At 37.9% G+C, this 284,845-nt stretch overlaps 20 protein-coding genes, 2 long non-coding RNA genes and 1 other non-coding gene across 38 annotated transcripts in view; 11 read left to right on the top strand and 12 right to left on the bottom strand.

Annotated features, from left to right (window-relative positions):
• LOC6505179 (probable G-protein coupled receptor B0563.6) overlaps window positions 1–12,829 on the top strand; it is an 18,919-nt gene extending 6,090 nt beyond the window's left edge. Inside the window, exons 2-8 of one of the 3 annotated variants that reach the window (XM_014904823.3) lie at window positions 1,153–1,324; window positions 2,849–3,062; window positions 4,167–4,320; window positions 9,862–10,011; window positions 11,095–11,188; window positions 11,250–11,880; window positions 11,999–12,829. In XM_014904823.3, coding sequence (XP_014760309.1) covers window positions 2,889–3,062; window positions 4,167–4,320; window positions 9,862–10,011; window positions 11,095–11,188; window positions 11,250–11,880; window positions 11,999–12,133 — 1,338 coding nt within the window. In that variant the 5' untranslated portion in view covers window positions 1,153–1,324; window positions 2,849–2,888 and the 3' untranslated portion in view covers window positions 12,134–12,829. Of the gene's footprint in view, window positions 1–1,131; window positions 1,325–2,848; window positions 3,063–4,166; window positions 4,321–9,861; window positions 10,012–11,094; window positions 11,189–11,249 lie in introns of all 3 variants that reach the window. The other 2 variants (XM_044717417.1, XM_044717418.1) reach the window with 2 other exon arrangements.
• Window positions 12,830–13,633: 804 nt separating this feature from the next.
• Window positions 13,634–15,714, bottom strand: LOC6505090 (putative uncharacterized protein DDB_G0271606). Its single transcript, XM_001965453.3, has 2 exons — window positions 15,356–15,714; window positions 13,634–14,893 (listed from the first exon to the last, which is right to left on the bottom strand). Exons 1-2 carry the CDS (start codon window positions 15,578–15,580, stop codon window positions 14,585–14,587), a joined length of 534 nt encoding a protein of 177 aa, XP_001965489.1. The 5' UTR covers window positions 15,581–15,714; the 3' UTR covers window positions 13,634–14,584.
• A 6,126-nt stretch (window positions 15,715–21,840) lies between these two features.
• LOC6505180 (enhancer of split mgamma protein) lies at window positions 21,841–24,313 on the top strand. The gene is made up of 2 exons (XM_001965454.4): window positions 21,841–22,099; window positions 22,154–24,313. The coding sequence occupies exons 1-2, from the start codon at window positions 21,923–21,925 to the stop codon at window positions 22,457–22,459; spliced, it is 483 nt and encodes a 160-aa protein (XP_001965490.3). The 5' UTR covers window positions 21,841–21,922; the 3' UTR covers window positions 22,460–24,313.
• Window positions 22,766–63,001, bottom strand: LOC6505089 (frequenin-1). Of its 2 annotated transcripts, none has more exons than XM_014904805.3 (8): window positions 62,703–63,001; window positions 41,313–41,502; window positions 28,249–28,273; window positions 27,728–27,776; window positions 26,261–26,350; window positions 26,106–26,184; window positions 25,190–25,278; window positions 22,766–25,133 (listed from the first exon to the last, which is right to left on the bottom strand). In XM_014904805.3, exons 2-8 carry the CDS (start codon window positions 41,374–41,376, stop codon window positions 24,966–24,968), a joined length of 564 nt encoding a protein of 187 aa, XP_014760291.1. In that variant the 5' UTR covers window positions 41,377–41,502; window positions 62,703–63,001; the 3' UTR covers window positions 22,766–24,965. The 2 variants fall into 2 exon arrangements, with proteins under 2 accessions (XP_014760291.1, XP_001965491.1); XM_001965455.4 differs by lacking the exon at window positions 62,703–63,001 and adding an exon at window positions 49,051–49,354.
• LOC6505181 lies at window positions 60,265–61,657 on the top strand. Its single transcript, XM_032452001.1, has 2 exons — window positions 60,265–60,479; window positions 60,565–61,657. Exon 2 carries the CDS (start codon window positions 60,625–60,627, stop codon window positions 61,366–61,368), a length of 744 nt encoding a protein of 247 aa, XP_032307892.1. The 5' UTR covers window positions 60,265–60,479; window positions 60,565–60,624; the 3' UTR covers window positions 61,369–61,657.
• A 7,003-nt stretch (window positions 63,002–70,004) lies between the features above and the next one.
• LOC6505088 (frequenin-1) lies at window positions 70,005–91,933 on the bottom strand. Of its 2 annotated transcripts, none has more exons than XM_032452031.2 (8): window positions 91,589–91,933; window positions 84,489–84,747; window positions 76,607–76,631; window positions 76,440–76,488; window positions 74,820–74,909; window positions 74,268–74,346; window positions 73,925–74,013; window positions 70,005–73,047 (listed from the first exon to the last, which is right to left on the bottom strand). In XM_032452031.2, exons 2-8 carry the CDS (start codon window positions 84,550–84,552, stop codon window positions 72,880–72,882), a joined length of 564 nt encoding a protein of 187 aa, XP_032307922.1. In that variant the 5' UTR covers window positions 84,553–84,747; window positions 91,589–91,933; the 3' UTR covers window positions 70,005–72,879. The 2 variants fall into 2 exon arrangements, with proteins under 2 accessions (XP_032307922.1, XP_001965493.1); XM_001965457.4 differs by having other exon boundaries at window positions 84,489–84,675.
• Window positions 91,934–121,117: 29,184 nt separating this feature from the next.
• LOC116655036 lies at window positions 121,118–121,528 on the top strand. The gene has a single exon (XM_032451926.2). The coding sequence runs from the start codon at window positions 121,182–121,184 to the stop codon at window positions 121,449–121,451; it is 270 nt and encodes an 89-aa protein (XP_032307817.1). The 5' UTR covers window positions 121,118–121,181; the 3' UTR covers window positions 121,452–121,528.
• Window positions 121,529–122,856: 1,328 nt separating this feature from the next.
• Window positions 122,857–124,556, bottom strand: LOC6505086. Of its 2 annotated transcripts, XM_001965460.4 has the most exons (3): window positions 123,939–124,556; window positions 123,204–123,768; window positions 122,857–123,142 (listed from the first exon to the last, which is right to left on the bottom strand). In XM_001965460.4, exon 1 carries the CDS (start codon window positions 124,534–124,536, stop codon window positions 124,276–124,278), a length of 261 nt encoding a protein of 86 aa, XP_001965496.1. In that variant the 5' UTR covers window positions 124,537–124,556; the 3' UTR covers window positions 122,857–123,142; window positions 123,204–123,768; window positions 123,939–124,275. The 2 variants fall into 2 exon arrangements, with proteins under 2 accessions (XP_001965496.1, XP_044573351.1); XM_044717416.1 differs by having other exon boundaries at window positions 123,204–124,556.
• Window positions 124,557–125,172: 616 nt separating this feature from the next.
• LOC6505183 (kinesin-like protein Nod) lies at window positions 125,173–130,868 on the top strand. Its single transcript, XM_001965461.4, has 7 exons — window positions 125,173–125,620; window positions 125,685–125,879; window positions 125,967–126,504; window positions 126,569–126,711; window positions 129,215–129,402; window positions 129,462–130,286; window positions 130,347–130,868. The coding sequence occupies exons 1-7, from the start codon at window positions 125,504–125,506 to the stop codon at window positions 130,450–130,452; spliced, it is 2,112 nt and encodes a 703-aa protein (XP_001965497.1). The 5' UTR covers window positions 125,173–125,503; the 3' UTR covers window positions 130,453–130,868.
• LOC6505085 lies at window positions 126,514–129,091 on the bottom strand. Its single transcript, XM_001965462.4, has 2 exons — window positions 127,119–129,091; window positions 126,514–127,057 (listed from the first exon to the last, which is right to left on the bottom strand). Exons 1-2 carry the CDS (start codon window positions 129,071–129,073, stop codon window positions 126,778–126,780), a joined length of 2,235 nt encoding a protein of 744 aa, XP_001965498.1. The 5' UTR covers window positions 129,074–129,091; the 3' UTR covers window positions 126,514–126,777.
• A 3,667-nt stretch (window positions 130,869–134,535) lies between the features above and the next one.
• LOC6505184 (glutathione S-transferase theta-3) lies at window positions 134,536–140,996 on the top strand. Its single transcript, XM_001965463.4, has 4 exons — window positions 134,536–134,860; window positions 139,986–140,272; window positions 140,348–140,483; window positions 140,554–140,996. Exons 1-4 carry the CDS (start codon window positions 134,743–134,745, stop codon window positions 140,718–140,720), a joined length of 708 nt encoding a protein of 235 aa, XP_001965499.1. The 5' UTR covers window positions 134,536–134,742; the 3' UTR covers window positions 140,721–140,996.
• A 144-nt stretch (window positions 140,997–141,140) lies between these two features.
• LOC6505084 (fatty acid hydroxylase domain-containing protein 2) lies at window positions 141,141–146,788 on the bottom strand. The gene is made up of 6 exons (XM_001965464.4): window positions 146,087–146,788; window positions 145,432–145,595; window positions 144,193–144,266; window positions 142,659–142,834; window positions 142,128–142,582; window positions 141,141–141,395 (listed from the first exon to the last, which is right to left on the bottom strand). Exons 1-6 carry the CDS (start codon window positions 146,342–146,344, stop codon window positions 141,245–141,247), a joined length of 1,278 nt encoding a protein of 425 aa, XP_001965500.2. The 5' UTR covers window positions 146,345–146,788; the 3' UTR covers window positions 141,141–141,244.
• A 1,086-nt stretch (window positions 146,789–147,874) lies between these two features.
• LOC6505186 (probable histone-lysine N-methyltransferase CG1716) lies at window positions 147,875–156,200 on the top strand. Its single transcript, XM_001965465.4, has 6 exons — window positions 147,875–148,150; window positions 148,396–152,505; window positions 152,586–154,337; window positions 154,399–155,471; window positions 155,581–155,743; window positions 155,809–156,200. The coding sequence occupies exons 1-6, from the start codon at window positions 148,091–148,093 to the stop codon at window positions 155,971–155,973; spliced, it is 7,323 nt and encodes a 2,440-aa protein (XP_001965501.2). The 5' UTR covers window positions 147,875–148,090; the 3' UTR covers window positions 155,974–156,200.
• Window positions 156,189–158,636, bottom strand: LOC6505083 (lysine--tRNA ligase). 2 transcript variants are annotated; one of them, XM_001965466.4, is made up of 4 exons: window positions 158,472–158,636; window positions 157,431–158,109; window positions 156,425–157,372; window positions 156,189–156,366 (listed from the first exon to the last, which is right to left on the bottom strand). In XM_001965466.4, exons 1-4 carry the CDS (start codon window positions 158,501–158,503, stop codon window positions 156,283–156,285), a joined length of 1,743 nt encoding a protein of 580 aa, XP_001965502.1. In that variant the 5' UTR covers window positions 158,504–158,636; the 3' UTR covers window positions 156,189–156,282. The 2 variants fall into 2 exon arrangements, with proteins under 2 accessions (XP_001965502.1, XP_014760290.1); XM_014904804.3 differs by having other exon boundaries at window positions 158,193–158,591.
• Window positions 158,637–161,589: 2,953 nt separating this feature from the next.
• Window positions 161,590–178,928, top strand: LOC6505187 (E3 ubiquitin-protein ligase HECW2). 3 transcript variants are annotated; one of them, XM_032452112.2, is made up of 5 exons: window positions 161,590–162,031; window positions 162,085–164,741; window positions 164,807–164,973; window positions 176,330–176,518; window positions 177,775–178,928. In XM_032452112.2, the coding sequence occupies exons 1-5, from the start codon at window positions 161,599–161,601 to the stop codon at window positions 178,847–178,849; spliced, it is 4,521 nt and encodes a 1,506-aa protein (XP_032308003.1). In that variant the 5' UTR covers window positions 161,590–161,598; the 3' UTR covers window positions 178,850–178,928. The 3 variants fall into 3 exon arrangements, with proteins under 3 accessions (XP_032308003.1, XP_014760310.1, XP_044573350.1); XM_014904824.3 differs by lacking the exons at window positions 161,590–162,031; window positions 162,085–164,741; window positions 164,807–164,973 and adding an exon at window positions 171,611–171,879; XM_044717415.1 differs by lacking the exons at window positions 161,590–162,031; window positions 162,085–164,741; window positions 164,807–164,973 and adding an exon at window positions 174,088–174,392.
• A 1,189-nt stretch (window positions 178,929–180,117) lies between these two features.
• LOC6505082 (tyrosine-protein phosphatase non-receptor type 9) lies at window positions 180,118–223,696 on the bottom strand. 6 transcript variants are annotated; one of them, XM_014904803.3, is made up of 8 exons: window positions 223,558–223,696; window positions 202,194–202,667; window positions 201,899–202,129; window positions 188,118–189,091; window positions 187,853–188,013; window positions 185,295–185,524; window positions 185,026–185,233; window positions 180,118–184,952 (listed from the first exon to the last, which is right to left on the bottom strand). In XM_014904803.3, the coding sequence occupies exons 1-8, from the start codon at window positions 223,576–223,578 to the stop codon at window positions 184,726–184,728; spliced, it is 2,526 nt and encodes an 841-aa protein (XP_014760289.1). In that variant the 5' UTR covers window positions 223,579–223,696; the 3' UTR covers window positions 180,118–184,725. The 6 variants fall into 6 exon arrangements, with proteins under 6 accessions (XP_014760289.1, XP_001965505.4, XP_014760287.1 ...); XM_001965469.4 differs by lacking the exon at window positions 223,558–223,696 and adding an exon at window positions 211,671–211,846; XM_014904801.3 differs by lacking the exon at window positions 223,558–223,696 and adding an exon at window positions 205,030–205,185.
• Window positions 207,218–207,290, bottom strand: Trnar-acg. Its single transcript has one exon. It is a non-coding gene; the product is annotated as a tRNA-Arg (tRNA).
• Window positions 223,697–223,890: 194 nt separating the features above from the next.
• Window positions 223,891–227,800, bottom strand: LOC6505081 (nose resistant to fluoxetine protein 6). Its single transcript, XM_001965470.4, has 6 exons — window positions 227,408–227,800; window positions 226,433–226,841; window positions 225,714–225,787; window positions 225,125–225,654; window positions 224,403–225,059; window positions 223,891–224,340 (listed from the first exon to the last, which is right to left on the bottom strand). The coding sequence occupies exons 1-6, from the start codon at window positions 227,685–227,687 to the stop codon at window positions 224,044–224,046; spliced, it is 2,247 nt and encodes a 748-aa protein (XP_001965506.1). The 5' UTR covers window positions 227,688–227,800; the 3' UTR covers window positions 223,891–224,043.
• A 4,687-nt stretch (window positions 227,801–232,487) lies between these two features.
• Window positions 232,488–262,484, bottom strand: LOC6505079 (histone acetyltransferase p300). Its single transcript, XM_014904797.3, has 14 exons — window positions 262,305–262,484; window positions 256,605–259,097; window positions 255,204–255,848; window positions 253,488–253,865; window positions 249,083–253,414; window positions 247,763–248,052; window positions 247,538–247,695; window positions 245,648–245,758; window positions 243,620–244,568; window positions 243,328–243,558; window positions 243,036–243,266; window positions 241,636–242,033; window positions 239,137–240,700; window positions 232,488–237,771 (listed from the first exon to the last, which is right to left on the bottom strand). Exons 2-14 carry the CDS (start codon window positions 256,657–256,659, stop codon window positions 236,806–236,808), a joined length of 10,308 nt encoding a protein of 3,435 aa, XP_014760283.2. The 5' UTR covers window positions 256,660–259,097; window positions 262,305–262,484; the 3' UTR covers window positions 232,488–236,805.
• LOC123257639 lies at window positions 255,740–259,636 on the top strand. The gene is made up of 2 exons (XR_006507761.1): window positions 255,740–255,874; window positions 259,289–259,636. It is a non-coding gene; the product is annotated as an uncharacterized LOC123257639 (long non-coding RNA).
• A 1,032-nt stretch (window positions 262,485–263,516) lies between the features above and the next one.
• LOC6505077 (histone acetyltransferase p300) lies at window positions 263,517–264,314 on the bottom strand. Of its 2 annotated transcripts, none has more exons than XM_014904794.3 (2): window positions 264,089–264,314; window positions 263,517–263,991 (listed from the first exon to the last, which is right to left on the bottom strand). In XM_014904794.3, the coding sequence occupies exons 1-2, from the start codon at window positions 264,132–264,134 to the stop codon at window positions 263,648–263,650; spliced, it is 390 nt and encodes a 129-aa protein (XP_014760280.1). In that variant the 5' UTR covers window positions 264,135–264,314; the 3' UTR covers window positions 263,517–263,647. The 2 variants fall into 2 exon arrangements, with proteins under 2 accessions (XP_014760280.1, XP_001965509.1); XM_001965473.4 differs by having other exon boundaries at window positions 263,517–263,997; window positions 264,089–264,308.
• A 1,083-nt stretch (window positions 264,315–265,397) lies between these two features.
• LOC116655048 lies at window positions 265,398–266,060 on the top strand. Its single transcript, XR_004310191.2, has 2 exons — window positions 265,398–265,862; window positions 265,918–266,060. It is a non-coding gene; the product is annotated as an uncharacterized LOC116655048 (long non-coding RNA).
• A 9,108-nt stretch (window positions 266,061–275,168) lies between these two features.
• On the top strand, window positions 275,169–279,642 carry LOC6505189 (transcription factor btd). Of its 2 annotated transcripts, none has more exons than XM_032451999.2 (2): window positions 275,169–276,535; window positions 277,783–279,642. In XM_032451999.2, exons 1-2 carry the CDS (start codon window positions 275,703–275,705, stop codon window positions 279,014–279,016), a joined length of 2,067 nt encoding a protein of 688 aa, XP_032307890.1. In that variant the 5' UTR covers window positions 275,169–275,702; the 3' UTR covers window positions 279,017–279,642. The 2 variants fall into 2 exon arrangements, with proteins under 2 accessions (XP_032307890.1, XP_032307889.1); XM_032451998.2 differs by having other exon boundaries at window positions 275,170–276,535; window positions 277,780–279,642.
• The last annotated feature ends 5,203 nt before the right edge of the window (window positions 279,643–284,845 follow it).

Below are 284,845 nucleotides of genomic sequence, written 5' to 3'. Positions count from 1 at the left end.
TCCATTGCCCTTCTTTTCTCATTTAATTTTAATTTTTATATTTTTATTAAATACTTTGGACTCTCAGCCGAACTTGCAGGAAGATCCAAATGGTCTCTTATTTTCTGTTTCTTTTAATTTTCATTGATTTTTTTTTAAGCAATGGATCCTTTTGGAACGCCAGAACAATGCCTGAATGGCTCTTATTTATTTATTTTTGTTTAAAATTTATTAAAAACACTTGGGCTCTTACGGTAGATAGATGCGGCTTCTTGCTTCTTTTTTAAACTTTTTTTCTTTTTACTTTTTTTTCTTTTAAATTATTATTTTTTATATAATTTAAATTTTTATTTAATTTGTGGCTTTTTTCTTATATCAATTTATATATATATATTTTATTTATTTCAAATAAGGATAAGGTCTACCCTTTTTTTTTTAATTATTAAAATATTAGATTCTTAAATTTTTTTTCAACCTTGGGAATAGTGCATAGTTGTGGTATGTGACCAGCTTCTTTGCTCATTTTAATATTTTATTTGTTTATTTATTTTTTAATTTAAAGTTCCTACTAATTTATTTTATATTTTTTTTAGTCTCAATGCTCTACTTATCTTTTTTTTTGTTAATTAATTAACACATTTCTTATTTAATAACCTCGGTGGCTCTCTCTTTTTGATTTTTAACTTTTTATATTTTTTATCTATTTCTTTCTTTATGTCCATCTATCTATCTCTTTCAATACTTTCTTGAATATTCGGGTTGGTGTCTTATTTTATTTTAATTTTTTTTAATATTTTTATTTTTATTTTGACCTCGGGCTCTTCTAACTCAGCTCTCATGAGTTTTGTGCCTCTCTATTATATTTGTTAAATTATTATTTTTTTATTTATTTAATTATTATATTATAAACATATTAACCCTCTTTTTTCTCCATCTTGTATCTCATTTCCTGTCTCTTTATCTATCTCTCTAAAGCTCTCGAATCTCTTGGTTAGTCTCCTAAGTTGTTTTGGTTTTTTTATATTTAATATTATTTTTTTGTTTATATTTTTAATATCTTTTTTTAAAGTTAAAATACTAATAACATTTATAGAAAGAGAAGAACTTTAGTCCCATATTTTATTTATTTTTTTTTTATTAATTGTTATATAGCCACCCCCTAATTAATTGCAGGTGGCAAGATGCAGGATGCTCGGCTGGCTGCCAGGATCGCAACTAGCACGGCCCGTTCCTGTCAGCGGCAGAGATTCTACGAACCGAATGCCGAGGTCCGTTGGCCCAAAGAGGGCAGCCATTAAAGCAGCAACCAACGGCGAGGGTTGCCACTAAACTAACAGATACACAGGTGAGCATAAAAAACAATACAAAAATATATAATAATTCTCATATCCAAAGTGGAATAATTTAAGGACTAACTTTTGTCCTGTTAGTCCCCAACTCTCGCTTCTCATTTCTGCAAAAAAAAAGAAAATAATTCCCATTCATGGCCCGAAACTTATTTACGGCCCACAATTATTTCCAGCATTTTATTTTTACGTCGCTGCGGCAGTTGCTTTTCAATTTCTCCTTGATTTGTTTGTCCGCCAAAGTCGGCAATCAAAGCACCAATTGTTACGTCTCCCTGCCTTCTTATCGTTCTTGCTTTCGCTTTCGCTTTCACTTTCACTTTCTCCCTCTCCCTCTTCCTCTCTCATTTTCATTTTCTGAGAGGGTATAACGGTTTTTCTTCATACTCTTTCTGGGGGGTACTAGGCTTATAGGCTCTATGTCCGCTTGTCCGCGTGTCCGCCAATTTTGTTTCTTTGTTTATAACTCTTTTATTTCTAGAGCTATGGAGCTGAAACTTGGTAGGCGGTATTGTTGATGTTTCTAGAATTATATATGTGAAAACGAATCAAATCGGTAGACTATATCTTATAAAAAAGATATATATAAAATTATACTCGTAGTCCGCTTGTCCGCCAATTTGTTGTTTTATTCTGTAACTCTTTTGTTTGAAGACCTATGGAACTGGAACTTTATATACATACTTTTATATAGTTCTAGAATCATATATGTAAGAATGAATAAAATCGGTAGACTATATCTTATAAAAATGTTAGAATAAAATAATATTTTATGTCCGCTTGTCCGCCAATTTGTTGTTTTAGTCTGTAACTCTTTTGTTTGTAGAGCTAAGGCGCTTAGACTCTATATACATGTATATATATATTTTTAGAACCATATATGTAAGAGTGAATAAAATCGGTAGACTATATCCCTCAAAAGTTCTATATAATATGATGTTTTTCCTTTAAATTCGTGATTTTTGAGCATTTTGGAACTAAGTTTAAAGACTATCAAGTTAAAACTTAGCAATTATCATTATTACTATAAAAGATACCATATAAATTAAAATCAGACGAATCAGAAAACTATATCTTATGGAAATCTTATTAAGTAATACCTATAAGCTCTACTATTTTCTTTCCTAGAGCATCTAAGTTTCGATTCTATTTCCCCAAAAAAAAAAAAAACTTCCTTAACTTGATTTTTTTTTTTTTTTGCTTTTTGTTTGAATTTGTGTTTGTGTTTTGTGTTTTTTGTTTTTCTTTTTGGCGCTTTGTTTTTATCGCCCTGTCGCCGTAGTAGAAGTGAACGCTTCCGTTTCCGCTGGAAGCGTCACAGTTGGTTTCCATCTCCTCGTCCAGTCATCCCAGCCATCCCAGCTCCCATTCCCCATTTAAATAACATGGCAATCGAATAGAAGGTCCTCGCATTCCATGCCCATTCATTCACTTTTTTTTCCTGATTTTTTTTTTTTTTACGCAATTCGTCCTCTTCTTCGTCCTTACACTTAAACAAATTAAACTAAAATGACTCTGCGCAGTGACTGTGGGACAAGGGGCGCTGGTTGTTTGGAACAAACTATGATAACGAGGCTCTATCACACCGAAGAGGATCCCGCCTACTGCTCCTTCATCGGTGGCAGCAACATAAGCATCAGCAGCAGCAGCAGCAGCATCAGCAGCAGCGATGTCCTTGCCACATCCGCGAATGCCACGCCAGTGTTTGGTAGCGACCTGCGGGATGACTTCTACAGAGTGAGTTGCACTATTACGTATTATCCTTTTGCATCTAAAATAAGAAGAAAGGAAAAAAAAATTATGGCTCGAAGGACCTGCTGTGTTTGGGTGGAGAAAAACTGTTGCCTGCTTTTAGGCGCAGCGGGTTGTGTATTTCTTCATTTTTTTTTCATTTTATGGCACAGCACGTGAAGTTTTTGGGATGTTTTCTTAAGGGGGGGACTTGACTCAGGAAATGGCTTGAAATGGCTTGACGAGGGGGGGTTCTAGGGGGTACAAAATTCAAATAAGGTGGCTATTTAAAATTAACAAACAAAAAAATAGGAAAAAAGGCAGAACAAATTTAAAAAAAAAAAAAATATTTCTAAAAATTAGTTTTATACTCTTAACTCTTATTTTCAATTAAAAAAAAATATCCTTTAAGCCAAAGCAATTAATTTTCTTTCTCTCTTTTCTCTTCTAATATTACAATTTATTTGGCTTTTAAAAAATGGTTTTTTTTATATATTTTTTTTCGCCTCTTCCTTGCCAAAGGACTCAGATCCTTTCAGAAAAGAGAAAAAAAAAAGCCAACCAAGCCTTAAAGCCAAAAAGTACTTAGTGCCAAAAAATTGCCTCATAATTTGTTTTGGGGGCAAAGGAAATGCCAGAAAAAAATACCAGAAGATATTCAGATTTTGCCAGGTCTTTACCAGGACTTTGCCAGGACTCTGGCAGAACTCTGGCAGGACTCTCCTTAGAGAAAATAAAAGGATGTCCCGGCTGAGTGACAGCGCCTTTGTTCCCCGAAAGTGGTGTGGCAAGAACAGTGAGGCCTTGTATGGAAAACAAAAGGCATACGTGGCACGGGACACACCCACAACGTGCCACTTGCCACTTGCCACATGCCACTTTGCGTGCGTGTGTGTGTGGCAGTTAGGGTGTGTGTGCTTAGGCAGTCACAACAAAAAAAAAAAAGAAAAAAGTCAAAAAATAAAAGTGTCAAGTCGACTATTGAATTTTTATCTTTGCCAGGCCATATAGCCATATATAGTCTCTCTCATCCCAAGATCCAACAAAAGAGGCAGCCATTGATGATTTATGACCTTGTTTGGCTTGTATATATCCTTTACTTGCTTCCAGGATGTGGAGGATCCGCGTACAGAGTCGCTGCGCGAATACTGCTACGGCCTGCTGTTACCCATCATCTGTGCCATGGGCATTATCGGCAATGTGCTCAACTTGATCGTGCTCACCAGGCGGAATATGCGCGGCATCGCCTACATTTACATGAGGGGTGAGTGTCCTTTTTGTTTTCGTCCTTGTTGGCATTTTTCAAGGCAATCAACAGGATAATTTTAAATCGAAGATGAAATAAAAAAAAGAGAAAAGTTTCAAGTTGGGGAAAAGTGAAAAAGCTATGGGAGAAGGGGTTTTAAAAATACTAAAGCATACTTTTAGGCATTTTTGAAATAACTGACCAAATAACAAAATATTAATCGAAATTGCAACAAGATTGTTGAAGTTATAGTTATTTTTTATTAACTTACTGGAAAGTAAGTCTTTTAAAGTCTACTCTTTAAAGTTTAAACCTATTAAATACAAAATACTAAAAAAAAAACTATAGCATACTTTTAGGCAGAAGTAGCGTATAATTTGCGAAATAACAATGACAAGAAATTATATCAGTAGAGTTTAAATTTATTTTTTTAATTTTATGGCCTGCTTGGCCTTTTCTTATACCTTAAAGGGATAATTAAAGTCTAGAACCTCTTAAAAATACTAGAAATCTTTATAAACCCCTAAAATATATTATTTTTGCGAATTTTTAGGCTAAGACAGGCCTACCGTTTTTGAAGTATTTAAAGTCTATTAACTCTAAAAAATACTAAATAATAGTAAAAATTTCTATTAACCCCTAAAAAATAATACTTAAAATAGCATTCTTTTAGGCAGAAGTAAAAAAAAATAATCCTAATAACTAAGACAAGAAATCAATGGAAATTAAAACACTTTTCTTGATTTTTTTGGCCTGTATTTTCTATAAGTCTTTTCTATAAACCTTTAAAAAAAAACTAAAAACTATAGCATATTTTTAGTCATAAGTATTAAAAAAGACATATTAATATCTTAAAAAAAAAACACCTTTTTAAACCACCTTTCTCTTAAAATATAAATTCAAACACCAATCTACTTGCTGATATTTACTTTTCATTTAAAAAGAACAATTAAAATATGCTAATTGGAAGGAAATGCAAATACTAGACATTCAGTTAACAGAAACAGGACCAAAAACAGGACCAAAAAACAGGATAAAGAGCAAAAACAAAAAAAGCAAACAACTTAAAGCCAAATGAAAAAGTGATTACAATCAAGGAGAGCCACTTTTTTTCGTTCATTCCTGTCAAATAAATGACTTTATAGCCTCCTAGACTTGATTAAGAGATGCTACCGCCCACTAAGGGCGCTGCCACCTAACGTACGGCTGACAGACAAGAGAGTAGAATGAAAAAAAAAAAAGTCAAAAGTTGTTTACTTTTTATTTAAGGGTATTTTTTTTTTTTTTTTTTGAGGAATATAAACGGAAATACATTCCTCCCCCAGTTGGAGTATGATTTGCGATAACCTATCTGCCATATAAATTGGCTTTTATTTTATTTATTTATTTTTTTTTTTGTGCGACACTCGTACGTCTTCTTCCTACTACGAGCTACCCACGAGCCAAGTTCTTCCTGCGACTACCAACAATTTCATTGACATTCCCATTCAATAAGCCAAGAGACTCATGACTGACTCCTGACTGATTGCCAAATTGAGTTTCGCTTTAGAACATATGTATTCCCTGTTGGCTATTGTGTGCCAGAATTTATTCATTAACCTTCAAACGATTTCTGGGCTAAATAGAAGCCCCAATCCCAAGACCAAGCCCATCTCTGCTAATATATTCTGGTGTTTTGTGCAGCTTCATTGAAAGTTATTTCATTAGAGGTTGGAACTAAACCGGAACGTGGAAATTTATGCAGATCCCACAGACCCTCCCTCAGTCTAGCTCCAAATTACCCGTTTCAGTTACAGCTTCTCTGGTATATTAGACAGGCATGTCAACTCTATTAGACACTCGTTTGCTTTATGGCGCTTTAATTGATTAATGAGCTACGCTTTCCCTTTCCCTTTCCCTTGTAAGCCAAAAAAAAAGTGGTAACTTTGTCAACGCCGCCAGTTGGCTGGTAATTTTTTAGCCTCGACTATCACTCATCAAGGGGGTTTCTTAACCAAAAAATAAATAAAAAGGGAAAAGATATGTGTTTGGGAAAGGATTATGTCATGACGAAGAGTTTCTACTCTAACAGGGAATGTTTTTGTAGGAAATTAGGGCTTCTTTAAAAGAGTTATTTCAATTATAATTTAATTATAAATATTTTGTTTCATTTTAAAGACTATTTTTGTAATTTTAATCATATTTAGTGGTAGATTTAACAATCTACCACCACTAAAAAGCCACTTTTATCGATAAAATGCCAATGGAAATTGGTTTTTATTATTTATTTTTAGGATTTTTTACTTCAAAGCTAATTAATTGATTTCTTAATTAAATTAAGATTTTGTAGGACCTCTTAAAGGCAAAAAAGAACAACTAAATGTGCTTTTTATTAAGTAATTCCCTAAAATTACAATTTATATCGTTCATATCGATATTTTCGATTGTAAAATATACTTTACTTCAATACAAATAACTTATCTTAATAGATTCTAAGATTTTCTAAAATCTCTTCTCTAAAAAAGGCAAGAAAAGAAGCGTCTTTTTAAAAACTAATATTTAAAATGTATGTATATATATTTTTTATCGATATTTTCGATTAAAAGTGATACTTTATTTCAAGGAAAATAATAGAACTAAATATTTTCTAGAATCTTTTCTAGAAGGAAAAATAAAAAGTGTCTTTTGAAAAAAGTAATATTTAAAATGTATATCGTATTTATCGATATTATCGATTATTTCTTTTATAATTTTTAGTTCCTAATAAACAAATATTTTTCAAAAAATAAGAAAAAATCATGCCTAGCTCCCTAAAACCCAAAAAAAGGCAAAAAATAGCTAAAATACTATATTATTTCCTTTTCCCACAAAAAAGTCCTAAAAAAAAGCCCATAACTAGAGGCTATTGGCCAAGAGGGCTGCTCTGAAAATTCAAAATAGCCGATCTGCCTGAAATCTACTCCATAAAAGAAAGTGGGAAGTGGAAAGTAAAAGGCGAAATGCTTCAAATGTAATACGCGTGCGATGGCAGCATAATTGATTGCCCTTTTCGACTGCCTCGAAAGGAAAAAGGACCTAGGAAGGATGAAGGAGGCTGCTATGGGGGAGTAGGACTACAAGTGGGAGTGCCAGTGGGAGTGTGTATGCAAAGTGAGACCCTTTGGGTGACTGAAATATCACCAGAATCTCCGCCGCAGCCCCTGTCGAGTGGCAGTAAATAAAAGTTGCAAAGAGCCAAGCAAGAGTCCAACCAAAATAAGTATAATAATGAAGGAAATCAGAGCCAACGCCCAGTGGCTGGCTGGCTCATTTTATTAAAATAACAAAAATATTTTGCTTCTAGCAGCCTTTTTTACGATGCCGGTTGGTCGTCCCATTTGTTATTTTGGCGGTCATTGCCACCAAATGTTGTATGTCCTTCGGCTCCACCTCCTTTTCTTCTGCCTCCTCCTCCTAGTACATACATATGTGTGGCAGTAACTGTTGACCAAGTTATGCAGTTGTTGGTATTTTTTTTTGGTAAATGTTTTATTGTCAGCTGGGGAATGCCAGCCAGCCTGCCAAGTCAAGAAAACAATGAGCCACAGGGACATTTTTTTGGGCCATAAACCAGAGGATCTTTGATCTGAAAACTAGGGATAAATAATCATAAATTTTTATTACGATTTTCGATAAAATATATTTTATGTTGGAGATTAATAAGAAGAAGAAGGGATGTTAGTGGCGGGGTGAGGTGTTTACTTACAAAAATATGGAATTAATAGTATATTTTTTTTTAATTTAAACAATTTAATTTAAACATGTTTGTTTGTCTGTTTCAACTTGTTTAGACATGTTATTATAGAAATTATAGAAAATATTCATTTCAATATTCGTATATTTTGAAGCCAAAAAAGCACTCGGATTTTTGGTATTTAATTAAAAAAATTAGAATAAATTGAATATAGAACACTAAACGTGTTTAGACATTTTGAGACACATTAAAAACATAATATCTTCAACGAAATGAGAAAAACGTTCATCTTTAAGCCAAAAAAACATTTTTTTAGTTCATGCATTTTTGTTTTATATTTTTCAACATGTTTAGACATGTTTCATACCTGAATTTTTCGAAAATAAAAGAAAATATTTATGTTTTCACTTCCAAATATTAAGAATTTAAAAAATATAAAAAAAGTTGAGCATTTTTAAACATGATTTAAACATGTTTAGGAACTTGAATTCTTCAAAAAAATAAGAAAAATATAAATTTTTAAGCAAAAAATCACTCATATTTAGGTATTTATTTAAAAAATATTGAATTTTAGAATTTTTTAAGTTATTTAACATGTTTAGACTTGTTGGTTTGTTTATTTTAACAAGTCTAAACATGTTCAAAACTTTAATTCTTGAAAAAAATATAGAAAAAATATCCTTTTAAAGTGTATCTTGGTCTTGGCCAGGATATCTTTAAGCCAATAACCACTTATTTTGGGAGTTATAGTTCAAAAAAGAATTTAAAGCATTTGTTTAAGTCAAGCATGTTTAGACTTGTTGGTTTTTCTATTCCATCATGTCTAAACATGTTAAAAAATTTTTAAAAATATCCTTTTCAAGTGTATCATTGTATTGGCCAGGATATCTGTTGGCCAAAAAGCACTCAAATTGAGATAATTACTTGAAAAATATTGAATTTATAGAATTTTTTAAATTTGAACATGTTTAGACATGTTTGTTTGCTTGTTCCATCATGTCTAAACATGTTCAAAACTTGAATTCCTAAAAAAATGGAATAAAATATCCTTTAAAAGTGTATCATTGTATTGGCCAGGATATCTGTTGGCCAAAAAAGCACTCAATCACTGGGCCAGCAATCCGTTAAGCCGCATCTGGAGAGGGAGAGAGATAGGGAGAGCGTTGACAGGCAAACACTGGCGATTTGTATTAAAATGAAAGCGGGCTGGAAGGCTGGCAGGAAACGGCCAGGACACTTGTCAGGCGAGGCACAAACAAAACTGACATTTATATTGATGTGTCCCTGTGCCCAATTAGATGCCCATCATTATGAGTGGATGTCTCCATCTCTCTCTCTCTCTCTCTCTCTCTCTCTCTCTCTCTCTCTCTCTCTGTCTGGCATAGACAATATCCTTTCCGGGAGAGTCCTTTAGGGCTGTGTGTGCAGAGCAATTTGGCGAAAAGGAGCCAGAGCACATGATATTAGTAATAATGTAATTATATGGTCATAAACAAAATAATAAATCAATAAACAACAAAAACAACAAACACAACAAGAGCACACATGCACAGACATGCACAGACACGCACAGACATGCTAGCTAAGGGGGGTTAAAAGCCAAAAAAGGATGTGGAGAGAAGGGGAACCGGAAAGGAAAGCCATTCATTTGGCCCGCGACTCTACTGTGCCAGTGTGTGTGTGTGCCAGTGTGTGTGTGCACTTCCTGTTGCCATACGGACGGAAACGGCGCCATAATTATGCCATAAAGCCAACCATAAAGGACATTTTTATGGATCCTCCTCCCTCCCTCCACCCTGTTCTGTTATCCCTTTGTTATCCCTTTTCGCTTCCTATTCCATTCGCAGCCTACTCCACCGCCGCCCTTCTGGCCATCGTCTTCGCCATACCCTTCGGCATCCGCATGCTGGTCCACAAGGACCGGGGCCAGTGGGAGGAGTTCGGCCCCGCCTTCTACACCGCCCATTTGGAGCTTTATTTGGGCAACGGCTGTCTCGGTGAGTCCTGGCTGAGCTTTCAGTTTCTTCAAGTTTGCGGGGGCTTAGAGCTTTTAGTTTTTTTCAGAACCACTTTAGGGGCTTCATTTTTATTAGTTTTTATTATTAGAATTTTAAATTATACCATTATAGAATTTTTATTTAATTTAAGTAGCGGGTATTTACAGTTTCTATGAAGAATATTACCATCTTTAAAGTATATATTCTTATTTTATATAATAATTAAATCATTACCTCCTCGCAGAACCTTTTTTAAGGGGTTTTTTGTTTAATTTCATCATAATCATACTAATTACTTTTAATAATAGAATTTTAAATCAAAATTTATATTTATATTTAGTACCGGGTATAAATATTAGACTCTTTTTAGACTCTTGAGCATTTTTGCCATTTTTAGACCAATTACCCCTTACCAGAAGCCCCCTTTTCGAGCTCTCCTTTTCAATATTTTTTGTGGAAATAATTCCAATAATACCGGAAATAATACTACTAATATCATCTAATACCATTTTAAAAAAATATACCTTTATTATATAGAATATTTAAACAATTATCACCTCAAAAAACCTATTAAGGGGGTTTGAGGTTTGTTTTTGTAGAATTTCCTTTTTCATCCTTTTTTTTAAATTATAGTATCGGGTATAAATATTAAAAGCTTTTCCTTTTTAAAACCTCAAGTACCGGGTATAAATGGTTCTAGCTCTCTTTTTTTTATATTTTTTTTATAATTAATACCATTATAATATCATCTAAGAACATTTTTTAAGAATAACTCTTTTTAAAAAATTATAATTATCTAGTATAGGGGTTTTGAGATTAATTTCTATTCCTTTTTATAATCATAGAGTTTTATAGATATAGATTTAAACATAACTTTATATAATGATAGTACTGGGTTCAAATATTTGACTCTTGATCTCATGTTTTCCTTCTTTCGAGTCTCAAGTACCGGGTATAAATAGTTCCTATAAATTCCTATCTAGCTCTCTTTCTATACTTTATTATAAGAATATTATCATGAAATACCATTTTAATAAGTATACCCCCTTTTTAAATATAATAACTAACCAATTACCCCCTTAGGAGTTGGTGTCATGATGCTCCTCGTCCTCACCATCGAGCGCTATGTCTCCGTCTGTCATCCGGGATTCAGCAGGCCAGTGATGGGACCACCGGGGTGAGTCCTTAAGAGTCCTAACCCGATAATCTAATCATTGTGGCGCCCCCTGTCTTGTCAGAGTGGTGGTCTTCTTCACCTGCCTGGCGACCGTGATCGTCTACCTGCCGAGCATCTTCCGGGGAGAGCTAATCAAGTGCATGCTGGGCTCCAGCGACGTGTACGTCTATCTCCGCAGGGACAACACCATCTACCAGCAGACGCTCTTCTATAGGGTCTACAAGATCATGCTGGAGGTGATCTTCAAGCTGATACCGACGGTCCTAATCGGCGGCCTCAACATGCGGATCATGATGGTGTATCGAAGGACCTGTGAGCGCCGCCGGCAAATGGTATTGAGTCGTCCGCAGGCTCATCATCATCAGAACGGACCAGGATATGTCAAGGACGATGATCCGCGTAAGTTCGCCGAGGAGAGGCGATTATTCCTGCTGCTTGGCAGCACCTCGATCCTGTTCCTTGTCTGCGTCTCCCCGATGGCGATACTCCACATGACCATTGCCTCGGAGGTGTATCCGAGCTTTCCGTTCCAGGTGTTCCGGGCTAGTGCTAATCTGTTGGAGCTGATCAACTACTCGCTGACGTTCTACATCTATTGTTTGTTCAGTGAGGACTTTCGCAACACCCTGGTGAGGACGATCAAGTGGCCATGGCTGAAGGGCAAGTTGTGCCATCAGGCTGATCAGCACGAGGTGAGTGCCAGTCCGCCGGCGACCGCTGGAACTGTTGCCGCTGGCATCGGTACTGCGCCAGCAACTGCTAATCCTTCCCCGGCGATTCCGGCGAATCCGGCGCCGATCCTTCCGACAGACCATCCGCACGGCGAGAAATCCCCCCAAAGGATACCAAATGGCACGGTTCGATAAGCGGCAGAAGACCAAGGATAAGTCCCATCACAATCACATAACCACCACATCCGGCTTGGGGCGTTCCAGCAGCATATAGTGTGGGCGATCTATCAGCGATAACCGATAACCGATAACCGATAACCCTCCAACATTCCCCTCAGCCAGTTACTCACCCCAGCTTCAAATCCCCATCCCAAGGTCGGCATTCTCTTGTTCAACAGCAGTATCGATAACAAAAACCGATAAAAATAACCATTCCGATAACAAATAGAGGACATCAAGCTTTAAATCAAGAGTTATCGATAGAAAATACCGATTCTCCTATCGATAACTCTTTGGATGGAGCTTTAAATCAAGAGTTATCGATAGAAAATACCGATTCTCCCATCCATAACTCTTTGGATAGAGCTCTGAAGGCTTAATATCCCAGTGTGCATGTATACCAGAATAAACCGATAAACTATCGATTAAAAATATCAATAATATTAACCAGACAACTATCGATTAAAGTAAAAAAAGCCTATTCCTTAGAGAAAAACTGAAACAAAAAAAACTGAATTGAGTTGAAAGTTAGCGCTTTGGATAGAAAATATCGATACACGCAAGCCGTAATACTAATCGCGAAGCAAATAGAATCTCTAGGTGTGATTTCACTGAAAAAAAATGGTAACTTGTTGTATTCAATAGCAGTATAAGCATTTAAAGATCGAAAGAAACAGGAATATTTGTGTGTTCAATGGCATTAAATAGAAAACTATCGATTATCGATAACATAGATGACACTCTCCCGCAAATTCCCACAAAAAAACAGCTAACGATCGAGAGGCTTTAAAGTCCCAGCTACATCAGCTATATATACTTGTGTTCAAACAGCGATTAACGATTAACGATAAACGATAACCGATAACTAGCGCCACGCGTTGCCGTACTTAAGTGTCTGTGTATGTGTGTGTTCCTTAAAAATCGAAATATATAAAATGCTTTTTTTTTGTAGTTCTAGGTCTAGGGTCTAGAGATAAACCAAGTTTAATCGAAAAAGTATCAGTAATCGATAAGCGATCTACAAGATGGCTTGAGGCTAGCACACAAACATGTTATCGATATATATATCGGCATGAGAAGAAGCTCGTATACTCTAGTTTTTAGATACAATTCACAGATACCCAAACAGATTCCGATAACATTCCGATAACAGATACATAACAGTACTTATACACCCCCTATATACACCCCCTATATACATACTTATATATAAATGTGAAGGATATTTAAGAAGTCTTTATACACAGGCCTACCTTTAAGCGAATATATTTATATATGCATATATGTATCTATTGATTGTAGCAGTAAGTGCTTGCAAGAGGAGTTCCAAGCCTAGGTTCCATGAGTACCAATATCCATCAGATACAATTACAATTACAGTAACAGTTACAGTCACAGATACAGATAGAAGCCCTGCTGAGCTACAAGTTCGTGCGGGAACTTTGTCGAATTGAGATTGATTGTTAAGTTTAATTAATTATTAATTAATTAGTGGCACTAACTATAGTTCTAGTTAATGATTAAGTGCTTTGGGTTTGTCAGGTCCTTGGTTGTTAAAAAAAAAAAAATATCCCTCAAATTATCCCCAAAAATGTCCCTGAGAATATCCCTTGCAGCACGTGTAGTAAAAACAAAAAAATTAAAAATTAACTAAATGTGTGTACCTTAGGATTTAAAAAATAAAAAAAAAGAAGGAAACTGTTTAATGATGTCTATTTACCAAAAAAAAAAAATTAAATATACAAAAATTGCATGGCATTAAGGAAAAAATAATTAAAAGTCAAGAAATAATTTTAAATTTTTTTTTTCTTAATTTTTAAAAGATAATTTCAAGGCCCTATAAAATAAGGCAAAAATATAATGATATTCCAAGGACCTAAAAAACGAATAGGAACAAAAATTTAATTCTAATTTGTATTTTTTATTTTTCTAATTTTTTCTTTCAGATTTTGTTCTTAATTTTTTGTGTTTTTCAGAGCTCAGCTCACAAAGCCAAGAAGATTAAAAAAAAAGTAAATATTTAAGGCATTTAAGACACCAAAGATACAAGAAACCATTAAAAACTAAAGAGCAGTGGAAAATATTACGAAAAGCATGCATTACTTACCCAAAAAAATAAGCAAAAACTTACAAAATATCCAAAAAATACCAAAAAACCAAAAACGAACAATTTTAATTGGTGTCAAAGTTCAATGAATAAAAATACAAAAAAAAAATAATACCAGACTTTTTAATTGGAGACCATTGGTTTTTATATATTTAGTAAAAAATAAAGTTAAAAAATATACATAATTGGCTTAAAAAAAAAAACTAAAATTAACAGAAAAAAAATGGCAGCGGGAAGAGAAAAAATGGAAGATCAGGAATAATACCGAAAGCGTTCTTATCTTCTTATACAAAAAAAAAAATCCTAAGACTAGTTCTCAGTTCTCTCTTTCTCTATCGCTTGGAGAATTCGTGGAGGAATTCTCGGAAGAATTCTTGGCAGGATTCCCGGAAGAACTCTCTACCAAGGTCGCCAGACCACCAAACGCTGCTGGACAATTTCCGCCAACTGGCGCTGTCTCTGCCGCTTCCTCTCGAAGATCTGGTGGCGTATCTTCAGAAGGATGCTGTCCCGAGGAGCGGTGGTGGCGGTTGCAGGATGCGACGTGGTCTGGTGCAGTTCTTCCATGAAGTCCACATCCATCTCGTCGGGGGATTGGGGCAGAAACTGCTCCTTTCCGGGAGATGCCTCGGTTTCTGGGGAATCTTGATCTGGATCGGGTTGGTCGGGACTCTCGCAGGGGTATTGTAGTTTCAGGCAACGTTGTCTCTAAAAAGGATAAAGAATAATTAAGATTATTAAATAATTATAGTATTTAATATAAATTTTTATATTTATTTGGATTATATTATATTAGTAGTCTTTTTAATAAAAATATTCATATTTTATCTCATATTTATTCATATTTAAATATGCCACACTCTTTTTTTTAACACTTTTTAGTATTTTTTTAAGTTTTATCCATTTTTATGTTATTTTTAAATATTTCAAATGAATATGTATATTTTAAGTTAATATTTAATATTTATTTTAAGCACTATTTTTAGGAGAAATAGCTTTTTAAGTTTAAAAAATGAATTATGAAGGCAAAAAAGAGAGTCTTTCGAAGAAATTATTATTTTTAACAACATGTTTAAGTGAAAACTGTATTTATTTTATAAAGATTTGTTTATAAATTATACTAAATATTTAATAATAATTTTTTTTTATCGAAATATTTTCAAACCCTACCTTCTTCCGACTGGCATTTTCGGCCAAAAAGCGGCAGAGCTGCTGCAACTGCTGCTCCGCCAAGTCCTCTTTATGTTGCTCCTGCTCCTGATCCTTGTTATCCTTATCCTGGCGCTGCTGCTGGCGCTGCTTGATGGCCGCCTGCACCTTGCAGCGTGTGGCCGAGCTGAGGCTGAGATCCATGCCCCGTCGCTGCTGCTTCAGTATCTTGTAGATGACGCCCATTTGGGGGTTATACTCGGAGGACTACTCCAAAAGTCGGGAATTACAAAATCCAGATATAAACGGCCGGAGTGGCAGGCAAAGACTGTTTCGAAGCGATCGCCTACGCGTCTTCTTATAACGAGCCGGAGAATTCTTCTCTCCCCGGCTCGCTCTCTCTGCTCGGAGAAGAAAATATATTTGAAGATTAAAAATAAAACATAAATCGTGGGCCCATGTGTTTCTATTTTTTTTTTTTTTTTTTTTTGTAATTTTTTTTTTGGTGGTTGGTGGTGCACTGCAGATTGCGCGCCAAACTCGAAACTCCTTCGAGTCGGGAAGACTCCTCAAGTGGAGTTCGGTTTTTGGTTCTATTTTCTGCCCTCATTACAGGGCCTTTTAGCGGCGCAACACATGTGGCAGTCTCCCAAAAATAGAACAGCCTCCGAGCACTCTCAGCTGCAACACTTTCGCTGCACCAGCACCAGCACCAGCAGCAACATGCAACGTGCAACATCAGCGCATGTGGCCGTCTGGCAGTCAAAAGTACCATTTTTATTTCCATTTCCATATATCCATATATCTAGAGCTATAATATCCATCTCCATCTCCATCTCCGTGTCCGTGTCCTTTTCCATTTTCCCATTTTACATTTTCCATTTCCCAAAACGAGAATTCCTCAACCGAAATTTTCAGCGCAGAAACCGCATGTTTTGGCGCCAGTTTCTTTTGAAAGTGAGGGTATTTTAGGGCATAGATGAAATTAAAGGGGTAAAGGGGTAAGTTAAAGGATATTTTATACATTTTTTTATTAAATTTTAAAATTAATAATTTTGCATAAAATTAATGGTTGGGAACTAAACACAAAATTTTTAAGCTTTAAAGTGTAAAATAAAAATACATTAAAAAATTCGAAATGTTACTAGACTACTAAAAAAAAAAACAAAATAAAATACTAGCAAAAAAAATTATAAAATACTACATTTTTCTAGACTACTAAATAAAAATACTAGATGGTACTAGACTACTACAATTAAAAATAAAAATGAAAAACTAAAAATGCTAGGTTTTACTAGACTAAATTTAAAATATAAAAATTAAAATAAAATACTAATAAAAATACTAGATTTTAGTAGACTATTAAAAACAAAAATATGAATAATAATGGAATTAGAAAATAAAAATAATTAAAATACTAGATATAAGAAACATTTTTTTTTGTATATCTTTTGTGCTATATTTTCCTAAAAAATTATTTTGGAATAAAAATTTTGAAAAATTTTAATTAAATTATATTTTATATTTAACGTATTATACCGTGTTAAGAAAATAATAATACTATAATAGAAAATAATAACATATATAGAATATAATAGAATAAATGCATATATTATGATTTATTTATTTATCTATTACTCTACTTAGATCTACTAGATCTAAAAAACAAAATTCCATAGCTTAGAGTATTTTTTAATTCTTCATACTTAAAAAAACAAGAAATCAATAATGTCGTGGCAAGCATCATAATGATAGTACTAGCAAGATCCTCTAGGAACAGATCGGCAACGGAATATAGAGTTCTATAAATAGCCCCTGGGAAAAAACACTTTGCAGGCAGAGGCAGACACAGATACAGATACAGAACCCAGATACAAATGAGCTGGAGGGACGGGTGTGTGTCATGCCATGCACTTGAACTCCGCATTCACATGTTGCATGTTGTGTGTGCCACACATCTCTCTCGTCTCTCGCCCTCTCGCTCCAATCGTGCCTCCACGATATATATGATTTAAAAATACACATTTCGAGTTCAAGATGTTTCAAAGTGCACTTCAAGTGCGTTACAATTTGTGTCTATTTTTGGCAGCTTGGGAATATCTCTCCGGAATAGAGTGGTAAGGAAATCGTGGAAGGATAAGGGGGTATATGCTATAGAGGGCACTTGGAGTTGGGGTCGGGGTGTCGGGGGAAAAGTGCCCAGATAACGAGCATTTTAAAAACTAAATCACTTCCAGGCAACCCTAAAATGTGAGTTTTTTTTTCGGAAAAATATTCGAAACATGTTTAATGAGCAATTTTATAGACTCCAAGGCCCATTGTCCATGGAATTAGATCCGCTGCTAAGACATAAAAATTACTGATAAGCAGACAGTGGGATTAAACTAAGAAAATATAATTTAAAAAAATAAATATAATATTTTTTTTTAATTGTAGAACTTAAGGAAACTGGTTTCAAGAGCTTACTTTTTAAAAAATAATTAACTTTTTCAAAGAACTACAACAATTAAATAAAATGCAAGGTTTCTAAGAGCTTTCGTCACTCGAATTTTTGCTTTTAATTGATTTTTAAGGCTTAAGAAATACAATTTTTTAACTAATTATACTCCTATTATTTAAGCCCATAAAATCTATTAAAAGAAACATAATTTCAGTGACAAAGTCTATAAAAAGTCTTAAAATATTTGATATAAATCCTTCGTGACGAAAAAAGTCTAGTTTTTAAACAAATATTACTACTTGAGAGGCTAATTATATCCCTATTTAACAAGCCTTTAAAATATAATAAAAAAAATGCCTTGAATGGCCCTAATTTTAGTGACGAAGTTTAAGAAACTTTTAAAATATATCAAATAAATTATTAGTGACGAAAAATAGTCTTAGTTTCAAAAAATAATTACAACTTGAGAGGCTTTATTTTAAATATTTCTTCAAACTAGTCTAATAAATGAATTTTTTATTAATTTCTTCAATTTTATGTTGTAAAATTTATCCAAAAATGTATAGTATTGGGTCCACTGTCCCCTGTTGCTTCTCAGCTTTCAAGCATCAGATTTGCGCGTGTGCGACTACATTTTCTCCCCAAACCACCACCGATCGTCCCCAGAACCCATCCAACCTACTCCTAAGTGTGTCTGCTCTTGGATTTCAGATTTCGAATACATATATTTGTGGGCTTAGAGATAGCCCGACCCGACCAAGACGTCTGTTACAAATGTAATTTTGATATTTCATTCGGGCATAAAAATCGAAAAAGGGACTGGGACTGGAACTGAAGTCACTTGACTCGTCGTCTCCCTTATCTGTCGCCTTCCCCCCTTGGGGTGACAATTAGCTCTGTTTTTTTTTGGGGGGGGGATTCCGGCCTGGGAAAAATATTTCCACATCACTTCGAAAAAAGGGGGTGTGCTAGTATACAAGTGCATGCTTTTCTTTTCTCTATTTTCAATAAAAAAAAATTATATATTTAATTCTTGGAAGTAACAGCCCACTATATATAATATCTCTCGGTGGGGTCTCTTTTTTTGTGGCAAAGCGCGCCAATTTCCATCATCCTGCCCCACTTTATGGCAGCCACCTCGCAAGATTCCCACGCTTTGGAGTGAAAACTGGGGGAAATCTGGGGGTGGATGGAAGGGTGGCCGAAAGGGGAGGCTACCAGTGGGTTGGATCGAAAAGGGGGGGAGTTGTCAGCAGGCCTGTTAATGAGCTGCTTTGTTCGAAAGGGTCTCGAGGAACAAGCTCTGATTGAAGTTTTGTTGCTCTATTGGCTTAAATTATTCATATTTTTTTATATTTATCGATAAAATCGATTATTTTTTCTATTTTTTTTATATTTTTAGACAGTTTTTCTAGAGTTTATTGTTTTAATTATTGATATATATATTTATAATCATTCTGTAAAGGTTTCTTATAGATACATTATAGAGATATCTTATCTTTTCATCAATTAATCGATAAAAAATCGATAAATTAACATGGTTTTTATATTTTAAGGCCGTTTTCCTAGAGTTTCTGGTTTTAATTATTAAGAAACTTATCTATAATCTTTTCTTAATGGTTTCTTATAGATATCTAACGTTTTCTTAAATAAATCGATTAAAAATCGATAAATTAACTTCGTTTTTTCATATTTTTAGGCTGTTTTTCTTGAGTTTCTTGTTATTTTATTAAAAAAAACTACCTATAATCCTTTTGTAAAGGCTTTTTCAAGATATATTTTACATATATTTAATATTTTTACCAATTAATCGATTAAAAATCGATAAATTAAAATGGTTTTTTTTTTATTTTTATGCAGTTTCTGTAGAATTTCTTGTACTAATTATTGGGAAAACTATTTTAAATCATTATATACAGGCTTCTTATAGAAATCTTAATTAAATATCTAATATTTTCTCCAATTAATCGATAAAAAATCGATAAATGAACATAGTTTTTGATATTTTTATGAAGTTCTTCAAGAGTTTCTTGTTTATATTCTTGAGAAAACTATCTAAATAAGTTCTCTTTATAGATAAATTTGATAATTTTGTTCAATTAATCGATAAATGAACCTATAACTCATAACAACAAGCTAGAGTATTGCAAAAAAAAAAATCCATAAATCTTAACCGCAAAAGGCGTAGTGGGAATGGCGATGATCTGGGGGATCTGGGCGATCTGAGCGATCTGGGCGCACAACATGTGTTCGATGGCCCGCCCCCTTTTTGTTGTTCGAGTGTCTCATGCCGATCGCGTGCAACATGGTAAGTGGCAAGCAGACGTGGCAACTACCGTGGGAAATCAGCGCTTGCCGCAATCTCAAATAGGGATCCCATTGAGATAAATAAGAATTCTTGCAAAAAAAATACCAGAAAAAATAAATCATAAATAAATAAAAACTAAATTAATAGTCAGAAAATAGTTAAATTTTAATTAAAAATAGTTAGAAACTAATTTTAGAGAAGTATTCTACCGGAAAACCCCCAATTTCTTGCAGTGTCTTCAGTGATGGGATCGAATTCGGACCCACACTGACTTGGCAGAGATTACGCCAGCCCCCAGATCCCCAGATCCCCATCCCGATCCCCATTCCGATCCCCATCCTGAGATCAAAAATCAGTAGCCTGAGACCCGAGTGATAATAATGGGCATTACGTACAGGGGCTTCGTATTCCTGGCGGCATTATCCAACCACCTGACAGAACCGATTGAGTAACAGTTCCCATCTCCGGCCTCCAGACCTCTCTCTCTCTCTGGAGGGGATCTAGTTCCAGTTACGAAGTCTAGTAGACTCCCTCCCTCCCCACTTGCCACCCGCCACCCGCCATCCGATCGCCTCTGTCCAGTGACCACCCTGGCGCTGAGTCTTCCGGTGGCTCCGTCTCTTCCCCTCCACCTCCCCCTCACCCTCGCCAAAGTAAACAAACTTTTCCAGCCAATTGGCATTTTTTTAATATTTTTTTTTTTGCAATTTTTTTTTGCTGCACGCATGCGCTCTGACGCTGCCAGCGACGCAGACTGCGACGCCGACTGCAACTGCAACGCCAGAAATCTGTGATGATTTGTGGGGGAAACTGGGAAGCGACTAAAGTATACCCATTAAAAGGGTTTAGGGCTAAATTATTACAGAAACATAAAAATTAAAGTTTTTAGATTTCATACAAAAGGCATTTTTAGAAAAATAAACTTTATTTTAATTTTTTTTAATCATAAATATATACAATAGACAATATATATAACATAGAGTCTAAGATATAGTCTAAGATCATTTTAAAACACAAAGATTATGGAAAATTAGTATAAAAAGTGCTACAAATAATTAAAGGTCATTTTAGAAGGTCTTAAAGTCTTAAATACAAGGTCTGAATGTTTTTTTAATTTTTATTTTTGTTTAAAAAGATATTTTTAAAAGCTATTTCAAAGACAATTTTGGATTTAATTGATAGAGAAAAAAATCAAAATAAAGATATATAAGAAATGTTTAAGGAATCTGTTCTAAAAACGGTGTGAAACCCAGGACTTTTCCCACAAAGTTTCAAAAAAAGAGTTTTTTTTTATTATTTTTAATTGATCTAAAAATAATTAATATATTATATTATAAATAATAAATTTATAGAACTCAAGACATACTTTAAAGACAATTTTTTAATGATCTGTAATTAAGAAAAAACGGAAAAAAACATTAAACATTTTTAAAGAAATTGCTTTAAGAACGGAGTTGAACCCTAGACTTTCCCATGAAGAATTTTTATTTTTAAGACAATTTTAAATTGATCTTTAATTGTATAAAAAAAAAACGGTAGAACTCTCGACTTACCTTTAATTTTACGAAAAAGATTAAAAAAGAAACAAATAATATGGAATATTAAGCTCTTCCGCTTAAACTTTTTACATATTTTAGGAATAATAATAAATTTTATAATGTACTATAATATTTTATAATAAAATCTGGACTAAACTGCCCCTGAAACGCATCTACCCTTCGGGAACTAAAGCCCTGAGGTATAAAAAGCTGCTCCCTGAGCGGCAATCAACTCGTTTGGCAGTCACTGTGTCACTTCAGTTGCCGGCAAAGCGGCATCCAAATTGGTGTTAGCTCCTGAGATGTCAACTGCGAAGAGCCAGGAGGAGGTCAGGAGGGCCGATGGCGGATCGGGGGCCATGTCCAGGACGTACCAGTACAGGAAGGTGATGAAGCCGCTGTTGGAGAGGAAGCGCCGGGCGAGGATCAATCGGTGTCTGGAGGAGCTGAAGCTGCTGATCAAGGAGACGGCCTATATGGTGAGTGGGAGGATTAGGATCAGGAGTGGGAGGAAATAATAGTCGACTTTGTAGGACTCTGAGGCCCTGGCGAAGCTGGAAAAGGCCGATATCCTGGAGCTGACCGTCCACCACTTGCAGGATCGGCGGCGTCATCAGGTCCACCCCACCACCACCACCACCACCCCCGCCCAGTTCCAGCGCCTGGCCATGGAGCGGTACTGGAACGGTTTCCGGCAGTGCGCCCTGGAGGTCTCCCGATTCCTGCAGCGCCACGACCGGCAGCTGAACGAGAAGTTCCTGGAGGCCATGGAGCAGTACCTCCCCACCACCCAGCCCCTGCCCCTGCCCCTGCCCATCTGGCGTCCCTGGAAGTCCTGAGGATTCAAGCCTGACCTCTCCAAGTTCCTTATTTCTTTTAATTTTTAGCTAAAAAAAAAATTTAATTATTAAATAAAATTATTTTAACATTTTTTCTTTAGTTTTTTTTTTATTTTTTAATCGCAATAATTCCAAAAACTTGTTGGCTATGATTTTGTTTGTTTTTTTCAGTGTAAGTGTGTAGTAAGTGTTTTTTCTGTCAGTGTATGTGTTCTGAATTGATTTAATTTTTTAATAAACACTTGCTAAATTAAATATTGCTTATTTTGAATATAATGCACACAAAGTATTCATTTTTTTTTTTTAAGAAGTATCATTAACGCTTACAAGATACCCAAAAAAAAAATATATATTTATTATAATATTTTATTTGATGTATGTATATATATATTTTTTTAAGTGTATATATATAAATATCAATAGAGTTGTTGACAAAAAACGTGTTTGCTTTCCAAAGATTATCGAAATACAGATGATGCCTTGTTTGTGTTTCTTAAAAATTACTTTTTTTTTTATTTTTTATTTATGTTTTTGTTTTTTAGATCCTCAAACATATCCGGTCTTATGTACAATATCTTTTCACAATATTATCGGATCGGAGTTCGAGTGTAAGAAGCGCGAAAAATTGATTGTTGGCTGCATTTTAGTATTTTTTTCATTTTTAGTATTATTTTTTTCGACCTCTTGATTTGTATCTGTTGCATATATGTATAGGTATATCATATCATTTTTATTTGATTTTTATATTTATTTTTTTCGGGGCATGCTAACATGTGCTGTGGTGTGTTTTTTAGGCAAAAAATCTCTTAAAACTCTACAAGAGTGCTTGGAAATAATAATAAATCGAGTAGTGATCAGATAACTGTTTATATAGAGTGGGGGGGAATTATTGGGAATGGGTTCTGGTATTTTTCTAGCAATTCCAAAATATGAAACCTCAGCGGGAAAGCAAGAACTATATGCTATTGTTTATGGATCAGAGGCAGAAACTTAAAATCTAAAATCTAAAAATAAATATTTAAGGCAACATGATTCAAGGATAAAGAAGGGCAAACAAAGAGGAAGAGATTAAGGATATATAGTCCTTGACTTTTACATTTTATATATATTATTTTTTCATTTATTTTATAATCTAAAGCTGAACCACATATAAAATATAGAAATTATTTTAGCATGGTGATTTAACCAAAAAAATTAATTCAAGTTTTTAATGTCAAAATAGAGAGAGAGAGAGAGAGAGAGATAGAGAGTGAGTGAGAGATAGAGATGGAGCGATAGTAGATGATATCGATGATTTAGGCGATAGTTTCGATTTCAATCTTAATATTTTTGTTTTTTTTTTTTTTGATAAGGCATTAGTATTAAATATACGATATAGTTTCAAGCTCTGGTTTTTGTTTTTATTTTATTTTTTTTTAAATTTAAATAAAATAGAAATATAAAAAATTGATATAGATCGAGTGCATTCCTTAATATGTTTCTTAAGTATTTTTTTTTAATAATTTTTTGTAATGACTTTAAATTGGAATGAAAATTGAAAATCCGCAAAATCAGGTTGATTGTCAAGCTTGATGAGAAATGATTCGATTAATTAATTAATTGATTGATTTTGCAACTGATTACTCATGCCACATGCTGGAAGCTTTTTATTTCAACTTTATTCTAATTTCTTTCTTATTTTTTTGATTACTTTAATAAGCTAGAGAATAAATAGTGTGTGTTTGATAGTTTTTAATTTGAATTTTAGTTTCGATTATCAACCAGCCACAAAAATAAACTGTTCTTGAAAGCGTTTTTCAAAGCCAATAGCGTAGTATTTTTTTTTTTTCGCATAAATATCGGTATATATATCGGTATATATATTTTTATTAATTCGTATATGTATAAGTATAGGTATCAGCATAAAGATTAAATAGCTTTTTTGTTTTTTTTTTGAGGAAAAAAAAATTATATCGAATTCAATAACTATCGGCAGCAACGATATCGATAGTTTTTTTTGGCCAAACCGGGCCTTGGCAAGCATTTCAATAAAAATGCCTCAAATGCCTAATATTTTTTAAATTTATATTTGCTTTTTTTAAATACCTATATTTATTCATAATTTGTGTTTTTTTTAAATTGGTGTTTTTTTTGGTTTTTTTTTCTGTGTGTAATATTTGTTTTTGGCTTTTTTTGTTTGTTAATTGAAATATTATGTAAATATTTTTTATTTAATTCGCTATTAGTTGGAATTTCACTTCAAACTCTTCGAGGGGTGGGAGGTTGTTTTTTTTTTTCATTTCCGGGGCCCCCTTTTTTTCTCTGGGTAGGGGGTAAATGGCTTTTATAGTACATATGTGTGTGTTTTTTTGAGGCGATTTTTAGCCTTTTTTTTGTTAGCAATTTGCGGTTTTTTGGAAGGGTTCTCAGTGGAATTCGTTGTCTCGTATCACTCGTCACTATCGCTCCTCCCTGCCCCCCCCATCGCTCCCTGATCCGCCCCTGGGCAGGACTACAGGTCCTGCGGTTAATCACCACCTAAACTTAATGCCTGCACTATACGTGGATCAGCCTTACTGCCCTCGCGGAACTCCTCCAAAGTGAGGCGATCGTCATGGTTCTTGTCCATCTGATCGAAGATCTTGTCCACTCTCTTCTGGGGCGTGTTCTCGTCCTCCGTCTGCGGTTGCTGGCCCTGCAATCGGGTGTTTACTGTACTCTTTTGGATGGTTATTAAGGAGTATTACTTACCACCATCTGGTAGATGGCATCCACTATGTTGTACATCTCCTCGCGAGTGATATAGCCGTCGTTGTCCACATCGTACAGCCGGAAGGCCCCTGGTGGAGTAAAGAAATTAAAATATACATAATAATATATGATAACCGGTACTTTTCTCATTTAAAATAACATATTTTGCATTCTCAAGAGTTATGTTCTTAAGGATTTGGAGATTTTAAATGTAAATTCCATTAAAAATCATCAAAAAACTATACTAATATTAAAAAATATATGATACCTGGTACTTTTTTGCTTGAAAATATATTTGTAGCATACTTTAGGGCAAAAATGTACTATACCCGGTACTTTATTCTTTAATACTTCTCTTGAGGGTTTGGAGATTTTGAATATAATACTTATATAATATAGTACTTTTCTTAAGGGTTTCAAATATAATTTATATTACAATTCAATAATTTTTAATTATTTTAGGATTTTAAATATGATTCCCAATAAAAACGCACCAAAATACTATAGTAATATACAATAATGTATGATACCTGGTATAAAAGACCAAAGAAATGTTGAAAGAAGCTTGTATTGTACAATTTAGAGCTTCTTTCTTAATTTTTTTCAATTTTTAAATATTGTTTTAAGCAAAAATCATTTAAATTTTATAATAATATGCACAAAGTATATGATGCCTGGTACTTTTGTGTTTTAAATACAACTCATTTTCATACTTTAAGCTACATTTCTGAGGTTTTTTGAGATTTTAAGCAGAATTATTAAGATTTTTAGGCATAATTAAATAAAAACTATTAAATTATTATAATAATTAACAAGAATATATTCTTGTTTTTAACATTTAAAGCATACTTTTAATAATCTTTATTTTTTAATTTTTAAAACATAAGCCTTAATTTAAAAAGTAAAACCAACTCACAGTGCAATTTCTCGTCTAGGTTTCCGCGCGATGTGATGGACAGTGCTCGGATGAACTCTTCGAACTCGATGGCTCCGTCCTGTGAGAGAAGTGAGGTAAGAAATAAGAAGCCTTAAACCTTAAAACATCCTTGAAAGTCCTTTTGGGGAACTCACGTTGTTCTCGTCGAAGACGCGAAAGACCAACGAGGCAAACTTGCTGGGGTCTCCGTCGGGGAAGAATTGCTTATAGATTTTGATGAAGCCCTGTTTTTTTAGTGGGAGAGGAGACAGAGCGAAAGAGAAGGGTAGAACGGGGCGAGACAAGGACGGTTATAGAAATAAGTTATCATTTAAAGTTAAGACTTTCATTTAAAGTTCGAATAAGTGAGACACTAGACACATAAAATAGCATTAGAGTGAAAATTTTCGAAATTCTGCAGTTAAGTGAAATAAACGACTGCGATGTGAGTGAGGGGATATATTTGAATGAGAATTTATGATATCCTTGACGGGGATATCCTGCTTGAAATTGTCAAAATCGATGAGTGTAGGGATTACCTTTCGCTTTTTTGCCTTTTCTGCGGTCGTATTTGTATGTAAAAGTTATTTTATTCAATCCACAAAAGTCAGTAACAAAAAGTAAAAGTCAGATTTCACGTTGGCTTAAATATATATATATATATGTATATACTATGTATATGTGTATATTTTGTGAGCTGGGCTGTGGAAACTGGAGGTGGACTGGAGAAGTACACGGAGTTTTGTGCAAAATGAGCCACAATAAGAGGATTCCGGGTGCGGTTAGTCATGATAAAGGCCAGTTGATGGTGATGATGATGCAGGTTCTCGCTATAAATCTCATTTTCGTATACACTTGCAGAAATAATAGGTTTAGATATCTTTAAGATGGTTTTTTTGTTGGTATTTTTTGGTATTTAGCTTGGAAGTCTATTGTTTTTAAAGGTTTTTGACTGAAACTTTGTATATAGCTTCTAAAAAGTATTATCAAATGGAAGGACTAAGATTAGAAAACTCTATATTTTAGGTACAATATTTTTATTCAATTAAAAAAAACTTTATTTTGGTATTTTTTTGAAAAAGAAGCTAAAAAGTCAAGACTTTTTCATTGAAACCTTTTTTTAAATCCCCTACAAGTGCATACAAACTTCGACTATGCCCGAAGCTTTTTAAATTCTTGCTAGATTTTAGTATTTTTTTGGTGTTTAGTTAAGAAGTCTCTTGTTTTTAAAGGTATTTAACTGAAACTTTGTACAGAGCTTCTATAAATTACAAGAAATGGAAAGACTAGGATAAGAAAATTATATACTATAGCTAAAATATATATATTCATTAAAAAAGAGCCTTTATTTTGGTAGTTTTATTGAAACTAGGATCAGAAGTAAGATTTTATTCTTTGGACTAGGATCGGAAAACTATATATTATAGCTCTAATATATATATTTAATAAAACAAAGCCTTTATTTTAGTATTATTTTTTTTGGGGGGGAAATAGAATCTAAAACCCTTTTTTAAATCCCCTGCAAGTGCATACAAACTTCGGCTATGCCCGAAGCTCTTTAAATTCTCACTGAATTTTAGTATTTTTTGTATATTTTTTTTTTTTTTGTTAATAATACTCACTTGTTCGGTCAGCAAACCATTGGGACAGTCTTTGAGAAAGCCTTTGTGCCTTTTTGTTCGATGTGATGTCGATGTCGATGTCGATGGATGTCAGAGGATAGCGGATAGCACACAGAGTTCAAAGTTCACGGAAAGTGTGTGATAGTCACATAACAGAGATAATCAGAGGTCAAGGCGAGCCAGAGAGAGAGAAAGAGAGATAGATAGAGAGAGAGAGAGAGAAACAGCAAACCGTGAAACAATAACAATAACAATAATAATAAATAATAACAATAATGAGGTTTTTAATTAAAAACCAATAACTGCCGCGCCAGACAGCGAAATGAAAAATAAATATTTGGCATTCAGGGGGGGATTTCACTCACACACTCATGTATTTTAAATTATATTTACATTCAGATAGTGTTTATTTTTTATTTCTTTTTTTTTCTTAAACCCCTTAATTAATTATAGTCTCTTGCCAGAAAATAAAAATATGAAATACAAAAAATGAAAAAAAATGATTGAAAAAAAGTACTTACCATTGACGAATTTCCTTTTCGGTAACTGAAAGAAAAAAAAGCAAAAATACCACATTAGTTGAGAGAGCAATTGCAGGAGGAAACAATAAAAAAAAAAAAAGGACTAAGGACTAAGGACTAAGGACTAAAGACTAGGCATTGAAGGACTAAGCACTGGCACTTAGTTGCGCCTCAAGGGTCCCGAGGCTATCATTCTTAATATCAGACCACACCAGAGACCCTCTTCTGCCTCTAGAGATTGACCTTATATAGAGAAGCAGGTCCCCCCTTAAGGGGGTGTCCTATTCAAGTACCTTTTCTTACTGAGCCGCTGAGTTATGGCGGCTTAAGGTTCCTCCTACCCGCCTTTGGAGATTGATGGCGTTCACTTGACAGGCTTTAGCGGACTATATAGTATTCCGTAAATTCTGCTGATGCGCCACTGATATCGTACCACACTGCGTATGAGTTATATCCCCCGCAAGACTTGCGCATTTAATTAAATGCAAAATACCCTTTCAAAATTAATATTTAATGTTAAAAAAGTTTACAAATGGGTTTTAAGACAACCACAATTGAGTTGATTACACGATTGTTTATAATTCTCAGCTTTTAATGCAATTCCAGGTAAGGAATTCAAAGCCCCAGGCCTCTAGTCTGCGGCTTCAATTACTTCTATTTCTGTTGTCAGTTTTTGTTTATATTTTTTCCTATTTTTTTTTCTTATTTTTTTTTTTTAGCATACTCATGCCTGAGCTAAAAAAGCACTTTGAAAATGAAAAAAAATATAAAAAAAAAAACAAGACAAAACTGTACGATGGCCAGACCAGAATTTTCTTTTTTTCCCATTTTTTTTATTATTAGTATAATTTTTAGTCTGTTTTTTTTGTTTTTTTTTTTTGTTGGGGAAGGAACACGCTAACCTTTCTGGCACCCCGAGGACCCCAAACCCTAAATTAAAGTTTAGCTGGATGGCACACGCAATTGAAATTGGCCGCTCTTGGGGTATGGATGTGTGTATGTTTATGTTCTACGTGAGTTCAGGGGGCCAAGAATGATAATTTTTTGCGTATAGACGAAGTTTTTATACACTTTTGGTGGTTTTTAAGGGAGTTATTGCTAAGGAAAGCCAAGAAAACTAATAGAAAGTAAGATATTTTGGCTTTTTTTAAGGTTTCTAAATGATATAGTTACTTTAAAACATATAGGACCTCTTAACTATGATCAGTTCCATAAAGAAACTTGTCTAACTTTACATTTTTTATAAAATAATTCACAAGAACTCTTAATAGAAACTCTAAATAACAAAATTTAGTTAGTTTTTAGAACAATTTCTAACAAAAAAGTCACAAAACAGACAAAAATATGAATTAAATTGACTTTGGTCACACTATTTTAAAAAAAATCAACATCAGTCACACTAATTATTAAAATAATTTAAAACTTCTTAAGAAAAGTTATATAACCCCCTGGAAGAGTATAGAAAAAAAGCAGACAACACTGCCCCAGGACCTTCCACTTCACATTTCGAACCGGCATTTCCCCAAACAGGCCTTTAAAAGTCTGGGCACGCCAGCGCGTCGGCTAAGTAAGCTCCAAGGAGCGTTATCCTTGTCGACGTCGCCCGACGACGACTTTTACTGCGGCCACATGAATAATACATATGCCCCCTCCACGCCCACGCCCACACCGACGCCCACGACAACGCCCTTCCATGCGTGGCCACCGCCCGCGGCTGTAAAGCAAATTAGTTCATAGCCCGCCCGCCAGAGTGCGCTACTTATGTATGTCAGGGGACGTGGGGGGGGGGGCGGCGCTGAGGGTGTGGGGTGGTGGGAAAAAGGTATAAAGTCGCTGCGGTTTATACTCTTTATTAGGGTTTAGGGATTTAATAATTATATAATTATAATTATTTTAAGATTTATTTTTAGTATATTAAAAACAAGATAAAATAGAAATAGAGTTTTAAGGCTACAATTCTTATAAAATAATGATAAAAAAAACATTGAAAAATTAATAATCAGTATAGTATTTAGTTAAAATTATTATAATTATATATTTTAAGATATTTTTAAACTGTTTTTATGACATGTTTAAATAGAAAGAGGGTTTTAAGACAAGAATTCTCAATAAAATAATGATTAAAAAAGCAATAAAAAATTAATAATTAGTTTAGTATATAAATATAATTATTAGAGTTTTATATTTTTAGATTATAAGTATTTTAATATGTAATTTAACAAATTTTAAGACAAAATAACATAGAAAGAGTATTTTAAGACAAGAATTCTTATGAAAAAATGTTTAAAAACAACAAAAAAAATTAATAATTAGTAAAATTTATTTATTTTAAAATTATAAATATTTTAAGAGTTATTTAAATGTTTAAAAAGGAACTTATGATTATAGAATTTATGATATAATGATTTGAGCAATAAAAAGTTACAAAATAGTTAAGAAATAAGTTCAGAAATATAATTACTATAAATATTTATTTTTTTTTAAGATTATAATTATTTTAGTATATATTTTTATAATTTTTAAGACAATTTTTTATAGAAAGTGCGTTTTAAGGCTAGAATTCTTTTGAAAAAAATGACTAAAAAGCAATAAAAAGTTAATAGTTAGAATAGAATAATACTCATCCCTAAATAGAGTACAATTTGAACCTTTTTCCACAAACTTTTCTGAGCGATGGAATAAATAAGCGAACATGACTTAATAATCTGGGCTATAAGTGACCTATTAAGGGCTCAGACTGGGGCACTTTCGGGGTGTCTACTGTACTGTACCCGATATAATTACGAAACTCTGCGATGGAAATACAAACATATCTCTGATCGAAATCAGAAACAAAAATGTTAATCGAGACCCGGTGGCAGGTCCTTTGCCACGTCCTGTGCTCTGGCACGTCCTGTGCCTTTTGGCGGAAAATAATTTCGATTTAAATGTTTTTGTTTGCAAAAGAGGCGGCACTTCGCTTCTGTTCGCTTTTTCCTCAAAAGTTGTTTGTGGCCCGCAGCGTTTATTTTTATTTTTTATTTACTTTTATTTTTTTTTTTTTTTGGGCCAACAAAAAAAAAGAGGCCAAAATGCTCTCTGTGCTGTGTGTTTATTTAATTTAATTTTTAAACTGATTTAATTTCAACTTTTGTGCACACACACGCAATTAAAAGGGGGTGGGCGGTGGGGGAGGACACAGCAAGGACCTCCTGCGGGGTGTGGCCACATGCTAATTAATGAAAAGGCTGCCAAAGGCTTCCCCCCATCCCCATCCCTCTTTGAACTGAACTTTAAATGAGCTGCGAGTTGCATGCGGGTTTTCCCATCCTACACTTGGAGAAAAAAAGAAGGAGGGCTAAGAAGGCAGGGGGGGAGGTCTGCTGAAACAACCTTGCAACAAGCTCCGCAAGGATGTGGCTCAAATATTTACAAAACTTGATTAGATCCCAGGCGGGGCAACAAGTGACCTCGGCTTAACCCTGAAGAGCCCCCTTAGCCCCACCTACCTCCCTCCCTCCCACCCACCAACACACATCGCATGTCTGCGGTTAACCCCTTGATGGCCTTGCACGCAACTCCTCCCACATGCCACGCCCCACACCGTGTATATGAGAAGCACTTGGCCCAGTTAGTGGCGTGGAAGTGCAGCGCCACCTGGCCCAGATCCTATCTGAAATTAGTTATCCCTCGGCACTAATTAAACCCAATCAGGCAGGCCCAGGACGAAATTCATATTCAGTAGAGAGATAAACGGCTTTTCTAATTAATAAAAACCAATACACAAGTTATGTAACACAAAAGGGCCAAACAGGGCCAACAAACTCAAACAAATAATATCAAAATAGTCTTCAGAGGCTTTAGTTTTTTCACTTTGACAGCCAGTTGCCAGGGTTGCCTTTAAATAGAGACCTTCAAGTCTCTTGGCAACCCTACCAATAATCGATAAATTTCAACTGTCAATCGAGACTAGCTATCGAGTCTAGTAGGCTTTGAAGAAGGCTCCAAAATCTGTATAAAAAGAGGCCTTCCCTCCTTTCGAAGTCAGTAGTCGACTGCTCCCCAAACAGTCGACTTCTCACTTTTTATTTCCTATTTTAATTATTATTTTTATTTTATTTTTAAATAATAATACAAGCAGTGTCTCTTTGCTAATCAACTCCAAAGAGTCCATTGCCCTTCTTTTCTCATTTAATTTTAATTTTTTATTTTTTATTAAATACTTTGGACTCTCAGCCGAACTTGCAGGCAGAACCAAATGGTCTCTTATTTTCTTGAGATTTATATTTAGTTTTTATTTTTAAAAACTTGGGCATAGTGCATAGTTGTTGTATGTTACCAGCTGCTTTGCTTATTTATTTTATTTAATTATTTTTTAAATTAAAGCCTCATCCTTGGGCTCTTCTAACTCAGCTCTCACGAGTTCTGAGCTCTCTTTTCTCATTTTCTTTTTGTTTTTTATTTTATAATTTATTTTTTAACCCTGAGTGGGCTCTACAACAGCAGCATTCCTTATCCATTTCGGGCTCTTATTATTTTATTTCCAAATAATCTTATAACTTTTTTAAAACCTTTCTAGCAGTCTCTCTAAAGTGTCTGCAACTCCAATTTACCTCCAGTGAGGCCTTATTATATTATTTTAATTTTTTATTTGAAGCTCCATGGGCTCTTCTATTTTAGACTCTGTGAGGGCTGCTCTCTGGTTTCTTATTTTTTCCACTTTTATTATTAATTTGTATATATTTTTTAATTCCGAATATAGTGGGCTCTATAACAGAAGCATACCCAATCCCGTCTCCGCTTCTATTTTATTTAATAAATAAATTCTTTTATCTTTATTCTTATATCTTTAAGGTAGTTGTCCAATATAATGCCGCTTATTTTTTATTTAATTATTTTTTTTTAAATTTGAAACTTTGACTAACAAATCATTTAAGGTATTCCGCTTGAATACAAAAGATAAATGCTTATTTTCCATTATTTTGTTTTAATTTAATTTTATATTTAAACCTTTTGGGTTCTTCTAACTCAGCTCTCATGAGCTCAGTGCCTATATTTTCTCGTTTAAATTTTATTTTTTTTATAAAATATATTTTATTTTTTTTTTGCATTTGACCCTTGCGAAGGCCATAACTCCGCCAATTCTCATCCGATTTTCAAGCGGAGTACCTTTTTCGACTTGGGGATCCTTTTCCCATCATCCAACATCAAAATCCTGGGGCGAAATATTTTTGAAATTTTTTCCAAAAATTTCCAGGGGGTCCCCTTTAAAAACACCGGGAATGCCACTATGGGCCCCGCGAAGGCCATATCTCCGGCAATTCTCATCCGATTCTCAAGCGGAGTACCTTTTTGGACTTGGAGGCTCTTTCCCCATCATTCTGCATCAAAATCCTGGAGCGAAATATTTTTGAAATTTTTTCCAAAAATTTCCAGGGGGTCCCCTTCAAAAACACCGGGAATGCCACTATGGGCCTCGCGAAGGCCATATCTCCGGCAATTCTCATCCGATTCTCAAGCGGAGTACATTTTTGGACTTGGGGGCTCTTTCCCCATCATTCTGCATCAAAATCCTGGGGCGAAATATTTTTGAAATTTTTTCCAGAAATTTTGAGGGGGTCCCCTTCAAAAACACCGGGAATGCCACTATGGGCCCCGCGAAGGCCATATCTCCGGCAATTCTCATCCGATTCTCAAGCGGAGTACCTTTTTGGACTCGGGGATCCTTTCCCCATCATCCAACATCAAAATCCTGGGGCGAAATATTTTTGAAATTTTTTCCAAAAATTTCCAGGGGGTCCCCTTCAAAAACACCGGGAATGCCACTATGGGCCCCGCGAAGGCCATATCTCCGGCAATTCTCATCCGATTCTCAAGCGGAGTACCTTTTTGGACTTGGAGGCTCTTTCCCCATCATTCTGCATCAAAATCCTGGAGCGAAATATTTTTGAAATTTTTTCCAGAAATTTTGAGGGGGTCCCCTTCAAAAACACCGGGAATGCCACTATGGGCCCCGCGAAGGCCATATCTCCGGCAATTCTCATCCGATTCTCAAGCGGAGTACATTTTTGGACTTGGGGGCTCTTTCCCCATCATTCTGCATCAAAATCCTGGGGCGAAATATTTTTGAAATTTTTTCCAGAAATTTTGAGGGGGTCCCCTTCAAAAACACCGGGAATGCCACTATGGGCCCCGCGAAGGCCATATCTCCGGCAATTCTCATCCGATTCTCAAGCGGAGTACCTTTTTGGACTTGGGGGCTCTTTCCCCATCATTCTGCATCAAAATCCTGAAGCGAAATATTTTTGAAATTTTTTCCAAAAATTTCCAGGGGGTCCCCTTCAAGAACACCGGGAATGCCACTATGGGCCCCGCGAAGGCCATATCTCCGGCAATTCTTATCTGATTTTCAAGCGGAGTACCTTTTTGGACTCGGGGATCCTTTCCCCATCATTCTGCATCAAAATCCTGGGGCGAAATATTTTTGAAATTTTTTCCAAAAATTTCCAGGGGGTCCCCTTCAAAAACACCGGGAATGCCACTATGGGCCTCGCGAAGGCCATATCTCCGGCAATTCTCATCCGATTCTCAAGCGGAGTACATTTTTGGACTTGGGGGCTCTTTCCCCATCATTCTGCATCAAAATCCTGGGGCGAAATATTTTTGAAATTTTTTCCAAAAATTTCGAGGGGGTCCCCTTCAAAAACACCGGGAATGCCACTATGGGCCCCGCGAAGGCCATATCTCCGCCAATTCTCATCCGATTCTCAAGCGGAGTACCTTTTTGGACTTGGGGGCTTTTTCCCCATCATTCTGCATCAAAATCCTGGGGCGAAATATTTTTGAAATTTTTTCCAAAAATTTCCAGGGGGTCCCCTTCAAAAACACCGGGAATGCCACTATGGGCCCCGCGAAGGCCATATCTCCGCCAATTCTCATCCGATTCTCAAGCGGAGTACCTTTTTGGACTTGGGGGCTTTTGCCCCATCATTCTGCATCAAAATCCTGGGGCGAAATATTTTTGAAATTTTTTCCAAAAATTTCCAGGGGGTCCCCTTCAAAAACACCGGGAATGCCACTATGGGCCCCGCGAAGGCCATATCTCCGGCAATTCTCATCCGATTCTCAAGCGGAGTACCTTTTTGGACTTGGGGGCTTTTTCCCCATCATTCTGCATCAAAATCTGGGAGCGAAATATTTTTGAAATTTTTTCCAAAAATTTCCAGGGGGTCCCCTTCAAAAACACCGGGAATGCCACTATGGGCCCCGCGAAGGCCATATCTCCGGCAATTCTCATCCGATTCTCAAGCGGAGTACCTTTTTGGACTTGGGGGCTTTTTCCCCATCATTCTGCATCAAAATCCTGGGGCGAAATATTTTTGAAATTTTTTCCAAAAATTTCCAGGGGGTCCCCTTCAAAAACACCGGGAATGGCAGTATGACCCCTGCGAAGGCCATATCTCCGGCAATTCTCATCCGATTCTCAAGCGGGGTACCTTTTTGGACTCGGGGATCCTTTCCCCATCATTCTGCATCAAAATCCTGGGGCGAAATATTTTTGAAATTTTTTCCAAAAATTTCCAGGGGGTCCCCTTCAAAAACACCGGGAATGCCACTATGGGCCCCGCGAAGGCCATATCTCCGGCAATTCTCATCCGATTCTCAAGCGGAGTACCTTTTTGGACTTGGGGGCTTTTTCCCCATCATTCTGCATCAAAATCCTGGGGCGAAATATTTTTGAAATTTTTTCCAAAAATTTCCAGGGGGTCCCCTTCAAAAACACCGGGAATGGCAGTATGACCCCTGCGAAGGCCATATCTCCGGCAATTCTCATCCGATTCTCAAGCGGGGTACCTTTTTGGACTCGGGGATCCTTTCCCCATCATTCTGCATCAAAATCCTGGGGCGAAATATTTTTGAAATTTTTTCCAAAAATTTCCAGGGGGTCCCCTTCAAAAACACCGGGAATGGCAGTATGACCCCTGCGAAGGCCATATCTCCGGCAATTCTCATCCGATTCTCAAGCGGGGTACCTTTTTGGACTCGGGGATCCTTTCCCCATCATTCTGCATCAAAATCCTGGGGCGAAATATTTTTGAAATTTTTTCCAAAAATTTCCAGGGGGTCCCCTTCAAAAACGCCGGGAATGCCACTATGGGCTCCGCGAGGGCCATATCTCCTCCAATTCTCATCCGATCCTAGAGAGGAATACCTCAAACGATTTGGGGATCGATTCGCCACGTTTTTGTATAAAAATCCTGATGAAGAATATTTTTTTAGATTTTTTCCGCAATTATCTAGGAGGAATAGACCTTCGGCGAAGTTAAAAGCCTTCTTCAGCTTTTCTGCTGAAGTTAATAAGGGACGAGGCTCTAATCCTGTTATTAATTTTAAGAAACAAATGTAATCTTAGAATATCTGTTTCATAATTTGAATTATTATATTTAAAATCCTTTAAATGTGTTGGTTCCTTCCTGTTTAAAATATTTAAAGACCTCTTTGAGTGGGAACTGTCGACAGACCCTCTGTGAGGCGATCATGTCGCAAATTAGCAGTTCTATTTGCCATTGATTTAGTCCCTGATTGAGTTTGGCAGCGATTCCACCCTCGTCCTGTTGTCCTGCGTTCTGTGTCCTGTGTCCTGTGGTCCTTGTGTTCTTTGTTGGGAACCGTTATGCAAAACGATGCTGCCAGTCAGTCAGCCAAAGTTGAGTGAAAGCACATCATAATTTTCCATCGATTGGCAATTTTCTAATGTCGTTATAGGCTCCCCCTCCCCCCCTTTATTGCCGCATTCCCCTAGCGAATCGCTTTCTGTTTGTTGCCTGGAGAGAGGGTGAGGGGGGGGTGGGAGAACAAGGACATGGTAGAGTCCTGGGAATGCCAATAGAATGGAACTAAGTAGAGTTGAATCGACTGAGTCGATGAATGAGCTCCAGGGGCTGCGGCAAGAACAGTGAGTGCCAGGGGGGGAGGAGGAGGGGGGCCTGGGATGCAGTGGCCAGTACCCGGCGCCATTAGCAAATTATAGACAACATGTGTGTGCACAGTGGGCCGAAAGGACACTTAATAGAAAGGACCTTCTTGCCAACTAATTGAAGGCACTTGAGATTAATCTTTATCAAAATCTATTTTTGAAGTGGAATTTAAAGGTATTATAGGGTTAAATTGATTGAAATATTATCAAATATTAAATTTTAAATATTTATATTAATTTTGTATTTTTTTTTTAAATTAAAAACCCCTTTTCTCTCAGTGTAAAATATAGTTCTTGTTCGGTTCTGCTTTGCTTGTTGCTCGAAGCTTGTACACATTTGATTTCCACTGGTAACTGCCAGACAGAATGTCAGGACATGAGGGTCCTTCTGCTTCCCCCTCTTCCTCCCCTCCCCCTCCCCCTCCCCCCTTCTCACATATGTCGCTCTTGGAGGGGCGTGGCAGGGGGGGGGGGGGGGGGGAGTTGGTAACACACAACAAGTGCAATAATAATTTCAACATTGAAGTGAATTTTGAGTGCCAGAGCAATGCGTGCGAAATCAGCTGGGCGGGGGCTGGGGGGTGGGAAGGTGGCGTACAGGACATGGCATCTTTTTCGCAATCCTGTGCAGCTATCCCCCCCTAACTATCCCCCCCCCTGCATAGCGGAATGCATGTGCCAAAGCCAAATGAATGCGGTTCCGAATGCTATTCTGCAATATGACATTGCAGCAGTATGTCGTAAGCCAGGGGGGGTGCTAGAGGGGTGGTCTCTTGGCAAGGGTCATGCATTTTAGTTTTATAAGCGATTTGCCCTTTGGTCCCTGCCACCCTGCCACCCCCCTTAACCGTCGAAGCGTAAAACAAACAAAAATTGACATAAAAGCCCGGGCTCTCCGGCAAAGAAATCAAATGTTGCACCGCGTTTTCAGGTCCTTTTTTTTATTTCAATATTTTTTCCCATGTCCTCCACTGTCTGGTTGGTTTTTTGTGGCCTTTTTTTAAGAGCTCTTTCCAATTTATTGGCAGATTTAAGGAACTATCTGCTTAAGAGTTCAGTTTTTATAGAAATATTTATTATTTTTTTATATTTAATTTCCAGGGTTACCTTTAAAGATAGTTCCTTAAGTGGCAACCCTACGAACAATCGTTTTTATCGAGATTAGATCCTACTAATACTTTCTAAAATTGTTTTAAATAATATTTATAGAAAGGGTAGAGGTGGAAAAAAAAATTTTATTTTTTTAAATCAATTAATATTTTTCTAGGCTATGTTTTTAGGAATTAAAAAAATATCTTAATATATAAGTCACTAGAAAAAATACTAGAAAATATAATATTATCCTTAATGACTCATTTCTCAATAAATTTTCTTTATGTTTGAATTTTAAACTTTTCAAAAATAACATTCTTATTTAATTAATTTTTTTAATGAAATGTTTAAGAGTAAAATCTCTTTCAAACTAGCTACAATATTTTATTTAAACATATTTCCAAAATAAAATCCACCAAAATAAACCATAAATTCCCACCATAATTGAAACAATTTATTAAAAATCCCCTACTATTTTAAAATCCACTTTGGAACTGACTATCCGACAGCAATGGCCATCAATTATTGGGATAATCAAGGCTGTATTGTGTTGTATATCATTAGGCCGTTTGTTTAGAGGAAATTAATTTAATTTATGAGTGGAAATGCAGTGTTTCCACTAGTCGGGGCTAATAAATAGTTAAATTCATAGTATATTTTTTGAGAAATATCGGAAGAACATAAATCGCCTTGCAAACGACCAAACTTTTTTAGCCAATAAAGTGTATGTGTGTGTATATGCACACATGTGTTTATAAAAAACATGGGGCTGGAAAAGTATTGCCTACTTATGGGCGCACTCGAGGCAATAAACAATAAAAGAACACTTTAAAAGCTCCAATAGCCGAGGCGCTTAAACTGCAATCGAAGTCAAGGAGCAGGCATAAAGGGGGTGCACACACTCAGACACACATGCACATGCATATGTTCTTGTCCCCCTGAGGGGTTTATGGCATGTGCAACTATTAGAAAAAAAAAACCCTTTTTTTTTTTTTTTTTGCTACCAACATGGCTGCACTCTGGAGGTCCAAACAGAAATTACATAAAAAATTAAATGGAACAGCCAAGAGAGCCCTGAGGGGGGAAAGGGGATGGAGAGAGAAAAATACCCTTTGAAAGGCAACAAAAGTGTCCACAACGATCTTAAAACCACATTCTGGCCAAAAAGGCCTAATAATTTCTTTGTGGCATTTTCAGTATTTCACTTTTAATTCAAATTTAATTCAAATTTAATTGACCTGCCAAAATCAGAAAGCCATAAATGCCAAAAAGAGATTCATGTGTGTTTTACCCCCCTCCCTCCCCCTTCATAATTGGCTTTCGGAATTAGAAGACGAAGAAGGAGATAGATAGATAGATAGCCCAGGGCCACAGAAATAATTAAAATACACACATCTCATAGTGTTTATTTTGCAAAATATTTATATGACAGATGCTAAATTGTTATTCTTTGTAACTAACTGGATTTGACTTATTTTATTAAGAGAGAGAGAGAGAGATATTTTGTAAATTATTCGAATGACAGTTACGAGACAAAAGGAATGCAATTTATTGGCCATCTTGAACAGAATCTACTTCTGGAGAGGGAATTTTTCTCTCGAATATACCCCAGGAATGTAATGGAATAACGGTTCAAAGGGAACTGCAAAAAAAAAGTAGAAACTTTTCCGCTGATATATGTATGTATGTATGATTGAGCTCACGTTGCGTTTTGGTTTGCCAAAAAGGCTTTCAGGCCGAGAATCCAAAGGATAGTTCAAGGATTTTCAGTGATTTATAATGGAGGGGGGATGGAGTGGTGAAAAATTGAGTAAAGATGGTCCAGTTTATCCGCATTATTTACCCTTTAACACGGGATTAAGTCAGACACTTGAAGAAATTCTTATTTGAAGATAATTTTAAGAATTTCTTGAACGGTTAGTTAAGGATTAAATACTTTTAAAATAAATATTTAGTATTTATAGAATATTTATATTAGTTTTTATTATTTTACTTTTATTATTTCCTTTTGAATTAATAATTTGTAAATTAATAATTCGCAAATATCCTTAATCGCGTTACTCACTTTTTGTAAGTGTAGAAAAATAACTGTACTTGGAGAGAGGCTCCTTCAGGAACTAATCTCTACCACCCCCTCCCCCACCCCTCCATCCACCTGATCACCTAGGCCCTCCCACTCGCTCTGTCTCTCGCTCTCTTTTACCCACTCTCCCACCTATTCCGCTCTCGGCACGCTCTCTCTCCTTGCACGATCCTTCTCCCCCCTCCTTCCATTCTGGCGTGCCAAACTCAATCCTTTCGCTCTCTCTGCTCCTTATTCTCCCACTCACCGCCCAAGATCCAAGACGCTTCCTAATAAGTTTATTTAAAATCGCTATTTTTTAATCGAAAACTAAGTAATTTCAGTGCGAATTAAAGTGATAACGGTTGTAATCGGGATAACAAGTGTTTTTCTGTGTTTTTTGTTGGTTTTTTTTCATGTGTGCGATTTTGCGACGGGATATTAGATTAAAATCGGGATTTAGGCCACTTTTCATTGCAAAAAAGGCAAGAAACAGTTGTAATAAGGATCTGGGCATAAAAAGAAAGAATAAAAAACATAATTCAACTAACTAAATAGTGAAATGTAGTTATTGGCGTCGGGGGGTGCTCCTTTGGCCCGCATACGCGAATGTACATATGTGTGAGTGAGACACCTAGCGCCTGTGACGTCGGCGGTGCAGCCGAAAACTAACGGGACATGTAGGCGGTGATGGAGAGAGTACAGTTGGCAGTGAGAATGTAAGTTTTCGTGTTTTCTTATTGTTTCCTTGTTCCTTGCTTCGGCCATTGCTTGGGTGGGTTTACACGGTGGAAGTAATTAAGATAATAGGGAGGGAAATTGTGTATTGCGTTTATACGGTTTAATATCATGATTATAATAGTTATTTTTTTTTATTTATAATAAAATGGATAAATGGGATGAATAGTATAGTAAGACAAAATATATTTAATTAATTAATTTAATTATACTTACAATATGTGTCTGTTGTCAGGCGATCGATGGTGTCCTGCTTCAACTTGGAGTTCTTCTTGCCCATGGCTTTAGTTTCCCTTTAACGTGTTGCGGGGGAGGGGGTGTGTGGCACGGCGATCGGGCCGAGAGCGGCTTATGCGGCAGGTAATTGGGGGAACGTGTCTTATCCTGTTTTGGGCCTCAATGCGATCTGCAAGCACAAGTGCCAAGGGGGGGACAGATTAAAGATAGTCTCGGTTTTAGCCAAAAAAAAAAAACGAAGAAGAGGAAAAACAAGGCCCAGGATACACGAGGATGAAGGACATCACAAAACGGCACCTGCCATGATGCCCAAAAATACCCAGAAAAGCGGGGGGGAGTGGGAGTGGGAGTGGGTGGTACTTTGATATTTAAGGACGTCACCACCAGCATCCCCCCACCTCCCTCTCCCATCCACCCCCCTCCCCACCACCGAAAACAAGGCAAAGAACAACCGCAACGACAACAGCAGCCGCACAATGAGGGCGGCGGCAAACTGTCCTTCGGGTGTCCTGCAGCAGAGTCCTGCCCCCGGGCGAGCTTCCACTTCCCCATCCATCACACTGCCGTCACTCGACTCGAAAACTTTTCGGCTCTACTAGGAGGGGACTTTAAGCGCCTCGAATAAGATGTCCTGTTCTTGGGACTTTGGGAGGGAATTTTTATTGAATATTTCTAGGAATAAGGTTCTTATAGAGATGGTTCTATAATTAAGATATGATTTTCAACAAAATTATATGGTTTTTTGAGGAAAAAAATAGCCAGAAACTAATTTTATAAAATATTTCAAAAGATATAGTTCTTATAGATATTCTATATTCTTCAAATTTCTATATTCTTCAGATAAATGGCATTATCTTTCCCTGTTTTTGTCTTTTAGGACAAATATTTCTAAAGATCTTATAGAGATTCTTATAGAGATAGTTTATATAGAGATAGGATATAGTATATATCTCAACTCTCAACTCTCTTTAGACAATTTGCAATTTCAAATTCAATTTGGAGAGCAAGGACATCCCGCTGGCTTCACCTTTTGCCGACAGAAGGATGTCTGCAAGAAGTTTCCGCCAAAGAGCCGAGCCGTAGAGTTGCGTAATTAAAATTTTAATAATTTCCCAGCCAAGCTCTACCACCCCCCTTCCACCCCTCCCTCCTTGGGGGGGGGAAAACTAGGAAGGAAAAGTTTTTAATTTCTTGTTGCCACTTGACTTTAATTGACTTTGGATTGGCAATAGAGAGGGGTTGGGGGGGGAGGGGCCTCACGTGTGTACCGTTATAATTTATGAGAGAGAATAAAAAAAAAAAAAAACAAGAAAGGAAAGCTAACTTCGGGCGGAGCCGAAGTTGATATACCCTTGCAGTTGAGTCGCAGTCCGCTAGGTGGCGCCACGCATCTTATATTATTAGATATATAGCGGATCGTATATAGTCGGCCGATCCTTATGAAATTTGGCATATCGAATTATTTTGCCAAAAGAGGAATCCATTGAAACTCCCATGCTTTTAACTTGAAAAACAACGAAGTTATAGCATTTCCGATCAATCAGTTATATGACAGCTATAGGATATAGTTGGCCGATCCTTATGAAATTCGACAAATCAGATTTTTTTTTCCAAAATTGAATCTGTACCAAATCCCATCTATCTAACTTAAAAAACACCAAAGTTATGCCAATTTCGATCGTTCTATGACAGCTATAGGATATAGTCGGCCGATCCTTACGAAATTTTGTACATAAGATATTTTGGTCAAATATAACATGTGTAGAAACTCCCAACCCTCTAACTTAAAAAACACCAAAGTTATGGCATTTCCGATCAATCAGTTATATGGCAGCTATAGGATATAGTCGACCGATCCCGGCCGTTCCGACTTATATACTGCCTGCAAAGGAAAGAAGGGTGTGTGCAAAGTTTCAACTCGATAGCTTTAAAACTGAGAGACTAGTTTGCGTAGAAACAGACAGACGGACAGACGGACAGACGGACCGACGGACAGACGGACAGACGGACAGACGGACATGCTCATATCGACTCAGGAGGTGATCCTGATCAAGAATATATATACTTTATAGGGTCGGAGATGTCTCCTTCACTGCGTTGCACACTTTTGACCAAAATTATAATACCCTCTGCAAGGGTATAAAAATACCATAAAGATACCGTAATTAGGCAACAGAATCCTCGAAGAAATCATGACAAATTAGACTGGAACTTGCATAACGGAATCGTAAAGGATCTCTCGTCCTTTGGCCCTCCCCCTCCTCCTCCTCCTCTACCGCCACAGCAGCCACACTGTTATTTTCATATTTCATTTCGCATTTCGCCGCTTTTACGAGTTGCGGACAAATTTTGATGGTCCTGCGGGAAGTATGAGGAGAGAGGGGGGGGTGGGGGAGAGAAGGAGAGAAGGAACGAAGGACGTGGCAATCCCGGCGAGAGTGGTGGCAACTTTTGATGGAATTCCCAGCCCCACCAGAGGCTACTCCTCCTCCCCTGCCAGGACCTCCTTCCAGGACCTCCGCCCCCAGTCAGCTCCTGTTTCTGTCAACGTGTGGACAGCAAGGACGCGAGGAACAATTCTCCACGGATGTGCCCGAAAGTTAACTGCCGACACTGGGCGACAGCGGCGGGGGGGGAGGGGGGGATCTATGGAGGTATTTTGAGAATTAGAATTTCAGAATTGGACATTTTTTTCCTTAAAAGGGGATTTTGAATAGAAGACCTTAAAAATGGAAGGTTTCTGAACCGAAATACTAAAAAAATACTACAAAAAACTACTACTACTACTACACAAATAAAAAATATATTTATATTTTAAAATATTTAAAATATATATATATACTTGATAAAAAATATGTATAAAATACTACTGCCTCTTTAGTAGTATTTAACTTAAATACTAAATAAGTATTTTAGTATTAATAAGTATTAATACAAAATTAAATAATATAATACCACTATAAATACTAAATTGTAAAAAAAAATCATGAAACTAATTAATTTAGTATTTTTAGACACTTTTGAGACACACTTGACTAACGAGAGCAGTTTAAGTAGGTGACGAAGCACCCTATTACTACTAGTATTTTACTTTTATAATACAAATAATAAAATACTAATAAATATTAATTTTAAAATAAATCAATTAATAAAAATATTTTAGAATAATAATACAAAAATCTAATATATTTTTAACAAATATTATTCTTAAATGAATATTTAATTCTCTCATTACCAGAAGAATACCTCCCATTTCCCCTAAAAACCACGCCTGCTTGGAACTAAATCGCATTATTTATGAGAAGCCATTAAAAGGAGGGCATCAAAAATATTTACGAGAAGCGGAAGGACTCTTGAGCGAAGCAAATTAATTAGCAAATAATAAAACAAATGAATAATAAATCGGGCGGAGAGGACAAAGAGCTGCCAGGACCAGGATGCTTCCTTTGGGGGACAGACAGGACGACAGAACGACAGCTCTTTAGGATCACTCCGGGAGACATTCTTGCAGCCAGTTGCAGCGAATAAAAAATAATAGGCCATTTCAGTTGACAAAAGGGCAGAGTGCAACACGGGATACAGTGGGGCAAGTGGGGCAAGGATATTTGATATTTTTTTTAGAAAAAATATTATTTATTTAAGATTTCTTGAAAAAATTAAGAGTTTTAGGTTTCTATTGACAAAAAATACTAGTTTTCAGACTAAAAATGGTTTAGTGATGCAGTTTTTATAAATTTCAGAATTAAATGTCAGTATAATATGCAGTGTGACCATGCTATTTACTAAAAAATATGATATTGTAACAATTTAAAGTTTATTTAGGCTTTCCTTTAAATTTCTTTTGGTTTTTTAATGTTTAAACTTAAAAATAAATGTAAAAAATGAGTTTTGAAAACAAAATCTATTAATTTTAGGCTTCTCCCCACTGTTTATATTTTTTTTTTTGCCAACAAAGAGTCTACATTTGAGTCCTTTGACTGGCTCCTGTCTGCCTTATCCTTTTCCTTCCTCTCCCCTCCCACTCCTTTTCCTTCTTCCTTTGCCTATTTCCCCTTCTCCCTTCCGTTCTGCCTCTGACCTCTGACCTCCCCTCCAGCTCGGATCGGAAGTTGTTTGTGCCAGCTGTCTTGTCCTTAGTTCTGAGTCCTTCGTCCTTAGTCTCAGTTTCTAGTTTCTGCGTCTGTCAGAGTCGGAAATTGAAAGGAAAGAAAATCGAGCATACTTTAAGGCGCCTGGCCCCTAGTCTTCTCACTCTCTCTCTCTTTCTCTTCCCACCTGAACATTACCCGATTTCCGGCAACTTTTAAATGCATTTCCTCCCCCCTTCTTATATCATCATCAGTTAAGGGGGTGTTGCCATTATATTGAATAATTGCCAAAAAGAAAATAATACTAGAGGGACTAATTCTAATTTGTTTTTCCAACAAAATAGAGGAACTTTTCCTTCAGGACCTCCACCTCCTTCCCCAACTGGTTTGCCTTTAATTGTCTTCAATGGCAGCCACTCCCCCCCTTCGATCAAACTTGGGGCTAACTAAATTAGCCAATAGCTTCAATGAATGGTCCAGAAACAGAAACTTTCGGGTTTTGGCCATAAATTAGAGGCATAATAGAGGGGGGAGAGATAGGGGAATAGAGGGGATGGGAGGGAAAGGGGTACTCCCCAGAGAATACTCAATTTTCAGAAACTCTAAAAAAGTTTAGCTCAAAAGTCTGCAAAATCATAATTTTCAATTAAATTAAGAGAGGAACTAGAACTCCTCCTTAGAAGGAGAGGAAGGAGGTGGGAGGTGGCAGTTCTTCTTCTTCATTAGAAGATTCTTCTCTAGAAGACACGTCTTTAATGGAATTTTTAAACAAACAATTATTCACACCATCCTAGAGCATCCTAGAGACAGGAGGAGCAGAGAATCACGAATTTCTGCCTTTTTTTTTTGGCCTTTTGGCAGTTGGCCAAGAAAGTTTTCGAAAATCAAGGAACTCGGTTGGTGCTACACTGGAAAAAATAGTATACGTAGTAGTAGTAACTGGTAGAGATATTTTTAAACAAAAATCGTAAAAGAAAACTTCAATTTTTAGAGACAACTAAGGCTTAAAATGTTTTATTTTTAGAGATTTTTGTTAAGTGTTTTTCAATAAATATTGTTTTCTTTTCTTAAAAAATAATTAAATTTTAGAAGAAAATTAAGAAACACTAAGAAGAACCATGGAAAGAACTACTATTCTACTGAAATACTTCTACAATAATTCTATAAGTGGTAAGTGATTATTAAATTTATTTATTTATTTAAAAAAAAGGGGGGAATAATAAATATTATTATTTTTAGGGCCATGGTATTTTATTTTTAATAAAAACTAGAAGCAAAAAGCCACAAAAGAGCAATTAAAAATGTCATCTCAACAAAGTTAACCCCTATTATACCTCTAATTTATAACTCACAAGTAGCTATATCATTTTTTTTAAGTGTCTAATTGTTTTTTTAGTTAAATTTTTGTTCAAACAACTTTTTAGACTTTTCTCGATGATAAGATTAGAAAATGTTGCTAGATTCTGTGGATGGTTGATTGGACGGATGGAGGACTCCTCGGAACTCTATCCCTTTAGATGCTAGAAGGCCTTAAGGCTCTATTTGGGAAGTGTCCTTGGAAGTCCTGGCAGTAGTTACCAGTCTCCTGGAGAAAAGGGAGGGAGCTCATGTGTCTGGCTATTAACCTGACCCGGTGCGAATTATGCAAATATCAGTTAGTGGAGTAAGCGGGGGAGAAAGCGGAGAAAGCCAAGCTAGAAATTAGTAATAAAAGTGGCAGGATAGCAGGAAGGATATACAAAAAGGATACTCGCACACACAAAGGCAACACAGGCCAGCCCGCACACGTGGCCTGGAATTTACATAACCTCTTTCATTTTGATTTGATTATTTTCATTCAATTCTGTGAGCCACGCGAGCGGCCTGCCAAGTGGGAGAAAGTGTGGGGGGGGGAGAAAGTGGGAGGAGAAAGCGGCGCTAAATGACGTCGACGGCGGAGCGGCCGGAGAGGAAAACACATCCTTTTTTGACAGCAAAAGGCAGCAAATTTTGTAAAACATTTCAAATTTAATACTCTTTGAAGGATGTTCCATGAAGTTGGAACAAGTGGGAAATATTATGAAATAGTGGAGAGAAAAATATATTAATATAAAGTGGGGTATAAGAAACTATCGTATAAAAACTATCGACAACTATCGGCAATAAATCAAAGGATATATAGGGATCTGAGGTCTATAAAGTTAGAACAAGTAGAAAATAAACTATCGTATAAAAACTATCGACAACTATCGGCAACAAATTTTGTAAAATATTTAAAGGATATTTAATACTCTTCCAAGGATCTATAGGGATCTCAGGTGTTCTAAGTAAGGTTATCGAAGTTCTAGTTGGAACAAGTATGAAATAGTACAAGAAAATAGTACTAATAAGACTTGGAAGTCTACAGTAGGGTACCAGTAGGGGAACTATCGGTAAAAACTATCGTGCTCTTGGGTAAAAAGCTTCTTAAAATTAACAATTTTCGACAGTTTATGAAAATTAAAGCACTATTTATAATACAGATATGGGATTAAAGAAATATAAATAGAAATATACCAAAAATATATATTTTAGAATTAAAGTTTATAGTTTCTTTATTTTAATAAAATAATTAAAAGATTTGAAAGTCTACCCTATAAGAAAGTCTAAATATCCTATAAGAAAGTGTTTTAAAAAAAACTATCGTTTAAAAAATACTAGATATTCTAATAGATTCTAATAGAATAATATTTATAAAAGTATCGTTTAAGAAACTATCGCAAAAAAACTACTACTACTCTTCGAAATGAAAAACTTAACAATTTTCAAGAAAGATTTTAAGCAAAGATTTAGAATTAAAAAGAAATATACTAGAAAAGCTCTAAACTATCGTATAAGAAATTATACGATTAGGAGATATCGTATAAAACTGCTATACTCCTTGAAATTCTGAAGAATAATTTTTAAAAAGATTCTTAGGAAGATTAGGAAGACTTAAGATTAAAGAGAAATAAAGCAGATATCTAGGGCCAATATACTCTTTATAAAATAGCTATACCCCCTATAGACCAGTTATCATCCCACTGGAACCCCCCCTGAGCACCTGTCCTATTAACTGTAATTTAGTAACCAACTAGTCCCTGTCTTAATTGTAGGGAATATGGGCTGCCAACCAAAAAAAAAATGGAATATTTTATTACTCGAGGAGGAGGACGAAAGAGGGGCCTCCCTGAGAGGAGGGTTACCTCTCGGTGTTATCCTTTTATGGGCTCAACAGCCCCCCTCCCGCCCACGCCATCTATTCAACACTTTTCGGGCCAAAAAGGACCTCCCAGTCCCTACCACTCATGTCCTTTATATCAGAGAGTATGTACATGTTATTCTACTTTTTTTTCCCCCTATTTTTTTTTTTTGGCTCTTTTGGCTAAGTAAGTCGTTAAGTTGTCAGACTTGACTCTTTCGTTCCGAGTGTCCTTTACATGTGTGTGTCCTGTCCCAGTGTCCTTTCTGTTTCTGTTTGTGTTTGTGTGGCTTTATCAATAAAGGAGGCTCTTTTGGAAGGACTGCCATCATCACTGCCGAAGCCTTCTCACTTGGCTGAACAATATTTGTGAACCAGAGGACCCCCCCTAAAACAAATACCAGATCTTAAATATACAAATAGCTCTTACTTCCGAAACTTTTCCTTCCAACTTGTCTTTGTTTTTTTGTTTTTGTCTTTTATTATTTTAATTTATTTATATTTTTTTAATGCTCCACCACGTAAACAGAGATAAACATTAAAAAAAAAAATATACGAAAATAGATGAATTTTTGGAGAGAGAGAGGCTGTAGAACTTCGCGAAATATTCGGACTCGGAAACGGACTCGGACTCGGAGTCGGAGTCTCCGGGAAAAAAATGCAACCGGGATTGTTCCGTTCCGTGCCGTTCTTATCCTGGCACGGTCTGAAAATCAACTGAAAAGCTTCGGTTCGGTTCGGTTCGGTTTGGAGCGGAGCGGAGCGGCAATCAACAGTAGGTCGAATGTCCTTGCTGATACGAGCTACGAGCTACGAGCTCGAGGAACGAGGAACGAGAACGAAGTTAAACGATGCGAGTCCTGAATCGTCCTTCCTTCCTTCCTAGTCCCCACCTCGATGGCTCCTCGACGGCACACGATTACCGGAGGAGAGCTTTCTGCAGAAACGCAATCATCATCGCAGCAGCCGTAGTCGGAGCCGTAGTCGGAGCCGTAGCCGTAGCCGGAAGCCACCCCGGGGCCATAACGAAATATATATATATATATATATATAGCAGAGGGATGGAGGATGAAGGATATGGTGGCCAGGTCCTGGCGGCTGGGAAAAGCAGCTAAGCCAACACAGATATCGCTCGAGTAGTTTAAATAAATAAATAAATTCGTGGCTTATTTTAATGGCATCAAGTGGCATCAGAGCCAGTCTCTACTTGTATCTCTTGCTTCTCTGTTTAGGGGGGGATGCCATCTATTTGAGGCCCGGGGAGATGCTGATGATGATGCCTATCGAGAAAGTATCGAAATAATCATCATCGCGGAGGGATTATCGAGAGGGAGTTATTCAAATTAGGAGAGTCTATTGTTTGTGGTTTTTTGAAAGGGGGGTTCTCATTAAAATATGTAATTTCTGATGAATTTTTGATTTTTTGAGCCATGTCTAAGGGTTAAGACTATTATTTTTGATGTTTTAATAATCGTAAATATAATAATCTATAAAATATGACATTTTTCATGATTTTTTGGTCCTTCGAGCCAGCTTTAAGGGTTAGGATTATTATTTTTTAAGTTTAAATAATCTTAAATGGTCTTAGGTATTGAATTTAATGATTAATTATTAAATAATATTATTAAATTAATTTATGGAATTAAAAAGGAATCTAAAATTAATCGACTTATTATAGTTTTGTTGTTTAAGATTCAAATAGTGAGCTAAAAATAAATTATTTTATTTTATTTTTAATTTTTAATTTTATTTTTTCAAGAAAGTAATCGATTATTTATCGATTGCGATTAAAATTAGTATTCGTAAAGTATTGTTCAGGATAAAAAAATACAAAAATAACAAAAATACTAAAATAATACTAGATACTAAATGCTAAAAATCCTTTTGCCCAAATCCCCTACTTTAATGGCCTATCGTTATCGGTTATCGATTTAATAGAATAAAATAAAACTATTAAAATAAATAGAATAAAACAAGGAATAAAATATTATACTAGACTATAAAAAATATATAATATTTATTTCAAAAAATCCCTGCCATTCCTAGTCCCCCGCATCCCCCCTCCCCGACAGGACTCTCCTTCCAGTAGAGATCCAAACGTCCTCGAGCGGGTCCTGAGTGGCAGGACCAATCTGATCATGGAATACCCCTCGAAAAGTCCTTCAGGACTGGACACTGACTTGTTCCCTTGACAGTTTTCTGCCATTTTCTAAGCCAAGTACCCCCTTCTTTGTTTTTTTTTTTTGGCCCTCTGCGGTCAACGCATTTAATTAGGACCATTTTCGGTATTTTTTTTCTCAACAGTTTTGATTCAATTATGGAAGTCCTCTCGCAGGACCTCTTGATGCTTTTTCAGCTTTACAGTTTTTCCCAGTTTTCACTTTTAATTATGTTATGCAATTTATTAATTTCAATTTTCATTTTTATTCATTTGCGAGCAGGAGCAGTGGCAGTAGCACCTGTGAGGGAGGAGGTCCTGGGCCAAAAAAATGGGGCCAACGTGCCGTATGCGTAATATTAGGGCATTAATATGTGCCGCATATGTGTGGGTGTTAGGGGGTGTGAGTTAAGGGGGTGTATTTGTTACCAAAGTCTGACAAGAAAAGGCACCAGCTTTAAAAAAAAAAAATATCCAACATTGGGTTTAAAAAAAAATAAAAATAAAAAAAAAATAAGAAAAGGCGAGTAATTCGACATTACGAGCATTAACTCCCACACGTCTGCCACCCCTACCCCCTACCACCACCCTCCCCCCCTTTAATGGAGGGCTTTCCCAACTCACCACACCAAGCAAGCTTTCTGGCCGTCGGTTGCGTCAAAAAGCTCTCCTTGCGGGCGCAGCTTTTCTTCTTTTTTTTTTCCCCCCTAAACTGTGGCAGCAGCTGCGGAGTTTTTGGCGCCAGGAGGCAGCGAAAAAAAAAAAAGAAAAGGACATAAATAAATTATAAAAAAAAACACACCGCCTAGCCACCAAATCTCATCTAATCTAATCGCATTAAATCAACGCTCTTCACGCCTAAAGGGGGGCAGGGGAAGAGGGGAGCAGGACCTCCCTCCGCTAAACAGGCTCCTGACCACCACCAGGACTAGGCTTTCCATGAAAATATTCAGAAATATAAGATTATTAGGATTTAAAGAGGTTTTTGGTATTATTTTTGGGCAAAAAATAAGAGAAGTTGGATTATATTTTAGATGATTGTTTTTAATAAAAAATAAAAATAATAATAATAATAATAATAGTATTAAGAAAGTGAGAAATTCTTGCAGGGGGGACTTGAAATGGGAAGAAGAATTTCGAATTTTAAGGGATTTTTTTGAGTATTATATTGAGGGAAAATAGGGAAAGTTGGGTTCTTTTTAGAGGATATATTTTATTATGATTGTTTTTTAATAATAATATAAACTAAATGAAAAATTCTTGGAAGAGGGACTTGATTCAAAAAAAAAATATATAGAAACAATTGAGAGTACAAGTTTGGGTTTTGAGGCTTTGATTTAATTTTTGCAGAAAAATAGGGGGTTTTATAAATAATTCTTAAACTGAAACCTATCCCCAGTTGATATTTTTTTGATAAAAAAAGGGGGGGTAGTCCGCACTCCATCACTTTAACTCGCTTATCGCGAAAAAGTAAATATTTATCATACGCAGTGTGGGCCAGACTGTGTTTTTATCTAGTGGGAGTTTTCCCAGGCCACCCCCTAGATCCCCCAGATCCCCTCGATCCCCTACCCCCCCCCTTGGGAGGAACTGCCTCAGAGCCATTGTTAATTAGTGCACCGACCTTGTCGTAATTAGTGCGCCCACTGCACACGGCTGGGCCTCAGAGGGTTAAGGGAGCACTGGGCTGGCATGGGTTAAAGCCATCAAGCAGACCTCAAGCCGACTAAAATTTCGTGTCGAGTTTTCGGCGAGTGCCTCCCGGCGGCATGAAGAAAAATGGCCGCCCACCCAGGCATTAGGGGGTTAAGTAAGAGAGTGGGAGGTGGAGGGGGGCGAGGCGAAAAGGGGGTAAGCCAGTGCAAGCGGATAATAACTTTTGCATTAGAGGAGAGCCCAGAAAATGCAATTTTCGGTCGGAGAATGACTCCCTCGGGCCAGGACATATAGCTTATAGAGTATATAGCTTATGGTGGTTATATTATGGGGAAAGAAGGGGCCGAGGGGCAGGTCCTTTTTGGTAAAAAAAATAAAAATAAAAAAGCTAATGAGCCGCGAAGGCCAAGAAGTTGATAAAAAAAAATGGGTTTTTTTGGGGAATATTATTAATTATTAAATGAAATTAATAAAATAGTAAATAAATAAAATAATAAATTTACAAATTATGATTAAAAATATTTAAGGATAAATATTTTAGCCAGATTCTTGGGTTTAATTAATTTTTTTATATTTTAGAGGTATAATATTAATTATAAAATGAAATAAATAAAATAAGTATATACAAAAAAAATAATTATGAATAAAATAATAAATAATTAAAAATTATGATTAAAAGTGTTCATTTTTTAAATTATTAAAAAAGCTTTTGGAAGATTTTTTAAAGTTTTTAAGGAGCCTTGGCATTCTTTAATAATAAAAAAAAAATAAAAAAGGAATAAAAAATTAAAATAAAATAAGAAACTTTCATGTAGGAGTACACATTAAAATATTTAATTATTTTTTTTTAAATTAAATTTCAAAATAAAAGAAGGAAAAAAGGAAGACTGTCAAGGATACGACATTTCTGCCAAGTCTAACTAGAGCCAAGACTGGATTTCAGATAAGCAAAAAAAAAATAAAAATTTAATAAATAAAAAAATTAATAATAATAAGCAAAGAAGGACACAGAACTCCTGAGAGCCCTAACTCGGCTCTCAGGAGGAAGAGCCCAAGTTAGGCGTAAAAAAAATAAATTAAATAATAAAAGAAAATAAGGAACCAGACGCTGGACTCTTTGGAGTTGATTAGCAAAAGGCCACTCTTTGTATTATTATTTAAAATTAAAAGAAAAATAATAATTAAAATTAAAAATAAAGAACGAGAAGTCGACTCTTTGGGGAGCAGTCGACTACTGACTTGGAAAGGAGGAAAGGCGGCCTTTTATACTGTTTTTGGATCCTACTCAGGGCCTACTAGGCTCGATAGAAAGTTATCGATTGCCCAGTTAAAGTTATCGATTGTTGGGAGGGCTGCGACGTAAGAGGGCTTACAAGTAGCCCAAAATGTTAAAAATTGTGAAAAAAAATATATAATATTAAACAAACTGAAGAAATAAATAGAAATATTTATAATATTTTTTTTAGGAATAAAATAATATTAAAAAAGAAAGTTAGTCCCTTGAAATTGTTAGTTAATAGAATAAATCTCTAAAAAAATGTAAAAATAAACTACCAGACAGTAAAGGATGACAAAAATCTATTAGAGAAACGCAATAAAAAGTATATAATTCTAAAAAAAACTCTCTTAGAAGATAAAAATCGTATTAATTATGCTTAAAAAATGTTAAATTTTAGGGGTTTACTACAAATACCTATATTTTTAGAGGATCTGTATGAGTTATAGAGCTTAAAAGTGATTTGAGAGAAGTGAGAGCCTAAAAGTAAGCCTTAAAGTATGCTTTAGAAAATAAATTCGATTAGAACGACTACCGGGTATCATATAACAATAATATCCCTCTCTACAATTCTAAAAAATTCTTCAAGAATCTGAAACTTACTCCCCAAAAAGACAAACATTAAGGGGTTTCTGTTGAAAAAAATCGAAAAAAAATCGAAAAAATCCCCTTTCTGAGATGTATTCCTCCATTAGGGGGCAGAACTGAGTGCATCAGTGGCAGGAATTAAAGACTCGGGGGAGTGCGTGCCACAAAAAGTGGCAGAATGCAAATCAGAGGCAATAACAAGTGGCAGGTCTGGGAAAGTAAACAGAGACAGAAGGTGAAGAGGTGAAGAGGAGATAAAGAGAAGGAGAAGAGCAAATAGAAAATAGAAAATAGAAGAAGGAGGTGGAGGAGGAGGAAGAATAAGAGGCAAGGAAACAAAGAGGAGAAGAAAGTGGAGAAGAAATGGAAAATTATGCACACACACACCGGTTATTGTGATTCTTGATGTCTACCCCCCCTTTTTTTTAGATGCCATTAATTAGAATTAAGGGGGGGATTGTGTGTGTTTAAAAGGAAATGTGCCTCATGAGCCATAAAAGGTATTGGAAATTAATAGACGCACTTCCCAAGTGGCAGGAACAGGAAGAGGGAGTGGCAGGGGAGGGAGTGGCCTGGGAGGGGCACTTGAAGTGTCGTGTGAACGGGTGTACCCCCTACCCTCCTCACACCACCCAACATGCCAGGGGCGACAGCATCCCAGACACTTTCCCGAATGCCGGCGCCACCAACAGGCAGACAGAGAGGGAGATAAAGAGCGAGACAGATAGAGATAGAGAGAGAGGGCAACGTGGCGTATGCTTGATATTTCGAAAGCAGAGATTCAAGTTTCCCCCCTCGCAGGTCTCTGAAAAAAAAAAATTTAAATGCCATAGTTTTCGTTTAAGCGAGTCCCCTCCCTAGGGGCACCCCCCCTCAGGCGTATTATTAATTTTATGCGCCATATAAACGGTGAAAGGAGCCTCAAAATTTGCACCAAAAAGTGGCAGGAGGGGCAGGAGGGGCAGGAGGGGCAGGGAGTGGCAAGTAAACAAAAGGCCTTCCAATTTCCCGCCATTGGGTTATGGAAACAACAACTACAACAACAAAGTGAAAGAAAACCAGCCAAAAGGCCAACAAAAAAGGGCCAAGAAAAAAAAAAAATGTATTAAAAAAAAAAAAAAAAAAAGAAAATGGTTGCAAGGCGACAAAAATCACAAAGATGAGATTGCAACTGGCTCGTAAAAAATTATGTCTATTTGGTTGTTAAAAATTAATTATCTCATTTTTTGTTCAGGGATTTATTTTCCGACAAAATTATGATTAATAATAAATAATTAATAATTTTTGAGGTTAGGTTTTAGGGAAGATTTGGGAAGAAATTAAAGGCTAAAAAGAGCTTTTTTTGAGAGATTTTATTAGATAATTAGATAATGGTATTAGATTGTTTTAGAATAATATTATATATCACTCCTATATCCCTAGACTTCTGTCTAAAGAACAAATTATAGTCTTAGCTATAAATTGAATATAAAAGTATCGGGTATCATATCATATTTTAATCTTAATTTCATTGTTTTTTAATCTTAGTTGCTTTAATTTTCTAAAAAAACCTACAAGAAATAAAATATAATTTATTGTGAGATCTATACAAGTTTTAGGAATACTTTTGGGATATAAATCACTTTTTGGCACAATTACACCCTATTTAATCCTTATTATACATTATTATATTCAACTTATTTATATTTTACCTTATTATTACCTCATATTTATATGAAATCTTGTAAATTATGTACAAAATATTACTAGAGACTCTCAAATCTCATCTCATATAGACTATAGGCTTCAGGAGTACCGGGTATCGTATCGTAAAGATATTAACTTCCAATATTTATTTAAAAAAAGATCTATACATGTTTTTTTCTATAACTAAGAGTAGTTTTCTTGCATTTATTGGCTTTAGTCTTTAATTTTGAGAATAAAATTATATATATTCCTGATTCTAATGATTTATTTTTATTCTATCTAATGATTCTATCATTTTCTCATGTCTTTTTATATTTTTTATAGAACTATTTAATGATATCTTTAAATTCTCTATAAAATATAGACTATAGCCTCTTAAATCTCCGACTTATAACCTTCAAAAGTAAAAAAAATACAAAATAAATTAAAAATAAAGATAGAAGTACCGACTATCATATCCTTCAAGACCTACCCCTTCTTAGCTCTCATCTCTGGCTCTCTCTCTTATATAATCTCTCTCTCCCTACCAGACCACCTCTGCCACTTTTGTCGCCTGACCGCTTTTGGGTCATGTGTGTGGGCCTTAATGCCCTCCATGTGTGTGTGGGGGGGAGGGGGTCTTGTGGTCCACAACATTGTCATTGCCATTGACTTGGTCCTGTTTCAGCTTCCAGTATGGGTTCTGGGTTCTGGGTCTTGGCCTGGTCCTTGGTCCTTGTCCTGCTCCTGCTCCTGAGCCTTGGTCCTTGGTCCTGGGCCTTGGTCCTGGGCCGTCATATTGTGTTTGGCAAATCGCTTGCGATAAAGCCAACTACATAATGTCTCTGTAGGCCACGAGCGGCGCAGGGGACAAGGGAGGGGGGCATAAAAATGCTAAACCAGCGCTATGGTGGCGTCCCAGCGACGCACACACAAATACCATGAAAAAAAAATACCAATTTCCACATCCCTCCCCGCCCCTCACATGTGGGTTAAGGCGCGTTATCCTTGATTGCCCGCCCCGATATTGGGCCAAAAGGATATGGGCAAACAAGCCGCTTAAACTTTCCTCACGCTTCGCCATTCTTGGCCACAAATCTTGATACCCTTCGGGGAGGGAATCTCTGAAAAGGGGTTACTAGATTAAGATGAGGGTTATATTTTGGAGGTTATATTATAGATATTTTAGATATAAGTAACATATTTCTATAAATTATAGTCTGGAATATTTTTTAGTTCAGTTTTAAGACTAGATTTGAGATATTTATACTCTAAAAAAGTATCTAAAGCCTGAAATACTAAGAAATAATACTTTAAATAGATTTTCTTAACTATCTTGACTATTTTCCTGCTAATATTTTGAATTTAAGAGCTAAAAATACCAAAATACCTCCTACTTAGTCACATATTTCTATTAAAAATAGTCTATCATACATTAAATATATATGTTATTTTACTAATATGATTATTAAGACTAGATATAAGATAATAATAATCTTAAAAAGTATCTAAATACCAAAAAATACTAAAAAAAACAATACTTTCATTTGATTCTATAGATTATATATATATTATATTATTACTAATATTACCATTATTCCTAGATCTAAGATAAAAATACTTAAAAACCTATTTTTCCACTATATTCTTTATAAAATAAAAATACCACATAAAATAATAAAAAAATACTTCCTATAGATTCTACATTAAAGTATTCCTTAGTTCCTAACTAAACTTGATTAGTTTCCTACCCATTTCTCTGATTTAAAAGCCAAAAATACCAAAATACTATCTCTCAGACTATAAACTGGTAATAAAAAATATTTCCTTCCCAAAACTTTGTGTTTTTTTCCTCTAATTCCACCCCAAAAAAAAAAAGCCTCATTTAAACAAATATTTAAAATAGCTTTAAATTGTTTACAAAATTACTATAATTCTTGAGAAAATAAAAGGAAAGCGTATTGTAGAGTTCGGTTTTCTTGGAAAATTCCATTATCCCCCCCCCAGAGTTCTCAGTTCTCAGTTCTCAGTCTTTTGAAAGTCAGAACCGTATCGTGATGCGGCCCTTTTTTTTTTGCTCCTTTCTCTTTCCTTCGTCTTTGGCTTCTGATTCCTGAATCCTGTATCCTGATTCCTGATTTCTGGATCCTGAATCCTGATTCCTTGGCTTTGTGCTTTATGCTCATCATCATCATCATTTTTGCAGAAATTGCAACTGAATCTGATTTTTGGCTTTTCTTTCTCGGCGGCTAATTGCTTCCCAACTGCCCGCCAGTCGAATGATTTTGCCCCAAATAAGGGGGGGGGGGGGGGGTGGGGAGGCAACTAAAGCTAAACAACAATTTTAATTGCGACCAGGCCGAGAGTCAACGTCTGCGACTCGACTCGGGCCAAAAGGCAAATGAGGCAGTGAGGCAGTGAGGCAGCGGGCGAGGCAGCTCCAAGAAATATGAACGAGGTCAATGATTGTTTACACTACCCTCGAATGCTGTTTACTTCGAGCGGGCTGGAGGGGTTAGGGGATAGGGGGTAGGGGGCAGTGGGTGGTGGGGTATAAAGTTTAAGGGGCAATGGGGCTAGGGGGCAAGGGGGCATGGGGCTAGAAGAGGTAGCTACCGTGTGTGGACAGTGGTTCGATTCTGTAGAGAATTTGTGATTTTATTTTTTGGTTTAAAAGTATTATGGTATGATGGTTTGATAGTTAATACTAGTAGATCATATAGTATATAATTAGTAGAGTATATAATATAATATAATATAATATAATATAATATAATATAATATAATATAAGTATAATGTAATATGATAGAGTAATGGTATGATAATTCAAAGGATGATGGTATGATGGTTTGATAGTTTATAAAATAACAATATGTAGTATATAATAAGTACAGTATATAAATAGTATAGTATATAATATAATACAATATAATAAAGTTATAGAGTGATGGTAGTTCAAAAGGATAGTTTAAAAGGATGATGGTATGATAGAATGATGGTATGATAATGTGATGACTCAAAAGTATTATGGTATGATGGTACTATATTATGATGTATGATTATTATAATGATTATATTCTACATAGAAGGATAGAGTGTTGGTGTAATATAATATAGTGATATGTGATATGATGGTATGATAGTATGAATATGAATATGATAGTATGATATTGTGATAATATATATGATATGATAGTATGATAATATGAATGATGGTATGATGGTAGGATATTATGATGTATGATTGTATAACAAAAGGACAGTATGATGGTATGATAGTAATAATAGAGATAATAATAATTTGGAAGCATGATAGTATGAAGGAATGATGGCATGAGAGTAGAATAGTATAATAGAATGACAGTCAAATGAGGTAATATGGAATATATAGTATAATGTGATACGATAGAGTGATGGTATGATAGTTGATGGTATAAAAGGATAATGGTATGATGGTATGATAATGTGATGACTCAAAGGTATGATGGTATGACGGTACGATATTATGAATGATGAGACGATAAATGATAGATGATAGTATGACAATATGATAGTATGAAAGTATAATATTCCGTAGTACGTACAATAGTTAAAATAGTACGTAGTTGTATGTGTTTTGTATAAAATCGCTCAATTAATGGTATAGAATTTAGTAAAAATCGATCATATAAGATAGGGTATGCCATAAGATCAAGTAAATGGAATAAAATCTTTAATTTAAATTATATAAATATAAAAATAAACACTATAGAAGACCATCAAATGCATAGTTGTAGTAGATATAGTAGAAATTATAGTACAGATCCATTATATAGAACAATATCCTCTAATTTTAACTAAAATAAATAACAATAAATTAAAAAATAAACAAAAAACAAACAACTAACTCCCTAAAAAAACCCCTAAAAACTAAAATTTTAGAGCAAAATCTAAAGATTTCGAACCACTATGTCCTCCCAGTAGACCTCCTGGCTATAATGTTTGCAGAAGTCTGAAAGAGACAGCCGCAGGGCCAAGAGAGAGATGGAGAGATCCTTTCCCCTCTAGGCCAACTGTTAAAATTGGCAAAAAAGATAAAAAAAAAATAAAGTGAAAAATATAAAGAGAATACTAAGTAGGCTCTCAGAACTTCCATCTAAAATCCAAGTAATTAGTAGAGAACTAAAAACAATTAAGGAAAAAGTTAAGACTAAGGGGGACTAGTGGGGCTATGACTTGTGGAATTTTTGTCAAAAAATCTCCAACCAAGTAGTCCCTGCCTGCCGATTGTCAAAATTGGAAAATGTGAAGGCTCCGACCGGGCTGGGATTTCCTCATTCTATTTCCACTTTTCTACTTGTTCAGATCACACTGAGCAGCTTCCAAAAATCACCGAAATTATTTCATTATTTTTCAGCAAAAAAATCAAATCCCCAATTTTCAAAACAGAAATATTAAATATTTTTAATTCGAAAAAAGTATAATTTCGAAATAGTGATTTTCGGATCAAATATTTTACACAAAATAACACAAGAGGTGAGTTTAAAAAATATATAAACAAAGAAATAATTAAATAAATAAATTAATAAATAAATTAACTAATTAATTATTTAAAATTAAGAATAAGAATTAGAGAGAGCGGAAACTAAAGCGAATAAAAAAAAAAGAAAAATCAACAATCATGGACACTGGTCGTAAAAATCCTTGGGGCGCAGATGTAATGCGTGACCTATACGAGTCCTGGCTGATCCTTTTGGTCTGCGTCCTGGTGCACTGGAATCAATGGCACCTCCGTGCCACACCCCCCGCCCCGGCCCTACTACCCGATCCTGCCGATATCCTGCCGGAACTAAATATCCCAATCAGTGATGAGCAACGCTGGGCAGATGTCCTTTTCTGCAGCGCCTTCCTCTGCTCGATCCTGCAGTATCGTTATATGTGGGCCAGTCGATGTCGCCATTGGATCAGGCTGTTCCTTCTGGTCCTCGAGATCCTGATGCTGATCCAACTGGTGGAGTGGGTGAACCGCGAGATGTGGCAGCCAGCGATGGAGATCTTTGATGATATGCTCCATACCACCTATCTCCATATTGAGGAGTCCTGGGAGCTATATAGACTCTTTCCCGGTCTGTTCACATGGCTGCTCGAGGATGCCCCCATCACTGTCCGGCTGGTGGCCTCGTTCGTCTGCTTCTGCACGGCCCTGGACGCGGCGGCCACCGAATGGCGGCGATCCATTGACTTCCTGGTCCTGGGCAGTGTCCCAGAGTCGCCGATCAAGAGGCGTCTCCGCCAGCGGCGCTTCAACGTCAGGATGCATCGTCGCAACTTCAACTTCAATCACAATTTCAATCACAACTCGCAATCACCCGATGTCCTTATCGCGCGGCGCTTCTGTCGTGCCTGCCTGGCGGAGATGAAGTGATGGGATCCCCAGGATAGCAAAACATTCGTAACATTCCAAAAACTATCCTTTAGACCACACCCGCTATCCAAACACAGACATAGGACACACAGGACACTTTATTTTCCAAAAAAAAACAAACAAATTGAAGACAAATTGTAATCCTGAGGAGCCATATTGTCCAGATCTCGGTGGTGGAGAGGCTCGTCCTCGTCCTCGTCCAATTCCCGAGATTCAAATTGCAGCAGTGAGGGGTGGTCCTCGTCCTTTATACTCAAAATCGACTAATTAAAGCGTTTGCGGATTCTAAGTGTGTGTTTTTTGGGGATTATTTTGGAGATTTCTCTTCGAAAAGTGACATTTTAGGCAAGAGGAGGTTAAGACATGGTTTTTAGATCAGAATTGATATTAGTTCAGTAACTATTAGTACTAACTACTAAAATACTAACTAAATTACCAACTATAACTAGTATTTCTAACTACACTACAAGTACACCCAGTAACCCCTTCATTCTGTATTGAAATTTATTCTTCATCTTTGCTTTTCAAGTCAAAAATATCTAGTTTTCAAGGTAATTATACTCTATAATATGGTTCTATATCCTAGTAACCGTAGATTTTTATTTCTTTCATCAAAAATGTAAAAAAATACATATAGAAAGTCGTACGAAACTATAGTTAGTATAAAAAGAGATGGTAGAAAAGTATAGTATAAAGTAATATAGTAAAGTATGGTATAAGTAGGAATATAAGAATAATTTATACTATAAGTATATAGTAGATATGAGCTCTAAGTAGTATTTCTATAGAAACTACAAAAATAATCCATAGCTCCATAACCATATAAATGAAAATAATTTTTGAAAACTTCATTAAAAAGTAGGGAAACTTCTAAACTTATCTGTTTTAGCGCCTAAAAACATACGAAGCTATTTAGTTACTATTAAGAACTAGTACTAGTACTAACTTACGATATAAATATAAATAGTATTATCCATAAATTGTTCTACAAACCAACCATATCTCTCAATATCTCTCACAAAAATCATCAAAAACCCCTGAAACTTCCTAAAAAACATGTATTATAGCCCCCCAACCCCTATTAAGTTACAATTTCCCAAACATTTCAAACTATTTTAAATGGAAACCCCTAAGGGGGGGGCTATAATGAGGGGGATTATCGGAAATCAAGTGGAATATAATACTTGACTGAAAAGCCCCCTAGGGGGGGGAGGGGCCTGAACGTGCCAATCCGCCAAATTATGCCAGTTTGATTGAAGGGGGGGAGGTGGCTATAAATTCCAGGGGGGGATAAACAAGAGAAGTGTAGATGCAACCACCCCCTAAACACATACCTGCCACACATTCCTTGGGCTTTTGGGCTTTTTGGGAAGTGAATTATAATTTTTATAATTTTAATTATAATTATAATTTAAACACAAAGAGTAGGCACAGAGTAGCACTCTCACAGATACTCGCGCACAAAAAAATAACAGATAAAAAAAAAAACAATCAAAAAATTAGAGAAAATAAAAAGAAAATTAAAAAAATAAAGAAAATAAGAGAAAGCGATTGGAAGAACGCGACGCGCTTGGTGGCAAGTTGAACATGCAACTTGTGCGAATGGCAATCGAATGCCAAACACATTCCCTGGGTCTCAGTCGCTGTCGCAGTCGCTGTCGCAGTCTCTGCCACAGTCGACGTCAGCCGAGGCAGCGACAGAGGCAGCAACAATTGAGCAATTGAAGAATTTACTTTGCATTTCTTGCAGGTGCCGCCTGTCGCGGTTCGGCGGTGACTAATTATTTATCTTCGAGGTTCTTGCCTCACAATCTATCTTTATCTATCTATCCACCTATCTATCTATCTATCTATCTATCTATCTATCTATCTATTAGTCCTCTAAATATAGTAAAAAAATAATAAAAATTCCACCGAAAAAAATAACAACAAAATAGGAGAAAGAGCATAAAAATAAAAATAAAAAAAAAAATAAATAAAATCGAGCCAACGGGGTGAGAAAATAAACAATAAACAGCAGATACGGATACAAAAGTCAGATACAAATGTATCTTGCAGGTCGAAAGATCAAAGATACAGTGAAATCTCAGATATTTTAGCTCAGATTATATATATTTTTTAAATCAATTAAAAAACAACAACAAATTGGAAAGAAAATATTTTATTTTTAGTGTAATTTATCTTATTGCCAACTAATAGATACTCTTTCTTCAACTTAAGGTGGCTTTTTTTGTTTAATATAATTAATAAAAAATATATCGGCCCAAAAACAAAAAAATTTAAATATATAAAATAAATAATAATTTAAAATAACATAAATAATATCATAAATAAAAGTATATAAAATAAATTATATAATAATTTAAGATATAATTTTTATAAATAAGATATATTTAATAAGATAAATTAACTTTTAAAGAAAATGCCTTTCGAACCTCTTATTTATATGATCTTCTTTAATTTCTCTTTAATTTAAAAACAAAAATAAAAAGATAAATATTTTATAGTAAAATTTGCATTAAAAAGTAAAAAAAAGCCACAAAAAAATTGTCTAAAAATATTTTTATTTCAAACAAGTTTTCTAACTCTTTCTTAAGCAAGTCTGAACATGATTCTAGTCTCCCAACTATTCCCAATAGTGTTTCAAATAATTCCCAATATAATCTTGAAAAATAAAAAAATAAAAATAAAATTTGCCCGCCTGGCAACATGACTTGGCAGAAATGAAAAGCAACACCTTTTGAATTCTAAACAATATTGTAATAAATATTGTAAACAAAAGTTATAAACAATTTGTAGAATTGTGTAGATTCTTCCTCCCATCTCCTCTCTTCTGGGCAGCATCAAAGACGAGTCTTCTGAAATCTTTCCTCTCGATATATTTTATTTCCAGACACTATTTTATGAAACGGCTAATTAATCAGCCTAATTTTCTAAACATTTTTATTTATAAAATTTATTCTTTATTTATTTTATTTATTTTTTATTTTATTTATTTATTTTATTTTTTTGTCTATTTTTGTGGTCCGGTTTAGAACCAATTTAAAATCAATTAGCGGAGAAGTGCTCTCGTCTTAAAGTACTCATTGTCGGAGTGACGGATCGGTAATAAAGTGGTACCTATACCGATCCACCCCTTCCTCTCCACCCTCTCCACCCTAGCCCTAGCCACCCCCCCCTTTCAATTGCAATTCTCCAAAGTTTCCGGCGTTTGAAAATTTCAAAACGCGCCAAGAATAAATTGGCAATTACGTACATAGGAGGCGGAATTTAAATGGGCAGGGGCACCTACAAAAGGGGGCTACTAAGGGAGAGGGGGAGGGGCTTGAAGGGAGCCACTGCGTCATCGCCCGACGACCTGACTCACTCGCCTGTTTCGACCGTTTGGCCGAAAAAAGCATCGAATTCGAATCCGAAACGGGCCAATTATAATTACTGTTTATTTATTCAAGTTGGCTAGGTCAGGGGCTGGGGGCGGGGTGGTTTTCAGGGGGGAAACTGTTTAAAGGGGGGGGTCTAATAAAAAAAAAACATAAAAATAAATAGAGTTTCTATTTCTCTTCTATTTTTATTTCAATTTTGAATTATTTATATTTATTTTTTTTATATAATTTTTTGATAAAAAAGTTTTAAAATTTAGAAAATATTTAAAAATAATTAAATCATTAAACTTAAAGAGAAGAATAATATTTTTTTTTCTAAGATTTTAACAAAAAAAGTTACTAAGAAACTGAAAAATAAATCAAACTATACTTAAGCCCAGTATTTGTATTTTAAATTATTAAAAAAAAACGTAACTTTATTGTTTAGGTCAAAAAATAAATATTTTTAGTAGGATTAAATAAAAAAAAAAAATTATAAACACACTTTATAATAAGAATAAAAATATAAATAAACACACTCAATATATTTTACAAGCTTAAAGCTAAATATTAAAGTTTAAAAATAGTTATTTTTATAATAAAATTATACTTAAAAAATAGTTACAAAAATACTAAGCGAATTTTGAATTTTTATAAAAAACTTTAAAGCAATTATTTAAGTTAAAAGTACACATTTTTTATAAAAATGTTTAAAAAATAATATCTAAAAATGACTAAGAAACTAAACAAGACTCGAATTTTAATTTCAAATTGTTTTTTTTTTAGAAACAAGTTAATATAAAAATAAATATATTTTATTATCTTTGTTTAATATTTAATAATTTATTTCAGTACTATATATTTAAAAATTGCTTCTAGTTAGTAATAAAATAATAATATAGTAAAAAAAGTATCCGTACCAAAATAACTATATTCTTTTATTTTTTCGAATTTTTTAATGGCCTCCCCCCCTTAATGTAAAACTGTTAATTCGAATGCTGCTCACTTGCGTGCCATTGTTTTCGCCAGTTTGTTTGCTTATTTTGTTCTATTTTTTTTTTTCTTTTCTTTTTCTATTTTGTATTTTTCAAATTTTCTCTTTATATTTTGTTTTTTGTTTTTTTTTTTTATTTAGCAATAAAGCGAATATTGTATAGATACTTTTGAAAAAAACAGATACGGGTATAGGGATCCGATGCAGCTGCAGATACAGAATCTATTTCGGTTTCTAATCTGGCAGCCTTTCATTATAAATAGTTCTTCCGACTGCCTAGATAAACACACAAAGTCGACGTCGACGTCGGCGTCGGCAGCAGCGTCAGCGTCAGCAACTAAGGCTACTTTCACGTCCGTATCCGTATTCGTGTCCTCAGGCCGCATCTGTGAGATACATTCATTGCTAATTCATGTCCAATTTCCAACAGCCGCGACACGCACACCCCAAAAACCACAAAAAGTAATCAAAAATTCCGTCCAAAATGGAAATTATCAAATGTCAACACTTGCCGGAGTGGAATTATGAAAAATTAAAGAGACTGGCCCAAATATAACTGGCCAAGTTCAGTTGGGAGGGGGTGGCGGGAAGGTGTTCTATTTTTGGCAATTATTTATGCTTTTTGGCAATTTTTAAATGGAGGAATTTTAGAGGCAAAAAAAGGGATATTTCAGATTTTTAAACGGGGGATTTACCAAGATAAGTGGGTTAAGGGGTTAAGGGTGTTGCTTTTCTGATCAAAATGTGGCTATTAAGATTGATTTAAACAGGTTTAATCATGTTCAAACATGTTTGAAAGTAGTCCTTTAGAGCGACTATATGATACCTGGTACTATTAATTATATAATTAATCAAAATATCCCCTCAAATAATATTTATATAATTATTCTAATATTTTAAATCATGTTTCAACATGTTTAATCATGTTCTTACATACAAATTAATTAATATTGTTATTAGATTAATTATTAAAACTGATTCGATTAAATAAATAGTCTATTTTAACATTTTCAATCATGTTTAATCGTGCTCGAATAAGTCTAATCCTGTTCGAAAATGTTCTAATATTAAATTATTCAATTTTAAGGAGAGAATATATGATACCTGGTACTCTGAATGACATAATATTCCAATATCCCCTCGAATAAGACAAATATTTATGATCTGACATGTTCAAACATGTTTAACCTTTAGAGAGACCATATAATCAAGAACCGACAGCAGGCTTAGACAAGCACAAACATGTTTAATCCCATTTTAATATCAAATTTCCCTTCCTTAGAGAGTCTATATGATTATTGGTACTTTTTTTCAAATAAAATCAAGAAATATCCTTCAAATATATCCATTCCAACAGGCTCCGACTTGTTCAAACATGTCCAATCACATTTTAATACCAAACGTGCCCTCTTTAGAGAGACCATATCTGAAAATACCCCCACCCCTAAACACACCAATTAGTTTCAAGTGACGAACATCATCAATCTGGCAAATAAAGTTGACCCAACAGTTGTTACCAATTCCGTTAACATGTCAGCTTGACCATCTCGGCATAAGTGTGTTGGCTCTCAGCAAACAGGACTTCCCACCCCACCCCTCCCTCCCCCTCCTGCCCTGACTGGTAAAAAGCACACATTACACCCCAGTCGTGCCTGGCGCTCGCCAAACGCGCATCCCGCGGTAGGAAATGGGAGTGCGCGGCGCACTCCCATCTGCGGAAAACCATCATTCCGATTTACATTGGCGTGGCCGCTTTTCTCACCCAGCGGAGCGAGTATCAATATGCTTGGCGATCGGAAAAAGAAGGCAGGTCTCCCCTACCCGCAAGCTTACCGGCTAGGGGAGATCGGCGTGAAATCTCACCCAGGGAAATTCTGGTTGAAAAAAAATTTCCCTTGCTTTTTGCTTTGCTTTTGGTTTTTGTTTTTGTTTTTCCCAACCATGCCCATTGATTTTTACTAAATTCGAAATGCGTTGTTTGTCATATTTATTTATTAATAATTATAGGATAAATATATAATAGGATATTATTTATTGATCTTAAAAAATAAAATTGAAAAGATAAAAAAAGAAATAACAAAAAGCTGAAACTAAATTAAAAAGAAAAACAAATTATTTAAGATTCTTACAAATAAAGATATTGAGACGTCCAAATTTCTAGTACAGCCAGAACTGAAAATAATTGTTTAAAGAAATAACGTTTATTTATCATTATCAACACAATAAAATATAAATAATTGAATGAACGGAGCAGTAACTTACCATTTCACAATAATAAACCAATGCGACGCACTACTAACAACCCTATGTGACCGTTTCGATTTGGGTTGATTTAGCTTAAAAACGCTGCACAAAACGCACACTAATTACGCGGGATTATTTTTTTGCTGCCCTCAGTTAATGTAAAAAAAAAAATTCCTTTTATAAATAATATTTTTCATTAAATATTGAGCTATGTTTAAATTTTGTACTTCAATAAAATTATTATAGAACATAATTTGGTAAACTTAAATAATATACGTTGAATTGTTCATGAAATAATTTTTTCTAAGTTAAAAGTCCCACGCATAAATTTTTCTAAGTCCCAAGCGAGACAAAAATTTTCTAAGTCCAGTTTTTTGAGAGCGAAATCTATGTTGAGAGAACAAATTCCCTCTCTCAACTCGGGGTGGGTGAGAACAAGGTACGAAAGATGCCTGCCGGAATGCACCGAAACGCTGCTAGCACCGAAAAGTCCGACTGGGACATTTATATATTTATGTACTTACTAAGAGGGGGGGGGGGTGGGGGATAGTAATAGCTCCGGATACATTACGTTTTCGGCCCAAAAGATCCTTGTAATCCTTGTTGATTGCGCATACGCCATGGGGGCCCATTCACATTAACCGTAACAGTTAATGGCCATTAGACAAAGCGGCACATCCCCCAACAATTATATATGAAGGGGGGGTACTCACTCACTCACTCACCTTTTAATTAGAAATTGATAAAAAAAAACAGTAGACACTGGGGGGCAACACAATAGGCTCGCTTTAAAATTTTTATTTGAAGTAAGTAATATTTTTTTTTTGTTTTTGACAGTAACAAGATAAATTTTCCATTCCCCCATAGGCGATTAATTAAAAAAAAATTAAATTAATTAATTAAGTATTTTTTCATTTTCATTTTCTTTTCGTAAAAGAATTTGATTTTCATTTCTTCTATAAAGTTTAATAGATTTCTTATTTAATGCTTGTGTCGCTTGTGTTATCGACAATCGGAATAATCGAATAAATAATCAATGAATTTCTCTCTTTTTTAATTAACAGAAAAAATGGAATCGAGTTGAAATGGGTGGAAAAAAATTGTAATTTATTTTCTAGCTGTGCCATAATGTTTTTTAAATGTTTTTTATTTTTTAGTTTTTGTAAAATATATGCACGTTGCCTTAAATTTCATTTTTTTTTTCTTAATTTTGTTGTTCTCTTGAATTTCTCTTGACTTTTTACATTTAATTTTTTTTATTTTACTTTTTATTATAATTTTTTTTTAGCAAAGAAATCAGATTCAGGTTTGCTAAAGAATATCACTAAAAATGTTAATTTGTTTTTTATACTTCCCCAGTTTTTTTTTTTTTGTATTTTTTATTACTTAAATATTTTGTTAATATTTAATTTTCTGCCATGCAATATTTGTTTTTTTTTTTCTTTTGGATTCTGGTTGGTATTTTCTTTTTTGGTATTTTTGTTAGTATTCTAGTCTGCCGGTTGACTCGTTATTGCGGATCGTGTGTATATAAGTTGATGTATAATATATTTATTATCGTATATTTATTATTATTACATATTATTCATATATATGTATATATATGTGGCCTATATATATATAAGTATATAGGTATATATATATGTATATATAATGCATGTATAAGTATGTAAAATATTGCTTGTGAAACGTTTAACTTGACATTCGTGTGGTTTGTCAACGGCGGTGGAAAGAAACTCTCATTATCGATACATTTGTATCGATAAATTTATCGAATTACTGCAAATCCGAAAATGTACTGTACTGTTCTCTCACCTTTTGTATTTTGTTTTTGTTTTTTTTTTTTGTATTGTAAATCAATATAAATACTTTATAATTATTATTAATTATTTATTAATTAATTATTCTTTTTTTTTTTTTTTCGTCCTTCCGCTATTACAATTGACTTGATTCTTTCCAAAAAACCCTTTCTTTTTTTTTTATCTTTTCAATTCAATACACAGAGAAAAAAAAATTCTTTGCTCTAACTTACTTTGTTTTGTTTTTATTACTTAAGACCCGTTATTAATCTTTTTTCGTCTTCTTCTTCATCTTTGGTGTTTAACAAACTTATATGGTATAGATTTTTTTTCTCAGTGTAAGTGTTTTGGTAAGTGTGCTGGTGTGTATTGTTATTGTTGTTGTTGTTGTTGTTAGTGGTGTGTGCGTGATTCACTTCGTGTTATTTACAGTTTGATTTCATTTTAACCGTTATTTTAACGACGCGTCCTTACAAAAAAAAAAAAATTTTCACACACAATTTTTGGGGATGACAAATTTTGTTAGCATTTTTTTTCTCCCGTTATTTCGAAAAATCTTCCTTCCGTCATACAATATAGTATTTTTTTGTTTTTGGTATTTGTTTTTCATTTTTTTTTTTAATATTATTCATAATTTCTTTTTTTATTAACTACTAGACTACAAGAGACACATTTGTTTTGTCAGCTATATCACTTTCGAATTATTTAATTATTGATTAATTTTCGCATTACGTTTATTGTTAATATATCTTTATATATATATAGATATATATTATAGATGTATATATATATGTTATGTTATGTGTTATGCAATGTATGAGAGTAGAGTGTTCAAAGTGGCTTTCTTCGAAGAATTTCAGTGAGGTTTATAGAAGCGTTTTTTGGTATTCTTTTCTAGTATTTAGTTTCGTAGTTATATTGTAGTTCCTTAACTTGCTTTCGATTGCAGTGCTTACCATATAGTTATATATATATATATATATATATATACATATATATATATATGTATATATTTGTGTCAGTGTATGTGTGTGTGTGCAGGGGGCTTGCAAATGGCTTTTTATTAAATTTTTTTTTAATTTTTCAAAATTTTCATAGTGTGAATTAGTGAAAAACATAAACAAAAGAGTTCAACTATCGATTAGAAATGGAAAGTATAATAATCGATTAATTATCGATAATAGTTCAGATCAGAAGATAGCAAGAAAGCAGGCGAAAATCAGGAAAAAGGAAAGGAAACAATTCTACAAAGGCAGCTACTTAAATTAGTGATGGACCTAGTTATAGAATACTAATCCATCACCAATTAATCGATAAAATATACTAGTATATGTATGGGATATTTTGGGTGTCTGTGAAGTGTGTCTCTGAATTAGCTTTTAGATCGTAAACCATCGATCTATTGTAGGTCTTAAGCAAGCGGGGTGGATTCTACTATATATAGTACTATTATATAAGATGTTGTTATCGGAATATCGGAATAGTAAAAACGGTAGTTGATTTGGTATTTATAGAAAAATCAATGCAATAATAAAGCTGAACCGCATATAGAATAGAAATTAAATCGTATGATGGATTTGTTTTTCTTGGTTATATATATATATATATTTCTCTAGACTCTGCCTCTGATCCTCCCAATCCTGTATCCTGGGGGGAATTTTTTTTTTTTTTTTGTTGTATATGTTTTTGTTGTTGTTGGGATGTTTACTGTTGTGGTATTTTTCTCCATGATGAGGGAGGGGGTTTTTTAACTGTAGTTTTTACTGTAGTTGCTGTGCGTTCTTTGATTGGTTTTTTTCTCTTTGTTTTTTTGTTTTTTTTTTTTTAAATTATTAAAGGACTTCAAAGTCACACTGCTGTTGTTTTTATTGTTTTTGGAGGGGACTAAAAAAAAAATACTAAATTATCCTTCTCGTTATCCTTTGAATCCTGCTCTGCCTATTAACGATATATATCGCATACATGTTTGTTCGTGTTGTTTGGTTTTGTTGTTATTGTATAACGGTTAATGCAAAACAAGGCAAAGCAGGAAATATAGATAGAGATAGACAGAGAGAGATAGAGAGAGAGAGAGAGATAGCAATAGAAGCTTAGAAAGAGACTGGAGAACTAGACTTAGAAGTTAAAAAAATAGTATTTTAATTGAAAATCATAATTTTTTTTAGGTTAAGCTGGAAACTGAGAGAGACTTGTCGTAAAAGTCCTTTTTTTCCCTCCCCCTAGAAAAAAAAATAGACCCCCCTCTAGATATAGTATATATCGAATATATATATCATATATCAAGTGTGGATATATAATATATAGTTGGCTGATGATTCGAGTTCGGGCCAAAGGCTGCGCAGCGCAATTGATTCGTAGGCTTTAGTTCTCAGCTCTAAATTGTATTTTTTCTCATTTTTTTTTTTGTTTAATTATTTAGTATAATTATGCTGATTTATTCGTAGATTTTTTGTTTGTTTTTTATTTTTTTTAGTTTACTTGTAATTGGTGTATTCTTCAAAAATTGATTTGCGCTTCACGCATTTCGATTTCTTTTTTCGATTTTTCTTTCTTTCTTTTCTCTTTTTATTTTTTATTATTTTTATAATAATTAATTTATTTTTTTTCTTCCATTTATTGCTATGAACTGCGCTTCGATTTCCTATATAATTTATAATCTGGTGTATATTTAAAAATTAATCTCATATTTCGTTTTCTTTCTTTCTTTTGGAATAATCCTTCTCGTTTTAGTTACTCGTTAATCGTTACTCGTTACTCGTTAATCGTTAATCGTTATCGCATATATCAAAAAATTATTATCATCTTCAGTGTCGCAATGGACGCGCGGAGAATCGAGAATCGAAAATCGGGGAATCGAGAAAAGCGTAAAGAGAAGAAATAGTTTGAGTTTTATTTTTTTTTTTTTGAAGAAAATTAGAAGGAAATTTTATTTTCCCTCAGACCGTTTGTTTTTTTTTTGAATAAAGTTTTTGGATTTTGTTTTTTTTTGTTGTTTCCATTTCGGAGTTTGGATCAAAAATTGTTGTCTTTGACTTTGGTTTATTGCGCGCTTTTTTGTGTTGTTTTTTTTTTTGGGTCTGTTATCGGTTATCGGGCATTTTAGTTAATCGATTTAACCACCACCTAAACTTAACGCCTGAACTATACGTGGATCAGCTTTACTACCCTCACGAAATTCTTCTAATGTTAATTTTCCGTCGTGGTTCTTGTCCATCTGATCGAAGATCTTGTCGACCCGCTTCTGTGGCGTGTTCTCGTCCTCCGACTGTGGCTGCTGGCCCTGTTAGAGAGAGAGAGATGGACGGAGTAGAGAAGAAAGAGAAAGAGAGAGGTATGAGAAATGGAGGCATTTGTGGGAGAGAATTTATTGAGAATATTGGGGTCCATAGGGAGATATTTGGGAATTAAGTATTTTTCAATGAATTATTTTTGATAATATTTGGTATTTTACTATTTATTATGAGTATTATTTTAAATAAATATATATTTAATATATATATAAATATATTTAGATCTAAGAAGTATTTTTTGGTATTAATACTATTTTGTAAGAGTAATAATATTATTTAGTGAAATAGTACGTAATATGTTTGAGTTATTAGAACTATAACTAGTTTTATGAAGTATTTTTTGGTATTAATATTATTTTAATCATAGTAGTAGTTTTAAGTATTTGTCATATTCAGTATTTTGTCGTATTTAGTTATATAGTTATTATTTAATAAAGTATTTTTTGGTATTAGTACTATTTAATAGGAGTATTATTTGGTGAAAATAGTATGCACTTAGTATTTATTAGTACTGGTTTTATGAAGTTTTTTTTGGAAAATAATATTAATATTTAGTATGAGTATTATTTTTGATAAGTATTATTTGGAATTACTATTATTTAGTATTAGTATTATTTAGATTCGATTATTAATAGTATTAATTAGTAGTATCACTTATTAATACTATTGTTTAGAAGTTTTAAGATAAGTTTAATTATAATTAAATTTTGCTTTTGGTATTATTTGATAGTATTATTACGTATTATTTTTAAAAAGTATTTTTGATAATTATTTGGTATCATTCAGTATCATCTATTATTTTATAGTTATTATTTATTATTATTATTTAATAATTGTTGGTATTATTTGTTGGTATTTTTTACTTACCACCATCTGATAGATTGCATCCACTATGTTGTACATCTCCTCCCGCGTTATATAGCCATCATTGTCCACATCATAGAGACGGAAGGCCCCTAAGAGTTAAAATAAAAATAAATAATAAGTTTTTATAAAATAAAGAATAATAGAAAATTACATAAAATATAGTTCCATAGTACATTTTTATTCTAAAATATAAAGAAAATAAGACTAAAAAGACACTTTAAAGACATATACTTTCTTGATATTTAAATTTCAAGAAATAATTTATCAAAATTATTAAAATTATAATTATTTTTTATTGAAAAACTATAAAAATATGAGAGTCTGAGAGTCTCATGTGACTTACATTGCAGTTTCTCGTCCAGGTTGCCCTTCGATGTGACGGATAAGGCGCGGATGAACTCCTCGAACTCAATGGAGCCGTCCTGCAGGCCAGAAAGAGAAGGAGACACGCGAGAAGAAAGAGACACAACCACACAAAGAATAGAGACAGATAGATAGATAGATAGAGAGAGAGAGTGAGGGAGAGAAAAAGACATGGAGACAAAGAAGAAAGCAAATCAGTGCAGACATCAGACAGTTGACAGGGGGGGAGGGGAGGGTCGAAGGACTCTTGGCCACGCCCATGGGCCATAAATAATAACTGTAAAAAAAAAAAACAAAACGGCAACAAAAAAAAAACAAACCAAGGACGAAATTTATGATCGCCCCAATCCTGTGAGAAGCCAGGACATTAACCTGAAAATCAGTTTATTTTGTGGCGAAAAAAAAAAAATACTAAAAATAATAATAAAAATGGTAAGGTTAGAGGGCGTGGCCAACACCCTTTCTTGTGTGTATGTATGTGTGTGTGTGTGTTTTATGTCCTCCTTTGTGTCCTTTCTGGCAGGATACTCACGTTGTTCTCATCGAAGACACGAAAGACCAGAGAAGCGAATTTGCTTGGATCGCCTTGTGGAAAGAATTGTTTGTAGATTTTGATGAAGCCCTATTAGAAAGAGATACAGATAGAGACAGTGAGAAAGAGAAAGAGAGAGAGATATAGACGCTTTACAAATGTAGATGAATCAATTAGAGGCGTGGCACACATGTGTTTGCGTTTGTGTTTGAATAATGCGAGCATTAATAAATTTCATTATCAACGACAGCCGACGACGACAGCAACAACAACAACAAAAACAGCAGAAATAACAACAACAACAATGGCAATGTCATTAGCAGGCCCGGGTCGTCAACACATTTGGCCATAAACCTCCCGCCCACACTCTTTTCGGGGCGGACCACCCACTCATTTGTATTGGGCCTCCAGTTTAGGGTTTTAGGGATGAACCAAAAAGAAAGTTCAAGTAAGGTCCTTTAAGTGTGGTTTTCACGCGATATTCTAGTATTTTCTTTAAAAAGTGTGGTTTTAGTGTGACCAAAACTGTTTATTTTTTGTGAAATATATCATACCCGATACCAAAAAGTAGGCAGTTCTCTTTAAGAATAGATTATAATGGAAAATATAAAGAATTCATTAAGTAAAACTCTATAGAAATTACTAGTATTAGTTTTCATATTATTATTACTAGTATTTTAAGGTATTTTTTAAAATAAATGTCTTAGAATTAAAAAAAATTTCAGACTAATTTTAGGGAATTATATAGGTTTATAGGTTTAATTTTCATTATAAACTTTATTTTAGTGTGACCAACACTGTTTATTTTTGTAAATTATGGAATACTCGCTACTAAAAAGAAAGCAGTTTTTTTTATTTTTATGTTAGATTTTTAAACAAGTTTTAAGAAAGGATAATATATAGAACAAATTAGCCTGGAGTTTACAAAAATTAGGTAATATAAGGTAATATTTTTTATTATTAATAAAATTACTGGAAAATGTCTTATTTTTAGAAAAATAAGTTCAATTTCATGGAATTTTAGGTATGAAAGGAGGAATCTTTAAAAACTGTATTTTAGTGTGACCAATGGTATTTAATTTCAAGAATTATGAGAAAACCATTTTTTTTGTCTTAAAAGGTTTTTAAAACCAAAAATGTATTAAACATTAATTAGAACTCGATAAAAAAAATATTAAAAAATTATAAAATCAAATAATTAATATAGTTTTTTATTATTAAACTCACTTAAATCCTTTAAATTAGTAATCTCAACTGTCGCCTCATTATAATCTTTATAATAATTGCAAAAATTAATCGATAACCTTTAAGAACAGCCCTTAAAACTGTGCCATCTCTAGAAAGGACTCAAAGGAGCATCCTGCCTAAGGCCCTGGTGCTGTTGTTGCTTTTGTTGTTGTTGTCGTAGAATTAGCTTCCATAAATCGAGTTTAGGCCCCGGGGATGGGCTGGTGAATGGCGGAAAATTAACTTAATTAACCGTTTGACTTGAACGAATTGGCCACGCTCAGGTGGAGGAGGCCCAACTCCCACACTCCCCAACACACACGCACGCACAAGGACCCTAAATATTATCCTTGTGGCATCCTTCCCGAAGGGATACAGATACTAAGTACTTACCTGCTCTGTGAGCAGACCATTGGGACAGTCTTTCAGGAAGCCTTTGTGCCTTTTTTGTAAAAAAAAAATATATATATTTATTAAAAAAATAAAGAGTTAATAGTATAAGCCAGGTGGCAGGTGGCAGGTGGCATGTTGCAGGTGGCAGGTGGCATGTGGCAACTCACCATTGACGTATTTCTTTCTCTGTGACTGAAAATGAAAACAAACAGAAAAGAAATCGAAGTGGATTAAATTTTTGATGCGCGATTTGAAATATTTAGAAGGTGCGAGTGATGGTATTTTTAATTTTTTTTTTTTTGAAATATTTATGCCAAAAACACACACAAGACTTAATTGCACAAAAATTCATTTCATTCTACGGCTATTTTTATTTTTTATTTTCTCAGTACAGTGCGTTTTAATATCTCTTAAAATCTTAAACTATTTTTGTTGAAAAAATTAATTTAATTTGAAATGGAATTCTTGACTTGAATTATTTATTCATTATCGATTGGCATTCGATTAAGGGACCACTTCATCACTCCTACTTATTGCTGTCTCTTTCACTATAGCTGTCTAACCGTCTCTTTCTATTTTTTTTTATATTTTTTTTCTCATCTTTTATGCAAATGCCGCGAACTCGAACCTCGAACCTCAATCAGTTTCAGTTTTTTAAATTATTTTTGATTGTCTTTTAGCCACGTCCTTTCCCCCGCCCCCTCTCTATTATAGATCTCCCCTCTCTTTCTAGTTTTTTCCATAATTTTTTCAACTATCTCTTTTCTTTGTTTTTCTCTCGAAACATTAAATGTTCAGTTTTTCTTTCTTTTTTTTCTTTTTTATTTTTTTTTTTTCATTGCCGTTGGCCTAATGACCGCTTACCAAACGTTTAAACGTGGCCCCCTCCCCTCCTCCCTTCTAGAGACACCCCTGGGAGTCCTTACACAGGATCCGTGTGAATGTTCCACATGTTCTCGAGCCCCAAAAAAGGACACTGACCAGAAACAGAAACAAAAAAAAATAAAAACATAAATTTACGCAAAATTACACACATTGGAATTGCTTTTGTGAGAGAGGGGAGGGGAAGGGGGCTCTTTGGTGGTCAATGGCCAACAATTTGAAGGGGGCTGAGGTGGGGGGTGATGACACCATCCACTGTCCCCCCCGGGGAATCAGAGAATCGGAGCCAGAGAAGCTGCAGAATTGGAGGAGTCTCAGGCCATTGGCTTTTTTTTTCGAAATTCAGAGGTTCATATATCATCTGGGGTTATACACTGAGAAAAATATAATTCTCAGATATTTTATAATTTATAAAATAATATCAAATGGCTAACTTAGGCTTTAAAAAGGGGGTTTTAAATAAAAATTCAAGAAATTAAAACAAAATATTCATATTTTTAGGATAAAAAGGAGGAAAAAGGAGAATAAGAATAAAAGATAATAAGATAAGACAAGATAAGATAGATAAAATAAGATAATAATAGAAAAATAAATGTTTTTCGAAAATATGAAATAAGTTTCAAAACATAATTTCAAATATAAAAAGGGTTTTTTTTAAAAAGCGCTATTTATTCAACGGGATTTCAAGTAATAAAAATTAATAAAAATAAAAGAAAAGAAAAAATAAATGATTTTTGTAGCTTTTAAAATATTAAAATCTAAAAAAAAAAGTAAAATATTGTGATTAAAAGTGTGCCCTCTTTTATCAAAAAAGATACATATAAAAAAATATCAAGCCCCCTTTTCAATAACAAACCCCCTAAAAAAATGAGTCCATATTTTGTTACAAACCTCATGCCGCCAAATAAGTATGCTATACTTTTTTTTCTTTCTATACTTTGTAACCACATCCCCCCCTAATAGTAACCAACGAGGATTCATTTTTCATTTTGATTAGCAGACTGGCATTTGCATTTTAATTAGCCGCATATAGCAGAGCTCTTTGAGTCAGTTAGGGACTGGGGGAGTGAGTGAGGACCCCCCCTTTGCAGACTCCAACCATGGATATCTCTCTCTATTTTTTTTTTTTTTTTTTTTTGTAATCCTTCCCAAAGGGAATGCCAATCCAATGAAGTCAACAACAGGAGTTGAATGGATTGGTAATCGATAGCCTGTTCGACAGACAGACTGAATAGCTTCACCCCCTTTTCATCCGCCGCCGTCTCTGACGTGTGGCATGTAAAAATATAACGGCATTTACGGCCAAGCTTTGTGTGAGTTTCTTTTCAGTATTTTTTTTTTTTTTTTTTTTTTTTTTTGTGGCATTGTGGCACTTTTTTGTTGTGAGCTGCCTCCTTCCAGTTGCCAGAGTTGCCTGTATTGATTGTAAATAAAGCGCATATTGCTCATACGACTTGTTGCCATCAAGTGCTCCCCAGCCCCCTGCCCAAGGGGGGGCTGCCATTCAACCAAAAAAAAAAAATAAAAATGCAAAGAGCAAGAGTCACTCTGTCAGTTGGGATGGAAAATTGCGGATCAGGAAGACATCTGCCGCCCATCTTAACCCCTTGATGACCATGTAGAACATATTCATTCCGATGTGCTGCCCCCCTATGCCTGTAAACATTTCATGTTCTCCAAAAAAAAAATAAATAAATAAAATAAAATGCATATTTCATACATTTCGATTTAAATGCTCGATTTAATTGCATTTTTGTTGAATTTTCTGGTCCCAGTATTCCTGGTACTCCTAGAACTATATATATTTCATATATTATTCTTTGAATCAACAAATCAGCTTAAAAACATAAGCTTAAATGTATTTATTTTTTATTTATTTATTGTTACAAGTTTGTAAAGCATTTTCCATAAAGCGGATTTCACAAATCGGCTTAAAAATTAATCTAGTTTGTTTTTGATTTCAAAGCTTAAGACAAGGACTTTTATTTTGTCTTTTTTCTTTTTAATTCCTTTTCAAATACACAAAAGTTTTTCTTTCAAAATAATTTCTATTTTTGCGAGCATGTGTTTACTGATTAAGGGGGGATTTATTATTTTTATTTATTTTTTTTGGTTTTAAAAATGTGGAGAAAAATATAGAGATTGAGAAAAAGTTAAATGAGGGAGAAATATTTTTAGATAATTTTAAACTTAATTATATTTTTCTTCTAAAAATTAAGTGAGAAAAAAATTTAAAATAATATTCGAGTTAGTATAGTTGTAAAAATAGCCAAAAAAAAAATCGCTTTTTGTATTATTTTTTACGGATATATATTATTTTGTTATTTTTGTTTAAAAAAAGGGGTAAAGAATATAAAGAATTCTAAAAAAATATGAAAAGTTAGTGATTCTTAATTAGATTATATTTTTATAAACAACATATTTATCTAATATGTAAGAAAAAGTAGGAAAATAAACTATTTTAGCTAAAATAAATTAAATGAAAAATATAAATATAATATTTAAGGCAAAATTATTGAGATAAAATATATATATTTTCCTAAAAAAGTAACTATAATGTAAAATATATGGGATTTCAACGGAAAAATAGAAATAACAAGAGTTCAAAAAAGGCAATTAATTTATTTATTATTTTTTTATTATTAGTATTTGTTTTTTATTTATTATTGTATAATTTTAAGCTATAAAAGCCTTGAACCCTTACTGAACCTACTTTTTAAGAGCTTAATTTTATTTTTAAAGTCTAAAAGCCTAAAATCACCTTAAAAAGCCTCAAAAACCCCTTATTTTCTACAGTGTAGCCTTATTCCCCATACTCCCCTGCCATAAACCCCAAAAACTGTGCCATTTTCAATTAAATTTGCTAATTCCAAGGCCACTGTTTGGGGCTGCCGGTTTTCCAGGCCATTTCAGGGCCACCCCAGGGTGGTCCCTAAATGGAAACCCCCAAAATCCCGGCAACCGAATGCAACACTTTGGGGATTTGCATTTTATTGGAAAGGAAACTGTAGCTCTGGACTTAGCCGGGGCCTAATCAGACCTCTGTTTATTTATTTATTCCAAAAGGGGCCAAGAATGGGCGGGGGTGGGGCGGTGTTTGGGCCAAGTTTAATGTCCAATTGATTGGCATGTCAATGGACAGAACAAATATTGGTCCAGGCCAGCAGAAATTGCTCATACGCCCTGTTGTTCGGCTCTCCCCCATTGGCAATAAATAGAGTCCTTAGCCGATTCATTTGTTTTTTGGCCAAGTTAGCAGCTGTTGAGCTGTAGGACAGGCTCAATGTGAGAGGATTACAATTATTGGATTGCATATTTAAAAAGGTCACTCTAAAAGAGAGAGAGAGAGAGGGGTAGAGAGAGATGGAGAGAGAGAATCGGAGAAGAAAAGACAAACAAGTTAAAGTAAAAGCCATTAAAAAACGGTGAAAACTTTGGCAGCAATCTGTCAACACTTTCTGTCCTCTGCCCCTCTGCCCAGGTGCCCGCAAATGCCCAACGGTAATTATTTATATAACCTCCTCCCTTTCACTCCCCTGGACCAAAGGATAAAGGAGAAAAAGAGCAAGAAAGAGGGAGAGAGAAAAAAAAACGAAGCAATTAGTCACAAAGTTTGGGGGACTCTCGAAAAGTTTCTGACTTGCATTTTTAAGAAGGTAAGAAGAAAGGGGGAGAGAGAGAAAACGGGAGAACAGGAGAGCGGGAGAGCGGAAGAGCGGTTGGGGAGTAAGGAGTAACGGGACAAGGAACTGGCTAAGTAAATGTAATGCCTTGCTTAACGGTAAACCAGCTCAGGAATTTCCTGGATGGATAAAGAAAGAGAGAGGGAAAGAGGGAGAGACAGAAAGAGAGGGAGGAAGAGGGTCATAAAAATAAAAGGTGTAACTAATAGTAACAGTTAACACAAAAAAAAAGAGAAAAAAAAGGAAAAAGGAAAGAAAAAGAACAAAAAAGGAAGTAAGAAAGGGGGGAAAAGGTATAAAAAGGACCAAAACAACAACAGGTAACCCCAAAACATTTTTAGGGGGGGAGGGGAGCGGGCAACCCTAACTGTAAACTTAAAGCTAAAACTGCAACTGTTAATGGTAACGGTAAAGGTAAACCCAACGGTAAAGGTAACTACCAACAGTAAAACAGTTTCCCAACACAAAGCCATCTCACTTCAAAACCAAGGGTCGCTCTAAAAAAAAGCATCTAAAAGCCAGAAAGGGAGTCATAAAATGCTTAAAGGGGTTCATAATACTCCAGAACACTCCATAATACTGTTATAAACAGTATAAAAGTTCTTCAACTTGCTCTCTAAATTGACTTAATTACTAGAAATTACAATTATTTCATTTGAAATTGAGTTTTAGAGGTTATTAGTTGGGAAATTAGGAAATAGAAGGGTTAGAGTAGAGTTAAAGGGGATATTAAGCTTATTTTGGAGAAACTATCTTATAGAGGGCGCTAGTTGGTTTAGAAAACATTAAAAAGAGCTAGGTTTTCAGAAAAAAAGGATAAACATTTTTAAAAGAAATAATTTTACATAATGATCTAATTTATTATTAGTATTATGATCTAATTTAGATAATATTATGATCTATAAGCCCTGGAACTTATTACTTGAAAATCTTAAACTTGAAAAGCATTTTTAAACAGTCTTTTTGGGAAATAAGAAATATTGGGATCTAATAATCCCCAAAAACCTCTCTTATGCGCTCGTAAAAATTATATTTTAAAATGTAAATTTAAATATAAATAAAAAAGCTACCTAAACATTGTTTATAAGAAGTATTTCTTGATCTTAAATGATCCAATAATCCCCCTAAGCATCTTCTATAAGTCCTTAAACTTATTTCCTGAAAATATTGTGCTTTAAAAGCTTAATAAACTGGTTTTTTAATAATAATAATATTCATTTCTTATATAGATGGTATACATATATTTATGATCTAATAATCATAAATAAGCTCCTTCTATAAACTCTTGACCTTACAACTTTAAAATCTTAAACTTCAAAAGCTTACCAAACTTTTTTTTTTAATGAATATTCCATATATGGATAGATTATGATCTAATAATCCTCATAAACCTCTTTCTTATAAGCTCTTAAAATTAATATTTTCAGACCTTAAACTTTAAAAACATACAATGCCTTCTTTATGGCAAATATTTCTTATATAAAAAATATATATTTATGATCCTAATAATCCCCATAAGCCGCTTCTTAAAGAAAAGCCTTTAAATTTCTTAAAATCACCTCCTAAAAATCCCTTTAAAAACTTCAAAATATTAAAATATCTAAGAAGCTTATAAAGATTCAATTTAAAATCCCTGGCAATTAAAAAAAATGAACAAAATATACACCTTAAACCCATAACACCCACAACACCCATTGCCACTTCATATCTTTCCAAATCCCGAGTTGTTCCAGTTGTGGCTCAGATGTTCAGTGACTTTATTGGCTTCATTTTGACGGATGAGTCAGTTACAGTATTTTTATTCTATTTTCATTGAAACAGACACACACACTCCCCCCCTTAGAGAGGGGAATAAGGGGAATAAGTTCTGTGAAAACACTTTTGAATTATGCATTTATCTGGCAGATAGAAAGATACAAAGATACATAGAAAGAGAGAGAGAGGGAGAGGAGGTGTCTGCACCTTTCCGTATTTTGATTGATGCTTCTCCGAGGAGGAGAAGAAGAAAACAAAACAAATCAAAATGAGAAAATGCCAATCGAGGTAAAACGGTAAAAGTTCTCTCTCTCTCACTCACTCTCTCTCTATCAGTGTGGCAGGCTGGGAGAAAAACAAACAAATAAATAAATAACGGAATTATTACAAGGTAAATCACACTGAAGGAAGAGCGGGGCGGGGAGCGGAGCGGGGAGCGGAGCTATCCGATTCATATCTGGGATTGGGAAATGTTTACTGGGAACTGGTAACTGGGATGAATGAAAAAATAATAAAATACCAGACAGACAGATAGACGATGGAATTGATATAGTAAGTTTATTAAAAAAAGGGGGGGAAAATGGGTTAAACGATGCAATTACATAGTTTCCATTCCTTTATTGAAACGCCTCCCACGGACGCCCAACTGAACAAAAACTATAAATTACGAGTGGGATTTCCCATCAAATAAACTGTTTGATTTGGCTCGGGGGGGTGATTACCCACAAATCCCTACGTATTTGTTCCTATTTTCATAAATAATTGAAAAGTATTTCGAAAGAGTATTGGTCAGTATTGTTTTTAGAGGGATTATGGGAATTTAAACACAGGCAGACAAGATAAATCATGTTGATCTCTTTTGGTAAGGGATTTTTAATAAATGCCAAATATTAATACTAGAACGTTTGTCTAAAACTGATTATACAAATACTTTAAATACTATAACTGAATAATAAAAATACCGACAAATACTTGGTATATTCGTGCATTGTTTTTAAAAACTATTCCATATTCCCATCTTTGTGCTACTATTACTAAAAATGAACAAAAATACCAAAAAAAATATCTAAAACAGAGAAAACTATCTGATTTTTAGTATTTTTCCACCCTTGCTCAAAAAATATAGTATCAGCATCGGAAATAAATCTCAATCCACCAAAGCACATAAATAAGGACAGTACTTTTGTTATATTCCTACTAAAAATACATAAAAACAGATCATATAACACATTATTGTCTTGGATATAAGATACCCAGTACTTTCCCGCTCTTTTTTCAAAAACTATTGATCAAGTACCGGATATAAACATTAATCCCTTAAATACAAACACTATTTTGAAAAAACGCAGTGTACTTTTGTCTTATTAATACCAAAACTGATGAAAAATACTGACAAAAAGACAAAATAAATTATGTGTGCCTTCTTCTTTTTCAATTCTGTTTATTAAATACCATTATTTTATACCAAATATAATACTATTTTAGTACAAAGTCCAAAAAAGCCTCATTAATACTAGAAATTATATAAAAATATACCGAAAATCAGTCAAGATAAATCAGGTTTGCTCTAAATATCTGATACCCAGTACTTTCGTGTCTTTTTTCCACAAAATACTGATCAAGTATCGGATATAAACACTAACTCTATAAACCTTATTTTTGAAAAACGCACTGTACTTTTGTCTCTAAAATAAATACTAAAATATATCTTAAATAATAGCATACTTACAGTATGTGTCCGTTGTTAAGCGATCAATGGTATCCTGTTTCAACTTGGAGCTCTTTTTTCCCATTTTGTTCCTGCTTGGCGCTCCTGACTGGCGTTCGTTACTTGATTTTCTGACTGGCTCTGGCGCTCTGATTTAGCAATTGACTGTTATTGCCTTTTAGTGGCTAAAGTTCTTCTTTTTTTAATACTATATATATTTATGCGATTTATTTTGAAAACTTTCTCATAAGTATTTTAATATGCTTTAAAAATTCGCTCCCTGTTACGAGGAAATGGCAAAAAGGACATCCCAAAATAGAGAAAGTAGATGGACAAAGTTCCCCCAAGCACATTTCCTGATATTAAATATATTTTTTTATATATATGTATGTAGTATTTTTTTTCCCCAGCCCGTGTTTCGATATCTGTCGTGGATAGTTTATGAAAAGTTTTTCTGAACTAGAGCCCCCCCTTTAGTGGAAACTGCTTAAAACTTTTCCATTTTTGTTTTTTTTTTTTCGAGTAGTCCGAAGGACTTTTAAGGATAGAAAGAGTCTCTCTACCGCCAGGGACTCATCAATCAAACTTGTGTTGGTCAGCTTTAGGGGGGGTTCAATTAGCGATTTATACCAAAAAAAAAAATAAAAAAAAAAAATACCAAAAATGATAACAAGAACAGAGGACGACACTTTTCAGGTCAACTTTTCATGACAGTTGGTAACAAAATAAAAATAAAATAAGGGGGGGTGCCCGTACAAAGGGCCGAGAGGCTGCCCAGTCGGACTTTTCGGTGCTAGCAGCGTTTCGGTGCATTCCGGCAGGCATCTTTCGTACCTTGTTCTCACCCACCCCGAGTTGAGAGAGGGAATTTGTTCTCTCAACATAGATTTCGCTCTCAAAAAACTGGACTTAGAAAATTTTCGTCTCGCTTGGGACTTAGAAAAATTTATGCGTGGGACTTTTAACTTAGAAAAAATTATTTCATGAACAATTCAACGTATATTATTTAAGTTTACCAATTTATGTTCTATAATAATTTTATTGAAGTGCAAAATTTAAACATAGCTCAATATTTAATGAAAAATATTATTCATATAAGGAATTTATTTTTTACTTTAACTGAGGGCAGCAAAAAAATAATCCCGCGTAATTAGTGTGCGTTTTGTGCAGCGTTTTTATGCTAAATCAACCCAAATCGAAACGGTCACATAGGGTTGTTCGTAGTGCGTCGCATTGGTTTATTATTGTGAAATGGTAAGTTTACTGCTCCGTTCATTCAATTATTTATATTTTATTGTGTTGATAATGATGAATAAACGTTATTTCATTAAACAAATATTTTCAGTTCTGGCTGTACTAGAAATTTGGACGTCTCAATATCTTTATTTGTAAGAATCTTATTTGTTTTTATTATTTATTTATTTTTAGCTTTTTTTTATTTCTTTTTTTTATCTTTTCAGTTTTATGTATTAAGATTAATAAATAATAAATATAATTAATAATAAATAAATATGACAAACAACGCATTTCGAATTTAGTAAAAATCAATGGGCAGGTTGGGAAAAACAAAAACAAAAACCAAAAGCAAAGCAAAAAGCAAGGGAAATTTTTTTCAACCAGAAAATCCCTGGGTGAGATTTCGCGCCGATCTCCCCTAGCCGGTAAGCTTGCGGGTAGGGGAGAACCGCCTTCTTTTTCCGATCGCCAAGCATATTGATACTCGCTCCGCTGGGTGAGAAAAGCGGCCACGCCAATGTAAATCGGAATGATGGTTTTCCGCAGATGGGAGTGCGCCGCGCACTCCTATTTCCTACCGCGGGATGCGCGTTTGGCGAGCGCCAGGCACGACTGGGTGCAAACAAAAGCGCATAAAAAACTTAACCCTGCGAGGGCACACAAAAAAGAAAAAAAAAATAGGAATGAGGGGCCAGAAGGGGTTAAGTGTGGGCGGTTGCCTTCTGCGGTTGACGCGAATGGCATAAAAATAAGTTGCCTTTTGTGTTTTTTTTTTTTCTGTTGCTGTACTATTCCTGTCTTTGTCATCTGTTGTCCCCCTCTATATATATAGCCATCTCAGTCACAGCTATGAAATAAATTCTGTTAATTTCAGTTGCAGTCCCGCTGAGATGTCGTATGCAAAATATTTCCCCATCAAGTGCAGAAATGAAATCAAAAACATTCAATGCCCCAAAGGATACAGATTCAGATACAGATACAGATAGAGATAGAGATAGTCCCAGAGACAGAGATAGAGAGAGAGAGAGAGATATTCGAAGAAGGATTGGAATCTGTGAGAAGGAGGGAGGAGGATACCAGGACAGGGCACACATCACATCGCATACGTATTTCGATTCCCAAGGAACTGCTGTTCATCGGTTGCAATCCGGGCTTATCTCTTCCTGGCTTTTGTCCCTCACAACTCAGAAACTTGATTTTTGTCCTGTCCTGTGCCGAGAGAAGCGTGAATTTATGTCAAGGACATACAGTTTTAAACAATCACTGTTTCAAGGGTCACCCAAATAGGTGTAGTGAGTGGTGCTTAAAGTGTCGGAGGCATTTAAGTTTCTGGTATTTGAAGCTTCTTTGCAGTCTTTAAGTTGTTTATGGGGATTTCTTAAGGACTTTAGGTGACTAGATGCTTTTAATGAGTTTTTGGGGACTTGTGAGAGGTTTAAGGCTTTAATTAGAGGGTGGTGACCCCGATTTTAGGCTCGAAATTAGTTGTTTTGAATAGGAAATGGTCTTAAGTCACTTTTAACTATCGAAATAGAAGGGGTTTCTATTCAAATCATATATATTTCCTGTAGAGAAATCATTAAGAGTGGAATTAGTATGCTCTGAAGACTTTTAGAACAAATGGTGACCCCGATACTATAAAAAACGTAGTTTATTCTATGATAGTTGTTTTTAAATCACTTTTAACTGTCAAAATATTAGTATTAGTTAATGTAAGCATATATCTTTCTTCAGAACAGCATCACAATACCTTCTTTAAAGACTTCTACACAAATTGTGACCCCGATTTTCATGAAAATGTATGATTTTCATATGATATTTGTTTTTTAAACACTATTAACTATCAGTATACAAGTTCTCTATTTAGAATCAAGTCTAGGTTCTATAAGGATGCTTTCTTCTCATGATATGTTTGATTTGAAGACTTCTACGAGAAAAGGTGACCCCGATTTTACAAGAAATCTCCTTTTTTTGTAAGCAAATAGTGTTTAAATCACCTCTAACCTTAAAAATAAAAGCCCTATTAATAAAACACCCCTACCTTTTATAAAGAAATCAATAAGAATGATTTGAAGACTTTCACAACAAAATGGTGACCCCGATTCGCATTTGAAACAAACTCTTTGGCTTACTTTTGGTAGAAATTATGTAAAGCCTGGCTTTCTACAGAGACCCCTCGATATGGTGGCCCTTGTCGTGGGAATTTCTTGTTGCTTTTGGCTTTGTTTGTTTACAAAACTGTCGCACACGACAGTACCCCCGTACCCCCATACCCCCATACCCCTACCTATGTATATCCCTGGTGGGAGAGTGTCTTCTCTGTGCATCTTTTTCTCTCCATGAGCCATTGGCATTTGCTAACTAAACACGGTTTGTAACTGTGCATGTGTGTGTGTGTGTGGGAGGGTTAGGGTGGGTTAGGGTGGATGTTATCATGTCAGGTGTCCTATATATATGAAGGAGGGAGGTCTGCTGTGTCTGTGCCAGGTGTGTGTGTGTGTGTGTTCTTTGTATTTGTGTGCGTTTGTCGCAGTGTTTCAGTTTCATTCTCTGTGTTTTTTTATTTTTTTTTTTTATTATTTTTTTTTTGCCTTTGGAAGCAGAAACGAGCTGAAATTTGTTCACACTAAAAATATTTTTACGTTTATTTCGTTCACAGCTGGCTGCTAATGCAGTGCCAACGAGTGAGACAGAAGAGTGGAAGGTGGAAGAGTGGAAGGGAGAGGGATGCAGATACAAGATACAGTATCTCTTACCACCCCCGCCCCTCCTACCAGCCTCTGTCTCTGTCTCTGTCTTGGCTTGTAACTCGACTCGTTTATCTGTCTGAATGTGTGTCTTCTCCTTTCTCCTCTCTCCTCTCGCCTGTGCTTATTTTTTATGCTGCAGTTGTTGTTTCTCCTCCTCCTCCTCCTTCTTATCTCCTCCTTCTCCTTTTTGCGCCCGCGAGCATGCAACACTTTTTTCACACCTCCCTACCCCCTCCCACCAAAAAGGGAGTCCTCGAAAATAAAAACACTTGCCAACAAAGAGGAACGAATCGGAAGGGAATGGAACGGAATGAAACACGCTGCCAAGTTATTCGAATTAAATGGATTGTAAACGATTCCCGAAATGAGGTGCACTGCACTGAGAGAAATTGATGGGGGAATCAGGGAGAGAAAAGGGGAAGACATCTTTTGAAATCAGAAGAGTAGGATTTTCACTATCTCTCTCACTAAAAGAGCTATATCTTTCCCATTTCTAAGCCGATTTCCAAGCGGAGTATCTTAAATTAATTATAGATCGATTCTCTCTCTTTCTGCTAAAAAAATTAGAGACTTAACATTTTTTAGATATTTTTTCATAATTTTCTAAGGGATTCCCTTCAAAAATATGGGGAATCCCTATATGCCCCACAGCGAAGGCCATAACTCCGCCAATTCTCAACCGATTTTCAAAAGCAATACCTCAAATGATTTGTGGAAGAATTCCCAATCATTCTACATCAAAATCTTGAAACAAAATATTTTTGAGATTTTTTTCAAAAATTCCCATCAAAAACACCAGGAATAAGACCCACTGAGATAGCTATATCTTGACCAATTTACATCCGATTCTTATGCGGAATACCTTTATCAATTTCTATTCCGATTCCCCATCATTCTACATCAAAATATTGAAACAAAATATTTTTTCGATTTTTTTCAACATTTTCTAAAGGCCTGTCCCTCAAATTTAAAAAAAACCCCATATAACCCACTACGATGAATATATCTTTGGCAATTTCAACCCGATTTCAAAACGAAATACCGTAAATGATTTGTGGATTGATTTTCGATTATTTTATACAAAAATTTGAGAACGAAATATTTTTTAAAATTTTTTCTTAAATTTTCGAGGAAAAAATACTGGGAACCCCCATATGACCCCTAAGGGAAGCTATATCTTTGCCAATATTGCTCCGATTCTTATGAGGAATACCTTAAAAGATTTATAAATCCAGTCTCTATAAATTTTTATCAAAATCTTCAAACAAAATATTTTTTAGATGTTTTGTAAAATTTCCTAGGGGGCCCCCTTCGAAAATACAGGGAATCCCTATATGATCCACTACGAAGGCTATAATTCAGCCAATTCTCAACCGATTCTCAAGAAGAGTATCTTTAATGATTTGTAGACAAATTATCCACAAATCTGCATCAAAATCTGAAAACAGATAATTTTTTAGATTTTTTTTTAAGTTTTTCTAAAAAGTGCACCTAAAAATACAGGGAATCTCTACAAGACTATATAGATAAGGCTATAACTCTGCCAATTTCTATCCGATTCTCAAGAAAAACACCTCAAATGGATGGATAGATCGATTTCCTTTAAATCCATCTAAAAATCTATAAATATTTTAGTTTTAAATATTTTTTTCTATTTTTTTGAACCCCAAAGCTGGAAGTGCTAGGTGGAGACTTCCGTTTAAGAAATGCGCATAATTTGGGAAAGAGTTTAGGCGAAATGTTGAGGAAAAGTGTGGAAAAGTGTGAAAAAGCAATCTGGGATTATTAGATTGTTGAAAAATCTTGAAATTTGTTTACTTTCCCGCCGCAGTGCAGGAAAATGGCAGAAAATGCAAATGAAGACTGAGACGGGGGGAGATGGCCATAAAAAATAGAGTCTAAAAAAGCCGCAGCCGTCAGAGGGGGGTGAGGGGTGGGGAGGGTAGGTGGTAAATTAATTTTTACAGCCTCCTATAGCACCACTTCCCCCCCCCCCCCCTTTTTGACAACGCCCCTGGCAATGCGACGAAAGCGATGAATGATAAAAAATGGATAAAAAAAAAAAAGAGAGAAAAAAAGGACTCGATGCAAACAATGCACAAAAAAAATGGTAGAAGACTTCGAAAACCGGCGAAGGATAAAAGCCAGGATCAAGAGGGGTGGCCCCAGGGGAGGGGCATGGGGGGGCGAGTGGCATTGCAATCAACTGTGCCTGAATGTCAGCTTCCACCTTAAGGCGATTGGATTAGGCCGGGCTAAGAGCAGTCGAGTGGCAATGGGAATGCCGCAGACCAGAAGCGTCAAAACGATAAAGATTTTCCACAGATATTCCACAGATATATCTGATCTGACTGAGACCACCCCCTTAATAAAAAAACATAAAAAGGGGGATCTCTAATACCAAGATTTATTCTTCAATTAAAGGAATAAAGGGGGGGTCTCCACTCTCCACACACTCCACTCCCTCCACTCGCTCCAAGGGGGTATTACCATTAGAGATGGATAGAAAATGACACGCAAGGACTCCTGATTAGAGGGGGGGTGCTTATGTGAGTGGGGATGATTGCGACCATTGATGAATGAGGTCCTTGCGGGGAGGTCCTTTCGCAGCTCCTTGGAGGTTAAGTCGCGGGGGGGTGCGGATGCGGGTGCGGGTGCGGGTATTTTTGTTTACATAATCCTTCCACGTTGTCTCGCTGTCTGTCTCTCTCACTCACACTCACACTTACACCCCCTCACTCTTTCCTCTCTGTCTAACCACTGAAGACCGCCGCAAAAAAAAACAAAAAATATAAAAAAAATCCCAAATTTGGGTCAAGTTTTGTAAGCATAACGGTTTCTTAAGAAAATGTCCTTTCTAAATTTTACATTTTTATTTCCAAATTTTACATTCAAAAAACCCCTTATTTTGATTCAAAATATTAAACGCACAAAAGTATGCTACAAAAAATAAACACTCGATCTGCCCTGTGTTTCTTGTTTGTTTTTTGTTTGCCCGCCAGTTTGTTTGTTTGTTTGTTTATTTTGTTTCTTTCTTTCTTTCTTCTTTTTTTTTAACTATTTTCTTTTTATTTTTTAGTTTATTTTTTATTTTTGTTTTCTTTTTTTTATCACTTTCTTTTTTTTAAATCTTACTTTGTGTTTCCACCAAAAAAATTCTTTGTTAACTATTTTTGTTTTTAAATTTGTTTTTTTGTTCCAAAAAAAAAAAGGAAACTTTCAAAAAAATTAAGAAAATATTTTTTGCAATTTTTTTTTTCGATTTCAAATTTGTGTTTTTTTTTTAAGAATTTATTATTTTTTTGTTGTTTTTTGTTTTGTTGTTGTTCGAGAGACCGTTAGCGCGTGTTGGCCCTGTTCTTGTAACTTTTTGTGTTTTTGGCTTGAAAGCAACGTGCTTTTCCGTCAAGACGAGAGCTGCGATGCGTTTGTTTGGCGGCCAAATCAGCGACTGGAATACGGAATGCGGCTGACTACGGCACGGACTCTACGGCACGGCACGGGTCTTCTACAAAAAAGGGACTTCTACACACCTACATCTACACCTACACATACACTTGCCAGTGTGTGTGTGCTAGATTTGTTTGAAAACTTTTGTTGGTAACACATTCTCAATGGGCGCTCTGGTGAATTTCTCTGGTATGGGCGAGTGTGGTGAGAAACGCGTCATAACGGGACTTATGTAACGCACACAGATGCACAGATGCCACCACCAGCACGAGAGAGAGAGCAATCAACTGAGAGAGAACAAGAGAGTAAGAGAGCAAAGAGAGCTTTCCACCACAGACAACTAACCAAGAGAGAGAGAGAGAGAGCGTGGTTGTGCATGTCTGTGCTAGTGTGCGTGTTGAAGTGCCCATGTGTGCGTGTTAAAAGCTGCAAGAAGCAGGACCATTGCCGCCGAAGCCGAAAAAAAAAAAAGAAATCCAAAAATGGAGCAGAACTGCCAGGCAGATGAATGATTTTTGTTTTTTTTTTGGTGGCCAGAAGAGCCACCAAAAATTGAACTTTCCGATAGGGATAATAAAAAGGAAGATAAACAAGAAGAAAGCTAAAATGAAAAAGCGAAAGCAGAAGCCTTCGACAATTACCAAAAACTGGCAATGGCTCTTAGATAAGAGCCAGAGGCAGAAACAGAAGGAGAGGGGGTGGGGGGTTAAAGCCAAAACTGGGACAATCAGCCAAGCAGTTAGCGATAAATTTATACCCCTGCCCCCCCTAGTCATCATTACGGCACAGGGGGGGTGGGGAGAGTCTCAGGGGATTTCGAAAAAAACAACTCGGAAGAATCCAGTTCAGAGGTTCTTCAGAGACGCAAAAGGTCAGAGGGAGGGGGGGTACTGGGGATTTGAAATACATTTTTTAAAATATTTTTTATTTTAGTATTTTTAATAATAAATAATATAAAATTTTAATATCCTAAAGATTTCTTATCTTAAAGATACTTTAAAGAAGCTCCTAACTTTAAAGAATTTGAAATAAATATTGCAAAAAATATTAATAAAATATAATTCCTTAAGTATTATGCTTAAAACACTATAAAATACTGAAAAATACTATATAATACTCTAAAATACTTTGAGGAAGAGCCCTACTTTAATAAGTTTCCAAAAAAAATGTAATAAAAAAACAGAAAAAAATGTGTTCTGTTTATAAAAATAATTTTAAAAGATTTTTAGAAAAGGTTTTTTAAAAGAAAGTTAAAAATTTGAAGCTTAGAACATTAAATAGAAGTAATTTTTAACAAAACTTGGGAGTTTTTCTATAAAAATACTAATATTTATGATATTTTCAGGTGTTTCATATTTTATATTATATTATTATAATATTTTCTATATGTTATAATACTAATTTGATTTATTTATTATTTATTATATTTATTTTACAACATTTTCTACTAAATAAATTTAATAAATGAACCCAAAACCTAAAACTCTGCCCAAAAAATACTTTGTTAAGTAATTAGTTTTGTTATTTTTTATCGCCAAGGCCATCTATTATAGATATTAGCTTATCTTTATTAACTTTTAAATGTGGAAAGTATATAAAGAGTATAAGATCCACTCAAAAGCCAAGTAAACTATAGAGGTATTCCCAATGAGAAGAGGGGGACAAGGGGGATTAATTTTATTTAGTAAAATTTAAACAAAAATTAGGATTTATTAAGGGCATTTTAAAAGAAAAATAAATAAAAAACAAATAGTTTCTACTATAAAGATTAACTATTTCAAGATTATTTATTTTTTATTACATATTTTTGCCAAAAACTTAACTTATTTTAAGGTTAAAAATTATGTATTATATTTAAGATTTAAATCACATTTTAAAACATTTTTTAAACAAATAAAAATAAATACTAGAATAATTACTTAAGCTTCTTGCTAAGAAAACGCACCTCAAGAGAAAGTCCCTAGTTTTCGTCCTTCTAAAAAGCCTCCCCCCAGCAGGCACCTCCCAACATCCCACCCCCACCCCCCCTTTTTTCGGAGATCCAACAATCCAGCAAACAAACAAACAAAAAAACAAACAAATACATGGCATAACACGATAATAATAAAAATACAAACATTTGCCATTGCGTGTCCCTCAATGACGTAACCCCCCCTGGAAAAAAAGGGATAGACAAAGACAGGCCATGATACGCGGGGGCGGGGTAGTAGGTGGTGGTGGGGGGATAAAGTAAAGAGGGGGTGGGGGAGGGTCTATATGGCCACCGAAACCACATCCAAGTGGGTGGCTTCGAATTGCGTTTGCTCGGCGGGAAATTTACATTTTTTCTATGGGAGTACAGTGCGGTATGTCAGTGTAAGTCGGGTGGTATATTGGAGATATTTGGATTTTTGGGACTAAATAGACTTTTTTGGAAGAGTTTTTTTTGCAAGATTTTATTTAAATTTAATTTCAAAATCTTCAAAAAACTAACCTTATTTTTCTAAAATCTAGTTTTGAAAATTTTAAAAAATATTAACTCAAAATTCTCTATTATTTACTGAAAAAAAAAACATATTATTTCCAACAAATTGAAATGAAAATATAAAAATAATTCAATAACTTGAAAAACTTTTTAAAAATTCAATATTGAAATTTTTAAAGATTTTTTTGGTTGAATTTTGAATAAAAATAAACATAAATCTAAGAAAACCTTCAATTCTGACTAGAATTTGTTTCAAAATCTAAAAAAATACACTTTAAAAACTCATAAAATATATTTCATCCAAAACTATAGTTTTGAAAAATTTTAATTTTTTGAAAAATAGTATTTTTGACTTTAATTTCTTACAAAATAAACAAATAATTAGCAAAAAATCGTCATAAGAGTTTAAATTCTACCCTAATAACTTAAATCTGTCTAAATAGTGTCTAAAAAATGTATAAAAAAATAATTCCAAAACAATCTTGTCCCTAAAACTATTCAAAAATTATTCAAAAAAACGCAGTATTGAAAATTTTTATATAATTTTTCGCTAAAGTTTATAAAAAAAACTAATAAATTAAATTGTCAAGCTCCTAGTACCTTCCAAACCCCCCTTTTTAAATCTTACAATAAAAATCTCAACAAAATAGACCCATGACATGAACCGCACTGTACTTGGTGTGCTGATATACATCTCGTTGGCACTGTTGTTGTTCCACGCTCGTTAATTGCCCAGCCAGTGGCCGCCGCATCAGTTTTTATGGCCCTCCCGAGGACCCGCGTGAGGTGTTAATTTTTTTTCTTATTTCTTTCATTTTTTTTTTTTTTTTTTGTAGATTTTCTTAACTGGAAAAGAGACAGCTAGATGAAGATGGAAAGAGATGGCTGGTCCATAAAAGATAACTCTTTCGGGAGGGGAAAATGTGTGTTCTGAAAGGGGGTTTCTCATCTAAAGAGTGTATTAGAGGGTGTATAGAGTGGGTGTGTGACTTGTGTGTTTATCCATTCCGATGGAAATGGCAAATTTATCAAAATCCGAAAGTAAATCCAAATAATTTCCAGCTGCAATTAGCCAGAAATGAAACAAAAAAAAAGGAAACTTTTCCATCGCGACTCTCTGACTCTGACTGACTGACTCAATGTTTGTTTTTACTTTTTTTTTTGTTTTGTTTGTTATGAAATTTACCAAATCCCCTCCCTCCCTGCCCCTCTCTCTCAAAAACTTGTTCAAATGAAAATGGAAAATCGGGTATTATGGTATGAGTAAATATTTCCCAGTTTCCATAGACTATATGTCCAAACTTGAGTGCAGTGGGGAAAAAAAAAGAAAATAAATAAATACAAAAATAAAAGAAAAATAAAGAAAACTCTGTGCCATCAATCAAATTTCACTTTTTTGTTCTGCTTTTTTGTAATTTTTCCATTTGGGTTTTCTATTTGCTTGTTCTTCTCATTTTGTACTCGGTGGTATATTTTGGGGGTATATTGGTTCCAAGAGGGACTTGGATCATGAAAGTATAGAATATAATATTTTAAAAAGGTTTTTTAAATAGGAAAACTATATATAATATTTTTAAAACGATTATGTTCATAGAGAATCTCTATCAGATGTATTATTTTTGGTAATTTTAGGGGTTTTTTTTTATATAATATTTTGAATATTTAGATCAAGAAACTATGGAAAAGAATATTTAAAAGGGCTAGAGTTTAATAGGTACTACTACTACTACTCGGTACTACTACTACTTTAGCTTCTACTACTAATATAGGGACTGCTACATTTAAAGGTATAACCATACTATATAGTTACTACTACTACTATAGTTAATACTTCTACTAGGTACTACTACTAAGACTACTACTACTTAAGGTACTACTACTATAGGTACAACTCCTATAGATACTACTACTACTATAGGTACTACTACTACTACTACTATAGGTACTACTACTACTACTACTCGGTACTACTACTACCTCTACTTTAGGTTCTACTACTAATATAGGGACTGCTACTTTTAAAGGTATAACCATACTACATATATAGGTACTACTACTACTATAGTTAATACTACTACTAGGTACTACTACTAAGACTACTACTACTTTAGGTACTACTACTATAGGTACAACTCCTATAGATACTACTACTACTATAGGTACTACTACTACTACTACTATAGGTACTACTACTACTACTACTCGGTACTACTACTACTACTACTACTACTACTCGGTACTACTACTACTACTTTAGGTTCCACTACTAATATAGCGACTGCTACTAATAAAGGTATAACCATACTATATAGTTTCTACTACTACCATACTTAATACTACTACTAGGTACTACATTTTCTACTACGACTACTACTATAGATACTACTATACTACTACTATTGGCACTACTAAAAAAATAATATTTTTTTTGAGAAATGCCTATGCCTCCTTTACTCCCAAAATCTGTTCTCTTCTCTCCTCTCCAAGTACCGCTATATCTTCTCTTCTCTCCTCTCCAAGTACCGCTATATCCTCAAGTCCTGGGTACTTACAGTCGAGACCCTCTCGGAGAGTCATTAATACTTGTTTTTTTTTTCTCTCCGCTAGTCTCTTCGATTGCGTCAGAGAACTTAATTTTAAAGTTCCTACTTCCTACCCTCCCCCTAAAAAGAGAACCTCCTAAGATTCAGTGATAAAAACGCCAAAAAAAAAAGGGAAGAAAATAAGAGAAAAAAAATGGAGGGAAGGAAAAAATTGGGAGGACACGAGGAAGACATTGCCGAGTTGTCGTAAGCGCTGACTAATCAGCGTCATTATCAAAAAAGCCACAAAAGCAGAGCGAAATAAGGGGGGAGGGGGGGTAGTAGAGGGAGAGGTGGGGTGGCTAACAAAAGCAAAAGAAAGAGAGAAAACGCGCGGCAACATTTTGTGATTATCATTGAGGGGCGAAAGTGCTTTTTAATGTCGCCAAGCATTTTAAATAATTAGCTAAAGCGGGGATGTAATGTTGTAATCCACTCCCCCCCCCTCCCCTCTAGAGGGGGGCTCTCTCAAAAAAAAAAAACAAAAAAAAAAAACTCCATTTGTAATTAGCGCCTGGGATTTGGACTAGATTCATGTTGTAACTTGTCGCTTTCTGGGACAAGATGATCTTCTGTACTGTTCTGTTCTGTTCTGCCAGAGAGCCATTGAGAAAGGTGGCAACACTGGCATGTATCGTTTTATGGCGTATACGCCATGTTGTCCCTTTATTTCACTTTTTTTTTTCTCTTTCAAAAAATTAATTTACGGTTATGTGGTGGCGGTGGAGTGGGGGGTGGGCTGGTGGGGTGTCGAGGGGGTGGTTCCGGAACAAGCCAGAGCTAAGCATAAAAATAAGGGGGACCCCCCCTAATGCCATTACCACAAAAAAAAAAAGAGAAAAAAAAACAGAAAACAAAAAAATGAAATAATAATAAATAAATTCATTAACATAAAACACGAAGGTAGGGAGGAGGAGGGAGAAGGGGGGAGGGGGAAAGTGGGTGGTAAAGAGAGGAGGGAGAGAGGGAGAAATGCGTGACGGAAGCCAGGACTCGCTCGTTACCTGCCTTCGAGATTATCATCAGCGGATTGTTATTGTTTTCGGGGATTTTCATTCTTCCTCCTTTTCCCTCTCCCTCTTTTTTATTTTTTCTCTCTTTTTTTTCACGGTTAGCATCGTTAGCACCCCAGTCGGGCCTTGCAACTGCCAAATGAACATCCCGCGATAGCAAATGATGCTCGCGGCGCACATCCATCTGCGGAAAACCATCATTCCAATTTACATTGGCGTGGCCGCTTTTTTCATGTATGCCTTCGTTCCGCAAGCGCGTAATGCACGCGGATCGCAGCTTGAGTTCCATTAGGCCCACGCTTCCCGGCTATGGGAAAACGGTATGAACCTTCCACTAGGGAAATTCTGCTTCAAAAAAAATTTCCCCTGCTTTTTGCTTTGCTTTTGATTTTTTGTTTTTGTTTTTCCCAACCATGCCCATTGATTTTTACTAAATTTGAAATGCGTTTTTTGTCATATTTATTTATTATTCATTATATTTATTATTTATTAATCTTAAAAAATAAAACTGAAAAGATAAAAAAAGAAATAACAAAAAGCTGAAAATAAATTAAAAAGAAAAACAAATTATTTAAGATTCTTACAAATAAAGATATTGAGACGTCCAAATTTCTAGTACAGCCAGAACTGAAAAAATTTGTTTAATGAAATAACGTTTATTCATCATTATCAACACAATAAAATAGGAATAATTGAATGAACAGAGCAGTAAACTTACCATTTCACAATAATAAACCAATGCGACGCACTACGAACAACCCTATGTGACCGTTTCGATTTGGGTTGATTTAGCTTAAAAACGCTGCACAAAACGCACACTAATTACGCGGGATTATTTTTTTGCTGCATTCAGTTAATGTAAAAAAAAAATTCCTTATATAAATAATATTTTTCATTAAATATTGAGCTATGTTTAAATTTTGTACTTCAATAAAATTATTATAGAACATAAATTGGTAAACTTAAATAATATACGTTGAATTGTTCATGAAATAATTTTTTCTAAGTTAAAAGTCCCACGCATAAATTTTTCTAAGTCCCAAGCGAGACGAAAATTTTCTAAGTCCAGTTTTTTGAGAGCAAAATCTATGTTGAGAGAACAAATTCCCTCTCTCAACTCGGGGTGGGTGAGAACAAGGTACGAAAGATGCTTGCCGGAATGCACCGAAACGCTGCTAGCACCGAAAAGTCCGACTGGGACACTACCCCCTCATAAAGCACCCACACCCCCTCCCTCTAGTCATTTGCATAATTTTGGGACTAGAGGGAGAGAGGTGGGGGAGCAAGGACTCGAGTCCTTTCATCGATGACGGCGGCAATTTTATCAAATATTTTGCGGGCATCAAGAGTGCTGACGACATCGAGTGGGAGTTGGAGGGGGGAGTGGCATGGCATGGCAGAAGGGGGTGCCTCAATTATGACCCCCAGTGTGTAGTGTGTGGCAAAAAGGGGTTGAAGCACTTTCATGCCTCATCAACGCACTTTTACGCTCAATGCCCGTCGTCAACTTTTATTAATTGAGTTTTGTATAAAGTGTAGAGGGGGGCGATAGAGGGGGGTAGGGAGGTATAAGGATGCGGAAAAGGATACAGGACAGCAGGACAGCAGGACAAAATGGGTGACCCTCCAAAGGATGATGGAGCGGAATTAAAAGCCATCACAAAAGTCAAATAAAAACAGGTGCTTTTATTTTTGAGGCCAGAGTTCAAAACAAGTTATCCTCTTTTTTTGTTTTTTTTTTAAGATTAAAAATATATAAATTAATAAGACAAAGTTTTAAATAAGAAATTAAGAGATTTATTTCATAATTCAATTTATTTACAAATTAAATATAAATAATTAAGAGTCTAAGGGAGTTTTCTAACATAGTTTTTTAAAAAATTATGTTTCTTGTGATTAAAAATTTATAAATTAATAAAATTTAAATCGAAAATCAAGAGATTTATTTTATATTTTATTTAAATTCATTGGTTTTAAATTATATATAAATAATTAATAGTCTAAGGGAGTGTTCTAACTTACTTTTCCACAAAATAGTAAAAAATTAAGCTTACTGTTTTTTAAGTTTAAATTAACTGTTTAAATTAATAAGACTAAGATTTGAATAAGAAATTAAGAGATTTATTGTATGTATGTTTATTAAAAAAAATTATATATTAGGAGTTAATAGTCTAAGGGAGTGTACTAACTTACTTTACTTTTCAAAAAATTGTTCTTTCTTTTTTTATTTTTTAAGATTAAAAATGTATTAATTAATAAGACTAAGTTTTCAATATGAAATAGAGAGGTTTATTTTATATATTATTTAAAAACAAAAATTAAGTATTTATAATTAATAGTATAGTAATATAAGGGAGTGTTCTAACTCACTTTTTAAAAAAAATACTAATAAACTATGCTGTCTAGCTCTTTAATTTTTATTTTTTTAATATAATTCCATACAAATATTTAGTAATATTTAGTTGTAGATTTTAGATTTAAATTTATTTTAATAAACTATCTATAATGTAATGACTTTAACCCCTTAAATATTAAGACCTGCAAGTCATTCGGCACTGATTGGCTCGGAGGACCGTCTGGGCCATAAATCAATCGCTGCCACTAAATCATTAGCCATAAATGGCATCCCCCCCTACCCCGCAAATAATTTCAATTGGAAGGGAATTTTTTTTTTTTTTTTTTTGGTTTTGGGAATATTATTCTGAGCCATATAACGGGTAGCCCAGGGGCCCAGGGTAACCCGTGACCCTTAACCCATGACCCGTGAGTGATTTCATGCGGTAAGGGCATAAAACCCTTAACACTTTTCTTGATTGCCCGAAAAGGGGGAGGGGGGGGCAGGAGGGGGGAGGGAACTCACACATCTCTAGGCGGAAGTGGACAGCCATAAAATATGTGGCAGGAACAGGAGTAGCTGCCGCTGTTGCAACAAGGACCTCCGCAGCAACAAAACTTTAACCAAAACATACCTCCCTCTCTCGCTCCCCTTCCCCCCCCACAAAGAGGACGACAAGGACTGCTTATCAATTGCCCATGAAAGTATGCTATGGAATTTGGCTAAGAGAGTATAGGAGTGTGTGGGTGTGTGTGTGTGTGTGTGTGTGTATCCTCCTATACTATATATACATATATATTCATTATGTATGTGCGTGGAGATTTGCGATAGCGAGCTGAATTCATAAACAATATTCTACATGAATTGTTGCGCCCTTCGACCCCCCCACGGCTGCCACACACTCCCCCTCCTCCTCTCCCCTTCCACTTTCTCCTCTCAATTGCCTTAGTTTTTATTTATTTTTGTTTTTATTTTTGTTTCTCCAAACTGGATTTTCGGGGTTTCTGGTTTAGGGTTCTCTGATGCTGATTTTCCGCAAAATTTATTAATATTTTTTTGATAAATTCCTTAAATTATGAGATTTTTTAAGCAGGTTTTGATTGATAAAATACTTAAGAAATAGGTCTTAAATATTGTTTAAAATTTAAATTATAAATATATTAAAATTAAAGGGATATGGGAAATATATAATTTTACCCTTTTACTTTTGATTTTTTAATTAATGTTAAGTATGTTTAATAATTAAAAGTAATAACTAATTTTAAGGCTTATAAAAAGGCAAAAAGAAACAAAGTTTATAGTTTTTTAGGTTGTTGTTTCATTTGACTTATATTTTATTGTATTTTATATTTTTTAGCTTTTTTTTTAAAAAAATACATATAGATTTTTATAAAAAAAAAGTAATTAAATCAATATAGGTAAAATAAATATTAAATAAAGTTAATAAATAGAATAATAAAATAAATATAGTTTTCATAGTCTTTTGTATTAAAAAAATAATATTTTAAGGCTTATTTGAACAAATATTTTATTATAAAAATTTAAAATATAAATATAATAATAAAAATATAAATAAAATACAAATGAAACTAAAAAAAGGAAAGAAAAACTTCTTTTAAAGTAAAAATAGCTTCGATTTATTTATCTTTTTTTAAATTTAAAGTTTTTTTTTGCCAGTGCCAATATTTAGAGCTGTGCAATTTTTTTTTTTACTTCTATTTTTTTTTTCCTTTTTTTTGGAAGGACGAAGAACCCCTGCTGGGGGCAGAAATTCCGTCCAGACACCTCTGCTCTGGCTGTCCTGGCGCAGATCCTGTGGCTGGGAGAGAGTCCTGGCGGGCCAACCTTGCGCCACTTTATGTAGCAGCACTAATGGCGCTTTATTATTGGTAAAGTTGCCCAGGAGTCCCCCCCCCTTTTTAGAGAGAGAGATAGAATAATGGGGGGGGGGAGCAACCAAGGCAGCCAATTTATATGGAAATAGATGCGCGGCACATTTTCAATGCGGATTTTCTTCCCTATTTTCTCCCTACCCGGGAGTTGCCCCAAAAAATCGATGCCCCTGTGGGGAGAAGGGGGCAACAAGGGGGCAGGGGGGCATGTGGCATGGATGGACGGAAATGGGGAATGAAAATAAGAGTCTCAATCGCAGTAACCGAGACAGAGCCTCCAAGATTACTTTGCCTTTTGCGAACAATTTTTACATCAGCTCAGTTCTTGTTGTTGTTGTTGGTCTTGTTTTAGTGCCACGCCCACACCAAAAAAACGCACGCCCACTCGTCCATTGTTCCTCTCAATCCCCCCTCCCCCTCCCCCCCATCACCATGACCCTCCTATTGCTTTCATATTCGAGCAAATTACGTGGCAAAAGGTCGTAATGCCATGGGTCAGACCCGGACTCGGACTTGGACTCGGACTCGGGGCTTAATGGTCGAATGTTTCTCAAAAAAAAAAACAAAAAAAAAAATACAATACAAAAAAAAAGCAAAAAGAATCCTATTCAATGTCCAAAGTTTCCAAAAATAGAACCCGAAACCCGTATTAGAAATAGAATTAGAAGTAGCCTCGGAAAAGCGGCGGAAAAGCCAGCGAGGAAAACGAGAATCACTGCCCAGAAACAAAGGCCGATTTTTGGAGGGAAATTAGAACTATTAAATACTCTATAGTTTTAGCTCTTTAACTCAAGATTTTAATAATATTTAATTTATAAGGTCTAAACTATAAGGTCCATGGGTTTATTAAATCTTTTAGATTTATAAAATCTATCAAATCTATAGTAACTATTAAGTCTATAATATCTATAAGGTATGGAATGTAAGACATCTATATATCTATATATGATATCTATAATATATTTATTCATTAATAATATTATATTCAATCACTTTGCATAGTCTGCCATGAGAAATCTACTTAGGAACCTACATAACTAAGATCTTCGGAACCAAAATAATAAAAAATATTAACAAGTAGTTCTGAGTATTTATATAACATTTTCATACAATAAAATAATATACAGTAATATAAAATAAAAAATATTTATGTTTTTAGAATAGGATCAAAGGGTTTTGGGCAGCAGTACTCTTTATCATCACATTATATACTATAAATTATAATTAATGTAATATATATATATACATTATATATATTATATTCTAACTTTATATATATATCTATATATATCTAACTTTCGAAAATAAAAAAGAAAAAAAAATAAAATGTTTTAAGAAACTTGACAAAAAAGAATTAAGGAATAACTGCTAAAAAACTTATTATACGTTTTACTTTTATTTTGATAATTAGTTTTTATATTAATTTTGAATCTTGAATTTAATATTTTTCTTACAATTATCTGATTTATGCTATGTCTTATTATTATCTTTTCTATAAACTAACAATATTAAACTATATAATTTATAAACCAGCCTCTGAAAAAGAGCAAATATTGGAGAGTAATAAAATAGAAATAAACTGGATACCGGGGTAACCCTGCAACCTTTTTTTCGGAGCGATTTTCAGAGTGTTGTGTTGCAAGAAAGCGAAAAAAAAAACAAATTACAGCGCGTACGTGCGTAGATTTAGCCCCGCCTACCACCTACCTACCACCACCCACCGCCCACCGTCTTGCCTGCCACCCATCACTTTGCAACACCCGACCCGCCCCGCCCCGCCCCAATCCTGCGCCCCTAGAAGCTCCTCTAGACCCACAAAATTGGTTTTTCTTTGGCCAGCAAATCGCTAAGGCAGCAAATTTTCCACTTTTCCCACCCCCCTCCATACCACCCCCCGCCGGCCGCTCTATTGATCAAATCAATTACACAATCATATGGCAAGCTCAGCGGCACGCCTAGCTATTGCCACATTGCTCCTTGCCACATCGCCCCTTGCCACATGCCGAGGAGCCACTTGCCTCCGCTCCGTTCTGACACTTGCCACACGACTTTCAATCAAATCAACCGCGCCAACAATTACCCACACACGTGCCACGCCCACATATAGACCCCATAGACCCTTAGATCCTCTCCCCACCCTCCCTCCCTCGCTCTCACTGCTCTTAGCCAAAACAAATGAAGGTTAAAGCGGAAGGATACAGGTCCTTTTCCGTTCCAGGGAGGCACACTTTGTTTTCTAAACAGAAGGTTTCAAGTCTCAACTTTTCACTTATTTGTTTTTATTTAATTATATTTTATAAGAAATATTTATGAGTTAATTATTAAATATTTAGATTCAATAGACTCGATATTTTAGACTATTTTAGACTATTTTGAATACTGAAGCTTTAGGATACATAATATTATATAATGATTCTAAAACAAACTAATTTTGATAAAATTTTTGAAATAAAGTGTTTGTTATAAAATGCCTCTTTTAATTTTTTATATATTTAAATATGTTATTTGATTAATATAATCTAATTATAATACTTACATAAAAAAATTCCAAAAATATATGTTAGCAGAAATATAATTTATTTAAAAATTATTATTAATATGCAACAAAATAATCTTTAAAATAAAAAAAATTATATAAACTTTTTAATGATTTTGAAGCTTAATATATGTAAGTATTATATTAGTAAAGGTATTATAAACTTATTAAATTTAAATAGTAGTATTTATAGAAGAACTAGAGACTCAAAATGTTTTTAGATTAGACTTTTTTTTTAAATCCATAAGAATTATAATTTTATCCAGAATCCAGTATTATCAGTATATAGATCTATATTTCATTTATTCAATATTATGTTATAAATTTCATTATTATTACTATTATTATTTTTATTATTATTATTAACATTATTATTATTATAGTAGTGTATAATATGGTGTATTGTGTTATAAAAATATTTTTCTTTAATTTTGCATTTAAAATATTACTATTTATTTATTAACTAACCAAGTAAGTTATGAATAATAATAATAATAAATGGGAAATATCCAATAGAATTTATGAAAACTCTCTTAGAATTCAAGTCCCCCCAGAAACTGTGAAAATTTAGTTACCTTTCTTCCAAAAAAAAATCCCACTTTTTGGTCTATTTTCCAGATTTTTTTTTGTCCATTTTTTTTTTGGCACTTGTCTAAAAAGTGGGAGTGGGTGGTAGGTGGTGGGTGATGGGGGGGGTGGGGTGGGAAAATGTTAAATGAATTTTCCGCTCGATTTTCGGTTTCAATTCCGATTCCATGAGCTCTCCAGCGACGCAGGTGGACTGAATTTTTATTTCCATTTTCCAAAGAGAAGTTGCAGCAAATAAAAGTTGCAAGTGTTTGGCCAAAAGGGGGTGGTGGCAGGAGGGGGCGTGGCAGAAGCCAACACCGGAATGGCAAGTTGAAATTGAGTGACATTCTGGTGCCGAAAGTTTTGCGAGAAGTCCTCCTCCTCCTCCAGGACTGGAGCGAAGGGACCATCCATCATGGTTGCAATTTGTAAGGACGATTGGACACTGAAGGATATGGTCAGGAGAGGAGAGAGGAGGGGGAAGGAGGGGGAAAATCCTGTTGCATGCCAAAAACTGTCACTAGAAACAGAGGCTTACACGTAAGGGGGTGGGTGGGGGGGTAGTAGCTTAGTCAGTCACTCATAAATTAGTCAGCAACCCCTCTCTTCCTATTTTCGACATGTGTGGACCCCCCCTTATTGGTACGCCCCTGATACTAGTGCGGTTGGAATATCAATTACGCAAATTCCAGCTCACAACTGGCATTCGGAGGCGAAACAAAAGCCATCCCAGGTCTCTGATACCCCTTTTCCCGGGGCCATTATTAATTCCCCAAAGGTATAGAGAGTGTAGACCCCCCTTTTTTGAAAAATTCCATTTCTATTCCAGTCTTTAAAGTCTTTAATTGGAGGGTCTAGGGTATCTTTTAGTTGGATTCCATCTTTCGATTCAAAATATTAACTTTTCCAACTCATTAGGGAACTCATTTGGCCAAATAATTCCAAATAAATTGCTGCCGACTGTAACTTTTGATCGACTTTGTTGAAGGACCTCCACCTGCCAGGATTCCTTTCGAATTCAAAGTAAATACCAGTTGCAGGATGCAGATGCCAGGAACTAATTGAAATAGGATATGTTATGGAAGCTAATAGTGGCAGGTGATTCTTGCCAGGAATTCAGGACTTGCAAGGATATTCTTGAATTCCAACGGTTGGAGTGGGTTTTAGTTTCAGTTTTAGTTGCTTCTGGCTGGGAGATTGTTTATTTGGCAATTAAATAGTATATTTTTTGAGTTTTTTTTAGGCTTATTATGGTAGAATAATTTTTAAGAGCTGGTAGGCCATTTTTTTTTATTTTTCTAACAAAAATTGAGAGAGTTTCTTAGTTTTTTTAATATTATAAGAGAGTTAATTGGATTTTTAGGTAATTTTTAACTTTATTTGTGATTTTGTTGTCTTTTTATTTGACTTTTAAATTATTTTTAACTATTTCTTAACTATTTTCTAACTATATTTTATTTAAAATAAGGTCTTATTTTTAAAAATTCTTACGATTAACTCCCTAAACTCCTTTAACTCCCTCTTTCTCCCCAAAGTCTCTAAAGATTTAAGAACTACTACTATCTGTTACTTGAGAACTAGATCTCCTACTTAATTTAATTAAAAAATTTTAACTAAATATTTAAAAACTAGCAACTCTTGAATAATGATTAAAATAAAAATTATAACTAAATATATAAGAACTACATACTATCTCTTTTTAAAGAAAAGATTTAAATACAAAATCATAACTTAAGGATCAAGTACAAATATCTCTTAAAAAACACCTTTTTTTTATGAATTTTTATCTATCTATCTTTTTCTTTTGCTATCTTATGCTTTTTTTATCTATTTATTTATCTTGACCATGTCCTATGTCCTGGCTATTCACATTTGCGTGTCCTTGTCCTTGCCACGGCTTGCACTTTTGGATTTTTTTTGTTTCCAGTCACCACAAATTATTGATTTGCTTTCGTTTTTTATTATTTTTATTTTTTTTTTTTTGAGGTTTTCTTGGGTCCAGTTTTGGGTCTGAAACCATACTGTTTGGTTTTACTTTCTTTTCTTTTTTTTTTTTGGTGTTTTTGGGGGTTTTTTTGGGGTTCGATTCAATCCAATAGTGGACGGGGTTTCCTTGGGTGTCCTTGACTTTTGCCTGGCTCGCACTTTGCAAACACTTTTTGGCAACCTTATTGCCAGCGATTCCCCACCGCTTTTCCCCCAGATTTTCCTCGCTTTCCCCGCTTTTCCTCACTCACCAGCTACCCTCTGTTATTGTTGGCTGACCAAGTTCTGTGAGAGTTTGAAAATAGTTTGCTTTCTTTTTTTTTTCTTATTGTTTTTTTTCTATATATATATTTTTCTTTTTTTTTTTTTTGTTGCACGTTTTGGCCGAATGACTTCCCTTTGTGTCCAAAAAAGTGGCAGTGGAAGTTCCAGCTTAAAGGCATTTCTTCGCCTTTGTTTCCCTTTGCAGTAAACATTTCATGTTTTTTTTTTCTAAAATACTTCTTTAAATGCTAGTTTCCGAGGCCGTTTGTTGTCTATTTTGGAAACTCTTGCCGAAAACCATTACAGAAACAGAATTTCAAATTTCACCAAAAAAAAAAATAATCTCAGACCTAAGATCCACACAGTCTGTGGCAGAAATCAATGGCCACTGGGCTTTATAGTTCTTCTTTTCTTTATAAACAATCAAATCCCATTGGAGGATAATTGGCCATATAATAAACATTGACTTCTAATTGGATTAGATATAGTATGGTATTCATCTCCCTTACTATAGCCCGACGAAAGAACTTTGATCACCGACTTTATAGCCATTTTGGTTAGAACTTTTCCATTTCGAAACTAAAATTGCCAACTATAAAATTTTAAATCGATTGTTTTATTTGGAAAAAGTCTGTTTTCAGTGAGAATATATAGCAAAGGTGATTAGTTTTTATTAATTACAATGGAAAGTGTGGCTTTTTCAAGGTAGATTTGTGTTTTTTAAACATACAAATAAATAATAATGAGTTTAAATACTTAATTGTTTGTATAAATAAGCTAAAAAAATAATAGTTTAATTTGCATTTAAAAACAAGTTTTTTGTTAGAATTGTTTGATAAAAATAAGACTTTCAAGGTATACAGGGCGTATGCTTTATAAATATTACGTATACGTATTTACTTACAGAGACTATCTTTTAAAAAGATCATTTTATTATTTTTTTTACAAATTTGGATAAAAAATCTTCAAAATTTTTTTTTAAATTACTAAGAAATAGAAGAAATATTACTCAGATAAGTGGATAGCTTACAAATATTACGTATACGTAATTTTTAAGAAAGAATATACCTCTCGCAGTAGCATTTCTAAGCTTTTTTGTTGTTATTTAAGTTACTTATTTTTGTTTTTAATCATTTTAGTTAAAAAACTCAACATCTTGCTTTAAACTAATTTAATTTTCTATGAATATTATTAATAATGACCTATAGTTTAGAAATATTACGCATACGTATGGTTTTAAAACCAAAAAAAAATTCAGAATTTCTGAATATTATGCAAAATTGTTCTAAAACTAGTACTCTAGAACTAAAAACTAAAACTAGAACTACTGGCTATTTTCTGACCAGAATACCAGAAATATCTTATAGGGAAACCAATAAAAATAATAAACCATTAATTATGAGATTTCAAACCAATTAACAATGTTTTAATATTTTTTAATACTTATTTTTTTTATTTCTTAAATCTAGAATTTAAAACTCAAGAACTAGAAACCCTATACCAAAAAAATCCCCTGGAAGCACACTAGGCGTATACTTAATAAAAACACCATATACAGTAGAACTCCAATTATCCGAATTAATGGGGACCGGGACCCATTCGGATAATCAAATATTCGGATAATCGGATTTTCGTTTTCTTTTCGAAGCCATGGTATATAAACAATACAGTATTGTACACGCACAAACAAAAGTAAGCCATAGCGAAAGAGTAGCGTCCTCGAGTAAGTGAATAGCACACTTTTTAATCAAAACAAACAATCGCGGGGGAAGTCAGTGTAGGCACAACGGCAAGTTAAGACAAGTCAAGTCAAGACTTGTGATTCGGATAATCGGCGATTCGGATAGTCGGAGTTCGGATAATTGGAGTTCTACTGTATTTCTTTTTAAAAAAAGAAAATTGTATTATCCTTTTATGCTCGTTAAATATTTGTGTTTCCAACAAATACCAATGAGAAACAAGAATTGATCCCAAAAATCCAACAATCTCTTGGAGTCACACGTGGCGTATACGTAATATTGCGTATACGTATAGTTGTACCCAGCACTGTTCCTTTGCACTTTTCTCTCAGCTCTGACTTGCAACTTTTTTGGTGTTTTTGGGGTCTTTTTGGTTTCTTTTCCTTTTCTTTCCTTTTTTTTTTAGATTTTTTTTCTTTATTCCCAAAGACATATGCCACTGCTGCAGAACTTGTTTTTTTTCCTTTTTTTTGGCGAGTATTTGTTTTTATTTTTTAAGAATATTTTTTTTTTTTTTTTTTTTTTGTAAGTTTGAGAGTGTGGTAACTTTATGAATAAGCAAGCACACACACACGCACAGTTGTATTAAAAATTTAGCAAAAACTAAAAACGAAACGAAACGAAACGAAAAGTTTGCAAAAAAGTTTCCTCGACCACATGAGTGTGTCTCCCCTCTCTTTCTCTCCCCTTTGGCCCCAAAAACCTTTAGGGTGGCCTTTATTATTATTTATTTCATTATGTGGGAATGTTTGCCCATTTGGTGTGCCAGATTTTTGTTTCTTTTTTGTTTTTTTTTTTTTTTTTGGTCTCTTGCTCCTTGCTAATTATTAAGCTCATTTCGCAGGCTTTCAATATGCACACGTGCGTCTGGCAGGATGGCAGTGTGGCAGGATGGCAGGGTTGCCACCCAGAACAGGGATAGGTAGACAAGGATAACTGTCTCATAAATCTGCCCGCGCATGTGGACAAATTTCCCAACAAATTCCCCACAAAACAAATTCATTTGGCCGACCGGGCGATGGGCGATGGAGGGGGCGTGGTCATCCCGTAGGCATCATTTGTATTGCATAATTACCTATTTACATAGGGAATACAAGTAAGCCCATGTTAAAGGGGGGTATTGTTGTATTAGGACATATATTTTGGTTTTTTTTAGGGTGTTTGTTTAGTTCTTGTCCCCAAAAATCGAATTAAATGGTTAAAATATTTGTTTTAAAGGCTTTTGATGCTAAGAAAGCTTGAACTGATTGAGAATTTTAAAGCTTAAACATAAAAAACTGATTTTAAGCTTTGATTTAGTTTTTGGTTGGTTATAAATGCTAAAAAAATGTCTTAAAAAATATTATTTTTGTTTTTAAATCTCAAAATAAGGTTATAAAAAAGCTTTCAGAGCTAAAACTACTTGAGAATTATAAAGCCCAAAGCCAAAAACCTGCTTTTAAGCTTATGTTTTAGTTTTTGAATGGGAAATAAATGCTAAAAAATGTCTTACAAATTATGTTTTTTATAAAAAATTCTCAAAAACTATGTTCTAAATAAGCTGTTAAGCTTCAGAGCTAGAACTACTTGAGAATTGCAAAGCCTAAGCCTAAGTTCTTCGAAATTTCAAGTTTTTAATTTAATTTTATGAAAAATTGCGTTTATTTTCGATTTTTGGATTCATTTTGAAGCAAATTCTTAACAAAAATGATTAGAAAGGCTCTTTAAGCTTAGAAAGCCAGAACTACTTGAGAATTTTAAGGTAATTTCTGTAAAAATAATAATTAAATAAAAATTAACAAAAAATCTTTACTTAAAAGTGACTAAAAAGGAAGGAAAATGTCATTTAAATACCAAACTAGCCCACCCCCTTAAGTTTAGGGGTTGGTTAACTTTTTAATTAAGAAACTAAAGCTAAGAAACTTTAAAGTTTTAGGACAATTACTTACATACATAAATCCAAATTAAAACACAATTTTTACTAAAAACCAGCTTCAAAAAAAGGACAATTTTATTTTGAATAGCAAACTAGCCCACCCCCTAAGAAAAAAGAAGGGGATAGCAAGGTGAGGAGCGAGTCTGGGCGGCAGAGGGACAAGTTAATTGCTTAATAGTCGAGACATCAATAAATCAACGAAAAATGCGCGTAAGCATAAAGCAAAAAGCGGCGTAGACAACAAAGCAACGCAACAAACGCACAAAAAAGATGGAGGAGAAAGCGAAATGAATGAGTGAGAGTGAGAGTGGGAGGGGAGTGTAACGGCTTCTGACGCGGGTAGCGGCTGGCAGGATCAAGGAGGAGGTGGAGGAGTAACGGGAGGTGTTGCGGCTGCCTGCGCAAATGCAAACAGACTGATTGATGGCGGCGAGTGATTTATTTATGTTAATGCGAGAGGGAGCGAGAGGGCCAATGGGAGAGGACATCGAAGTGAATCAGTGTTGCCAGCCCCGAAAACAACAAGGCAACAAGAGGGCCGGGCCGGACCGTGACGGGCCTGTTAACCCCAATTTTATTCTGTTTATTGCATTAATAACTTCATTTTGTTCATTTCGTTTGTTGTTTGTTTGGGAATAAGGGGCTATGGCAGGGAAATTTTAAAAGGGGGTTCTGTTTTAAAAGGAAGGTGGTATTTTTTGAAGTTTTTTTTTTTTAAATTGTACCATCTTTGATGGATCTTGTGAATAATACTAAATGCTTAATAAATTCAAAACTATACCTATGACTTTTAAAATTCTTGCTTAAAAAGGTTATTACTTATGATTCATAAGTTATGAAAATAATGATTTAAATAATAAAACTCTTTTTAAAAAATTGTTATTTTATATAATGCTCTTTTTATACCATACAACTTAAAAATAGTAGTCCACCAATAATAATATTACTTCTTATTTTTAAGAAATTAAAGGTATTTTAAAGCCTATAGTTTAAAGAAACCATAAAATCAGGTTTTTAAATAAAAACTATTTTATTTTAATGCCAAAATATCAAATATTTCTGGTAAAACTAGTAAATTTTTAACAAAATATCTATTTTCAATATAAAAAAATCCTTTAAAACCTGCATAAATCAAATATTAGATATTATATTATATTATATTCTTTCCTTAAAAGCACACCTTTACAAAAAAAGCCAAAAAATTAATTATAAAAAGAAGCTAATCAGACAACACTGTCTGTTAGCGAGAGCACTTTGGTATTTTCACCTGCGACATTTGTCGCTGTACGTGATTCGAGCAACGATTAATCAACTTGCGTAGGAGTTGAAGCTTTGACAGGAGTACTGGGTACTGGTTAGTGGATACTGGTTACTGGATACTGGGTACTGGGGTGGTAGCAGTGGAGGGGGGTGAAATCAGTGGGAGGATGAACTCTGTCGTAGGGGCGATAACAAAGCACACGCACCAGTGACGATGACGTTGGCGAGATGGCGCCGGATAAGCGATCGGATCCCGGCGCATTTTCGCTTATTTATTTATACTGCAAGCCAAAGGCAAACGCAAAAGCAAAGCCATCGTCCGACTTAAAAAATGCGATGCCAACAGTCATAGGAGTAGTCTTTTTTAGAGATGTGACTATGGAATATAATATATAATTAAGAATTATTAAAAAAAAAGGGAAAAATTAACAATAAAAAAGGTTTTTGGAAAGAAAAACTGGGAAAAAGTTGTCATAGTTTAATTTTTTATTAGAGAACAACAATTGAAAGGATTAAGAAAAATTAGGGTCAAATCTCTAAATATTAAAATAAAATATATAGATTAGATAAAAAAATATCGGTATTAATTATCCCATCTCCAATTAAAGTAAAATCATATAAATAAAATTATTGAAAATAAAAATTAAATTAAAAAAACATTATTTCGAATAAATTATGAAAAACTATCGTTAGTAATAGGTCCATCTCTAGCACACACGCATTTTTAGAAGCGAGAGAATGAAGAAAGCAGATGACAATGAGTCAGGGACAAGAAGGCGCAGGAGGCAGCACCCAGCCAGGCGACAAGAAAGACATCAAATGAATTTTAATACGCGCCAAGGGAACCGTCAATAATTAATCAGACAAATGGCCACCGGCCAGAAGCGGCACAATTTCGGTATTCGCTTCAATAATTGATTATTGCGAGAAATGGACTGCGGAAATGGAAATGAAAATGAAAATGAAACTGGCAATGGGACAAGTTCATTCAATAATAATTTGATACCGATACGCCAGCGACAACTTTGTCGCCAGTTAGTAAGTGAGTGAGTGAGTGAGCCATCGCTCTCCGGGAGACGCGAGAGAGTATGTGTGTGAGTGGCGCCGTTATGACTGCCGCGAAAAATCGCTGCAGGAGACAAGCGCCAAAAAAAAAGAGAGAGAGAAGAGATGAAAGGCCCAAGGAAGAGCCCAGAGCGAAGAGCTCAAGGGGGGGCAGCATGAATAAACATCAATAGGGATTTTATTGTGAAAATATTTGCTGCTGCCGGTGCCGGCAGGTCAACAACAACAATAGCAAACAACAACAACAATTGCACAAAACTACAAAAGGAAAATAAAATAATAAATCCCTTTGGTAGCCTGGCAATGACCGCAAACAGAGATATGTATGTAGAAAAAAAATGCGAGGACCTTGCTAAATTTATTACTGCGTCCAGAAAAAAGTATAATATATTCGTCTAAATGGTTCAAATATTGAATTTCCATAACCCACAAGTTGGATCTCCCTCTCGGGTTATAAATGGCCATTGGGTTTTATTTCTTTCAAGGATATTTCTACAAAAATCTACAAAATTCAAGGACTTGCCTGTCTCAAAACACAGATTCTTCATGAGTCGTATGAGTAATTTTTGCGGCAACTCCCAAAAGTATGCTTCATTTAGGAAGAACCCACCGCGAACGCCACATTTTTGCTCATTTTCCGCAGCTTGGGTCATCACTTTTTCGCTTTTTTCCCAAACTGGACTACATTTCTTTTCACAAACTTTATCATTTTGACAGACAGGTGCCAGGGTTGCCTATAAAGACAGACCCTCCTGCGGCAGCCCTATGAAGAATCGATAACTTGCCTATCGTTTTCTATCGAGTCTAGTAGGCTTTGAAGAAGGCTTCAAAAAAGGTATATAAGGCGGCCTTTCCTCCTTTCCAAATCAGTAGTCTTCTGCTCCCCAAACAGTCGACTTCTCGTTCTTTATTTTTTATTTTCATTATTATTTTTATTTTAATTTTAAATAATAATACAAGCAGTGGCTCTTTGCTAATCAACTCCAAAGAGTCCAGCGCCCTTCTTTTCTCATTTAATTTTAATTTTTTATTAAATACTTTGGACTCTCAGCCGAACTTGCAGGCAGAACCAAATGGTCTCTTATTTTCTCTAAATTTATAATTATTTTTTATTTTATTTAATTTATTTAACACCTTGGGCATAGTGCATAGTTGTTGTATGTTACCAGCTGCTTTTCTTGTTTATTTTATTTAATTATTTTTTAATTAAAGCCTCATCCATGGGCTCTTCTAACTCAGCTCTCACGAGTTCAGAGCTCTCTTTTCTCATTTTCTTATTGTTTTTTATTTTTTAATTTATTTTTTAACCCTGAGTGGGCTCTACAACAGCAGCATTCCTTATCCATTTCGGGCTCTTATATTATTATTTCTAAATAATCTTAAAATTTATTTAAAACCTTTCTAGCAGTCTTTCTCTAAAGTGTCTGCAACTCCAATTTACCTCCAGTGAAGGCCTTATTATATTATTTTAATTTTTTTATCTGAAGCTCCTTGGGCTCTTCTATCTCAGTCCCCATGAGTGCTGCTCCCCGGTTTCTTATTTTTTTCATTTTTATTATTAATTTGTATATATTTTTTAATTCCGAATATAGTGGGCTCTAAAACAGAAGCATACCCAATCCCGTCCCCGCTTCTATTTTATTTAACAAATAAATTCTTTTATTTTAAACATTGGATTCCCTTAAGGTAGTTGTCAGATATTATCCCGCCCATTTTTTTATTAAATAATTTTTTAAATTTGAAGCTCTCTCCCGATATAAAATTTTGAATACAAAAGCTAAATGCTTACTTTCCATTATTTAATTTGAATTTTATTTTACATTTAAACCTTTTGGGTTCTTCTAACTCAGCTCTCATGAGTTCAGTGCTTATACTTTCTCGTTTAATTTTTATTTTTTATAAAATATATTTTTATTTTTTTTTTGCATTTGACCCTTGCGAAGGCCATATCTGCGGCAATTCTCATCCGATTCTCAAGCGGAGTTCCTTTTTGGACTCGGGGATCCTTTCCCCATCATTCTGCATCAAAATCCTGATGCGAAATATTTTTTGAAATTTTTTCCAAAAATTTCCAGGGGGTCCCCTTCAAAAACATCGGGAATGGCAGTATGACCCTTGCGAAGGCCATATCTGCGGCAATTCTCATCCGATTCTCAAGCGGAGTACCTTTTTGGACTCGGGGATCCTTTCCCCATCATTCTGCATCAAAATCCTGATGCGAAATATTTTTGAAATTTTTTCCAAAAATTTCCAGGGGGTCCCCTTCAAAAACACCGGGAATGCCACTATGGGCCCCGCGAAGGCCATATCTCCGGCAATTCTCATCCGATTTTCAAGCAGAGTACCTTTTTGGACTCGGGGATCCTTTCCCCATCATTCTGCATCAAAGTCCTGATGCGAAATATTTTTGAAATTTTTTCCAAAAATTTCCAGGGGGTCCCCTTCAAAAACACCGGGAGTGCCACTATGGGCCCCGCGAAGGCCATATCTCCGGCAATTCTCATCCGATTCTCAAGCGGAGTACCTTTTTGGACTTGGGGACTCTTTCCCCATCATTCTGCATCAAAATCCTGGGGCGAAATATTTTTGAAATTTTTTCCAAAAATTTCCAGGGGGTCCCCTTCAAAAACACCGGGAATACCACTATGGGCCCCGCGAAGGCCATATCTCCGGAAATTCTCATCCGATTCTCAAGCGGGGTACCTTTTTGGACTCGGGTATCCTTTCCCCATCATTCTGCATCAAAATCCTGGGGTGAAATATTTTTGAAATTTTTTCCAAAAATTTCCAGGGGGTCCCCTTCAAAAACACCGGGAATGCCACTATGGGCCCCGCGAAGGCCATATCTCCGGCAACTCTCATCCGATTCTCAAGCGGGGTACCTTTTTGGACTCGGGTATCCTTTCCCCATCATTCTGCATCAAAATCCTGGGGTGAAATATTTTTGAAATTTTTTCCAAAAATTTCCAGGGGGTCCCCTTCAAAAACACCGGGAATGCCACTATGGGCCCCGCGAAGGCCATATCTCCGGCAATTCTCATCCGATTCTCAAGCGGGGTACCTTTTTGGACTCGGGTATCCTTTCCCCATCATTCTGCATCAAAGTCCTGATGCGAAATATTTTTGAAATTTTTTCCAAAAATTTCCAGGGGGTCGGTCCCCTTCAAAAACACCGGGAGTGCCACTATGGGCCCCGCGAAGGCCATATCTCCGGCAACTCTCATCCGATTCTCAAGCGGGGTACCTTTTTGGACTCGGGCATCCTTTCCCCATCATTCTGCATCAAAATCCTGGGGTGAAATATTTTTGAAATTTTTTCCAAAAATTTCCAGGGGGTCCCCTTCAAAAACACCGGGAATGCCACTATGGGCCCCGCGAAGGCCATATCTCCGGCAATTCTCATCCGATTCTCAAGCGGGGTACCTTTTTGGACTCGGGTATCCTTTCCCCATCATTCTGCATCAAAGTCCTGATGCGAAATATTTTTGAAATTTTTTCCAAAAATTTCCAGGGGGTCCCCTTCAAAAACACCGGGAATGCCACTATGGGCCCCGCGAAGGCCATATCTCCGGCAATTCTCATCCGATTCTCAAGCGGGGTACCTTTTTGGACTCGGGCATCCTTTCCCCATCATTCTGCATCAAAATCCTGGGGTGAAATATTTTTGAAATTTTTTCCAAAAATTTCCAGGGGGTCCCCTTCAAAAACACCGGGAATGCCACTATGGGCCCCGCGAAGGCCATATCTCCGGCAATTCTCATCCGATTCTCAAGCGGGGTACCTTTTTGGACTCGGGTATCCTTTCCCCATCATTCTGCATCAAAGTCCTGATGCGAAATATTTTTGAAATTTTTTCCAAAAATTTCCAGGGGGTCCCCTTCAAAAACACCGGGAATGCCACTATGGGCCCCGCGAAGGCCATATCTCCGGCAATTCTCATCCGATTCTCAAGCGGGGTACCTTTTTGGACTCGGGTATCCTTTCCCCATCATTCTGCATCAAAATCCTGGGGCGAAATATTTTTGAAATTTTTTCCAAAAATTTCCAGGGGGTCCCCTTCAAAAACACCGGGAATGCCACTATGGGCCCCGCGAAGGCCATATCTCCGGCAATTCTCATCCGATTCTCAAGCGGGGTACCTTTTTGGACTCGGGTATCCTTTCCCCATCATTCTGCATCAAAATCCTGGGGCGAAATATTTTTGAAATTTTTTCCAAAAATTTCCAGGGGGTCCCCTTCAAAAACACCGGGAATGCCACTATGGGCCCCGCGAAGGCCATATCTCCGGCAATTCTCATCCGATTCTCAAGCGGGGTACCTTTTTGGACTCGGGGATCCTTTCCCCATCATTCTGCATCAAAATCCTGGGGCGAAATATTTTTGAAATTTTTTCCAAAAATTTCCAGGGGGTCCCCTTCAAAAACACCGGGAATGCCACTATGGGCCCCGCGAAGGCCATATCTCCGGCAATTCTCATCCGATTCTCAAGCGGGGTACCTTTTTGGACTCGGGTATCCTTTCCCCATCATTCTGCATCAAAATCCTGGGGTGAAATATTTTTGAAATTTTTTCCAAAAATTTCCAGGGGGTCCCCTTCAAAAACACCGGGAATGCCACTATGGGCCCCGCGAAGGCCATATCTCCGGCAATTCTCATCCGATTCTCAAGCGGGGTACCTTTTTGGACTCGGGGATCCTTTCCCCATCATTCTGCATCAAAATCCTGGGGCGAAATATTTTTGAAATTTTTTCCAAAAATTTCCAGGGAGTCCCCTTCAAAAACACCGGGAATGCCTCTATGGGCCCCGCGAAGGCCATATCTCCGGCAATTCTCATCCGATTCTGGAGAGGACTACCTTAAATGATTATTAGATCTATTCTCTATCATGGAAATATATTTTTCCACAATTGCTTTAAATTTCTTTTAAAACTGGCCTACTGGGCGTATGAGTAATATTTTTCACAAATCCACTCCTTTCCCCATCATTCTGCATCAAAGTCCTGATGCGAAATATTTTTGAAATTTTTTCCAAAAATTTCCAGGGGGTCCCCTTCAAAAACACCGGGAATGCCACTATGGGCCCCGCGAAGGCCATATCTCCGGCAATTCTCATCCGATTCTCAAGCGGGGTACCTTTTTGGACTCGGGTATCCTTTCCCCATCATTCTGCATCAAAATCCTGGGGCGAAATATTTTTGAAATTTTTTCCAAAAATTTCCAGGGGGTCCCCTTCAAAAACACCGGGAATGCCACTATGGGCCCCGCGAAGGCCATATCTCCGGCAATTCTCATCCGATTCTCAAGCGGGGTACCTTTTTGGACTCGGGTATCCTTTCCCCATCATTCTGCATCAAAATCCTGGGGCGAAATATTTTTGAAATTTTTTCCAAAAATTTCCAGGGGGTCCCCTTCAAAAACACCGGGAATGCCACTATGGGCCCCGCGAAGGCCATATCTCCGGCAATTCTCATCCGATTCTCAAGCGGGGTACCTTTTTGGACTCGGGTATCCTTTCCCCATCATTCTGCATCAAAGTCCTGATGCGAAATATTTTTGAAATTTTTTCCAAAAATTTCCAGGGGGTCGGTCCCCTTCAAAAACACCGGGAGTGCCACTATGGGCCCCGCGAAGGCCATATCTCCGGCAATTCTCATCCGATTCTCAAGCGGGGTACCTTTTTGGACTCGGGGATCCTTTCCCCATCATTCTGCATCAAAATCCTGGGGCGAAATATTTTTGAAATTTTTTCCAAAAATTTCCAGGGAGTCCCCTTCAAAAACACCGGGAATGCCTCTATGGGCCCCGCGAAGGCCATATCTCCGGCAATTCTCATCCGATTCTGGAGAGGACTACCTTAAATGATTATTAGATCTATTCTCTATCATGGAAATATATTTTTCCACAATTGCTTTAAATTTCTTTTAAAACTGGCCTACTGGGCGTATGAGTAATATTTTTCACAAATCCACTTTCCTTTAAGAATTTCTGTTTCGGAAAAATGAAAAATGAAAAAAAAAAGAACAAACACTGGAGGGTTCTGTTTGTTTTTCGCTTTGCCTTTTGCGTGACCTTTGGCGTCGCGACGCGTGAACGATGACGTCGCCGCTGGCTCATCTCCCCCCCCTCTGGCCGGCTCCCATTTTTTTTTTGTTGTGTGGAAGCCACCCCGCCGCTGCCCGCCCCCTCTGGCAATAAAATTGATGTCACGTTTTTATGACGCCGTTGATGAGTCGTTATCTTTGATTTCAGCACGCAGGCTCGGCTCCGTTTCCTCTCCTCTTCTCCTCTCCTCGCCTCTCCTGGCGCCCTCTAGCTGCACCTCCCCCTCCGCCTTTTTTTGTTTTTTTATTTTTTGTCTTCTCTCTTGTCGCGTGTTGTTGTTTTGTGTGTTCGGACACAAGTTTACAAAGCCGCATCCTGTCCGCCACAGGGGCCCAGGAAGGGGGGCTTGGACCATGGGATGGTGTGGGGAAATTTATTGCCAAATAGTTTCTGCCACTGAAAAGTCATAAAATTGATTTTTAATCAACATTTTAGATACATTTTAATCTTAAACATAATTAAATTATATAAAATAAACTTTTACTTTAGGTTTTTTTAAGTTTTTCGTAATAAAGTTAAAGAAATTTTGTTATAGTGATCTAAAAATACCCCCTTTGAATAAAAATAATTTATATAAAATATTTTAATAAATTCTTAAAATTCCCTCAGAGGCACCTAAAAATAGGAATCTTAATAAAAATTATTAATAAATAATAAAAGAAACAAGAAAAAAGTTCCAAGAAATCCTTATGTGACCCCTCAAATGAGCCTCATATTGATCTAAAAACTTAATAGAATTTTTTAATACAAAATAATCATAAAAAAAACATATATATTTAATATTTATTTTTAATTGTCTAAAAATATGTTATAAAAAGTCCCTCATGGTGATCTCTCATAGAAAAATTCCCTGTTAATATACATTTTTTATATAAATACTAAAAAATCTGTAGCTTATGTGTTTTTTTATTATTCCCTTAAAACAGTTCCAAAAATATCCCTCCATAAATAATCTTCAAAAAAAATAATAAAAAAAAGGCAAACAAGTTGAAAATAAAACTTCCCCCACAGTGATCTAAAACTCTCCCCCTTGATAAAAATTCTTTACACGCCACTGCACCCATTTTTCTCTCTCTCCCACTTCCGCCCCCACACCACACCACTCCACCCCACCCACTTCTTGGCAATTCACAATTGCGTCAGGTGGTCGCGGTCCTGCGGTCATTATTCTTCGCCCTTCTCCCTTCTCCCATTTCTCTCTTCTCTTGTCTCCCTTTCTCCTTTCTCTGTTCGGGCCTTTGTTTTTTTAATTTACGCGCCCAGTTCAATTTGCGCTTTTTGTTTTATCTCCGGCTCATAATTTATTGTCTCGGCCTTTTCTTTTCGGTTTTCGCAAATTGAAAAAAAAAAAAAATACCAGATGGGCTGCCACCTCTTCTTCCTCTCTTTTTTTTTGAAAAAAACAGTTGTTTTTTGTCGTTGTGCTTTTTTTACGATTTTTTTTTAAGGTACTTGACTGACAGAAGAGGTATAAAATGCAGCAGCCGATAGCAACAGAAGATAAAACAGATAAAGGAGAGGGAGAGAGAGAGACTGCCGCAGAAAGGACTTCAAGATGGCTGCTTACCGTTTCCTGTTGCTGCTAACTGTACTAATTGTGGGCGTATTGTCCGCCCACGGTCAGATCCTGGGCCGGGGGGTGTGCCGTTTAACGGTAATTCCCGTTAAGGCCGGCGGCCAGGTGTGCGAGAGGGTCTGCTACCACAGGGGCTATCGCGGTCCGCCCATCATCTGTCGCCCGGTGACCCAGGGCGGCATGACCAGGGTGTGCGGGGGCGGCTGTTGTCGCACTGGCTTCAAGTGTTTACAGTTATTGTACGCCTAACGGTATCAGGGGGATACAACAACAATTTAGATCAATTTCTAATCAAATTTTAATAAATAAATAATATGAAGAATTAATTTGATTTTTCTTGTATGTGTCTATAATTCTCAATCGCTTCTAGCAGTAAAGGATATAAAAGGGCAGCGATTTTTTGGAATTTTTGTTCTTTTTTTTTGTCGTGAATAATTTCGATCATTTTTTAGACAATAGCTGTCTGTTATATGTATCTAATTGCCATAATCCTAGAAGTTAAAGGAAGAAATACCTAAATTTAGGCCAACTTTTTATGCAAGTTTAATAAACAATTTAAAAATAAGAATTAATAAAATTGTTTTTATTCTTTTATTTCTAATGATTATTCATATATTATACAAGAGATATCATTATTTAGATCAATTTCTAATCATATTTTAATAAATAAATAATATGAAGAATTAATTTGATTTTTCTTGTATATGCCTAGAATTCTCAATCGCTTCTAGCAGCTCAGGATATAAAAGGGCTGCGATTTTTTGGAATTTTTTTTTTGGACGTGAAAAATTTGGATCTTTTTTAGATAATAGTTATCTGATAATTGTTCTGTTATGACAATTATTTTTCTAAAGCATTATCTATTGGACGAAATACTTCAATTTAAACAAACTTTTAATGCCATTTTTTAATAAACTAAAATTTATAAAATTGTTTCTATTATTATGTATCCATGTATATGTATTTCTATTGATTCTTTATGTATTAAAATCGAGATAACATGATTTAGATCAATTTTTGTTATCAAAATTAAAGAATCAAATACATGATAAGAAGAGTAAATAGTTTTTTTCTTGTTTCTACTTTTATTTCCCATAATTATCCATGGGATAACTGCTAGTTAGTTCAGATAGTGTTTGAATTGGTTGAAACTTATAAGAAAATACTGTTTCTGGAGCCCCAAAAAATTTACTTTTATATAAAATTGTATATAAATAAATATAATTAAATATTAATATAATTTTATTAGTTATATACGATAAGAACAAAGAATAAATACATTTTATTTTAATATTTTTTTCATATTGTTGTTTTTTTAGCAAACTCATCGATTTGTTTTGTTTTAATTTCTATCAACTTTAATCGATTTTTATATTGTAAAGGTAAGTACATTTTCTAGTTCAATCACAAGTGCTTTTTAAACTTTGTCTTTATATTATAAAATTATATAAATATAATTTAGAATTTCTATACCATTTTATTTATACTTTGACTAGTTCCAAAGGCAAGGGTTCTCCAAGTTCTAGGTATATTTATTTCCCCAAGGAATCCCTCTAATATTTACAAGTCACTACACCTAAAGAACTATTACACTTAGTACTACTACTAAGTATCCCCCAAAACACTTACTCCCAAAACCATTAAAAAAACCATGCACTTTTGTGTATTTTTGTTTATTAGAAAGTAATGTCTTCCTTTGTCACTGTCGGGAAGGGGAGGGATATTGGTCCGTCGTCGTCGTTGTTGTTGTTGTGTACGCGTAACTTAGTTACTAACTAACTAAAGTGCAATTAAATCCATATGAACGGGAGTACAAAATATATATAACTTATTGGCTTGCTCTTAAGAAAATATATGGGTGTAGCTTCGATCTTTTCGTTAATCGTTCGTGGTTCGTGCGTCGTTCTTTACAACATCTTTAAAGATTGAATGGAAGTATTCTAAATTAAAATAAAATTAATAATTATTTAGATAAATTAAGGGGGTAAGAGGTAGTGTTACCTTCTCAACCTTAACCATAATGGTGTTGTCCATTTGTCCTTGCTTGGCCATCACTTTCATCCTGACGACCAGCTTCTTGTGCTCCTTCAGTCGTTTGCTCGGCGATTGCAGAATGGCCGTCTTGCTCCTGGTATTTATCCCCTTGATGTCCTCCGGTTGCTCCTTATTCTTCACCACTCGACTCACCATCGTGGGAGGACAAAAATTAATTACCAAAAAATTCAAATTTCTCAAAAGCCAAAAAAATCACAATTTAATAACAATTTTTTTTTTCGCCTACAAATTTTGTTTTTTTTTAGTTTTCAAATTAATTATTATTATTCACTATTATTATTTATTATTTTGTAATATTAGTTAGTTATTTTTTGAGTTGTTTGTAGAGCTGGAGCGTCTGTTGTGTTTGGGGTTTGGTTTCAGAATGAGTTTAGACCGAGCTGGGCCTTGGGGCCTCAACTTTTTCCTGACAGATGACTCGTTTGTTCGATTCCAAGGACTACTTGGTTCATATCCCAGGACTACTTGGATTTCCTTACATAATTTCAACTGCTTATAGTCTAAAAAACAGCTAGAAACAAAGATATTTTCAGTGAAAAATGTAACTAAAGCAAAAATAAATCTAAAAACAAATAAAAAATGGTAAAAAATGTCCCTCTTGTAATTCCATAATTAACATAATTAGATTATCATAACAATGATTGCCACTAATTTGACAAAATGGCAAATAAATGTACAAACTTTATGCAAAAACTTTTAATTGTAAAATCAACTTTTTGCGTTAAAATTCCCCCCTTTTTTTTTGTTAAATGACATTTGGCAGTCGCGGTTTTCATGTTTTTTTCCTCCCAATTAACATGGACATTCATACCTGGCCATTATCCATTCAGAAATTTCCTTTTTTTTCACCTCCAACATAATATAGCAACTGTTTTTTATTTACATTTTTATTTTTATTTACTTTTTTTTTGGCGGAAAAAATGGACAATGAATTCAGGCTTTCGCTAAATTTAACTCAATTAATATACAATTTGTAAGCATTATGCAGCTGGGATTTAATTATAGAACCCGATTATCATCAGGGGCACAGGGTGAGGGGTATGCAGTTGCCATGGTTATCCCGGGCATAGCCCCGGGCGCAGTGGCATCCGGTGGGGGACTTCCAGCACCGCTGGCTCCACTCCTGGCAGAAGGACTCGCACCGGCAGATCGGATTACTGGACCGGCACTCGTAGGCTCCACATCTGCCCGATCCGTCCAGTGCTCCATTAACTCCAGATGTTATTTTTGCAATAATTACAATTAAAATGGCAAGTTTCCATCGATTTTGTCGATACATTTTGAGTTGTTTACTTCGGAGAGGCTAGCTTTTTATAGTTTTTGGTTGATTTTTTTTTTTGGTTCAAGGGAGGGTTCTAGTCGGAATAATAAACAAAAAAAATTTAATTAATTTTTAGGCCTGTTTCTTAGAAGCTTAATTTATGAATTATTGTTAAAAATGTTAGTAAAAATGGTATTATACGTGTTTTTTTCGTTCAAGGGGGTTTCTAGTTGAAATAAATAATATTTTAAGATACAAAATATTTGAGCTAATTTTTAGATCTGTTTTTTAGGCCTTAATTTTTTTTTAAGCTTACTTTTTTAAATATTTTTAGAAATGTTAGTAAAAATGGTAGTATACCTTAAAATTATTCCACTTTTTTTGTTTTTAGAGGAGGTTCTAGTTGAAATAATAAATACTTTAAGTTAAAAAATAGTTTAGATTAAAATTATACCATGCCTTAAAATTATACCAATATTGGTATTATACCAATTTAATATTTAAAAAAGTATATTTTAACATATATTTGACTAAAATGTATATATTTTTCAAAAAAATTAAATTAAACAACACTATAATCTCTCACAAGAAAAGAATTCAAAAATAACGTCTCTTTTGAGAAAGTCTGGCCACCCTTGAAAACCCTTATTTCCCGATCTGGCAACTTCCCTACATTTTTCGAGAGAATCGATCGCAAAGGCATTGTTTTTATTTTAAAATCGACTAAAAAAACAAGCCTTTATTGAAAAAGTGAAGTGAAATTGTGAAAAATACGATTTAAACTTGTAAAAATAAGTGTTTTTTGTGAAAAAGTTTTATCGAAAATCGGGTTTTGGTATTTTCGGGAGTGCCGCGAACGGTCACACCAATGCGATCAATTCAAAAGACCAAAACTGATCTGATTTCCTAAATGCTGAAAATAAAAGTGTGATTTTTTAGAAAAAAGGATACAAATTAGAAGGAAAAGTGGATCGAGGAGGGTAAAATGGAACCAAAGAAGCTCAGTGCGGTGAACATTGCTGTGCGAGAGGCCCCCTTCCGCCAGTTTCTGGGACGACGCGAGCCGAGCGTCGTTCAGTTCCCACCGTGGGGCGACGGCCGAGTAAGTCCCAACTGTACATCCCATCTTAGACTGGACCAGAACTGACTATTATTCCATTTTGCAGTCGCTGGTGGTGGACCACAATGAGTACAACTTCGATCACGCCTTCCAGGCAAACTCCAGCCAGGAGGAGCTGTACGATACGCTGATCCTGCCGCTGGTGGAGAAGGTCCTGCAGGGCTATCCGTGCACGGCACTGGCCTACGGACAGACTGGCACTGGCAAGAGCTACTCCATGGGCATGGCGCCGCCCAAGAGTGTAAGGAACTAAAAAAGGATAAAAGGATATTCCTTTAAATGTTATTATTTTAAGAGTAGAACCCCTTTAACTCCCTCTATCTTCCAGATCCTACAGCCCGAACAGATTGGCATCCTGCCCCGCTGCCTGAAGGACATCCTGGAGCGCCTCAACAGCCAGCAGGAGAACAACAAGGCGCCCATCAAGGTGGCCGCCTCCTTCATCGAGATCTACAACGAGAAGGCCTACGACCTGCTGAGCAACTCGCCCCACCTGCCCATGGTGCCGTCGCGCTGCCAGAACTGCACCAGCCTCGTCCTGACCAGCCAGGACGACCTGCAGCGCCTCCTCCAGCTGGGCGCCGGCAATCGCAAAGTCCGGGCCACGCCCATGAACGCCAATAGCTCCCGATCCCATGCCATTGTGACGATCCATGTGCGGAATGGCTCCCAGCACTCGCGGATGAATATTGTGGATCTGGCGGGATCGGAGGGGGTAAGGAGGACGGCCCACGAGGGCGTGGCCCGGCAGGAGGGCGTCAACATCAACCGAGGCCTGCTCAGCATCACCAAGGTGATCATGTCGATGGGAGCGGGTCACTCGTTGATTCCCTATCGGGACAGTGTCCTCACCACCGTTCTGCAAGGTGAGTGGATGGATTTAATGATTTTTATTTTTTATTGATTTGAATCGTGGAATCCTTGTTGCAGAGTCCTTGACGGCCAAGTCGTATGTCACGTTCCTGGCCTGCATCAGTCCACATGCCGCCGATCTCAGCGAGACAGTGGCCACTCTCCGGTTCGCCACCAGCGCCAAGAAGCTGCGCCTCAATCCCCAGCAGTTGCAGCACAAGGTTAGTTACTCTTCTCCTGGTTCTCCTCCTAGACCTCCTCCTCCTCCTGCTCCTCCTCCTGCGCTCTCAAATATAATCAAAGTCCACGCAGTCCAAGATCACCTCTCGCATCCTCTGCCGGAAAGTTGTTTCGTTTCCCGCTCCCAGAAACCCAGCCCCGTGGAGATCCGTTGTGGCTCCCGCCTCTATCCGCTCGCTGATGGCCTGCAGGTCGGGCACATCCTGGCCCTGCATCGTCACTATGGGGAGGACCATCATGGCCAGGAGGAGGCCCACAGCCGCCTTATTCTTCACTTGCTCCTCGAAGGCCCGACGGGGCATCAGCTCATCCACTTTCTCGCCCAATCTGTGGGGGAATCAAGGCTTTAAGAGAGACTTCCTGGCAGTCACGACGTCTTCACACTCACCTCTCCAGGTGGAGACCCAACTCCAGGTAGTAGTCCTCCAGGATGCCCAGGAGATGCTCCTGCCGGAAGCTCCTGCTCGTGCAGGTGAAGAGGAAGTAGGCCAGGTCGGTGACGGGAGAGGCATAGCGCATCAGCTGCCAGTCGATGAGACGCACGTCCTCCACCTGGCCACTGGCCCCCACCCTGTACAGGATGTTGTTGTTCCAGCAGTCCCCGTGGCAGATGACGGCGAAGGGCTCACAGTTGGAGCCACTGACCAGCGGCAGGAGCAGATCGAAGTAGGATCCCCTCGAGAAATAGGCCTCCAAGCGGGATCTGTAGACTCCGTCGTCCTTCGGGGAGAGCAGCGAGGAGAGGGCACTGCCCTTGAGGTTCTCGAAGTAGACACCCAAGGCGTAGTCGTCCCGTCGCTGCTCGAAGATGTCCACCAGCACCTGGAGCGGCTTGACCCGATCCGGCCACTGTTTCTTGGCCGCCAGGGAGACGGCATGCAGCTTGGCGTAGGAGCGGATGACGAGGCGGACCTGCTCCACGGACAGGTCCTGGAAGCGGTTGTGCAGCAGGTAGCCGGTGGCGGAGAGGTCCTCCAAGACGATGCACTCGTTCGGCTCGTCCGACCGCGTCCCGAAGCAGTGGGCGTGCTGCCGGAAGCGATCCTCTAGCGGGACACTCCACTCCTCCTGGAAGCGCTCCGCCAGAGGGAGGAACTCCTCGTAGGCTGCCGTCTCCCGGAGGAAGCAGGGACGGGCGAAGAATTGCTTCCGGCGCACTCGATTCTGGGGGGGAAGCTTCACCACCAGGCTGCGTCTTCCGGCAGCCACCTGCAGCCGCCAGACCACGCCCAGGTAGTTGTCTCCCTTGGCGCTAGCCCGCTCCAGGCGTAGTTCTGGACTGGATCCCAGTTCGGGCCACAGTTGGTGGACCAGTTGGCGCAGGAAGAGAGTCACCTGCTCGTTGGGAAGATCTTCCTCCGGTGGGGGGCTCTTCAACTGCTCGGCTTTGGTGGTTTCTTGGTTCTCCTCCAGCTCCTTCTCCAGATTCTTCTCTTCTGGTTCCTCAAGTGATTCTTCAGGGAGTTCTCTTTGAATTTCTGATGATGTGTTCTCCAGATTCTCCTCCAATTTTAGGTCCTTTTTCAATTCTTCTGTGACTTCTAATGAGGAATTCTTCAGATTCTTCTCTTCCTCTATTGTCTTTGATGATTCTTCGGAGAGTTCTGTTTCTATGTCTTCTCGATTTTTATTGTTTTCTATATTTTTTGGTGATTCTTCCAAGATTTCTGTAGATTCTTCTTTAGGAATTTCAGACAAATCTTCTGTAGCCTCGGCTGTAGCTATTTTCTCCTGGTTTTCCCCTTGAGACTCTTCTATTTTTAAGGATTCTGTTAATTCTTCAATTTCTTCAGTTTCCTTGCTTGAAGAATCTTCAGGACTCTCTTCGGAAAGTTCTGTCGGTCCTTTATCCTTTTCTTCTTTAGATTCTTCTGGTTTCTCTTCCCCAGAATCTTCTTGGCTTGCCAGTTCTTCCGGATTGTCAACAACTTCAGGCTTAGTTGTGTCTTCTTCTGGTTTCAAATCTTCTGCCTGCTTCTCCTGACTTACATTTGTTGGCAATTCTTCAGGATCTTCATCCGGCTTTTCTTTTTCGAGATCCTTCTCTATAGATTCTTCTGTTTTTGGAGATTCTGTGGGAAGTATTGGATTCTCCTCCAGATCTCCTGGCTCCTGAGGCTCTTCTAGCTTTTCTTGAACACCACTTTCCTCCAATTCTTCCCGAGAATCTCCCTTCTCTTTGCTTTCTTCTGGCTCCACACTGTTCTTCACTTCGTTAGCTTGCTCCTCCAACTGCCCCTCCGGAGCAACCTCCTCCTGGTGCCCCTCCGGAGCATCCTCCTCCTGCTCCTTCGATACCTCCACGTCGTGTCCCAGCAACTGCTGCTCCCTGGCCGGCTCCATTGTAGTCTGGGCCAGCGCCCCACCTGCCACCCGGTTTTATAGACAACTAAGTCCAACCGCAGCGACCGCAAGTCGCATGATGCACTGGCTCGGGTTCCAATCTCTAACCCATCTCCCCCGCTCTCTATCCCTCGATTGCAGCAATCGGTGACCGCACAGACGCCGCACGCCTTCCGGCGACCGCTCAGCAGCTCGACGGCCATCAAGAAGCCCCTCCAGCCCGCCGCCCAGAACAGCATCTGCGGCCGAAGCGACCCGAAGTCCAAGAACCAGACGCTGCTCCAAAGGACCCGCTCCGACATGGGACTGACCCCCAAGGCCAAGAAGAGGTGAGTAACTGCCTCCAATAGCTGACTTCTAATACTGATCCTTCCAACTAATCCCTTAGAGCTCGCGAGGTCTTGAAAATGGAGGACACCACCATGTCGGTGCCGTTCATCAACATCTCGGACTGCAGTCTCAGCCTGATCGAGTACCAGGAGGAGGTGGGGAAGCAGGACAGGCAGCTGATGCCGCCGCCTGGTGCTGGGATGGGGGGACTAGCTCCTCCCAGCCAGAGGAAGGTCATCTACGGCTCTGACAGCCGGCTGCACTCCACCGCCCTGGAGCAGGCACTGGAGCCGGCACTGGAGCCACCACCTGCACCCAGCCGACGTGGCCAGCTCTTCACCTGCCCCTCCAGCTCCATCGAGGAGGAGGAGGCAGCAATGGAGGCGGAGGACACTCTGTCGGAGATGCCAACACTCTCCAATCGCCCGAAGACCCTCTCCGGCATCCAGCCACTCGAGCCGTCGCCTCCGAAGGCCATTCTGCCACGCGTCCTGCGTCGCTCCACGCGCCTCATGAGCATCCAGAGCATCCCCGAGAGCAATTCCACGCAGAGCACGCGCTTCAACAAGACGGAGCACCTGCGGAGGAGTGTTCGGCTGGCGCAGCTGAAGGAGGAGCTGCCGGCCAAGGACTCGGCCAGGTCCTCGAACAGGACAAGGAGCGTGTTGAAGGCCATGGACCTGCTACCGCCGACAGTGGTGGAGGGGGCGGGTGAGGGGGCGAGGCAGTCGCAAGCCAAAAGGAAGACCAAGAAGGAGAAATCCAGCTGGCTGGACAACCATCGCAAGGACTTCCTCAATCTCCTCAACAACGGAAGCGTCAAGGAGCTGAAGAAGCTGCCGGGGATTGGACCGAAAACAGCCGCATCCCTGGCCACCTACAGGTGACTATCCAAGCTATGTCCTTCTTAATACCAGAAGATAATGTCCTGACTCCTTTACAGATATGTGGCGGGATCCTTTAAGGACCTCGGGCAGGTCAAGGAGCTGCCCATTTGGGCGGGGAACAAGTGGCACAACGTCTGTGTCGCCAACTGCCTAGAGTCCTGAAACCAAACACCAGAAATTAATCATTTAAAGGAATAATAATAATCTTAAGTATTTTATTTTATGTGTAATATTCTCCCTTAATATTTTTTTCTTTTTTTATTTTAATTATTAAATATTTTACAGAGAACTCTACCAAGAAAAAGTTAAAAAAATCAGCGCCTGGCGCCTAAAAAAGGAGAAATTTTATTTTAAAGACTATTTTTGTTTTAAAATTAATCTACAATTATATATAAAATTATTAAAGAATTATTATAGATTTATCGTAGAATTAAAATTATAAACTAATAATCTCTTAAGTCCTCTGTCATATTGACTTTTTTTTTAAACCATTTTATTCTGTAATAGTCTTAGTCTTATAACTACCTTATTACTTAAGAGTTAAGATATATATTTTTTTGTAAACTGATTCATCAGAATACTTTTTTATTTTTATTATTTCCTTAATGCCATTTAACTTCCAGCTGGAGAGTGCACTTGAGAGTCTGCCTCGCCCTCTCCCCGGCTATCTGTCGGATGCCCCGTATCCGTATCTTTTGTGCAAGCTGTTCCTCTGCCACCTCTGGAAAGGGAAATATTTACAAGAAATGCCACTCCATGGCCAGTTTTATCAGCGAAGCAGGCCAAACAAAACAATTCACTGACCGATATAGGTTCTAGAGCTAGTTCGCAGTAGTACCTGGTACTGGAAGGGTGTATTTAAGGGGGTATTGCGATTTTTATTTCAATAATATCAAGAGATATTTTATTCAAAAGATTGATGATTTATACCCGGTACTTTTTGAGTTATGGATTGGATATTGTATTTCATTTTATGTGGATTTTAAGGAGATGATTTTGCCATCTTTACAGGTATTATCTCATAAGATCTTCCTATCCCAAAACATTGCTATTTATACCCGGTACTTTCTGAGTTATGGATGAGTTATAGATGGTATTATATGGATGTTAGGGAGAAGTTTTTGTCATTTACATTTTTATTATCATATTAGATCTTCTGATCCCAAAGTTTGTGTTTTGATACCTTGTACTTCTAGAGTTATGGATCCTATGTTATATTATATCTCTAATTATAAAATATTATATGGTTTTTAGAGGGAAGTTTTTAGCATTTTCATGTGTATTATCTTAATTCCAATCCCAAAACTCAACTCCGAATAGTGTTTCTCCAATAAGATTGTACTTTTGTCCATCTAGATCTTAAAGTTTTAAATCCCAAGAGTTATGAGACTTGATACAACAGAATATCAACTCATAATACTCCCCTATACCATTTTTCAGAACTTGGAAACCAAAAACCTCAGAGTTACAATAGAATGGGTATCGCCAAGTCTTAACCCTTGGGGGCTAACTTCAAGCATAGTTCTTGTTTTTGTTATTCTATTGGCTCCGAGTTTGGTAAACAAGATAACAGCGGGGAGATACCCAAACAAAAGAGTATTGGGGTGCACCTCCTAAGGCCCTAAGACTCTAAGACTACGACTAAGTACTTTCTGATTCGAAATCGCAAGCAGATAGCGCCCGAATATCGGGACTAGTCCAAAGGCAGTGGCAGATAAAGCAGATGACAAAGCAGAATCGAATGCAAAGCGAAGAAATCACAAAAAACAAACACAAAAATCAAAGAAATCAAAGAAATTAGTCTTACGAAAATACTCTTTCCCCTTCGGAGCGATTAATTCCGAACTGGTTTATCTTAAATGGTGCAATTTACTTTCTAACTTTGTCAAATTTATTAATTTTTTTATGTTTTTGAGGTTTTATTTTTAATTATCTGATAGGATATGATCTTTTGTTTAGTTTTTTAGTTAGTTTTAGGATTTTTATTGATTTTTTTACTAACAGGCAATAATTATATTATTTTCTAATGATTTTTATTTCAAAATCTTTAATTTTATTTTATTTAAAACTGTGTAATTTTAATTTATAATGTAAATATAATAACTAAATATAATATGGTACTTTTTTTGTTTTTTTTTGCTATAATTCTCAACTGGTTAATGCAAACGGAAAGGTATAAAAGGTAGTCTTGAATTGAAACTATATTTTTAAGTTTTTTTTAATTTTTATATAGTTAAAATAGTTATAGTTAAAAAAAGGGGAATAATATTTTGTTTTTTAGAAAAAAATATAGAAATAGGTTTAGAAATATTTAGAATTTAGATGTAGAAATATTTTATTACAGGTAAATTACAGTTTTTTTTGTTACAAAAATCAAATTTCTACATTTTTTTACTTATTTTTTAAATTTATAAATTTTTTACATAGTTTTTATATCAATTTTATAGTGAAAATCAATTTTTATCTTAATAGTTTTAATAGTTTGAGGTAATAAAATTATTTACAAACCCAAATACCTCAAAAATATGATATTATATATAAGATAAATCTCATTTAAAGATTTATTATATCATAATTTCTCATATTTACATATTATATTATATATTATTATTATTATTATTATTATTATAAAAATATTATTTATGGGATAATATGATATTATAAATACCTTAGTATTATTTTATCGAAATAACTCTTAAACCCCTGAACTACTATCTTAAATATTATTTTTACAAAACCTACTTAATTTTCCTACTTGTCCCCCTATTTTCTCTCAGTGTATAAAAAAGCGTACCTTAGCATTATAACATTATTCCATTTTAGAAACCAAATTTAGTGATCTCAGCTAGAATTTTTGCACCGATCTTGGGGGTTATCTTGGGGAACGGGCCACTAACTAAATGGGGTGACTAAATCACGATTAGCACATGTGAGAGTCACTCCCGAACAGAGCTCCCATCTCCAGCTCCTCATCCTGGGGATGAGAGTGCAGAGTGTGCTGCGTGCCACACCCTCGTTTCTTTATGTTTGGTGGCGCCCGTGGCCGGCGAGAGAGTAACTTAAAAAAAAAAAAAAACATAAAAAATGCAAAACAAAAAAATCAAAATAAAAAAATCAAAATAAACAAGAAAGGAAAGCTAACTTCGGGCGGAGCCGAAGTTGATATACCCTTGCAGTTCAGTCGCAGTCCGCTAGGTGGCGCCACGCATCTTATATTATTAGATATATAGAAGATCGTATATAGTCGGCCGATCCTTATGAAATTTGGCAAATCAGATTATTTTGTCCAAAATAGAATCTGTACCAAGTCGCATCTTTCTAACTTAAAAAACACCAAAGTTATGGCATTTCCGATCAATCAGTTATATGGCAGCTATAGGATATAGTCGACCGATCCCGGCCGTTCCGACTTATATACTGCCTGCAAAGGAAAGAAGGATGTGTGCAAAGTTTCAACTCGATAGCTTTAAAACTGAGAGACTAGTTTGCGTAGAAACGGACAGACGGACAGACGGACAGACGGACAGACGGACAGACGGACATGCTCATATCGACTCAGGAGGTGATCCTGATCAAGAATATATATACTTTATAGGGTCGGAGATGTCTCCTTCACTGCGTTGCACACTTTTGACCAAAATTATAATACCCTCTGCAAGGGTATAAAAATGTAAAAAAAAGAGCAACAATGTCGCTGGCTGTTTTTTTTTAAATGCGCCGCAAAAACAACTCGAGTGGGGGGTGGGGACTGGGGGGACAGGGGCGGCGATCACAACAAGATGCGAACGAATGGGGGAGAAGAAGCGAAGACAAAAACAAAAACAGAAACAGAGAGAGACAAAGACCGGCTTCTTGTTCAAAAGCATTGCACATAGCCGAAGCCAAAGGTGGCGCCAAGGGGGGTTTCTGTTTTTAAATTATATTTTTAGGCTAACTATTATTATTAAAAATTAAAATAATTATTTTACAAACTATTTTTATTAATTTTTTTATATATCATTATTTTTATGATAATATTAATATTTATTTTTCTAAAAAATAACTACTTAACCCGCTTAATTGTTTATCATTTTAAGCATATATATATATATATATTTATTTTTTTTTAACCCCTTTTTCTTGTCCTTCTTCTACGCCCATGTCCCTGCCGCTGCGACTGCGTTCGAGCCACTGCCTCTGCCGGCGTCGTGCGCTGCGTTGCGTTTAAAATGCCGCCGCAGCAGCGCAGCGAACTCAGTCTAGCCGCTAAAGTCCAGCAGTCCAGTTTGGGATTCAGATTCAGATTCAGATTCGATTTCAGTTTCAGTTCCAGTTCCAGTTCCACCATCCAGTTTTCCAGTCGAACAGCTAGAGTTTTGATTGATTTTTTGAATAAGGATCGCGGGATTTGAAAATAAAACTATATAATATATATCTATATATCCGAAAGATATATCTTGAAAGCTAGTCAAAATGTCGCAGCCACTCAAGTTCTACTTCGACTTCCTGAATCAGTCCAGTCGGGCGCTCTACATCCTCCTGGAGGCCTCCAAGATACCCTTCGAAGCGATACCCATTTCGATGCTCAAAGGTGAGTACGTGCCGGTGGGCACATCGGCGACTACAAATTTCCCAATCCAAAATCCACAATCCGAAATTCAAAATTCGAAATCCGAAAAACAAAGGTCGACCCTAAAACACACACTCCGTCAGACACATTTCTATGCATTTTTATGTTTAGCCCTTTTTTTTTTTTGATTTTTTTTTTTTGAGGGGGGGACCTAGTGCCGGAAAGTTTCCAAATAAATTTTCCGCTCGTTAAAAATTCCATAGGCCTAGCCGAAAAGTTTCCAAAAGGGGAAAGTGACATGGATTGCAAGATAATATTAAAAAAAAATTAATTAATTATTAAAGTAGATTTTTTTCGAAATAGTTTTCAAATATTAGTTTTCAAAAAAAGTGTTTTTGATAAGGTTCTAGTACTCCCCCCCTCCCTGAAAACTACCCAATCTCATTTCCAATCTCCTACAAAATTAATTCTATAGACACAATAATAATAAGAAAAATTAACAAACAACGAAATTAATTTCTGATAATGCCGATTTACAAACAAATTCCCAAAAACCACTGACCGAAAAGGGAATTTTGCAAACGTGACTTTGCCCCAAAAACACTCTATACTATATAGTACTATATAGTATAATTTTAAATCCAAATAGTACTCCCCCTCAGGAGTGGGAATAGGAGGGATACTAGTCTTATAGATAGGATGATGGGGCAGTTATTATTATTATTTTTTGTTGATATTTTTTAGGTGTGTTGTGTGTATTGTGTGTGTTGTGTGTGCACTTTGAACGTGTTTACCTAAAAATCGTTAAATCGCCTCGATTGGGGCCTTTTATCACCTGCTGGTCGAGAGCTACACTGAGCGAAGCAGTGCACTTTGCTCGTGTTTACTTTCAGAACCAAAATCTATCAACGATCTTTGCGCTCTTCTTGTTTTCTTTTTTTTTTTTTTTTTTATCACCTGCTTGTTAAACTAGGCCACACTTTTAAAAATACTTTATCAGTTTTTAGATTGTTTTTTTGTCTTTTTTTTTACTCTTGATAGTTTTGGGTTGTTAGGTTTTATTATAAAGTAAGGGAAACTAATATATATTTAAAAGGGAAATAATATTGGAATATTTTTTAAATAAAAATATAGTTTTCTTGTTTCTAAAGGGGGTATTGTCTGTTTTGAACCTTTTTTTGCAACTATTTTAGATATTTTCTTGTTTCTAAATAGAGAGAAGTGTCTGTTTCGAACCTTTGACTTGGGAACTTTTTTTACATATTTTTCCATAACTTTTTTATCTTAAAAGTCAAAAACTATGCTTCTCTGATTGAAATAGTTAAAAAAGGAACGTTTTTCTTATTTCTAAAGAAAAGAGTTTCGAACCTTTGACTTAAAACTTTTTATATACTTTTTTATATATTTTTCCATACATTTTTAATGTTTAAAGTGAAAAACTATGCCTCTCTGATCAAGTTTTCTGGTTTCTAAAAGGAAGAGTTTCGAAACTTTGACTTAAAACTTTTTTGTACATATATTTCCATAACTCTTTTGAACTTTTTTGAAGTCAAAAACTAAGCTTCTCTGATTAAAATAGTTTTGAAAAACAAATTTTAAACAAAGTTTTGAAGTTTTTCCTTTTTTCCCATAACTTTTTAACTCATAACTATACCCTTTCTATGGGATAGGAAGATCGATTTTTTATTATTTCCTTTAAAAGTGCATTAAATAGTCGTGTTTCTTGAAATATTTTCCCCTTTTTAGTGATTTGTTTACTTGCTCATTTTTTGCTTGTTATTAGCTGTTTGCATTTTATTTCTCTGATATCTTTTGTTTGTTTCTCAGTTTGTTTACCAAGCTGCGCGTGCGCTTAGCACTTTTTTCTCAAAAAAAAAAAAACTAAATAAAAAAGAAGGGGAACAGGGTTTTTTTTTTTATAATTTGTTGTTGTTGTTTTTTAGTCACTTGGTCAAGGTTGCGGAAATTGATGATTTCAGCCATAAAGTGCAGAACTGATGGCAGGACACTGACAGCCAAGATGCAGATTGCAACGTCTTAATTAGCAATTAATATCCGCATTTTGTATGCAAATCCCAAGGAGATATTCAGATACAGTATCTGCATCTGGCGGATAGTAAACCATCTTTGGACTTTGCACTCCGCCCAGAGAGTATAAAAGTGGAGAGCGAGAGAGAAATCTCAGAAAAGCTTAGAAAATCAAGTCGGTCGACTGCATTTCGATGAACAGAGACAACCTTGTGGAGGTTAAAGACTTCGATCCGAGGCTGTTTGTTGTTCACTTTTCTGTTTCTGTTTCTGTTTGGGGTTTCTGTTTGGTTTCATGCCACACGAGCATGACGCAAGGAATCTAATCTGGCCAAGACTCCACCAGCCAACTGCAATTGGGATCAAGTGGGAGCCGAGCCAGCCGTCGCTCAATTGGCCATAAACACAAACAAGGCCCATACTGATATTTCTTAACCCCATTTTAGTATGCACTTTTGACAATTGTCCATCGAGTGTCTTTTGGCCGGTTTGTTTGGCTATTTAATGGTCTGTGAATAGAATTGGAGGTTATTGGAGGTTGTTGGAGGTTACTGGAGGTCAAAAAAGTCTTCTATATAGGCTATAGTATCTTTAAAGTATAGAATTCTTTAAATCTTTACCTTCAAGAATATAGATAGCCTATAGTATCTTAAAAGTGTATAATATATCACTTGATTTTTATATAAAATTTGATGTATAGAGTTTGTCTCTTAATATTGTAACTAGAAATATTTTTTATATTTAATTTTCCATCAAATCAACTGAAATCATAAGGCAGACTGTATACCCGGTACTTTTCTTCCTTTTCTTTTATATCTCTTATCTTTCAAGTCTATATTCCCCTTAATATTTCACTTCAACTTTGATATAATAGTTCAAATATATAGTTTTATAGGTTTTTTTATTTCGTTTTTTACTTAAAAAAGCTGAAAACTTTAGAGAAGCTGTATAATACCCGGTACTATTCTTTCCTCTTATCCCCTAAACACTATGTCCTTATAAAAGGAAGCTTAATAACAACAAAAATAGATTTTAGAATTATAATATATTAATAAATCAAAATAAAGCAGACTATATAATACCCGGTACTTTTCCTAGATTTTCTAAAAAAAAAAAAACCAGTCCAAAACCAGGAATAAGTAGTCCCCAGAAAATTAATTAATAATAAATAGTTTTAGTATTTAACCAAACAAGCTGAAAACTTAGGCCAGACTGTATAATACCCGGTACTTTTATTTCCTTTATTCCTAAAACTCTTCTCTATAAAGGAGAGCAAAGTTAGATTATGAAAATATCATATATAAATCAATAAATATAGAGTCTAAGACAGACTATATGATACCCAGTACTTTTCCAAGAACACCTGATAATCCCCTAGTAATAACACCCTATAGACCTCTCCCTAATCGATTCCCTCAATCACGATTCCCACACGAGTTGCCCTTTGGCTGGACCATCAAAGTCACCACTAATCAATCATGATTGTCAGCTTCTGTTGGCGCTTTTTTTTTCCCAACTGAGCCAGTCGGCAATTATAAAATTGAAAAATTGAAAAATTGAAAAATTACCGTCCGGACATTCAAATCTAATCAGATGATTATAGAATGGAATCGCGGCTTGCCACTGGGAACTGGCTGGCTGGCCGACTGGCTACTTGGCTGACTAATCAATTAGGTTTCCATGAAATTTTCACTTAATTTCTTTGTTATTCCACTTGCACTCCACTCCGCACCACCCCAATAATCGTAATTTGTTTTTTTTTTCCACCAGATCCAGATTGTGGTGATTATTTTTAGAGAATCCCCGACAAAAAGCCTCACAAGTGCACGTTTCTGTTTCCAACTCTTTATTTTTCGTTTGGCTTTCAATATGGCACCATCCGAACCACCTAACCACCCAACCACCCACTGTCCCCCTTTATTTCATGACCTTGACAATGACTTTGACTTTCACACTCACCCTGGCCCAGACACGCCCCCCTTTCGAGGGCAATAATTCTTTCGTATTCCGGTATCGTTATCTATAATTGCCAAATTTTCGACTCGGAATCAAAACAAAACAATAATAATAATAACCTGTTGCCGTGTGAGAGTATCTGGTTCTGGTATCTGGGAATGGGCATCAGGCCATCCAGCGATCGGATGATGATTGCAGGGGGATTATAATTGGGGAACATATAATATTTAATATTAAATATGATAGTTTTTGTTAGATATTAGCAGAAAAAGTGTGAAAAAAGTTTGGGTTTTTAGGGTTGGAATAGGAAGAGTATCAGGTATCATATAGTCTGTATTTCTGATTTCAATATCCCTTAAAAAAATAGTTGAATATACAGAATATAGAAGAATATATAACTTAAAATGAAACCCTTTTTAGGGTCTTGATGAGAAAAGTACCAGGTATCACATATTCTGTTTTTCTTTTCTTTTATTTCCTCCCAAAAATTCCCAGTTGTTGATTCTGAAAGGGATTCTAAAAAAAAGATAAAGAATATAAGAAAAGATATAAGATGTAGAAATAAGATTCTATATCTTTCTATATTCTTTTTTAGCCTATATATATTCTAAATTAGAAGGAGGATTAGAAGGAATAATACATTAAAAAGGGGAATAAAAATTATAATATAATAATATAGAAAGAAGTTCTAAAAAATAACACCATTTTAGGTTTGAGAAGAGTACCGGGTATCATATACTTTATAAATTCTATATACTTATATATATAGTCTTTATGATTTCTATTCCCCTCAGAAAGCAGTCTTTGTATCTAAAAGAAGGAATATTAAACCGATAAGAAAATAAGATATAGTTTTATGTGTTTTAAGGCATCTAGAAATACCTATTTTTTAAGAAAAGACCCTAAGAACTTGGATAATAGTTATTTTAAGGACATAGAACATAAGATAATACAAAAAATACTAAGGAATTTAATAATTTTTTGTAAATAATACTCCTTTTTTAAATACTGTCTTCCGTTAAAGAAAATAATAGAAAACAAAGAACTGCAGAATTGTAATAAATAATTAGCTGACTAACTAAAAACAATTAGGCATTGGACTAAGAGACTTTAAGAGACAGGTTTTTAATCGCCTCCCCCGCCCCCTAAAAACCCATTCCAGGCGAACACCTGACGGGAGAGTTCCGGGACAAGGTGAACCGGTTCCGTAAGCTGCCGGCCATCACGGATCACGGCTATCAGCTGTCGGAGAACTCGGCCATTTTCCGGCACCTGGCCAGGGAGAAACTGGTGCCGGAGCACTGGTATCCGCGGCGCCATCTGGGACGGAGCAGGATCGACGAGTACCTGGCCTGGCAGCAGAGCAACATGGGCGTGGCCACCACCGAGTACTTCCAGCAGAAGTGGCTAGTGCCATATCTCCAAAAGACCCGTCCCACCGATAATGCGGTGAGTCCTCATCTCTTTTCTAACTCTTAATTGTTTAAAATTATTATTTAATTATTTTTTAAATATATTTTTTAGGTGAATGTGGCTGGGAAGCAGTTGGAGCATACACTGAACGAATTCGAGCAGCTCTTCCTCAACTCTCGCAAGTTCATGCTGGGCGACAACATATCCTTTGCGGATCTCAGTGCCATTTGTGAAATAGATCAGCCAAGTACACTAATCTACAACTAATCTATAATCTATAACTAATCTGTTACTAATATATTTATTTTTTTTTTTAGAATCCATCGGGTATAATGCGTTCCAGAACCGCAACAAGCTGGCCCGCTGGTACGAGGCGGTCCGCGAGGAGCTCGGTCCTCACTACAAGGAGGTCCTCGGGGAGTTCGAGTCCAAGCTGAAGAGGAGCGGCAGTGGCCAGGGCGTGGCCCAGGCGGTGAAGCAATAGCATCCGGCTATCCCTCCCCTCCAGGCCCGTCCATCAATCTTTAGTTTAGTTCCCTGAGACCCCTGGAAGACACTGGCTCTTCGGATCATCCATATATATCCCATACTCCCCCTTATGAAACTTAGTTTTAAATTCTTTTTTTTTTATGAAATTGAGTGAAGAAATCTATAATATATATTATCTATATTATATATCTTAGTCCCTTAGTACTTAGTTGTTAACGATGTATCCTAATATTAAATATTACGTATATTACATACGCTTATGATTGTTAAACCCACTTGTTTTTCTATTTTTTATTTTTTATTTATTATTTTTTATAATTTACATTAACTTTATTAATCGCATTTAACATTTCTCTTGGGGGGGGGGGGGGGGGGGTGTGTGTCTGGGGGTGTACAAAATAGGATTATCCTGGTCTCGATATCACAATTCAAAATTTGTATTCACAGATATAGAAGAGAACAAAAAAAAAGGCAACTAAAGTGCTAATTGTGTGCCATAAGTGTCCAGAAATTAGAACTTCACTTCATTGTGGAGTCGGGAAAGGCGTCTCGCGGGGGCTTGAAGCTGAGCATCATGATGTGGCGCGCATAGGACTTGGTGGCCCGGAACAGGGAGTCGGTGCCATGGAGGCGGTCCAGAACGCCCAAAACTCCAAAACAGTTGTTGAATCTGCAAGGGGGAGAGGGTTATAGTGAGAGATATATAGACAATTGGCAGGAAATTAGGAGATATAGTCATAATATTCTTAGAAATTTAGTTAAAAAAAGTTATTTTGAAGTTGAAAAATTTCTTTGAATACTTTTAAGCATGTTGGAGCATTTTTGAATATTTTAGAAAATGTTTGAACATTTTTGAACATGTTTTTAAACATGGTTCTCAAAACAATTATGAAATAAGGACAAAAAATTAAAGTTTTTTGTACAAACTATTCAAAAAATGTAATTTTTAAGTTGGAAAATGTTTTAAGCATTTTTAAAAATTTTAGAAAATATTAGAACATTTTAGAACATGTTTTTCAACTTGAATATAGATAGTATTTGTCATAGTTTTCAAAATCAATACGAAATAGGGACAAAAAATTATGCTTCTTATTACAAACTTTGTTAGAAAATTGTATTTTTGATGTTACAAACTTTTTTGAACATGTTTGAATATTTTTGAAAAAATTAGATCATTTTAGAACATGTTTTTAAACTTTAAACTTGTCTAGTATTTATGATAGTTTCCAAAACAATTATAAATTGGGACAAAAAATGAAGAATATATAAAAGAGCTAAAGTTCCAAAGTAAAGCCCTCCATAAATAGTTAAAAAATAAGCTAAAATACTTCAAGAAAAACTAAAACAAAATTATCCAAAACTAGAAATATAAGATTTCAAACCCCCACTCTCAAAGACTTACTTCAAATGATGAAAATCATGGGCCTCGGGGCTGGGAAAGAAGGGCAGATGGTAGCCGGAGTGGGCGTTGAGGGTGGAGAGGATGGCCAGGGCGAACCAGAGCCAGGCGGTGGCCACGTGACTGCCCATGAGAAAGACGCCCATGAAGGGGGGCAGCAGGTTGCTGAAGATGTGCTCGATGGGATGGCAATAGATCGCCGTGACCGAGATGGGGGCCGTCCACTCGTGGTGCTGCTTGTGGATGTACTTGTAGATGTGCTTGTGGTGGAGGAGGCGATGGGAGTAGTAGAAGCCGAGCTCCTCCATCAGGATGCAGACGGTCAGCTCGAAGCAGACCCAGTGGAACGTGGGCAGGTCCCGGATGTCGCTCAGGCCCCGGATCTCCATCAGTCGGTAGCTGGCATAGGCCAGGGGCAGGCCCACGAATATCTGATTGCAGACCACGCACCAAATCACCTAAAAAGCGAGACAAAAAGGTCAATTATGAGGTCACATCCGAGGCAGTTATATGATAGATATGATAAGGTGATACCTTCAAGAGCCGTCGCACTTCGACGGGCTCATTGGTGCCCGGTTGGATCTTGTATTTGCGGAGACAGGCGGGCCTGTTGGTCAGGTCCATGAAGGTGTAGAGGGTGCCCACGCTCCAGTAGACGATCATCGTGAAGATGGTGGTGCCGAAGACCCACAGAACCATGGGTTCATCACCTAAAAATAATATAAAGTTAGATCTTATTCAGTCTTTCAAATAGAGGTAGATTTTGAGAGAAAAGTGAAGAGATTAGTCAAGAAATAGCTATGGATTCAATTTAAAGGACAGGCGGAGAGATAAACGCGGCTTTCGTCACAAAATTAAGTTTCTTTCTCGTAGAAATTAGGAAATTAATAGAACTAGGTTAAAAAACAGAAGAGTGAAGAAATAAGTCGAGAAAAATTGTATTTTTTGAGATTAAACCCAACAGACATGCGGACAGAGGGATAAGTAAACGTGACTTTCGTCACAAAATTGATCATTTTTCTTCGCAGAAATCAAGTAAATTACAGAACTAGGTTGATAAAAAAAAATAGTAAATAAAATAGTATTTCTTCTTGTTAAATTTTGAGATTAAACCCAACGGACATGCGGACAGAGGGATAAGTAAACGTGACTTTCGTCACAAAATTGATCTTTTTTCTTCGCAGAAATCAAGTAAATTACAGAACTAGGTTGATAAAAAAAATAGTAAATAAAATAGTATTTCTTCTTGTTAAATTTTGAGATTAAACCCAACGGACAAGCGGACATGCGGACAGAGGGATAAGTAAACGTGACTTTCGTCACAAAATTCAGCTTCTTTCTTCGCAGAAATCAAGTAATTTACAGAACTAGGTTGATAAAAAAAAAAGAGTAAAGAAATAAGTCAAGAAATTTCTAAACAAATATGATAAATTCCGAGATTAAATCCAACTGACAGACTGACAAGTAAACGTGACTTTCGTCACAAAATTCCACTTCATAAGAACCTTATAAAAAGCCAATTAAACTATCATGAAAGTAATGCCATAAATTCCTTAAAAACCTTAAAAAAAACTAGTATTTCTACAAAATTCAATTGTTGACTTGAAAACCCAAATTGTTTTCAAAGTTCATCTGGAAAATAAACAAAGATACTCGTAAAATCGAATAACCAAGTAAATATTTACGAAAAGCCATAGTTTCCCCATTTATTTGACCAATTTTGAATTAAAAGTGAGAAAAGTGAGTAAGCGCGGCGATTCATTCGATGTAATTGGCAGCACTGGGACTGGGACTGGGGGCTCTTTATTCTGCCACTTGTATCTTTGTATCTGTATCTTTGTATCTGTGGAACGAGTGGCTCTGTGTTGGGGTCTGAGCGGCAGTGAATTAGTAAACAAAACAGTTGTTGTTGACAATTTATCTTTGTTTCGGGATGGGGCAATGCAATTTGCACAATAAACTTGCATTAGTTGAGAGGAACAAAGTTTACACCACCACCCTCTCCCTCTCCCTTTCTGTTTCATAATTTACAATTTTTTTAAGTTTAATTTATTTTTTGTTTACTTACCAAATGAGTCGATGAACTTGTCCCACTGGGCCTGCCAAAAGTCACCGGAGGCGCCCCAAAAGCTCTGCAAGTGCCTGGCATATAAACAAGAAATCTCCATCAGTTTATCCTCCATTCTTTAGCTTTCTTCCCTAGATTCTCTCTCTTCCTGTTCTTCCAGCGACTCTTCCAGTCTGCGCCGATGAGCGTCGCAAACGCAACTGGCGAATTTTCGATCGCAGATTTTTCGGATCGCAGCTCAAAAAAGCAAAAAATAAAAAAATCAAAATAAACAAAGCTCAGAGTCCGGCTCGAGTCCAGAACTCTTTCTCTCACTCGCACACCTAAGAGAAAGCGAGAGAGCAACAGGGAGAGAGAGAGAGAGAAAGGGCAGAAGACTTTCTTCAAAGACCGAAGCTCGTAATACTGTTTTTCTATTTATAAAAAATTTTACTCAAAAATTAAATATATTTTTAAGAAAATTAATATTCTAAATAGGAATAAGAGAGAGAAAGACTAGAAGACAGTCTTCTGGGAAGACTGAGGCTTCAAATTCTTCTCAAAATAGTATTCTTCTCAGGTTAAAGTCTTTATAATAAAAATATAATAAATTTAAATCTTACTTATTACAAGAAAACTTATTAATTATTAATTATGAATTAATATTCATTTTATTTTCTTCTCTTTTCTCTTTCAGATTATTAAAAATTAATTTCAAGAAATATTATATTTAATTCCACTCATCATCAAATTAATTAATGTAAGTGAAGCTTTAAATAATTATTTAAATACTTATTTGCTTAGTTTTTAAGAATTATAAAAATTATAATGGCATTTTTGAAACTAATTATTTAAATAAATTTGTTTAGTATTTAAGAATTAAAAGAAAGAATATCATGAAACTATATTTTTTAAATAATATCTGTTGTAAGAATTTACAAAATTTTTCTTCTCATAAGAAATATTAAAATAATTTGGCGGACAAACGGACAGACGGACAGCAAGCACTGTTCTTGAAAATGCCCTAAAAATCAGACTACCTTCAGGACTATCTTTTTAAATCCCTGATCCCTGACATAGAATCTACATAGAATTTGAATAATATTTATAAAGAAGACCCCCCCAAACACTAGACTAACTAGAACTAGTTCCCAGTAGAGAAGAGTAGTACCCCTTCGTTGGGGAACAAAAAAGAGAATCTCTGGAAGAAAGCTGCAAGAGAAGAGAACTAAAATAAATCGTTGTAATCAAAATAATCACCAGGTGAGCACGTTGCGAAACAGAATGAAGGCGGCCAGGGCGCAAGTGATAATGAAGATGACGCTGTGGAGGGACGAGAGCCAGACATCGGCGGTGCGGGTGTCGTCCCAGTGCTGGAGCGGTGAGCAGGAGGACTGCGAAGGACCTTGCTCCTTGCCAGAGTGCTGTAGAAATAGAGAGGACTATGAGATAAAAATAATACAAATAATAAATAATATAGAGAAAATATGGAAAAATAATGCCAGGAAAGATGCTACTTTAGGATCTGTTTGAGTTAAGACACTTTCGCGGACAGACGGACACGCGGTCAAGGCTTTATTTCCCAAAGTACCAACTGGGAAAGTATCAACTGTCCGCTTTTAGTTAAAAGCTCGATTTAGATCAAGTGGATTTAGTCATACCGATGACTTTAGGATCAACTTAAAAAATAGACACTTTCGCGGACAGACGGACACGCGGACAAGGCATTCTACGGCTAAGTATCAACTGGGAAAGCATCAACTAACCCTTTTTGGTTAAGAACTCGATTTGGATCAAGTAGAATCAGTATGACTATAGGATCAACTTAAAAAACAGACATTTTCGCGGACAGACGGACACGCGGACAAGGCTTCCTTTCGATAATGCCCATCAGAACTCTCAAGTTATAACTTACATCATTGAGGTTCAAATAAACCGGCGGTAGTCCTGTCCTGTCCTTGACCGAGACACTGGAGGAGCTGGCCGATGCCGAGGACGACGTGGTTGAGGCACTGCATCCATTTCCAGCCGGCTGGACTGTTACCGAAACGGGCAATGAAGCGGATGAGAGGGAACAGGACGACGAGACTATGGACGACAGAGATCCAGATCCAGATCCAGATCCATATCCAGAGTTGTTGTTTGGAGGCCTACCGTGTGTGGGATTCGACATGTCGGCTTCTCTGAAATTTCTTAACTTTATTATATTTTTTTTCCGATAATAGTAAGTGCTCCCGATGTCCAGGTTTTCCGTCACAGCTCGCCCAGTTGTACAGGTCGACTGAATGTTGTGGCACTGGGCTCCGTTGTCCTTGACATTTGGGCCACTTCGATTTTTCTATTTTCGAGCTCCGGCTTTTTAAGTGATTCGATGCGATGTGTGTGTGTTTTGTGGCGTGTGTTTCGTTTCGTGAGTTTTCCGATCCAACTTTCCGATCGGGGCAGTCGTTGAACTTTTCCTCACTTTGTTCACATTCCCGACTCAATTGTTAACTCTGCGACAACATAAAAGTTAGGAGAATAAAATCCCTTAAATATAATATATTATTTCGTTTGAAAGTCGTCTTCCGCTTTCCGCTCCGCGGTGGAAAGCTCACACACACTTGGTTACGCGGCGTCCTCAGTGTTACCAACACAGAAGTTCGATTCCCGGAAAAAGGCGCGAAAATTATAACGGTCTATTAGTGGTAAGTATTTTGGTTTTGAGGAATTTAAAGTGGAAAGTGTAGTGTTATTTTTAAAGATTTTTAATTAGTGGTTCTTATTTAAGAGAATATTTAAGAAAACAAAAGCATAGTCTCTTTGGCTTTTTTTCTTTAAGTCTTAAGTGAATAATTATAAAATATTTCTAAGTTCCAAGTTCTTAAGTCTATTTTTTAAGAAAAAAACATAATCTGTCCTTTTTTTTAAATTAATTTTTTAATAGTTGGAAATCTTAATTAAAAAGTGATATAATATAAATATTATAGAGAGACATAATTAGTGATAATATTTATATTAATTAGTATATGTGAGAAAAAAAAGCCAATTATCTTTTACTTTTTTGAAAATATTGAGTGAAAAAGTGTTCAAATATTTCTAGAATCTATTTATATATAGTCTATTATATGAGAAGGAAAAAGTATAACTATATTTGCTTTTTTCTTATTTTTTCTGAAAAAAAGCCTAAATAGTGACTTAACAATGAGATAATTGAAATAATGTCTTTTAATAATATGAAATTTATAACTTTTTTTACTTTTAAAATCTATAAAAATGTATAATTAAAATTTTAAAATGATATTATGATATTATAAAAATAATATAAAGTAAGTGACAAAACAGTTACATAAAAGAAACTATTTTAACTAGATTTCCAATAGGAAAATAATAATTTTTTCACTTTTTTTTGAGTTTCTATCAAGATAAAATAATTAAAATGTAAATATTATACATATATTTTATAGCACATTTTATAAAAAATCATATATATATGTATCTATATATAAATCACATTTGTTTCAAAACTAGTGACTTAACAGTTACATAACAGTGACAGATTTCAAAAAAAGAGAATTTCTGTTCGGAAAATAATAAATTTTTAAACTTTAAGCCTTAAAAAAGAAAAAATAATAATAAAATATTACATAAAATATGTAAAATTAAAAAATAATCATATAATATCCCAAAAATAACGGCAGTTTGTAGTGCCATCTCCAATAAGCCGGTGATAAGCTCGGTGGATAGTCCTCTGATTAGTGTGACCGTCGCACCATCAACCGCATTGGGGTGGCACTCTGGCACTCTGACACCGATCTGGCAGCACCGTCATGTGTATAAACAACAAAATCCGTGGAGATTTGTGAGAAAAACGATAAAAACGAAAATACATAAGGATGCCCGAGTGTGCGTGCCCCCCGGCGTTGTTGGTGTTGTACATATGACCCCCTTCCCGCCCCGCCCCACTCCAGTGCCAGTGGCCTGCCAGTTTGCCGAAAAAGTCAGTCGTCGTCCTAACTGTTAATTTACTCTCCGCTTCGACCGCTTCGACCACAAAACAAAAAAAAAAATAAGAAAAAAAAGAAGAAAAAGTTCCGTTCTGATCTGATTTTCAATGGAAGAGGAACAAAAGCTATAACGGCACTCCAACTGACATCTGACATCTCACATCACTGACAGTTCATCCCCCGCCGTAAATGAATCGATTTTCTGTGACACTAATTACCCACAATTTTTGGTTTTTAGTTACGGTCAGTGGTAGCTATGGAGGATTCCACTGCGGCACCACCACCACTCGGTCTCACTTTGTCGGTGGATGGTGGTGGGGGTGGAGCTGTTCCTCCCCCCATCGTTTCAACCGCGGCCCCCCGCACTACAACAACAACAGGCGTTGCATCACGTGGCCGTGGGCGGGGACGACCGCCCAAGGTAGCCCCACAGCCATCTGCTCCGTCACCAGCACCGACTAGAGCCTCCCCACTGCCCAGTGCTGCTGTTACGTCGCCCCCCTCGCCATCCTCGCTGGAGGACGGAGATTCGACGTGCCGGCGCAGCTCCCGGAAGAAAATCATCAAGTTCGATGTTAGGGATCTGTTGAACAAGAACCGGAAAGCGCACAAAATCCAAATCGAAGCTCGGATTGATTCCAATACCAGCTGCCCCCCAAATCCAAATCCGATGGCCGCCAGTCCATCTGGGACGACGCCGCCGGTCAATCGGGTCTTCTCCATGTTCGAGAATAGCAAGGTGATGCCACCGAAGCCGCCGCCCACTGCCCTGGAGCTGTTCGCCAAGCCCCGACCCACCCAGAGCCTGATCGTCGCCCAGGTGACCAGCGAACCGAGCACCACTGCCGCCACTTCGGTGGCCCCCACTCCGCCGGTGCGGAAGCGAGGACGACCCCGGAAGATCCAGCCAACAGCCGAGCAACAGGCACCCATGCCGATAACCTCCGACTCGGATACCACCACCTCCACGGGCAGTGGAGGCGACAGTGGTGACGTGGTGGCTGCCGCCCTCGATCCCGCCAAGCGGAAGCCCAAGTCCAAGCTGCGGGTGTCTCTCAAGCGGCTGAACATGTGCCGGCGGCAGGAGTCCACCGATTCCGGGGAGATGCCTCTGAACATTCGAATGCTGGGAGCCGGAGGCAACTCCTCCTCCTCCTCGCCGTCTCTGTCGGCGCCCATGATCCAGGACGAGAATGCCATGGACGAGCAGCCGAAGCCCATGGCCAAGGATCCAGTCACTTCTGTTATTTCCGTTCCGGATGAGAACACCGACTCCGACTCCCAGATCATATTCATCGAGATCGAGACGGAGGGCAAGGACGACGACACGGGGATCGATGGAGGCGACGGCCAGGAGATCCAGGTACTGATGCCGAGGTCGGGAGCCGACCACGACTCCGATGACATGATGGTGGAGGTGCTGAGTGGCCCGCCCAGTCTCTGGTCGGCCGACGACGAGGCCGAGGATGAGGAGGAGGTGGCCCGGAGAGCCGCTCCCGAGCCCGAGGAGACCGAGTCCTTGTCGGCAGCACCGCGCCGCAGTCGCCGGTCCGTTCGGGGCGGGAGCAGCAACAGCCACCAGGGCAAGACCCTGGAGGAGACCTTTGCCGAGATAGCCGCCGAGAGCAGCAAGCAGATCCTGGAGCAGGAACAGGAGCAGGAGCAGGAGGAGCATCTGCTGATCGATCTCATCGAGGACAGCCAGAGCCAGCCGGGAGCCAGTGGCGCTGAAAAGGATTTGGTGAAGGCGGGCTCGGCACTGCACAAGGCTCTTAACAGTCTGGAGCCTCTGGACAAGGATCTCCCGGAGGGCACATCGAATATCGTGGTCATGATGAAGAAGCTGGATCCCACTCAGTACAGCCTAAAGACCAGTCCAAAGGTGCTGATCGAGGAGATGGCGCCGGAGCTGATGGCGAAGAAGGAGCTGGAGGGGGAGAAGGAGCAGGAGAAGGCTAAGGAGCAAGTGCCAGAGCCGGAGGAGGTAAAGGAGACAGAGACAGAGCCAGAGCCGGAGAAGCCGCCTTCCTCAGAGCCGGAGCAAGAGACAGTACCAGCAGAAGCTACTCCCGCAGAGCCAGAACCAGAAGCCACCAGAACCACTCCCAACCAGACCACCTCAGCTGAAGCAACAAAGTCCACGACCGAGACAGAAGAGGCGAAGACGGAGACTGCCGAGACATCTCCCGACGATGACACCACCCGACTGGAGGCTAAACAATCCGAGGAGCCAGCTCGGGATCAGGTGGCGGGGCGGCCAGGTCCATCCGACACCGAGGTGAGTGCCGGAGAAGTGCCGCTCGGCGATCGGGTTGCAGCGGCGATCTCCGAGAAGTCACCAGAGAAGGTGGAGGCCAAGGCGGAGGCGGCGGAGGGCACTGAGGTGGAGGTGGAAAGCAAGCTCGTCGAGACGGAGGCGGAGACGGAGACGGAAGCGAAGACTGATCACATCACTTTGAAGACTGAGCCGGCAAAGAGCGAAGAGAGGCCGGAAGAATCAGACCCACAACCACAACCAGAACCACAACCACAACCAGAACCAGAACCAGGAAAGCTCAAATCCCTGCCACAGAAGAAGGAGGCGACCAAGATGCCCACAGATTCCAGAAAGTCTTCCAGGAAAGACAACGAACTATCGAAATCTTCCAGCACAGAAGACAGCGAACCGGGAAAGTCCAGCCGAAAGGGGGACAAGGAGGAGAAGAGTTCCAAGGACTCCACGAAAAGGGAGAAGCTCAAGGACTCCTCCCGCAAGAACTCCCTCTCCAAGAAGGATTCCGACTCGGAGAAGACTCCCCCGGAGCGCATTTCTTCCGTAGAATCGACTGCCAAGAAAGAGGTTTCTGCCTCTTCGGAGAAATCCAAATCTCAGCCAGAATCGGAGGCTTCCGAGGAGAGTCTGAAGAAGCCATCTTCCAGCCAGGAAGCCTCAAAGGCCAAGGAGAAGTCCTCCGCCACCGTTTTTGTGGAGTGCGATGCCATGTTCAAGGCCATGGACAAGGCCAATGCCCAGCTGCGTCTGGAGGAGAAGAGCAAGAAGAAGCTCAAGAAGGTAGCTCCACCACCGCCCCAGCCCCAGCCGCAGTCCCAGCCCCAGACCCACACCAAGGCGACCAAGTCCTCCTCCGCATCCACCACGCCAGCCCCGTCGAAGAAGTCCCACACTAAGGGCTTGTCCAAGTTCCGGAGGAACACCATGTTCGAGGACGCCGATGCCCTGTGGAGTCCCAGCTCGCCCGCCGACTCCGACTCCAGCCGGGTCGCCACGCCCAAGCCGAAGAAGTCCCGGCCGAAGAAGAAGCCCGCCGGGTCGCGGCGCAGCACGATCTCGGAGGAGGCCAAGCACCTGGGCGCCAGGGGCACTCCCAGCGTGGACCTGACCGGCGGCTCCTCGCCCATCTCCACCTCCTCGGATGCCAGCTCCAAGAAGGCCCGTTCCAAGCGCTCCACCCCGGAACTGGTCCCGGCTACGGGTCTTAGCAAGCTGGAGCTGCGCCGGAACACCATCTGCGAGGACCGCCACCCGGTGGAGAAGCCCAAGGCGGCAGTGCCTCTCACCAAGCGACGGTACTCGGTGCATCCCAAGGCCTCGGCCAGCCCCCAGCCCCAGGAGGCGGGCAAGTCGGCGGCCGCCAAGAAGAAGCCCCGGAAGACGCCCAAGGGCGCCATGAGTCGCCAGAACTCGCTGGACTCCAGTTCGAGTGCCTCGCTGGCCGGAGGAGCCACCGCCACTGCCGCCAAGAGGAAGGCCCAGAAGTCCACGGAGGCCCTCCATGCGGCTCTCACCGAAACCGAGTCCTCGGAGTCCACGTCCTCCGGCAGCAAGATGCGGCGCTGCGACGTCCAGATCTCCCCGGAACTGGAGGCGCCCGATCCCCTCAAGGACATCGCCAAGTTCATCGAGGACGGCGTGAATCTCCTCAAGCGGGACTACAAGCTGGACGAGGACCAGAAGGAGGAGCAGCCGGGCGAGCCGACCAAGGTGGAGCCGCCCCAGCAGGACAACCAGGAGGACGAGTTCGCCCAGCGAGTGGCCAACATAGAGACGCCGGCCACCACGCCCTCACCCTCGCCCACGGAGGAGTCATCCTCCACCTCCGCCTCTGGGACGCAGCTCCAGGAGGGGAATGGCGGCGTGAGGCGCTCCCATCGCATCAAGAAGAAGCCGCAGGGATTCAAGGCCGGCCAGGCCAGAGGAGTGACCAGCATGGCCCTGGCGCCGCTCAGCATGGACGAGCAGCTGACCGAACTGGCCAACATCGAGGCCATCAACGAGCAGTTCCTCCGGAGCGAGGGCCTCAACACATTCCAGCCGCTGAGGGAGAACTACTACCGCTGTGCCCGCCAGGTGAGTCTGAGGATTGGATCCAGGGATCCCCATCCATCCTAGAAACCTAGAAACCCTCCTATAACCCTAATCCCTTCCAGGTGAGCCAGGAGAACGCGGAGATGCAGTGCGACTGCTTCCTGACCGGCGACGAGGAGGCCCAGGGACATCTCTGCTGCGGCTCTGGGTGCATCAACCGGATGCTGATGATCGAGTGCGGACCGCTGTGCTCCAACGGGGATCGGTGCACCAACAAGCGCTTCCAGCAGCACCAGTGCTGGCCCTGCCGCGTCTTCCGGACGGAGAAGAAGGGCTGCGGCATCACCGCCGAGCTCCAGATCCCGCCCGGCGAGTTCATCATGGAGTACGTGGGCGAGGTGATCGACAGCGAGGAGTTCGAGCGGCGGCAGCACCTCTACTCGCGGGATCGGAAGCGCCACTACTACTTCATGGCGCTGCGGGGCGAGGCGATCATCGACGCCACCTCCAAGGGTAACATCTCGCGGTACATAAACCACAGCTGCGACCCGAACGCCGAGACCCAGAAGTGGACGGTGAACGGGGAGCTGCGGATCGGGTTCTTCAGCGTGAAGACCATCCAGCCGGGCGAGGAGATCACCTTCGACTACCAGTACCAGCGGTATGGCAGGGATGCCCAGCGGTGCTACTGCGAGGCGACCAACTGCCGGGGATGGATCGGCGGGGAGCCGGACTCGGACGAGGGCGAGCAGCTGGACGTGAGCAGCGAGAGCGACGGCGATGAGGAGGAGGAGGTCGAGACGACGGCGACGGCGTCGGCGTCCGAGGGGGCAGAGGCGAAGGCGCCCAAGATCAAGGCCAGGACTAGGGTGAAGGGCAAGCCGGCCACCGCCAAGCCCGGCAAGCGCAAGGAGCAGCCCAAGGCCAAGGATCGCGAGTACAAGGCCGGAAGGTGGCTGAAGCCGAGTGGCGGAGGAGCAGCCGGCTCATCCGCTCCGGGGGAGAAGGCATCCCGGGCCAAGCCGAAGGTCAGCAAGTTCCATGCCATGCTGGAGGATCCGGATGTCGTCGAGGAGCTCAACCGGCTCAGCCGCAGCGGCCTGAAGAACCAGCTGGACACGTTACGGTTCTCGCGGTGCATGGTCCGCGCCAAGCTGCTCCCGACCCGCCTCCAGCTGCTGGGCGTCCTGACCCGCGGCGAGCTGCCCTGCCGGCGGCTCTTCCTCGACTACCACGGCCTCCGGCTGCTCCACGCCTGGATCAGCGAGAGCGGCAGCGACACCCAGCTGCGGCTGGCCCTCCTGGAGGCGCTCGAGTCACTGCCCATTCCCAACCGCACCATGCTCAACGACAGCAAGATCTACCAGAGCGTCCAGCTGTGGAGCAGCAGTCTGGAGGAGCCGGGTCAGGGAGAAGATGGAGCTGCTGCCGCCCAGCAGGCTCTGCGATCCCGGATGACGGCGCTGCTGAAGAAGTGGCAGGCCCTGCCGGAGATATTCCGCATCCCGAAACGGGAGCGCATCGAGCAGATGAAGGAGCACGAGCGGGAGGCCGATCGGCCGCAGAAGCCGCCCTTCCACACCAGCACTGCCCTGGAGGATCAGCGGGAGCGGGGAGAGACCAGCTCCTCGGATCGCTACCGGCAGGATCGCTTCCGGCGGGACACGACCAACAACCGGAACAACAACAAGCCCACCCGGATGAGCGGCAACAACACCATCTGCACCATCACCACCCAGCAGAAGGGCAACAACGGCGCCATGGACAACATGAACCGGATGGACCGCCGCCGCTCCGATCTGGGACCCACTGTGGGCGGAGAGCCCCGCCGGGTGCTCTCCAAGGAGCTGAGAAGGAGTCTGTTCGAGAGGAAGGTGAGTATCTGAGAAGGAGGAGGAGATCCTTAACTAACTTCCCTTCTAATCCCCATTCCAGGTGGCCCTGGACGAGGCGGAGAAGCGGGTCTGCAGCGAGGACTGGCGGGAGCACGAGGCCCGGTGCGAGTTCTTCGGGGCGGACCTGAGCACCGATCCCAAGCTGCTGCCCTTCTACCAGAACACCGAGACCGGGGAGTGGTTCAACACGGAGGACATGCCGCTGCCGACGCCCCAGAGGACCGACCTGCAGGCTCAAGCCATGCTTTCCCCGGAGTCGGACGGGGGGCCGACGGCATCGGGCACCGTGGAATACAAACTGCCGGCCGGAGTGGATCCCCTGCCGCCCGCCTGGCACTGGCGGCTGACGCCCGAGGGCGACATCTACTACTACAACCTGCGGGAGCGCATCTCCCAGTGGGAGCCACCCAGTCCGGAGCAGCGCCTGCAGACCCTGATCGATGCCGAGGATCCTACGAAGCAGCCGCCCCTGCAGGAGCTTCAGATCGACGCCGAGCAGCTGGCCAGCGAGCTCATCCAGGTGGATGTGGACTATGTGGGATCGCTGAGCACCAAGTCCCTGGCCCAGTACATCGAGGGCAAGGTGAAGGAGCGACGGGAGATGCGCCGGAACCGGCTGGTGTCGATCTGCCTGATCAGTCCGCGCCGGGACGAGGATCGGCTCTACAACCAGCTGGAGTCGCGCAAGTACAAGGAGAACAAGGAGAAGATCCGGCGCCGCAAGGAGCTCTACCGCCGACGGCGACTCGACATGGCCATCGCTGCGCCCGGTGGCTCTGGCACTTCGGATGGCAGTTCTCCAAGCAACTCACTGCCCATCCAGGGCTATCTCTACTCCTCCGACGAGGACGCCGCCACGGATGCGCCGGCGGCGGAGTTGCCGCTGATCGATGGCGTGGTGGCGGGCGGGATGCAGGTGGACGAACTGGATGCCCTTAACCTGGAGCCGAGCACCAGTCAGGCGGCAGCAGCAGCAGCCGCGGCGCTGGCCAAGCAGGAGGAGGTGGCCGCCTCGCCGGCCCAAGTGGGCGGGAAGAGGAAGCTACCAATGCCGCCACACATCAGCGACATGAAGCGGCAGCGACCAGACCAGCGCATCAAGAAGAGCAAGACGTAAGATGGTTCTGATCTCCTGTCACGGTCGCCATGTGGCCCTGAAGATGGCGACCGTGACTCCTCACTTGTCCTGGAAGATGTCCTTAACCTATTTCCTTCCTTTCAGATCCATGTTGAACAACATCTCGATTGGAGGACGCGAAGCCCATGACAAATTCCGGTTCGAGATCAGCGGCCATGTGGCGGAGTTCCTGCGTCCCTATCGCAAGGACAGCTGCCAGCTGGGAAGGATAACCAGCGACGAGGACTACAAGTTCCTTATCAAGAGAGTAAGATTATATTTAAGGTCCTTGGTCTATATCCTTATTGATTATCCTTCTATATCCGCCTGCAGTTGAGCCATCACATCACCACCAAGGAGATGCGCTACTGCGACATGACCGGGAATCCACTGGCCTGCACCGAGTCGGTGAAGCACAAGTCCTACGACTTCATCAACCAGTACATGCGCAAGAAGGGACGCGTGTACAGGAAGCCGGCCGACGAGACCGTATTTTAAGCCCAAAACCAAATTAGTTCTACGACTTTTACGATTAAGGACAACGTCTTTAGCGATAGTGTATAGTAATCCCCCCCCCCCTAACCATATACCCCTCAAAGCGGGTATCCCTGTGGAGCGAATCCCCCTAGACCTGTAGATGAGCCGCAGCAATTATGATCCTTATTGTGATCCTTGCGATGGCCAGCATTACGTAGCATAAAGGACAACTACTATTGAATAAGAAATCGTTTATTTCGTCGAATAAGTTAGGCGCTACAAGGATTGGGGTGTTCTTTCTCTTCTCTGAGTGCTTCAGTGTGATGCGGGCTACTGCTGGGGGGCAGGAGTGGTCTCTGGAGCGGCAGTGCGGTTGGCCTCCTCCGGCTTCATGGCGGGGAACAGCAGCACCTCCTGGAAGGACATTTAAGCTACAGATCCAAATGGAACTAGAGAGGGAGAGGAAACCCACCTTGATGTTGTTCGAGTCGGTGAGGAACATGGCCAGGCGATCGATGCCCATTCCGAAGCCACCAGTAGGCGGCAATCCATACTCCAAGGCCGTGCAGAAGTTCTCATCCACCAGCTGAGCTTCGTCGTCGCCGGCCGCCTTGTCGCTGGCCTGCTGCTCGAAGCGCTCCCGCTGCACCACCGGATCGTTCAGCTCGGTGTAGGCGTTGCAGATCTCCTTCTTGGCCACGAACAGCTCGAAGCGCTCCGTCAGGCCGGGTATGCTGCGATGGTACTTGGCCAGCGGCGACATGATCTGCGGATGCTCGATGATGAACGTCGGATTCACGCAGAACTCCTCGATGAACTCGCCCACCAGCTTGTCCAGCAGCCGGGCGGTGGTGCGCGGAGCCGGGCACTCCACTTGATGCTTCACGCACAGCTGCGAGAGGAACTGATTGGTGGCCGGAGTGTTGAAGGTATCGGCCGAGGGGAACTGGACGCCCAGCTTCTCCTCCAGTGTCTTGATCATGGAGACCCGCTTGAAGGGCGGCGTAAAGTCCAGCTCCTGCTCGGGGCCCTCGGGACCATCCGGATGGTAGGTGATCTTGTAGGAGCCACGAATGGACTTGACCATGCCGGAGACCAGCTGCTCGGTGATGTCCATGATGTCGGCGTAGTCAGCGTACGCCATGTAGAACTCGCACGTGGTGAACTCCGGGTTGTGGGTCAGATCGATGCCCTCGTTGCGGAACTGCCGGCCGATCTCGTAGACCCGATCCAGGCCACCCACCACCAGCATCTTGTGGTAGAGCTCCGGCGCGATGCGCATGAAGAGGTCCATCTTGAGGTCGTTGTGGTGGGTGACGAAGGGCTTGGCGGTGGCCCCACCAGCTATCATGTTCATCATGGGAGTCTCGATCTCCAGGAAGCCCAGACGATCCAGGAACTGGCGCACATACGAGATTATCTGGAGGGGAAGAGGGTGGAGATCTTAGTGGACATCTAAGAGAGTCCTTCGTCCTTACCTTGGCCCTGATCTGGAAGTTCTCGCGCACTTTGTTGTTAAGGATCAGATCGAGGTAGCGCTGGCGGTAGCGGGTCTCCTTGTCCTTCAGCCCGAAGTGCAAATGGGGCAGCATGTGGAGGCAGGGCGACAGCAGCTGGATCTCGGTGGGCATCACCGACAGCTCGCCCTTCTTGGTCTTGCCGGGATGTCCCACCACGCCGATGATGTCGCCCCGTCGCAGCTTGGCCGTGTCCACCTCGAAGTCCTTCTCGGACTTGTAGGACTTGGCGCTGGCCATCACCTGCAGCTTGACGCCCTCGCCGCGCAGATCGTAGAAGATGAGCTTGGCTCCGGACTCCCGGATGGCATGGACCCGCCCCGCCACACTCAGGGTGACATCCTCCAGGGTCTGGCCGTCCTGCAGATTAGCCTCGTACTGGGCGATGAAGTTCTCCAGCGAGATGCTGACGTGGAACTTGTGGGGATAGGGATCCGTGGCGGGGGAGCGCTTCAGCTCCTGGACGGCGGCGGAGCGCAGCTTGAAGTACTCGTTCGGTGAGATCTCCTCCTCCTCGGCGGCGGCGCTGGCGGTCTTCTTCTTCGGCTGCTGGTCGGCGGGAGCTGCCGCCGCCTTGGTGGCCTCCTTCTCGGCCTTCTCCTTGGCCTTCTGCTCGGCCTTCAGCCGGCGCTTGAGTTCACTGCGGGCGCGGGCGGGGGGGAGAGACAGAGAGAGAGGGAGAGTATTAGCAGGATCTGGAGGGGATGGGGGGAGAGAACCCACAGTTTGTTCCGCTTGCTGGGCGCGCTCTGCCACCAGGTGGTGTGGAGGGTCGCCACCACGGGCCTCGGCTGGGCCAGGGCCTGGAGGGTCCTCAGGCCGTACCGTAACAGCATTTTATTCCAAAATTTCCCAAATCAGTGACTTCCAAGATGCTGGAATGTTGCCGCACTTGCCTGACACTTCGACTTCGACCTAACCTCACAAACCTAGCCGGAGTGCTGACCCGGAATCTGCCCGGAATGGGGGGCTATGGAGGTGTCTCTCACTCGGAACACTTACTTCTTGGAAAGCTCTCCACTTGCGGCTGCCATGCTGGCTCTGACTCGGGGCACGTCGCTGGGAATCCGTCGAAATGGATCGGAAAAACAAAACAAATGTGCGGAGTGCGCCACACACAGCTTTGGAAAGAAAGTGGCCAGATCGGGTTGCTCCCGGGCCGTCAGTGCTGCCCACTTGGCCGAAAAAGCTGAATACAAATGGCTTTTTATTTCGTCACATTTGAGATTTAAATAATCTAATAAATAGAAGACATTGCATCACTCATTTAAGATAAAAAAAACAAAGAATGGTAAAATAAAAGATAACAATAATTTTTATCATTTATTTTCTGTGTGGAGTGCTAAAAAAACAAGAGAAAAGGGGAAAAGAAAACAACAATGGGCGCAAATACATAATTCTCAATAATAACTGTTTTCGAAGAAGAAGCTAAAGAGAAAAAAGAAAATAGGGAAAAGGGAAGATAATGGCAGTGCTTTGGAAATAATTGTTATTACATTAGAATATTATTTGCATTAAATTATTAGTACATATACACATACATAAATATACTGTTTATTGAAAACATAAACAATGAATGTTGCAATATTAAAAATAAAAAAAAATAATAATAACAAATTAGACAGTAAATCTAAGATAGTAAATTAATAGTATAAATATTTGCTCAAATAAAAATAATTTTAATTGAAGAAACAAGCAAAAAAAAACATGAAAAAAGGCTGAAAACAATTATTTTCTACAATAACTGTTTACAGAACGAGGCAAAGCAAAACAAGGAAAAATAATGGTTGTTTTGGAAAATGGAAATAATGGCAATGGAAAATAATGGAAATGATTTTTGGATATAATTTAATTATGTACAGAAAATATATTTCCTAAATTCTTCCAAATTTGTAAACATTTTAAACTCTCTTTCACGATTTATTATCTATTACAATTTTATTCTCTGAAAACGGCGAACAATATTTTAAATTCTTTAAAAAAAAACCTATATTTATTATTGAAAACATAAACAATGTTGCAATATACATAAATAATAAATATTAATAATATTAATAAAACGTATAAATATTTGTTATTTGTTTAGTATTTGTTAGTAGTTAAATGGTTGTTTTTTATTCGCTAAGTATGTAAGTCAAGGAAAAGAGATAAAGAGAACATGGAATAATAATTCTACAATAACTGTTTACAGATCGAGCCAAAGCAAAACAGGGAAAAATAATGGTTTTGGTTTGGAAATAAAGGCAATGGAGAATAATGGAAATGATTTTTGGATATAATTTAATTATGTACAGAAAATATATTGAAAAAAATGAATATTAATAAAACGTATAAAAATTTTTTGTTAGTTTAGTATTTGTTAGTAGTTAAATGGTTGTTTTTTATTCGCTAAGTATGTAAGTCAAAGAAAAGAGCTAAAGAGAACATGGAATAATAATTCTACAATAACTGTTTACAGATCGAGCCAAAGCAAAACAGGAAAAATAATGGCAACGGAGAATAATGGCAACTGGCGAAGCTTTTTGGACATAACATGGACATGGACATGGGCATGTAAGTATAAAAAATACATTTCTTAAATTTGTATAAATTTTAAAACATTAGAAACTCTTTTTCACAATTTTATTCTCCTAAAACGAACCGCGCGCTTTATTTTGAATTATTGAAAAAAACCCTATTTTTATTATTGAAAACACAAACAATGATGAATTATTAAAATCAAAATTAATAATAATAATAAAACGTATAAATATTTATTATTATTTAATAGGCTAAAAAAAGCAAAAGAAAGCATAAAAAGAGGCGGATAACAATAATTTGATAAAATAACTGTTAAAAACCAAGCCAAAGCAAAACAGGGAAAACGGGGAAATAGTGGTTTTGCTTTGCAATTAAAGGCAACCGAAAATAGAAACCGACATGGAAAATAGGGGCAAATAAACAATTTTGAAAAGTAACTGTTTGCAAAACGACAGGGAAAAGGGAAATAAATGTAGGGAAACAGGGAAATATGGGAATAATGGTTGGACTTTTGGAAATAATGGCAACTGAAAATAATAGTTGAGATTTTTGGTTGTTATTTATGCGTGTGAATTTATAAATAATACTTGGCAACATATTTCTATATTATTGTGTTTCATTTTTATTACATTTAATATCTAGTTTTTATAAATAATGATATATGTTTGTACATATTTTACCTATTTTTTTTAAGATTTTTTACCAATTTAAATATAATTGTCTTTAAAATTGTAAGTTCTTGAAAAAAAAAAAACATTTTTATTATTGAACATATTTTAAATTATTATCAATTATTTTTCTATGAAATAGAGGGAAAAATAAACATAAATAATAAGAAAGAGAAGAAAATAGGGGCAAATAAATAATTTTGAATAGTAACTGTTTGCAAAACGACGGGCCAAAGCGAAAGTAGGGAAAACGGGGAAAATAATGGCAGTGTTTTGGAAATAATGGCAATGCTTGAGATTTATTTTCTTTTCATTTCCTTTTCATTCAAAAAACACCAATTATAATTCTCCAACGCAAATATTCCATGTATCATTATTTTTATTTCATATTCATTAATCTAAAAACAAATTACAATTTAGTTCCCATTTTAGAATCTAAAATTTAGAACATTATTTGAATTTCCCTTCCCTCTCTTTCTCGTTCCAGCCTTCCACTCATATGGCAGCACTGGGAATGAGAGCTTTTTTGCCCAAAAAATACCAAACTAAATACCAAATACCTCGTTTCTGAGGAATATTCCGCACACACTGTCTGGTCACACTGGAATGAGCAAACCACAAGCGCTTCGTTTTTATTCGCGAAATTTGTTAATTAAAGTGCAATTGGAGAAACTTTGAAGATTAATAAGTGAAGGGAGTGAGCGTGCAATCGCCGATGCATCCGGGCCAGTGAGCGAGTGCGTCCGGAGCCGAGCTGGCGGCGGCAGCGAAATGCGCAGCGCAAACAACGCAAAAGTAGAGCAGTTGCTGTAACGGGAGGTAGGAAAGGGGCAAGGGAGAGGGGCCGAAGGGAGGTGGAGGTGCAAAAGAGGCAGGAAGCGTCTTGATTTTTCGGATAGCCGGACAACTAACGGGACTATCTGGAAAAAAAAATCCGACAGATGGAGCCCCCAGCAGCACCAGTGGCTCTCGCGCCTCTGGCAGCCTCGACGTCATGCCTGGCGGACAGGACAGCTTCCGTGGAGCCTCTGACCCTGCGATCCGAGGCGGAAGAAGGCGAGGAGGAGGACGACGAAGATGAGGATGACGACGACGAGGAGGAGGAGGAGGAGGAGGAAGAAGAAGACGACGAAGAGGAGGATGATGCGAAGGAGGCCTTCTATGAGGCGAGAAATGGCAACGAAAGCGACGATCTGGAGCAGGCCTTTCAAAGTGCTCTTACCCTGGATGTCCAAGTGAATGTGAGTGAAGTGCCAGAGGATTCCCCCAAAGGTGGACCTAGTAGGGATGAACCAGAGCCGGAGCCGGAGCCAGGGCAGGAGGAGCTGCAGCTTCAAGGAGCCTGCGGATTATCGAAGCCATCTAGTAATCACAGTAAGTAGACCCGTAATCACCTAGAATCCCTAATAAACCATCTCCTTCCTTAGCCACCAGAGAAGATAAACCCGTAGAACCACATGAACCCCGCCACCAGACCCTCCTCTCCACCAAATCCTGCGAAACGCCGGCCAACACCACCACCCTCTCGCCCACGAACTCGTACAACGGCAGCATTGGCAGCGACGGCGGCAGCAGCGTGGGTGGCGGTGCCCGGCGCAAGTCCTGGACCCTGTCGCCCCAAAGCGGCAACTCCACGCCGCTCAGCGGCGCCAAGAAGAAGACCAAGCCGGGAGCAGCGGCAGCTCCACCCAGCTCCAGCCTGTCCAGCACCAATGGCGAGGGCTTCAACCTGTGGGTGGCGCGGGAGTGCTTCGAGACTGTGCCCGCCGAGATGGTGGACAGCCTGAGCATGGCCGAGGTCAGCGAGGAGGTGGACGAGGAGGAGGAGGAGGAGGACGAGGAGGCGGCCGCCGTGGAGAGTCTCCTGGGAGCGGCAGCCGCTCTGCAGGCCTCCGCCCATGTCCAGCGCCGCCAGCAGCAGCAGAAGCATCAACAGCTGCAGCTCCAGCCCCACCACCACCAGCAGCACCAGCAGCAGCTGCACCATCACCATCTGAGGCAGCCATCGCCGCCCCAGCATCGACCCCTGGAGCGCTCCTGGCCGCCGAGAGCCGTGGGCCGTGATCTCAAGCTGCAGGGCGATGTCTTCCAGTTCGACATCCTCGACACGGACGAGAGGCTGGCGGAGGAGCTGCCTCCGGGCAGCGGCAGCTCCAACAACTCGCCCCTGGCCACGCCGCCGGTGCGCTTCAAGCCGCTGCTGAAGAAGAAGATCGGGCCGGACAGCTACATCAACACCATCAGCACCCAGAAGGTGCCGGCCCATCAGAGCTACGAGTTCCCCACCTTCCCCAGCTCCTCGGGCGGCGCGGCCTCATCCTCGGCCGCCTCGTCCTCGCCGAACAACCTCCAGTTCCCGTACCTCCGCCAGCACCGTCCGCTCACCCGCGCCCTGTCCAACGGCAAGGCCAGTTCCTCGGAGGAGCAGGCCTCGCCCCGGCTCCTGCTCTCGCCCAAGCGGCCAAGGAGTCCCCCGTCCGGCTGCTCGACGCGCAGTGCCTCGCCCCTGGATTTGAGCCTCAGTCCGGAGCAGCACTCCCCCACCCGGGGCCGGGGAGTGGGCGGCGTCCTGCAGGAGCCAGTGCCACCCGGAACACCCACATTCCACGGCCAGCGGCCGCAGCAGCGCCTTCTCAAGCGTGTGGGCGGTGGAGCCGGAGCTGGAGCCGGAGTCGGAGCCGGCGTGGCCAGTGGCTCCTCTCTGGTCTGCCCGCCCACACCCACGCACCACGCCCGGCGGCACGCCCGCCTCCAAGCCGTCACTGCCAACTCGAGCCTCGCCAGCGGCGTCGGCGGCGGAGTGCCGCACCTAGCGGACCCCGCCCCGTCCGCCGCCTCTAGTCAATTGGACTACATCTACCTGCAGGAGGACGCTGTGGCGCCGGAGCCATCGGGCCAGGAGGCGGCCAGCAGCGACGAGGTGGTCCACATCAGCAGCACCCGACTGCCCTCCATCCCGGAGCGCAGTGCCGCAGCGGCGGCGGCAGCGGCAGCAGCAGCAGCGGCCGCCGCAGGAGCCGCTCTCATGGAGCCCGGAACCGGCGCCGGTTCTGGGGGAGTGGGCAGCGGGGCGGCGGCGGCCACCGGAGAGCCACCACTGCCGCCGGCGTGGGAGGCGCGCATGGACAGTCACGGCCGCATCTTCTACATCGATCACACGACGCGGACGACCTCCTGGCAGCGACCGGGAGCGGCGCCGAGTGCCGGGCCGGCAGGACGGGAGCAGCATCATCGCCAGCAGCTGGACAGGCGCTACCAGAGCATCCGGCGCACCATCACGAACGAGAGCCGGGCAGCGCAGCTCTACAGCCTGCCGACATCCGGTGGCGCCGCAACGAATCCGGCTGCGGCAACGGCATCGCCTCCGCCGCCGACGGCTGCCACGTCGACCGCCGCCGCCACCGCCGCCGGGCTGCATCCCGCCATCCTGATGCTCTGCCGGCCGGACTTCTACTCGCTGCTGCACACCAATGAGGCCGCCCTGGCGATCTACAACCGGAACGCGGCCCTCAAGCACATGGTGATGCGGATCAGGCGCGACCCGCAGTGCTTCCAGCGCTACCAGTACAACAAGGACCTGGTGGCCCTCGTCAACACCTTCGCCCAGCTGAGCCGCGAGCTGCCCTCCTGCTGGGAGACCAAGCTGGACCAGTCCGGCAAGCAGTTCTTCATCGACCACCAGCACCGGCGCACCTCCTTCATGGATCCCCGCCTGCCGGTCGAGTGTCCTCGGGTGGTGCGCCACCGCCAGCAGCATCCCCAGCAGCAGCAGCCGACCGGCTACTGCCATCCGGACCTGGTCGACGGCAACTGCCTCTCGGCCACCAGTGGCCACATCAACGCCAGCCCGGCCTCCTCGGTATCCGGAGTACCGCCGCTGCCGCCGCCCAGGCCCCTGTCCTCCTCCTCCGGCACTGCGAGGAGTCACGGCCATGGACATGGCCACAACTGCACCACGGCGGCGGCCATCGCCTGCCTCAGTCTGGGCGGGGCGGCGGGCGGAGCTGTGGGCGTGGGCGTGGCAGCCGGAGCAGGAGCAGCAGCCGCCGGATACGAAGACGTTCCAATAGCCTACAACGAAAAGGTAATCTCTCGGCTATATGATTCGATTCCTGATGATTTCTAATCCTCTGTGGAATGTCCTTTCAGGTGATTGCCTTCCTGCGGCAGCCGAACATCCTGGAGATCCTGCGGGAGCGGCAAGGACAGCACACAGTCTCCCGGTCGCTGCGCGAGAAAATCAATATCCTGCGAGTGGAGGGCGTCCCGGCCCTCGAGCGCCTGGGCCATGACCTACAATTGACCATTTTGCTGAGGTGAGTGCACTGACCTGGTTTCCGAGAGTGTCGCCATGATTAGGTCATTGGATGGGGGGGATGTGGGGGTTGTGGCATGCAACTTTTAATTAAAAACTTATCCACATGTCAGGGGTTTTTTGATCAAGTTTCGAGTAATTGGATTAGTTTATGGGAGGAAGTGATGTTTCAGGGAGGGAGTGACAGTTCTAAAGTGGCATTTTAAGAGGAAACTAATAATAGAGAAAAATAATACTCTAATATATTTATATCTAAATTGAAGATTGTTTTAGAAAAACAGCTGTTTTAAAGTGAAATTAGTAAAGTAAAGTAAACTAAAAAGATATATCTATTGTTTTAAAAGTGTTATTTTAAACATAGCATTGAAGAATCATAATTTTATGGCACAATTAATACTAATTTTTATAGAAAAAGAGTCCTCTTTCTTGTCCGCTTGTCCGTTGATTATCTTTTCTATTTATATATATTTGTTTTATTTTATATATTATCTATTTATATCTTTAAGAAATATCTAATTATAACATTTATAGATGTAAAATTGTATAACAGCTTCACAAGGGCACATCTCATAGCCTAAAGTTTAGAGCTATGTCCGTTTGTCCGCCTAACTGTCCGCTTGTCCGTTCATTAGAAAGTATAAAGTTGTGTTCTAAACCTAGATATTAATTAAAAAAAAAAAGCCAAGCCTTAACTACACCAATTTTATGAATAAATAGCTTCCAAAAAGGCAGATCTTATAAACTAGAATTAGTTAGTTAGTAGCCATGTCCGCTTGTCCGCTTGTCCGCATACCTGTCCGGTTGTCCGTTATTTATATATTATACCTTTTTGTTCTAAACCTAGATACTAATTTCCAAAAAAAAAAAAAAGCTAAGCCTAAACTACACACATTTTATGAATAAATAATTAAAAAAAAAACAGATCTTATAGACTATAACTAGTAGCCATGTCCGCTTGTCCGTCTGTCCGCTCGTTGTTGCCCGCACTATCTTTTGTACAAATTTTTACTAATTTCTACTATCAAACCTAGAAGGTAGAACCTATCGTAGAATTTCATAATTCCATAACTTCAAAGAGTCAGATCTTACAGACTAGAACTTGTTAGTTAGTAGCCCTGTCCGCTTGTCCGCCTGTCCGCTTGTCCGCTTATTAGTTCGTCTTATTCGAGCCTAGATACTAGACACTAAAGTCTATGATAGACCTGCACCTATAGACCAATTGGGTGTAAAAACAATTTCAAAAAAGCAGATCTTACAGACAATAATTGATAGACATGTCCGACTGTCCGCTTGTCCGCCTGTCCGCTTGTCTGTCCGTTCGCTTGTCCGTCCATTAAATCATAAACTAATGCCATAATAATTCACTCCGCGAATCCCCCACTCGCATGACTCGCATCGAATGGCCGTCATTTCCACCTGCACTTGACGAAGGTTTCCCAGTTCCACCTGGCCAGCAAATGGCAGTGGTGCAGTGGTGCAGTGGTGGTGCGTCATTGGCGGTGGAGTTCTGTGGAGACTCTGATTTGGTGCTGGCTTCGATCGATTTTGGCAGCGGTCCTGCTTGAGTGCCCCGCAACACGTTAATGTGTCTAATTGCTTTTGAAAATTGTGGCGAAGGTCGCTGGAACTAAAAGCACCAAACACCTCCAACTCCAACCAAGTGGGTTCGCAGCAAGGCTAGATTGCCTAATTGGCGGCAAGTATCGAGGAACTGCAGCTCATGCATTTTCTCATAAGCCTCCAAACTCTCAAGGCACCACTTTTAATCTTAATCCCCAATCTTGACAAGTCGCTCTATCTCTATCTCTATTGTGGCCTGTCAGAAAATCTAAAACACCGATTTCAATACCAATTTCAATCCCAATTCCGTTAATACCGATTGAGCCATTTAATTGCACTTCAATTAGCCAAAATGTCCCGCTTCATTGCTCATTTCAAACAAAATGAGCCGTGGGAGTTTTTTTTTCATTGGACTTGGTCTGTGTTTTTTGGTCATTAACCGCAGGAGAGGAAGTAACTCCAAGTCTACTCGGTTCTTATACTATATAGTATAGTATAATATAGTATATAGTATATATCCTATCGATCTTGATCTCGTAAATTTCAATTATAAACGTTTTCTCATTTCCCGTTCGGGTTATTCTCTCATAGATTGTTTATTTTTTTTTAAAGAGTCTGCTATTGAAAATGAAAGTTTAGTCTTGAATTGAGAATCGCGATTGTTATGGGAAGTATTATTTAATTTTTTACAGCCTTGATGGCTTGGCTTTTGGGGATATATATAGGATTATTTTCTGAAATCATCCAGATTAGTATTTATTATTAAATAGGATAGGATAGGATACGATGTAGGATGATAATTAAAAAGCCTATCTATATTTATATAATAGTATTTTAGTAGAATACTAATAATAGCAGTAATAATAGTATATATTTGACATTTTTTTGGTATTTAAATACTTCTTATTGATAATAATCCATTGTCTTTTGAACTAAAAAGTTAAAAGTCCTATTTTTCAATATTTTAATTCCAATTAACTTCAATTTTTTTTCATTTCCATAATATTTTGTATGCTTTTATGGCCAAATATTTGGCAATAAAATAATAATTACATATATTTAGTTTTTAAAATAAAATGTTGGTTTTTTTATTCACAACTTTTTAATTAAACTTCTTAATTAAGGATTTTATGAAGACTACCAGGACTATCTTTAAAAATCATCTTTTTTCATCTACTATTTCTAGCATTTTCAAATAAAAATATTAAAATCGGTTCTAATGGTATAACAAGTTTTTAAAAACTATAATATTAATACAATAATAATGGTAAATGGTATAAATAAATTAAATGAGATATAGAATCCATTTTAAATCCATATTTCATTTGGATTTTTGCTTTTTAGATCATATTTTTAATGTTTTTAGATCATGTAATTTGTTCGATGTGATGAAATATGATCTAAAAACCATTAACATATGATCTAAAATTATATATATTTTATCTTTTAGCTCCAAATTTGTCAATTTATATTTTAGCTTATTTTCTTCTGCTAGTTTCTTGATTAATTTCCCCCTTTCCCCTGGCACTTTATGATAATTTCCTCGAATTTATTAGAGAACCTCCTAATACCCAAAGCCTAATGGCTTTTAAAGTTTTCTGAACCTAGAGTCTAGACTCATAAGGTGATTTACGAAATACTCGATCACTGATCACTACTTCTGAGTGACAGAAGCTGGCGATAACTGGGGGGTTATTGCACAACTCCGTAACGGATCGGATCGGGTCGGATTGGATGGCAGGAGGATGGCAGAGGATTAGGTCACGCCGCCAGACCAGCTCCACTCGCTCATTACTCATGGACCCCCCCACTTTTCCGCCTCGGTGAGCCATTAATAAGTTGGCTGGAAAGTAAACACTCGCTGGAAAGTTTACCCATGCACTTGATGATGATTATTTTCTCAAGTAATATTCAAATTTCGCCAATCGCCAATGGGTTAAATATTGTGGAATTACCTGCGAACGAAAATAGAGGTCTTGAATAGAGGCTATTTATGGCCTTTTTTCGGTGGCGAGTGCCACGCCCCGAGAAGCTCGAACAGCTGCCACATAAATATGAGAATATTGCAAGTATTCCGAGGGCTCTCTTCTCCTCACCACTAATCCCTAAGACTGAGTCCGAGTCGGAATCGGAGTCGGAGGCACTCGGTTTTAACCCAATTCCAAAACGAAGCATAATTTATGGCCAAAAATAAAGAAGAAAAAGTGGGCAAAAATAGAAGAACTCCTCCTTTAAGGGGGTGTGCCAGTGTCGTCATCTATATCTCTATAGAGGGGGGGAACATATCATCATTATCATAATCATAATCATTATCATCGGCACCCCCGCCGGAATGGAAGGGAATTATCATTGAACTTTGTCGCTTCGTCGCTGAAGCGTTGACAAGTTTTCAGTTTACTTGGGAGTTTACTTTTATTTTTAGGGGTATGGTTCTTAGGTCATTGGGTTTGTTGCAGGATTTTATAAGTCACTAGTATTTATTAGTTATTTTAGTAGTTACTATTTAGTAGCTATTATTATTTGGAATTAAAAGAATTCGAATAAATATTTTGGTAGAAGATTTGGAATTAAAAGAACAAAAATAAAGACTTGAAAGAGCTAAATTATTTAGGGGTTCTGAAAAGTATATTAAAATTATTAAAATATTATAAAATTATTAAAATATTATATAAAATAATTGAACAAAAACATAAATTTTTATGAACTTTTTAAGTTGAATTTTTAAACACTTTATAAAGTACTTAAAAATACAATTTCGAAACAAAAGAATTTTTCTCTAATTCTTATAAATATTATTACAATTAAAAAAATTAATTAATTTCAAAAAAATAATATAAAATTATAATAAAATGATTATTTTTTTAATTCAAACAACAATAAAAATAGTTCAATTCTGTTTTGTTTCAAAAACGCCTGTTTTTAGTTCTAAAAAATGGTTTAAAAAACATGATCATTTTTATCTAAAAACTATAATTCTAAACACATGTTCTAAAAATACCTAAAAAGATAAGAAATGTGTTCTAAATCCTTTAAACTTTTTAAAAGAAAACTTAGAACCAAAAAATTCTTAATTTCTATACTATTATTATTAATTAACTTATATAAGATGCTATATATTAAAAAAATAAAATGAAGAGCATCTTATATTCGTTTTAAACTCAAAACAGTAATTTGCGGAAGTTGGCGTTGAAGTTTGGGGCCAACTGCTGTTTGCCGTTTAAATTTGAACCGTCGAAGGGAATGTTTTTCTTGTTTTTTTTTCTATTTTTTTTTTTCAGTTTCAGTTCATTGGGTTTTCGGTTTTTGGTTTTCGGTTTTGGGGCGGCTACTGGGCACTGGGCTGGGCTGCGCATGCGTGCAGTTCGATGGGGACATTGGAGCTCTGAAAGTGAAGCCAGAGGCCCAAAAACAAAACTCTGAAAATGAAAATGAAAATGAAACTGAAACTGTGCTGGAGTCATGAGTAGAGACAGTGACCGGCGTTTGTTTTTATTTTTATTTTTTTATTTTTATGGCTTGGCTTCCGTTTTGGGGCGTGCTAAATGTGTGGGCGTGGTCGTGGTCGTGGTCAGAGCCTAGGGGTTGGGGGTGGTAGGCCCGACGACCACCGCCTTGGGCGATGAGCGAACAATTATAGTCATGAGCGAACAGAGCCCAGTCACAGAGTCTCACACAGTCACCCGCCGAAGTGCCATCTCCCGAGTGCACTCCTCGTGGGGTGACTCAATGGGAGCTGGGGAGCTGGGGGGCAGCATGGGAGGGGAGATCCCGAATCGGAATCCGAATACGATTCTCAAAACGATTCCCATAGCGATTCCCAACCCGAATCCGTATCCAAAGTCATGCCGTCAACAGCTGACACTGCACAGTGTGACGAGTTGTTTCAAAACGGGTTTAAAAATGATTTTTAATTCATATTGTTCCCTATTTTATTTAATCCCTATTTTATTACTTCCATAAAGTTCTTCAAAAAAAAGGTCGGATTTTGAAAATGTTCTTTCTTTTGATGAAAAATTGTTGCTATAATTGGTCTCAAAATTAAAAATTTTGCGAATTTTATAGTGTCTTATAATATTTAATTTTTTTCATAATAAACTTTTTACATTTTTTTGTGTGTTTGGGATAAAACAAAACCTTTTCAAAAAGTTTTTATCAATATTTTTATTTTTAAAATTTTCTCCCAAAAACTGTTATTTTCAAATTCTTATTCTTACTTATTTCTTTTCAAATATTATTTTTCAAAAATTTTCCCTAAAAAACGGTTTTTTTTAAAACAATACTTTCCAAAACTTTTTCCAAAAAAATTTTTTTTTAAACATTTTTATGAAATTTTTTTCAATAACTTTTTTGTGAAAACATTTTTTCAAAAACAGTTTTTTTTAAATTAATAATTAAGCACGTTTAACACTTCTCACATATAATATAGAAAGTATTAAACCAAATTGAACTAAATAATTTGAATACTTATCTCATTAAGGAATAAAGTAAAATAGCTCGCATTTTTTTCATCAAAATATTGTCTGATTAAAACCCACTGTGGGTTGACCCTCTAATGATTAACCAGCTCGGCTCTGTGACCCAGGGTGCGGCGGAGGAGTCAGTTGCACTACCACTACCACTGCCACTGTCGATCGTCTTGCACAAAAAAGTGAAATAGAAAATAACAGTATAAGAGTAAAAAACAAAAAAAAATAATAATAATAATAAAAAAAGAAAAAGTCGAAAAAAATAAAATCGAAAAACCGAAACAGAACGAATAGAAACCAAAACCAGGCGAATAATTAAATAATTTGTGCTGCCGCCCAAATTGATTTCATATTTATCGGCGAGGCGGCTAGACGAGCGCAGGCATTCTGCAATCGGCGGTCGGACAATCGAGTAGCAGTGGCATAAGTCGCCGGGTCCGGGTCACAAAACTCAACTAAATAGTACTGGGGAGAGTCCTTCCCTCCGTCACAATATTATTATTTTTATTATAAATATTATATCAAATATATATATTTTTTTATCTGCAAACTCCGCCGGTTCCGTTCCGTTCCGTTCGCTTCTACTTCGTTTCGTTTTTTGTGTTTTCATTTTTTGTTATTTTTTTCGAGCAAAGCCCAGAGCGCTTCTATTCAAAGAAGCAGAAGCATTTCGACACCCGGAGCGCGTAGACCGTTATTCGTTAAAAAATAAATCAAAAATATACATAGTATTTATTAAAGTTATAAATTAGAAAAAAAAAAGAAACTTACAAGAGATCTGTGGATCTTAGTGATGATCAACTATTTGGTTCTCAAATCCCTGGCTTCTCGCACCGCGACATGGGCTTTCTTTCGAAGGCTGCCTACATTGTGTGGGCCGTGTAAGTACTTCCGATCCATGGATCTCTCAGTCTTGGAGGTTTTTGGACAAGAAATCCCCTAATTAGTTGAGAAAATCCCCCTAAATTGTGGGCCCTGCCAGTCCAAGACCTTGTTTAGTCATCGACTTGTTTGCTGTTTGTTTTATTTGCGATGTAAATTACATTTGAATCATATTTTCCAGCCAGGGACTGTTTTGTTTTCTTTGGTTAGTGTTATCAGGAGGAGGTGTTAGGCCAACAAACCAAGGACCTACTAGGGCGGGGAATTTTTGGGGGGGGGAAATAAACAAACTATTATTTTTATTTATTAGTTTAGGTAATTGCTTTATAAACTTTAAATAAACAAACTAGGAGACATGAAATCTTAACAAACAAATTAAAAAAAAAGAGTTGTAGAATTCTTCTTTAATATATCCATTTTTAAATATTACAAAACTATAAGGTCAGACCTTCCTGAAGAAATAATTGTTAAAACATTGATTACATTTTTCATATTTATTTCAAAAGTGGATCTTGTATTAGACTTCAAGGTATTTTTCATAAAAGAAAATATAAAAAATAATTAACAAAATATTATTTATTATAAATAATATATTTTACTATGAAATAAACATAATAACCCTTTAAAAGGGGTTCTCTAAGTAAGCAATCTAAACAACTAACGGCTCTAAAAGAAAAAGAGACTAATTTAATATTAAATATTTTCAATCAACTTATTATCATGAAAACTATATAATTTTAAATAAATCCCATGGAAAAAACACAAATATCCCCTGATAGATGCCATAGGTCTAGATCTATTTCAAAAATGCCACCAATTTCCTAGTAAACATCTTCGAATCCCCACAAACAATGCATCTGTGCCAGCACATCTCCCGTTTCCCATTCACTTCCCTTAAAAAAAAACTAAAAATTCCCATCGAAAGAAGTGCTTGGGTTGCGAAAACGAGATCACATCCTGTCCTGTCCCCGAACTGCATCCGATTTTTGTTTACCATCTGGGGGGGAGGAGGAGGATGAGCTTCCACTGCGGGTGCGGGCACTGCACTTTTCTGCATCCACTCTTAACTACGTGCTGGTGCATCCCAAGCAGCGGAGATGCGGAGATCGAGTTGCACTCGGGGCATCCCCTTCCATTCCCACGACTCCTCCTGGCCACCCGGAGGAGGCAGCTCCGGATCCATCCGGAATGCAGTGTAAAATGCCAGAGGAATGCCAAGTAGACACTTTTCTTAGATTCTTATTTTGTAATTTGTGTGGGAATCTAGCCCTAAATCTTATTCTTTAGTTTTTGGATCAAGTTTCTGATTTGGAATATTTTTGGGATAATATTTTGGGATATTCTAGACCAAGGATCTGTTTCTTCAAGTGCCTGCTTTGTTGTTTGTATTTTTTTTTATTTTATGACTTGTTTTTGGGCCAAGTGGCTCTTGATTTGTAAACTGATCGATTTTGTAACTAAATGTTACGATTTTGGATTAGATTTCAGTTGCCCAAGGGGTAGGGTGGGGTATTTCTTTTATTATTGATTAGGGTTTTGAAATAATTAAAATTATTAAGAGGAATTTTTGATTATTATTAGTCTACAGAGGGGATTTTTAGGGGAATTTTATTACATTCTTTAATTAAATTAGTAAAAATAGTAAAGAAATTGAACAGTAATGGAAGTATTAAAAATAAATATTAAAAAAGTAGGTTATATATAAAGTAGTTATATATATAGTTAGTTATAGTAGTATGTGGTATATAGTTATATTTTCAATATAGTATTATCAACTAAACTCTATATAGTATTATATTCTCAAAAACACTAAATATTTCAAGGGAATTTAATGAAAAGTATATCAAATTATAAAATTTTCAACCCGTTTAGTAGGAAGTATCTCCAAGAACTAAACTATTTCACCAAAAACCCCTACTTTTAACCCCCAACTCTGATATCCCAATGGGATTAAAACCCTATTTGGCCTATAGAACCCTATAATAACTAGCTACCAAGCTGAATAATAATATTAATGCACTTTTTGAATAACCCACCAAGTTCCATATCCAAATCCCACCCGAAAGTAGAGCCCTAAATGGGTTAAGGCTCCATTATCAGACTTTTCTTATCGCTCTTATCGTGCTATCTCGCTTGCCACCCTCACCCCGGCCAGCTATCGCTCTCTCTCTGTCACTCGCACTGCAGGTAATGGCGCTGCACTGGGGAGTCGTCCGGACTCCGGAGTGGAGAACCCCCAGAATCAGTCGCCCGCCTGCTTTTGTCCGATTGGGAATTGAATTTTACCAAAAATATTATTTTTTTTTGTTGATTTTCGGCGTGTGCTTGTGTAGTTTTTTTTTGTTTTTATTTTTTATTTTTTTTTCGAGCGATTTAGTGCGTCGCTAATTGAGAATCCATTTGGGATTTACAACCCAGATCCAAAGCCACAGCTCAGATCCAATCCCAGGCCAGGAAGCCCAGCCATGGGCCTCTTCTCCAAGTTCGTCTACACCTTCCACATGTGGGAGAAGTACGTGAGTCGCCTCCGCCTCCTGCCTCCTGCCTCCTCCGTTCAATTCTTGTTTTTTTTATTACCAAATACCAGCATAAAAAAGTGTCCCTCCCTGTTTTTATTTTGGTTTTTGTTTGAAATGTGATATCATGACAGATTTTTTGGCAAATAACTTCTTAAAATTATTGAAATTTTTGGAAGAAAAAGGGAGGAATTATTTAATAATCTTTTCCTTCATAAATCCTTACTTTTTTTGCCTAAAATTTCCCTTACTTTTAATCTTTAATCTTTTGAAAGAAAAGCTTCTTTCTACTCTTTCCAGAATTATGAAATTCCTTAGTCTTCAATGGCCTTTATCAGCTCCCAGCTCCCAGTCCTATTTCCGCACTTTTGTGGAAAAAGTGACCAAAGCCGAGAGAGTCAGTGACCCATGGGGGGGTTATACTATACGGTCTAGAGTCTAGACCGATTACTTGCACTTGTCCGCCTGTCCGCTGTCCGCCTGTCCGCTGTCCGCCTGTCCGCTTGTCCGTTGCGGACAAGCCCACTTTCCGAGCGATACAATAACACGAGTTCTTTGTTAAAATATTAAATTGTGGGCGCTGGATGATGACACCCAGAAGGCACTTCGCCTTCGCCGTATTTTCAATCGAAAATAGCCTCTCTTTTTTTGCATTTTTAAATTTCGTTAATTGTGGCTTCCTGTTTTGTAAAAAAATGGAAAGTAATTTGACACGATATGTGGTACTACTACCCGGGTAGACTGTAAGCATTAATTAGTTGATCAGTTTTCATTTTTTATAAAAAATTGCCAAAAAAAAAAAGGGGGAATAATATAATGTAGAGCTCTAATTCGGGAATTAGTCACTTCCGAAGCGATAATTGGCCGCAAAACTGTTGTCACTATTGGTGGTGAGACACACCCCCCCTCCTCCTCCTCCTCCTCCTTTTCAATTTGAAAATAAAATAAAAAGAGAAATAATATTTAGGAAAAAAAGAAAAAAAAAAAACAGAGCCCCCCCACCTTCTGAAATGCGGTCGACCGCCATAATTTGCGTTATTAATTGGCCAATTTTCAATTTCAAGTTGAAGGCCAAATCGCCAGCACTCTAAAAAATAATAATAATCAAAAATAGTAACAAAAACAAAAGCAAGAGGCAATTTGCGGAGTAACTAACTAAGAAAAACTTAGAACCCAATTAGTTGGTTAGTGTTTGGAGGGAAATATTCTCCAAGCCATTGTTTTTTGTGATTTAATCGAAGGCCAATCGGTAATCGATTGGAAAACGCAAAAAATTCTTCCGCCTTCCAACTGCAAAGAGGGCGTGGCGGAAGAAAGAGACTGCAAGCCTTCTCCAAGTGACCTTATTTCAGGCCTTCCTTGGGCCTCTAGCCTCTAGTTCTCTGGAATTCTGGACTTCAAGGCTTGCATTAATATCTGTGACAAACCACTTGGCCCCTGACCCCCTTGCCAAGTCTGATTTCATCTCCGAAGAATCGTCTTCTCCATCTACTATATGATTCTTCTCACTAGACTAGAGAGTCTAGAGTGTAGACACGTCACTCCCCGAGGCAGCTGCAGCTTCGTTCTGGTTCTCTGATGCAATAATTTGAACTGAAAAGCAACTGTTTGCAATTGATTTGGTTCTTGGCCCGAGAGTGTCTCTCGTATCGGGTTTCTGGCCAGTAATCGGCTGGAGGTAATTGGAGTGGGGAATAATTTCCAACCAATATCGCCACAAATATCAAATGTTAAACACCAACAGGAACAGTGCCAAAGTCCGGAAACTATTTATCTCACATCCAATATCGGATCGGTGTCCTTTGGAGGCTAATCAATTGTCGGCTTAGCGATACCCGATTCCCGATAGCCTCTCTATTTAGATTTATTACCCACCTCCCCACCTGCCATTAATCTCTCTACTAATTCCCAACGCTTTCATTATCTTTCGCAGCCTGTTCGAGCAGGAGATCATGAGCTACGTCCCCATCGAGGAGCGCAGTCCCCAGGGCTCCCCGGTGCTCAGCTCCCGGATGCCGCAGCGGGCGCCGCCTCCCTTCCGCCGGGACTTCGAGGCCAAGCTGCGCAGCTTCTACCGCAAACTGGAGTCCAAGGGATACGGCCAGGGACCCCACAAACTCAAGTAAGTTTTTTTCAACAATTTATGGACAATTTTTCATTTTTTTTTTTTATTTGGAGGTCTAAAAACTTTAAGGGCTTTGTTTTTATTATTAATTGTCCGATTTCCAAGCAAATTACCATGATTAGTAGATCGAATTAGTAGCGATTCTTATTATCAGGAAAAGGGATTTTTTTTGGGACTTTTTTGTTTACTTTCTGAGGCTTACTTCAAAAATACTGGGAGTGCTGGGGATGCCTGTATTTCGGCCAATAGAAGTCTATTTCCGAAGGGGAGCACTTCCAAGTATTCCTAGAAGTATTTCCCGCCATTCTGCTTCAAAATCTGGGTACACAGTATTTTGGGACTTTTTTTTTTAGATTCTAGAGGTCCCCTGCGAAAATACTGGGAGAGCCAGCCATGGCTGTATTTCGACCAAAAGGCATCCAGTACCCTCGGGGAGCACCTTAAATGATTCGTAGAAGTATTTCCCACCATTCTACAGAAAAATCCAAATACAGAATATTTTGGGACTTTTTTTTTGACATTCTGGAAGCTCCCTCTGAAAATACTGGGAGTGCCAGGGATGCCTATTTTTCGGCCTATTGGCCACTCATTACCCTATGGGAGCACCTTAGATGATTTCTATAAGTATTCCCCATTAGTTTGCATCAAAATCTGAAAAGAGATTATTTTTAGATTTTTTTTAGATCTTTTGTTTACTTTTTGGAACAACCTGAGAGTGCCAGAGATGCCTGTATTTCGGCCAACAGGCATCCATTTCTTAAGGGAAGCACCCTGGATGGTTCCTAGAAGTATATCCTATTATTCCTCAGCTAAATTTAGGCCCAGAATATTTTGGGACTTTTTTGGGACCTTTTTGGAGGTTCCCTGCGAAAATACTGGGAGAGCCAACAAAGCGAATATTTCGGCCAAAAGGCATCCACTACCGTAAGAAAGCACCTCCAATGATTCGTAGAAGAATTTCCCACCATTATGCATCAAAATCCGGGCCTAGAATATTTTGGGACTTTTTTGTTTACATTCTGGAGGCTCCCTCTGAAAATACTGGGAGTGCCAGCGAAGTCTATATCTCTGCCAAAAGGCATCCGATTCCAAAACAGAGCACCTCTATTGACTCGCAGAAGAATTCCCCGCCATTCTGCATCAAAATCTGATGTTTCTAAACATTTTTCCAAAATATTCCCCAACTGAAAATTGTCCATAAATATTAGTATAAAACAAAAAAAGAAAATATTTTAAATAATTTCTTACCACAGGCTCCACATCCGACGAAGCCACTTGCTGGAGGACGCCTTCCGGCGGATCATGTCCGCCAACAAGAAGGACCTGCAGCGCGGTCGCCTGGCCGTGCTGTGGGACACGGAGGAGGGCCTGGACTACGGCGGACCGTCGCGGGAGTTCTTCTTCCTGCTCTCCCGGGAGCTGTTCAACCCGTACTACGGCCTGTTCGAGTACTCCGCCAACGACACGTACACGGTGCAGGTGTCGCCGCTGTCGGCGTTTGTGGACAACTGCCACGACTGGTTCCGGTTCAGCGGGCGGGTCCTGGGCCTGGCCCTGGTCCACCAATACCTGCTGGACGCCTTCTTCACCCGGCCCTTCTACAAGGCCCTGCTCCGGCTGCCGGTGGCGCTCAGCGATCTGGAGTCGCTGGACAACGAGTTCCATCAGTCGCTGCAGTGGATCCGCGACAACGACATCGGCAGCGGCGTCGATCTCGGCCTCACGTTCTGCGTCACCGAGGAGCTGCTGGGCCGGATTGTGGAGCGGGAGCTGAAGCCCGGTGGCAAGAACATGATCGTCAACGAGAAGAACAAGAAGGAGTACCTCGAGCGGATGATCAAGTGGCGGCTGGAGCGCGGCGTCCAGGAGCAGACCGAGTCCCTGGTCCGGGGCTTCTACGAGGTGGTCGACTCCCGGCTGGTCTCCGTCTTCGATGCCCGGGAACTGGAGCTGGTGATCGCCGGCACCGCCGAGATCGACACCAACGACTGGCGCCTGAACACCGAGTACCGGTCCGGGTATCACGACAACCACCAGGTGATCGTGTGGTTCTGGCAGGTGATCGAGCGCTTCAGCAACGAACAGCGCCTCCGACTGCTGCAGTTCGTGACCGGCACTTCCAGCATCCCCTACGAGGGCTTCTCCGCCTTGAGGGGCTCCACTGGACCGAGGCGATTCTGCATCGAGAAGTGGGGCAAGCCGAACGCCCTGCCCCGGGCCCACACCTGCTTCAATCGGCTGGATCTGCCGCCGTATCCGACGCCGGAGCTGCTCTACGAGAAGCTCCTGCTGGCCGTCGAGGAGACGAATACGTTTGGTATCGAGTAGTCACGTGATACAGCACCGCCGCCGCCTCCTTATGTTGCACCAAAAAAAACAAAAACAAAAACACACCAAACACCTATGACATGCACCTGAAGCGCTTTACTTTCGATTTTAGATGTTTTTTGTAATTGTGTAAGGCTAGTTTAGTGCCCCCCGCCCCGGCTGGGAGCAGGCCACAGTCTCTGGGTCTATTCCGAAGTGGTAGTAGAGAGTGTCGAGAGCAGTCCGTGAGAAGAATCGATGAACGAGAGCTGAAGAAGCGGCTGCTGAAGACGAGAGTTTGCAGAAAAGTAAGCAGAGTCTACAGAAGAGTCAAGAATCAAGAATCAAGAATCAAGAAAATAACACTCTACGATAGAAATACTTTTTGGGATTATAGTAGCTGTAACCCAAGTAAGTTGAAGTTTTTATATTTGGTTTTCTTTTTTTTTTTAACATTTCAAAATTTAAATTCCAAACTAACCACATGAAGAAGATAGTTTTGAAGACTTTTAGACCCAAAACTGGTTACTAGCAGTAGTATATTGTTTTTTTAAATAATTTAATGTTTCAAAAACAATATATTTTTGTTGGAATCAGTTTTTGGGTTCAAGTCCTCGAGGGTGGGTTCAAAATTCCAAAAAATTCCCAGCTGAAGTACTTTTTATTTACCCTGCCGATAAATTGCCAAAAGTTTTCTAAATATTACATTTAAATTTTAAACACATTTTCTAATTCATTTTCGAATTAAAGAAAAAAAACCAGTATTTATTTTTTGAGAACTAAGAATTTAGTTTTTGAAGAATATCTTAACAAAAATAATAGTATTTCATAACGTAAATATTTTTAAATTAGGAAACTGAAAAGTATTCTTGAACTAAATAGATTTTTTCTTTTGAAAATAGTTCTAAAATTTTGAATATTATTTTTTTTTAGTTAAAAAACGTATTTTTTTGAGTAGGTGAAAATATACTTTTTATTTTTTCATGGAGAGTTGTTGCACTTCAAGCTCCTTTTTTAATTATTTATTTTTTTAAATTGAAAACTATATTGCTTTAAGATTTCCACTCTAATTTAGGTAACTTTAATTTCCCAATTTCCTTAAAAAAAGAAAAAAACTTGGAAACAATGTTCTAAATTTTCTTCAAAATTAGTATTATTATAATTCTTTTTATTTAACTTTTATCTTGAAATCATAATCGTTTGAAGCTCTTTTTCGAAGCCAAGAACTGGAGTAATATTTAAAAAAAAAAGTCTAGCCTTCAATTCCTAGACTCTCTTGAAGAATTTCGAACTCCTTTACTTAATCTTTTGAATATCCAGAGATTTGGAAGCCAGACGCCAGCTAGTAATGTAGTTATTTATAAATTATGATACGTAGGATCCCCGTCCTCCCCCCTTATAGATGATATAACAATGAAGAAAAGATACAAATTCCTAGCCATAGAAAGACTTGCTACTTTAGGCACGAATCCTCCCCCCCTCCCCCCTAGTTAGTAGACACTTTTTGCCTTTGCCTTTTGTCTTTTTTTTTTTTGGCCATTCCCCGGAATGGATGATGTTTTTACCTCAAGGGGGTTACCGTATTAGAAGAACAGCAAAAACGCCAGTCATTAGTCCTAAGACGTACACAGAGAGAAATAATTGCAAAGTGGAAGATACTTTGCGAGAGAGATTGAGAATCGATGGGAAGACTTCGCCACTCTACGCCAATACTTAAATAGCTTGTAATGTTGTCTTTTTAGCTTTAAACTCGAATTCCGAAACTTGAGCACTCCCTAGAAAATGAGCATTCCCCACTTCCGAGTAACCCTCCCCTGTGGATGTCCAGTTATTATATATTTGTAGTTATAATATATAAAATATATATATTTGAAACATTTCCACTCTCGCAAAAAAAAAGTAAATCGTTTTTGAATTTACAATTGAATCCTACTTGATGGAGTTGCCATTCGCAGACCAAGAGCCAGAGGATAGGGCGTCTATATGGAAAATCCGATTGGATCTAGATCTATTAGTACATTATATAGTATATTATATATACACGAATTGGCTGCTGATTTGCCGGAAATTGGTCCAGTGCGTTGCTTCGGCTTTTTTGGTTCTCTCGACGCCTACAACTCGAAGATTAACATTGATTATTATTATTAATATTTAATGCAACCACATACAAATTAAATACAATTAAATAAAAATACAAAAAAAGAAATGTAGCTAAAGTAATTAAATCGAAATATTAATGAAAAGTAAAGTTAATGGTAACGAAAGCGATATATAAATGGTGATTTGTTTACATTTAAATGTATTTTTTGGCATTAGTTAAATAAATTACGGAATGCGTATACAACTGGCTAGAAAGAGACAGCAAGAAAGAGATAGAAAGAGAGAGAGAGACATGGAAAAAGACAGAGACGGACGCCGACAGAGTCTTCGATATAGAGAGAGATGGCAGGAAAACGCTTTTTGAACTACTTATTACTGATAACGAAGATTGTTTTAATGAATTATAAATGTGCGTGTATTTATGAAGAAATTAACTATAATTATAAACAAATAAATGTGAGCCTTTTACTTCGAAAGCAATAAAAATTGTCCCGTAATTCAAAAGATTTCAGATTCCGTAACGTTTTGAAACACATTACGTAGAACGTAAAGGTTAGTACTAAAAAGTGTGGCATACTTGTGGCCGTAAGTATATTTGAACAGAAATTAATTATTATTTTCCACTTAAATTTGTAATAAATTTTATATTCATAAACTCACCTTTTCAAAAATTCCCTCCATAATAAAATACACTCACATTTCGGTTTAGTTTTCTGTATATTTTTATCCACAATTTTCATTATTCTTATTTTGTTCTTACTATTCTTTTTTGTGTTTTTTTGTTTTTTGTGTTATTTTTTAATCTGCAAAATGCAATTTGCGTTTAGATCTTTTTCTGGCTTTTAGATTTCTTCGTTTTCGTTACGTTACGTTCTCGTACAATAATGCCTTACGTATTACGCGATCATTTCTCTAGGCTAAGATTTCTCTGGATGTGGGTTACGTGGATCGTGGATCGTGGATCTTGGACTGTCTTGGATGTGGAATTATCCTCTCTATGTACAGTGGTACCTCTGCTTCGATATAATTAGTGTTTTAATGTTTCTTCCTATAAAAAAAATCGCAGCAGGCAATTACGTAAGAAATTGTAGCGACTGAGAATGGTAGCGTTTATCCGATTTTTAAAGGCTTAGAGGACTACTTGGATCGGTCTAATCGGTAATCGGTAATCGGTAATCGGTAATCGATAATCGATAATAATCGTGATTAGGGGTGGGCTGCATTGATCGATCTGGTTTAGTGGATCTATGTTAGTGGTATAAGTGGGTATTACGTTGTGCGCAGCAAAGCTTTCTGAAAGCATCCTGTGACACATGCAACATTTCTAAGGACATTCGTTACTTTACATTCTATTTTCTCGCTTCACGCAAATAAAAGAACATCTTCTTTGTTTTTCTTTTTTTTTTTTTCATGTAACTCTAGCTAATTTTACATTACACTTTTGAAGAAATTTTGCTAATATTTTTTTTTATTTCGTACAGGTGTGTTTTAAATAAATTCTTTCATCCTCACTCCATGGCTTCCGCCGTGGAGTTCTACAAAAAATATTTACGATCATATTTCATTTTTTTTTATGCAGTATGATTTTTATTTTTGTTTTTTTGTCTCAAGCTATACAAAAATAGAGCATCCATTAATATTTTTTTTTTGTTTCCTTGTGAGAGTTGGATATTTTAATGCAGTATGTGTGCAACTTTTTAAGGTGTCTTGAAGGCCTTTGAAAGAATTGAAAATTGTTCTGTGGCGAGTAGTCTATATTAGTTATTATTTTATTTTTGGAAATATTAACTCCCATCTGATTTCTCTGAGTGGCGGCTATAATGCGTGTGTTTCCGTGTGTGTGTGTGTGTGCTTGAAGAATCTGTGGCTTTTAATTCTCAATTATTTAGTGGCTTCCGCTTTCACTTCCGCTTCTGCTTCCGCCTTTTTAACTTTCTTTCGGGTACGATCACAGCTTTTACAATTCTAATGATATACGTTTGTGAAAATGTGCGTGTGTGGTTGGGGGTGTGTGTGTGACTGTTGTCTGTGTTTATGGAAGATGTGCGGCCAACTCTTTAAATTCGCACCAAAAATTCTATATACTATATATTTAAATATCTTTACAGTCGTACATGAGACAAAAAAAAAACACAAAAAAAAAAGAAATAATTATCTGATCCATTTCATTTGATTTAAATGTATATATATTGTAAATCTTGGTAATACTTTCGCAAATATGCACAAAGAAAATGCATTCCATTCCGTCCGACATTAAATACACGTTTAAATTACATTTAAATATTTCGTTTTAGGTTTTTCGTTCAGTTGTTAGTTTCGAAAAAGCTGCCATTTTACTTGACTTTTGTTTTTGTTTTCTTTTTTTTTTTTTATCTTGCTACACACAACAACTAATTTTTTATATGTAGGTTTTTTTTTCTTATTTAATAAAAAAAGGTAATACAAAATATTTAGTTTTATGTTTTTTTTTTATTTGTTTATTAATTTTCATTTCGATTATTCCGCTTTAGATTCGCTTGGCAATATGCAAAGTGTTTTGTAGGAAAGAAGGCATTGTTAGATTGCTATTTTCTTTTTTTCTTTTATTACTTGCATTTCCCTCTATCGTTAGTTGGTAACATATTCAAATTCACTACAAATTTCCCTTCTATTTATTAGTCTCTATGCTATGTATATAAAATAGAAAATGGTCAGAAACGAAGAAAACTAATTGGGGAAAAAAAATGTTCAACAGCTTTGAGGGTTCTTATGTTCTGCAGCCTCTGGAAGAGAGAGATATTGTAGCCCAAAAAAAGGTGGCTGTGGTTGGCGGCAAAAGTTGATTCTACAAAAAGATGTATGTGTTCTCCTCCACTGGGCTATTTCTGTATGCAACAACATTGAACAATTCTTAAATCTTATTTCTTCTGCTTTATATATATATATTTGATATACATACTTCTATATATTGTTATGTTGATTTTCAAGACATATTCTATATAAGTTATGTAACTAGTTGGCTGCTTGTTGCTGCTGCTGCTGCTCCGGTTACAGCCGAATTTTGCTAGGAAAATTGCAGCTGATTTTTTGTCGTTATTCGTTCTTTAATTATTCAGTTATTGCTGAGCTAGAGAAATGCACAAAAATTGGGGTTCCCTTCCTTTTCCGTTGCCTTTTCTTCACGTTTTCCCGCGTCGTTCCGGACGGTTTTCATTATTATTTCTGCCGTAGAGCCTCCGAATCCATGTCCGAATCCAAGTTCGTTGTACTTTCGCCTATTTAACCGTGGGGGAAAGAGGGCCAGGCCAATAATTTCTTTGATTCTGACTTAATTTGTTTGCTTGCCTGTTTTCGGGTTTCTTCTCTCTTTATTTTTAGCTAATTGTTTTTTATTTAGTTTAAATTTAATTTAAATAATATTTATATATATAAATATATAAATACATATATTGATGTTTTCGCTATACAATCTATAGCTTGGTATGTAATAATATTAAAAAAAAATATATATATAATAGATTAACGTAAATTGGTTACTTATATTCTCTAGTTCTTCCATTTATCATTTATCATCTTGCGGAATCGATCTGTGCTCCCTATTGTTTCTCTCATATATATATATATATATATTTATATATATTGTATCATATATCGTATCATATCATATCAGGACGAACATCTAGTACAAAAAAGGTTACAAAGTTCAATTTGCAAATGTAAAAACGTAAAATTATTCTGTATACAAGTTGTTGCATCCCTTAGGATGCATGTGTGTGTGTGTGTGGTTGAAGGGGTTAATGGAGCCATCATATCCTTCTTTACTCTGAATCGGGTTCCCGCTCATCGAACCCAGCCAAATCCACGCTCTGCAACATTCCTCGCGAATAGGCGTACTCGATTAACGCCAGGTGGCAAAACACATACTGATCGGGCATTTGGATTGAGTAGGCGCGCTGCGAACGAATCTTCTCCACGGTTCCCCGTATATCCGCCGTGCCCACATCCTCCAGCCGCGATATGCAAATGTCCAGGGTGATGAATGTCCCTGTGGGAAATTCAATAGTTAGTTTTTTTTTTTATTTATTTATTTATAGAAATGTAAACAGATGACAACATACCTGTCCGTCCGATTCCAGCACTGCAGTGCACAACAATGGGAGGACCGCGCGGATGACCCGTCCATGTGTCGCCTAGGGCGTGGACTAGTTCCGCCTGCTTGTCGCGAACCTTTTGCAGGAAATTCAGCATGGCCATGGCCGAGCTGGGAACACCATAGTCTGGCCAACTGGTGAACTGCCAATGCGAAACATTGCGAATTTCGTCAGTCTAAAATAAAAATCAATATTATTTCCCTCTATTTCGGTATTGAAAAGTAATCAATACTAACCTTTATGTTTCTCAACTCCAACGAGGCCACCGTGTAGTCCTCGTTGCATTCAACGGTAATTGTTCGCACATGGTAGTTGCCAAACTCTAAGGAACTATCTTCAGTCGGCTCCCAGTACTGGCCGCATTTAACACGTCCGCGCTCCATCACGCGCGTCGTCATAACTATAACTAAACAACGCTGCTCCCAGACCATGCGCCAAAAGTCCTGGGATGTCTTTGGTAATGGACCTGAAAGAATTAAACTATCATTTAGTAACTGTTGAAAAAAAAATAATTATGGGGAAATTAATTTTTTAATTCAGTATTTTATTCATTATTTTATTTGTTATTTAAAATGCATATTTGTTTTTATATATTTCCCAGGATTTTAAGAAGCAACCGCACGATTCTTCAGCTCAGAAATAAAGGAAATACAAAAATTCCCTTTCGCAACTAACAATGTACTTGGAGGACAAAATATTTCGGCAACATCCAAACTAGCTTCCTATTATGTTTAAGCTATTTATATATTTAATTTTCCCTATATTCTGTATTTTTTAAAGTTTCCATTATTTTTAAGCGGTTCCCAGTATTTTTAAGTATTTCTTGATGTATAATCCTTTTCCATTAGTTTTAGAAATTTATAACTAGTTTATTTTTCAATAATTTTTAAGCATTTCCCTGTAAATATCCCAGATATACGCGTTTCCTTGTAAGCCTATTGTAAATGCTGGGGAAAACAGTGCTATTCCTACAGTATGCTAAAAAGGGAATATCCTGTATTTCCCCAGTATGTTGTATACGCGTATTAGACAATGTTAAGAATTTCCTTGTAAATTTCCCTAATCCCATACTTCGGATATACGCGTTTCAGACGATTTAAAAAATTTCCCTCAAAATTTCCCTGATCTCCAATACTTCAGATATACGCGTTTCATACGATTTTAAAAATTTCCCAAAAAATTTCCCTAATCTCCAATACTTCGGATATACGCGTTTCAGACGATTTAAAAAATTTCCCTCAAAATTTCCCTGATCTCCAATACTTCGGATATACGCGTTTCAGACGATTCTAAGAATTTCCCTAAAAATTTCCCCGATCTCCAATACTTTGGATATACGCGTTTCAGACGATTCTAGCAAAATTTCCCTAAAATTTCCCTTATTTTCTAAGACTCCGGATATAGGCGTTTAAGATGATTTGTAAAATTTCCCTGATTTTAATAAATTTCCCCTGTATTTTGGACATTTTTTGGTTTTTTTATTGGCGGTTTCCCTGTATTTTTTAGATCATCCAGTGAGATTTTTGAAAAACCAGTATTTTAAAATATTTTATTTTTGCCGAATCCCTGTATTTTCCCTACATTATTTAGATCATTTTTACGAATTTGCTTAAATGGCAAAAATGATCTAAATAATGTAGGGAAAATACAGGGAATCGGCAAAAATAAAATATTTTAAAATACTGGTTTTTCAAAAATCTCACTGGATGATCTAAAAAATACAGGGAAACCGCCAATAAAAAAACCAAAAAATGTCCAAAATACAGGGGAAATTTATTAAAATCAGGGAAATTTTACAAATCATCTTAAACGCCTATATCCGGAGTCTTAGAAAATAAGGGAAATTTTTAGGGAAATTTTGCTAGAATCGTCTGAAACGCGTATATCCAAAGTATTGGAGATCGGGGAAATTTTTAGGGAAATTCTTAGAATCGTCTGAAACGCGTATATCCGAAGTATTGGAGATCAGGGAAATTTTGAGGGAAATTTTTTAAATCGTCTGAAACGCGTATATCCGAAGTATTGGAGATCAGGGAAATTTTTTGGGAAATTTTTAAAATCGTATGAAACGCGTATATCTGAAGTATTGGAGATCAGGGAAATTTTGAGGGAAATTTTTTAAATCGTCTGAAACGCGTATATCCGAAGTATGGGATTAGGGAAATTTACAAGGAAATTCTTAACATTGTCTAATACGCGTATACAACATACTGGGGAAATACAGGATATTCCCTTTTTAGCATACTGTAGGAATAGCACTGTTTTCCCCAGCATTTACAATAGGCTTACAAGGAAACGCGTATATCTGGGATATTTACAGGGGAATGCTTAAAATAATCTGAAAACGCGTTTATATAAAATACTGGGCAAGTCATGGTAATTTCTTATTTAGTCTTCCCCAGTATTTTATATTTACAATAGGCGTCGCGCTTAAGGCTAATACTGGAAGTTCTCGAATTGCCAGTGTTTTTCTGCAGTATTATGGTGTCACGCCGAAATATTTTTCCACTATTTTTTACTAAGTATTGTTTTCTATGCTTGCTTTTAGGTCTCCTTTGTATGCTAAAAAATGGGTGAAAAATAATGAAAAATTAAAATTTTTGAGAATGGATGAAATAAAGCGAAATGTGTAATAAAAAAAATAAACCCAACCTTGTTCAGGTAAATTTCCTTCAAAGGTTTTATGGTTTTTTCAAAGTTAATGTTTCCAGTAATTTTTCCCCCAGCTAATCTTTATTATTAGTGGCTTTCATTATTTCACTGTTCCCACCAGATATTAAATAAGAAGACCCACCTTGAGTTGAAATATATGCATTCTTTTGTTTGTAGCCGTCGACAAAATTCGCGTTTATATAATCCGACAGCTCAATGCCGTCTTCGTAAGCCAGCACCACTCGACTGTGATCATAGCAAAGGACATCTGTGTAGCGATTTTTGGTTAGATTCGTGCGCATCCTGTATAGAAATTTTTTTAGTTGTAGTTATAGAAATATATATGATTAAGCATCGTTTTGTAAAAATAAAAATAAATATTTTTTTTAGATACAAATAAATCTTACCTCGCATGTGCGAAAGTCCCTTCTGGTGCCCGATTCCTGATGTCTGTGTACTCCTTGATTAACCCATGGCGACCACGTTGTTTGACCATCTGAACAATCTGCTCGATGGGCTTAGGATCACCCTCCTGGCCGGCCAGACTGTCGTCGTCGCTAAAGCCCGAAGAGGCACTACTTGGAGGATTCTCTGACCAGAATTCGCCACCACCGTTTGTTGTTGTGGTCCCAGTTCCAGCTCCAGCTGTAGCCGCACCAGCTCCAGCTCCTGCTCCAGCTACCGCCAATGATCCAGCACCAGTTACAGATCCTGTTCCTCCTGTGGGTCCAGTGGCTGTAGTGTTGCCGTCGCCACCACTTGTATTGAGCTTGAGGGAATTAACAGCCGCGGTGGGGCCAGATGAATTGGTGCGGTGGCTGGGACTCAGTCCGTTGATTGTGATGTTCTCGTTGGGCTCCCCAGATGCAGTGGATTCGGCAGCTGAAACTGCAGCACCAACCTGCGTTCCTGTGGCAGGACCTACGCCATTCCGAATCGTTACCACGGTGGTGTTGCTGGTGGCGGCGACGGCGTTGGTGGTTGAGTTGCTGCTGCTGCTGCTGTTGTTGCTTTCTGTGATTATTGTAGTTCCCTCCGGTTCCAAAATGCCATTCGTGGTGGTGCTGGCCACTACTCCCCCAGCCGATCCAGATACCGCCGATCCCACACCCACGATATTGGCCAGCAGCTCGTCCTCACGATTCGTCATCGATTGGCGGCAGCTGAGCAACCATGTGGCGTGATCGACCTCCAGCGTGCCACCCAGATGTATGGGCAGCGCTTTGCGCGGCACGTGCAACGCCAACTGCGGCACGGATACAGTGAACACTCGTTCGCGCAGCTTTTCCCGCACGAACAGCCGCAGGATTTTGAACGGAGCCTTAAACCACAAAGGCGCCGTCACAATGAGGACCTTCTTCAAACGCGCCGGATAAGCACCCTAAAAAATAAATATTAAAAATATTCATATTTCTTATTTTTATTTAATTTAAAAAAAATTTAAAAAAATATAATAAATTTAAGTTTCTATTGAATTGAAAGTCTCTTGAAACAAGGAAGTAAAATTTCCCTGGAAAGCTGTTGCCGTTTACCAAGAATTCCCACGTGTGCGGAAAAAGCCAATAAAGTGGGTAACAAGTTCACAGGAAACCTTTTCATTTTTCAGGTTAAGGGGGTGTTCTTCATTAAATTAATTAGCAATTAGGATGAATGACATGAAATACGAGAAAAGTACCTATAATTGGGCATCAGTTTTGTAAAGGGATTTTTGTTTGTGCCTTGCCTTTTAAAAGGAAATTGCATTTTAAATAGCTGTGGGATATTTTAAAGAAATTCCTATAATTTTTATAAAACGATGGAGGGAAATATGTCCACCGGGCACTGATTAAACTGCAATAGCAGGTAAAGCAGGTAAACGCAAACTACCTTGTTAGGCTGGTACCACCAACTAAAAGGAAAATGGGAAAATATATGTATGATATGTCCGTGTGTGTGCCATGTATGCATGTTTGTGCATGTGGAATGTTGGCAAATGGGGGTCAGCAAATAGGGGTAACAGAGACTAAGAGAGAGAGAGAGAACCACCCAGTGGGGGTAGGAGGGCTATGGATGGCAACAGCAACCTTCACCCAGTTGGGCAAATGTTGAACAAATTTTATTGCGGAATTTCTCTGTCGATGGACGTAAAAAAAACCACAACAACAACAGCAACTACAGCAAGTGGAAAGGAAAACTTGGCTTCATTTAAAGGTAAGAGAGAGGGGAAGCGGGAGAGGGAGGACTGGTGGAGAAGCTCTTGTGGGCTTTGCGGAGAATATCTCATCCGTGTCATGATTATTTAGTTTATTGGCCCCAGAAAGCACCAAGTGGAAAGGCCAGAAATCGAAATTAAGGTCAAAGTGCAGGCAGATATTTAAAAAAAAGTTCTCAATGAATCGGTTAAATTTTTTTACTCCCCCCCTTTCCCACTGTAAAGCCAATAAAAATGCAGTTGATGCACTTTAATTAAACGCACAATCACAACCAATACACAAACAAACAACACACACACACCAGCACCAGCATTCATGGGGAATTTAATTAAAAGTGTTTTTCGCAGTTCACCTACAAAAAAAAAATATATATTGTCGCTGGCATTTTTTCTCCCCTCGTTCCCCCACCGCTCTCTCTCTTCTTAATTTCCCTCTTATATCTCTCTCTGGGGCTCAATAAATTCCAGCTAACGGCCCAATTGGCAACGTTTTTCAATTAAAAAGTGCAATACCTCCACTTATCCCTCTATTATTGTTTACTTTTTACACTTTTCAAAAATAAGGGGTTTTTTGTTTTTAATAATTTGGTGGATTTTTGTTGTTTTAAATATAAAAGTAAGCCTCAATCCTTGTATATTCTGCAATAATTTCACTTATCCCAATATTATTTTTGAATTTTTTAACTTTTAAAAAAATAAGGGGTTTTTTGTTTTTATTAATTTAGTGGGTTTTTGTGTTTTAATTATAAGGAAAGCGTGAATACTTGCTTATTTTTGAATACTTTTACGAATCCCACTATTATTTTTCAATTTTTAAACTTTTCAAAAATAGGGGTTTTTTTTATTATTAATATTTCTAGGTGTTTTTGTGTTTTAATTGGAAAAACGATAACGGATTGTGATTACTTGCCTACCCCCTATTTAATCAGATTTTTTAAATTAAAAAAACAAAAATAGGGGGTTTTTATATTTCATAATTTGGTAATTTTTTGCATTTCAAGTGGAAAAACAAGCTTGAATTATTTTTCCTTGACTATATTTTTACTTGTCCACCTATTATTTTTTAATTTCAACGCTTTTTAAAAAATATGGGCATTTCTTATTTTTCAAATCTTGGGGGATTTTTGTGTTTTAACTTAAAAAAAAATCCAGGACTGTGATTTCTTGCCAGTTGTGCATTAACTCCACTTATCCCCCTATTTTTTTCTTACTTTTTGCACTTAACAAAAAATAGGGTTTTTTTTTATATTTAATAATTTAGTGATTTTTGCATTTCAATTGGAAAAACAAGCTTGAATAATGTTTTATGACCTTTAGTTTTATTTATCCCACTATTCTTTTTTTGCTTTTAATACTTTTTCAAAAATATTGGTTTTTTTTTTTATATTTCACAATTCTGGGATTTTTTGTGTTGTAATTAAAAAAAATGTCAAGCAATGATTTCTTGTCTATTATTCAATGTCTCCACTTATCCCCCTATTTTGATCGTTTTATTTAAATTTTAAAAAATAATAAGGGTTTTTTGTATTTTTAATAATTTGGGGGATTTTTTTTATATTTTAGTTAAAAAAAAAAGTCCAGGACTATGATTTCATGCAAACTGTGCAATACCTGAACTTATCCCCCTATTTTTTTCTAACTCAAACAAAAAAAAAGGGTTTTTAGTAATTCTAATCATTTGGGGAATTTTTCATTTTTTAGTTAAAATATGTCTAAAAATAAATATTATTTATTAGAAGAAAATAACAAAAATAAATGAATAAAAAATATATGAATTAGAATACTTTTTAAAAGAAAATAAAGGGTGTAGAGTAGTTTTTTCATTAAGGGAATTTTGGTTATCTTACAAAGATTGCATCATCCAGTCCCCTGTATTTGCGCAAAAACACACTCACACTAAAAAAAAATATGCACACACACACACATACATATCTGAGTACCTACAAGTATAACTGTACATATGAGTTCCATTTATGCGCAACTTCTTAATTTTCCCCTTATTTCGGGTTGCTTTGATCTCCCTTTTCTGTTTTCTGCTTGCCCCCCTTCCGTTGTTTCTGCCGTGTGTTTTGAAGCCAACTTTCACTTGGATCCAAACAGAGAGACATGTACGGACATGCCCACTAACCTGTGGGCAGTGGCTCAGCTTAAAAGTAGGCAACAATTCTTGCGCTGAAAACTGGCTACTGGCAGGTGGAATGTGGCATGTGGCAGGTGGCAGGTGGCATGTGGCGGATTATCCCATGTCCTGCATGTCCTTTAGTGCCCAATTTGCATATCAGAGCACATCGAAAGCCAATAAATAATCCACTTTCTCTTCTTCTCTCACTCTTGGCCAATAAATAACTCAAAAGGTTCGTGCCACGAATATAGAAATATAGAAATATGATTCCTGGCATTATATTCGTTTTTTTGCATGTTAGGGGTGCTTATGAGTCATAATTGGTAGAAGGGGGAGGAGGGGCTGCTCTCACTCTCACTCTCATTCTCAGTCTCACGGGAAAAACGGTAACCGAAGCCAAAAAAAAAAATGAAAAAGAAATGGTAACCAGAGCAAATAATCGAACTATTGCCGGCATTTCAGGGTCACTATATATGTATATATAACATATAGATCCTATAGAGTAGAGTCCCCCCCCCCCCCCCCACAATTCTGGTTATTCCCACATCCAATTAGAATCCAATTGGGGGGGCTGGTGGGCGGGAGGGGAGCAAGATAGCAGCAAAAGCAGGCAATAAAAACAATCACAATGTTCATTCACCCAGAGCCCCTCTAGTTTTTGTTTTTTTTTTGTCCACCCAGCACACATTTAATTGACAAATACAGTTATACTATATACTAAAAACACATACATACATATACATATATACAGAAGCTAGGGGATAGGGGATATTTAAGGAGGGAAAGAAACAACAATGGCAGGTGGAGAGTGAAGAGTGAAGAGTAGAGAGTGGCGAGTGGCGGAGTGGAGAGTGGAGACTGGCAGGTGGAGGACGAGGACGAGTGGCCAAAAGATTATTTGCCTTGAGGGCCAAAAAGTCTGAGCAAAAGTTGAATGAAACTTGCGAGAGTCAGCGAGGGGGCGCACATGCCACGCCCCCAAGCCAATACACTCAAAGAAATTAGAGTTAAAAAATTAGAGAAAAAAAAGGGAAATTAATTTCCCTCAAACTTAACAAAAAATTGGAAGCTAAAAGCTGAGAAAAAGAGAATTAGATTACTAATTATTTTTATTTGTATAAATTATTTGAAATCTCTATTTTTTCTCAGTGTAGTTTTGCGGCGGAGGAGTTCCCCTAAGCTGGCCGACTCTCGAGTGGGCAACTTAACGTGACTTGGCATGCGTTTTTGGCTCCAGACTCTCCAGTCCTTCGCCGCCCCTCTCCCCTGCTTAGCCAGGATATCCTCTAAGGAGAAGGGAAATTGTATAGATATTTGTCTTCCCGGCGAAGGAATCTGGCTAAATATAGCCACTATATCCGAGCTTAAAGCCTCCACTAATTGGTGGCCAGAAATGCGATATTTCCCTTTTCATAAAATTGTGTTTTTAATTAAAAATATGGAAAATATTGCTTGGAAATGCGATAAGTTCGTGAACAAAATAAAAACAGTCCCTCCATGAAATTCAAGGGAAATTAATTCCCCAAAGGGACGATGTAATCGGTATTGTTGATGGAAGTACTTTTAATTTCCCAGAATTGTGATGATTTCCCAGAATTGATTATTATTTAGTATTCATTATTTATTATTTATTATTTATTATTTATTATTTATTATTTATTATTTATTATTTATTATTTATTATTTATTATTTATTATTTATTATTTATTATTTATTATTTATTATTTATTATTTATTATTTATTATTTATTATTTATTATTTATTATTTATTATTTATTATTTATTATTTTTGATTTAAAAAATCAAGTATACGCCGCATGGGTTTATGATTTTCATGGCTCATATTTTTATCGTTTGTGGAAGAAAATAAAAATAAAAATAAATAAAAATAGTAAAAATAAATAAAAAGTAAATAAATATGTGAAATTAGCCATGGCCCGAAATTGGTAATGCGTTTTAAGCTTGTCGCCGGTTTTGGGCATGAAACGAATTTGTCGTTGTCCGCTTGTCCGCTTGTCCGTCTGTCCGCTTGTCTGTCTTTTACCAAAAATGGCACTCCGAAGCGGCTGGCAGAGCAAACAAACCGATAACCAGCCAACAAAGGGGAAAAGACAATAGAAAACAGACAAAATATGACCAGAGAGACAAGAGAGGGAATAGATGCTCCTCAAGATCATGGGAAATTACCAATTTAAAGTACACTTCCGATTTCAATTGAACTAGGGAGCTACTAGGTATAGAGAGGGGGTTTAAATTTCCCTAAATAAATAAATATCCCAAATATATAATGATGGAAGTGGCTCTAGAGAGCCTCTAGGGAGGAGAGAGTTTATATTTCCCTAGAAAATAAATATCCCAGATGATGGAAGTGGCTCTAGGTAAGCCCTGCTAATTGGAGAGCTCTTCGGGCCTTCTCTCCAAGCCCCAAGCCCCAAATCCAAAATCCCCACCACCCTGCTCTCTCTTATGATATCAGACCTCAAGCCAATCAATCGGAAATCCCTCGGGGCCACAACCAAATACCCAATACATTCGTCATAGAAATATATGAGAGATCTGGCTCTGACTTTGGCTTTGGGTTTGGGTTTGGGGATAACATGGGTTAACTAAAATCAATAGAATCGAATTCCAAGCCCTTATGACCTCATTCGGTGAAGGGGTTAAGTCCACAAAGCCTTCTCATTCTGATAGGGGCTGCCGAGTGGCATATTAGTGGCAAGTGGCAAGTGGCAGGGAAAGTAATTCCCCTTTTTTTCACAAAATATATGCGATTTCTGGGTTTATAAATAGGTCTTCTATTAGAATTGGTTTACTTTTCAAGATCTTGGAAATATAATTTATGTTTTTCAAAATGAAATGGCTATTTTTTGAGGGGAACAGTGAGTCAGTGGGCTTTTTTAGGCAGATTGGTTATATTTGAGAGAGGGAAAGGGTATATGAAGCAGCGGACAGGCGGACAGGCAGACAGGCAGACAGACGGACAAAAAAAAGGTTAAAAACTATAGATTACTCCACTTTTTCTTATTATGTTTATGGTTTAAATGTCAAATTTAATATAGAATAGAAATATTTCACAAAAAATTTTACAAAATTATAAAAATAAGCAAAAATATAGAAACGGAAAGACGGACAGGCGGACAGACGGACAGGGAAGTAGAAATTATGCTTTAATTCCACTTTTTCTTAGGTCTCTCAGTTCAAAATCTATACAATTCTATAAAAAGTATAAAATTTCCCCTTACTAAGTGACAAAAAATGATAAAAATATTCAAAAATAAATCCCCAAAGCGGACATCTCAACTTTTCTGAACTTTTCCAGACCTCGCTTGGCTTTAAAGCCCAAAGACACTCAGAAAACGTCGAATACCCCTAGGCTAGGGTGGCATAGAGGTGCCAGAATATATAAATATATATGTATGTGTGTATGCCAACAGCTGTGTTTGATTGCCTCCACTCTCGACTCTGCCAGTGTCCCTGGCACTTTTTACTCCTCAAAGTCCCCCTTAGATCCCAGCTCTATTGGCATTCTTGTTGATTTTTTTTCGTCAAGCTCTGGGGATGACAGCTTTTGTTGGTTTTTGTTGGACAGGTGAGCGACTTGGCAGGCTACTGGCTGCTGGCAGGTGATGGCGAAGGTAGGGGATTAAGAGTCACGTATCGCGTATCAGCTGCCATTGTTGGGCCAGCTAACTAATGCAAATTAATTAAGAATCTAATTATAAACAGAAAAGATTGTTTCAACTTCCCCATAAGGACTTCCAGCCAGGCTAACCCAATTAGATGACCTACTTCGAGGGGGGGGGGGCGGTCTGTCTTATTCCCCCAAACTAATTGAAGAACAACACTCTGATTGCCAAAAACCACCGAAAGTCACTGCCTTTTTGTCCAAAAAACAAAAAAAAATCAGTATGAATCACTGCGAAAGTTAGTCATAAACAGTTTTTAAATTAAAATTAAATGTTTGTTGTCAGCAAATAACAGAAAAAAAAAAGAAGAGATTTCCTTGAAAATAGATATTTAGAGAGACTCTTGTCCATATACGCAGTATATATATAAAGCTATAGGCTATATATCCCCCAGCTATGTGAGTGAACAGCTGTAGCTATAGATGTATCTGTATCTGTGGCTCTGCTTGTATCTGTATCTAAATAATCATGTACCTGAGTCGCGCGTTGGCGTTGTTATGGATTGTTGTTGTTGTTGTTGATGATGATTGTTGATTGTTGTTGTTTTTGTTGTTGTTGTTGTTGCTGTTGTCTAATTATTCCAATTTTTTTTTTATTATTGTAATATATATAGTTTGGTTCGCACAATTAAATGCTAATTGCGTGCAATTTTACATAACTTTTTCTTTTTAGCTTGTATCTTTTAGTATTTTTGTTTTGTATCTTTCAGTGATTCTTGCTGATTTGTCACATTACACAATGGGATGTGGTATATATGTAGGTGGGTGGTGGGTTTCGATTCAAAACTTCGAAAAACAAACAAAACAAAAATAGTGGCTTGGGATTAATTCGATTTTCGATACTATTGCACTTGTAGATACCTTTTTGTTGTATCTTTTTGCTAATCTGTATCTTTGGCATTCAACAAACTACACCAGGTCTCAAGATACACACGCACACACCGCAACACACACACACACACACACACACACCGACCGACCATCCGTTAGTCCTGTTAGTCCCGTTAGTCCCGTCCTTCCTTCCGACACTTTTCACTTTTTTTTTTGGATTTTCTTTCTTTTTGGAGCACTTTTTGGGACAAAAAATACAAGAAAAAAAATTATATAGAATTTCTATATGGAATATTACGGCAGACCGTATTGTATTTCCCGATTTTTGGCTTATTTTCTCATCTGTCTGACTTTGTTCTCGCCCTGGTCGGTTCTGCCTTCTGCTTCTGCTTCTGTATTTTGTTTGTTGCGCGTCGTCGTGAAAAGCTGAACTACGTCTGACGGCTGCTGCTGCTTTATTTTATTTTTTTTTTTCATTTCGTTTTCATTTCTTTTTTTTCTTCTTCTTTTTTTTTGCTATTTTGCGGCCGCGTTCTCAGCGCAGGCGCTCTCCTTGCGCCACCACCACCATCGCCGCTCTCGCGGTTGTTCTCGTGGGAGTCCCTGGCAACCCTGTTGGCGAGGGGGTTGCTGCTGCGCTGCCCTGCAGGAGGGGTGGTGGAGTGGCGGCAGGAGCACCAAAAACAAGAGAGAAACTCAAAGAGAGAGGCAGACCAACAGAGAGAGAGAGAGAGCGAGCTTCTAAGGGTTGTTTTGGGAATGCAAGGTTGCATTTGCTGCAGCTGTCGGTGGAAAGTGGTTGAAGTTTGGGAGCAGGGTTGCCAGCTTCAACTATGAAACTATCGCATGGCCTAAACAGGGTTGTCGAATCTGTTTATAAAGCTAGCTTTGAAAAAATAGGTTATGAGAAAGCGAAAAGTGTTTGAAGTTGCGGAACAGGGTTGCCAGCTTCATCTATGAAACTATCGCATGGCCTAAACAGGGTTGTCGCATTTGTTTTTGAAGCTAGCTTGGAAAAAATAGGTTTTTAGAAAAAAAGTCCCAAAAGAAAACTGATTTCATCACCTACTTGATTGTAATATTTTAGAAAAGAACAATTACTTTTAATTCCCAAATTAATTTCCGACATGGTTGAAATGTCAAAATGTCTTGATAACAAAATTTCCAAGAAAAAGCCCTAAATTGCAAATAAATTTAAAACTTATAGCCAAATAAAGCGCGGCTCTGCTGATAAGAGAGTCGTAATTTGTGTGTACTAATCTCTTCTACACTCCAATAGCTGTTATCGCTTCCCAAGCGAGTGTTAAGCTCTCTTCCTAGAATTCAAAAATTTCGGAAAAAGATTGCGTCAAAATGGGGCATGGGGCATGGGGCGCATTGGGTGTAATGCGGAAGCGGGCTGGTTCGCACGTTCAAAAATTGAATTGATTCGAGTGGAAAAACAAAAAAAAAACATACATACGTATAGTACATGCTCGTAATTTGCATTTAAAGTTCACCCATACAGGGGGGCTACTACTATATCTGAATCAGAATCTGCCTAGTATATATGGAGGGGGGATAGGGGGGGCGAGGGCTCAAGTTTGCGTCAACAGAAAGCACGTTGTAAAAATAACACAAGAGGAATAACAAAAGCGTTAACACATCGACACAGTCATTGAGTATTAATTCTAGCATTTAAGCCATTTGAGCAATGAATGAACTGCGCAGCTCCTCTCTCTCTCTATCTCTCTCTCTCTCTCTGTAGTGCCGGATTTTCCGAAAATATCTATAAATACTAACAAATTATCCATTGTCAATCAGGGTGTTCGTTCGGTCAAGTGTTTCTGGGCCAAGTGCAGCAGCCAAAAAAAAAAAATAATAATAATAATAATAATGGAAAACTTTCACACGCGCACATCGGAAATGGGAAATGGCCTTTCCATATGGCCATAATACGCACACACACACTAACCGAAAAAAAAAAAAAACAAATCAAGACACGCACATTTTCTCCTACAGGGGGGACTTTGGTTCCAATCTATAGCGTTCGACTAGAACACGTCAACTGAATTAGTTTATCAAGCAAAGGTAAAAAGATAGCCGCAAGCGACGGCGCGTCACGCAAAATGAAGAGAGTGGGAGAGTGGGAGAGGTGGAACGAGCGAGAGCAGGCGCGAGGCGAGTGGGAGGCGCAGGAGGTCGAGGTTCCCCCAAAGAGAGAGGGGGGCAGCCAAAGCTCTCTCACACTCACTCTCTCTCTGGGCCATACTCTGCCTAAAAGTGAGAGTGCTTCAAGCTGAACAAACGGTTCATTAAATACTCTTAACAGCTGTGACGCACAAAGTGCGTAAATTATAAGGTGGGAGTGTAAGAAATAAAATAAATACATAATTACATAAATAAATTTATATAGTACTGAGGTTAATCATATTTTTGATTAAAACCCAAACCCCCATATTGTAGGGTATTGAAAGCGTGGGCACATTCCACCTTATTAGGACAGCTCGTGTGTGCGAGCCGATCTCTTCCATTGTTTGTCATCGATGGCGTTTCCACTCATTGCGTCAACGCTGCGTATGCGTGTTGGCCCCGAAAATATTGCGCATACGCGGCATGACACACGCCAGTGTTGCCACCGCCATCGCCACCGTCGTCGTCAAGGTGGCCCATTACCTCATTATCCCCCCGTCCGCCAACGCAGCTTATCTGTGCGGCTCTCTCTCTCGCATCTCAAAACCAAAATAACAGAAAAATCAGGCACAGACACGCGCCAAAGAGAACGGTGTTATTGGACACTCTCAGTCCCCAGTCCCCAATCTCCAGTCTCAGTCTTTCTCGGTCTCCAGTCTCAGCACTTCCTCTTCAGCTCTTTCTCGCTCTCTCGCTCTTATTCTTACGGCGCCCACGCCGAATCTTTTTCATTGTTAACTTTGTTTTTTTTTTTTGTTATTTTGTCGTGCGTTTTGATTTTCGTAGCATAATGGAATTAATATATACTTTTTGTATATAATATATGTAGGGTATAGATATGTATTATAATATATGCCCAGACAGTAGCTTTGACAAAAGTAGTAGCCCCCTAATTAGTAGCAGAAATGTAGTAGAATTTCATACCCTGTGTTTTCTTCTAAGCCCTGTATTTTATTTTTAAAACTGTTAAACTGTTGGTAAATGTTTTTAGGCTTAAAACCTATTAAATTTTATTTTAAATGGTTAATTTTATATTTATTTGGTTTTAAAAAAAAAAATTTTAATAAAAATGTTGTTTATTATAAAAAAAAAAACGCAAACTATAAAACTATCTTTTTGTTTTTTTTTTTTTTAGTTTTTATTCGTTTAAAAAATTGATTTTAATTGAAAAATTAATAAACTAGAAAAATAAATAAGCATAATTTACACAAAATATGTACCTCTTCTATAAAATTTTAAATAAAAAACTTAGAAAACAAGTATTTTTTTTTAAATATTTTTAAGATTTGTTCCTTTTGTTATTTTAATAATAAAAACTGATTCTAAAATTTTTATTGAATTTCTGCTTTTTGAAAGGGTAAAAAAATAAAAAATAATATTTAAAAAATAAATATATATAAAAAAAACCTGTATTTTGGTTACTCATAGTAGTGTCTCGTACTCCTCATATGTATATGGACTTACGTTCAAAGTGTAGACACATTTCTATATAACTCATTCCGGACATGATCAAGTGCAGAAAAGGTAAAGCGCAATTCTTAGAAGAATTGCAAAAAGAAATGCGGAATTGGGGAAATTGTGACGCAAATGGAACGGAGAACAAGGTGCCAAGGAAGAAGATATTGTAGCTACCTCTTGGGGGTTTTTGTATCTTTTTGTAAATAAGATACTTTTTTGGGGGGAAATAGGTCAGAAAATAGGTCTCCCTGTTTATTTCCCAACTACTGCTTAACGGACAAAGAAAGCAGTACAATTTTATTTATTTTATAAATATAGAAATAAGTAAATAATTGCCATTTTCTGATCAATTTCTTTGCCAAAAATGATGAAAATTTTTGAAAAGTTAGTCACAAGTCTTGTAGTTATTTTTTAAACCAAAAACCTTTGAACCTCTTATATTCCCTTTATTTTTTGCACCTCGGGGGCTGGGATTTCGCAGCTTGGTAATATTTAATGGGCAGGTTGTGTTTGTTAAACAAAAGCCAACTCGAATGGCACAGCTACAGAGGAATAAATTCCGAAAAAGCCAACAGAGTACTGTTTCCAAACAATATGCAATTCTCCAAAAAAATAACAAAAGAAAGGGGGGGAATTCATCGCATTTCTGTTGCATTTCAGACTGCACCCCAACTGGCCTTTGTTTAAACAATAAACTAATAACTAAATAAACAGAATCGAACGTACTCACAATTGGAACTCCTTCGGGGAAGACTTGGTAATTTATTTAAAAAATCAAATCAAATAAAATCAAATATTTGAAATCTGTTCTGGACAGTGAACTACAAAAGGAAATGAATCTCAGAGCCTATTCTTGAAATATACATTTTTTTACGCTTGACATGAAAAGCCAACGACACGAGACACAAATTTTCAGCTTGAAGACATTTTTCAGCAATTCCGCTGATAGAGAATCCACAGGCCACTTGGCACAGATACTCCTCAGATACTCAGATACACACACATCCGCAAAAAAAAAAAAAATAGTATCTTTTGAATTAATAGAGGCATGTTTAATATTTTAATTTCAGGCGACACGCTCGTTGGGCTTTTGGGGCAAGAGAGCTTAGATTCCGTTTCGGATTTGGAGTCTTTTGTGGAAATTACAAAAGGGGTGGGGGGGGAGAGATACAGATTAAAATATAGGTGACTTTTAACCCACTAAAGAGTAGAGGGAGGAAATTGCTTTATATCTTTTTTAAATGTATGATTTTGGGACTATTTTTTGGCCTAAATTGTATCTTTTTTATATCTTTTTTTTTGAAGTATGATTTTGTGACTCTTTTTTGTCCTAAAGTGTTCATCGAAATAAGTTGCTTTTTTAATAGTTTTTTTTTATGGCTCTAGAAACTATTAAAATCTTTAGAAATTTGTATTTTTTAGGGGTAATAATGGGTTAAAATATATGGCCTACAAGACAGATTTAAGTATTTTTTTAATAGATTTTTATGAAATATTATTTTTAGATCTCTCTCTAAATTACTTTAAATATTTATTTTATAACAATTGCATAATGATTTTAAAATTTAAAAACTAAAAATTTTTAATTTCAATTCAAATTTCAAGCATAATTTATTATTTTTAATACCATTACTTTGACTTTACTCTCTCTTTTTAAATTTCCCTAATATTTCCCTCAATGCCCAAAAGTATGCCACAAAAATAGTAAAGAAAATAAAAGCACCTACCTTGAGCAGCGTGAGAATCTTCTGGGAGAGGTCGTAGTCGAAATTGGAATACTTGGAGCCGCTCATGTCGTAGATGAAGACGAGCCCGGCCCGCTGGGTCTCCGTGTCCTGGAGGGCGCTGTCCAGCTGGTAGACGATGCCCTGGAGGGTGGTGGTGTGCGAGGCGCTCAGCGGGCTGTGGCGGTTGGCGGTGAAGAGGGCGATAGCCGCTCCACTGGAGGTCCTGGCGGGCTAAAAAATAAAATTTAAGAATTAATAAAAAAATAGTAAATAGTATTTGGGGGGTAATACTAACCAGTATCGTAAACTTGCCAGTCTGTAGCTCGGATCGCAGTGTCTCCACGTCCGGATCGATGTTGTAGAGGTGCTCCTTCTGGCGGATCTGTTCATGTTGCTCGTACAAGGACACCGCCCGCAGGACATCGAACTTGCGGGCGTGCAGAAACTTAACGGCTGTCGTCGGGGATATTTGTCTAATCGCAGGACTAGCACCAGCACCAGCTCCTCCTCCTTCTAATCCTTCCGTGGGGAATTGTACTAGGATCTGTTGGTGTTGTTTTTGTTGTGGCTGTGCCGCCGCCCCCGCCCCCGCCGCTGTCGTCAAGCTGCTGCTACTGGCTGTGGCGGAGAAGGAGGTGGAGATGGAGGAGGCTGCCCCGACGGCGGAAGTGGAAACGGAAACGGAAGCTGCTGGTGATGCCGCTGTGGTTGCTGCCGCGCTGTACTTGGCACGCAAGTTGTTGCAGAGATCAATGAATTGTTTCACAGCCTGGAAGGTACAAAAAAGAGATGCAGGATACAGGATTAGCATTAGGAAGATTAGGGAAAATATACTAAATAATAGGTAATAAATATTAAAATTAAGAGGGCAATATTATATATATAATATTAGAATGTTTTAAGGCAGAACAGGACTAGGATCTAGGACTAGGGCTAGCAGGGATCAGGATACAGTTCTAAAAATAAAAACTTAAATTAACTTAATTTCTATATTTTTTTCCAAATTTCGGCCGAGCTTAAGTGCTACTTGTGAGAATCGAGGAGGAGGGCGCTGTTTTTATTTAAAATTTAATTATTTTTAATATTTAAAAAAAATAAAATAAACCCTTTTTAAAGAAGAACAGGATAGATAAAGGACTTAGTCTAGACTAGGAGCTAGGACTAGTAGGGATCAGGATACAGTTCTAAAAATAAAAAATAAAAACTTAAATGAACTTAATTTCTATATTTTTTCCAAATTTCGGCCGAGCTTAAGTGCTACTTGTGAGAATCGAGGAGGAGGGCGCTGTTTTTAATTAATTAATTAAAATTTTCTTTTTTTCATTAACTTCCACATAATGAATTAAAAATAATATTCCACTTTGTATCCAGATTTGTTGTAAATTGCTTGTTGTTGTAGACATGTTTTCAAAGTTCTATATATTTCCATAAAAATAATATTCAATTAAATATTAAATATTTTTTATATTCATTTTTCTTTGTTATTTCGATATCTTAGGAGCCGCTTGTAAAAAAAAGATTCAGCTTACATGAGAGGCGAGGAGGAGGGCACTTACTTTTTTATTAACAAGTGTTTTTAAGTTTCAGTTTTTTACATTAATTTTTCAATAAATAAAATGTAATTTCTTAGCCAATAAACATTGAATTTTAAAGCGGAAATTCGTGGATTTATTATCTTTCTAAATGCAAGTCTTAAAACTTAATTTTCGATTGATTTTTCTTAATTTTCTTGTCAGTTCAAAAATTAAGAACGGCTTGAAATAAAAAACGTGGGTTTCGCCCCATTTGGCCCAGATCGGTGGCTATATCTTTGCCAATTCTTGTCTGATTCTTGAAAGAAATGTCTTAAAAGACTCTTCGATCAATTCCCCATCGATCTGCATCAAAATCTGAATATAAAATATTTGTTCGATATTTTTTCACATTTTCTGGGACGACCCTTTCGAAAAGTGGGTTTCGCCCCATTTGGCCCACATCGGTGGCTATATCTTTATCCCCTATATATATATCAGTTGATATATTATTTTTCTTTTCAAAATAAACACTATTATTTTTCAAAAAGTCACTAAAATTCCCCTATAACTTTCTAACTAAAATTGTCCAAGAGATTCGAGAAGAAATACCCTGTTTCTGTGGTACAATTTATAACTTTTATTTATTCAAAAGTCTCTCCATCTCTCCACCTATAACTATCATAATAGGTATAGTAGTACTAAGTAATACCCATTATTCAAATATATAACTACTATATTCCTACGGCCTATAATAACAGGTTTAGTAATGGGTAGGTGGACCACCGAAAGAAACCCACTGCCTTTTTATATAAGAATGAATTATTCAAACAAACAATGAAAGTGCTTGTTAAAATAAACAATATATAGGTTAATGATATTTCATTATTTGGTATTAGAAGTAATACTAAGTAAGTAAATAGTATTTAGTAATGACTATATATTCTATTAATTGTAGAAGAAGATAAAAAAAATATGAATAATCCAAGCATTTCAGTCCCTAGGTACTCTACTCCCACACTCCCACCCAAAACCAAGGCAATCTTCAGAAATCTTTAGAATCTCACTCGCAAGTAACCTCATTAGAAGCCAGTAGTGGTGTGATTTGGACCCAAATACCCAACAGATTCGAGTCAATAAGCAACCGAATTTACGGCACTTGGCTCTCCGACATGACCCACTTTGCCGGACTGCCGGATTGCCGGACTGGTTGGGCCAACTGGTTTCCGCTTTGCGGTCAGAATGGGATTTGATTCATGGTAATGGAAATGGAACCCGATAGATTCATAAATTTCATATGTTTATGATTCAAGTAAGTATCTACGATAAACTGGCACATCCCTGGCTACTCCCCTCATGGATCATAAAACAAAATGAATTAATTCTCAGTAATTCTCAGTAATTAGTCATGGGATCATTGTTAATTTCGAGTTAATAGCTCATGACTACCAGGGGATGGCATCATTGTATCTCTTCGAAATAGTAGCTCCATAGCCTATATCCTATCTATTAATTAGACACTCCCCATTCCCATTCCCATTCCCATCACGAACCATCCATCCCCTGATTGGAACTCGGAACTCGGTTGGGTCGGAGGAGTAACTAAGCCATTGAACCCACCTGTTCGCGGTTGCGACGTCGCTCGTACAAGTGCACCATTCTTGATATAATTATTTTCGCAATTTCCACACTGGATCATTCGCACTCTAAACACTTGAAAAAAAATAATTTCAATCGGATATTGAGTCTAATGTCACTCTTCCACTTCAACTCTCCAACTCTCCAACGCGACGAGACGCCACCGAGGTTACTTGGGAACTGAAAACTGACTCGACTTCGATCGCCGTCGTTAGCAGCGTCTCATAGTCATCGACTGATATCGGATGCACTGAGAGAAACTGCCAAGGGTTTTTATATAGTTTCTATATTTTATTTTTTATTAAGAAAAAGATTTCAATTTGCAACTGAATGCCTTTATTTTAAGCAGTTTCTTAGTATCGAAAGAGTTTTTAAAGAGAAAAAAATTTAAAAAAATACTTTCGAGGATTTACCTTTAAGGGTTTTGCTATTTTTAAGTTAAGTTTGAACAATTTTTTATAAATTATAAATCATTTGAAGCAATTTATACACTAATACACTGTTTTTTCTCATAGTCCTGCATATTTTTGAAGAAAAAAAGGCCAAAGTTCGAACTCCCTTTCAATTTTTGGATTTATTTTTATAGAAACTACTGGCTTCTTTTCTAAATTTTAATATAATTGGTTAAATATTATGTTGTTTTTGCATAAAATTTTAAATATAATGAGCTCCAAATAATAAGTTCTAAGTAACAAATAAGAATTAAGTGTTTTTTAATGTTTTTTAGTGTTTTTCCCTTTTTTTTACTAATTTTTAGTAAAATTAAAACTAAAATAAATTGAATTTAGTTAAAAACACCTGTTTTAACCTTTTTTTAAATAAGATAATTGATAGAATTTCATTACCTATTCTACTTCTAAGAGAAATATAACCTCAAAAGTGGTTCAAACTACAAAATGGTGTCTAAAAAAGAACCTCCTATAATTTCTTCCCGTGTAGATTTCAAATATCCCCCCTCCGATCAATAAACCCTCTCCAATCTATGTAGATATTACCAAGTGCCCAAGAGTCATAAAGCGATAAAGTTTTAGGGCTTCAAGAGTAGATACGACAAGTCCACCAATCTGGTATTAAAATTTCAATTTCCATTTGTTTTTTCCCCTTTTTTTTCTCTCTGTGTACCTGTTGCTGCGCTGCTGCGGTGAACGAACTGCAGCCGACGACGGTGGTGCGGAGAGATAGAGAGAGACAGAGAGAGAGAGAGAGAAGACGTTGAGCGGATTTCGCGGAAGCAGCGGCGCCGACAGAGCCGGGGGGCATGCCAACACTTTGAGTCATGCGGGAGTCTCCGCCTCTGCCGGCGTAGCCACCATATGTCACCATCATCCATCGATATCACCCTTCTCCCTTCGCTGCACAGTGGGCCGAAAACGGCAGACGATGATAGCTTATCGGGACGAGTAGAGAGTTCTTCGTTAGAAGCACGGCTCTTTATCTCGAGAAGTTCGGTTCGCAGAAGTTCCCATTCACTGAATCGCACAATCCCTATCAATTAGCATGAAATATATTCCCAAAAGGAGTACCCCCCAGCCGTAAATTAAATTGCAATCCAAGGGGGGTGACAAAAAAAAAAACTGCAAGTTCATAATTAAAAACAAGAAAGTTTTCATAAAAAAAAATCAATCAAGATTTCGTTTGAAAAAGGGGGTTTCCAAGGAAAAAAAGGGCCAGCTAGGGAGATTTCAAGGGAAATTGTATTCCTGGGGGGGGAAATTTAAAAAAAAAAAAATATTTAATTAGATAATTTTGAGTAATTTGTTTGATAAAATTAATCAGTAATCCTTTGTTTTTCCATTTAAAAAATAATATTTTTCTTTATAAAAATTATATATTTTCTCTTTAACTTTTTTTTCTACTATTATATTTTTCTCTTTTATTTTTAATCGATTTGCCCCACTGTAGGGGGTCCAGGGATTCCTTCGAAGTGATTTTGAATCTTATTAGGGACAAAAAAAAACGAAAAAAATAAAAAACAGAGAAAAAAAGGTGAGATATGGCAATGAGTCATAGTCTTCTTTTTTTAACTCAAAATGATCACATTTTTCCAAAGAAATTATTTAACAAGAGAGTCTGTTAAGATAATGACTTGAAAGGTAGTGCTTACTTTAAAAAATGAATAAAAAATAAATAAAAGTAAATAAAAAATTGTAATAAAAATAAAAAAAAAGCACGATCCTGCCAGGAGTCGAACCTGGAATCTTCTGATCCGTAGTCAGACGCGTTATCCATTGCGCCACAGGACCGACGACCGACTGGCCGTCCAATTCCCAACTACTGCTTGACTGGCGAAGCAAGCAGTTCCGGCAAGCAGTGGAAGTGGAACTGGAACTGGATATCTGGTATTTGTTTACCATCCTATCGAGCTGGTCTGGCCCGGGCCCGGACCCAGACCCGGGCCTAGGCCAACAGGTCACCGAGAGACTTGTCTAATTTTAGAGACTCGCTAATGGCAACCACGGGCGCTGCTACTTTCACTTTTATTTTTTTTTTCCACTTACAGGGCGGAGGTAGAGGAGAGAGTGCTCCGGATTAGTGACTCAGACCCATTGGAATGGCCTGGGGAGCAATGGATGGCAAATGCAATCAAAAATACCAAAACAAAAATATCTGTGATTTATGGGAAAGTATCTTGTATCTTATAAGCTTTCAATTGAAAAGATTGCTCTTCAATTAGCAAGAAACGGAGAATGGAGAAGAAAAGAAAGAGGAGAAGAGAAGAACAGTGTTTGGTAGGCGGTGGGCGTGTCTGGTGGCTTCCGGTTTCTGGTCGAGTTCTGGTTATGATTGTAATTATGATCCAAAGCCAGTTAATAGAGCAACAAGTAAAGCAAGGCAGTTGCCATTTTTTTCCTACCATTTTACACTGAAAAAAAGAAATACTATCACTCATCTTATAAGATGTAGTATCGTTTAGAAGATTTCTCTCAGTGCCAAATTATAACTGTTGGCATGCAAAGTAAAAGCCACAGACACCGCCAACTGTTCCATTCCGTTCCGATTCTAAGACTTCGGTCTTCCTCTTGAACCTGGAAACTGTAAAAAGCGCTGGAAGGCAATCCCAGAGATCCAATCTAACTGCTTTTGAGTAGCAGTTCTGACAGTTCTGACAGAAAAGACACAAAAAAGCCAACCAACGATCAGCGATTGGAAAAAAAAAGACAGTGCCCCACCAGCGACAGTTAGAGTCGCCTGGGTTATGGGCATTTAGTTTGAAAGAAGAAAGCAGTTAGCTGTGACAGTGTTGCCAGATCAGTGATCAGTAACTAATTGGAAGAAAAAAAAAATTGTATTTATAATTTTCAAATATATATTTCTAATTAAAGGTATATGAATTATTAAACTTCCTATTTAGCCTCCTATTATAGGCAAGATATAGGTTTGAAAGAAGAAAGCAGTTAGCTGTGACAGTGTTGCCAGATCAGTGATCAGTAACTAATTGGAAGAAAAAAAAAATTGTATTTATAATTTTCAAATATATATTTCTAATTAAAGGTATATGAATTATTAAACTTCCTATTTAGCCTCCTATTATAGGCAAGATATAGGTTTGAAAGAAGAAAGCAGTTAGCTGTGACAGTGTTGCCAGATCAGTGATCAGTAACTAATTGGAAGAAAAAAAAAATTGTATTTATAATTTTCAAATATATATTTCTAATTAAAGGTATATGAATTATTAAACTTCCTATTTAGCCTCCTATTATAGGCAAGATATAGGTTTGAAAGAAGAAAGCAGTTAGCTAAGACAGTGTTGCCAGATCAGGGATCAGTAACTAGTAGAAAAAAAATAGAAAAAAAAATGAAAATATTTTTATATTTATAATTATTAAAAATATTTCTCTAGTTAAAGGTATATGAGGTCTCAAACCTCCTATTAAACCTCTTATTATTGGCCTATGGTTTAAAAAAAGAAAGCAGTTAGCTATGACAGTGTTGCCAGATCAGTGATCAGTCTTCAAAGTCTACATATATCTATAAAATATAATTATATTTCTAATTATTAAATAAATAATTATTAAATATATATTTCTATTTAAAAGGTATATGAATTTGGCTTAAAAAGGAAACAAGTTAGTTATGACAGTGTTGCCAGATCAGTGATCAGTAAGTGACCAGTAATGGCATTGCTGACTAACCTTTTTATGAAAGAGTGCTCTTTAAAATCAGAATCTCATTCAGGGAGTGAGTTGGCATCATCAGATACTATTATTATGTAGATATAAAGATACTATTTAAAAAACAAAGTGAATCAACTACAATTGATCCAAAGAATTCATCATTTTTAATCAAAACTATTTGAAACTCTATCCTAACTAGCACTTTTTCAACTTCTGAGATACTTTGTAAGCCTCTTAATCCCTTCCTTCCTACAGAACTCTGAAAAATTTCCATAAAACAGTAACAGAAACAGGGTTCCCACCCATTACAATAACATTACTCCTACTGCCCAGTATCTCCTATCCTCTTTCAACCGGAATTGGCAGGATATTGCCGCCGACAGATTGTTGTCTGGGAATACAATTTGAAACGGGAAGTACGTCCTCCTCCCCCCTTTTCACACTTTAGTTGCAATTGATTCGAAATGGTTCAGTTCAGTTTTGTCGGCCTTTTTAAAGAGCGTTTACTGTGCTTCCGGTTGATGGGCATGCCAGATTGTGGCACAAAAGCTAAAGAAAAAAAAAAAATCATGCTAACTGGAGATTAACTCAAAGAATACAACAACTACAAAGAAAAACTTTAAGATACTTTTTTTATTATTATTATTATTAGTTTTTTTTTTTTAACGTGACTATGAACCATATGGACTCCACTGTAAGTATCTCTGTTGGCATATGTATTGGTGCTATTCAAACGGTTTATCTTCATTCATTGTGTGCCATATACCCCTCCTCCTCTCCCTCTACTTAGCTCCCCCTCCCCACGCCCATTTGCATATGAAGAAACGCTTTTGTCTCCTCTCTAAGAGAAATGGCAGCGACGCTGGCAGAGGCAGTGGCAGAGAAATTTGCATGCGAATTCATGTCGGAGGGGTCGGGTGGGTCTTGTATCGTTTGCTTTTCCCTTTGTTTCTCTCTCTCTTTCTCCCAAGATTAGATGAGCGAAGATGCGATGTGTTACATATGGTCCGAACGTATCTCGACTTCCAAACGGAACTTGGCCAGCGGACAAAAACAACAACAACATAAGAAAGAAAAAAAAAGCCCAACAGCTGAGGGCCAAAAGGTGGAATGGAATATAAAATTTCACACTTTTGGCAGCAATACGTACAATGTTTCGCAGGAAGTCGTGCATCATGCGATTACGTAAAATGTTCCAAAAATTATAAACAAATGAGGGGAAGAGGAAGAACAAGTCTGAGAGCTAAAAAGGGGGTTTCATAATGGGGAGGAAAGTTTCTTAATGGAATTATAACTAATAACTGTTCTAAAAGAGTTGAGGAAAAGGGTTAATGGAGAGCACTTCCCTTTTTTTTAAGCAATTTGTACTAAAATAAATCTTTTAATATATTTTTTTTTAAAATAATTAAAATTTAGACAAAAAACGAATTAAATCTTAACTAAAAATGGATTTATGTTCTAAAATTCCAACAATAATTTCCCTTTTTATCCTAAGCCTAGTAATAATTTGTCAAAAAGTAGATTTTAATTCCAAAATTCTATTCTGAAATACATAAATAATAATTTCCCTTTTGATCTAAAGAGCTAAAAGTATATTTTTTAATCAAAAATACCCTTCTAAAATACCTAATTAATAATTTCCCTTCTGATCTAAAACTCTAAAAGCAGATTTTGATATCAAAATACCCCTCTGAAATATAAAAATCATAATTTCCTTTTTGGTCTAAGGATCTAAATGTAGATTTTAAAATAAAAATACCCCCCTAAAACACTATAACAATAATTTCCCCTTTGACCTTAAATTCCCAAACAAATACCACCCTAATCAAGAGGTATACCAGTACCACTTTAATATATACCGTTTTTTCCCCCCTTTATTTGATAAACAAAGAACGTGGAAATCCGAAATCTCCAAAGATGAAAGAGTCTCCGACTCCGTCTCTGTCTCTTTGTTGGACGATTAATGGATACATAGACTCTTAAGCCACTAGGGCTGATCTGATAAGATAACGACCGCCTTTGCCGTTTCAACTCTGCTCCAATTTCTTTTTCTCGCCGTGCAGACGACGGACCAGAGAGGGGAAAAACAACAAAAAGAAGCATGTGTGTCCTTGTTTTCTCATGTTTCTCGGTACCTCCAAGGTGGGAATTCAACCTTTTTTTTTTAGAGTTCAAAGTTTCCAGAGCACTCACTCTCTTTGTCTCGATGCTAATGAACTAGTCTCCAAGAGGCCGAGAGAGAGGACGGCAAGATGAAGAAGAAGAAGGCAAAGGAAGCTGCAAAGCTCTCGTGCGAGAGAGAGGGATGGGAGTTGGAGGTGCAACAAGTTGTTTAATGCAAAGGAGCGAGAAAAAAAAAACTAATAAAGTGGGGTCTATAAATAGACCGAAGGAGAGTGCGAGAGCATCCTGAGATAAAAGAGAGAAGAGAGCAAGGCTTAGAAAGTAAAAACCTGGGAAATATATTTAATTTCTGAATTAAAAAAACACACACACATATACACACACCTTGGCAATGCAGAGGAAGATGCGTTCATGACAGCCGCTGTTTTTCTCACTATCGTTGTTGTTGTTGTTGTTGTTATTTTTATCCTCGGGTATGCTCACATTCCAGTGTGTTTGTTGCATTTTAGAACATTTTTCACTCACTCCCACCACCATGAGCACAAAAACAAAAAAATAATACAATTTTTTTCACTTTTTATTTTTTTTTTGTTAGAAACTGGTAGTAAAGGCCATATGGAAAGCACGGAGCCGCGGATCGCGGAAAAATCAGAGTGAGATGAACGCGGCGCGCCGGACAACAAACAACAATGAACAACGAAACGAAACGAAACGAACGAAACGGCACAACATTTGCTCTGGCAGCGCTGCTAACAGCTAGCTGCGCAGTCGCGCCGTTGCGCATGCCCACAACAAGAGAAAGAAGAGAGGCTGGGGGCCGCCCCATTACATGGAGCTATGTTATTATTGTTGTTGTTGTTGTTGGACTGCTGCCACTGACACAGTTCAATGTCAGAGTCAGAGAGCCAGAGATGGGAGAACAACAGAAATAGGGGGAAAAACAAGGGGGAGAGCGAGCGGAACAAAGCGGTGAGAGTGAGATGAAAGGATGCTGAGATCTCTTTCTCCTTCATTGTTTTTAATTTCATCATTTAAATTAATTAAATTGTTGACTTTTCTTTTGTTGAATAAATATTACTCTCTTTGTTTTAATTTTTTTTTCATATTTTGTAAAAAAAAAGCTTTGGTATTTTTTAGGAAAAAAAGGAAATAAATAAAATACTGGTTGAAATATTTATTTGAAAAAGATAAATATACTGGTGACGAAGGCAGCACTATTTTTGATTAACAAAAAATAGGTTTTAGTCTGATTGAAAACACAAATATTGTTTTAAATTTAAATTTTTAATTAAAATAGAAAAAACAAATATATAAAATAAAAGTTTTGAAATACTGGTTTTAAAAAAAACCTATTTTAGGGGTTTTAAGGTGTTATTTGAGAAAAAAACACTATTTTTTCTAAATAATTTTATAAAATATAAAACTGAAATTATTGAAACCTCCCTACTTCCTTCTTACCGTTCAAGAAAATCAAGGAAATACATAAAATAAAAATAAATAAAATAAAGTAAAGTCTCTGCCCTTGAAGTACAGGGTATCCCAGGACTGGACTCTAGTACCAGAACCCACTAAAGCGCATTTAGTTACTCTTCTGCAAGTAACTAACTAAAGTAAATCAGGCTCAAGTTTCAGTTTTACTTCCAAGCCCAACAGGCACGGCTCGCTGAGCAGCTTATGCGCTTAATTTAATTTATTTTCATTAAGGGGTAAGGGGGCTCATGACTTCTGATTATGAAAGTGTTAAGAAATTTCGCCACCGCTTTGAAGTGTCGTTTTAAAAAAAAATTTCACTTGCTTCTTGTTGGTTTAATTTTTTTCCTTTTTTTTTTTCTACCATTTGCTCATGATTATTGTTATTATTTTTTATTATTATTACGCTTTCTTGTGGTGCCCCCCCTTGTCTCTGACTCTGTCTCCGCCGCCCCTCTGTGGGGCGTGACATTGGGGCAGCAACAACTCCAACCCGCTCTTTCTCGCTATTATTGTTATTGTTATTAGTGTATATTACTGCCTCACACATCAGACAGAAAAAAAATAACTTTCTTTTTGTCGTCTTCGGAGTCGTTCCATAAACAAATCCGCATCGAAAAGAAATCCCACTCGGGTATGTAAATGCCATAAATATTTCGATCTGATTACTCCCCTACTCCCCTCTCCCCTTTTGGAAAGCGATCCATGATCTCTCGGATTAGGTGGCCCATTAGGTGGCCACTGGCCACTTTTCTCCTCTCCGGATTGCGCAACAGAAACTAGATTCTGCCCCCAGCCGATGATGCGACATTTTTCTCCACTCGGCCAGGGGGCAGTGGAAAGAAAGCCTTTCCCTCGAGGAGGCCAACGAAGGTGATCAGAACCCCTATTTCTTGGCCAGAACACATGGGGAAACTTTCAGAAATACAGGGAAGGGCATATTGGCCAAAGCGATGCCTATATCTTGGCCAAATTTCATCCGATTCTCGAGAGGAGTTTCTTAAAAGAGTCGTAGAGCGATTCCTCATAAGTCTGCATCCAAATCCGAGCAGAGAATTTTTTTTTGGATTTTATTCCAAATTTTCTAAAAGTTCCTCTTCAAAAATACAGGGATTCCCTCTATGACCCCTTCGGGCAGCCATATCTCTGTCAATTTTAATCAGATTCTCAAGCGGAATACCTCCAACGATTTGTGGATAAATTCTCTATTATTCTACATCAAAATCTAGAAATAAAATATTTTTAAAATTTTTTTCAAATATTTCTGGGGGCTCCTCTTCAAAAACACCGGGAATCCCCATATGAGAACCTATCGAAGGCGATAACTCCGGCAATTCTAATCCGATTTTAAAAAGGAATACATTAAACGATTTGTGGATTGATTTCCCACCATTCTGTATCAAAATATGGGATGGAAATATTTTTTAAATTTTTTCCCAAAATTTCTGGGGAGTCCCTTGAAAATACAGGGAATGCCACTATGAGCACTACGAATCTCATAACTTTGTCAATTCTAGTCCGATTTTGAAAAAGAATACGTTAAACGATCCGTGAAACAATTCCTCATGATTCTGCATTAAAATCCGAGAGGGGAATATTTTTTAAATTTTTTCCGAAAGTTCCTAGGAACTCTCCTCTTCAAAAACACGGGGAATGGCCATAAGACCCTTTTGAAGGCCACATCTCTGCCAATATTCATCCGATTCTGCAGAGGAATACCTCAAATGATTTGTGGATCGAGTATCTATTAATCTGCGTCAAAATTCGGAAAAAGAATATTTTTTAAAATTTTTCCAAAATTCCTAGGGGCTCCCCTTCAAAAACTGCGGAAATGCCGGTATGACCCACAGAGGAGGCTGTAACTCAGCCAATTCTCATCCGATTCTCATTCGAAATGTTTTAAATGATTTTTGGATCGATTCCCCATCATTCTGCATCAAAATCTGGAAGGACAATTTTTTTTAAATTTTTTTCAAAATTTTCCAGGGGGTCCCCTTCAAAAACACCGGGAATGGCCTTTTCGCCCTCTCGGAGGCTGTAACTTGGCCAATACGCATCCGATCCTCGATAGGAATACCTTAAACGATTTGTGGATCGATTCCCCGTCATTCTGCATCAAAACCCGGGAGCGAAATATTTTTTAAATTTTTTTCAAAAATTTCCAGGGAGTCCCCTACAAAAACACCGGGAATGACCCTATGACCCTTTCGAAGGCTATATCTTCGCCAATATTGATCCGATTCTCATGGGGGATGCCTTAAATGATTCGTGGATCGATTCTCTAATAATCTGCGTTAAAATCTAGAAACCAAAAATTTTAAAAAAATTTTTCCAAAATTTTTACGAGTTCCACTTCAAAAATACAGGTATTGCCTAAGTGGCCCCTTTGAGAAGCTATATCTTCGGCAATTTTTATCTCATTCTCAAGCGGAGTACCTTAAATAATTCGTGGATAGATTCTCCATAATCCTACATCAAAATATAAAAACAAAATATTTTTTCGATTTTTTTTCCCATAAGATCTAAAATGTCATACAATGGAACTCAATTCCCCTAGTTGTAGGCTCTATCCCTGCCTACAATTGTTTGAAAAAATAGTCAGATTAAATGAAAAAGGGTCTGAAATCGATGTAAAATGTAGGAATCCCTTGACAATTAGGCTGGCCAGGTCCAGTGCCCAGTGTCCACTCGGTCCTCTTCAGTTTATGTTTTTTGGCAGAGCCGGTGCCGGTGGCGGTGGCGGGCAAGATGCCAACCAAAAAGCACATAAACAGCATTAGGGAAATGGCAAAAAAAAAAAACAAAAAAAAAGCCTAAGCATAGCCCAGCTCAGCAAACAAAAAAAAAAAAAAAGAAAAATGAAATGTTGCTTTTTTAATTATCAGAAATGGCCTAAAAGAGGGAAGCCGAGAGAGGGCCGAGAGACATCAACATGTTTTCTGTTTTCAGTATTTGTTTTTTGTTTTATTTTTTAATTTTTTTTTGCAGAGACCAATGTAGGCCAAAACAAATGAAAAGCTCTACACACACACCTCAGACTCAGACTCAGATTCAGACTCAGCTTTAGACTCCAGTATTACCTCCCTCCCGAGACCCAGACCCAAGACCTCCCCGAGAAACCAAAAAAAAAACCTAAAACCCAAAACTCATTTCTTTCTGCACAATGTAAATCGGTCAAACCAATCAAAAAAGCACAAAAAAGCCAGAAAAAAATCATAAAAAATAGCAACAATGCCCTCCAAGAGTTCTTTCAACTTGGCTTCCCACTGCACTGAAAGAAATAAAAGCCTAGAAGAGAATACTAGAAATAAGAAGCAAGAAAAATAATTAAATATTACATTTTACTTATCTATATTATCTATAAAATAAATAAAATAATTTAATTTAATATTGAATCTAATAATAACCTCTCTTAACATTTCTCTCTGTGTATCATAGTTGTGATTTTATTTTTTTTTTTTTAGAAATTGTTAATAGCCAGAGGCATTGGAAAGTGTTGGGTGGATGAGATCGGGTCGAGATGGAGGAGATGCTGGGGGGACTGGAGGAGATGTGGAACCGGAGATACAGAGCACTGGGCTGCCGGGCTGCTGGGCTGCTGGGCTGCTCGGCTGCTGGGCTGCTCGGCTGGAGACACATGTCATTGTCAGGCTGTGGTCCAAATGCAATCGGGGACTTGAGCACGCCACAATGGATGAGTAGTTGGATGAGGCCAAGAAGGTAAAAAGGACTTGTAAACAGGAAGCGCCCTGTCCCGGACAAGATAAGTGGGATTTTTTGGATAAAGGACTATGTTTTTTGTGATTATTATGGGAGGATGTGGTCTCAGAAACTCTCCTGTCCGCCATTTTGTCCGATTGTCCGTTGGGATTGGAGAAAAAACTTAACGGACAGCTAAAAATATTGAAGAAAAGCCTATATATTTGAGATTATAATGAAAAGATATGGTGTAAGAACCTCTTCTGTCCGCCTGTCCGTTGGGATAGGAAAAAAATGTAAGAAAACGGACACACGGACAGTTAAAAATCTTCAAGATAAGCCAACATATTTGAGATTATTTATTTAAGATGAAAAGTTATAGTAAAAGAACCTCTTCTGTCCGCTTTTTGTCCTTCTGTCTCTTAAAAAAACTAAAACAAAGCCTAAAAAAGCGGACACGCGGACAGAGGGACATAAACTCTAGATTTTAATCAAAAAAATTGAGAAATTCCTCATATATTTATGATTTTTATGGAAAATATGATCGGAAAAACGACCTCTGTCCGCCATATTGTCCGTCTGTCCGTTGGAATTTCAAAAAATTTAGTCTAAAAAAAGCGGACAGACGGACATAAGTCTCAATTTTCTCTAAAAACTGCCTATAACTTGAAGATAATCTTATAAATTTGTGATTATAATGGAATATAATGGAGATATCTTGAAAAAAGAACCCCTGTCCGCTATTTTGTCCGTCTGTCCGTTAAGAACAACAAATTAGATCAATATCTCCCCCTAGATGAACTAAAAAAAAGCCAGAAGAATCAAGATACTCATGCCAAGATTCAGATTTGGATTCAGAATGGAGTTGGGAGTTGGAGATGGAGATTCTAACCGAGAGGCACTTGTTCGGTCGCTCACACGCGATAGTGCCAGTGGCAGAGTGGCAGAAGTGGCAGAAGAGTGCCAGTCTGGGGGCTGGGAAGTTCAACAACCTGCTGCATGATTGGCACAGAAGGCAGCAGAAACAACAAACAACAAAACAACACAAAACACAATGACCTAGCCACTAAAGCCTCCCCCCTTAAAACGAAGGGAAATTCAACCCAAAAAATCCCTTTCCTCCCAATCGGATATAGTTCCAATTATGCAAACTGGCCGGGAGGCCGGGATGGGGTGGGTATAGGCCACGTTTTAATGACCAGAGTCATCTCCCTTTTGACCCAATTGGAGGGCAATAATATGGAATGCAAGACTTGTACAAAAGAGGGCTGAAAAATAAGGAAATATTTCACTTTTGACCCAAAAATCTCAAGAAAATCAAACAAAAAAACATATTTTCCCTCACGCCAATTTGTGTTTCAATTGAAATCGTATATAGAATCGTCTATATGCCCGACTACAATACTATAATACTATATATTATATGGTAATTGCGGAACAATTGCGCAGTTCAGGGCGAATTTTGAGTTGAAAGTGTCAGAAGAAGTGTCAGAAGTCTCAGGTATTTTTCAAATATTATATAAAGGCTTCATAAAATGGTAATAAAAATAGGGAAATAAAGGGAGATTTTTGAATAAATTTATAGCTTCTAGGGGGAAGTAGGTACTAGGTATACATAGTTAGGAGTGGCTCTTTTGATGGGGAATTTTTGCAGATTTTATAAATAATTCTTTTAATTACTTTATATTTATATTTTGGTAAAATATTTAGTACTTAATGGTTAAAAATAACAAGTATTACTTTGTTGTAACTTGAACTTGGAATAGTCTAGAGTCTAGAGACTAGAAACGAACAAACAAGCGGACAGACGGACAAACGGACAGCTGTTTATATAGCTTTTTTTGATGATTTTATTAAAAAAACTTGAATTAAGGATTTTTATAATCGAGTATTAGGTATAGATGTTTAAAAATAACACGAAATACTGTTTTTTTAACATAAAACATAGAGTTTGAGGAGCGGAGAAACAAGCGGACACACGGACAAGCGGACACATGGACAAAGGGACAGTTTATTAAAAATTTATTGATGTTTTATTAGATATTAAAACTCCTACTTAATAGTTACTAAATAGGCAAAAAATAATAAAAAAAAATACTGTTTTTTAACACGAAACTTGGGAGACTAGAAGCGGACAGCCTGGCGGACAAGCGGACAAACAGGCACTGCAACAAAATAATATAAAAATAATATTACTTTTTTACTTTTTAGTAATTTTTTATATATTTTTTTTTCTATTTTTTTTTTTGCCAGGGGTAAGCGACTGCACCCTAATAAGTTCTCCCCTTTTATTTTTCGCTGATTTGTTTATTTTCGGAATGATATTTTTTGCCAGACCCTCGAGGTCCCTCCCGTTTCCATATATACACATTGTATATATATATATATATATATTTTTTTTTTTTTGGATTTTGGTTCGGTTTGCTCCACATTTTGAGGCACAACAGTTGCGTTGGCTGGCTGGGTGGCTGGCTGGCTGGCGGCTTGGCGGCTTCAGTTGCTCGAATGATAAGAGAGCATGGGCCTGACCCATTTCCACACAAACACAACAAACACACACACTGGCACACACACTCATAGACTAGCAACACATGGGGCAGATGATTGTGTGGCGTTCTGTTGCACAACGATTTTTGTTTATTTTTTTATTCTCCGGCTCTCTGACTCGACTCGTTCTGTTTCTTTTTCGCTTTTAATGAAAGTTATTGTGGCCGCTATCTGGCTTAATCAACGCAAATGAGGAAGCCCCAGAGTCGGCCCCAGAAGCAGGCATAGCAACAGGCTGCCACAACCACAGGCACATCCATGCCACAACCTCATGGTCCCCTCTATTATCCTGCCCGGTAGACCTCCTCCGGGTTATTGTACTTCTGCCTCCTACCTTCTACCTCCTACCAGGACATCAAAATAAATCCGGGCCATCTGAAAAGGAAGTCCGCCAAGGACCCTAGAGGGAGGGGTAAGGAGTGGTGGCACATCAGGAGTCATCCTGCCACAAGCTTTTGTATATTCCATAACTTTGTAAGCTGCATCCTTTTTTCGAGGGGAAATTTTCGTTTTTTTGTTTAAAAATGTTTAAAATTAATATTTCTTACTTATTATATATTAAAAATATTAAAAAATAATTAATTATTTAACATAGTTTTTAACATAGTTTTTATATAATAAAATATAATAAAAATATTAAATGAAACTCACCTGAAAAAAGTGTTGATTTTTGATGATTTTTGAAGAGTAATTTTTAAAAATTAAAGTTGAGATTGTATTTTGTTATTAGTTTTAGGCTTTTATAATATTATAATTATTATTATTATTTATTTTAATTAAAGATAAACAATTTCAAGTTCCAAATTAAGGAACTGTAGCGTTCAAAAGTAGCGTTCTTGAGGGTTTTTGGTTAAGATTCTTGGCTTTGAAGTTGAAATCCTAAAGATACAAGCCACAGAGCCACCCTGGCCTGGCTTTTTTTATGAGATTTTTTATTTGATTTATGATTTATGCAACCAAACCAGCACAGAAGAAGTCACAAAGTTGGCAAAGACAGACAGGCAACAATGAAAATGCAACAATTTGTGGCAAGACTGCTCTGGCAATGAAATCAATTGAGTGAAAAAGTCATAAAAGGCGACTCTAAAAAAGGATATTTAGGATGGAGAAAAAAAGAATTCTTTTAGGGAAATTTTTCTAATATATTATACATATTAACTTTTAATATCACAGGCCAACAGCAAAAAATCTCCACGCATAATTTTACCTGCTCCAAAACCTTTAGGCTCCCCTAAACCAAAGTCCAGAACAAACATAGGTTCTATCACCCACCCTTTCCGCGGTACACCTAAGAGAAGAAATTGATCAAATTTTACCATATATTGAATTATGTAGGCCGTGCAATGGCTATGACCATCATTGTTTCCAGTACATATCATTTTTGAAATGTATGTGTACCAACTAAAATTAAAAAATGGTATCTAGCAGTTACCATATCTTTGGAATACTCATCCAAAGTTGAAATCTCAGATTTTCTACGTTAATTTTTGGTCTTCTATGATTTTTCCCCAAACATTTTTCTATGGAAGATTTTTATTGTCTTATTGAAATCAGTAGATCATACCATGTTTTAATTTTGGATTTAAGGAAAAACTCGAAATAATTTTATTGAATTTATAATAGGTGGTTAAACAATATTTTCTTCAATTAAATTGGAGTTTTTAATCTCATATTTTCAAAAAGTCATGGCTATCTACAACTTCTGTAAAGCTTTACTAAACAAACTGAACCTGCAATAGATACGTTTTGAATATAGAAACAGTTTTAGATAGCCATGACTTTTTGAAAATATGAGATTAAAAACTCCAATTTAATTGAAGAAAATATTGTTTAACCACCTATAATAAATTCAATAAAATTATTTCGAGTTTTTCCTTAAATCCAAAATTAAAACATGGTATGATCTACTGATTTCAATAAGAAAATAAAAATCTTCCATAGAAAAATGTTTGGGGAAAAATCATAGAAGACCAAAAATTAACGTAGAAAATCTGAGATTTCAACTTTGGATGAGTATTCCAAAGATATGGTAACTGCTAGATACCATTTTTTAATTTTAGTTGGTACACATACATTTCAAAAATGATATGTACTGGAAACAATGATGGTCATAGCCATTGCACGGCCTACATAATTCAATATATGGTAAAATTTGATCAATTTCTTCTCTTAGGTGTACCGCGGAAAGGGTGGGTGATAGAACCTATGTTTGTTCTGGACTTTGGTTCAGGGGAGCCTAAAGGTTTTGGAGCAGGTAAAATTATGCGTGGAGGAAAAAAAAAGTTGGAAATTGTCGGCCTGTGTATTTAAGCAATTATTTCTCATAAAAACTTTCAAGAAATCATAACCGGAACAAAGACAATTCTCAAGAAAACCAGAAACCTTCACTTTTTCTCTCTTTTTTTATGAAATTTTAACAAAAACGTGCTTTTCAAGAAAACCAAAACTAAACAATAAAAAATAGGTATAATTTTGACCTTGTTTTTCTCCACTTTACTTTATTTTTAATTTTTTTTTTATGATCAGCCAACCGAAAACTGAAAAATCTGCATGAATGAAAATTTTTGCGTTTTAAACAAAAAAAGAAAAAAAATGATTTCAAAGCCCGAGTAGCTGAGAAAAAGAAATAGATTTCCACGGAAAATGAATACAAATTTACGAGGTGGGTGCCCCCAACCCCACCACCACTCCTCCAACAGTTTGGAGGAAATCTTGAAAGGAAAATAAATAAATTATCGGCAGAGAACATAAACAAAAGAAGCACTTCCGATTGGCGTTCAGGGAACTGGAAAAGCTGCCAAAAACTGACTACAAAGGGTCGCCAATTCTGGCTAAAAATTATTTGAAAGAAATATATTATTGGAATGGGATATTTTGAAAAAGTTGGGAAATTTTAAGAGGGAGTGGTTTAGTTGTTTTTGGGACATTTTTTGTACTTCTTAGGCTTAATTATTTCTGTTACTAGAAGTTCTAAAAAAAAATATATGTAAGAAATAGTGGAAAATGACAAAAAATAAAATAATTCCTGTTCTCTTAAGTTCAAAAAATTAATTGCAAATTTTTAATTCAAAGAGTTCTCCCAAAAACAAGTTTTAGAACATATTTTTTATGAATTTAGACCTTTTAGAATTTAGAACTTTTGCGTTAATTATGTATTTAAAAAAAATAAATAATATTTTAATAATTTGTAAAAAATTCTTTACAATTTTGTTTTTACAATTTAAATATTTTTAAAATATTTTAGATCAGTTTAATTTTTAAGAATTAAGAACAATACAAGTTAAAAAATTTAATGTTTTTATAGATTTGTTTTAAAATTGTAATTTTTCAACAAAAAAAAACTAAATTTATAAATTATTTTAAAAATTTTTTAAATTATTAAATGAAAATAATAAGTAAAAATAATTGTTTATCAAATTTTGGGAAACTGCACTGGGAATTACTGTAAATTTCCTTAATCTCTCCCACTGGGCCAGCCTAATCTGCCCCGCCCCACCCCTCCACCAGCTGGTGATTAAGAAAACAATGAACTCGCGCCATCCCACAGTGGGTGTGGGTGTGCGGGTGTGTGGGTTGTGCGACACAGTGGGATTGGGAACAAAGATTTGTGCAATGCAAAAAAAAAAGATAAATAAAAATAAAAAAAAAAAGAGAAAAATTGGCCGGCTTAGTACAACAAATACAACAACAACAATAAATAAGAGACAACTCTGGCATTTGGCAAAGGGAAAGCGATTTGGAACCGGTTTTTGGCCCTTATTTTTATTGTTATTTATTTTTGCCTTTTTTTTTTGTTGTTGTTGGAGCCAGGGGGCAGAATGCAGGCAGAAGTAGAGAGAAAAAGAGAGGAAGAAAAAACAACAACAACAACAATTGCACTCCGGAAATCACTTTCCCTAATGAAGCAAAAACACACACACTCTCACACTCTTGTTGTTGTTGTTTTTTTTGTTGGAAATGATAACAGAACTGCATAGGAATTTTTTTTTTTTTATTGTGAGCGATAGAGAATAAGGGGGAAAGGTGGGGTTGGCGGGCGGCACGTGTTAACCGATATAAACACACTCTCTCACACACACACACACACGCATGAACATGCACACTTGCGCACTCTTTCCACTGCATTTTGCCAATTTTGGGATTTGGAGAGAATTTACCTTTATAACGGTAGTTGGGGCATAAAGAATATGAAACAAGAAAAAAAAAACAACACACAAGCACACACAAGAAGAAGCATAATCAAAAAGCAAAAAACACACACGAAAAAAAAAAAAAAAAAAAAAGAGTTTAAAATTTCAATACAAACGAATAAAATGCAGGCTGCATACCGATACACACGAACACACACACACACACACACACACAGTCAAGCGAATACAGGTTGAAAACACTCAAGTAACGCTACTTTTTCGAAAGAATTTGTTTAAAACGCAATTTAGCCGCTCATTGGTGTTATCGTTGAACACGTGGGGGCCGGGGGGGGTGGAGGTGTAATTAATCAGTTGACTGGCACTTTGTTGAAACAATTTAATCATTTGTTTATTTCGCCACTTACGAATTCTTGTTGTTGCTCCATGTCAGTTATTCTTATTTCCACAGCAACATATGTACGCGTTGGTGTTGCCAGATGGCCGACCAGATGTGACCAGTTGCGCGACTCGCTGATAATACCAAGCGATTGGTATTTTTTAGCACAGGAAAAATACTAGCTAAGCTTTTTGGCGTGTGCGTTTTGGTTTGGCGGGTTATTTAAAGTTACCAAGTGGCAACATTTTTGTTTCTTTTACACTTTTATGGATTATTTTTAAATGTTTCATCCATAAAAGTGTAAAATTACATAAAAATAAGGTATAACTTAGCTAAGTAAGTACAATTAGTTAGTAGTTACTTAATTTGTAGATTAAATATAAAAATTATCTGAAAAAATGTTAGTATTTCATACACAGTTTTTTGTTTTTAAAATTTTATCGTTTTTTAAATTTTAATAAATAGCACTAACTACACTCAAAAAAAATTGGTTCGCTTGGAAAAATTGTATCGCCTAGACACTGGATGGATTCTCGACACTGGCGGGTGTGGGTGCCGGAGTGATGTCCGCCGTGATCTCATCTACGGGCTTCTTCTCCGACTCCTCCACAGCAGCGGCAGCGGCAGTGGGGGCGGGAGCGGTAACCGGAGCGGTCCTGGCCAGTTCACCGGGGGAGGGCTTCTTGGCGGCCGGCTTCTTGTCGCCGCCGAAGATGGCCTTCTCGATGCCCAGGATGGGGGCCTCGAAGGCCAGCGTGGCGAAGATGGAGGCGGTGAGGGTGATGCCGAAGTCGTGCCACCAGCGCAGGATCTGCAAGAGGAGGATGAGGCTTAAAGAATCTTCCTAATCCCAGAGAGAAACTGAAAACTCACCGCATCATAGTTGGAGAAGTGGGTGTCGGTCTGGAGGCGGGCGGCGTTGACGAGCTGGACGATGCGATGGATGACGTACATGCAGTAGGTGAGCCGGCTGAATCCGGTGAAGAAGCTCCAGGAGAGGAAGTCGTTGACGAGGCCACCATGGCCATTGTAGCAGGCCCAGACGATCCAGCCGATGGCCAGGGCCCAGGAGGTCCGGCTGAGGGGTTCGAAGAAGGCGCCCTCGATCAGGGGCGAGTCGGGGGTGTCGGGCAGGATGCGCCAGTAGGGTCCCCACATGCAGGCCAGCATCGTTCCGAAGGCCACGAACCATCCGGTCAGCACCAGGGGCTTGCTCATCGGGATCTGGCGTCCACGGTTCCTGGTGAACAGGAAGTACCCGAAGATCACACCGATCAGCCAGGTGGGGATGCGGGTGTGGGTGGGATAGTAGGTCAGCCTTTGGCGGAGATCGACATGATCGTCCTGGACACGGAACAGGGTGAAGTCATTGTACATGAAGGTGGCGAAGGTGCAGCCGAGGCACAAGATCAGGAAGATGACAATCGGATAGAGGGCCTTCTTGCCCCACTTCCACAGGGGGATGAGGAACAGAGGCGACAGGAAGTACAGTTGGGTGTCCACAGCCAGGTACCAGGATTGCGAGATGCACTGAAACCAGGATTGGGAGATTAGTAAGGAGAAGGGCTAAGGGATCAAGACCAAGTCCCACTCACAATGCTGTAGGGGAAGGCGTAGTTCTGGACGTAGAGGAGAGTGGCCCACCAGGTGTCCTCGCACCGCTTGTCCTGGGTGCCCAGCTTGAACCACATGGGACCAGCGCCAGAGTACTTGTAGAGGGACATAATATAGAGGACCACCACGGCCACCACTGGGGTGAGACGGATATACCGATGGAAGTACATCATTGGGATGTTCAGCTTGCCCTTGGTCCTCTCCAGTTCCCGGAAGGCGCCCCAGCACATCAGCAATCCGGACATGAAGAAGAACGTGTCCACGCAGAGGGATCCGTTCTGGACGAGCATGGAGTAGGGTGTCTCCACCCAGGTGTAGAACTTGTTCTTGTTGATGTGCGGCAGGTCGTAGAAGGTCATGTAGCCATGACCGAAGACCACCCACATCATACTGAAGCATCGCAATCCGTTCAGGCAGTGGATCACATTGGGATTGTTCACCTTCTTGACGGTGAAGATCTTGGGGGCGTTGTGGAGGACGGAGAAGGCCAGAAACAGGGGTTTCTTGGGAGCTGTTTGAGAGTTATCTTTAATGTCTGGATGATCCTAGGTGGTCTTTAGTGATACTCACCTTTGTTACGGGTCTGTATATAGTCGTAGACACTGGCAGCTATCATGAAGAAGATGATCAGCGAGAAGAAGACTCTGTAAGAAGGGGAAGTCATTAGTTGGGAAATTTTTAGATTCTTTTGGTCCTTCGAGATAGGCAGTAATGTGGCTCAAAGGACCAAAGGATATAGTAGTTTGAAGAGGGACTAAGGGGTTTCTACTGAAGTTCAGAGAAGAATTCTTTTGCTCCTTCCAGTTAGTCACTGATCTGTCTCGAAGGACCAAAAGAAGTACCCGTTTGAAGAGGGATTAAGGGGTTTCTACAGAAGTTCAGAGAAGAATTCTTTTGGTCCTTCGAGCTCGTCAGTGATCTGTCTCGAAGGACCAAAAGAAATACTAGTTTGAAGAAGGAGTTCAGTAAAGAAAACTTCGAAGGAAGGTGAAACCCTTAGATGGAAAATAGTTTGATTCTTTTGGTCCTTTGAGCTCGTCAGTGATCTGTCTCGAAGGACCAAAAAAAGTACTATGTTGAAAAGGGATTTAGGGGTTTCTTCTGCAGTTTAGAGAAGAAAACTCCGAGAGAAAGTGAAGCTATAAGCTAAGAAATAATGAGATTCTTTTGGTCCTTTAAGCTCGTCAGTGATCTGTCTCGAAGGACCAAAAGAAGTACTAGTTCCAAGAGGGAATAAGGGGTTTCTTAAGGGTGATATAGAGGTACAAGGGATACAATCGCATACTTACATGGCAAAAATATCAATGCCCCGCAGCTCGATGGGTGCATCGTACTTGCAACGCGCCTCCGTGACCATCGTCTGGGTTAGATCGACGACATCATTGCCGTAAAAGTGCGAAATGACGGTCTTGAGCAGTTCATTGGTCTGGGTGGCATTGCAGGTGGATGGAACGCAGATTCCCAGTTCAAAGATCTGAGGATCGGTTTGCTTGTAACTGATCCTGGCAGCTGGATTCTCTTCGCCGCGCTTCTTGATCCTGCCATAGAACTCGGTGATGTTCAAGGAGGCGAGACAGTACTGGCCTCGGAGTTCAGTGCCATAGGTACTCTCGGCAGCCACACACTCCTCGTACTGGCCCATGCTGATGGTGTGACCCCAGAAGAGACCGATGGGCAGGCGGCCCCAAGTATCGGGAACTGTAATGAAAAGAAATACCAGTTATTGGAGATCAAGTAACACCTCTTCAGTTATGATTTATGGGAAGGGGAACTAAGAACCCTTTTGAAGATCCAACCTTATAGAACTCTATAACCCTCATAAATTATGAAAATAAACATTGTAATCGGTATGAATGAAATGGCAGTCAGACATCTCGAATTGTATAACAATTTTAGCTCTCCAAGTTGTATTTTAAATCCTAATCTTCAAGACTAATCTGAGCAATTAAATTAGGAAATCCCACAATCCAAAATCATTCCCTAATTCCCAATAGCAGGTGGGAAATTTTGTACTATTTAGATTTATGAGGGGCCGATCGTAAAGCCAAAATCAAGGCTATAATGTGATTTATGGATTTGGGTACTAAGGTGGGTAATAAAAAAGTGCATTTGCGATTAGAGGGGATTAGGTAACTGGTTCAACAGTCACTTGATTTATTTTGGGAAGTTACCAAAAGCCATGAAGGTCGAAGATAATGGGTAGTGGTAGTCCGATCAGGACTATGATCCAAAGAAAGTATAGACTCTAGACTCGTAATACTCACACTCCATGGCCCACTCTTCCATGTTATTCAAGCCATCTCGTATCCTATTGATGTCCCTCTGGCACAGATCGTTCTCATCGTCCCGGGTCTGATACCTCTGGATCAGTTGAGTGCCATTGGAGGGTAGGGACGACTCCTCTCCGTTTATATTGAAGAACTGATGGGCCAGACTACTGGTCATGGGATTGGAGTATCCAGTGAGGAGATAATCGGATGATTCCTGGGAGCTGGCAACCGCGATCAGCAGCACGGCTGTCAGGACACTGAGTGGTCCCTTCATGATAATCCCGATCACGGTAATCCCGATTCCGGGTTTCAGATGACGGAAAAAAAAACTGTAACTCGCGACGCGGCCACCAAGAGGGTGGTGTTCAGACTGAATGGGCGATCAGAACGATCTACGGATTTTATAGGCAGGCTCCTCCACTTCTCCACTCCGGCCGGAGTGATCTAGCTTTTATGGGGCACTCGATAGTACCCGATTGCGGCCGCCTTGGGAGTCTATAAATATTAGTAGAGTTGCTGCTACTGGTCTTGGCCTTATCGACTACTTGGCCGGTGTCTTATCTGGCTACTCGAGCACACCCAACCCCCAATTCGTACTGGATTCACCAGCAAACGGATCTGGTGGCCCATAAATCCATGTCATAGTCGCATAGATTGCCGAGTCAGCCGGGAATACCATATACTAATAATCGAATATATAATCATAATCACCAATGAGCCAGAGCCAGAGCCCAAGATGATCGAATAGTTAATTAAATTACGGCCAGTGGAAAAGATATGGGGACTTTGGAACTTGAGAGCCTCAGACCCTCAGACCTCACACCTGTCCGTTTGGAATTATCAATGTCAAGGTTGAGTGGAGGTTTTTGGAGGGATAGACTGAGATATGACTAAGATATGGGATTGGGGGATTTATTTAGAACATTAGATAAGGAAATCTCAAGGAAGAATGGGATATAGAAGATTTCTTTATAAGATGTCCCTTGGTCCTCTTGTCCTTCTGCCCTCTTGTCCGTGAATTTTTTATTTGTAAAGATTTTATATATTAGATGTCAAGAAACTACAAGGAAGATCACGATATAAAACAGAGTGCTTAGTTAGGAGAATTCTTTAGAACATATTTAGAACAGTTGGAGCACTTGTCCGTCTGTCCTCTTGTCCGCGGACAGGCGCTTGTCCGTAATTGTTTTACTTTTAAAGATTTAAGAAACTAAGATATGATACTAAGAAATGTTAGATTAAAAGAGAATAGGATATAGAACATAAATCTTATCTAAAGGATTTCTTTATAACAAGTCCTGTCCATATGTCCGTATGTCCTCTTGTCCGTTTATGTTTTATTTTTAAAGATTTTATATATTAGATGTCAAGAAACTACAAGGAAGATCACGATATAAAACAGAGTGCTTAGTTAGGAGAATTCTTTAGAACATATTTAGAACAGTTGGAGCACTTGTCCGTCTGTCCTCTTGTCCGCGGACAGGCGCTTGTCCGTTTGTCCGTAATTGTTTTACTTTTAAAGATTTAGGATACCAAGATATGATACTAAGAAATGTTAGATTAAGAAAGAATAGGATATAGAACAGAAATCTTATTTAAAGGATTTCTTTATAACAAGTCCTGTCCGTATGTCCTCTTGTCCGTATGTCCGCTTGTCCGCATGTCCTATTGTCCGTTTGTCCGTAATTATTTTACTTTTTTAGATCCAATATGTATTATTAAAAAAAACTACAAGGAAGAATGAGCTATAGATGTAGAACATAGATGTCCCTTGTCCTTAGTTATTTTATTTTTCCTAAAAATCTCATTAAACTAGATTAGAAAATTCCCCGAAAGATATACAATAAATTACTAAAATATCACAAATCCGCAAAATCCTAAACCGAAAATAATTTCCCCAGAAATACTGATACTCAATTTCGCAATAATTCTATAATTAATCATTTAGAAATAATACTCTCAAGGAGGTAAACAAATAATCGAACGATAAAAGCCAAAGCCAAAGCCAAGAGCATAATCAGACACTAATATTTTTAATTTATTATTTATTGTATTAGGTAATCAAGTATATGGGCATATCTATACGATCCAAAGAAAAATAATGAAACAGCCACTTGGGATGGCCACTCCATTGAGATGGAGTGCCTGGCATTCGACTGGATGGCAGTTGCTACTTGAGATCGAGTGCGAAAGCCCAACAATCTGAATAATATATCTGGGTATTTAGGGGCGTGGGAAAAGGTCTACAAGTCCACCCAAAGAGTCATATGACTAGAAGATATTAATGATTTACAATACCCGGATGTAATGGAACATAATTGTAAACCATTTGGCATTAATGGTATAGAATTTTGGGATAGAGGATCATAAATAAGGAGATAAGGTTAAAGGGACATAGATGATTCAGAGACCTCTAGAGACCTCGAGTTAGAACCTCTATCTCTATGCCTCTATGTCCAAAAAATAATATTCTTTTAGCTTATAAAACTCTATAAATTTTAGCTAAAATATATTATTTTTATTATTGAACTTTGTTACCCCCCACTGAAGTCATATTGCGACTCATTGATTTCAAGACCCACACGTACACCCACTCCGATTTAGTTCCATTTCTGGCACTTGAAACTGTTGTTGATTTTTTTTCTAGCCATTATTTATAGATGTTCCATGTGACGATGTGGGGAGTTGATAGCCCACGGATAATTCCTAACAATCCGTACGGACTTTTGAACCCAAACAGCCCAATACCCTGACATCCGCCTGACGATATAGTCTCGGGACATATATTTCATTCGACCATATAGGTGCCCGAGTGGTAACTAAGGGAAAGTGGCACCAGAAGGGCCATAAATCTAGCTGGCTTTCTGAGTCATATAAGGTCTGTGGTGGAGTAGGTTTAATAATTTCAAGGGCCCTCCACTACTCACAAATCCGATTCCGATTTCATAACTCCCCCGATTGTAGACGCGAAACACCTGCCACCTTATCTCCTCATACTTATTATTTAATTTTTTTTCAGTTTAGTTTTATATTTAAATTTAGCCATTGAATGGGAATAATATTTTTATGCTCATGATGATGGCACGATTTAATCAAATACTATTTTTAAGCAGTTATCGGGATTGCCAGAGCAAAGTCTATGAGTATTCTACTATATATTCTAAGTTATATTTATTTAAAAGATAAAAAAAATCAAGTCATTGGTGCGAAATGTTATATATATTTTTTAGAGATTAAATAATGAATGGTTTTTAAGATAAATAGTAGTTTTGAGAAAGTTTTCCCCAAGTTTAGGATAAAAATAAATGAATTTTTGGTCCTTCGAGCCAAGACAAGTACCATCTTCTTGAAAACATAACCTCAAAAAGTGCTCCCACTTCAACAAAATACTAAAAAACTCATAAAAATCAAGTCATTGTTGAGAATTATTATATATATTTTGTAATATATTTTTATGAGTGTTTTTTAAGATAAACAGTAGGTTGAGAAAGTTTTTAGGATAAAGTTCAGGTTACAAATAAATTAATTTTGGTCCTTCGAGCCAAAACATAACCTCGAAAACTGTTCAAACTTCAAGAAAATACTGAATAAAAGTAAAGTCATTGGTTAGAAAAATTAAATCTATTTTTTAGAGCTTAAATAATTAATATTTTTTAAGAAAAATTAAGAAACTAAGAAAATAAATGCACTTTTTGGTCCTTCGAGAAGTCTTGTTGAAAACATAACCTCAAAAAGTGCTCTTAACTCAAAAAAATATGGAAAATCATAAAATTATAAATCATATAATTAATGAGAATTAGAGTTTAGAGTTTAAATAATCAATATTTTAAACTCTTAAGATAAACTATTAAAAATACTCTCAAGCTCAAGAATTTGGTCCTTCGAGCCAAAAAATAACCTTAAAAAGTGCTTACACTTTAAAAAAATACTTAAAAAACATAAACCTTATTAAATTAAGGTTTATTAAATAGTATTTTAAATCTTAAATATATAATAATCTAATATTATATTTTAAGATTTAAATACTATATCCTCCCTTACTTCAATAATACCAATTTTTTTGTGATTTTCGTTTTAATTTCATAATTTTTATTTAAATTAATTTATTTTACACTTTTAAGCAAAAGTATTTTAGTTAATTACAGTGTTTGTTGTTGGTTTTTCTTTTGTTTGTTGGTTTTGTATGTTTGTCGTTTTCTTTTGCGTTTTTCTTTCTTTTTGGATCAATACGACAAAGGAAAATGAAAGAATGACAGAACAGAAGGTTGGGGAATAAAGTGGTAGACAGAGATTGGTGATAAAACAATAATAATATTAATAATAATAATCATCGTAATAATATTTAAAAAAAATACACATACAATATATATTATATATAATATATATATATTTAATCATACACTTAATACACGTCTCTCTGTGTCTGTTTTTTGTGGTGTATGTGTGTGTGTCAGTAGTGTGTGTGTGTGTTAATTAATTAAATTAATGAAATCTGATAGAAAAGTCAAAGAGTTTCCACCTTATCAGCTCTAAACTGTCGCTCTATTTTACAAGTAATTATTATGTCATAACGGTTTATCATTATCGTTATCGTTATCGTTATCATTAGCATAAACATTATCATTAATCGTTTATCGTTAATCATTTATCATTTATTAATTTTAATTTTTTATTTTTTAGTATCGATCTTTTGTTTCCTTTCCTTGCTTCTCCTTTCCCCTTTTTTTTTATTTTTAAACTTTATATTCTTTAAATTTTTTGTTGCTGTTGTTGCTTCGTTTTTGTTGTTATTTTTTTTTTTTTTTAATATATTTTGTTTTTTAGAACTAGTTTTTACTAAGGCTTGGTTTACTTTACACTTGACTTAACTATTTCATCTTCCAGGCGTCGCTCCCTCCTTCCGTGGCTATATTTTTTTGTTTTTTTTTAAGAAATTACATTTTTTTTATATATATATGTATATATATATATGCATAATAATTAGCCAATTAATCGCTATCAATTATCAATTATCTCATATGCTTCGGTTCGGTTAACGGTTTTTTTCTGCTCCTACTGCATTTAGAATAAATTGTTTTTTTTTTTCTTAATTTTTTTTTTATTTATTTTTTATCATTTACAACTGTTTTTTTTCGCTTATCTATTAGATCTTCCGTTTTTTATCCTATATACGCGTGTGTGTGTGTGTGTGTGTGTCGGTGTGTGATATATAAATTATATATATATATATTTTTAGCGCTGGCTTTTTGTTTTGTTTTTTTTTTTTTAATCTAAGGCTTAGCTTAATAATTTTTTAACAACCCTTCAATTGTTGTGTTTGAAGTGCCATTCGTTTTTTGTTTTTTGTTTTTTTTTTAATGTTCATATATATTTCGTAATCACAAATAGTTTTGGAATATGCTCTCTCTCCCTTTCTTGCGTATTTGGAAAAATTGAAAAAAAAAAAATACAAAAAAAATTAGAAAGTTTTCTAAAAAAAAAAAAACAGTTTCATGTCTTTGCCTAGCACTCTCTCTCTTTCTCACACTCACATTCGCCCTCTCTTTCACACTCAAATCTTTGAATTTTTTTTGGAAAATAATTTAAATTTAAATAAAAAAAAAACCATGCGGAAAGCAGCTTTTAAAATAATTTTTTTTTTTCTGCTGCGCCCGCTGAACCGATTTGGAGGTTAAGAGTTTTTGTTTTTTTGTTTTTTGTTTTCTGTTTTGTTTTTTTGTTTCTACCAACACGCGGCGACTGCGACTTGAAGGCAGCGTCATGTTATCGCAACTTTTACCGATTACCGATTACCGATCACCGATCACCGATAACACATACTTGTGGCTTTCTTTTTTTTTGTTTTTTACATTTAACGTACAAAGGCATTCTGCGGCAGAGCCCAGTGACTTGAGTATGTTTTCCTTGTTTTTTTTTTATTTTTACACGATTTCTATATAATATTTTTAATATATTTTACTTTACTTTAGTTTTTTAGGTTTTTTTTTTTATTTCTTATTTGGTGTCTGGTTTTCTGTATTTGTTTTTTTTTTTTTTTTTTTTTGATTGTGTGCAGCGCAGCGTGGGTTTTCTCATTGCTTTTATTTTTTAATCCGTTTTCTTGTTTTTAGTTTCTCGATTTAAAAAAATTCGGAGGCAGGCGCAGCTATTGGGATTTCTTTTTTTTTTTTTTCTTTTCTGGTAAATTTTCAAAATTTCTCTGTTTTTTTTTTTAGTTTTCCATTTTATTTATTTATTTATTTCTCGCCCTAAGCGCGTTTCGTTTAAAAACACACTAACTAAACACGAATTATATAATATATATCGCGATATATATATATTTTTTATTAGTGTGTATATGTGGGTATGTGTGTGAGTGTGTGGTGTGTGTGTGTGTGTATAAATTGAGAGTGTAGACTTATAATTATAAATATATAAACGATATAACCGCTATACCCGATATACTTAGGCGCGTCTTACAATCTAGGGCATTGGATTTTACAAACTGTTTTTTTTTTTTTTTGTTACTTATACTATATATATACTATATATACTCCTAATCCGTTATATAAACTTTGCAATATATATATATTGGTATATATATATATATATTGTATGTATTTGTATATGTATATGCTGAGGGTATTTACATTTTAATGTTTTTTTTTTTTTGTTTAGTTTTAGTCAATCCTGCTTACTTTCGCAATTTTTTCTGAAGGCATTTCTATGCGCAGTGAATAAGTAGTTTATATCCATTATCTTAATTAAATACTTTACAGACGAATAAAAAAAAAAAATATATATATATATACTATGTATGTGTGTATATATGTGATAACTGATACCCTCCATCTCTTTCCATTTCGCTCCGTCTGTCTCTTTCTACTGATACACTTCTTGGGCGGCGGCGGCAACTTGTACAAAGAAAACAGCTTTGAAAACGAAAACATCAGGATCATCGTCCTTACATCGTCCTGCATCGTCCTAAACATCTTAGACCTGAACAATAATATATATACTATATACTATATATATAGATGTATATATGTATAAAAAAAAAAAATCATAATTGCTAAAAATCATATATATATATTATATATTTTATATATAGACGTGTGATATTTCCGTATAATGAAAGAACCCAGTTTGGAAACTACAGTCTACACTCTAATAAATAGTTCCATACGCCTAATTCTAAAAAGTCTATAAACCTAAATTGATTTCCTTTTTGTTTTTAGTTTTTAGTTTGTTGTGGTTGTTGTTGTTTTTTTTTTTTATCGTTAATAAATAGCAATCGATCTTCTCTCCGCTTTCAAAAATCCTCCAAAGTTAACATTCAGTTTTTTGTATTTTTTTTTGTTGTTTGTTTTTTTGAGACAAATTGGTTTTTGCATTTTTTTTTCAGTTTTTTTTTTTGGGTATCACAAAATCAAATACTAAGTAAAAAAAAATTTTAAGTTATTTACACGTAGAAAAAAAAAAGTGGTGTTTGTTTTTGTTTTTGTTATAATTGAGGAATAGGAACGCACACAAGCACACTCATTCTATGAATCACTCTCTCCACTCTCTCTCTCTCTCTCTCTCACACACAGATACAACACCCACACACACACACACACTCTACTAGTTACTACTCTTCTTCCGTTTCCGGTTTATACGGCTCTTCTTCCTTCGACTTCTTCATCAAAACAATACACAATAATGTGAACAATTTGTTAGAATTATTACAACTCCTACATATGAATATATGTATATGTATATATTCTACAATATATATATAATTTAGATCTCTTATCATATCTCAAGTATATACTAAAAATCGTTTTCAAAGCATTTTGGCTATTGCTATTTTGTTGCTCTTGTTAATTAAGGTTTTTTTTTTCCATATTCTCCACCTCCACCGATCGATCCCTATTTTTTTTGTTTGCTTCTCCATTTTTCCCCATCCTATTTTGGTATGTTACTGTTTTTCTTTTCTTTTTTTCTTTTCCTGATAAGACTGTATGCTCCCTCAGCTAGATAGCTCTCTCTCTCAAATACTCTCTCTCTCGCGCGACATCTCTCTCTCTCTAACGGTATAAACCCATTTTTATTGTTGTCTGTCAATTGGAAGTGATGATTTGATTTGCTTTTTTTTTTCTCTTTTTTCTGCCGAGGGGAGAATACAGATGAGGATATTCCGTTATTTTCTTTTCGTTTCTTTGTTTTTTTTTTTTCTTTTGTTTCTAAGTTTCTATCTTTCGATGGTATAAAAAATATGTTATTTTTTGTTTGTTTGTTTGTTGCTTTTTGTTTTTGTAATTACTTTCTATGCATGTTCCCAAAATATGTAAAGCTCCTATAAGGAGCACTTAATTCAACTGCCGATCGTACACACAAGTACACAAAATATGTACTTATGAATTAATAAGTTTTTTTTTGTTTTTTTTTTGTCGCGGTGCAGGGGGTGGTATATGGAGTAAGGGGAGGCTGCTGTTCAAAAATCTGACTTATAAGAGATTTCAAAAAAAAAAAAATAAAGTTTTTAGTTTAAAAAAAAAAAAAAGAAATATATATATATTATACTCATTTTGACTTTTAATGATTGGTCACTTGTGTGTTGCTTTAAGGGGGGGGTATACTTAAAATGTAGTGTAAAAAAAAAAAAGTCAATAAGAAGTTTTTTTTTTTTAAGGATTACACATGATTTAAATGATTTTTAGTTTTTTTTTTGTTTTTTAGTTTTTAAGATTAAAGATTTAGATTTAGATTTAAGATTTAAGATTTAAGATTTAGGTCTAGGTTAGGCCGTAGCTTTAGCTTTAGCTTTTTTTTTTTTTTAAAGTTCAACGTTAAACGTTGTCATCATAACGGGATCTCGATCTCGATCCTTTTCTCTCTCTCTCTCTTGCTCTCTCTTTCTAATGCAATTCAAAGGATACGCTTTTGTTGCATTCTCTTTTTAATACATCCAGAGCTTTGTTGTGTAGTGTAGTGTATGTGTGTGTGTGTGTGTGTTTGTTGTTGTTTTTTCGAATGAAATATATATATTAGAATATATATCAAGAGAAATCATATCAACATGCTGCTTTGTTCAAAGTTGTCCTAAACTTAAAGTTAGTGGTGATTTTTTTTTATATCCTTCTGCTTGTGTGCTTGCTTGCCTTAAATGCTATCTAATTAATTAATTAATTAATAATTGTGATAGTTGTTGTTGTTTGTTGTTGTTGTTGTTGTTGTTGGGAGGAGAGAAGACAGTTAAGTTATCTTCAAAAGTAAGAATTAAAAAAGTGTATAATGTGTGTGTGAGAGTGTTTCTGTTGTTTTCTTGTCCTTGCATGTCACTGCATGTCACTGCATGTCCTTGCATGTCCTTGCTTGTCTGGAGTCTCCTTCCAGGGCTACCATCCGTTGTAGCTATTGGCGCCGCTGCACTAGAGCCGCTCCACAAACTTTGTCAGCTGATCGGAGGCATCGGGCAGTGCTCCTCCCGCATTCCCCACACCCACGCCCACATTCCCCACACCGACACCAACGCCGACACCGACGCCCACGCCCACGCCCACACCCACACCAACGCCGACGTCCTGGGGGACGCCGGGCAGCGGCGACTGATGGTGCATGCCATGATTGTGCATCCCGTCGTGCGGCGGTCCTTGCGGCGCCGGCGAATGGCTGCTCATCACGTGGTGGGGCGAGGGCTGGGCCCGTGGCGAGGCTGAGGGGGCGGCCCGGGGCGAGGGCGCCGACCGTGGCGAGGGCGTGGGCTGGGGCGAGCGGATGGGCGGCGAGGAGCGGGCCGACTGCATCAGTTGCTGCTGGAGCGAGTGGGGTGTGGGGGGTCCCATCACCTGGGCATTCGGCTGCTGCGACGGATTCTGCTGCTGCTGGGCATTCGAGTTCGGCATCGCCACCTGCATCATCTGCTGCTGCTGCAGTTGCGGCTGTTGCTGCTGCTGCTGTTGCTGCTGCTGCTGCTGCATTCCCACTCCCACTCCCACTCCCGGCGGCATGCCCACGCCCATCTGCTGCTGTTGCTGCTGTCCCGGGCCGGGCTTGACGCCCACTCCTACTCCCACGCCGACTCCAACGCCCACTCCGACTCCGCCCACTCCGACGCCCACCTGACCCTGCTGCTGGAGCATGTTGGAGGCTGCTGCCGCTGCCGCATTGGCCATGGAGTACTGATCGCCGCCAGGACCTCCACCGCCGCCGCCGACGGCACCGCCGGCATTGAAGTTGCCCGCTCCGCCGCCGCTGCCTACCGGGAACTGCTGCTGGCCGGGTCCTGGGCCGCCGCCGGGGCCGCCCATGTGGGGGCCGCGCTGGCGCTGCTGGTAGGGCGGCGGGTACTGGTTCATCGGCATGTAGCGCATCTGCTTCCAGTTCTGGTTGGGCACCTGCGTTTGTGGAAGGTGCATTAGGTACTTGGAGTCAATTTAGGGGGGGCTACCACTTTACTATCATATTTTTAATATTTTATACTAAGATAGTTAATAGTTAATATTTAATACTTAGTATTTTCAAGGGAAATATTACTTTTTAGTTTAAGGATCTCACTTAAATAACTTAATAAAAACTTAAAAAAAAATAATAATAATAAAATAATAATATTAATTATAATTAATTATAAGTCATAAAGTCCAAAAATTGTTATTCTTTTGCCAAAGAAATTATTAATCATTTATTTATATTTATATGGCGAAATAAAATAATTAAGGGGTAATCTAATACATCCTACTATTAGGCCAAAAAAATTGAATAAATTAAAGGGAATAATAATAATACTGAATAAATCATTTAAGATTAATATTAAATAAATTTTAAATATTTTTGCTTCTTGAATTACTAAAAAAATGGAATTATTCATCATAAGTTATTTAAATTTTGATAAAATGAATGAAAATTCAAAGAAAATAAATAAATAGATAAATAAAATTAAGCTAATTAGGCTTAAAAGTGAGCTTATAAAAAAAAAAACTAAAAAAAAATTATTTGTTAATTGTGTAAAAAAAAGAGTATAAATTTCTAAAATAGATGAATAATAAATATATTAATAAAAGTGAGGAAATATAGATTATATATAATATAACATAATATAAATTATAATATAAAATGATAAAATACAATATATGGTATAAAATAATATATAATATAATACTACATGTACCTATCAGATATTATATTATATTATATATCAGATATACAATATTACTGAAATCTATCAGATCCTATTATATCTTTTCAGATCTCTAGTACCCCCTATCTAGTTCCTATAAAAATCTATAAGAATTTTAAAGAAATAGAGAATCTTTAAGAAACTATATAAGAAATAGAGAATATATAAATAAGAAAATAGAATATAAGAATAAGAATACAATAATATAAGAATATTAATATAAATTAAATATTAAAAAGAAAAAAACTAGCTAATAAAAATTATATATTCTCTATAAGAGACTTAAACTCTACAATATTTAAAAAAATATATATAATAAAAAATATTTAAAACTAATATAGAGTCTATAAGTCTATAAACTGGTTATATAACTAATATTACTTAATTATTTCCCTTAAAAAAATACCTATAATATCTATAATAATACTATTAAAAAAAAAAACAGAAATATTTATCTATTGGCCTATTAAAAATAAATTTAAAAACTAAAATATCTATAAACTTGTAATATAAAAAATCCAAAACAAAACCCCAACCCTCCACCTCAACCTCCTCCTTCTCCTCTTCAAAAATCATCATCACTCACCATGCCTCCTTGGGTGGTGACTCCAGGCGGCAGGTTCTGCAGCATCATGGCGTTCTGCATGTTGGGCATCCGCTGGTGGGGACCTGGTCCCCCCGGGCCGCCCTGCTGCATGAGGTTCACCTGCTGCTGCTGCTGCTGCTGCTGGTTGGGATTCATCTGCTGGTTGGGGTTCATCATGTGTTGCATCTGCTGTTGCTGCATCACCTGTTGCTGCTGCTGTTGCTGCTGTTGTTGCTGCTGCTGCTGCGGATTTTGTGGCCCATTGCCGGCCTGCTGCTGCTGCTGCTGTTGCTGCTGCTGGCCGAGGGCACCGCCGGCTCCACCAGCTCCTCCACCGCCCGCTGCCGCGGCAGCATTGATCTGGGACTGGTGGCTCTGCTGGCGCTGCTTGATGATGGCGGCCATGATCTGGGGATTCTGCTTCAGAATGGTGAGGATGTGCTGGTTGCTCTCGTTGTTCGGATTGTTCTTGATCTTCTGCATGATCTGGGCCAGTTGCTGGGTGTTCAGGCTACCAGAGGCTTGGCCGCCACCGCCGCCTCCGCCCCCGGCACCGGGCGGTGGTCGAACTCCACCCGCTCCGGCGCCCGCCATTGTCGGTGCACCCATTCCACCCATACCCATGCCGCCGTGCTGGCCGCCAACGGGCATTTGGCCGCCACCGCCGCCACCCATCTGATTCGGGCCACCGAGGGCCATCATCTGCTGCTGCTGGAGCTGCTGTTGGGAGAGCAGGTTCTGCTGCTGCTGCTGCTGGATGAGCTGGTTGGGCTGCCGCATTCCGGTCGTGTTGTTGGCGTAGCGGGCCTGGGGATTGCCACCGGCGCCGGGATTACCGCCGCCGCCTCCGCCTCCACCCCACTGGTCCATCGAGAGCAGGTTGTTGGCGTTGAGGACGTTGCCGCAGTTACCGGCACCGCCCGGGACACCGCCCGGTCCTCCGGGTCCTCCTGTCGGACCACCGCCTCCGCCGCCGCCCAGCTGGTTGACACCAACTCCGCCGACACCGACTCCGCTACCGACTCCGCCCACGCCGACACCCACGCCCATGCCGCCCAGCTGGTTGACATTCTGGTTGGGCACTCCGCCGCCGGCTCCGCCTAGTGGACGGTTCATTCCCGGCGGCGCCATGGGCACTCCCTTGCCGAAGCCACCGCCGTGCGAGACCTGCTGGCGGGCCGCCTCCTCCTGGACCTGCTTCACTACCTGGAGTACGTTCGGGGACGGGGAGTGGCCACCGCCGGGCTTCATGCCGATACCCGGCTGGTGGGGATGGGGAGACGTCATGCCCGCCATGGCATTGGCTCCGGCTCCTCCGCCCGAGACTGGAGATGGAACTGTCACCGTTGAAGGCGACATGCCACCAGCGCCCGGTGGCATTATGGCCGCCTGGCCGGGCATCACTTGCTGGCTAACCGCCACGCCGGACATGCCCACCACGGGCACTCCGCTGGCGACCACGGCCGGGCCGCTGACTGCCGTCGAGCCGGACATGGCGGCGGGTGCCGGGCAGGTGCGGGACATGAGGGCCACACGACGACGCAGCAACTGTTGCTGTTGGAGTCTGGAAAGTGGAGAGAAGGACATGGATTAGTAGGGATTATGGAAATAGCCTTTCAAGGACCTGGTTTGTGGAGAGTTCCTTTAGTTTGGAGACTCTTTGGGGAGGCAGGGTGCTCTCTCCCTTGGTTTCTAGTGAAGCTACTTGTTATTTTTAAGTATTTCCTTGATTTTTATTCCTATTTCTGTACTAAAAAATATTTAAAATAGAAATAGAGTTCGTGATTTCTTCTCTTTCTTTCAAGTTTCCTTCAAATAACTTCCTTTACCAACACAGACATACTGTTTTTGCCAGTGTTGGATAATTTTCTTATTCAAAAAACCAACGAGTAGCTCTTGCCTGCCCTAACAAAAGTAACGAGACATTTTCGAAATCTCATGAGATCTGTTTGGAATAACTTTTTTTTTTAACAAAAATAATACGATTTATGATTAGTTATTATATAATATTAGTTATTGATAATGAAATTATATATTTTTGGCATAAAATAGGGAATAGATAGAGCCTAAACCCACTTTTCTTATAATTTTTAGTTGAAATTTTGAGAATTAGAATATTGTTAGAATCTCAACTAACTTCTCTTATGATTCTTGATGAAATATTCTCAATTAGAGAAAGTTTTTATAGAATTTTTGTAAACTACAAGATCCCAACACTTCCTATAAGTCTAAAATTAGTTTAATTTCCCTTTTTAAATCAAAATTAAATCTTGTAAGAAATGTTTTAAAAAACAAATCATATTACAAACCACAAACAACTCTCTAAAACACAAACTACAACCCTTGACTCTTCCAATTTCTCATAAAAATAAAGGAATCCCGGCAATCAAAGTAATCTAAAAGTCATCAATTCCCCGGAGCAATTAATAAAAATCAAGACTCCAGACTCCAAACACCAGAGGAGGCAATGGCCTCTTTAGAACCCACTGATATACTCACTTTTGCTGGAGCTGCTGCTGCTTGAGCTTGTGCTTGATGTTGGGACAGAAGGGCACTGGACACTTCTGCTCCTGACAGTGCTTGGCATGGTAGCAGCACAGAGCTATCAGCTGCTTGCAGATGGGACATCCGCCATTGGTCTTCCGCTTGCAGTTCTTGGTGTGCTGGACGACGCGCTTCATCTTCTGGCAGGACGGTAGCCGGCAGTTGGCATCCCGGCACTGGCACGCATGCACCAGAGACTGTATGCATCGCTGGATGGACTGTTTCCGGGCCTCCTGGGGATTGGCCTGCTTGTGATCCGCCGGCGCCGAGCCATCGTCGATATCGAAGCCGAGCTTCTCCATCTTGTGCGGATGTCCGACCTTCTCCTTGCACACAATACACAAATCGAAGTCCTGCGTGGGGAATAGGATTCAAAATATTATTATTTTTATTTTATTTTTTATATATTTCATATAGTTAGTAGCCTCCTTAATTATTTTTTTGTGTTTCTGGCAAACAATAACACCCCCACTGATCTTATCTCTCCACAATTTTTTTTCTTATCTCTCAGTTTTTTATGGCCCTGGAGCACATGGCCCCAAAAAATATGAAACTAGACCGAGTGATGCCACTTTTTGTAGGCTGTACCTCTTTTTTTCCAAGTTTTTAGATTGTTTTTATGAAAAAGTCTACTTTAGAAGTGGGGCTAGACTTCTAAAAAGTATATAAAAGAGTTCTTGAGGACTTGAAACCTTCTAAGAGCTTATTCCTTCTTTAACTTCTAAGCTGAAAGATTCAGTTTCCGCTGACTGGTGGAAGGAAATATTTAAGGAAGGAAAATAATATCGAAATATTTTCATTTTCAGGGTCAGTGGTGCCCGTTTTTCTTATCGGAATTCGAAGAGAACTCTCAGTTCTGAGAGGGGAGGTTCTTAAAAGGTTTGTAAAGAGGGTACTAAGGGGTTCCCTGCAAGAACTATGGATGATAGTCTTGGTACTAGTTTGCAGAATAAGTTGTTGAAAAACTGGAGCATTATTATTGAGAACCATATAGAAAATGCCAAGAAGAACCTCTGTAAAAGGCCTCTTAAAACCTCTATAACTAAGACTCCTATAAATATCCTTTAAATCTATAACTAACCCAATCATAACCCGCTATAACTACACCCTATATAAAATAAATAAAATAGACCTCTCATAACTAGATAAAAAAGTCTGAGAAAGAACCACTCTAGAAGCCCCTATAACTAACCATTTTATAACTCTATAGCTATGGCTTCTTGTATCCCATAAATAATCCTTCTATAACCTTATAACTAACCATTTTATAACTCTATAGGAACCCCCTAACTAACCCTACAACCCTTCAACTAAACCCTCCCCCCATCTATATATAAAACACATCCTTTACTCACATCACAGACGGTGCAGTGGTAGCGGGTCTCCACGGCCGTCTTGCAGTTGTTGCAGGTGTAGACGAACTTGTCCTGGCCCTGGTTGTGGAGCTCGTAGAGCATAGAGAGAGTGGAGAACTGGGCACGGCGCAGGGAGGAGAACTCAAAGTGCTTATCGCGGGCCAGAGTGAGGAAGGCATCGCGTCCGTCCATTAGATCGCAGGTTAGCAAAGGATCTGGATCTTGAATGGGCTGCAAGGACATAGAATATTAATTGAGTGATTTTAGGAGATCAAGAGAAGATAATACTTACCGCTAAGCTGGCCGCCGACTGGGCCGAATGGAGGCGGATGACGAAGAAGACCTCCTTGTGCTTCTCCATGGTGGCGTAGATCTTGGCGGAGAGATCGTTGCCGGATTGATGTTCGTTGGACTTTTTGCTGTTCTTTCGTTGGGCGGCCTTCGATTTGTTGGACTTCTTGGCCTTCTTCTGGCCCTTTTTCTTCCCATCGCCACTGACCTCATTGTCCTCGATGGAGAAGAGCTAAAAAGGACACACAACGATGTCAAATAATTCCATAATTAATTCAAAAATTAGTACTCACATTAGCTGCTGCCGCTGCTTCGGCTGCCTCGGCCTGTTTCCGTTTCTCCTCCTCCTCCTGGTCGAGCTCCTTGATGCTCTCCTCGAGGACATTTGGCCAGAAATCGCCCTCAAAGTATGGCAACTCCGCCGCCGATCCCAACTTATCCTCCATGGCCTGCTTGAGTATGTCCTTGTAGTCCTGAATAATCCTCTCGATCATGCCCTTGTCGAGCATCTTCTTGTACCATTCCTGCAGTCGTTTCGGCTTCGGTATCTTCTGATCCGTGGGATGGCAGTGGAAGATATAGTCATCGCCCTCCGACGGCGGACACGCCCAGATATGGGCCATCGTATAGCCCAGCTGCTTCACATAGTCCATGTACCCGAGCAGGATCTCATGGTAGACAGCCGTACGATACTGCCGTGGACGGAAGAAGTGCACCGAGTCGAGGTAGGCGATGTAGACACGTCGGGTGTTCGGTGCCGGACACTCCGATCCATACTCCTGGACGTGCATACCAAAGAAACAGACATCGATGCCGTCCACCTCCTCGAAGGCGAACAGGGCCTTGGCCCGGTAGGGGAACTCCTGCATCATCTCACCGGATTCCACGAAACGACGTCGCATTCCGGGCTTCACCTCCACACACTTGTCGGATGAGCTGACCACACGGATATGGACTTCGCCCGCTCCTGCCTCCTTCTTCTTGAGGAAGTTGTTCACTCGGGTCTCGATGTAGACACCGAGCTTGGTGGTGGGCAGGCGCTTGGCATTGAACTTGTTCTCCTTCCGCTTCGAGTTCTTCTTCTTCAGGCAGTTGTCGCAGACGAAGCCGCCGGGCCAGATCGAGTCCAGCCAGAGGACGCAGATCTGGTGCTGTTTCCGGCCGCACTCCTGGCAGTCGACAAACGGCTCCAGCTCCAGGTGGTCATTCTTCATCTCCTTGAACTGGTCCTTTTTGATTTGACTGCAAAGTGGGTTTAAAAATTATTATTTTTTGTTGGTATTTAGAGGGTTATGGGATATAGTTTCCGGATCCTTATAGATCTCTGACTTCCTTCTGGTAGTTGAATCTCAAGATGAGGAGGCATTGTGTCAAGTTTCAAGAGGATAGCTTCGAAACTGAGGGTGCAGTGGGCTTGGAAACAGATTAGCGGACAAGCGGACACGCGGACAGTGCTTATAGAGGGTTTGTAGGATGATCCAGATCAACAATATATATAGCTTTGAAGACTAGCTTATAATAGTAACTATTTCAAAGCTTTTAAACCTTTTATCGTTTAATAGTTTTTATTCTACAAGAGTTTTTGACCTTGAACGGACAAGCGGACACGCGGACAGTGCTTTTAGAAGCTTGGTAGGATGCTACTGATCAGGAATATATATACTTTTGAAGTCTAGCTCATATTAATAACTATTCCTAAGCATTTAAACCCTTTTTTTGTTGAAAAGTCTTTTTCTACTTTATTCTACAAGGATTTTAGACCTTTAGCGGACAAACGGACAGGCGGACAAGGCTTCTTTGGGAGTGTAACATGATTCTGATCCATAATATTTATTTTTTTTTTAAGTTTATCTTTCAGTAATAACTATTTCTAAGCAATTAAAGCCTTTTTTTATTTGATAGTTTATATTCTACAAAGTTTTTAGACCTTTAACGGACAAAAGGACAGACGGACAGACGGACAGACGGACAAAGCTTCTTTGGACTAGTAAGATGATCCAGATCAAGAATATGTATACCGTATAGAGTCTCTAGTTAAAATAACTATTTATAAACATTTTCTTTTAGTTCAAAGATATTTTAGAAGCTTCTATATCCCTTTAAAGGACAAACGGACAGAAGGACAAGATCATATTGTTCTAATAAGTACTCCCGATCAGGTATATATTGAAGAACTATTTCTTGATCTTGATCTTGCTACCTTGAGCAACTATTTAAGACCTTAACTTTATATTCCATTATTTTCTTTCAATTTTAAACTATTATTAAAAAAATCTATGACCTATTACTCTAATAATATATAGTTCCAAAGTAATACTCACGTTTGTGACTGCAGAGGATCGTCGCCCAGTGTGACCGTATCGCCCTGGATGTCGTTAAAGCACTTTTGGCAGTAGGTGTATCTATTTGAGGCAACACCGTATTCCTTTAGACTGTTGTTTTTTTTTATTTCGAATTTATGTTTTTATGTTTTGATTTGTTCGCGTTTTTGTTTGTTTTTTATGTTTTTTTTTGGATAATTGTTTAGTGTTTGTGGATTTTTATGTTTTTGAGTTGATTTTTTGGCAACCAAAGTAACAACAACACAGGCATGTGTACAGGTGTGTGTAAAAAATAGTGTTTTCAGGTGTGTTTTTTTTTTGATTTTTTTGTTTTTTTTTTTTTTTTGCGTGCAAGCGTTTTGATTATATGCGAGTGTGTGTTTTGGGTGTGTGTTGTGTGTGCGATTTTTTACATTTTTTTTTTTAATTTTAGTTTTTTTTTTTTCACACACACACAGACACACAGAGAGAGAGAGAGATATATAGAGATGATATGCACACACAGATATAATATTGTTTTTTAAAGACACGCAATAATAATACAGTTATGAGGCGACACAGGTTAACGGGTATTATTATTATTATTATATTATTATTTGTTTTTTTTTTGTATTTTTTTTTTTTTTGTTGCGGGAGGAAGAAAAAGTAAAAAATGAAACGAAAAAAAAGAAAAGAGAAGAACCAAACGGTGATTTGCATTAGAATTTGTTTTTAACATTTAAGACGACATTGATTTTTAAAAAAATATTAATTAAAAAATTTTATGTTTCAGCATGATATTGTTTTTATTATTTAAAAAAAATGCTGAAACATTAAAATAAACGAGATCTTCTTTTTTAGAGTTTATAATTGAAATCTTTTTCTTAAAAAGAAAATCTTGTTTAAAAAAATCGTTTTCTTTTGTTCTGACTACTCGAGAAATGTGGAAATGTTGGACGTTTTTTTTTTTCTAGTTTCTGATGGATATTCAAGGATATTCTTCAGGATCTATGTCCTTATGGCTTGAGATGGACTTTGGGGATTTTGTTTTATTTTGTGGCGCATCAAGCAGAAGCAAAAAAAATAAATGAAAAATATTTTTAAACAGCGTGTGTATGTGTTTATATATTTTTTTTTAAATTAATTATCTAATTTTTTTTTTGAAGAGACAGTAGTGCAATGTGCAACACCAAGAGGCAACATTGAAAGGAGAAACACACACACACACAAAGGACATACAAAGGAATGAAAATAAGAAAAATAAAAAAAAATTAATTGGAAGTAATAGCGCAGGATGGGAGGATCTGAGGGATAATATAGCAGGAAGGCCATCAAAAATTAGTGCACAAAACGTACAATTCATTATATATTAATAATCAATATATAGTTTTAAGATTTAACATTTAAAATTGAACATTTAAGATTAAAAACTAGATGCTAGAGAAGGCGCATCCATGGAACATAGAGTTACTTGAAAGCGATCTGATTTTTCTATTTTATATACATCGGATATATATTGTATATATATTTATTAAAAAACTGACAAAACTAACAGCTATTTTGGTCTATTATTTTTTAAATATTATTTATAATTTTTTTTTAAGCCAATTTTTAACACCAAAAGTAGCTAAAAAGTAGTTCCAAGATTCGCTTTAATTTTTTTTTTTAGCATTCGCAAAGAGGAACAAGCTTTTGTTTTTTTTTCTAACAAAAAAAAATATATATAATATATATAATATATATATATATGATTATTACATTTCACATCGAACAGAGAAACAACAGAAACACAAAAGTAACGTTTAGGCAAGTCCCTAAATATAGAATCTGTATCCTTTTTTATCGGAAAGAGTCTGTGGTGGACTAGTGGTCTCATGGACTCATGGACTCATGGACTCATGGAAGACATACCTGTTCTGGTAGCTATAGTACTTGGCGTCCCTTGGGATCGTACAGAGCTGCTTTCCATAACAGCACAGTACTTGCGGATTGAAGGTGTACTTCCGGCCGCAACAGTAGCCCAGGGCCTGCATCACCGGATCTATTTCCGCCTCAAATACCTCCGATAGCTACAAGAAAATAATACAAAATATTATTTACATTTTTCAGACTATATAGATGTTATGTTAGTCCCACCTTTGTACAGTAACGATATACCCTTGAAGTCTTGCGATTATAGAGCCAGGCATTGTCGAACATCAGCCAGACATCGTCGACATACTCCCAGGGATCACTGTACTTGCCATTCTGGATATTGTTCCGTATAGTTCCCAGATCCATTGGCTTCTTCACGATCTCAAAGTAATCGGGAATGCCGAGGGCCTGCGGATCCACGGCATACCGGAATGGCACGGATTCGGGCTCCTGCCGGAAGAGCTTCTCCAGCGTCGGCAGCAAGGCAGTTCGCAGTTCCTCCGGATTGAATTCTATTTCAAAAAATATCATTTATATTTTAATACACTTTTTTTTTTTTTTTGAAGTAAAAACTAGCCTCGAGTTATATATTCCCAGTCCATTGCTTGAGAGTCAAAAAAATAAAATGAATGTCATGCCCTTTTTCGATAAGTTCAAGTTTCGATAACTATTTCAGGTGTTTCTAAACACTTGATGACACTTTCTTCCAAAAACTTAACTTTCCAAACACTTTTTATCGATTACAGGTCTTCGATAATTTGATATTTGAGAGTTTAAAGCTTCCGGTGAAGTGTTATCGGATTTATCGATAAGGTTTAGGAAGTCAGATGCGATATATCGGAAAGGGATTTTACAGAAAAGGGTTTCTAAAGAGACCATCATTTGGCATTTTTAGTTAAAGTTCAAAAATGATCTATTATTATTCAAAAAATATTACAAAATATATCACATTTTATCGATTTTTCAGGGGATTACGATTTTTTGGACAATCGGACAAGTTTTATAATGGATATTACGACTCTTTTCTTTGATTATTTTCCTTTTTTTCAACATCATAAGATTATATTTAAAAAAATAGAATTTTTCATCTAATTTTCATAGGAATACGAGTAGCGGACAGTATAGGATTGGCGGACACGCGGACAAATAGATATTACGACTGTTTTCTTTTAATATTTATGTTATTTTTTAACATAACAGGTCAGTTATTTGAAAAAAAAATACTAGAAACTATTCTAAAAAGAGAATTTTCCCTAGAATACTATTAGAGGACAGTAGAGGTTAAGCGGACACGCGGACCAGCGGACAATAATGGTTATGACAAAGAGGTCTATAGAATATTTATCTTTATAACAAGTATTGGAGGTTTATAATTTAGAAACTGCCTAGAAATTGCCTAAAAATTGTCTAAAAATATATTAAAAATTTAAAAAAAACTATAAAACCTTAACGGACAGACGGACACAGCGGACACTTAACCTACAGTCCTTGCAGTTACAGTAGAACCTAGTCTTAAAAGACCTCTTAGCAACAAAAACTTACGGCATTTCTTCTTCTTGTCGCCAGCATTGGGAGCCAGTGGCTCCGGCACCAGTGGCTTCGTCTCCGTCTTGGGCTTAATGTCCACGGAACTGCCACCAGCCGCGCCACCGTCATGGGCTCCGTTGATGTTGTCCTTGCCAGTGCCACCTTCGGCGCCGCCATCATGATGGCCACCGCCCGCTGCAGAGCCACCGGCCTCGTCCACATCCATCACCTCCGTCTTGATCTTGACCTCCGAGCCGTCCTCCGTCTTGATCTCCATCTTGATGCAGCTGGTGCCGTCGTTGTTGACGTTCTTGCCCTTGCCACCGCCCGTGGAGCAGTCCATCTGGGAGCTGTCGTTGTTGCCGCCGCAGCTGTCGTCCATGAACTCCTTCTTGATGTCGTCCTCCTGCTTGATGGAGTCCAGCTTGCCCTTGGAGGCTATGCCGCCGGCATTGCCACTTCCGCCACTGCCGTTGGTGTTCTCATTGGAGGGCGAGGGCGTCTCGTCGTCATTATCGCGGGCCGCCGCCTCCAGTGCGGCCATCTGCGAGGACAGGCTCATGGAGCTGCTCATCATCCGGCTGCTGCTCGTCGAGGAAGGTGTGGTGGTTGCTGCACTGGTTGCTCCTCCTCCTCCTCCGCCGCCGCCGCCACTGCCGCCGGACATCAGAAGCAGGGGATTGCTGGCGGGTGTGGTGGCCGTACCGCTGCCGGTTCCTCCACCTCCCGCACTACTGTTACTGCTGGAAGCCATTGTCGCCGATGTGGGTGTCGCCACCGAGGATGAGGCACAGCTGAGTGGCGTTGTCGCCGATGTGGTGGCCACAGCCGCTCCACTACCGGTCGCTCCACCGCTACTGCTACTGTTGCTCCCACTCCCGCTCCCGCTGCCACTCCCACTGCTGGCACATGTCGCTGCCGCCGATGCCGGCGTACTGTTCGCCGCCAGACCGCCGGAGGCACCGGTCGCCGCCGCCGCTGGAGATGCGGGTATGGGTATGTTGTGGATGGGTGGTGTGGCGGCTCGATTGCTCAACGGCTGTTGCATCATTCCGGACACCGAGGGCGGGTTGTTGTTGGCGCTGCTGCTGCTGTTGTTGTTGTTGTTGTTCGAGGGCGTCCCTATCGATGGTCCATTGGATAGGAAACCAGGCGAGGGACTTGGCGCCGAAACAGTTGCATTCGAGTTGGCTGCTCCAGTTGCTCCTCCACTGGCTCCACTGCCACCACCACCACCACCGCCCGCATTCAACGCCTCCAGGCTGGTGGGCGTGGGTGGCATGTTGTTCAGTACACTGCCCGGTTTCTGTTGCTGCTGCGGCTGCTGCTGCTGTTGCTGCTGCTGCTGCTGCTGCTGTTGCTGCTGCTGCTGCTGTTGCAAGGAGGAACTGAAGTTGTTGCCGCCCGCTTGCAGGGGCGTGGCATTACTGAACGGCGACTGTGGCAGGAGCATGCCCTGTTGCTGCTGCTGTTGCTGCTGCTGCTGCTGCTGGTGGATGTGGCGCTGCTTCATGATCTCGCTCAGCTGGGGATTCCCGGCACCGCTGCCTCCGTTCGCATTGATGAACTGCTGCTGCTGCTGCTGCTGGCCGGGCTGGGGCTGCTGCCCGGGCACCGGACTCGTCAGCACATTGCCCGTCTGGTAGGGCGACAGGGCGGGATTGACGACCATGCTACCGGGACTGGGTCCGGGTGGACCCACCAGCATATTCCCAACACCGCCGACGGCGTTGAGGGGCTGCGGCTGCTGGGAGAAGTGCATCCGTTGCTGTTGCAGGGTTAGCATGTTGCCGCCGGGCGAGTGGCTGCGCATCGTCACCATGTTGTTGGTCACTCCGCCCACGCCCACTCCGACTCCCACGCCCACTCCAACGCCAACGCCCACGCCGACACCCGGCTGCTGGCCGACCATTCCGGGCGGTCCCTGCGGTCGCAACTGTGGCGGCATCACACCGCCAATGGGACTGATGATGGGTCGGACGCCGGGCTGGACTCCGGGCTGTTGGCCCGGTTGGCCCTGTTGTCCTTGCGGCAGGACACCGCCACCAACTCCGACACCAACACCAACACCCGCTCCGCCAGTTGGGACACCACCGGCGCCACCGGGTGTTCCGGCGCCACCTGTCGCCTGCTGCTGTTGCATCTGCATGATCTGCTGCTGGTGCTGCTCCTTGCGCTTCAGCCGCTTCTCCTCCAGCTCCTTCTGGATCTTGTAGATCTTCTCGGCCAGCAGGTGGTAGTACTCGGAGCGCGACTTGGCCATCTCGTACATGTCCTTCTCGACCTTCTCCGCGTACGAGACCAGGTTGTGCATCCGCTTGTCCTGCATCGTGGTGGGATCGGAGGTGGGGAAGATGGCCTGCACCAGCTTATGGACGAGATGATTCCGCAGATCGGCCGTCACCGATTCCCGCCAGTCCTTCTCGTTGTCTCCGGGTGTACCGGAACCACCGCCGCCGCCGCCACCGCCAGCGCCTCCGCCCGCTCCTGTGCCGGCATTCTGGTTGGGATTACCGCCCGGATTTGGGCCACCACCGGCGCCCGTCGTATCCGCCGGCATTAGGGAACTGGAACCGGGCGCACCCACTGGACCGCCACTTGCTCCACTGCCCGCCGCACCGGCATTGCCCGCCGCCCCCACCACATGGGTCTGGGGATGGACTTGGGCCACCTTCAGTTGCTGCTTATCGTTGGGGCCGTTGCCGGGCACTGTTGCTCCGCCGGCGCCACCGAAGTTGGCATTGCCGAAGCCGCTGACGTTCACCGAGAGCGGTGCTGGAATGTTGCCGCCAAGCTGGGAGGGATTGGGCTGCTGCTGCTGTTGCTGCTGCTGCTGCTGCTGCTGGTCCACCATGTTGGGCAGACCGCCGCCGCGTCTACGGTTCTGGCCCTGCTGCTGCTGTTGCAGCATCTGTTGCTGCTGCTGTTGCTGTTGCAGGCTGTTGACATCGTTGGCGAGGACATTGGGTCCACTGGGTCCACCGGGACCAGGGCCAAGCACCCTGACGGCCGGTGGGGCGCCCTGCATGCGGATGGTGGGCGGCAGGCCTTGTTGCTGCTGTTGCATGCCACCACCCGTCACCGGCGACAGTCCCACCTGGCCCATCCCGTCGAATCGTCGCAGCTCCTGTTGCTGCTGGACTTGTTGCTGGTGCACCTGCTGCTGCTGCTGCTGGGCCAGCTGTTGGGCCATGTCCTGTGGTGTCTTTGGTGCTCCGGGAGCGCCGCCACCGCCGCCACCCGCTCCGCCCTGCTGCTGTTGCTGTTGGGGCAGTACAATGGCCGTATTCTGGCCACCACCGGGCGCCACTTGCTGGCCCGGCTTACCGTCCACCACCAGGCCAGACAGATTGGGCTGTTGGTTCTGTTGCTGCTGCTGCTGCTGCTGTTGCTGTTGCTGGATGCCACCGGGTGGTCCACCAGGTCCAGCACTATTCCCACCAGCACCGCCAGGTCCAGCGGAAACTGGGCCACCACCGGTCACAACGGCATTGCCGCCAACCTGAGACCCACCACCGCCGCCGGGCGGTACATTGGCGTTCTGGAACACCGAATGATTCTGCCGGAAGGGATAGCAGATGATGCAGGCGCTGTTTATGCAGGTCTTGTAGTGGAGCAGGATCTGGCGCGAGGAGGCGCAGTGTTGCATGGTGCAGTCCTTGCTCTGCTTACAGGTACCCATGTGGGCGAGGACGGCCTTCATGGCCTTGCAGTAGTTCACATTGCACACCTCACGGTTCGGATTGAGGTTCTCCCGCCGGTTGCACTTGTGGGCATGGAGGAGGAGCATCAACTGCTGTTGGATCTGCCGCTTCCGGTCGTCGGGTACATCGCGACTGCCGCCACCTGGACCGCCTGTCGCCACGCCACCCGCACCAGTGACCACACCGCCAGCTCCGCCACCGGCACCGCCAACTGTTCCGGTCACTACACCACCACCAGCACCACCAACAATGCCACCAACACCTTGCTGCTGTTGCTGTTGTTGTTGTTGTTGTTGGGATGTGCCTGGCTGCTGTTGCTGCTGGCCAGGATGCCCCAGCAGTTGATTGGGTTGTGGCGGCCTCGGGCCCATCGCACCCGGCTGCTGGCCAAGCATCTGTTGTTGCGGATTACCGCCCACCAGCTGGCCACCGGATACGGAACCATCGCCGCCGAGAGTCGGCAGTGGGACGACAGTGCCCACGGGCCGGTTGCCCTGGGGCATGCCCGGCACCACGCCGCCCCTCTGGGCCATTTGCTGGGCCAGGAGCTGCTGCTGCTGCTGTTGCTGCTGCTGCTGCTGGGGATTGTTGCCGCCGGGTCCGCCATACTGGCCCACTCCATAGGGCAGGCTGTTCAGTTGTCCTGCAAACGAAGATTCTCAAATAAATACCAGGATCTAGGTCTCTAGGCCACTAGAAGGTCTCTCATCACTCACCCATCTGCATGTTGGGCGTCTGCATGCGTGGTCCTCCGCCTCCGGGTCCATTGCCGGGTCCTCCGGCACCGCCCGCCGCTCCCATGAGATGGGGACCGCGTAGCATGTGCTGCTGGCCCACCATCCGGCCCATCATCGGTCCGTTCTGCATGTGCATGCCCTGGTTGGGTGTGACTGCGCCGCCGCCACCCGCTCCCGGGCCCGAGCCGGGTCCGCCCGGGCCACCAGGTACGGATACAGCGTTGATCATGCCGCCGGCACCGCCGCCGCCGCCCGGCTGCTGTTGCTTCAGCTGGTTGACCATTCCGCCCATTCCGCCGCCAACGCTGTTCGTCAGCACCATGTTGCCCAGATTGCCCTGGGCGATGGTGTTCATGCCTGGAGGGGATTACGAATAGAGGGGTTAGTGTTTGGAGGTTACTATTTAGGAGGTAGGAGTAACTGGAAGGGGTTCTAGAAGCTTCTGCCCTCTGGGAGACTATACTTTCTCTGTCTTTAAAGGTTTCTTTCTCAACATTCTTTTAGGAAACTACTCTCTTTTTTGATATAATAGTTATTTAATTTTAATTCTTTAATATTTATTCTTAAAAATTAATTTTAAGAGACTTCTTATGACTCATTTAATCTTAAATAAAAACTATCCATGGCTATTGTCTTTATTTTTCAGGAAACTAATCACCAAAAATCTTAAAAACAGTTCTACAGAACCACTTTCTTATAGATCCTCTTAAAGAAAGTCTTCTAGATTTAAAAAATAAATAATTTAAACAAAAAAAAATACTTTTATTTTTCAATTTCAAACATTTACTAAAAAGAATAAAGAAATTCCACCATAAAATACCCTTTTTAAACCCTGTATACCCTATATTCTAACCTACTCCTATACTTTCTGTAGAAGTAGACCTAATCTTTGGTAAAATATATCCCAAACCCCACTACCGATTTCTCTGAAACTCTACAGAATTATGTATTTCACTAAAATAATAAGTTTTAAAATAAAAAATATCATAAAACTTCAAGTTATACTCAAATTTTCCATAAATAAAAACAAAAACAACAAGATTTTCATGGTTTTTTTTGAATAAAAAAATTTTTAGACCTATGATTTTCAAAATAAATATTTAAGATGAAGCCTAAGGATGAATAAATATTATTTTTTAAGATCTAGACAAATTAAAAATTATTTAAAAGAATTTTTTGAGTAAAAATAATAATTCGAATAAATAATAAAATGTATAATGTTGATTTTTAAATGTATAATAACTTTATAATTTGAAATTAGTAAAAAATAATAATAATTTTTCAAAATAAATATTTAAAATTAAGTCCTAAAATGATTTCTATTATTTTTTAAAATCTATAAAAATTTAAAAACTCTTCCAATTAGTCTGAAACTTTCTCAAGATATGTGTTATAACTTAAGACTTGGAATAATACTTTAAAATTAAAGTTTAAAATGTTTTTTTATGATTTAAAATGTTTTAAAAAAGCAAACCATATATGATTGTCTGGATTTGGAAAACCTCAAAACCCCAAGCCTACTTCTTGACGAGAAATCATTCGAAAATGTCTAAAATATTGCCAGTTGTGAGTACTTTGGCTCTGGCTGAGATACGAGACTGAATTCCCAGTTCCCCCCAGTAATAGCAGTTCCCCTTCCCAGCCAGTCGTCCTGGAGAGTCTGGAAGTCTTGGAGCCTTGGAGATGGACACTCACCTGGTATGGCATTCATTCCGTTGTTGCCGTTATTCGATATGGACATGGGCATCGAGTTGACCATGCCCATCTGTGTGCCCACCACCTGCTGCATGCCGCCCTGGTTGGGACTCTGCAGATTGGGCGACTTGCTGCCCAGTTGCTGCATCCCGGCGACCACCATGGCGCCCTTCTGGCCCTGCTGCTGCTGCTGCTGCTGGAGCAGATGCTGCAGCTGTTGTTGATGGTGTTGCATTTGGCGTATCTGTGGTCCGGCATTACCGCCACCGGTTCCATTACCGTTACCATCATCACCGCCAGTGCCGGGATTGCTGCCGCCGCCGCCGCCGCCGCCACCGCCACCGCCGGCTCCGTTCATCTGGGAAGGCACAACGCCGACGCCGCCGACGACGCCAACATTAACGCCGCCGACGACTCCGACACCAACACCGCCGGGTCCAGAACCGGGTCCAGGTCCCTGGGCAGGTGGCTTATTTGGTCCGCCGCCGGCATTTGGTCCGGAGGTGGAATTTGTATTAACTCCGGGGGCACCGCCGCCGCCCCCGCCGCCGCCGCCGCCGGTCAACTGATCCGACCAGCCGCTATTCGAGGACACCAACTCGTCCGGCAGGTTCTCCTCCAGGAACAAGGAGATGTCCGTGGTCACTAGGAGATATGAGAGATGAGATAAGGTGAGTTGGTAAAAAAAAAAAAAGAAGGGTAGGGTTTTGGGTGGAGAAGAGGTGGGGAGGGGTTCTAATAGGGTTATAAGAGAGTTATAAGAGTTAAAGGAGAGTTACTAGAGTTGTAATGGAGTTATAGGAGAGTTGGGATAGTATTTTTTGGAATAATCTTCAAGAACTATATAGTTCTATATAGAAATTGGTTTTATTTCCTATAATTTCTTATAATTTCTTAAAATTTCTCATAATTATTTAAGATATTTAAAAAAAAACTTTGTTTTTAAGACTTTTCTTTATAAGGGAAGTGATTTAAGACCTTGGAACTGACAGATCACATCAGAATATGTATCAGATATATATATCAGGAATTATATCATTTAAAAATGTAATAATTTTAATAAAATCGAATCTTTAAGCTTGAAAACTATTATATCTTTAAAAGGAATAAAATTATAGAGATTTTTGAAGTATACTATCTATAAGAATACCATCTATAATAAAAAAATTAGAAAAAGAATAAAAAAATAAATAAAATAAAAAAATAAAAAAAAAAAATAAAATAAAAAACCAAAGTAGGCTACAATTTTGACAGATGTCAAAAAGAAAATATATATATATATATATCTAAGGATGTGAAAAATTGTAAGCCCAAAAGGATTAGAGGGATATAGGAGATCTGGGGACTAAGTTTTGGACAGGAAGGACTGGAGAGAAAGGACTATAGAGGATTATAACTCACTTGGATCCATTTTGGGCCGCTTCTGAGGCGGTTCGTCTAAGTGATCGGCCATCATATAGAATTAGTGGTATGTGTTCGATGTCGCTGCACTGGAGGGCAGCAACCGAAACCAAAGACGGGGGGTAATAGATATTTCAAAAAAAAAACAATGCAAAAAAAAACAGAACAAAAATTATAACCGAGAGAACGAGACAACACGAGGCGTACGTAGTAGGACCCGGTGCCGTTATGTTTGCCGAAAGGGATTCTCGATGTTTCCCTTGTTTTCTTGTTTGTTTTTTTTTTTTTTTTGTTTCTTGTTGGTTACCGTGTTCTTGTTATTTTTGTTTCTTTAAAGTTTGTTTGTTTTTTTTGTTTTTCGTTCGCAGTTTTTTTTGTTTTTTTTTAGCTTCAAGATGAGGTTCGTTCCTTGATTCTTTTTCGCTTAATTTTTTTTTTGCTACTTTTTGACATTTGTCGCACAGGTTGCCAAAACAAACAAACAACAACAACAAATATGGAAGAGGAAAATTATGAAAAAAAATATTTAAAAAAAAAAAAAAAAACGAACCGAGTTACGCCTTCAGCGTTTCAGTGTTTGAAGATGTTCTTTTTTTTTTCTTTTCTCTTTTCTTTTCTTTCTATCTCTTTTTCTTTAATTTGTTTTTATTTTTTGTTTTGTTTGTTGTTTAGTGTGTTGTTTACTGCCTGGATGACCCGTTAGTTTGCTCCTTGTTGTTCTTGTTGTTGTTTTGGTTCTTCTCTTTTCCTTTTCTTTTTCTTTTTTTCTTTGCGTTTTTGGACACTTTGCAACACACAGAGGTGGAGTAGGAGACGACAACAACAACACCGCGCAGAGAGACGGCGGGGGGAGTAGTATGGTAGTAGTAGTAGTAAAGAGGGGGGGGAGATGATGATATATATAGAGAGAGTGAAGAGAGGAGGGGACACACACACACTCAAATGGCGTGAACTAACACTGCTCCTGTTTCTTCCTCTTCCTTTACTTCCTTTTCTTCTTCTCCCTTTTCTTCTTCTTTTTCTTGTTTCAATAATAATAATAATTCTTCTTGTTTTTGTTGTTGTTTTGCAATGTTTGTTGCAATTGTTGTTGTTTCAACAGTTGTTGTTGCTGTTGCTGATAAAGAAGAAGAATTGTTGTTGTTGTTTTGTTTTAAAGAAGAAGAAAGTAATGTTGTTGCTGCGACAGTTATGTTGCTGCTGCTGCTGATGCGGATGATGCTGCTGCTGCTGCTGCTGCTGCTGCTGCTGCTGATGCTAATGCTTATGATGTTGTTGTTGTTAGTTTTGTTTTTGGCCAATAATGACAATTGCCGATACAACGACAGCAACAACAACAGTGCTATCGCTATCGTCACCTCAATAACAATAATCGGCGGACAGGAATTGGTCGTCGACGTAATCGCTCCCGGAGGATCCCGCCGCCACCACCGCCTTGAGATCGTTGCGGCGCCGTTGAGATCGTTGCCGTTGCGGTTGTTGTCGTTGTTGTTGTTGTTGTTGTTGTTGTTGTTGTTGTTTTTTTTGTTTTTGTTGTTGTTGTCGTTGCTGGCACTGGCTCGGGGGCCAGCAGACAACAACTCCTCGGTGGGATGTTGTTCCTGCCACTGACCCTTATCCTTGTCCTTGTCCTGCTCCTTCTGTTTCTGTTTCTGCTTCTGCTCCTGCTCCTTGGTCCTTACAACACTAACAATGTTGCAACACTGTTTCTTGTTGATGTTGTTGCTGTTGCTTGTGTTGTTGTTGTTGCTGCCGTTGCTGCTGTTCTTGTTGTAGATGCTAATGTTGTTGTTGTTGTTGTTGTTCTGAATGTTGTTGTTGTTGTTGTTGCAATTGTTGTTTGTCGAACAGCAGCAGACACACGCGTGCATTTTGTGTTGTTTCTGCCCCAAAACCAAAAGTTGACCTTGGCTGGGCGGGCTCTATATATTATAATTAATAATTTCTCTCTCTCTCTTACTTTCTTTCTCTTTCTCTATCTCTTCTTCTTGTTGTTGTTTGTTGTTGTTATTGTTGCTTGTGGAAGATGTTGCTTGTTTTTTGTTTTGTTTGTTTGTTTTTTTTTTTTTGTTTGTTTGAAGAAAGAATATAATGCTGCCGCCTTCTTCTTCTGCTGCCACCGCACTTCTCTCTCTTCTTCTCTTCTCCCTTCTTCCTTCTTCTATGTTTTGTGTTACGCTCTCAGTTGCAACATTTTTTCTTGTTTTTGTTTTTGTTTGTTTTTTTTTTGGCGGTTCTTTTTTTTTTTTTTCTCACTTTATTATTAATTTAATTTTTATTTTTGTTGTTTCGTAGTTTTGTTTTAAATACAAAAAGCAATTCACATTTAGGCTGTTATTTTTCTTGTTATTATTATTATTATTATATTTGTTTTTGTTTTTGTTATTATTATTTTTGTTGTTGTTGTTGCTGTTGCTGAAGTTGCTGCCAAAAGATGTTGTTGTTGTTGCTGCTGCTGCTGCCGCCGTTTGCCGCTCTAACATTGCACATAAACTGTAACAAAAAAACAAAAAAAGGATATTTGCATTTTTTTTCTTGTTTTTTTCTTCTCTTCTTTCGTTCTTTCTGCCTATTAGACAAAAAAAAAAAAACATCACACTAAACTCGCCAACTCGCACATTTTTTGTTGCAAAAAAAAAAAATTATTATTTATTTTTTTTTAAATATTTATTTATTTTTGTAAGCCGCGGCGCGTAGCAAGGAACGAAATGGAAATAGCCATAGGTTGGCGGAACGGAGAAAACGGGGGAAGAAGTAACTGGAACGGTACGAGAATTCTCCGTTTCTCTGCCGCTTGACGACGACAGCGACGAGTACTCTACTCGTTAGTTTGGGGCTGTGCCGCCTCCTCCCGTTGCCGCTGCCATCAAAATGAAAATAATAAAGTCTATTTTGCCGCCAGGCCCCAAAACAAGTGCCGCCAATAAAGTCTACAATTTTTTTTTTTAATTCAAAAATTTCAACAATTATTAAAAAATATATATAAAAAAAAATAATTTCTATAAATTTTTAAAGAAAAATAAATGAATATTCCCAATATAAACACAAGAACTTCACGGAAAAAAAATGCCAGAACATTTTTTATAAAAAAAAATAAGTTCTAAAAAAAAAACCTTGCCCTAATTTCTATCCTCAATTATAAAAAAAAAAATAATCAAAATTATCCATCGAAAAAATCAGTGGAAAAAAGTCGCCGTATTTTGGTTTTGCTTCCGCATTCGAGCTGAGCGGCCATCATATGAAATTAAATTTGTTGGGGCGGCGAGTGGCGAGTAGTAGCGTGCGATAGAGACGGCAACAGTGGGGCACACTGCTGGCGCACAAAAGCTTTCGCGTTCACACACACACACACTAGGGAAGCCCCACACGCACACACACATAAAGGAGACAACCCAGAGAGATGGCAAAAGTTGGGGCGCGCGTACAGAAATTCTCATTTTCACTACACAGCCATACTCGTTGGTTTTTAACTCGACCGACACACACACACACACTGATACGCGCGCACGATTCCGAGAGAGAGAGAGAGCGTTGCGCTCTCTAAATTTATAGTAGTATTAGTGACCGCACATTGGTGTGCATACACACACGTCGGTAAGCGGGCAATGAGTGCGAAGAGCATTGGAAAAAGAAAGAAAAACAGACGACAGAAATATATTCCATTTTTTTCTGTGTCCGCTCGTTTCGTTTCGTTCGTTCGTTTTCTTCACGTCGTATCAAAGTTTCTATTGCAGAAATTTTTTGTGTTGTCCGAGCAGCGTTTTTAATTTTTTTACGCGCACATAAAAATCACAAAATTATTCCGAGCAAATGCGAAATTCGATGAAATTGTTAAGAAAATTAGAAAAAAATTTCAAAGAAATTGCGGCATTGAATTATATTTGCAAAAGTCAACATTTTGCCACGCACTCAATTTTAGAATATTCTTGGGAATTTTCTAGAATTTTGATTTAATACCATATATTTTTCACATTTTCCGCGAATTTTTTAAAATTCCCACAAACTTTTTCGCAACACTAAAACAAAAAAACTTCAGTCCGCTGTGTGTTAAAAATTATCGTGCAATAACAAAGAGTGAGCGTTGCGTTTGCTTAAATCCGTCTGCTTTGCCTCGCCGCCACTCGTCGTCTCATCGGCTCTCTCATCGTGCGTCCGCCTCTCTGGCTCTCAATTGCCCTGTTGGCGGCAGCGCTGTCGTCAGTGAAATCACACATTTGATTACTGGCGCTGCTAACCTTCTGTCAGGGTTCTTAACCCTGGGTTCGGGTCTCTACTAAAAATAAACCATAATTATTTTCACATTTCTTTCACATTTTACCGGCAATAAATGCCATAAATCGCAACAATATTATTCTCAATTTTTTATCTTTTATTTTATTAAATTTTAAATACTTCAATCATCAGAGAAAAAGTCGAGAAGACAGAAAATATTGCAAAAAGAATTTCGCATTTTTAAGAAACTCTGATTCCGATTTAGCAGCGCCACAAACCCATGTGACCTAACAGAAATTCGTGTAATGTCACTGTTAGTGCCACCACTTTCGCAGCGACAGCGACGCCGCCGGAGAATATGAGAGCGATCCGACGACACGACAAGTTGTGGCTAGTTGCTCACGCTATTCCGCTCTCAGAGAGAGTCAGAGAGAGCCAGAGAATGCGCCGTGGGCAGGCAAGTGTAGAAGTGGAGAGAGCGCGCATACATATGGCGCGCCAGATAACAAAGTAGCGAGTAAAGAGATGCGCCTTCATCACCGTGACTGTTCCCCAAATATTTTTAAGCATTCACAGTCACCGTTTTTAGGGAAGCCAATTTTCTAAATACCAATTTTCAATAAACAAGCAAAAAATGCAACTACAAATATTTTTTTATGGTTTGGGAGTATAAAATTAACAAATAATCCAAAAGAAAACCTTAAAAATCCCCTAAATTTGATTTCGCGCCCTAATATAAAGGGGAGTCAATAAACGATGAGTCACTGGATTTGGTCATCTCTTGCAGGCACGCTTTCTGTTCCGCTCAGCTCCGCTCGCTCTCGCTGCGAACGGGTGGAAAAAGACGAGCCGAAAATCAGCCGCCGCGAATGGAACAGAGAAGAAAAAGCGAAAAAACAGCCGCCACAGGAGGCACACTATCGTCGTCCCTGTCTGACAAACCGGTGGGCATGCAAACAACGCACAGAACAAATTAATTTCAAATTGCTCAAAGCCTAAAATGCTCCAATATGATTTACAAATTTTCCATTCAACAGCCGATATTTTTTTTCTATTTCTAAGCAATGAATTTTTATATATTTAAGATAATTTAATTTACGCGCGCGCCGACTAGTATTTGTATTTATTTACAATTTTTTTTCTCTTATAGCGGCCGCCGTTGTTTGTTGCACATACACAGAGAACACTCACACACACACACAAACACCGACACGTTAGCACGGATTCGAGCGAGATGGCAATAGGGTTGTCAGTGGCGTTTTGCGTGCGTGCAGGCGGGCCGGCAGACCCATCCAGCGAGACGCGACAGCGAGTGCGAGTGCGAGGTCTGGTTCTCTTCTCTCAGAAAAAAAAAAAATCATTTTCCATCGAAATATCAGAATAATGCCCGACTTTTATGTCCGGTGGCGCCTACTAGTTATTTTATTATTTTTCTTTATCCCAATTTTTAGGAATAAAAATTTGCCGGTCGGCTAAAAAAGCACTCACGCACTGAAAAAAAGCCCCGACGACGACGTCACTGGTTGCGCCTCGCGAGTAAATTTGCGCCAATTTTTGTCCGTTTTGCTTTGGCGAGCATTCGTGTTCCTCGGATTCCCAATTCCGCTTTTTCAGTTTCAGTCGTAGCTGGAAAAATGCGCCACCGGTGGGGTCGGGAGAGCACAAGAGCGCGAGAGCGACAATTCGATGGTTCTCTTCACTCTCCCAACAGAGATGAGCGATATTCCGGTCACAGATCACGATATTTATACCCGAGAGCCCGGAGGTTATTATAATTGTTTCAAATTCAAAAATTGCAATGCCGATCAGAAAATTATTGAAGGATCACTTCTTAAGGCCATTGGGAGGCATTGTGGAGGTTATAAGCTATTACGTATTCGCGATCAACGTAAAAGGCTAAAAAAGAAAACGGTTTATATTAAGGATCGCCAAAGGTCAGTGTGGTAGTTATTGCAAAAAAAAGCTATATATGCAAATTATATTTATTTTTTTTAGCTTGTAATTTGTTAGTTGAAAACATTTGAGGAACAAAATCCAGTCCAACATTACGGAACATCACATAAACCTAAATCTGCACTAAATAGATTGATTTATAACTTGTTAGATTTTATTTTCTAATTCGATATTTATTCTTTTAAATTTTAGCGGGTTTTTGTAGATTGGTCACATCAATAAATATGTTTTTTGACATTTTACAGAACAGAAGTTTGTTAAAAATAATGTTGACAGCGTTTTACAACACAAAACATTTTTCAACACTTCACAAACGGTCACATTGGGTAAGGTTCATGTAGAAATGTCTAGGTGTCGCTCTTAAGTTGAAATTAGTTAAAATTAAATTAAATAAAAAATAAATAAATTAAATAAAAACAAAATAACACATTTAAAATATTCTTACGCGGCACGTATTTATTATTCAATTATTATTATTATTATTTATTGTTCCATGTGCCGAATATGAATATTTTGAATGAGTGGTTTTATAATATATATTTATATATATATAAAATATGTATTTTTTTGTCCATATATGATTCACGACCATATACAAATGTAAACTAAGTACGTGCTTAGCTTTTCAACAAAAAATATACATTGTTTATATCGAAATATAAATATTTCGATTTCGAAATAACTTCAAAACGATTGCGAAAACTTAACAAAGAACTTTTTATTTAAATAAAATAAATTAAATGCTTATTTTTATTTTTATTTTTTTTTTATTTAAGCAAAAGCAATCCTACAAGCTTGGCTATATTTTATAAGGCACAAGGGGTGTTCTTTTGATTTTTGGGTATGATATTCTATTCAGACAATTTGGTTGTTGGTCCTTATGCTGCTGCTGCTGGATGCCGCCTATTTGGGAGCCTTCTTAACCGCCGGGCATTCTGGAGCACTGGATTTTGTCGAAAGGGGAGGCATAAAAAGCAGTCGCCCTTTATGCAGGTCTTGTAGTGGAGCAGGATCTTGCGCGAGGAGGCGCAGGGTTTCATGGTGCAATCCATTTTTTGCTTACATGTACCCATGTGGACGAGGACGGCCTTCATGGCCTTGCAGTAGTTCACATTGCACACCCTAAGTTTGCACTTGTGGGCATGGAAGAGCAGATACAGGTGCAGTTGGAGCTGCCGCTTCCGGTACTCGGACACGTCACGACTGCCGTCACGTTCACCGCCTGTTGCTATTGAACAAAAAAATAGATTATAAAAATAAATGTTTTTTCTTGAGTTTCTCATATTTCCAGAAACAGGTCTTTACAGATTATAACTCACTTGAATCCATTATAGGCTGCTCCTGAGGCGGTTCTTGATCGGCCATCTTTTCAGCTTCAGCCTCAATCAGTTTCAGTTGAAATTTTGATATTTTTTAATACCATATATTCTCCGCGAATTTTTAAAAAATTCCCAAAAACTTCTCCGAAACAACGAAACGAAATAACAAAAGTGACTGTCCGAGAGTCCCACCACTGTCCGAGAGTCAGAGCTAGAGCTGGGTCGGCCACTCACGATAGTATCGATATATCGAATATTTGGGTTTGCGAACCACTATCGATGTTTGAGTGCCGATAGTAAACGATAGTGGCAAGCTTGCACATCTTTACTTTTGGCGAACAACTGCGGAGATCTACACGTGAAAGTTAATATTGGTGTTGGCGGAGAAAATGGACAAATTTTTGCAAGGCGAATACGATAAAGGTAGGTATCTAAACTAGTGCATATCTGAGCATGTTTTGGACTCTTTCTCAATAACTAATTTCTGATATATAACTTTTTACAGGCATAAGTGCAAAGAGCAAGTCGGAGGAGGACGAAAACCAGGTGAAACGAATAGGGAAGTCCAAAGTGTGGAACCACTTTAAAAAGTCCCAAGATGGCAAGACGGCAAGTTGCATGCACTGTAATAAAGTTTACAAAACGAGCGGAAACACGTCAAACTTGTTTGACCATATGAAACGACTCCACCCGGGAATTTCAATGGAAGAGCAACAAAAGCGCGCGAATACGATTGTAGTATTTTCTGTTCTAAGTTATACCTGCTAAAACCTTAGACTAGGTTATAGCATGTGTAACTCAAAACAGAAGATACAAACCGTTGAGGCTATAGCATTGAACTCATATTACAATATTAGTCGTCAGTGTACAAATTTAGAATATATTAACCTATTCATAAGAATCTTTTGTGAATTATTTCATTTCTTCCTTTGTTATAAGCGACTTCATATGATTATGAGATTTTGTTATGTTTTGTTATTCGAATAAAGAATGGCCTTTAAGAAGTTTTTTTATTATTTACTCTAAATGCAACTTAAACTTGATTTATAATTTTTTTAGTTCGATACTATCGATACTATCGAATATTTGTATGAAAAACCTCGAAAACCTCGAATATGCCAACTATCGAAGTTTTCCCAGCTCTAGTCAGAGCTGACGGATTTAAACTAGAAATTTTTAGATCGATTTTATTTTCTAGTTCGATTTTAATGCTTTTCAATTTCCGCCGGTTTTTGTGGATTGGTCACATCAATAAGCATTTTTTTCGACAATTTACAGCCAGTGTTGCCAGTTTAGCAATTTTATGGCTAGTTCTAGCCATTTTGAAAGGCCGAATGCTAGAAAAATTAAGAAATTGCTACTAGCTATAAATCTAGCTACTTTAAAATAAACTTCAGCTATTTTCGGCAATTTTCTCGAACCCGTGATTTAGGTCTGTGAAAATTACCAGTTACAGCGAAAATACTCTAAGTGACTTGAGTGAAAATACTTATCGAACAGTGATTTCTACTTTTGACCATCACTGCTTTGTGTGTTTCATCTCTAGTTTGTGGTGTACATTAAGTGACGCAAAAAAAGTGATGCAAAAATGCCTAAAGTGCTTTATACGCAAAAGTTTCGCGATGCTTGGATGCAGGCTAGTGAGTTCAAGGCCTGGATCCGGAAGGATGAGACGGATTTGTCAAAAGCGTGTGTTCTGTCAAATGAACATAGTAAAAAGTAACCTCAGAAACAGGATACATATAAAAACACTAAATTCAATTTTAAAAATAAGGTATTTCCATTTACTTAAGTTTTTAAAGCAGCATTATTAATATTCCTCTTTATAGATACAGCCTGCGCAGAAATGGAAAATGCTGCCACGATTATGAAGTGCCAACGAAATTTTTAAAAATGATGGCCGAAAATGAAAAATATAACAATGAAAACAGTGAAGATGTAGATTTAATAAAATCATTATTGGACATTTAAATTAATTAATTTAATTCAATTTTTTTGGTTATTTTTGGGTAATTTGGTTATTTTTTGGGGTAACAAAATGTTAGCCATTTTTTCAGCCATTTTTACAAACAAATTTGCTATTTTCAGCTAGTTTTTTTCGTAAATCTGGCATTATTTTTTGTTCAAGACCTGGCAACACTGTTTACAGCACAGAAGTTTGTTCAAAATAATGTTGACAGCGTTTTACAACACTGTCACATTGGGTAAAATTCATGTAGAAGTGTCTAGATGTCGCTTTTAAGTTGCGAGTAGAATGTAAGGTAAAAATTTTGTTAATAAAATGTCGAGTTTCAGTCCTACGTAGTTTTTACTTTTTTGTTTTTACATATTATGTAAAATATGTATATTTTTTATTATTGGAAAATGTTATTCTAAGCATCTCATATTTAATAATATTTTTATTTGAAGTGTGTGTAATGAATATTATATATAATTTTACACAATTTTTATTATTTTTAAGGGGGGATAAACTTTGATATGAAAATAAATAAAAATATAAAACTAAATTTTAATTTTTTTCTTTTAAGTTTTATGGTTTTTTATTTATTTTTTTTTATACTTTTCAGACCAAATCTAAAGACCTTGGCCTGCAGTACTTTTGTATTAAATAATTTATGGTTTAAAAATTAATTGAAAATCTTAAAATAATATTGTGGAAATTTGTAAGGTGAATAAATTATGAAATAAGTTCTATTTACCTTGGCACTGAGCTGGATGGTTCTTCCTTTGAACCTGTTATCCGGCACCGACACACAAACAAAAAGCCTCCACCCGAGGACAAAGGAGCAGCGGCAGGTTCTAAGGACCTCAAAGGACACAGCACATCGCACAGCGACTCGCAATTTGGAATCAGACCAATTAGTTGTCCTTTTGTCCTGGCACCTTTGTCGCCCGTTTTTCGCACACCCTGGCGGAATCACATCAATATTATTTCCCATGGCCCCTACCTCGGCTCTCTCTTTTTTTTTTTTTTTATTATTTGAACCAAAATGGTACACTATTGCCACTGTTTCCACCATCCGATGTCCTCTTGGCCAGGAGTTGGCCTGGTTGCGGGGGCGCAGCGGGGCGTGCGGTGTACGGAGATCAGAGGAGATGCCGCCACGGGGCGCCCTCAACTGATGATCATTTCGACACCCCATTTATGCCAGTGGCCCGTCGGCTTCTTCTCTGTTTTTTTTTTTTCAACTTCACTCGAGAGGAGTCCTTTTCGGATAGCTCCTGTTCGTCCTTGTCCTCGTCGTTTTGTGCCTTCGTACTAATTTTCTACGAATTTTTCACTGTCTCTTTAACTCACAAAACTGTCATTTGAATGGTCTTTTAGGGAAAAGGATTGCAAATAGGGTATTTTGCTTTAAAGGTCAAAGGTTTGAGGTTAATGGGAGCAAATGGTTAGAAAACTTGGGGTACTGCATACCTTTTTATACCTTTTTAAATATTATGCATATTTTAAAACACATTTTTGAATATTATTCTCATGATTACAAAAAAAAAATACACGGTATAAATTGTAATGCCAATATTTGGGAGAAGTTTGTCTTAAAAAAATTTAAATAAAACAAACTATATATCTTAAAATTTTTAATAAAAAACCGTTTTTAATCACTTACACAATTTACTTTAAAAATTTAACTTGTCTTTGGCTTTTGTAAATAAAAATTTACCAAAAAGTATAATTAAATTGAAAAATAGGAGAGTCCCCATCAAAAAATCTCTTTTTTAAATGTAATTTTTTTTTGAAAGAAACTAAAAACAGTCTCTTAAAAAAGTTTCATAGTTTTACATTTTTTTATAGGTTTAAAAAAAGTTAATCTTTAATATGAAAATAATTATTTATTAATTTATTATTTATTTACTTTGGAATAAAACAATTGGAATAGTTTTTCTTCGAGATCTGATGATCTTGATCTAATATGGCTTATAGTGTTGAAAAAGCGTTTTAATATTAAAATATCACAGCGTGGTTAGTAGATGAAGGACTTTTAAGGACGCCCTGTGCTTTAAAGCCACGATCAGAGATTTGAAAGCGTTTTGTGATGATTTTGTGTGAAATTGAGCTTTTCTTTTAAATTATATTATATTTATATTATTATTTTATAGTTTTATTAAGTTAATATTAAAAGTTTATAGGTTTTATTTTAATTTATATATTTTTTCATAGGATATAAGGTAAGATTATAGTTTGTAAATTTAATATAAAAAGCTTTTAATATGATTCTCATATTTTTTTTGCTAAAACTACCGAGATATAAGGTTTAATATTATTTTTTGAGCAACCCCTAATAGTCCTTTTCTGTTATGTTGTGCCGACAAGTGTCTCTCAGTTCGGACATCTATAGGTTCTGGTTCTGTTCGGACGGGGCAAGTGATTTCCCTGGAAGTGTTAGAATACCCTTGTTTCGGCACTCTTTTAGAACTACCACTCGGCTTTTTGTCTTGTAGGGCTCTTTAGGGGCTGTAAATTGATGCTGTTGACATTTTTAGTGCAAAACGACGGTGTCGGTGTACCCTCGGGGATCGGGGATCGGGGATCGGGGATAGGGGATCTCTAATATCTTGTTCGCGGTTCCCCCCCTGCACTTCCAACAATCTCCGACACACGCTCCGAAAATAAAAACAAAAAAAAAAAAAAAAAGAAAAGAAAAACACACACATGGAGGGGTAATATTTATTATTGAAATTGAAATTTATTGTTTAATGCCATTGTTTCTGTTTCAGTTTCAGTTGTGTGTTTTTTCTGTTCTTTTTTTGTTTTTTTTGGTGTTTTTGCATCGTTGCCGCTTGATTAGAAATTTCCATGGAAGTCCAATGGTTCTGAAATATGACGTTATGGGCCGCAAGTGCCCACCGAAAAGGTCAAAGGGGCGGGTCGCGACCTTGCCAGCAACAAGATTGCGCAATCTGTCCTGGGCATTGGAAGGGTAAAGGACCAAAGGGGGCGTTGCAAGGATCTGGTGGTCAGCTGTTGCAACATGTTGTTGAAAAAAAATACTTAAAAAATCAAATTTAATAAGTCTAAGAATTTGAGGAAATCTTTTTGAGGCTGAAACTAAATTTTGAAAATTCATTAAAAATTATAATACAATTTTTATGGTTAAAAATAAACTATAAACTAATAAATTGCATAATTTAAAACCTGAAAATTAAGATTATTTAAAAAAAAATAGGGGGGAATAAAGTCTTAGTTAAAATAAAATAAAGTTAAAATAAATAAAATAAGTCTAAGAGTTTGAGGCTGAAATTGAAGTTTAAAAATTATAATACAATTTTTATGGTTAAAAATAAACTATAAACTATTAAATTACATAATTTAAAACCTAAAAATAAAGATTATTTAAAAAAAATAGGTGAAAAATGCAATATTTTTAGTGTTTTTGCTTAAAAATATACATTTGAAAATGGCCTAAAAAATACAAAAAACAATTGTACTTATTTAGTAAAATTTATAAAATAATTACACTCGAAAAAAAAACACTTAACTAGCTTAAAATAAGAAAAGCAAAGCAAACAAGCAAGTAAGTGATTATTTTGTGCAAAAGTCAAAAGATATAACCAGAATATAAGGTATATAGAGCCCAGAGAGAGAGAGATCTAGGAAAGTCAATTGAGAAAAAACCCGAGAGATTTATTTAATCTGAGTTGTAGAACAGACCGGGCCCAAAATATTTGCAGACAGTGAAAGGATTTAGATGCGAAAATCCCCATAAATCCAATTAACACAAATCTGCATAACGGGTTAAGGGTTAAGGGTTAACCAACCAAGCCCTAACAACTACAATTTTAAAGCAAAGGGAAAGGATTACGTTTCTATCTTTTTCGCACAAAAATTTCAATTGAATGTTTCTGAGGAATAATTTCTACCTGAACTTGAATATACTTTACTCTTTCTAACCCTATCTTTCTGTTCTTTTCTTACTAAAGGAATATATGATTGCGAATATATTTTCTGGTTTGACATTTTCTGGTTGTGGATTACCGCAGACGATCCCTTGACTTTTCCTGCTAAGCGATCGTAAAACGTGGATTATGCATTTATGGCCCCCCCTGGCAGGAGCACAACCATAGACAGTCGTCCTGCATGTCCTGTTTCACCCACAAGCCCACTCACCACCCACATCCTTGACCAAAAGGGTGCGGTTTAATCCCAGACCACCAAAAACGAGGTAGCTACACTCAAAGAAACACTATGATTCTTTCTTTAAATTTGTTTTTTTTAGATTTTTGAAATTATTTTTAGTTCCGGGTTCTACAGTTTTTGTCAGAAATTGGGTATTTGGATTTTATTTTTAAGAAATAATTAAACAAAATGTTTATATTTTAAAGGGGGAGGTATTTTTTAAGAAAATATAAAGCAATAAAATTCAAATAGAATAAAAATAAGATCTTTGGACTTACCCCAAATATTGTCTTGACTTTTAAACTGAAAATATAAAGAAAATGTATTTTATTAAAAAAAATATATAAATATTATTCCAACAACTAAATATTTTATAAAAAAGATAAACTATTAAATAAATAAATGTTTAAAGTAAAAAATATTTCCATTTTTATACAAAACAGACGGACAAACGGACACGCGGACAGTTTCAAGTAGCTCTGATCCAAAAAATACCTATCCTTTAAGACTAAAAATATCTCTACCTCATAGCCTAACATATTTTTCACCAAAATCACTATCATTTCTCTCAGTGCCCGAGAAAAGAAAAGGAAAATTGCAAATTAATCTCACAGAAGGCAGTCATCAGGAATCAATAATTACAATTCAGGCGTAACCGAGTCAGAGGGCTAGGTAGCAAAACATACTTGGTAATCCTCGACGGATCGTATCCTGGCGATTCCAGGATTACCGTCGATCCACCCGAGAAATCCCATGGATAAGGAGCTTTGATGCGTCGAAGTCAAAACTTTTCCAGCTTAACCCAGCTTAGGCATCTAGCCGAGAGTCCCCCTCTGAATCCTTCAGAATCCTTCCATGCCCATCCTTACCTTATCCTTACCTGGCCTGGACTGATCACCTTTTTGTTTGGTGGGCTCGTCTCGGCTAATCAATTGATTATCGCCACGGATCCGATCGGATCGCATCGGATTATATCAGATTGGATGGGTGGGATGGTTGGGGATGACTAGGATAGTTGGCTAGATCAGCGGAAAAGGGTTAAGAATCCTAAGAATCCTATGGGTTAAGACCGAGTAGATTGACTTTTGGATCCATTAGATTAAGACTCATTTTGCACAACACTCTTAGGCACTGGATTTAATCCATTTTGTAAACATTTTGTGCAATTTGTTGGAAGATTATAGATTTTTTTGGATTTTATTAATTATTTGATTAATTTTCCCTATGATTTCCTCATAATTTCCCTCACGAATTCCCTTAATTTCCCTCATTTTAATGCCACAAGTTTCCCTCTAATCAAAATTACCTGCAATTTTTAACTTTTTGTCCAATTTGTTGGGAGATTATAGTTTATTTTATATATTATTGATTATTTTATTAATTTCCCCTATGATTTCCCCATGATTTCCCTCATGAATTCCCTTAATTTCCCTCATTTTAATGCCACAAGTTTCCCTCTAATCAAAATTACATGAAATTTTTAACTTTTTGTCCAATTTGTTGGGAGATTATAGTTTATTTTAGATATTATTGATTATTTTATTAATTTTCCCTATGATTTCCCCATGATTTCCCTCATGAATTCCCTTAATTTCCCTCATTTTAATGAGGGAATTCCCACAACTTTCCCTCTAATCAAAATTACTTGAAATTTTCAACTTTTCGACCAAAATACTGAGCCATACTCCTCTTTTTTTTTGCTAATTGATTACCCGGCGTCTTGGTGGCCCAAGGACAACGGGAAGGACTAGGCGGGGGCAGTAGGGAGCCGGGAATCCCACAGGAAGGAAGGAAGGTGGAGCCGGGGGCAGACAGTCTTCAAGTCTAGTTGACTTCAGCGATGTCATAAATCTTGGCCAGACCAAGAGCCTCAAGGAGCAGAGAGGAGGACGGCAAGGCGGAGAAACGGAAAGGGAGGTGGCCATAAGGGCGGCAAGGAAGGCGGGGCGGGGCAGCACGAGGCCGGCTCCTTGTTGGGCTTCCACTTAGCCAGTGTTGTTGCTTCTGTTGCTGGTCTGGTTGCCTCAATATAATTGTATCTTCCGTTTCATTACATGTTGCCCCAAAGTTACCATTTGCCATACCCTCTAATTTTGCTTCAAAAGGGGGTATATTGTTTAGGGGGTATATTTAAAAAAAAAAAACTACAGAACCAAGTTTATTATATTTTGAAGGTTTTTGATTTTTAATTTAAATTTCAATCAGAAATTTAATTTTTTTTTAACTTTTCTACTCCTTTTTTTATTAAAAATTATTTAAAATAAATAAGCAAAAAAACAATGGCAATTAATAATAAAAAATAATGTAAAAATGCGTATAAAATATTAGGTTTAATTTTCTAAATAAGGATGGTATTTAAAAAAAAAAACATATTCCTTTGAAAGTCGGTTTTTTTTTTTAATATATTCTTCGTAAAAAAAAACTATATAAATTTGTTTGAAAATCTTTTATATTTTAGATTTTTAGAATATTTTTCAAAAATATTTTAAACAATAAAGTTTGTAAAAATAAAAAAATAAATTTTAAATTAAAAATCTTGCAATGATAAAGAGAGAAAATAATGTTAATATTATAATTCATAATTTATATTATTATTATTATTCTATAAAATTATTCAATTAATTTATTTACCCAATTTTTATTGAATTTTTAATTTAATAATAATAAAAACCCCTTATAAAATACAGGGTATTTAATAAGTTCATCTCAGAACAAGGTGAGCTCCTCGGAGGGGCGCTCGTTTCGTTTTGGGAGTCATCATTATCATTTCACAGCAACAGCAGCAAATCGTAAAATTTGTGGCCCGGGCCCACGTTGCGTATGCGTAATAAAAAAGACGCCGCATAATAAAAAGGGAGCAATTGTGATTAATATGCCCACCAGCACCAACACACAGCCACAGGCGAGAGCGAGAAGAGCTCTATGCTGTCGCTGTTGCTATTGCGCCACTCTTCTCGCCCTCGGGTTTGCTTTCCTTTTCCCTCTAACGCGTCCTTGATGCGCGACTTCTGGAATTTTTAATAGTTTTTTTCTATTTGAGTATGGGAATTTTTTGTTTTAAATATTAACATTTAAACTAGAAAATTAAAAACTTTTTTAAAATATACAAAATAAAAAATTTCCCTTTTCTGACTCTCAAACAATCAGGGATAATACTGGATTTCAGGACAATAGGTTTTTTAAAGGATATTTTATTAAATAATTAAGATTTGATGTATTTTTTAACGTAAAAAAAATTATTATTTATGGATAAGACTTTTTTTAAGTTTTTTTTTACAATTTTTTAGTGTCAAAATTAAAATAAACTAAGATCCTATTCAATTCTAATAAAAAATTACTCTGAATTAGTCTTAAAATTTTATTAAAAAAATTAATATAAATATAATTAAGAGTTTATATTTTAAAGTTTATAAAAAAAAGGACTTTTTTTTAAGGACTAATATGTTTTTTTTAAGGAATTTGAGGGAAAAAAACTTACAAAGAATGAAAAATAGGGAGATTATAGGGAAAATATTTTAAAATCCTTAAAAAAAATTGTCAATCAAATATATTTTTTAAAATTTTGCTTAAAAATATCCTAGAAAATGTCCTATATCGGAAAACATGACAAAATCCTTGACAATGAAAGCATTTTTGACCCAAAACTGAAGAAGGATTTTTTTTTTTTGATAAACTTGATCCCCAAAGACCCCGGCCCATATGTGATGGGGGAGCAAGAGAGAAGTAGTGCTTGCTGCCACTGTTGCTGATGCGCATCTCTTCGCGCCACGCTCTCACTCTCCCGCTCTCCCTTTCCCGCTCCCGCTCCCGCTACGTATCTTTCTGTGGTGGTGTTTGGTTAACGCCCCTTTAAATACAGTTATTTCATTGGGCCGCCACCACAAATTTATTTTTATTAGTTTTTATTGTTATTGCATTGATATTTGAATTATGTTCGCTTCTTTCTTCTTATCTTTTTTTTTTTCTTTTTTAGGGGGTTTGTTTTGGAAGTAAAAAAAAAAAAAAAAACATGAAAAATTAAATACCATTAAACAGAAATTTTAATTTAATTAAAATGATGAGCCATGTCTTTTACGCCTGCTTTCTTTTGATAAAAAATTGGAGTAGATGTGGGGAACGGGTTGTTGGGATAATGGGAATTTAAGCAGATATTCCATATGAATAATAGAGGTTTTCCATGAAACCCCAAAAAAATGGGTTTCGTTTTGATTAATTCGGTTGGTTTTGGGAAATTGTTAGGAAATATTAAATAGGCGATTGTAGCATTGAAAAATTAATGGTTTCGTGAAAGGTGGAGTTTTTTTTTTAACTATTTTTTAATAAACAAATGTTTAAAATAAACAAAAAATGGTTTTATGGTTAATGGAATTATTTAAACTCTACAAAAAATAAAATAAAAATTTAAAAAATTTATTTTCAATTAAAAATATTTAAAAAAAAATTAATTTCCAATAAAAACATTTAAATTTAAGGCTCTGAAATAAAAACAAAAACAAACGCATTTGCTCACCCAATTGCTGTGACACACAAACACACATACAACACACGTAACAAAAACAAAACGCGTGCAGCAGCCACGCCAGAAAGAGAGAGCACGCAGAGAGCGTGGCCGGCTAAATGGGAGAGTACCGTGGCCAAAATGAGACAAAACCATTTGCCCTCCAGGCATTAAGCCAAAAACAACCACCTTGCCGGCAGAGCGAGAGCGCAACACCCACTGCTGCGTCACAGCAACGGGCAGAAGCAGCGCAGCACTATGGATTGTTGCGGGGAGGGTGTGAGAATTTCTGCGTCGGAGCGTAAACAGCGCTGCCGGCGTCGGCAGAAGGCTCTCCCGGTCACAGCAGCGTCATGTTAAGCCGCTGTTAATACACTGTTATCTGGTATAAATCCCTGTTAAATGACTGTTACCCCACTGGCCGGTGCTGTTAGCGGTGATGAGAGCGAGAGCGGGTGCGTGGTGCTGCCGCTGTCGCTGCCGGCGTTGGCAGAGGCCACACAGCTCTCTCGTGGTTTAAAAGTACTACACTTAATTACCGTTCTATCACATCACGCGCAGCAGCAGAGAAAATCTGTTTGGACCTATACATGTGCACGTATATACTGTCGGCGAAATTCGGTCTTTAATTTGTTTGTGTTTTTTTGCTCGTGTTTGTTGTTGTTGTTATTATATTTGGCGTGCAATTACCAACGGTAAACGGTACAAAGCCAAAACAAAACGAATATAACTCCAAAAGCCATGGCCAAAGTGTGTGTTTAAAAAAAAACAAAATTTTTTTTTTTCAAAAAATTTGAAAACTTCAAAAACTTTAAAATAATATCTGAAAAAAAAAAAGAAAGAAAAACTCTCTTGTGGAGATGTGCTTAAAATTGTGAAGAAGAGAAAAGAAACAAACACTTGCAACATCATACAACAACAACAACAACAAGATTGTAGAACAACAAACAGTAGCGAACTGTGCAACAAGAAGAAGAAGAAGAAGAAGAGCTTTCAAAATGATCGATGCGGCATGCAATTATCTGAATCCCTATGCAACACAGCAGCAGCAACAGCAACAGCACGCGCAGCAACAACACATCCACAACATGCAGCAGCAGGCGCAACAGCAACATCAGCTCCTCCCGCAGCACCACTTGCAACATCACCTGCAACATCACCACCACCAACAACAACAACAACAGCAGCAGCAACAACAACAGCAACATCAGCTTTTGCCACAACAACAACAACAGCAACAGCAGCAGCAACAACAACAACAACATCATGACTTCCTCAGCGCCGCTCTACTATCCGCCCCCTCATCCCTCTCCGGCGGGTCATCAAGCTCCTCCGGCGGTTCTAGTTCCGGCAGCTCCCCACTATACGGCCCTGTCTCCGTATCCGGCAAGTCGGCGCCCATGAAGCTCGAGATGCCATATCCGCAGGCCTCCTCCACCGGCACCGCCTCCCCCAACTCCAGCATCCAGTCCGCCCCCTCCTCGGCCTCGGTCTCGCCCAGCATCTTCCCCTCGCCCGCCCAGTCCTTTGCCTCCATTACCGCCAGTCCGACGACTCCCGTATCCGGATCTGGGTCCGGCTCCGGCTCCGTCATTGGGATGTCGGCAGCAGCGGCGGCGGTAGCGGCGGCCGCCACGGCAGCAGTTACGGCGGGATCAGCAGGATCCGGTTCTGGATCGGGATCCGTGTCCGCCGCCTCGTCCCCCTCCTCGGCCGCCTCGGCGGCAGCAGCGGCGGCGGCGGCGGCAGCGGCAGCAGCCGACTTGGGGGCAGCGGCGGTGGCCAGTGCCGCCTACGGATGGAATACTGCCTACTCCGGACTTCCAGCAAGGTAATTATTATTTTTTTTAATTTTCAAAACTAGGCATCGGTTTTTGAAACTTTTTTTTGGAATTTTGAATATTTTTTTGAGTTTTGGAAAGAGGGTTTTCTAAAAAGGAAGTTTAGTTTTTTGAAAAATTTAAATTCTTGTTGAGAGATTTGTTTTTTTTTTGGGGAATAGTTTTCGAAAAATACTTAAAACTCTTGAAATAGTTTTTTGAAAACAGTTTTTTCTAATATTTCTTATGAGTTTTGGGTATTATTGTTTCAAAATTATCTAAAATATAGACTTAAAAGGGGGATATAACTTAAAAAATACTTCTTATGCTTTAAACTTTATAGTTTTGATAATAGGATAGGATAGGATAGATACTTTAGATACTATAGGATTGAATAGATACTAAGAGATACTTTAGGAGAGAAAAGATATTTCGGACAGTACTATATAATACTAGATACTATAGGATAGAATAGATACTTTAGAATAGATACTATAGGATTGAATAGATACTACAGGATAGAATAGATACTTCAGATAGATACATCAAATACTTCAGATACTATAGATACTAAAGTATAGAATAGAAAAAAAGAGATAATACAGGATAGAATAGATACTTTAGGATAGAATAGAGAAGTATCTCTAGTAATATGATATAATAGACTCTTTAGATACTATAGGATAGATTATAATCTAAAGAATAATCTTAGAATAGATACTAAGATTATACTTTAGGATAGTATAGATACTTTAGATACTATAGTATAGAATAGAAACTAAGTAGTACTATAGGATAGAATAGATATTTTAGGACAGATTTTTGTATAGTATAGTATGGTATAGTATAGTATAGATACTAAAGTATAGTATTTAGATACGATTTCAATATAATTATATAACTTTTCCTCCCAAGATCCCCGTTACCAGATCTCATGGCAATATCTCTAGATCCAAATTGAATAATGCCAGGTATCGGTAGAGCCATAGACATAGTAGAGATATATAGTAATTCCCCCCTAATCCCTTGCAATTATCACTTGAATAATCATTGTATCTGAAGATCAGAGAAGTAAGGCAACTAATTAAAGACTATAAGATAAAATGAGATAATAATAGAGATTAAAACCCGCTATCAACACTCTTTTTAAAGACTATACTTAGGGAGAAGTTAATAACCAAAGAGAGTACTATTTTAAGAAACTTTTTAACTTAAAAAACACTTTATTAAACAATATTATTTCCCTTTCTTCCAGAAGCCAGTTCCCGTATGCCCAATACGCGTCCGACTACTATGGCAATGCTGTGGGAATGTCCTCCTCGGCGGCCTGGTTCTCCCACCAGGAGCGCCTCTACCAGCCCTGGAGTTCGCAGAGCTATCCGGGCTTCAACTTCGACGACATCGCCTTCCAGACCCAGTTGCAGCGGCGGTCGGTGCGGTGCACGTGCCCCAACTGCACCAACGAGATGAGCGGCCTGCCCCCGATCGTCGGTCCGGATGAGCGCGGTCGCAAGCAGCACATCTGCCACATACCCGGCTGCGAACGGCTCTACGGCAAGGCCTCCCATCTGAAGACCCATCTCCGATGGCACACCGGCGAACGTCCCTTCCTCTGTCTCACTTGCGGGAAGAGATTCTCTCGATCGGATGAACTGCAGCGACATGGAAGGACACACACCAACTATCGTCCCTATGCCTGCCCCATCTGCTCCAAGAAGTTCTCCCGCAGCGACCATCTCAGCAAGCACAAGAAGACCCACTTCAAGGACAAGAAGAGCAAGAAGGCCCTGGCCGCGGAGGCCAAGGAGCAGCAGGCGGCCATCAAGCAGGAGAAGAAGGATAAGAAGTCCTCCGGCAAGTCCCACACCCCGCCCGCCATCGAGTTCAAGCAGGAGCAGTCCGATAATCCTCTAGTGAACTATACCCCCTATGGCAACTATGTGGGAGGGGCGGGAGGAGCTGGTAATCAGTCAGCACCCCCACCCCCGCCGCCGCTCTTCCAGCACAACCAGATGGTGGGCGGCAGCGGTGGTGGCGCCACCTATGAGCCCTGGAACCGTGCCACTACCTCGAATTCCGCCTCCCGATCCACTTCCTCCTCGGCGGCCAGTTCCCCCGCAGTGGGTGGTGCCGCCTCCTCACCCGCCTCCGCCTCGGCTTCCGCTTCCGCCTCCGCATCCGCCTCAGTGTCCGCCACCTCCTCCGCCGCTGCCACCGCCCTGGCCCAGCACCACTACGCCGCCCTGGCCATGCAGAGCGAGTCCCAGCTGGCGGCCGAGTACGGCCTGACGATGAGTGGATTGGCCAGCGGCGCTAGCCAGGATTCCAGTTCCAGCTGCCACATGAAGTCCGAGTATGCGGCGGGCTATCCCCCAGAGTTTGGGGCAGGAACTAGTGCCACCTATGGCTATCCCCCGCACCCCCATCCCCATCCCCATCATCACAATGCGTGGGCAGCAGCGGCAGCCTATCATCCCCATGCGGCCACCTAAGCAGGATTACAGGGTATCCTTTAAACAGAAATACCCCAAAAATTGTTAAATCATAAAAAAAATGCCATAAAAAAAGAAGAAAAAAGAAACCTAAGGCAACAAGTGTAGTGTGTTTTTTTTTCAGTGTTTATTGTTGATAAAATATATATATATATTATATATTATATTTAATAAAAGAACTAAGTGTTTATTAGAATTTAAGATTATATATGAATTTAAAAAATATCTACAAAATTGAAAACAAAAAACTAAAATATTCTTTAAATGTATATCCTAGCTAGTTCTAAGGACATCCGAATTTTTTTCTTTCCCAAAAACAAAAACAAAAATACGAATTTTTTTTTCTACCCAACTAAGACTAATTTTTTTTTTGCATGTCTGTAAATATTTTTTAGCAATATTTAAGCCATATATATTTAGAAAACTTAAAAAAAAAAAAGAAGAAAAAGAAAAGAAAATTAAGAAATACAAAAATTATGAAACCATCTAGTTGTGTACCATAATAATTGTTAATTGTCTTTAAGATAAATTATATTTAAAAACAAAATGCTAAAAAAATACCTACAACATCCAACCGAGGCGACAAAAATTCCCAAAAAAAAACAACAACAACAAAATCCTAACAATAAAAAAAAATCAAACAAAATTATATTGGAAAACAAAAGCAATTCAAGACTTCTTTTTTTATTATTCTCTTTTTTTCACAAAAGCACCCTATATTTTAGGGTTGTTGGGGTGATCTTTCAGAATCCAAGAGATCTCTAAGGGTTGGTTTTTATTTTTTTTGGTTTCTAACCCGGAAGCTTCCCTACTTCCGGGGAACTGGATCTGCTTGGGGTGCTGCTGATCTTCCGAATAGGGGAGACTTTTTTACAAAATGGTTAATTCCTCATCATAAATCTGCTTGGTTTTTTTTTATTTTTATGTTTCTATAATTGTTTAAGGAGATTTTATTAAGTTTTTATTTTTTCAACAAGTTTTTATTAAATTAAATGGGTTTTTATGAAATTTTTAGCATATATCTAAGAGTTTTGGAGTTTATTGGCTTTTAAGAAGTATTTTTGGTACTTTATAAATAGAAGTTCTTTAAAAAATTGAGAAAAAATATATCACAATGATATAATGATTATTTCTTTAAACTTCTTCAATTTTCAACTATTTTAGACTATTAGTAACTATTTGCAATATTTAATATAAAGAAATAGATGAAGTTACTTAAAAATTAAAGAAAAAAATATCACAAGAATCACAAGCTTTTGAGTTTCGAACCCTTGACCGTGGTTTCTTGTCCAATATATCTATTCTGAACTATTTCTGGTACTTAAATATAAAGAAATTGAAGAAGTTTCTTAAAAAAAAGGTAAAAAAAGTATATCACAAGGAACCCTAGACCAAAAGTGCAAATTTAAGAGCAATTTAAGAGAGTTTTTGATCCAAAACTGGCATTACTTATAGAAGATTTGAAATAATATTCTTCTATAAATTACATTTAATATTTCCCCTAAGAAAACTTTAGTTTTTTTTTAAGAGAAAAGATTAAAAGAAACAATTTGAATAATATTTAAATAATACTAAATAATAATCTATCTAGACTTCTAGGTACTAGATACTTCTAGATACCATTTCCTAGCACATTTATCTCTTCGACTAGTGGCTCTTGTAACTCCAATTTAATTTAATCTGTCTGATGGTGGCAGTCGCCAGATATCACATAATTCACAGCCCCAGTCCCCAGTCCCCAGACCCAGACTCAGTCTCAGTCTCAGAATATTTATTCAATATGTGAGGCGGCCAATGGGAGTCAATTTACGGAGACGACTATCCCACTTTGTGGTTGGATGCCGAGAGTATCAATACCACCACCATCAGAAGTAGTTGCCAATCCAATAACCCACTCGGAGTATCAATACGAAATGAATGGCCCAACAAAGTTATTTTGTAATTAAACGCAGTTTCCAGAGGGGGGGCAAAAAAAGAAAAAATAAAGAAAACTTTGTGTCCCAAACGATGGCGTGAAGATTGCCAATCGCTGGAAGATTCAAAAATAAAAAAAAAATACAAAAAATATCTGAAGAGAGATTCAGATACCCAGTAGATCGATGGCGGCCAATATAAAATATTGATTTATGCTGCCCTGCCCGGGCATCAATCAATTTTCAAGTTGAGTGAGCGCCAAGCCCCCCTTGAAGAGCCCACGCCCATTCCGCGGTTCGACTCCTGTTTTCTTACAAACTACTATTATTATTTTTGTTGTGCAAGCGGTTGACAACCCTAACTTATAGTTGTACATTAAATATTTTAATATATATATGTTTTTTTTTTTTTTTATCAGTTTCACACGCACGTTAATCATAAGCCTCTCTAACCCTTTTTTTTTTTTTGAGGGGGTATCCCTCTCTAAATGGCAAACAAAAATCTGATTGATTTATAACTCAAGAAGAGACTGCGGTCGGGCCCCTGGTCGGTGGAAAGTCGAAGAGAAAAATCCAACAAGAAATCCAACAAAATAAAATCTCTCAGCTTAATGATGATAAATGATGATGTTATGATTTGTTAATTTTTCTTCGCGTCTCTCTGCGTTTGAGGAGTTAACCCGAACATGAGGTATTCGTTTTATATTTTACATTTTTTTCTTTCTTACTTTTTTCTGGCCAGTGTTTAATGGCCTCCCAAAAAAAAAAAACAAAAAAAAATGCCCAGGCGAAAGTGTAATTTTAAGTATGGGTTACAGAATCGCTTCAAAAAATTATATTTTTATCTTCAGACATTTGTTTCTCTCCTCAAATAGTTGAGGTTTATAGATTTTTAGAGGGTTACCCCCTCGAAATGACTAACGATTATGTTTTTTCGGGTTTTTCGGAAAATTTCCCAAATTGTTAAAGTGAAACTCTATAATAAGTATGTTTTTAAAATTAAATTTTATATTTTTTTAAAGACATATTTGTTGAAAAATTTATATTTGTTTGAAAAGAAAGTTTTTAAAAAATGGTTTTTGAAGATATGGGTTTTGGAAAAATTTTAGGATTATATGAAAGATATATTTTCTTTTTGAAAAAGAAAATAATAATTTTATAATAAAGATATCTATTTTTTTTAATTAAATATAAAAGTAAGGAGATTTTTAGGCCTTTTTTGTGACAATTATAGGGTTTTATATTTTTTTTTAAAGTTAAAAAAGTATTGAGGTATTTAAAAAACATTTAAAAAAACTATCTAAAAAAAGATCTACAAAGTTAGAAACAAAAAGAGTTAAAGGATTTACCTTTTTGGAAACATTTCTGTAAGATAAAAATGCTTTTATTCAAAAATACTCTTTATATAGCACCTTTCCAAAGTCCTTCAAAACTATTTAATAAAAAGAATTATACAAATTCCAGTACTCTCCACACTTTTTTATAATATTTATTATATTTTATTAAAATATAATACCCGGTACTCTTCTCATTCTTCTATATATTCCCACTTTTAACACTCATTCGAAAGTCAATCACTTCTCTAATTAGCACTACTTACAGTACCCGATAGCATCACCATTTTAATTAGTCTTTCCGGCAACACTTTCCCGTAATTATTTTCTCCGGAGCCCCAGAGTATCCCCCCCTCCCCTTTTTCCGGCTTAGTTGCTGAAATGCGCAATCTGTGCCGCAAATTAAGAAATACTGGACAATATCTTGTATCTTGTATCTTTTAATCCCCTCCCTGAGAAGTCCTTTGGCCAAAAAAACAAGAAGATTGCGATCCTGTTGCGCGATTATCCTTTAACCACATGTCATCCTTCCATCATTTTTTCTTTTGTGTGTGTTTCTGCACCCGCATCGCCAGGCAAAATATATATCCCGGCCATATGCCAGGACACACCGAAGACAGACCGCAGGACATAACCGAAATTTATAATCACCGATGACCATGTCCAGCACGCCCACAAAAAAAAAAAAAAAAAAAAAAAAAGAAGAGAGAAAAACTAATAAATACCAAGTGCCGATGAAACATAAAACATTTTCTAGTTAAGTCATGTTCGATCATAGCTCCTTTCCACCGACAGGACCTTCAGGACCTTTTTTTTTTAGACACGCTTGCTTAGCGCAGGCAGCGAGATAATCTCAACTCAATTTTCTACTCAAGGACCTCGCACAGGATCGAGAACAAGGACCTCTCAGGCGCCTAAGATCAAAACATCGATTCTATGGAAATGTCAGAGAGTCAAGTGCTCGATTATTTATAGCTCCGATCAAAATGAGAGTGATCTCTGGTTACTGGATCACTGGAGTCCTTGGGATGTCCTGCGAGGATCTGAAGCGTGCCCAGAAGTATGTGTGACAACACTTTCGGATTACGTTCCATATTACAAAATCGGTATCCAAATCTGAATACGAATCCGACAAAAAAAATCTCAAGTGGGCACTTGGTTAGGTGTGTGGTGTCAGTTGGCCACCAAATTCTGGGAAACTCTTTCTCTCCACCACTTCAGTACTCTATATACTTGTAATCTATTGCTTCTGGATCCATGTTAATTCCCTGCCGCCTTCCCACAAGTGGGATACTTGTGTCTTTTCGAGTGGCTGCAGTTATGACTTCTTTTGAGGCTTTTGTTATTTTCTCGAAAGTGATTTCATAATTTGTTAAATTTGTTCATTCTAACAGGTTGATACATTTTTGGAGTAATTTTTTATGTAAACAAGGGAAAGGGTTTTGCTTTTTTAAGTAATGGGAGTAAAGGGTTTGAAATAAAATATTTAATATTTTTTAAGAGATTTTTTAAACACTTTGGAGTAAGAAGCGTAAGAAGTACCGGGTATCGTAAAATTTGGAGTTAGTTTAGAGTTTTGGATCTGATACAGAAATTGTTTTTTAAATAGTGTTTTTTTGTTTTAAATAGTTTTGGAAGGAGTTCCTTTCTTTTTTAAACCTTTAAAACCTTTTTCTTAAAAAAGTCTATAATTTGTATTATTTTAACTAAATTGTTTTAGTATTTCTAGTAAAAATACAAGAATCAGAAATTATTTATTATAAAATATATACTTTTTTGAAAGTTAAGAAACTGAAAATAAAACCAAACTTAAATATTAAAGCTAAAGCAAGGATATTAGAGGATAATAGAACCACAGACCCTACAGATCTATAGATCTACTACATAATCCCTTATAACCTAATCTATACCCCTATTTTCTTTATAATTTCTATAATATTTCCATAGTTCTTCTATAATCTACTCCCTAAACCTCCAAGAACAAGCACCCTATGGCCTTTCTTTTGAATTTCAATTAATTACCCCAAAGTACTGCGATGAATATCGAATAAGTAAGCACTTCAGACCACATAGTCCTGTTGGGAACTATGAGTCCTTGGTCCTGATTTTGGCACGTGACCCAATCAATGTCGAGCACATCAGACCGTGACAATTGCCAAGGATATGAAGGATTGAAGGCGTTCTAAAGGATATGGGGGGTATGTATGTATATGTGGGGAATAAATACAATTCGATTCAAACACTAAAAGTGGCCAAAAACAAAAAGAAAAAATAAAAGAAACAACAACTCAATCGGTGGCATCTGCGGCATACAAATTAAAATATTTATGTGTGCATTAAGGACATACAAGGACGACGAGGACGACCAGGACGATGGCAGGAGCCATTCGAATGTGAAGGAAAAAGTGCGACATATGTGCAGTCAATAAATTTTCCACTTTTCATGCTGACAGTTCAGAAAAACGAAAAGAAAAAAAAAAATGGGAAAACTCGAGGTGGCCGAGGAGGAGGAGCGCGGACGAAACGCTAATGGCTCCACAATGACCGGAGCATTTCAAACACACACTAATACTATACACACA

Source organism: Drosophila ananassae, chromosome XR, assembly GCF_017639315.1.
Source record: "Drosophila ananassae strain 14024-0371.13 chromosome XR, ASM1763931v2, whole genome shotgun sequence".
NCBI lineage: Eukaryota > Metazoa > Arthropoda > Insecta > Diptera > Drosophilidae > Drosophila > Drosophila ananassae.
Note: the sequence above shows the minus strand (reverse complement) of the source record. Positions and strands in the feature narration are given on the sequence as shown.

Coding starts and splice junctions, on each gene's coding strand:
- LOC6505090 (XM_001965453.3), bottom strand. CDS start 15,580: ATGGGCGTCATCTACAAGATACTGAAGCAGCAGCGACGGGGCATGGAT. Junction 14,894..15,355: donor AAAATGCCAGTCGGAAGAAG/GTAGGGTTTGAA, acceptor TATCCTTTTTAG/AGACAACGTTGCCTGAAACT.
- LOC6505081 (XM_001965470.4), bottom strand. CDS start 227,687: ATGAAGGGACCACTCAGTGTCCTGACAGCCGTGCTGCTGATCGCGGTT. Junction 225,060..225,124: donor ACGCCTTCCCCTACAGCATT/GTGAGTGGGACT, acceptor TCCTGGTTTCAG/TGCATCTCGCAATCCTGGTA. Junction 224,341..224,402: donor ACTTCTCCAACTATGATGCG/GTGAGTTTTCAG, acceptor CTCCTCTTGCAG/ATCCTGCGCTGGTGGCACGA.
- LOC6505077 (XM_001965473.4), bottom strand. CDS start 264,134: ATGGCCGATCAAGAACCGCCTCAGGAGCAGCCTATAATGGATTCAA. Junction 263,998..264,088: donor GCAGCCTATAATGGATTCAA/GTGAGTTATAAT, acceptor TTTGTTCAATAG/CAACAGGCGGTGAACGTGAC.
- LOC6505183 (XM_001965461.4), top strand. CDS start 125,504: ATGGAACCAAAGAAGCTCAGTGCGGTGAACATTGCTGTGCGAGAGGCC. Junction 125,621..125,684: donor CACCGTGGGGCGACGGCCGA/GTAAGTCCCAAC, acceptor TCCATTTTGCAG/TCGCTGGTGGTGGACCACAA. Junction 125,880..125,966: donor GCATGGCGCCGCCCAAGAGT/GTAAGGAACTAA, acceptor TCTATCTTCCAG/ATCCTACAGCCCGAACAGAT.
- LOC116655036 (XM_032451926.2), top strand. CDS start 121,182: ATGGCTGCTTACCGTTTCCTGTTGCTGCTAACTGTACTAATTGTGGGC.
- LOC6505088 (XM_032452031.2), bottom strand. CDS start 84,552: ATGGGAAAAAAGAGCTCCAAGTTGAAACAGGATACCATTGATCGCTTA. Junction 74,347..74,819: donor GTGTCTTCGATGAGAACAAC/GTGAGTATCCTG, acceptor TCTGGCCTGCAG/GACGGCTCCATTGAGTTCGA. Junction 73,048..73,924: donor ATGCAATCTATCAGATGGTG/GTAAGTAAAAAA, acceptor TCTCTCTAACAG/GGCCAGCAGCCACAGTCGGA.
- LOC6505084 (XM_001965464.4), bottom strand. CDS start 146,344: ATGTCGAATCCCACACACGGTAGGCCTCCAAACAACAACTCTGGATAT. Junction 145,596..146,086: donor TTTATTTGAACCTCAATGAT/GTAAGTTATAAC, acceptor CTATTTCTACAG/CACTCTGGCAAGGAGCAAGG. Junction 142,835..144,192: donor CAAGTTCATCGACTCATTTG/GTAAGTAAACAA, acceptor TATTATTTTTAG/GTGATGAACCCATGGTTCTG.
- LOC6505083 (XM_014904804.3), bottom strand. CDS start 158,305: ATGCTGTTACGGTACGGCCTGAGGACCCTCCAGGCCCTGGCCCAGCCG. Junction 157,373..157,430: donor ACTTCCAGATCAGGGCCAAG/GTAAGGACGAAG, acceptor CTTCCCCTCCAG/ATAATCTCGTATGTGCGCCA. Junction 156,367..156,424: donor CCGACTCGAACAACATCAAG/GTGGGTTTCCTC, acceptor ATGTCCTTCCAG/GAGGTGCTGCTGTTCCCCGC.
- LOC6505184 (XM_001965463.4), top strand. CDS start 134,743: ATGTCGCAGCCACTCAAGTTCTACTTCGACTTCCTGAATCAGTCCAGT. Junction 134,861..139,985: donor ACCCATTTCGATGCTCAAAG/GTGAGTACGTGC, acceptor AACCCATTCCAG/GCGAACACCTGACGGGAGAG. Junction 140,484..140,553: donor TTGTGAAATAGATCAGCCAA/GTACACTAATCT, acceptor TTTTTTTTTTAG/AATCCATCGGGTATAATGCG.
- LOC6505086 (XM_044717416.1), bottom strand. CDS start 124,536: ATGTATCGACAAAATCGATGGAAACTTGCCATTTTAATTGTAATTATT.
- LOC6505187 (XM_032452112.2), top strand. CDS start 161,599: ATGGAGCCCCCAGCAGCACCAGTGGCTCTCGCGCCTCTGGCAGCCTCG. Junction 162,032..162,084: donor GAAGCCATCTAGTAATCACA/GTAAGTAGACCC, acceptor CTCCTTCCTTAG/CCACCAGAGAAGATAAACCC. Junction 176,519..177,774: donor CAGGGACCCCACAAACTCAA/GTAAGTTTTTTT, acceptor TTCTTACCACAG/GCTCCACATCCGACGAAGCC.
- LOC6505079 (XM_014904797.3), bottom strand. CDS start 256,659: ATGATGGCCGATCACTTAGACGAACCGCCTCAGAAGCGGCCCAAAATG. Junction 253,866..255,203: donor CGGAATGAATGCCATACCAG/GTGAGTGTCCAT, acceptor AATCCCCTCCAG/GCATGAACACCATCGCCCAG. Junction 240,701..241,635: donor CAGCAGCAGCTCCAGCAAAA/GTGAGTATATCA, acceptor TCCACTTTCCAG/ACTCCAACAGCAACAGTTGC.
- LOC6505082 (XM_001965469.4), bottom strand. CDS start 211,823: ATGGTGGTGGGAGTGAGTGAAAAATGTTCTAAAATGCAACAAACACAC. Junction 202,130..202,193: donor CTGGCAAGTTTACGATACTG/GTTAGTATTACC, acceptor TTTATTTTTTAG/CCCGCCAGGACCTCCAGTGG. Junction 188,014..188,117: donor GGGACTTTCGCACATGCGAG/GTAAGATTTATT, acceptor ATTTCTATACAG/GATGCGCACGAATCTAACCA.
- LOC6505180 (XM_001965454.4), top strand. CDS start 21,923: ATGTCAACTGCGAAGAGCCAGGAGGAGGTCAGGAGGGCCGATGGCGGA. Junction 22,100..22,153: donor TCAAGGAGACGGCCTATATG/GTGAGTGGGAGG, acceptor TCGACTTTGTAG/GACTCTGAGGCCCTGGCGAA.
- LOC6505189 (XM_032451998.2), top strand. CDS start 275,703: ATGATCGATGCGGCATGCAATTATCTGAATCCCTATGCAACACAGCAG. Junction 276,536..277,779: donor TACTCCGGACTTCCAGCAAG/GTAATTATTATT, acceptor CCTTTCTTCCAG/AAGCCAGTTCCCGTATGCCC.
- LOC6505186 (XM_001965465.4), top strand. CDS start 148,091: ATGACCCCCTTCCCGCCCCGCCCCACTCCAGTGCCAGTGGCCTGCCAG. Junction 154,338..154,398: donor GGAGTCTGTTCGAGAGGAAG/GTGAGTATCTGA, acceptor TCCCCATTCCAG/GTGGCCCTGGACGAGGCGGA. Junction 155,472..155,580: donor CGCATCAAGAAGAGCAAGAC/GTAAGATGGTTC, acceptor CCTTCCTTTCAG/ATCCATGTTGAACAACATCT.
- LOC6505181 (XM_032452001.1), top strand. CDS start 60,625: ATGGACACTGGTCGTAAAAATCCTTGGGGCGCAGATGTAATGCGTGAC.
- LOC6505085 (XM_001965462.4), bottom strand. CDS start 129,073: ATGGAGCCGGCCAGGGAGCAGCAGTTGCTGGGACACGACGTGGAGGTA. Junction 127,058..127,118: donor TTGGGTCTCCACCTGGAGAG/GTGAGTGTGAAG, acceptor ATTCCCCCACAG/ATTGGGCGAGAAAGTGGATG.
- LOC6505089 (XM_014904805.3), bottom strand. CDS start 41,376: ATGGGCAAGAAGAACTCCAAGTTGAAGCAGGACACCATCGATCGCCTG. Junction 26,351..27,727: donor ATGGTTTGCTGACCGAACAA/GTGAGTATTATT, acceptor CTAAAAAAACAG/GGCTTCATCAAAATCTATAA. Junction 26,185..26,260: donor GCGTCTTCGACGAGAACAAC/GTGAGTTCCCCA, acceptor CTTCTCTCACAG/GACGGAGCCATCGAGTTCGA.